Genomic DNA, 227944 nt, shown 5'->3' with positions numbered 1-227944 from the left:
CTTTAAAATGTCTCTTAATATTACTCTTACAGAGAGACTGGTCTTTTCTAAATTCCTCCATCTGTCACATTCTCACCAGCCCTTCCTATGTTTATGAAAGCCATAGCATAACGTTTTTTAAATGCAGATACTGTGCTATTGGCCTTATTTTCCGAATCAAACCTGCCAAAGCTCAGGCATGAAGTGTCCTTCCGCCAGAGCTCCGTGTGCCCAGACTTTCTTGCCCTGGTTTCCTCTCGCCTCTGCACTCTCCAAGTCAGACGGACAAGTGCCGGGCAGGAGCCACTCGGCAAGAGCAGTCCGCAGACCCGATTTGGGGAGCAAAGAGTGAGAAGTAAAGGGGAGGTGTGTATGTGCGAGAGCAGCCCTCCGGCAGGCGAGGAGTGATTAGAAAGCTCCGCCCTACCTTGCCTGGACTGGCCCTCACCCTCTACCAGAAAGGCCATGGGTGCAAGAGCTGCAAGGAACCCTGCAAAAGCACCACTTAAACTCGCTTTCTCAAAGAAAGACATGGGCGAGACTAGAAAAGGTGCTGCTGGTTAACCATTCACCACAGGTGGGCCCTGCGCCTCCCTCCCCGAGACACACCTAGACACGTTCCTGCCCGGCCGCCCCACCTCCACCCGCCGGAAACCGACTGGGGCTCACACCCAGGCTGTCCAAGGAGCACCTGGACTTCATCCTCACAGGAAACCCGACACGACCCACGATAAAGAGAAGCGAGTTAATGTTTCACTGAAGCGAGCTAGACACCCGACGTAGTCAGAGCCCCGACTCATCTGGTTTGCAGGGCGAGTTTGCTTTGCCCCAGTTGCGGGAAGGAGTGGCTGGGTCACTCAAGCAAGTGTGGGCATTCGCACAGAGGAGACATGCAAAGGCGTTTGCCGGGGGTGGAAAGAAACACCCCGGTCTCTCCCACCCTCCGGAGATGGGATGTCCATCTCCCTCCACTGCCCCACCCCACCTGTCCTTTCCACAGTGGCTCAAGGTGGTGGATTGAATCAGTGGTTCCCACGTTAGAAACACAAGAAAAAACGCACAACGTCAGGAACCCATCCCAGACCACTGAATCCGCATCTCTCTGGATGGGGCCCGAGTGTTTATACTTCTTAAAACTCCCTGAGTGATGCCCATGTGTTCTGACAGCTAAGGACCACCAGGCTAAATGCAGCCAGGTGCCCGGAAATGGACATTCGCTTGGCACCCTGGGGCCCACAGAGGGAAGGACGTCAAGGGGTGTGGAGGGAGGGTGGCCCTGGTTGTCCCCTTCCTGTCCTCCTAGCAGAACAGGACTTTGGAACTTGCTGCTCACGGACTGCAATCATTTCCATAAAACCTCACCTTTATATCCTTTTTATATTCTTCCAGGGTGTGGTTAGTTTCCATTTAGGCAGCATATACCATCGCCAGACAGCCTGGTAAACAGACGTGGCCAGGTCACGGCCACAGGTGACTGAGCTGGCCTACGGCGGGAGTCTGTGCTCTCCCTTTCATTTTCCCATGCTTCCTGGTTAGGCTGCAATTGTCCTCAAATGCAGGCCTAGGAGAGTCCCAACCCACGAACGTGAACCTCATCCCTCTGGAGGAATGGAAAATCACTAGGTGCTTCTTGCCCAGAAAGGCCTGGAAACTTCAGGAAATCTTGAGCTGTGTCCAGATTTACCTTGGTTCCGCAGAAGAATGATTTTACAGTGAACCAGAGTCATTCCAAACCCAGGCACCTACCGAACTGATAATTTTCAACCTCAACTGCCGGTTACAGGGGAATGGCATCAATACTATAAGGATGACAATATTCCTCACTGATGGGACACTTTTCCAAACGGTTCAGAGTCTTAGAAATGATGTGATCTACATGCTCACCATGCCCACCACATGGGAAACACCCACAGCAGCAAAGCATTTATTTTGAATGAATGAATGAATGAGTGAATAAATAAATAAATAAATAAATGAGATCACTGCAGGAAGCTGGCAGTGCCAAGGGACAGGAAGACACTAGAGGTGACCTTGGGTCTACCAGGGTCTCACCTGAACTTGTTCTAAAGCAGCATCATTAGAAACTACATTCCTGATTAGGAAAAGAAAATAGTTTTCCACATATTTTTATTATTACATTGAATTCTCATTGGGGACGACTCCTCCCCCAGGAGAAGAAGGACTGGGTGCGTCACACCCAGGAAGCCCGAGGCAAACACACCCAGCAGCAAGACCTCGTTCCTTCCCCCGTTTGCACCCATTTCTTCACAGCCGGAGCAGGGAAGTCCAGCAGGAGAACACGCGGTTCCCAGGCTGAGCACACAGAAATTCTGATTTATGTGCACTGACTTCCAGTTTACCTGGACGATAGGGAAATCCATGACTCCTCCGCCTTTATTTCTCACCCCTCCATTAAGGGCTTTTGATTTTAAGCAAATCAGCTAGAGTTCACGGGTTCATACACTGTTTCAGATGCTGCCATACACCCCCGGTGAACCGTGGGCCGGGGAAAATTCCTCCAGCTTTTGTCCCCACGCTCCCAGACAGACCGGTCCAGAACCACTCTCAGGGACGCCCATGTGCTCCCAGGGCCGTCTGTTGTTCTGCAGCTGAAAAGCTGCTATTAGCACCGTAATTTTTTCAAATGAACATTGAGCTAAATTATCTCAGACGTATAAAGGAACATCTCTCACTGTGTTATGGAAAATTGCCTTCCAAATTACAAGACTATACAAAGCACATATTAATTTGGGGCCCGAGGACATCCAAATTGCCTTCCTCCCATGCTGTATCGTGATGACACCCTCTTAATAATGTCAGGTTGCGAGGACGCCGCAAGGTACACGCCATCGGGAAAACAGACCAGATGCTTTCTCCGTGAGGACCGCCGCTCGCGCGCACAAGCCCAGCAGAGGCATTTTGCTCCGAGATTCAAGCCTTTGGCAGAGGAAATAAATTCCAATTGCACAGGTGGGGAAGTGAATTGGAATTCTAAACTGGGTCAACCTCCCCAAAGGGTTTTCTCGCTGCCACCCAGGAGGGAGGCACCCGAGGAAGCAGCCCCCGCAGCCCGGGCCCAGCGGAGACGCCTGACGCCTGTGTCTGGAAGGAGCACCCACTCCTGCATGTTCAAGGGGAAGGGAGGGCAGGCACCGGCCGGTAGAGCTTGCCAAGTGCCGATGCGTGTAGTGAACACGTGTGGACATGTGGTCCGACATCGGCCCTGCCCAAATCGCCCCAGACCTGCCCCCAGCACCCCAATAGTCAGCTCATACAGCCCACCCGGGGCGTTTGCAATGAGGATGACTAGATTTTGCCTGGTTCGTTTCACCTCCTCTAGTTTTTCAGTTTCTTAGTTTGCAGAAATGTCACAAAGCAAATGCCATTGATGCCCGCGTGCTTCGGTATGCAGCTAAAGAAATGTATATTTTTTGTCCATAGTCACAATGCCATTACACACCTCACAAAAGTTACAGTCGTTCCTTGTTATCATCTGCTGCTCAGTTCCAAATTAAAATGATCTCATTGTCTTAAAAAGATCTTTTTTGTATGTCTGTTCACACAGTAAGACTTTTACAAAATAAATATAAGCATATGTGTGCCACGCCTTGATAAACTGTAAATAAATTGGTGCCTCTCCAGCTCCCCTCCGCCCCCCGTCATTAGTAGACAGGTGTCCACTTTTCCTTCAGAGGACAGTGCCCCCGATTCCAGGGGGACCTGGTGGGCTGTCAATCAAAGTCCCCTTTCTTTTTGGACCCACAGCCGGAGCTGGGCCAGCAAGAATTTTAATCTTGAGGGAAGCACACACATTGATTGCAGCGTCTGAAGAGTTGTCTGTTAGTTCCTGCTCCCTGGAAACTCCCCTGAGCCCTGTTCTTTTATTGCTCAAATGCTATGAAGGAGGCAGCAAATGGCTCCTCTCCAGTAAGAGCTGCTTTCTGACACAATGTCTTTCCCATGCAACGTCTCACTGCAGTTTCTCCGGTCACCCTGCATTTGCAACGTCATCCTGACCTAGGCTCCCAGCAGACAGGCGCGTGAGCATACACGCATGAGCCCTGCCGGGCCCGTTCTGGCCGCTGTATTCAGAAAGCAGTGCCACCGCTGGGAGAGGTACTTCTGCAGGAGCTTGCCACATCCCCACCGCCGCCTAGCAAAGGGTGCTGAATGCCTGACTACTGAGACAACCTGCTCCAGAAACAACTGGTTCCTGCGGATCTGAGTGGAGAGAACCATTTATTTGCAGACACAGCAGTTGCCCCCCAGGGTACTGAGGTCCCATCTGCTTCCTGGGGGTCCAAGTTCCTGAGCCAGCACCCTCATCCTTGCGGGCAGATCCCTCCATTCCTCACCCATCCCCCAAGATGCCCTCCCCAAAGATTTTAGAATTCTTTGTATATAGACATAGATAGATAGATAGATAGATAATTGATTTCAGAAAGGAAGAGAGAGAGAGAGAAACATCAATGATGAGAGAGAATCATTGATTGGCTGCCTCCTGCACACCCCCACTGGGGATGGAGCCTGCAGCCCAGGCATGTGCCCTGACTGGGAATTGAACCGTGGCCTCCTGGTTCATAGGTCGATGCTTAACCACTGAGCCACACCAGTCGGGCAAGACTTTAGAATTCTTGATTCAGTTCTTTTGTGGGAGGACTATTTCACTTTAAAGTCTAAGTTATTCTTTAAATAAAATTTAAAAGCCCAAGATTCTGTGAGATAGAAGGGCTCTCCCTAAGAATCCTCCCATATAAAAGGCTGTTGAGATATTGTCTAGGAAATGCTGTTGAGTGCAGTGTGGTTAGCTGGGCACATTGCTGATCACCCTTTTTTAATCAGATATTAATGACTGTTTGATTAAGATTGTAATTTAATGCAGGCAGGAGCCTAAGATTATCTCTCATTATGGTCAAAACTTTCAACTTTAATTTCTCCTTAATAAAACTTCTGGTCTCTGGCCATGAAGAGACAGAGGATCATGGAAGGAATGGAATTCCCTGCCGCACTGTGAATAGCAGTTCTCAAACTGTGGTCCCGGAGCAGCGGCAGTTGTTGGGAAGGTGTTAGAAGGGCACACTCTCAGGTCCCACCTAGACCCCAGAGGGGCTCAGGGGTCTGTGTTCTAACACCTCCTCCCTCCCCACCCCAGGAACTCAGGGGCAGGCTGACGTCGGGGGGCCTACGGGTCACAGAAGAGGACTGCCTGTAGTTCAGCCCTCCTGCCTCCCCCTTGAGTCAGCAAGCATTTTGGGAAAGAGGCCTCCCGTACACTAAGCACTCCGCTAGGTGCTGGGGTGCAGCGACAGCAAAGACACAGCCCCTACAGAAACACAGAAAGAGAACAGGGAGGGACTACGGCCATACCACCCTGAACGCGCCCGATCTCGTCTGATCTCGGAAGCTAAGCAGGGTCGGGCCTGGTTAGTACTTGGATGGGAGAACAGGGAGGGGAGCCGGGGACAGCACTGCTTCAGCCACCAGGTCTCGCTCCTTTCCTGCTGGGTGACTGTGGGCAGGTTACTTAACCTCTTAGAGACGTGAAGAGGCCTCAGTCTCCCCTTTCTGTCTCTGTGGGGATGATGCTAGTTGTCCGGTCATGGAGCTGCTGGGAGATTTCACTGGAGTATGTGCACAAGACCCCACCCCCGCCCCTGCACCAGCACCAGCCGCCCCCCCCCCCCCCCACCAGGCCTGGTCCCCAGGGAGGAGGGTCAGGTCCTGCTGTTGTAAGGGTGCAGAGGGGAGGACGAAAGAGAGCATGCACTCTCACCTGGCCAGGGAAGGCTTCTGGGAGAGGGCTCATTGGGTTTTTTTGTTGTTTCTTAAGATATATATTTTTTTATTGATTTCAGAGAGGAAGGGGCAGGAGAGAGAGATAGAAAGAAACATCAATGATGAGAACTATTGATCAGCTGCCTCCTGCTGGCCCCACATTGGGGGTCGAGCCCACAACTCAGGCATGTGCCCTTCACCGGGAATCAAACCGTGACCTCCTGGTTCATAGGTCAACACTCAACCACTGGGCCACCTGGCCAGGTGAGAGGGCTCGTTTGGGGCTGGTCTGGGCAGGTGGGTCATTCCATGTAAGGAGAGTTCAGGCTGGACCAGGTGGCTCTGAGCTCCCTGCAGGCCCCAGGTGACATTCCAGGGTTTCTCGGGCATCCTCGTGGCCCCTAGAGCCCCTCCCGCCAGCATTATTTCTCTGCCATGGTGTATGTCCACCGTCCTGCCCACGCCCCCTATAAGGCCGCTGTAAAGGTCAGAATCACCTTCTGCGGCTCCCAGACCGGGAGGTCTACTGCACCCCACACCACAAATGACGAGCCTTCTCCCTCTCTGGGTTCCTCCCCCCTCGTTCGGAAATGTGGTTGAAACGGGGACTCGCGAATCCCAGTGCTGGCCTTCAACCATCCTTTTCCTCAGAGCCTTTTCTCACCAGCCTCTCCCACGTTCCCCGTGGTTTAGAGAACCACGGAATATTGGACATTTCCCTGCCCTCGGAGCCATCCTGGAGGGGGGCTCACCCACCCATCCCACCCGGGACCCTGAGGTTGTCTTGCAGCAAAGTCTCCATATTTTTTGCCACAACAATAACTTTCTCCTTCACTTTTATTATTTGTTTAGAAAGCCCAACGCAAACCCCAGGGCTGCGCCCCTCTCTCCACCAGGAACCTGGGCCTCCGGGCCTCCTCCTCCTCCTCCTCCTCCTCCTCCTCCTCCTCCTCCTCCGCTTTTATTTCAGTGGCCGGCTGATTGGAAAAGAGCGGCCCCCTCCTCCCCCCAACCCCACAATTGTCACCGCCAATTAGTGCATTGTCAGGCCGCACAATGGCGTTACTGTAGCCAGTGGAACGGGGGCCTTTGTGCTTCTCCAGCCGGCCGTGGGGGCAGTCAAGTTTCATTTAGAGACTTAACACACAGCGCCAGGAGGAAAACGCTATCCCTCCGAACAGCAGAAGGAAAGAACAAGAAGAAAAGGAGAAGGTGAAGATGAAGATGAAGGAAAAGAAAGGCCGGCGGCAAATGTTGAAAAGAAGAGAAAAAAACCCTGCTATTCAGGAGTTAGCCCAGCGCATGAAAGGGCCCAAGTGGCCACTGCCCACTGACGTCCCCTCCGAACACAAAAAGGGCCTGGGCTTAACAGCAATTAGTGGCCTGATTGTGCCGGGACACTGTGTGTCTTCAGAGGGTTTTTCTATTCCCCCCCCCTCCTGTCTTCACAAATAAAGGGGGTGGGGGAGGAAGGTTGGGGCTGGGGAGGCAGGGGCCTGCTGACCCCCTCCCCCAGCAGTTGGGAGTGGGGGGCATCCGCCTTTTTATGGACAGGTAGATTGATTGCATTTTATTCTCTAAAGCATGTAACTAATCACAGAGCGTGTTTTTCCGTCAGAACGTGACATATGGGTGCATTTTGGAGTCACTGTTCTATTCGTGTCAAGTACCTTTCGAGCAGCCCTTTTTGCAGCCCGGACGATGCCCCCAGCAGCCAGGCCCTTTCACCGGCTGTGGGTTTTCTCTGTCAGCGAAACGTGTACGTCCAGGAGAGCTTTCTTCTGCATGTGAACGTAATGTTCCCGCTTCGACACACGCAGACCCGCAAAGGCAGCCGTGGCTCCTGAGCTGGTGCGGGGTCGGCGCACCTGCCAGGTAGCTCCTGGGCGGTGTTTCCCTCCCGCCTCCCGCCTCCCTGAAACAGGATGGGATGTGTCCCCTGCTTGCTGGCTCTCTGGGCTCAGAAAGGACTCTGGGCACAGAAGCCGTCCTGAACCCAGGCTGCCTCCCACCTGGCTCCCACCACACCCTCCGAGTTCTAGAAAGTGCAGACTCACCCCGTCAGACGGCCACCGAACAAGGAGGCCTGTGTTTGTTTGACAGTGTGGCCCCACGCAGCCAGTTCATTACCGGTGCCCACTTCACTGCATTCCTGGTATCTTTTATTTCCCTTCAAACACATTAAATGTGCCCCCCCCCCCCCCCCGTCCCCTCTCTCTGGGTCAGACCAGATACTAATTTTGTTTAAACAAATAAATGGAGACATCAGGCCCTGCACGGTTTAAATAAAATCGCCCTCGTTTTGGAAACAGGAGAGTCAGAATTTAGCCAGGACTGTCTCACAGTGAAGTTGAAGCAAAGGAAACTGGGGGCTGTTTCCAGGCCTTTGCTGGAGGGAGGGAGTGGGGGGAGGGGGGACACGCATCCAGGAATGTGAAGACCCGAGTTCTAATCCGAATCCCGCTAGCGCCTGGCAAAGGGGAGTGGGGGGGTCACTGTTTTGCCCTCAGGCATTGTCATGAGGGTCGCAAGAGACGTCCTATGAAAAGGGAGGGCCCTGTCGCACGCACCCAGAGCTGGCACCCAATGCCCACGGCTTCTCTCCCTGCAGGAGGCTGTCAGTTGGGCTCCCGGAGGCGCCCTCCACGGTTGGTTTTCTTTCCCTGCCCGCTGTGCTGTGGGCTGTTCCGAGCTCTCTCGGTAGATGCCTGGTCACACACTGGCTCCCTCCCCACAACACCCCCCCCCCCCCCCCCCCCCCCCCCCCCGCCAAAGAAGGGCAGTCTGGTTCAGGCAGGAAATGAAAAGTGAAACCCTCAGAAGGGCCCGTGGAATGTCACAAATACCCAAGTCAGGAAATGCAAATCGAGGGAGGCATCGAAACAATGAGACCGGCTTCCTCGGGTAGTGTTTCTAGGAGAGGAGAGGGGGGAGTGATTCTGATCCAGATCTCCGTTAGGGAAACATCTGCCCGGGGCAGGTGCAACCTCGGCACCGCCCACGTCCTCCACCCTCAGCCTGTGCTCGGGAGGCTCAGGAGACCCGTCCCAGGGGGGCTGGCAAGTGAGACTTCAAGCCTGAAATAGTGAGCCCCAGAGTTCACCTCCACAAGCCCCACCCCCACCCATTCGCTGTCCAATCAGTGTCCGGTCATCGAGTTCACCGCCTGCCTGTCTTTCAGAGTCCAGTCCTCTCTGTCCCCTGCCACTTCCCCTGCCCTTGTCCTCTCTCCAGGCCGTGCCATCGCTTCTTAACCAGCCTTCCTTCAAGGCCCTTCGGTGCTGGTCTTTGTCAAGTGCAAGCCTGCTCTTGCCTCGGCCTTAGAAATCTCGCCTGCCTCTCTGTCACCTTCAGGACACAGTCCACGCGCAAAGCATGGCTGGAAAGCCCTTGATAACACGGCCCTACCTGGTCTTTCACTCCCTTGCCCGCCACCGGGATGGTCTCGTGGGCATGCGACCCATGCATTCACACTGGCCTCCACCTCGAGGGCATGGGGTCCAGATGTGGCGGCTGGTCCTGCCTCTCTCCCTCCGGCCACTTCACATTCCTCTGACGCCAAACTTCTCCCACTTACCCAGGGTTTTCTGTAGTTCCTTCTCATTTGAACGTTCTCCCCGTCTATCTGCTGAGCTTCTCATCACCCATCAAGACTTTGCTTACAGGTCTCCTTCTCTGAGAATCGTCCCCTATTCCCCTGTCCAATTCAGGGATGGCCTCTTTGCAGATGTCCACTTCTGGCCTCAGCTCACTGTGATGTAATCCTTGCCTAACGTGTAGGCGATGAGCTCCAGCACAGCAGTATTGTGTCTTGCACAGTACCAGGATTTCTTTTTTATATTTACATTAAATTTAAAAAATTGTTTTTCAATTACAGTCTACATTCAATAGTATTTTGAATTACAGTGGGGCCTTGACTTACGAGTGTTCCGACTAACGAGTTTTTTGAGATACCAGCTGTCTCTCGGCAGATTTTTTGCATTGAGTTGATAGAGTAATTTGAGTTAACGAGCTCCTTAATGAGCTCAGTCTCAGAACGAATTAAACTCTTAAGTCAAGGCCCCACTGTAATTTTAGGTGTACAGTAAGGTAGTTAGACAAGTACCAGGATTTCAAATGCTTGTCTGAGTGACATTGAATCAAGTGCTATATTTAAGAAATAAAGGCTGATTGAAATTGTCCTTGAGTTTTCACCCCAACGACCACACCCATGCTGTGTGTGTGGATTTACCGTAACTCTATCATCTTCACGCAAGCCTCACGGGGTCCCTCAGGACCAGGGTGCGGGTACCACTGCGGTCAGGACCAGTGGAGTGGCCTCTGCTGAGTGGTGAGCCTTAGAGCAACGCTGCCCGTTGGGACGGTCGGAGATGGCAGAGGCGGCCGTGTGGCTGCACCGTCCAGTACAGAGGCCACCAGCCACGTGAGCTACTGAGCACTCGAAACGTAGCTCATGCGACCGAGAAACAGAATGTTTCACTGTATTTCATTTTCATTCATTTAAATTTACATCGCTGCATGTGGCCAGAGGCGCCCACAGGACAGCGTGGCCAGCCCATGACATCACTGATCCTCACCCGGGCCAGGGAGCAACTCTGCTCACAAACCTCCTGCTGCAGAAAGACTCCCATGCAAGTCACCTTCAAGCACCTCTGGGGGAGAAAGGGTTTCACCTAAGGAGAAAACGGTCTCTTCTGTCTTCCTTACTGAAGCCAGCAGCCTCTCTCTGCACACACTCTGCTGACAACCACTGTTTGGGGCTCCCTGGTGTAGACACACTTGGTCTTTCTGTGAAACGATGGGGGGGCGGGGGGGGGGGGCCTTCTACACCTGGGAGGGGAATACCTGTTGGAGTCAAGTGTTTCTACAATGGTTACCAAGGGCAACAGGCCAGCCTGCATTCCTTTCCTCCTCTGTGGCCAGGGGTGGGGTTCCTACTAACGGCTCACTTGGCTCCCCTGCCACTGGGCCCGGGGGCCAGGACCTTGTTCTGGGCTGGACACCAGTGGAGAGTCATCTGCCACTGGGCTGTTCAAATCACTGAGAGAGGCTGGCAGGTGGAATCCAATGAAAGGGGAAGGGGAGGGGGAGGGGAGGGTAAGGGGAGAGGGAGGGAAAGCAGGGAGAGAGAGGATTCCATTTTCAAGGTGCACTTTCTTTCAGTGGCGACTTCTGTGACTGATCCAGGTAACAGTAGATCACCTGGGGACAATTTCAAAGATGAGAGCAGCTGGGTGAGCAGAAATCACAACAGATCTAGATGCGGAGAATCGGGACTGGAAGAATGAGCCCCTCGGGCCCTTTGTATTTAAAATGATCCACAAACTTGCAGAAAAGAGAACCCCCCCCCCCCCCAGGACTTGAATTATAATTTCAAATGCTATTTGCAATCATTACCATCAAAAGTAAAATGGGGATCCTTCCTTCCCCTCCCCTTGGCCTCCACCACTCACACCAGCAGGGCCTCCATGTTCCCAGGAGCACCCCCATGTTCTCCCAGGCCCACCGAGCAGGAAATGAGCTCCACCTAAGAACTGGAAAGTTAGGATGAGAACGAGGGAGAGGATCATGGAAACGGTGGGGGGTTTTCCCTTCAAGTCCTGGATGCATTTAAGACAGGTACACGGCACTCCCTCCAGAACCATAACATTCCATCTGCAGGGTCCTTCCCAGGCGGTCTTCTCCCGAGCACAGCTGTTCATACTAACGACCCTCAGCTGGCTCTGTGCACGGAGGCCCTGAAATGGCTGTCCACTAAACATACACTTTATCAGTCAGGACTTGGGTCCAGGGCTGTTTTTCAGAGGAGTTGTGTCCAAAAAAAAAAATGTAACCGGGCCTTTGGCCCCAGAGGCGTCGCTATTTGTCTGGTGTGACAGGAACAAAGTTTAGAGAGCAGTGCAAGAGCTAATCATCCCGTACCCTTTGGGATGGCACAGCGGGACTTGGAGACTATCATGCTCAGTGAAATAAGCCAATCAGAGAAAGACAACTATCACGTGATCTCACTTACTTGGGAAATCCAATGAACAAAATGAACTGACCAACAAAATAAGACCCGAAGCATGGAGGCGAGGAGCAGACTGACATGCCTCGATGTGGGGACGAGGAGACATAAACCAAAGAATATACTTCTATGCATAGCCCACGGACACAGGCCCAGGGTGGTGAAGACCTGAGGGAGGCAGGGGAGACATCTGTAAACAATCAAAAATAAAGAACTAATAGAAGTCTGCTCAGTTGTGAGGTGCCACTCCCTGCACAGGCAGCGTTGGGAAGGCACAGGTCTCCAGGGACGACAGTCAGGAGGCCGTGTCCCTGAGGAGGTGACAGGGCCATTCCCAGGGAGGACAGATTGGAGCCGTTGCCCTGGCCTGAGAAGCCCCTCTGTCCCCGAGGAGGAGGAGGAGGAGGAGGAGGAGGGAGAGGAGGAGGAGGAGGCACTCGGCAGTGGAGCTGTGGACCTCGGAGGATCGAGGACACACAGTGAGTCCAGCCTGGTCCCCACGCCCAGACCAGGGGCACAGCGCAGCACCAGTTTCCCTCCTGCTCCCCTCCCACCACATAGCAGGCTGGGTTCCTGTTGGTAACCCTGATCCAGGGTGGGGTCCATGGACACAGAGCAGGGATCGTCGGGATTTCAGTGACTGCCACCAGAGACAGGGATAAACTCCAGGACTACTGCTCACCCTGAGCTGCGTGGCCTTCAGCAAGTGCCCGAGCCTTCCTGGGCCTCCCCATCTGTCAAATGGGGGCAATGGCCCCCTTGCGGGATGACTATGAAGATTAAGTAACAACGGTACAGCACTCAGCAAATTGCCTGATACATACTAAGCGGATAGTACGTGGTAGCTATTATACGCTATCTTTCTATTGAGAAAAACGGACGGTATCTTTCCTGGAGAAAGGTGGGAAGACAGAGTTAAGAGTCTGTCCCTCTTCCACTCTCCAAATCTGTGAGCTATTTAACCACTGATGTTCTCACTTTGACAAAGTCCGTTGCAGTACGGGTTCACTACAGTGCTTTTCAAATTGCAGAACCTTGATTGTCTACTATTTTCATAGCCATTTGGCTTAATTTTTTTTCTTTACTAGCCTGGTAGAACAGGTTAAACTTGGGGAAAATTTAATTAGTGTCTGGATGTGACCCATCCCAGTAAACCCTAAAAAGGAAAACTAATGAAACATGTGCTGCCCAAAAGTAGCTTCGTCACTCAGTCAACATGTATGAAGCACCTACTATGGGCAGGTCCTGAGCTACATGCAGATGGCTGCCTGTCTGTGCACTCTCTTTTCATAATAAAAATTCTCACCAAGGAATATTCCTTAAATAATCAAAGATATCATGATGAGCACTTGGATCTGGAATGATGTAGAAACTTACTTTTAAATGAGTATAATTTGTCATGCATATAACAGATAAAAGAAAGACTATCCAGAGTATATAAAAATTATCTAAAATCCTATTTAAAATCATCCCCGACAATGGGCAATTCACAGAAAAGAGAACTTAAATTAGCCAACAACACATGCAAGATACAGTGGAATATTATGCAGTGGTTAAAAAGAACGAGTTAACATAGAATTACCGTATGAGCCAGCAATTCCACTCCTGGGTATGTACCCAAAAGAACTGAAAGCAGGACTTGATCACATTTGCACACCCCTGTTCATAGCAGCATTAGTCCCACAATAGCCAGACGATGGAAACAACCCCAGTGCCCATAAACAGATGAATAAACAAAACATGATATATATATTCACCATGAACTATTATGCAACCTTAAAAAGGAAAGAAATTCTACCACATGCTACAACATGGATGAGCCCTGTAGACATGATGCTAAGTGCAATAACCCAGACAGAAGAGGACAAATACTGTGTCATTCCATGGATGTGAGGTAGCTAGAGTAATGAAATTCACAGAGACAGAAAGTAGAACCGGGCTGCCAGAGGCTAGGGGAGGGAGGAATATGGTGCAGAGTTCAGTTGGGGAGAATGGTTTGTAACAATGTTAATGTAGCTAATGTCATTGAACTATATACTTAAAAATGGTTTAAAATGGTCCATTTTATGGTATGCATATTTCACCACAATAAAATAATTTATTTCCAAACTTGGAATAACTATCAAACTATCATTCTTTTTTTTTGCTTTTAATTATGCTTAGGGAATTTTCTTCCTTCCCCTCTTATCACTGAAGTTTTTCAGTAAGCCTTTATTGTTAAAAAAAAAAAAATGCAAGGGTTGCGGGGAGAACAAGGTAGACACAGAAAGAGGTCTAAGAGAAATCATTATGTGAAAAGGCTGATTCATACAGTAGTTTCCCATTTATGTTCAGAAAAAAAACACACGTCGTGTATGTAAAAGCATAGACTGGTCACAAAAGTTGCCTCTGAGAATAAGAATGAGGGGTAAATGGGAACTTCTGATTTATGCGGGGGTGGGGGGGGGCGGGAAGGGAGGCAGTTTCTTGCGGTTTGTGTTTTTTTAGAATGAGAGGAAGGGAGAGGGAGAGGGAGAGGGGAAGGGAGAGGGAGAGGGAGAGAAGAGAGAGAGAGAGAGAGAGAGAGAGAGAGAGAGAGAGAGAGAGACATCGATTGGCTGCCTGTCTTACACGCTCCAACCAAGGACTGAACCCAAAACTTAGGTATGTGCCCTGACTGGGAATCGAACCCAAAACGCTTTGGTTTATGGGACAATGCTCCAACCAACTGAGCCACACTGGCCAGGGCCTGATTTATCTTTATTGTTGAATAATTTAAAAATAGACCCATAAATCCCCAATACCAGGGGAGGAAGCCTGGGGCCTCCAGCCCAGTGGGTTTGGCAAACGAGGCCTAAGACTGCCATATCTGAGTTTCAAAACATCCTAAAAGTGAAAAACAAGCTAATACAGGCCCAGGGTATAAGGGGACCATTCAGAGTGCAAATATTATAAACCACTGTCTGTCAAAATAAAACCATATTGTGAGGTCACGAGTTTCAGTTTTTGGCAGGGAAAATACGGCCAGCACAGTCCTCCTCTGAAAGACTTGAGCCAGAATATACAAGTATAAATACCATGACACCACATTTTATTGGTACGATGTAGACAAACTGTCTAGCCTCTCCAAGCCTCGGTTTCCTCACCTGTAAAATGGGTATAACAAGACTACAACTTTGGGTGGTTGTGGGGAGGTGTGAGGACGCTCAACAAATACCACTAATATAAAGTCTCATTTCCTTACAGGGTACCTGGAGGTTAAACCAAAGCCAAAGCTCTTCCTGCCCTCGCACAGTACCTGGCATTTAGGGGGCACACATTGACCCTGGGCCTCACCCACTGAATCCATGGGCATCCAAACCATCTGAGGAGCTTATTACGAATACAGATTCCCAGAGTCCGTCCCTGGAAACTGTGATTCCGTTGGGTTGGAATGTGGCCCCCAAATCTGCATGTTGCCTCCCGCTCCGTACAGAGTGCAGGTAAGAAACGCTCTTCTAGGAGTCGTGGTTGGAAAAGACGAGGCCGAGTTCAAATGTCCTCCCTCCTCCAAAAAAAATGTTCCTTCTCCTGCTCTGCTTTCCCTTCCTTCTCTACAAGAAAACGACCAACCAATCCTTTCCTTTTCCTTCCTCCAGAGTCTTGGGAAGTAAGTTTCTAGAAAGGGTGCCCTTGCTACTTCTGGACAAAGTCTCAACAGGACAGTTTTGAAGAGAGAAGGGGCGGGGGAGGGGAGAGAAGGAAAAAGGAAAGACGGCTGCTTGGAGAGGGTGGAAGGGTACTAGGGAGACAGAGGACTTCGAAGCGTTTGGCATTTACACCAAAAAGACTGAAATCCCTGAAGAGTCCCACGTGATGGGCAAACAGACCTTTTCCATCCTGTAGGACGAAATCCAAAGAGTTTTCCAGTTGGGAGAAATAGCGGAAATGAGAGAGGAAAAGAAATGGGCTGGAGAAAAGGAGGGTGGGGAACGTAGAGGGAGGCAAATGGACAACCGCGGACCTAAAGACATAACTTGGATGTGAGTCCAGGCCCAGACAAAGGGTCCCTTTTTCAGTACCTTTGACACAAAAAAAATAAATAAATAAAAATACAAACTTACCTAATGCTTTCTTTGGATCCCTGCCTCTCTGCAAACACCAACTAATGACTCCGCCGCCCAGGACAGCCCCTCCTGTGGGAGGTAAACAGCTACGGGCTCTGGGGCCGTATCTGCTCAGTAAACCAGAACCACCATGTGCTAGAAGCTAAGCGGCTTGTGTGGTGAGAGGCTGTGCGCGGTTAATTAATTGCGTCACGTCTGCAGCTGATAAAGCAGGTCTCGTGGGTGGCTGTTTTCAAGTCTCACAGCTTTAGTTGGAAGTTGAAAATTAAAACAGTTGCTTCTCCAAGAGATCTGAGGTTCCAGGATTGAACTTTATTAAAACGAGGGCCTCAAAGGAAGCGGCGAAGTTGATCAGAGAAACTCGAGTTGGAGTTGGCCCGGAGGGGTTCGAGCTGCCTGTTGGAGTCTGCTGCCAATGCAACCATTAGCGTGGACTTTTAATTCAAAAGACATGAGCACCTAGAACTTACATACTTATATGCATAGCCCACGGACACGGGCAATAGGGTAGTGAAGACCTGGGGGGTGGGGGATAGGGGGTGGGAGGAGGGGGGAATGGGGGGAAATGGGAGGTATCTGTAATGCTACCAATAAAATATATATATTTTAAAAAGACACTGGCACCAATAAAGTGCTTGTGAAGGACATTCAAGAGAATCCATTTGTCCACCCCTAGATCCAGGGGCCATCCAGCTGTGACCCCTCCCCCACGCCCCCCTGCCAATGGGCTTAATTATTCTTTTTTTAATATATTTTATTGATTTTTTACAGAGAGGAAGGGAGAGGGATAGAGAGTTAGAAACATCCATGAGAGAGAAACATTGATCAGCTGCCTCCTGCACACCTCCTACTGGGGATGTGCCCACAACCAAGGTACATGCCCTTGACCGGAATCGAACCCGGGACCTTTCAATCCGCAGGCCGACACTCTAGCCACTGAGTCAAACTGGTTAGGGCTATTCTTTTAACTGTTACAGGAAATTTCAAACATACTTACGAACCCCTTCACCCCAAGTACTTATTACTCAGCCTCAACAATCCACTCCTGGTATATCTTGCTTCATCTAAGCCTCGTTCTCAAACTCGAGCGCGCGTCGAATCACCTGTGGGGGAGGAGGAGGGTCACACACAGGTGAGCGGCCTCTCCTCAGCGTTTCTGACCCAGGAGGCCCGAGGGTCACCTGAGCTTTGCTTTTCCGAGTTCCCAGGGGCTGCGGGTGCTGCTGGGCCGGCAACCCCACTCTGAGAACCAGTGGTCTTCACACCCACTGGTGTGCCTTCGGGTGGTATCATCAAATCAGATCTCGGCCTTCATATCATCTGAAATAAAATACCGTTATTACACCTAAAAACTAACAATTCAGTAATATCAAATTATCGAGTAAGTCTCACATTTCCACGTGCCTCATAAAAGTCATCCTTTTTTACAGTTTATTTTCATCAGAATCCAAATAAGTGTACGTATTGTGATCACATAATATCTTTGTCTCTTTTCATCCTGAACCTCCTCCAACACTTCTGTTTCCTTGCCATGAACTCGCTGAAGAGCCTTTAGTATTTTTCAGAGGCAGCCTAGCCTGTGGCAAGCTCTCGGAGTCCGGCTGCCCTGTGACCTTGCTAAGTGAGTTAACCTCTCTCCGCACAGGGGGACTGGTGAATGTTTAACAACCAGTTCTGGGGGGGGGGGGGGGGGGGGGGGACAAGCCCTGGTTTGTCCATTTGTCGATTTCTGTGGCGCAAAAACTCCCACCATGCGGACTGCGAACTGCCACAGCGGAGCGGTGGCCACGAAGACAGGCACGTGGCACAGGCTAACACACGTCCACCAGACAGACAACGGAAGCAGACGCCAGGGACATGCAGCTAAGTCATTAGGAAGTGATGGATTTTGAGTATTTATTTCCTGTTTTTAATATAATTTATTTAGTTATAAGTTTATACCACTTAATTTCTAAGAATGGTCGTGTTTGACCCTAGATTGCCAAATTCCTAGAAGCTGAACACCGCCGTGTCTAAGTCTCGCCTCCCTCACCTGTGACATGGGAGGTATAGTAGCTGTAACTTCGTGGTGAGGATGGAGAAAGGCCGTGTGTAAAGATTCCGTGGCTGCCCTCGGTCCAGTGGACAGCAAATGGAGAGTTACTTGCTCCCCCTGGCTAGGCAGGGAAAGCGATGAGGGAGACTGGGTCAGATCCACATACAGAGGAAGCCGGTTTCAGAATTCCAGGGGCAGAAACAGCCCGAAGGGTGTGGATTCAGCACCCCTCGGCCCAGGAGGTGGGCCTGGCTTGATTGCCACACAGACCCCAGCTTCCCAGAAGAAAGGCCATTTCAGCGAGCTGACTCAGCCCTGCTCCGCCCCTCCACTTTACACAGAGGCCACTTCAACTGTTTGCTAAAATCAAGACCCTTCGTTTGAGGTAGATCAGGTTACTGGGCAAGGTGGTTATTGTTTCTAATGGCCTGCAAACAGGTTCTCAACTGTTCATCCCTCCGGTCTCTGGAGACACGTGGACAAGCGCGACTAGACAGAGGCAAACACAAGCATTGGGAGCTCTGGGGTCTGAGAGATGCTACAAGCATGAGGTGGATTTAGGAGGGTCCTGTGCCACTGAGCAAGCTGGAGTTCAACTCTAGGCTGAGTGCTGAGCACCTACATCAAGCATGTCAAACTCATGGCCCACGGGCCACATGCCTCATTTGTTTGGCCCATGTTAGCCTTTGAGTTTGACATGCTTGACATTATTACCCAAATAGCCAGTGACTCCTTACTGGTGGTCTCCAATTCCTAGGAGGCCCTGAGGTTCAGCCAGGGACTGGAGAATTCGGAGGCATTGTCCACAAAATAAATAAATAAAAGAGGCGGGATCAAGTGGCATTAAATCCTTCATGCCTGTCAGACTGAATTCTCAGGCCACCACTTCCCACCAATGTGAGCTTGGGCAAGTTACTTAATCTCTCTGAGCCTCGGTTTCCTCATCTATACAATAGGGATAATAAAGGTCTCCATCCACACTGTAGGGTGGTGGGTGAATTATGGACAATGCATGTAGAGCACTTAGCAAAATACTTGGCACATAATAAGTACATGATAATAGTAGTTGCCATTAATATTGTCATAATACTTTAAAGCTGTGGATACTATCATAGTTCATAGAATGCCAATCTAGCTGAAGAGATTACATTTCATTAATAGTAGCTTTTCCCTTCCATGTATTTTCTCACCCATAGATATTACAAGTGTCATAGGGAGTGTCTTTGGGGTGTTTGGACCTTAAGAAGCAGTCCTCACTCTTTGTCTTTGGGTAAATCAACCCCTCAGGACCCCAGCTTCCTCATCCGGGAAAGAGGAGCCATACGGGCACACCTTGCTTTATTGTGTTTCACAGATACTGTGTTTTGTACAAGTTGAAGGTTTGTGGCAACCCTGTGTCAAGCAAGTCTATTGATGCCATTTTCCCAACAGGCTCGGCTGATGGTTGGCATGTTTTAGCTAGATCAAGTATTTTTCAATTAAGTATGTCCATTGTTGTTTAGACATGATGCTATTGTACACTTAATAGACCAGTATAGTAGAAACATAACTTTTTTAAGCACTAGGAAACCAAAAAGTTTGTGTGACTCACTCTATTGTGGTCATTGGCTTTCCTGTGGTGGCCCCACACCGAACCCTCACGACCTCCGAGGTATGCCGAGATGACAGACAGGATGTAGGGGCGGATGCTTTCAGGTAGACACACGGAGAACATGGATGGCTCATTGTCAGACCTCTTGCCCTGAAGTTGAGGTGGGAAAGCCTGGCCAGCATCCCCATCCTTGAGCATAGGTAAGGAAAAGGCGATGCTCACCGTGACTTTCTGGATGTGGCTAGGGAAGAATGAGCAAGTGACTGATTGGTCTCTGCACCTATTCTTCATTCCTCAACAATCCGACAGGGCAGAGGATCCAGGCCCAGTTGTCACGTGATGATACTAAGTTCTCCAGTGGCCCCGGGATGTAGAGGACAGCACAGGGATTACAGGCAATAACACTGTCAAGGCGGGGACTTGAAATATCACTCTGTCAAGAACATGATTGTCTAACCACTGTGCTGTACACCAGGACTAATACAAAATAATACTGAATGTGAACTGTAATTGAAAAATAAAATTTAGCCCAGCTGGTGGGGCTCAGCGGTTGAGCATCGACCTACGAACCAGGAGGTCATGGTTCGATTCCCAGTCAGGGCACATGCCTGGGTTTCGGGCTTGATCCCCAGTGTGGGGCATGCAGGAGGCAGCCAATCAATGATTCTCTCTCATCACTGAGAGACTTTCTGGATGTGGCTAGGGAAGAATGAGCAAGTGACTGATTGGTCTCTGCACCTATTCTTCATTCCTCAACAATCCGACAGGGCAGAGGATCCAGGCCCAGTTGTCACGTGATGATACTAAGTTCTCCAGTGGCCCCGGGATGTTTCTAGCTCTCTCTCCCTCTCCCTTCCTCTCTGAAATCAATTTTAAAAAATTATATTATATATGTATATATATGTATATATATATGTATATATATGTATATATATATATACACATTATATAATTTTAAAAAGAAAAAAATTAAACAAAAAACAATTCTCTGGTGGGGTGAGCTAGGGTGCTGGTGGGAATGGAATGAGCCCTGTGAGAGATCATGGGAGGCATAGGAGGCCTTTTAGAGTTTGTAGAGGGGAACTTGGCTATGAGACTTCAGCCTGGACGCTGGGCAGAGAGCAGCCAGGCCGCGGCTATGGGAGGATCCCTGAGAGTCACCGATCACCACCCACGTGGCCCCATAGCTCTCCTGCACAGGGTTCCTCCCGCCGCACTGTAATCTAGAAGAGCCTGTGTTTTCACTTTGGATCTCTTCAAATTCCCTGTAAATAGCAAAGATCATTGAATATTGAATAAATGCATGAACCATCCTTCTTGTGGCTGCGAGCTGGGGAGAAAAGAGGCTGAGGCAACCGTTTTCAGTCTGTGCAGGGTGGCTGCGTTGCCCAAGTGACCTAATGCTGGGTCATTATTTCCAGAGCGTTAGATTTTCCTGCTGCCAATCCCAATAGAAGTCTCCAAACGCCAAGTCCCTTCCATGAAGCTTTTCCTTGTTTATAGGCAGGATATTTTCCCTGTGTGTTCCTGCCTCTGGCAAGATTTTAAACAGCGTCAGGGCAGAAAAGTCCACTGCTCAGAGCGGGGAGGGAAAAAAAAGAGGAGAATGTGAGCATTATTATTTCACAGAATCTCCCCCTCCTGGCCAGGAGAGTGTCTGTGGGTCTGATTACAATCATTTTGCCTGGATCCATTAGTTCTTATTTAATCAAAACGACTTACTCTTGTTTTTCTTTCCTTGCTCCCGAAAGCATGGCCTTGGGAGGGAGACGGTTTGGCAGCTGGGAGAAGCGTGGGAGCAGGAGGAAGTGGAGACTCTGGATCTGAATTTAAGGCAAAGGCCTGAACAGTGACGCCGTCGCCGCTGCTGCGCAAGCCCCTCGGATCCTAGCACCCAAGGAGCAGTAACACCGCCCACTTTTATTTTATTTCAAAATATAAAGAGCCATGTAACCTGGCAAGTAAGCCTGTGCTCTTTAGAGTCTAGTCCTGGCTGACCACGAGCCACAGTAACTTGGACAAGCCACTCTGGCACCGCAGGGAGCTCCCATTCCGAAACATGTAAAGCACTGAGATATTTAGAAGTTACAATGAGAGGTACTGAGGACTGAGGTGTAGGGATATAGAGAAAAGCAATTCAAGGAACCCTCAGCTGGCATCCTGGCCCCACACCCCTGGCATATGTAAATTTGGCGAGTTACTTAATCCCACAGCCCCATGTGTAAAGTGGGGCCAGTATTATCTGCATTGGAGAACTCCTGTGAGGATTAAGAGAGTATATGTCTAGCCCTGGTTGGTCTAACTCAGTGGCTAGAGCATTGGCCCGCGTTCTGAAGGGTCCTGGGTTCAATCCCAGCCAAGGGCACATGCCCAGGTTGCTGGCTTGATCCCCAGTAGGGGGTGTGCAGGAGGCAGCCAATCAATGATTCTCTCTCATCATTGATGTTTCTCTCTCTCTCTCCCCCCACCCCTCCTCCCTTCCTCTCTGGAATCAATAAAAATATATTGGGGGTAGGGAGGGGAGAGAGTATGTGTCTAGCTAATGCTAGCAGATAATAGGTGCCCAAATAAATATTTGAGTGAATAAAGGTACAGAATGATCCATGGGTGTTTGGGGAGCTGTGAAGTGTTCGGTATTGTCAGAAAAGAACCTGAGATCATGACCTTAGGGACCCTGTCTGTCTCATTTACCTGACCCGGTGCCTGGCACATAACTGGCACTCGGTCAATGCTTGTCCGGTGAGTTATTCACATAGAAGTTAGAGGGCAAGCTGAAGTCTGGTGATTATTTTCTCCCATTACTCAGCTAACATCTGTTAAGTGCCAACTATATGCCAACGACGGCAGCTTCTGGGGATGAAGAAGCCAGGCCTTGCCTTCTAGAGGCTACAGAACAGCCGGCTCTCAGGGTTGAGTTGGCAGGAGGGCGGGATGCGCTGGAGAACAATGCGTGAGGGAGGCCAGTGGGCAGGAGGGGCAGGCAAGGCTGTGAGTGTGGCCAGAGCTCCCGGTTCGAGAGACAGGCCAGGGGATTACTCTCAGCAGGAAGGGGGACAGGGAAGATTGCAAGATACATTCAGGCTTTTACAGTCAGATTTCCTGTCTGTGTGCTTGGCCACTGGAGAGTGGAAACTTCTCTGCCACGGTGGTGACAGGTCGGGGGCCTGGGAGGACACGTCCTCTCATTCCAAGAGGGCGGCAGGTTTCGCATCAGAGGCAGACAGGACTCCGGAATCCCCGAGCCTGTCTGATCCCCGAGCGAGGAGCAGGGTTTTCCCCAGGCCCCGGGGAGGCAGGCCTTTCACCACCTCCAACACCTACCCCCAGCCCCCTGTCCTGCACGCCGCCGGGGAGTCTGGGCCTTCAGAGGCAGAGAATATTTCCTAGTGCAACACAACAGGCCACAGCCCGAGAAGCAAGGCCGGAGACCTCCTGAGAGGGGTAGGGCTTGGAACTGGGCTGAGCGCACAGGAGTTTAACTGAATATTAAACAGCTTTCCCTCTACCACCCCAGGGTGTTTCGGTTTGTCTCTCCTCAATATGCAGTTAACTGTCCCCACTTTATTCGGTATTAGTTCTCCCTCCCTCCCTCCCTCTCTCAATGGATAGATTTTTATCTATCCACTCATTTAACAATTATCCACTGAGAGCAAACATGCTAGAGATACAGAGAAAAACAAGATAGAATTCCAGCTCTCCAGCTTGGCCATAGTCATTACAAAGTTCAATGTCAACGCAGCCTTTGACTCAGCAATTCAACTCCCAAGAATTTATTCTAAATATATACTCCCACAGGTGCCAGGACTTCTGCGTAGAAGGACAATCCCTGAACTATTTTAAATAACAATTCAAAATTAGAAACAATACAAATGCCCACCAATAGGAAACTGATCGAATAGATTATGCTACATCTAAACAGTAGGATACTATCACTGTCCAGAAAACGGTTGATCTTTATGGGAAGGTAGGGAAAGATCTCCAAGAAAGATTAGGCAGTGAAAAAAAGCATGCATATTATGTTACTTTTGTTTTTAAGAATGTGTGCAATTATATGCATACAAAGGCTATCAGGCTATCAGATAAGCTGTCTAGGATGGAAGCCGCTAGCCCGGGTGGCGACTGGGCCCTTGAAATGGGGCTAGTCCAACTTGAGATGTAACAGCAAATTTCAAACACTTAATACAAAAACAAGAATGTAAAATGTTTCAATAATTATTTCTTTTGATTACACATTGAAGAAATATTTTGGATACATCGGATTAAATAAAACATGTTATTGAAATTGATTCCACTTTTCAATTTTTATTATTTTTATTTTTATTTTTGAGAGAGAGAGAGAGAGGGAAAGAGAGAGAGAGAGAGAGACCTCATTCCACTTTTTTAAAAAACTTTTTTTCAGTATGGCTACAAGAAAATATAACATTACATATGTGGTTCACATTATATTCCTATTAAACAGCAAGTACTATTCTGGAACAGGAATCAGCCAAAATGGGCTAAAGCCTGCTTTTGGAAATAAAGTGTTATTGGACCACAGCCACACCATTTGTTTAGGTATTGTGTACGGATATAAGGACAAAGTTCAGTAGCTACAGCAGACACCATGTGGCTGCTAAGCCAAAAATATTTACTACCTTGCCCTTTACCAACAAGGGGCCATGGAGTAGCCCCAATTCCTACCCTGTAGAAACCATAACCAACAAAGATTATCTTTAGGGCTTGAGACGAAGGCAGATTTTTTTACTTTCCTTTGGGTGGAATAAGAATGTATTATTTTGCCCTAACCGGTTTGGCTCAGTGGATAGAGCGTCGGCCTGCGGACTGAAGGGTCCCAGGTTCGATTCCCGTCAAGGGCATGTACCTTGGTTGTGGGCACATCCCCAGTAGGGAGTGTGCAGGAGGCAGCTGATCAATGTTTCTCTCTCATCGATGTTTCCAGCTCTCTGTAAAAAATCAATAAAATATATATATTTTTTAAAAAAAGAATGTATTATTTTTGTCAGCAAAGAAGAAAAACAATTAAAAGAACTTACAAACCTGCTTCTAAGGGTTGCACATTCTAGTAGGGGGTCAAGCCAATAAATAATCAAAGGGTCAAGGAAAAGTACAAGGGCAAGGCTAAGTGTTTGGAAATGTCAGGTAGACAATGGTAATAATAGCCAGTTATTACAGAAGGCCTCCGAGGTGGTGGCCACCATCTGCAAAGTGGTGCTTTCTATACCTTAGTTCATTTTACCACAGCTGCCTCATGTTACAGCTGAGGAAACTGAGGCCTAGAGACATAAGAAACTTGCCCAAGGAGACAAATCCAAGCTCTTAACCAGACTAGATTCTTCTGGGGAGTTAAGCCTGGAGAAGCAGTTTGTGGAATCAAGGAAGACTTTTACTATCGCCTCCCTGCCTCTACTTCCCTAACTAGCATTTTCGTCTTATTTTCTTATCATGGGCTTGAGCCTGAGGAAGGCACTGTGGGGCTGTTCCTTTTCTGGAATACACTAAATGCCTTAAGAATTTCTTCTTTATATGCATTAACCTGCTCGTCAAATACCACAACAATTCAAAAGCAAAGAGTGACATTCCCATTCTGCACCCTCCTTCCCACGTGTCCTGTACCCCAGCTGGGGGTGGCCGCCCCGACTCCATGCCTAACCTATATGTGATGCTTCCAGCCGAAGCAGTAATGCTGCTGCCAGGAGACTTGCTCTTACCACTTAGCAATAGAGCATAGACCTCTCCATATGATAGCACCCACAATCTATTTAATACTTTTAAAGACCTGAAAATAGCCACCCTGTTATTATTTTAGCAACCCCCTTTTTAAAATGAAAACATCAACTGAAGTTCTGATCGATGCTAGAAAAATTACTTTTAAGAACCACTTGTACCCTTTAGCATTTGCTTTCAGGAAGAGCACTTCCATTTGTGATTTCTCCGTGGGCACAGAGGCAGGCTGGGTGCAGCTCTGAATGTGTGGGAAGCATGTTTCACACCAGTTTTCAGTCTGGAACCGTCTGCAGACAAACAGCCAGAGACACAACTGGACAAGGTTCTCCGGCCCCCATGTACTTGCACAACAGCAATGTCATACACCTGTAAAACCCAAGATAATAAAACCCAAGATAATTATGACTTGTCCGGAGAATGCACAGTCATGTCCAGGCAGGGTCAGCTGAGAAATAAAGCCTTAGTGTCTCTCTCTCTTTTTCTACTTTCCCAGCCACCAACCTAGCTTGGGCCTCTGCACCTCGTCCCTGGACTGCTGTTGAGGTGTTCAGGCGTCTCCTAACCTCAGACCTCCGCTGCTAACCACTTGGCACAGGGTGGCCAGATTACACTTCCAAATCATTGCTTTGTGCATGTTGCCCCTGGTTCACATGCCTGCACAAAATTCCAGATCTTTATCTTGGTGTCCCAGGTCCTCCTCAGTATTGCTCCAACCTACCATTCTGCTCTTATCGCTGAGTTGCTCTCTAAGCTCGTCTCCCCGTCTCCAGCCAAAGTGGTCCTATTTTCCCCAAACTTCACCTTGCTTGTTCTAAATTCAGTTTCTGCGAAGAGAGGCCCGCCTGGCAGGCCCTGCCTGGCTCCCACAATCCTTCTGTTTAAACCCTTCTCTAACTCAAGTGAAAATCTTCTGAAGGTTCCCGATTCCCTGAAGCTCAAACTTTGTCCCCATCCCAACCTCAAGCTGATTCCACATTCATTCACTGATCATGTGATGGTTTTAATCTTTATATATAAAGAGTATGTACAACCCCAACTAGACTGTAGTAGGTAGAGGGACTTCTCTCATATCATTTTAGACATTCTATAAAACATAGCCGAGCACCTTCCATATAATACATAGTCAATAAGTGTTGGCACAGAGTAAGCAGAAACTTACTGCCTCTCATCCAGTAAGTCATAGTGACCTCCTCCTGGAATCCCAGGGACTCCCTTTCTCCCCTGGGCATTATCCTACCATCTTCATTGAACAGGACACCTTGGAAACGCTCCATGTGAATGCATAAGGAGCCTCTTCCTCTTCTTCTCTTCCTTCTTTCCTTTCTCCTTCATAGTTGCATGCTAATTCATCCTAAGGAGGCACCATAATTTATTTAACTGTTCCCTAGTGATGGTCATTTAGGTTATTTCCAATATCCTGCCAGAAAAAAAAATAATTTTGCTCTGAATAATTTTGTACGTCTGTGAATATTTCTGTAGAATAAGTTCCTCAAGCTAAAATTGTTAGAACAAAGGACCTGTTCATTTGTAGTTCTGAAATATCCAGAGTGTCCCCCCAAAATGTATACACACTTTGAATAATTATAAAGGCAGTGTTTATTAAAATACATTTTATTTTCAAAATGTAATAGAATCAGCTGTTAAAGTGTGTATACATTTTGGGGGATACCCTGGCAAGATAGTGGGGGATCAAGAGCTCTAGACCAGGATAGCATTGGGTCCCCTATATCCCTTCCCATATATCCTTGAGGAGCTATAACAATCTACACTCTCACCTGTAAAGTTTGATAGTCATTATATTTAATGTTGAGCCGAGGAACCATACTTGATTAAAACATTCCCTTATTTTTGTACATTTAAGCTCAGTCCTTATTCAATAGAGAAACCAGCTTCCAAAGCCCTGGAAACTGAGACCTTAATCCTTTGACTGTAAATCACACAGCTTCTCCAGGGAACAAAAGAAACTCAAGCACCTAACTCTACTACTTTATGTACAGGAATGTGCACCAAAAAAAAGTGTGAAAGTCACATTTTTATAAATAAAAACAAACAGCCAACAAAAAGATGCAGCATAGTTCAGTAGAAACAAGACAGATTTCAGGGGCAAAAGGCATAAATTTTCATCTTTCTCTTATAAGCTCTGTGACTTTGGACAAGCCACTTCACCTCCCTGAGCTATAATTGTCCCCTCGGAAAAAGAATCTAGTGGTATATGCTTTGACATGAATGACAATGTATGAAAAATCCATCTACCTGAGTTGGTAGCCAACTCGGGAACCAGGTCTGAAGACAGTTTCATCCCCAGGGTCCAGATAGTTCCTGGAACGTGGCATGTAACCGATACATAATGAATAGATGAACCGTGTTTCATCCACTTATCCACAGGATAGGCGGCTTGTCCAAGGCCAGGTAATACACAATCAAGAAAAATCAAAGGTAGCTCAGGGAGAGCCAGACAGGTGTATGGAACTGCCAGTCTGGACTATTATCTCTCCACCTGACCAAAGACTTCATAATTGCCTCCAGCTTTGCTGTACTCCAAGTGAAGAGATGTCGGGAAGGTGTCTTCTGTAAGCCATTTTAAAGGTTTTCTCCTTCCTATTCATTCATGAATCCCACACTTCCAGGTCTCTGAAGAAATGGGACTTTATATCTGGTCTCCAAGTCTACCTCTCAGCCTTTGATCAAACATATTCTTCAAAATCATCCAATTCCCCACTCCATACATCTGTCCCTTTTTGGGGTATCACATTTCATTTATACCCAAATAAATTATTCTCTGACCTCTCTCCCACCTTCCCTGTCTTTTTCTTAACTCTCTACCAATGAAGGACCATATTAATTTTCTGACATACTCTTGAAGCTCTCATGGCTTTGAGTTTGCATGCCAGCTCTGTAAGTTTATGGTAAGACCCAGAAATTTTAAATTATCTGCCCAAGTGTGTAGAGTAATTGGGGGCATGAGTGGCTTTGAACTCAGGTCTTCAGGTTCCAGGTCCAGAATGTGTTCAACGGTCTATTCCCTCTCCTCACAATTTGACATTTGCAAAGTGCTTTTGTTTCTCGTTGCTCATATTGTCATCATATTAGTCTCAGAGGCCATGACCTCAACGCAATTGCTGGGGAGCAAACCACCTCAAAATTCAGAGGCTTAACACAGTAATCACCTCCTACTCCAGCTCCTGCACCGGCAGTTCAGGTGAAGGTTGGCTAGGCAGACCTGCCGATTGATCGTGGCTGGGTTTGTTCATGCATCTCTGGGTCAGCTGGATGGTTCAGTTGTCAGCTGGGCTGGGCTGGGCTGGGCAGCTTCCTGGGGGCAGCTCTGCCTCACGTATCTCTTATTCCCATCCTAGGGCCCTGGGCCAGCCCAGGCGTGCTCTTCTCATGGAAACAGTAAAGGGCCAGGAGAAGAAGTCCAGTGATGCAAGCACGCTTCCAAGCCCCCGCTGGCATCCCATCTACCAACATCCAGAGCAGATGCCCCAGTCGAATCAATGGATCATCTCTTGATAGAAAGAACTTCGAAGTCCCATGGCAGAGGGTAGTGACGCAGACAGGAATGCAGACCTGGGGCACTTACACAATCTGCCCCGTGTTCAAGTGTCAAGCCATCTTAGGTTAAGCTAATTTTTCTTCTTGCCTCCAAGCACAGGCCAGGGCTCTAAAGCAGAGGTACCCAGAGCACATGGTGAAGTGAGACAGGGCACGAGAGGCCCTCCCTGGCTGGTGACTTCAGCACCAGGCTGCACTTTGGCTGCCGCCGCAGCAGGGTAAACAGAGAACGAGGGTGACAAGCAGGCACTGGCTCAAACCTCCGGGCTCTGTATCCAGCTGCCCCCACCCTAATGGCTTCTTAGCATGTGATTCACTGCTCTAGGGAGAGAAAAGTAATGGAGGGTGTAATTTATATTGGGAAAATTGCTCTGAAAAAAAAAAAATTAGAGAGCAACAGACCCAACACTCTGGCTCAAAGGGAGCTGCATAGCAAAGGACCAGGGAAACTGAACGTAGTGAGTAAAAGGCTGTGGGGGCCTGGAAGAGGAGAGGTGCGGGGGAGACCTAAAAACAGGGGGGACATGAACAACCCCAAGAAACTCTGTTTTCTTAGGGGAGGAAAATGGAAAAGCAATAAGCCTGACATTTTCTGAGTTGTCTTTTGCTCTCTGAAAGTGCTCACGAAGTAAGACTTAGAGTTTTCAATGAAAACTTCTCCAAGAGATTTCCTCACACCCTACCCCTTCCGCTGCCAGAATAAATATGCGAGGAGGCTGATCACATATGACACGGAATCCAAACAACTGAGCAAACTCAGGAAACCGGAGAGGACCCAGTTTCCAACCCAGAAAACTCCGTGACCATCGGCGCTCGATCTGGTTCAGATTAGACGCTCGCTGCACTTGAAGAGACTTTTATAATTACACAAACGACAATACTCACAAGTGAATACGCTATGAAGGTTAACTTAAATAAAAATAGTAACATTGCCCTAACCGGTTTGGCTCAGCGGATAGAGCGTCAGCCTGCGGACTCAAGGGTCCCAGGTTCGATTCTGGTCAAGGGCGTGTACCTTGGTTGCGGGCACATCCCCGGTGGGGAGTGTGCAGGAGGCAGCTGATCGATGTTTCTCTCTCATCGATGTTTCTAACTCTCTATCCCTCTCCCTTCCTTTCTGTAAAAATCAATAAAATATATTTTTAAAAAATTAAAAATAGTAACATCACTGGCCACAGGTTGTATTAACAGAGGCCACAAACTTGTGCCTCTGAGGCTTGGAGGTCATAGGTCAAGTGAAGACCTTCTCTAGCGTTTCTTCCCCGGGGGCTTGGACTTCAATTTCCTTCCTTCGGCTTGTTAAGGCATCCAAAACTTCCTTTCCTGGCTCGTTTCCTTAGCTATGAATGAAAGAAGGAAGTGAAGCTACCTGGTCATGAAGGCCTACTCGAGCGCACACAGGTAACTATACCTTCCCAGCTCCTTCCACTGCGTGAAGGGAATCAGTGTGGCACTCACCTTTGTCCAGGTATTTAGTAGCAGAGGTTGCCGGGCATAGATTTTTGAAATACGAAGCACAATGGAGGTACAGCAAGAAGGATCTCAAACTGTGTGCCCTTGGGCAAGCTGCTTGTCTGTTTATGAAGAGGTTTCCTCATCTGTAAAGTAGGGAAATAAGAGAGCCTGTTATCATCGGGTGTCGTGGGGACTGAATAAGATAACGAGTAAAGCATTCAGGAAGGGACTCGGTACTTAGAAAGCATTCCATACATGGATTTATTATTATCTGCAAATGTGATTTAGGCAATTCTGAAGGTGGCAGGTTTTCTTTCACTAAGAGGTGAGTGCTGGGAAAAGCTGTTTATAAATAAAAGATATTGTTTAAAAAAAAAAACAAAAAACACTTAAAAAAAAAAATCCCTGTTGGCTAGCTAATGTGAAAGTATAGCTTGGAGTTCTTATTTGCTTTCATATTGGTTTACCTGTATCTATGCATTTGATTTAGTTCATCCTACCTTCAACCAGTAAGACAATAGTCAGTGGTAGCTGCCCATTAGAATCATTTGGGGAGCTTTAAAAATCTTAGGCCAGTCCAGCCGGTGTGGCTCAGTGGTTGAGTATCAACCTATGAACCAGGAGGTCACAGTTCAATTCCCAGTCAGGGTTGTGAGCTTGATCCCTGGTGGGGGGCATGTAAGAGGCAGCCGATCAATGATTCCCTCTCATCATTAATATTTCTATCTCTCTCTCCCTCTCCCTTCATCTCTGAAATCAATATAAATATATTTTAGAAGATTCTTCTTTTAAAAAACCTCTAGGCCCAAACTACCTATGCTGTCAGAAGTCTGGATAGTGGTTGGACAGTGGGAGAGGCAGGGAGGAGGAGAGACTAGAAGGGAGCCTGGTGCGTGCTTGTGACATTCTGATTCTTGAGCTGGGTGGTGGTTACACAGGTACCTTCAGTTTGTAAAAATTCATTGCGATGTATACTGACAGCCTGAGCACGTTTCTACATGCATAATGTACTCCAATAAAAAGTTAAACGCAAATGTCTATGCTGACGCTGCACTGAAAATCAATTAAATCAAAATCTTTAGGGGTGGGACCCTGGCATCAACATTTTTGAAAAATTTCCCAGGTGGTTTTAATGTGCAGCCAAGGTTGAGAGCAGCTGCAGAGGTTCTTCTGGCCACAGTGGGCCCAGACCTTGGAACTGGCATTCAAGCCAATCGTAGAAAACCAGGAGCCAGTGGGGTTGACCAAGGACTTGTTTAGGCAGGTCTCCCATCCAAAGGTCATTGGGCAAGATAGTGGGGGTCAAGAGCTCTGGACCGGGATAGAAATCTGGGATCAGTACCTGGGTCTCGCATTCATTGGCTAAGAGACTTGGCTAGCCATGTAGATGACCTCACAGAACTGCTACATCCTCAACTGCTAACTGGTGCTCACACTAGCTCCTCCTTACCTCATTTGGTCCCGTATATCCCTTCCCATATATCAAAGGCTCCATACATGAGCTATTATTATAAGACTAGGGGCCCAGTGCATGAATTTGTGCACCTTGAAAGGAACTGCAGGCCACAAGGCTGTGGTGGGCACAGGGGCAGGTCTCAGCTCATCCTCCATGCCCCCGCCCAGCCCCTCCCTCCACGGCCTCTGGTCCCCTGTCTGCCGGCAGCCCTGCTCCCACACACTGATGGCACCAGCCCCGCTCACACCCGCTGATGGTACAGAGCGACTGGGGCCAGCACCAGCAGCAGGTGTGAGCTGCAGCTGCTGCCCTAATCGCCCCTCAGGAGCAGCAGGAGGTAGAGAAGCCCTGAGGGGCAATCGGGGCCAGCAGTCACTGCTCGCACCCACTGACAGTGCCGAGTGATCAGGGCCAGCACTGGGCACCGGCAGCAGGTGCGAGCACTGGGTGGGACCACAGCGCATGGGAGCAAAGAATTTTCAGTAACCCATTAGAGGCTCATCCCGATGACAGCAACTGTGCCCCCCCTTAGTCTGGCACCCCCGCTCACCTGCTCTGCCATCCCACTGCGGTCAACACCCACCATGTTCTGCGCATGACCCTGGTCTTCAGCGCACGTTATAACGACCGGTTGTTCGGTTGTTCCGCCATTCGGTCCATTTGCATATTAGCCTTTTTTTATATAGGATGTTGCAAATTTTCAAGAGACCCCTTCAAAAGAGTGTTTTGTCCTTGCCTCTGATTTCCAGCAGAGAGGTTAGGCAGTATTTTGACATTAATCACAGCTATTGCTCCTACCACTCACTGTCTTGCACAGAACCCATAAGGAAGGAAGAGGCACTGATTTGAGTTTCTCTTGCAATCAAGGACTTGCTCATTGCACATTAATTTCACCCAAGGGCACATGGATGGAAACCTGGCTACCATGTGGCTGCCCATCTTCAGCATTTGGGTGTTCCCTTTGTTGGGACTTAATTAAGTTAACAAAGCTTTGTGTCCTTTAAGAGAAAACCAGTTTCTTTTTTCCCTGCCTTCTGCTTACCGCCACCAAGATTCCTAAAGTCAAAGATTCTTCCTCCCATGCTTTCTGAATCTTTATTTTACCTACATTTCCTTCTTCCCTTAATCTTTGGGGAAATGAAGAACAATCCTGCTCAACATAATTCTTACATACAGTTGAACATCACCAACATGCTCTTTCTTTTTCCCTCCTTTATCTTATATTTCAGCATTTGGGGAATTTTGAATGGTTTCCCTGAACCTTCATTTCCCTATATTCTTTTCATAAGTGTGGCTCCTCAAAAATGTAATTCTCTTGAGCACTCTGTAAGTATTATTGGATAAAGATTTAACAAATGAACTCAACAGCACTTATTGAGGCTTGCTACATGGAAAATTCTGGGCTGAGTAGTGAAAACCATTGATTCCTGCCTCAAAGGAGCCCACATTTGAGGTAGATTGAAAAATAACATTAGTACAAGATGGGCTGTCAGACGTTCTGTGAAATAGTTACAAACCAGCCAGCCACGGCAGTATGAGGTCAGGAAGGTAAAGTCTGTAAGTGACAATCACCAAAGTTGCTTGTTATAAAAGAACGGGGTCTATGGTTAAACAAGGGTACCTGGGAAATTGCGATCACTACACGTCCACATCAGTTGTAACTTGCTTTTTTAAAATTCTTTCTTACAAATGTCATTGCCAATTTGAGGTTTCTTATGTTAGAGTCAAATAAATTTTTTAAAAATATATTTTATTGATTTTTTTTTTAACAGAAAGGAAGGGAGAGGGATAGAGAGTTAGAAACATCAATGAGAGAGAAACATTGATCAGTTGCCTCTTGCACACTCCCTACTAGGGATGTGCCCGCAACCAAGGTACGTGCCCTTGACCGGAATCGAACCTGGGACCCTTTAGTCCACAGGCTGATGCTCTATCCACTGAGCCAAACCGGTTAGTACACTGGTCGGCAAACTGCAGCTCTCGAGCCACATGCGGCTCTTTGGCCCCTTGAGTATGGCTCTTTGACAAAATACCGACTTCTGCGCATGAGCCACGATGTTTCAATTGCACTGTACATGCGCGCCCGCACGTGGTATTTTGTGGAAGAGCCACACTCAAGGGGCCAAAGAGCCGCATGTGGCTGGCGAGCCGCAGTTTGCTGACGACTGGTAGGGCAAAGAACTTTTCTTAACAATATATAACTTACCATCTTTAAGAAATAAATCAGAGCCCGACCGGTGTGGCTCAGAGGTGGAGCATCATTTTTTAAACATTTTTAAAAAATAAACCAGAGTTGTTTATCTCTATTTCCGTGTTAGGAAGACTGGATTGGCTGAACGATTTTGTTAGAAAGACTTAAATACTTTGTTAGCCTTAGAAAATCATCAAGAATTAAGAAGCAATGATATATCCAAAAACGAAATCTAAATCTTTCCTTCTCACAAAGGTCAAACTGGTGGAGTTCACGCGAGAAGAGGGAAGCGATGACATGGTCGATCCAAGCGCACTGATGGAGAGTCAGGAAGGTCTACAGATATTTGGTGTTTATTGTTCAGGTTGATGCAGAGCCAGCAGCCACCTTCAGATGCTAAAAGTCCCACTCATGACATCTCCCTAGGATTTTCAAGCTTCCTTCTGGAGTCCAGTGATCTCTTAAAGTCTTGCTTCCCAGATATTTAAACACCCTTTTAGCTACAACACCAAAAGCATGATGCATGGACAAAAAAAAATGGTAAGTTGGACTTCATGAAAATAAAATAAAAATGTCTGCTCTGTGAAAGACAATGTTAGAGAATAAGACTTGGAGAAAATATTTGTAACACACATATTTGATAAAAGACATATCCAAATATACAAAGAACTCTTATAACTCAGCAATAAAAAAATCAAACCGCTCAATTAAAAAATGGTCAAAAGATCTAAACAGACTCCTCACCAATAAAGATATACAGGAGGCAAATAGTGTATGAAAAGATGCCATACATCATATGCCGTCAAGGATGCAACAAGTGTGCCATTCTGGAGTGGGTGTTGGTAATAGGGAAAGCTGTGTAAATGGGGAGCATAAGGGAACTCTGTCCTTTCTACTCATTTTTGCTATAAACCTAAAATTGTATAAAAATTATATTAAAAAGAAAGAAAAAAAATGTAGTACCAAGCCACAGAAAGACATGAAGGAACCTTAATTGCATATTGCTAAGTGAAAGAAGCCAATCTGAAAGGCCACATAGTTATATGATTCCAACTTTATAGCATTCTGGAAAAGGCACAGTTTTGGAATAAAAAGATCAGTGATTGCCAGGCCTTGGGGAGGATGGGGTAGGATGATTAAGTGAAGCACAGGAGATTTCTAGGGCAGCGAAGCTATTCTGTATGACATGGTAACAGCAGATACATGACACAATTTGTCAAAACCTATAGAACTGTACAACACCAAGAGTGAATCCTGATGTAAACTATGGACTTTTGTTCAATATAACACATTTATTTCAGTTCATCCATTACAACAAATGTACCACACCAATGTGAAATGTTAATAATAGAAGAAACTATGAGTGGGAGAAAGAAGGGATATGTGGGAACTCTCTGTGCTATCTGCTCAATTTTCTGAAAACCTAAAACTGTTCTAAAAAACAAAGTCTACTAATAAAAATAAAAATAAATGTAACCCATTGCTTGACCAGTTCATGATGCACTTAGTTAGACAGGAAACTACCTTTGCAGAGCGCCTTTGGGCAACAGCAATTAATGCAGTATAGCCAGTACGGGCAGAAGGGGTTGGGAGCCAACAGTCACCCCCAGCCAGAGTGTGAGTACAATGGCAGGAGGGGAACAGACGTGGTGTTTGGTTGCACCGAGTTACCCTTCGTAGCGACTACCAAGGGGTCATTGAGCGCATGAAAGCAGCCTCGTGAGTGCAGCACAGCTCTGAGAAACAAATAGTATTTGTGACTTGCTTTAACCAAATAGCCTAAATAAACAAGTAATAACCAAATAATTTCTCCTACATGAGCTTTGGTTTTCCCATTGGTACAGCTGAGCACATTATTTGTTACAAATGTTGCTGTGATGTTTTCAAGGCTTCCTTGAAAGTCTTAGCAAAGACATCAGAATGTTCTTTTATATTATGACTAGAGGCCTGATGCACAAAATTCATGCAAGGGCCTTGGCCCCGGCTCGTGCCCACTGTGTCTTTATCCGGAAGGAAGGATGTCTGGAAGGACGTCTGGTCTAATTAGCATATTATGCTTTTATTATTATAGATGAGGAAGAAGTAGATGTGGGTGATCATATATGACATGAGATATATTATTAAGGAAGGTGGGAGAGTTGTTCGCTTTAGAATACATATTTTCAAAAGCTCTTCTGGGCAGTAGATATACTATTTTATTAATTTCACTGCTGTTGTTCTACTTGTCTGAAATTTTGCCTAAGATTTTATTTTAATTTTTTTAAATATATTTTTATTGATTTCAGAGAGGAAGAGAGAGGGAGAGAGAGGTAGAAACATCAATGATGAGAATCATTGATCGGCTGCCTCTTGCATGCCCCCGACTGGGGATCAAGCCGGCAACCTGGGCATGTGCCCTGACCAGAATCGAACCGTGACCTCCTGGTTCATAGGTCAATGCTCAACCACTGAGCCACACCAGCCAGGCTCGTCTAAGATTGTATACCCTCTGTGAAATATGTGGACCTTAAAGGTTATTTGTTTTTTGTTTTTGTAACCTTGCAAAAAAGTTCTGTTGAACAGGGCCTTGTCGTGCTACTTGTTGCTATGGATAGAGTTTGTCAACCCACCAGTGAAAAGCAGTCCATCCTCCCAATACATGGTAGCCTTTCAACAGTGGTGCTTCTGCGATGAATTTTAAAATCAGACATGAGAGGCATTTCTCCCACTTGGGATTGAAAAATGAAAATTCAGCAAAACAGGATGCAGAGCTGAAGAAATTAGTTTGAGTCCACCAACTTCTAAGACTGAAGAATCTCAGAGGGAAGGTGGGTGGGTAGGCGGGAAAGAGATTAACCAAAGAACTTAATGCATATATGCATAGCCCATGGACACAGACAATAGTGTGGTGAAAGCCTGAAGGGTAAAGGTGTGGTAGGGGGTTGGGGTCAATGGGGAAAACAGAGGGGGGACATCTGTAATACTTTCAACAATGAAGATAAATCTAAAAAAAGAATCACAACTGCTGGGGAAATATTTAGCAGACTAGAAAAGTGAAATGAGTGCAGGTTGAGTGAGGCCGAATGCTTTCCTAGCCCCAAACAGTGGCTGCTTTTCCCTTCTGCACAGAGCAAAGGGTTGGGAAGGCATTTCCGACGGAGATCCACCTGAATAGTCCCTGCTGCATTCCTCACTGGACGCCATTCTTTTCCTCCCCAAGGTGGCCCTGCAGCAGAAGCTGTCACCCCACCCATTCATTCTCTCTTGGCATGAAACTGTCCCAGCACCAGCATTCAGCAACGCCGCTTTGGGAACTGATAGGAAGCAAGACCGAATGGACCCTCAGGAATGCACTCCCAAACCGAAAGGACTCAGGCTATGAGAACTGTCACTTAACGGTTACAGCAGGAATGTATTTTTGGTAACTAAAGGCTAATGTGGGTTCTGTTTTTGGAAAAAAGATATTTGTTTTCTAAAAACTAGAGGATATTTCTAAGGGGGAGGGTGTTTTCTCCAGGCGCCCTTTAGAGCTACGGGAGCTCTTTACAGTACAAATGATTTCTACCCATGAATTGATGTAGTAGATGTTTCATATTAACTGGCAAATACACACAAGTCATAAAATGTCAAAGGCAAATGGGTACCACAGGGCCCTCTGCTTGAATCTCCTCGTTCTGTAATTGAGGAAAACGAAGTCCTGAGAGGATGTTGTGCCCAAGGGCACACACCTGGCTCACAAGAGGAGACTTGAATCCAGACTGTCCTTGAACTTGCCAGTGTTCCTCCCACTATCTGCGCTCCATTTATCGGCACCACGAGAAGAAACTCATTGCCTCTTGCAGCATTTAGGGACCGTTTTTTACAAGCCTGGAACTAAACTTGTGACTAATTAGCATCGTGGGCCCCATCACCTTTAAGCCACCAGCTGAAATCCACTGCTCTGTGTCCCAGCGCGCCCGAGGCCTTCTGGGCGACCAGCTCAAAGACAGATTATTGCCTCAACTCAGTCCTCTGTGTCTGGGCCCCCACAAAATGGAAATCGTTTTACTTGGGGAAGAACAAGAGGACGAGATGAGATGAAAAGGAGCCATGTTTAAAATGGATAAAAGGAGGCACTTTTTTCCCCACTACACACAACTGACCTGGGAACTCCCGGCAGCAGGGTATTCAGATCAATGGTGAAGATTTGTGTTTTAAAAGATTAGACATTTCCCATGCATATCATCAACAGCGAGACTCAAGAGGATGAAAGTGGGATGGATGAAAGTTCTCAAGCTTCAGTGCATAAGTTGATCACCAACTGGGTCAGGTAAAAAGGAAAAAAAAAAATGTTCTACTCGGTCGTCTAAGATTTCACAGGAAGGCAAATTGGGGGGTATTTCAGTCATCGCTACCGTGGAGCAAACCACTCCAAACTAGTGGCGTAAACCAGGCGTTGCACTGTGCTGGTGGGTGCTGTGGATCAGCGATTTGGAGAGGGCACAGCAGGGATGGCTTGTCTCTGCCTCCTGGTGTCTGGGGCCTCAGCTGGGAGGACTTGAGTATCTGGGGGTGACCGGAGGCCGGGGACTGGAATCATCCGGAAGCTGTTTTACTCATAAGTCAGACACCTGGCCTGCCTGGGGTGACGTGAAGGTTCACGCAGCTGGGACTATCAACCGGAGTCTCTATAAGTAGGTTCCAAGGAGCGTCACAAGGAGGAACAGTTCAAAAAAACACGTGTTGCAAGAGAACCAGATGGGAGCTGCATTGTCTTTTGTGACCTCTCCATGGAAGTCCCATAGCATCACTTCCAACATATTTTATCGGCCAAAACCACCACAAGCTCACTGAGATTCAAGGGGAGGGGCCTTCGGACCTCCTACCTCCTCTCCCCGCTGGGGTATGGCAAGGGTACGGTGCAGAATGCATGACACGTGAGAAGCTTTTGCAACCATCTTCGGAAAATACAATCTCCCAGGGGTGAGGCGGGGGGTGTAAGACTGCATGAACACACGGTATAGTGAGAAAAACTGATACGCAAACAGAAAATCACATACCAACAAAATAAAATTTGAGGTAGTTATTTCCCCCTCTTTTCAATGCTTTCATAAGAATTTTTTCCCTTTAATAAGAGTCGTCACATTTAAATTTTAAGATTTATTTTCTGTCTTCCCACTAGAGTGGAATCTCCATGTATCTAGTTCCCCGTATCTAAAATTTTACCAAGCCCATAGCAGGTACTCAGTAAATATTTGCTGAAAGAGTGGCTGAGTAAAATGCTGTGGTCGAGGAGTGGCAGAGAGGCTGTGGGACCACAGGCAGTAACAAATAGCTCAGCTTGCCCGGCTGGCGTGGCTCAGTGGTTGAGTGTTGACTTATGAACCAGGAGGTCCCAGTTTGATTCCCGGTCAGGGCACATGCCCGGGTTGCTGGCTCGATTCCCAGTGTGGGGCTTGCAGGAGGCAGCCAATCAATGATTCTCTCCCATCATTGATGTTTCTCTCTCTCTCGCCCTTTCCCTTCCTCTCTGAAATCAATAAAAGATATTTTAAAAAACACCGAAAATAAATAAAAATAAAAATAAATTGCTCAGCTTGACAGAAGGGCTATTTAACTGGGTCCTCAATGATTTTGAAGAATGAAAAACAATATTTTGGGTGAAAAGGGGGGAATACATGTTTGTCCTTAAATCTCCTCCAGAGACTTCCATTAGCTAAGTTCAAACATCCTCATCCTAAATACATAGACTGCACGTAGTAGTTATGATGTTTTTGGTTGCAAGTGACAGAAAACACTGACTCCAATTGGCTTAGAAATAAGCAAGGTATCGTGTCACGGAGCAAGAAGTCTGGAGGCGGCCTCAGTGCCATCCTTCCTCAGTGTCAGCTCAGGTCTTTTGTGGTTGCAAGATGTCACGTGGTAGGCACCATGTGCAGACAAAACAACACCCAATAGGGAAGACCCCTGGTTTTCCTTTTGAGTAAAATCTTTCCCATAAGCCCCTGACACACTTACCTCATGGTGGCCCATTCCCTTACTAGCCAGAATTGTGTCCCATGCACACATGAAGCCTAAATACTGTTAAGAAGAGGAGCAACATGATTGGGAAACAATCATGTGTTACTTCTTGGAACTTAGACTGGAGCTCCTGCCTCCTCCTGAAGCACATGGCTGTACAGGAAACAGTAGATTCCCAAACAAATCAAAACAAGACAAAGAACAGGTATTCTGATAGGAAGGAGAATGGGGAGATGACTCGGTGGGTAATCCACAGGATTCATAACATTAAGCTTGGAGAAGGGGAAGGTCCTGTTTTCTTTGTGGATGAATATCACCCAGCATTTTTGTCTGTTCTCTTTTGTGTTTTTTGCTCATTTCCTTTCTCCTTCTGCATTAGATTTACTAGTTGAATAAATCCAGTCCTGTGTCAATGAAAAAGTGTGATGTGTTGAGTGTGTTAGGTCTGCGCCAACAGGAGCCAGGCCAAGAGACGTTGTGAGAGTCTGAGAAATTGTATTACACTCTCTCACAGCGAGCGGAGGCCAGGGTGTCGGTGTCAGCACCGAGGGGTGTTATAGGGTCTGGGTCAGGGCTGCATCGGCCAGCTGGGGGAGCTGCCTGAACCACAGGACACCCTTGGAAGATAGCAGGATGTCTGGTGGGCACACAACTCAGGCAGGCAGAGGGGAGTGCCTGAGTCGGCTGGGGAGTGTATCTTATCTTCTGCAGGTGCAGGCTGTTTGCTTCAAGCTATGAAAAAAAACTTACAGCAATATATTTCAGAAAACATGTCCAAACAAGAGAGGCCAAGGGTAGTGCACCCTAACATTCCTCCCTCTTTTTTTTTTTAATACATTTTTATTATTGATTTTAGAGAGGACAGGAGAGGGAGAGAGAGATAGAAACATCAATGATGAGAGAGAATCATTGATCAGCTGCCTCCTGCACGCCCCCCACTGGGGATCAAGCCCACAACCCAGACATGTGCCCTTGACCAGAATCGAATCTGGGACCCTTCAGTCCGCAGGCCAACGTTCTATCCACTGAGCCAAACCAGCCAGGGCAAGAGAATAGATTCTTATTGGATTTATGCAAACAAACACATTGACATGAGAATAATGATACTCATTCATTGAGAGTTGTTAAATTCTGGAGGGATTAGGTAGGAAGAAAAATATAAATGCTTCCATATTGCTTATGAAGATATAATTTACCAAATCATCCTGGGGAAATAGGAACAAGCTCTCTTATATCTGAAGGAAATGAAAACTTAAAATGACATGCTTATGGACTTGACCATAAAACAATCAACAGCCCTAACTGGTTTGGCTCAGTGGATAGAGCGTCAGCCTGAGGACCGAAAGGTACCAGGTTCGATTCTGGTCAAGGGCATGTACCTTGGTTGTGGGCACATCCCCAGTAGGAGGTGTGCAGGAGGCAGCTGATCGATGTTTCTCTCCCATTGATGTTTCTAACTCTCTATCCCTCTCCCTTCCTCTCTGTAAAAAAATCAATAAAATATATTTTAAAAAAACAATTGACAAAGAACCTTGCTTTTCTGTAAGGTATAATAGTCCAAGGTAACAACTTCTTGGGAAATAATAATTGTTATGAAATGACATGAAGTTTATATTCTTAGGTTCAATGTAGAGTTTTAATATGTAAAGAGCAAGCAATCTGTAAGATTTCAAATGCTGCACATAGCTTATTGGAAGTGCTCATGGAGTACAGTGGGGCCTTCACTTACAAGTGTCCCGACTAACGAGTTTTTCGAGATACGAGCCATCTCTCAGCCGATTTTTTGCTTTGAGTTGCGAGCTAAAATTCGGGTTACGAGCCTGCTTCAGATACCCCACCACTAGTTGGCGCAGCCAACGTCACAGTGAACGCCACAACATCAGCCCAGCATCACGTGTCTCACTCGTTCACTTTTGATTTGACATACGAGTAATTTGAGTTACAAGCTCCGTCACGGAACAAATTAAACTCGTAAGTCAAGGCCCCACTGTACTGGAAACAATTCATAAATGCCCCAATGCATGGATCACAGACACCTGGAGCACTACTGCCAGATGCCCTCCACAGGGAACTATTACTCTAGCTCCTCTGGTGTCATGGAGAGGGTACCTGTTCCTCCTGAGAATCTCCTCTGAACTTGGCTCTGAATTTTTGCAAGTTCCTTCCTAGAGAGACTGAAATTTCCAGAACCTCTATTTTAATAAAAATATATGTATATAATTAAACATAGTTATTATTATTATTAATTTTTATTTGGCAAAGCTTCCCATGTAATTTTTCAAGCACATGAAATAGGCCTAATTAGTTTGAAAACTTAGGAGAGAAAAGAAATCCTTGACGTATTTCAGGGCCCACTGTAATAACTCAAAGTCATTTCTCTGTTAAAAAAGTCTTTTGAAATTTAAACTTTGGGAGGGTTGTCAAATATACTTAACCAAAAGATTATATTATACATCTTTTGTAAATTTAGGTAAAACAAATGTACAGTTTTATGGTAATAACTTTAAAAGATATTAATTAAACTGGCTTTAATATTAAATACATTGTCAAGACCATAGGATCTTATTTAATTCTCTGTAGGCCAACAAGCTATTATACCCTAGTAGTGCCATCCGGAGGTAGAAAATACACCACATATAATATATAGACCAATACATAAAGACTATACACATGATGCAAATTATTAATTTTGTAGAGAGGACATAAGATTTTTCATTTGCTTTTGATGACTTTTAAGAAAAGGCTATAAAAGGGGAGAGAAGTTCCCAAATACCAAGCAGGAAGTCCTGTTGAGACGTTCAATGAAAGTGTTCAGTGTTGGAAACAAAGGAAGTCTAGGCTCCACCCTACCAGTGAACTGAAAGGTCCCAGGTTCGATTCCGGTCAAGGGCATGTACCTTGGTTGTGGGCACATGCCCAGTAGGAGGTGTGCAGGAAGCAGCTGATTGGTGTTTCTAACTCTCTTCCTCTCAGTAAAAAATCAATAAAATATTAAAAAAGAAAGAGAGAAAGGCTAGGCTCCAATCTGAGGACTTAAGCAAGGAGAGCGAGCCGGGGTGGGGCCACTTTGGCTCACTAAAAAGTTAGAAACCCTGGTGACCTCAGATGTGACAGGACATGAGTGGGGTTGTTAGAAATACTAGGAGAGGGGGGTCCCTTCGAAAGTCAGGGTGATCAGGTCCTGGTTCACTGGACCCCATTGCCGGGTGTTGCCCGGGGGCGGTGACGCCAGCGGGTGACTCGTATCCACAGGGCAGGCTTGCCTTTCCTCTTAGTATTGCCGCATTTTGAGAAAGGCCTTACTCCGCAGTGGGACAGGCAGATGTCCCCACACCCACAAAGAGCAAGAGAGAGTGTAACGAAAGCGACTCTGGGTCCACGAGGGAGAAATTAGGTGGAGGAAGGGGACTAGGACCTGACTGGTTTTTCTACAAACTTAACACTTTTCCCAACTTTTGTAACCTTCACAACCTTTTATACACCTTTTTACAGTTTGTATAAATCTTTTTATCTGTTCAGAAATAACTATCATTAGAATGACTCAACTTCAATCCTTGTCCTGTAAAATGTGTCTCATACTTTATGCCTTCTATCATTACAACTATATAATTTTTTCTTAATTTGAACTTTTAATTCTTAGAAACCTTAACTTCCAGTGGTAGCCGAAAGAACACAACCAGTGTTCCTTAGGCTGATGTTTATGAACACACTTTAAACATACTCTTACTTTCAAGAAAACACACCTTCAACAAAGCACAAGACATTACATCAACAGTTCCAAATCCACTTACAGACTGTCTTGCAATAAAAAGCTAAGAGCAGGCAAACTTAAGACTTGTCTAGCAATGGATGTTTTAGAATTTCGTGTTATTCTAAAATATTTAGCTGTTCAATGACTGTTATCATTTAAACCCAGCAATGCTTCAAAGTTTTTAAATTACTAAAGACTTCAGAAAACTATGTATACGCAGATATAATGATTACTGAAAAGCTTTATCAAAACCCTTCATTTCAGTTACATTTATTGTCTTAACAGCTCTATGAGATTTTATTAAAATATTTTTTATTGATTTCAGAGAGGAAGGGAAAGGGAGAGAGAGATAGAAACATCCATGATGAGAGAGAATCATTGATCAGCTGCCTCCTGCATGCCCGCTACTGGAGATTGAGCCCACAACCCGGGCATGTGCCCTGACTGGGAATGAACCGTGACCTTCTGGTTCATAGGTGGACACTCGACCACTGAGCCACGCCAGCAGGCACAACTCTATGAGATTTTAAAGCCAATTATTATCCAAGCTATTTTCTCGATAAATTTTGTAACAGCGGTAACATGACCTTGACAACTTTTTAGGAGGCTGGAGAAAAAGGGGGGGGGGGGGGGGGAGCAGGCCCCAGGCTTGCCAGCCACGTGGATTTAAAAGCGCCACATTCTTTCCTTACAAGGGGAAGGGCTGTATTCCCCCTGGTAGCTTCTGAAGGTATGACTAAAAGTGAGGCTACAGTTGAAGGGGTAGAGGGAAAGGGTAGCATTGAGGATGCCTATAAGAAAGAGGCCTTGCGGAGAGAGTAAGCAGCCCCTGTGTCTAAGGAGAATTTAATTGTCTTACCTGTCATGTCCAGGGTCACCTTGGGCTCCATCCCTTCCACAGTGATGGTCTTAGTGGGGGCCGACTGGCGCGTTGGGCCCTGTCAGTTCGAAGACACATTGTGTGGTTAGGTTCTGGCCCCGGGGACCCTCCAGCCCCCGGGACAGTCCCTCTTCCAGCCACCGAACTTGTGGTAGAGGGAACACGGCCCCTGAGGTGACATATGGCTTAAAAGTGATTTGCCTGTTTCTGTGCGAGGGCTTTCTTGCTTTCTCTGTCCTGTCTCCATTGTTAAAACACTGAAAGGTATTCCTACCAGTTGCTCCGTGGGGGTCTGGGCTCCTAAGGCTGGTTTTTGGTAACTTTTTCCTATTGCCTAAGGCTATCTGTTGGATGAAATGTATCCCCAAAAGTTTTCGGCCTTTAACAGACCTGAACAATTCCTTTAACAGGCGTTCGATTTATTACTTTTCTTAGAGATAACGTGCTAAGGTTTGGGTGATGATGAGCTCTGCTCCTGGTAGTGGCAGGATTGGTGAGTTTTGCAAACAAGTGCCTGCAGTCTTGTTACAAAGAAAGGGTTAAACAGGCAACTGCTCTGTGGAGGGGGCGGGGGGGGGGGCGGGGGGGGGCGGTGTGGATGTCGAGAAAGCAGGCTGCTCTGGCTTTGTGAGCGGCAGGCAGTTTGCTGGGCCTGTGAGGAAAGTTTCCATGAATTCGTTTGTAATTGTGGCAAAACGCACTTATAAGTTTTTTTGAAATCCCTAGCCCGCTAAAGGGCTATAAGCATTAGCAAAACAAACTTCATAGGAGAACAGTGTTACAAGTTAGAGGTCTGTTCACAGGCCAGAATTCCCTGTCCCCGAGCTGGTATTGGGGCTGAATGAGCAGCTGGGTCAGAGAGAAGTGAGGACGCGGAGGAAGGTTCAGAACGAAGAAGAAAGAAGAAGAAAGAAGAAAGGAGGAAGGAGGAAGGAGGAAGGAGGAAGGAGGAAGGAGGAAGGAGGAAGGAGGAGGAGGAGAAGGAGAAGGAGAAGGAGAAGGAGAAGAAGAGGAGGAGGAGGAGTTTGGTAAGCAGTGCAGTCCTGACAGAGGGAAGGGCGACTCTGGAGAAGGAAGAAGGCCTGGACGTAGGGAATTTCTGCTGTGGGGGCGATAGCTGTCTAAGTCAGTGAAGGTGCTGAGGTCGCAAGTGCCATTCCCAGGCCAGATGGACTCGGTATCACTTCGGGGCCAGGCCCTGCTGCAGTAGAAAACGAGCCTGAAGGCTGTGAGGAGGAGGCACCCTGAAGGGGAGGGCTCTGAGGAGTAGGTTGCTGGTTCCCACAATGGCTTGGTGTGGTGGACAGGGGGAGAGGTGAGTAAGAAGTCTATCCCGGAGGTGAGAAGTCCGAAGAGAAGGCGTGCCAACCGTCCGAACGAAGCACCGGAGAGAAGAGGGAGGCTGGCCACTATGTTAGGGGGACCCACTAAAGCAGGGTAGCCAGGGACCTGGCTCCAGAAGAGTGGGCCCTCTGGCCCCCGTGGGCGAGGACTTTGGTGAGGCAAAAGCCAGCAAGTCGGAGGGTCAAGGGAAGTAACTCTTAGTCCCCAGAAATTTGAGTGGCCGATGTGGTCTGGAGAACCCTGCAGCCAGGGGGTGGGGGAGTCCCTTCAGGCCCCTCGGTGAATCCGGGTTTTGGCACCAAAATGTTAGGTCTGCGCCAACGGAAGTCAGGCCAAGAGATGTTGTGAGAATCTGAGAAATTGTATTACATTCTCCCACGGCGGCTGAGGCGAGGGGTGGTTATGTTCTTATATAGGGACTGGGTCATAGGAAGTACAGATAATGGGGCACATGCCCAGGTTGTGGGCTCAATCCCCAGCAGGGGGCGTGCAGGAGGCAGCCAATCAGATTCTCTCTTATCACTGATGTTTCTATCTCTCTCTCTCTCTTCCTCTCTGAAATCAATATAAATAAATAAAGTAAGTAAGTAAATAAAATACATTGATTAGACAGACTGTTCTTTCAGGTAAAAACGTTGATTCAGTGCTTCTGTTACTCCCTGATAGCCTCGTCATGCCCAGCTGTCTGTCACTTTTACTGTTCTTTCCTGGCCTTTCTCTGTGCTGCTTCCTCTGCCTAGGAAGTCCTCCTTTTTCTTCACATGCAGTGGATTCTGAGGGTTGCCTCTCCAGGCCTCAATGCTCTCCTTCTAGTAACCAGTTGGAGAGACTGGAAACCTACATGCCCCAGACTCCCATGCACCTATGGTCCGCATGGGAAATACGTTCAGTCAACCAGGTGCGCTCTTGTAAGATTTGCCAGGAGAAGGCATCATCCTGTCGTTATTGCTGCTGGCAAGCCGGGGTTGAGAAATAACGTGAATAGGCATTTAACGCTGTTGGAGCCACAGTCCTGCCTCAGTGACAGTCGCCAGTTGCAGAGGTGTGAGGAGCGGCTGCAGCAGCAGCACCATCCTGGCTCCTGGAACATAGCCCTGCAGGGGGCCCCTGAACGCCAGAGCCCAGGGGGAGCTCCCGGACTTCTGCACCGCAGGCCACCCCAACAATTTTGCAAGCACCTGCTTAAAATACCTAGAGTGGCTTCTGTTTCCTGCACTAAACCTTCACTGAGAGGTCACCTGCTCAGATTCCGCCTCCCAAGCACAGCCGGGGTCCCCCTGACCCAACAGGCTGGGCTAGGGCCCCCTCTGCACTCCCACCATGCCCTGCTGGTACGCCCGAGCCTCTTCGTGTTTCCACCCCGGCACCAGTGCTTGGCTCACGGCATGTACCGCGTCAGTATTTACTGAACTGAAACCTCCTCTGCCAAGACACCAGGCAGGTTCTGAAATCCGGTGTAAGGAGCGTCCTACCTCACGCCTGATTGGCGAAGCCCAAAGAACAAGCTGGCGCTAGACTTATGCTGGATTCCAGGTGGACCCAGAGCCTGAGGCTGTTCCGCACGTTAGCCCCCTCAAACACTAGAATTGAAGAGTCAACCTGGTCCCCAGGAAGGGAACGCTAACGAACGAGGGACGTTGTTTATCTCAATATTTACTCTCTGGTGGTTCTCAGGACCCTCTACTGCTGGGACTGCAATGAGGCCTGCACCCCATGACAACACAGGTGTCGGCGTTAGGAAACCCAAGTTGGAAGGTGTGTGACCGTGGGTAACAAGTTATTTAACTTGTCTGAACCTCAGTTTCTTCATCTATAAAATGGCGATAATGCCCTCGCTGGTTTGGCTCAGTGGATGGAGTGTCAGCCTGAGGACTGAAGGGTCCCGGGTTCGATTCTGGTCAAGGGTATGTACCTCTGTTGCAGACTGGATTTCTTGTCTAGAGGTGTCTGGTCAGGGCTCGTGTGGGAGGCAACCAATCAATGTGTCTCTCACACATTGATGTTTCTCTCTCTCTGTCTCTCCCTCTCCTTTCTGCTCTCTCTAAAAATCAATGAAAAAATATACTCCAGTGAAGATTAACAAAAAAAAAAAAATAAAAACATAAAATAAAGTGGTGATAATAACACCAACCTTACAGAACTCTCAGAAGTAAGAGATTATATGTCTAACATGCTTAGCACAGTATGTGCACATTGGAAATGCTCCCCCCTCCCCCCCATCAGTTGCTGTTATTATGGTCGTCACTGTTGTTAATGTTACCATCACTGGACCACAATTTTGTTGCTACATAATTTTTTCTACATAAATTTCCAGCCCAGATGCCCATGCAATTAGATCAGAATGCACTTTTCTAATACCTTCTCCTGAGGTATTCCATATTACATGCTGAGGTAATTAACCCCCTTTGCAGAAGGTGCAGCCAGGCCCAAGTGTGGGGCTGTACTAAGGAAAGAAGAAAACCATCTATGTCAGTGGTTCTCTACACTAGCTGACAGTCAGAATCACCTGGGGAGTTAAAGCAAAACCGCACCAAAACAAGCAAACGAACCCAAAAAACAATGTCTGGGGCCCTAAACCACAGATTCTGATTTAATAGGCCCCAAGCACCAGGGTTTCTTAAAGTTCCCAGGGCGACTGTAATGTGAAGCTGAGAGCCACTGCCCAATATGGGAAAGATTAGTTAGTACTTCCATTACGCACCCCTTGGGGGAGGCGGGAGAGAAAAAAGTGTTGACTTTCTACAATAGCCACCACCATGGGGGGGTGGAGGGTGGGGGAGAAGACTAAAGATTATAGTTGAATTATTCCACTTCTAATGTGAACAAGACAATCTCACTATGAACCTGGACAAATGATTCATCATGTTAATCCTCTGGTTAGTGTCTTGGTTTCTTGTCTAGAGGTGTCTGATTTGATGAGGACTCATTAGAAATGCTCCAGGATATGTATGGAGTGAGCCTGAAAATACCTGTGAGGGACTGGTGTTGGCTCACAGGTGCCTGTCCGGTGCCAGGGCTGTGCACACTCTTGGGCTGGCTGCTCATGTCAGGTGCATGCACTTTGATCCAGGGCAAGTGAAATGATCCCTGCTTTGGCATCAAACTTAGCTGGTATCTAAACACTAGTGACAGCCGGGAGTGTGCTCAGACACAAAGTACATCTAAAGAATGTAACTATGTTTTCATTATTAAAATAATATACAAAAGGAAATATACAAGATTGGGAAAACAGAAAGGTAGAATAAACCATAGTAGAAAACAACAGCAACAACAACAATAATAATAACTGAGACCTATATAGACTTTCCAGGTTCTAGACAAGGCTCTAAGCCCTTTATCATATAAATTCATTTACTCCTCAATATGACACTATGAGATAGATAACTACGTGTATTTCCATTTTACAGATGAGGAGAGAAGTCCTGGGGCTGTTAGGTGACTTGCCCAAGGTGGCACAGCTATGAAAGGCAGAGCCAAGGTTTAAACTCATGCTGCAGTGAACAGGGTATGGTCAACCTCAGATACAGCTCTCATAGGTAAGCTGTGTTCAAGGACTCAATGCCAGTTGCTAAAGTTTAAAACGTTAATCTCAGCCCGGCCAGCATGTATCAGTGGTTGAGCATCGACCTATGAAGCAGGAGGTCACGGTTCAATTCCTGGTCAGGGCACATGACTGGGTTGTGGGCTGGATCTCCAGGAGGGGGTGTGCAGGAGGCAGCCTATCAATGATTCTCCCTCATCATTGATGTTTCTCTCTCCCCCTTTCGCTTCCTCTCTGAAATCAATAAAAAATATATATTTTTTTTTAAAGTTAATCTCAGTTGTCATTCATTTATCCATTTGTTTCACAATCTTATTGAAGGCATCTCATCAAGACTGTTCCAGGCTTGATTATTGAGATATTGAAGAGTATACACAGACTACTGCTTATTCATTCCTATAGCATTGAACTCTCAACTGTCTCAACAGAGTAACACATGTATAATCAATACAAGTCTAGTAAGATTAAAAATGCTGTAACTATTTCCTGATGACAGAATCCAAAACCAGCACTTCAAAACTTTTGGAATGTCACACCCTTTGTAGATGGGATGGCTAGTTAGCATCATTGTCTGTATTTTCATCAGTTATTAAACTCACTGTGGACAAGAATTTAAGTTGAATTTCATGAACTAGGCTCTGTAGAAACATGTTTAAGATAGCAGTTGCGTCTTCAACTCAGAAATTGGTGTTTTTTGGATGATGGATGAATGGATGGATAAAAGGCTATCTGAGTAAATTAATGGACTAGAATATTTGGCAACATTCAGGGTGCTTAAAAATGCATCTTAAAAATAATTTAGTGTTGCCCTGCTGGTGTGGCTCAGTGTTTGAGTGTTGACCTATGAACCAGGAGGTCAAGGTTCGATTCCTGATCAGGGTATCCCCAGGAGGCAGCCAATCAATGAATCTCTCTCACATTGCTGTTTCTCTCTCTCTCTCTCTCTCTCTCTCCTTCTCAATAAAATATATTTAATAAAATAATTTAATATATCTCCTTCTCAATAAAAATATATTAAAAATAATTTAGTGTCATCTAGCTTGTTGAATAATAAATTATGACTCAGGAGAAATTTTTTATTTCTATGCTTTCCAATGACTGAATAAGTAACTTCAGGCAAGTCATTATGGGACCAGTTATATCTGATTGTTGTAAGGATTAAATTAGTTAACATAAACGAATTATTTACTACCCTGCCTAATACATGTTAAATAGTCAGCATATTTTAAACTGCCTTTAAATTGAAGCAATATACCAGTATATTTAAAAAAGCAAAAATTCAAATGTACAAAAAGCTATGCAATGCAAAATAAGTCTCTTTTGGCAAAGTTTTCTGCTGTTGTGACTACTCTAATTAGAGACCTCCAAGCAAAAATAACATTTCACTATTATTGATGAAGCAGAGATAGCTTTACAAACCAGTAGATAACACCATTTGAGTCGGAACCATGTGAAATAACACAAGTATTCTGGCTAAATTCCAGTGGGAGTGATTAACATTCTCCAACTTCAAATAATTTTTATTATTAGCCAACACTTGTCCATCCCCAATAAGACACACGTTGCATAAAGGGCACAGAATGAGACAGCCCTCCCCTGGCATGTCCACCGTCTGCACATACTTTCCACTGAGGGGTTCCCTTTATTTTTGACTGCTATTCCATGGCTTTTCAACGCCCACTACTACTTTCAACCCTGGCAAGTTTGTCCACCCAGAGTGCCAAGTATTTCCAAAAAACAGAAGAGATAAGATAGGAACACCTGTAGAAAGATGTAATGTCCACGGAAAACATATTTACTAATGGTTTTGGTGTTTGTAAAGCTATTGATATTTATTCCTTTTAACTCTAAGGCTGGGATGAATACACATATTCCTCATGGTTTCCCACAAAGCCTTGTTGATAAGTGGGAGGGAGAGGGTTATTCTGCCATTTAATCTCTCAATCTGTACAAAATGGAATCCAGGACACAAGAACAATAACCGCGGCCTATCTCACCCCTTCAGTCCAGTCCTGAGTCCTTCAAGTTCCCTGGCCCTCCAGCCTTTTTTCACCACCTTCCCAGAGGAAGAAGTGGGGGAGTGGGAAACAATTCAGGCCCTCTTTGTAAGCGTCTGAATGAATTTCAAGTATGCTAAACACCTCAGTCTTCCACCTAATTAGAACACGTAGAAAAAGAGGCATTTTTTAGGACATTTAAAACTGGCAGCATAAAGACCCATCTGGAGAGCGCCGCTGTGTGTCTCCGCAGTGGGAGCGCGCAGCAGGTCTTCCCTCGGGCGGCGGCTGCCCCGTGCGCCCCCGGCCCTCGGCGGCTGCTGCGGGCAGCTAAGCAGCCTGCAGCCCCCGGGGGGCCAGCGCCCTGCCCATTACAGAGCCCGGAGCCTGCGTTGCTTCTCTCTGCGGGGAACTGCCTGGGATTTTAAACCTCTAATAAAGGATTAACATCTCGCGTCTTGCAAAAACAGGGGGAAAAAAATCACTTCCTTGTCACAACCAGATGATTTTGTTAGGAAATGCCAGTAAAGGTTGAAACCTTGGAGATGCCTATTGTACATAGGGGGAGTGGTTAAAAGTGTGGATGCCGCAGCCCAATAACCTAGGTTCGAATACAGGTTTGCCATTTGAGCGCCTATCACGTGCCAGGCGCTCGGAATAGCTCTGGGAACAAGATAGGGCTGAGGTTTTCTTGGGGAACGAGCATTCGCTCGGATACCTTGATTAAGGTTCCTCACCTGTAAGGAGTACCTGCCTCATAGAATTGTTGCAAGGATCTGAGATCTTGTATTCGGATGGAAACGATTAACGCGCGGTCTGGCACACAGTAGGGGCTCAGCAAGCATTCGCTCTTCTCTGGACCTGAGCTCACCTGCTATGAGGACAGCACGGAGGGGAGACAGGTGCACGGTTAAGAGTGATTCTGTGAGCGGTTCTTTTAAACAAGCGCTGGACTCGGTAGGAATGCTTAGCTGCGGAGAGGAGCACTGGTAGGGGCCCTGGGAGCAAAGGTTCTGCAGCCAGGACGTTGCAGGAAAGGGAGCCCCGCACCGTGGGCGGCTGCAGACAACTCCCTGGAACTTCGAGCTTAGCGTTTCCCGCCCCGCGTCTCAAGAAGGCGTGATTAGCATTCGCTCCGCCCCTGTCGCTTCCCGCGCCGCGATTGGCCCGCGTTGCTCGGCTGCCCGCTCGGGGCGGGGCCGCAGGGCGCCGGAGGAGAGGCCACGCTCGGGGAACAGTGGGCGGGGACGCGCGGAGAGCGTGGCGGGGCAGCCCACCAACCGAGCCCCAGCTCGAGGGGGCGGGGCCGGGGCGGGGCCTCCCGGCGGGCATTAGAAGCAGGTGACCGGGCGGAGTGGGAGAGGCTAAGTCAGCCCGCGGCCGTGACTCCTCCGCCGCAGTCGCCGCCGCCGCCGCCGCCGCCGCCGCGCGCCGTTCCGTGCCGGCCGGAGGTGGGCGAAAGGGTGCGAGTGCGCGGGGGAGGAGCCGAGGCGGGCGCGTCCCAGGAGCGCCGCCGCCGCCCCCAGGAGTCGGCTGGAGCAAGGAGCCCCCTGCAGGGGAGGAGGCGAGCGGCGGGCGGGACGCGGCGGCGGGCGCGCACCATGCAGTCCCGGCGGGGCCAGCGCCGACTGTTCGCGGTGCCGTGAGGCGGCGGGTCCTCCCGGCCGCCGCACCGCCTCCCTCTCGCCTAGGTGCTGCAGGCGCGTTCGCCCTTCGTGCGGCTCCGGGACCCCGGTGGAACGCACGGCCTGCCCCTGCCCTGCCCCGCCCGGATCATGCGGGGGGCCCCGGAGGAGGAGAGGGCGAGTGACGGGCCTGCGGCGATCGCGTTCCGGGGGCGACCCCCTCTTTGAGACGCCCCCACCTGCTGCCATGTGCCGTCGCCTCGTATACCCAGCCTGTCGCCAAACTTTCCAGGTGCCAGCTTGGCTCTGAATCGCGTTTCTGAGCCGAGTGTCCCAGGGACGGAGGACCCAGCCTGGCTGTGGAATATCTGCTTCTTTCCGGATCCGCGGAAAGAAGGTGAGAGCCCGCGCCTGCCCCTTCTCCCCGTTCTCCCCGGCCCTCTGCCCTTTTCTGGAGGGGCTGGTCGCTCTGACCCCGGGGTCCAGCCTGCAGGGCCCCGTGGAAAGGGAGGCGGGGTGGGGCGTCAGCAGTTCGGTCTCAGGAGGTGGAAGGGAGAGTTTAATCTAGAGATTTGGAGACCGCTTGCGGGGACTGAGCCGTTGACTCCCCTCTAACTGGGAGTGGTTGCGATTTTTCTTCTTTTTTCAAGAGTACTTTCCCTGGAATCGGAGCCCCACCGCCCCTCCCAAATCCTATCCGGAGAAGGAGCTAAGCACGGAGGGAGGCAGCGCCTTCCCGAAACAGTTTGTCTTGGGGCGGATTTCTTGAAGAGAGAAAGAGCCAACAGGTTGCCAGCCCCGGCGCCACACACACGTCGGCGGAGAGGGAAGCCCGGTCCCGGCTTCCCCGGCCTGCGTCGGCCCCGCGCGGGCTGAGCGAGGCGAGGGGAGGGAGGGGGCTATGGCTCGGCCTGACCCTTCTGCGCCGCCCTCGCTGCTGCTGCTGCTGCTGGCGCAGCTGGCAGGCCGAGCGGTGGCCGCGTCGAAGGCCCCGGTGTGCCAGAAAATCACGGTGCCCATGTGCCGCGGCATCGGCTACAACCTGACGCACATGCCCAACCAGTTCAACCACGACACCCAGGAGGAGGCGGGCCTGGAGGTGCACCAGTTCTGGCCGCTGGTGGAGATCCACTGCTCTCCGGACCTGCTCTTCTTCCTGTGCTCCATGTACACGCCCATCTGCCTGCCGGACTATCACAAGCCCCTGCCGCCCTGCCGCTCCGTGTGCGAGCGGGCCAAGGCCGGCTGCTCTCCGCTCATGCGCCAGTATGGCTTCGCGTGGCCCGAGCGCATGAGCTGCGACCGCCTCCCCGTGCTGGGGCGCGACGCCGAGGTCCTGTGCATGGATTACAATCGCAGCGAGGCCACCACGGTGCCTCCTAGGCTCTTCCCGGCCAAGCCCACCCTCCCAGGCCCGCCGGGGGCACCCTCCTCCGGAGGTGAGTGCGCCGCCGGGGGCCCGTCGGTGTGCAAGTGCCGGGAACCCTTCGTGCCCATCCTGAAGGAGTCGCACCCGCTGTACAACAAGGTGCGGACGGGCCAGGTACCCAACTGCGCGGTGCCCTGCTACCAGCCCTCCTTCAGCCCCGACGAGCGCACGTTCGCCACCTTCTGGATCGGCCTGTGGTCCGTGCTGTGCTTCATCTCCACCTCCACCACCGTGGCTACCTTCCTGATAGACATGGAACGCTTCCGCTACCCTGAGCGCCCCATCATCTTCCTGTCAGCTTGCTACTTGTGCGTGTCTTTGGGCTTCCTGGTGCGCCTGGTCGTGGGCCATGCCAGCGTCGCCTGCAGCCGTGAGCACAGCCACATTCACTACGAGACGACGGGCCCTGCGCTCTGCACGGTAGTCTTCCTGTTGGTCTACTTCTTCGGCATGGCCAGCTCCATCTGGTGGGTCATCCTGTCGCTCACCTGGTTCTTGGCAGCTGGCATGAAGTGGGGCAACGAGGCCATCGCAGGCTATGCGCAGTACTTCCACCTGGCCGCGTGGCTCATCCCCAGCGTCAAGTCCATCACGGCACTGGCACTGAGCTCCGTGGATGGGGACCCGGTGGCTGGCATCTGCTATGTGGGCAACCAGAACCTGAATTCGCTGCGCGGCTTCGTGCTGGGCCCTCTGGTGCTCTACCTGCTGGTGGGCACGCTCTTCCTCCTGGCAGGCTTCGTGTCGCTCTTCCGCATCCGCAGCGTCATCAAGCAGGGGGGCACGAAGACGGACAAGCTGGAGAAGCTCATGATCCGAATTGGCATCTTCACGCTGCTCTACACCGTGCCCGCCAGCATCGTGGTGGCCTGTTACCTGTACGAGCAGCACTACCGCGAGAGCTGGGAAGCCGCGCTCACCTGCGCCTGCCCGGGCCCCGACACCGGCCAGCCGCGCGCCAAGCCGGAGTACTGGGTGCTCATGCTCAAGTACTTCATGTGCCTCGTGGTGGGCATCACCTCCGGCGTCTGGATTTGGTCCAGCAAGACGGTGGAGTCGTGGCGGCGATTCACCAGCCGCTGCTGCTGCCGCCGGCGACGGGGCCACAAGAGCGGGGGCGCCACAGCCGCCCGGGACTATGCCGAGGCCAGCGCCGCGCTCACGGGCAGGACCGGGCCGCCGGGCCCCGCCGCAGCCGCCTACCACAAGCAGGTGTCCCTGTCGCACGTGTAGGAGGCCGCGGCCCGGAGTGAGGGGGAGGGGTGTTTTGTTTGGAAGCTTTGCCAAGGTCACTTCCGTTTACCTTCCTGGTGCTGACGCCCCCTCCTGGGCCAAGCGGGAGCGAGGGGGAAAGGGCCCTTTCAAGGGAGTAGCTGTCCCAGGACTTCTCAGAGGGGCTCAGCTCACGTGTATTCTGTTTTGCGTTTCTTGCTGCCTTCTTTAAGAGAACTCTGTTTTTAATTTAATATGTATTTTTTCTTAATTTTTAACTTTGTTGCATTTTGGCAACAAAATTTACCTTTGCTTTGGGGGCTTTACAATCCTAACATTGGCATTATCATGAAGTTCCGCTTGATTGAGGTTTCTTTGAACTGTGTGGTCTGAATCGGAAAAATATATTTCCTCTATTTGTGTCTTTTTGACAAATGTGAACAGTGAAAGTGTGGGTTACTATGACTGAGAAATTGATGGGTGTGCTTTTTCAGCTTGTTTCTCCTCCTGCTGCTGCTGGCAGTGTCCAAGGTGTTTTAAGGTGAGCTGCTTGTCCCTGTTTATGAAACTCCAGGTCATGCCAACGAGGGCAGAATGTGGTTAGGGCCTCCCCAAAGTGGCAAGGTTAGGGAGTGTCAGCGACTTTGTTTTCATTCTAGCTTTGTTTAGTGAGCTTCGGGCGTTTTTTCTGTAGTACTTGTAACCATTCTTATTCTTAGCAGCACCAGCTTTTTGAATAAGTTAGAGGTAGCCCTCACAGCGCCCAGCAGAAATATTTGTAGTGAAGACCTACGGGATGGAAATTGGTTGAGCTTGAATTCTAGACTGATAAGATGGCAGCTCTGTGCCAGAGGAGTGGGTGGTTCTTAATAGGCTTCAGTGATCCCATCTTTTTTTTTTTTTTTTTTTTTTTTACAAAACAACTTGTGCTATAATTTGGTAAAAGTAAACTCACTCCTTCTGGAACTACTTAGTGATAGTTGCTAAAGGGGGCTGTTTGTAGGTTTAAGGACTAAAATGGATATACCTCCAGTAATTAAGTAAATTTCCAACATTTACTTGCTCCACCCCCACTCCACCTCCTTTATCATGTTAAACAGTCTTTTTGCTTTTCTTTTGCCTCCTCCAGGAGAGCTGTGATTAGAAACCACACCCACCCTCCAATGAGGTGCTTGAACTGGGGGAGGGAAGCTGGCTACCTGTGAACAAACATTGGCAGCAATGAGAGAAAATAAATGTCCCTGGATTTTGGATTAGTGTACAAAAGCGGCAAGACATTGCTCTCTGAGGTCTCTGAAAACAATTGAGGCCCATAACGCACTTGCATTAGGTGTACCGCTGTGGCAGGAGGAAAGCTGTTTCTCCAGCCCCCGCCCCAAGTACATTTTTCTTTCCCCCTTTTTCTGAGAAAGCCGATGAGTTGAATGCATACACACACTTTGCTGTAAGAGGATTCCGTTTGCTTTCCTAACTTAACCATTCATATATGGAAGCCTATATGATGAGTATACACACAGATTTCTTTACTATTAGAAAATTCTGTTTACTTTCCTAATCTGTTGAACCATTCATTCATGAAGAGTGTGAGGCCGTGACTGGGGAAGAGGGTGATGGTACATTGGCCAGCAAAATACCAATGACCAAGGTTGAGTGGGGACTAAATTTAGGAAGCTAAAATGGCAAAAGCAATTAAAATTTGAGAACGTCTCCCTAGGGAAACACGTCTAGGGAATTTATGCTTCATTTATACCAAAGTTGGAAAAGTAAGATCGAAGCCCAGTTTAGTTTCTACTTCATGGATATTAAGTAAACAAATGAATAGTTCCCATAGTGAATTTAAACACTTTGCTGGGGGTGTGGGGAGCCTGGTATTATGGTTTTAAGGACTCTCAAAAGCTGTTCAGTATAAAAATGCACTGCTCTTACATACTCAAAATTGAATCAGTTCTCAGTGGATTTGACAAAACCTAGTACACACAGCTTAGAGAACTTTTTGCACATCTTATTCCTCTGCTTATTCAGATGTCTCAGAACCTTGAGATAATTCCTAAGAGCCCATTCTTCTCCTGTTTTTCAAATGAGGACCTTTTCTGAGCACCTTGACCTCTTCCCACACTTAGTATATTTTCCCAGAAAGGGCAGATGGTTCTGTTGTCTTCAGTCACTGTGCCTAATTTGGATTGTCCCCCCTGCCCTTTTCTTTGTGGAGGAATCTAGAAATGATGCACAGTGTATCTAAAAGTTGTGGGATGAGTGGATGAAAGTAATTTAATTCTTCATTGAAAAATTTTTTTCATTTTGGCAACATGCCCAACTTAAAAAGAACCACCAATTTACTTTAAAAAATAAGACAGTTAACACAAAGCATACTAGGCCCAGGAAAGGCAATACAGGTAATGCTTTTTGGGGTCTACTTTCAGAGCTGCCTTTTGGTTTTCAGTCTGTTTTCAGCCTCGCTCTCCTCCTTTCCCAGGATAAAGCTCACCTGCTTTCCTGAAATCTCACTAGTATCTACCACCCCAACCCCCCCTACCCAGGGGAGAGCAGCCGAGCTATTTATGGTCATTCCCTATTTCCAACCGGCACATTATCCCCCCCTCCCCATTTGCATTTTTATTATGCAAACAATTCATACTCATGAGAACAGTGATAAAATGAAAGGTCGTGGGGTGGTTTAGCAATTTCTTCCCAGCCAGCTTTGTGAAATTGGAGAGGACTGGGGACTTCTTTTGGCCTCACATGTGCAGCCTTGTGGCTGTTCCTTTAACAGTTCAGTTTTAAGCAATGTCATACTTCTAGGTTAGGGGGGTGAAGATTTAGAAGGTTGTCCAAAGGAACTAATGTGACCTCTCAGTGAATCAGTTGTCATGATCTTAATTTATATTCTTTCCCTCCTCACATTTTGAAGTTGTCTAAATCGACACATAATTTTTCTTGGTGCCTTATTGGTTTATCCTTGCAAACCTTTTGTCATATTTTCACCTGACCACTTCTAATGACGGGCCTGTGCAAGTGTGTTGTGTGTAATTGTGCGCATGTACAAGCTTAAATAATGTGCCGACAGCACTGTTTCCAAACTGGTATTCATTAGGCTGTTTCCTCCTGGGCCAGGGCTGCACTAATCCTGACACCGGCCGCCAGGAGCAAGCCTCATGGATCCCACACCGAACCTTAATAACAGCATCCGTGACCTGCACTGTCAAGAACAGAATGGGACCCCCAGAGCTAGGAAATGTAGTTGTATATTTTAATGAACTGCTACCCCTGCTAAAGAGGCTTCTTTCACTTTTGTGCTCTACAGAAAAACCAAGGGGGGTAGAAGGGACAAAGCTTTGAATAACTGCTTTCTAACACCGAATGTGGCAAACAGGACAGAGCACATCACAAATCCAGGCAGGTGTGAGGTAGTGTAGCTGAGATTTGCCTGCTCCCTCTGCATGTCCTTTCTTGCCTCCAAAGTCTAATCAAGTGATCTTGGGAAAGAAATGCCTGAGTTGGGGAGGGTGGTTCTGAAAGAAAAAGCTACGAAGACATTAAAGCAGGGTGAGGAGTAGGCAAGTCGCTAAGTAACCTGACTCAGAACTCGAAAACCTTCTAGCTGCAGCTTGATGACAATTACAGGATTGATTTCAGCCAGGGTAATGCCTGGGGTACATCATTTTATGACAATATTGCTTCATGTTGTTATAAACTGTATGTATGGTATGTATGTGATATGGGTGTGTATATACATTTTATATATATATATATATATATATATATATATATATATATGAGATTTAGTGACTTTTGATACGGGTTTGGTGCAGGTGAATTTATTACTGAGCCAAATGAGGCACATACCGAGTCAGTAGTTCGAGTCCAGGGCATTTAAAGGGCATTTAATACTTTTTATGATTTCCATATATGTATAGTGCCTATCCCATGCAGTAGCTTCACAAAGACATCTCCAGAACTCATGAATCAGAGCCAGTGATATTTTGTTTGTAGACAATCAACTTGAATCTATAAGTTATTACTGGCAGATGATTATAATTGAAACCCTAGCATTAACAAATGGAAACCCAGAGCATCTTGAGTTCTTCTTTTTGTTTTGTTTTGATCCTGGAAGTCAATAGAACAGCTGTGTATGTGGTTATGTTAGTCTCATGATAATTTGCTGACCTTATTATTTCAGAAAAATTTTGTGTGTATTATATTTGTGGGAAGGTAAAATAATGCTTTGAGATTTTTATCAAATATGGAGAGTAGTTATTTATGAAAAACAAAGAAATGTCTATTTTTGTTTCTTTGTTCCCAACTAATGTAGATAAATTTTAAAGTGCATTAAAGCAATGGTAAAGAAAATGAGATGCTGTACAAGTCTTTTTCTCCTCATGCTTCTATGGAGACACACTGCTTTCTAAGAATATCTGAGGAGATACATGGATTCCAACTTCATAATCAGATTTCTCAGATGTACTTAAAATATAAATGGTAATGTTTTTATTAATAAGAAAATCAAGCAAATTCCAATCACCAGAAACAGAACTAATGGAAACTTGTTTTACTTGAATATACTTCATGGGCTTCTCCTGCTGATCCTGTTATTATTTCATGACTCACTTGAAGAAATGAAGGGAAATACATGGAAGAGCAGACATTGCCTGAGACTGTTCTATCAACCCTCCATCTATACTGTATACAGCGATTTTTTATCTCATGGCACACATAAATTACTCAAATTTTTGGCACACCAAAAATATGTATTTTGCCAATCTGACAAAAAATAGATATAACCTTGATTAATTTACCAAACATAATAATTATCTATCCTTTTTGCTCCAAAGTTGACTTTTAAAAAAATCAGATGCCTATACTTGTATATAAGAATTTCTGGTACCAAGAATTAACCAATCAGATGCAACCTTATTATTCAATTTGACCAATAAGATGCAACTCTATTATATGACCTATATATTTATGGTTCCAGAGAGGGTATTGACACCAGACAGCAATTGAGTTGGCTGTTGTCATTTTTTTATCTGATAGTCTAAGAGAGAAGAGGTCAGTGTCCCTTATTAAATAGTCAGGTATTAAATGCTTTAACAGTTCTTATGGTTCACCAGTTGAAAATTGCTGCTCTATACCAAACCTATAGATGTTTGTGCTGTTTTTCTATGGGTCTGGTTGGGGAGCAGGAACTCCCCAAACTATTCCATCATTCACCAGTTAGAATCACAACTTGATATTAAGCCATAAATACAAGTCAGGAAACCCAGATAAGAGTTGATTTAGAGTTGGCACCTTGCTGATAATCTGGGCAGATGCTTTGTAAACCTGAGATACTGTTGTCAGATTTTCTTACTTGCTATTTTGGCAAGTTACAGATTAGCTACCAATCTACCTCATGTGAATGTCTGCTGTGTCTGTTCCCCAGCAGTGCACTGAGGCATAAGTATGGGAGAAGATAGGTAATTAGGAGCTTATGTTTAGGGGAGATAAGTCCAATATAAGAGTATATATAACTCAATGTCAAAGTGAGTGCTGGGAACATGATCAGATTGGTTCGTAAGTTAGGGCTATTGGGAGAAGAGAGGATACAGTGTTGAGCTGGATCCTAACAGAAGAGCATCTGTACCTGCTTGTACAGGACTCTCCAGTTGGCACCTCTTCCCAATGCTTTCTCATTGCTCATTCCCCTCCTCCTCCGATGGAAAGGGAGGAAAGGGCAAAGTCACAAGCTGGAGCAAAGGGACTGTTGGGACTTAGACGCTGGAGAAATAGGTGGGCCCAGTGCATTACTGGTAATAATGCTTCCTTTAGTGATTTAATTACAGAGCTTTTCTGTTTGTCATGAGTAGAAACATGATTGAGAGGCAGCAGCATGTTTATGTGCATAGACTTGGGAACTAGACTGACTAGGGAATCTAATCCCAGTCCCACCATTTAAGGGCTGTGTGGTCCTGGACATTTTAACCTGTTAGTACTTCAGTTTTCTCATCTGCGGGAGGGTAATAATAATACTCATATCTTGGGATTTAGAGGATCTAAAGGATTAAATCAGGTAAGGCAAGGTCAAGGTAAAGCAAGGTAGAAGACACTGTTCAGGCAAGGAATGGAAAGGCAATTGAAACACTAGATTTCCAAATTTGAGTCTGTGTAAGTCATTTGGGACTACTGAAAATTTAGATTCCTAGGCTTCAGCTTTAGGAATTGAGATTTGGTGGATCTGGGGCCCAAGAAACTGCTGCTTGCTTATCTTTTTTAGGTTTACAAAATAGTTGCAAAGATGATTCAGAGTTCCTATATACCGTTTCCCCCTAATGTTAACATAGTATAGTACATTTGTCTAAACTAACAAGTCAACATTGGTTCATTACTCTCCAGACTTCATTTGGATTTCACCAGAATTTCCACCACTGTTCTTAATCAGATTCAGGATCCAATCCAGGATTCTACATTCCATTTAGAGAAACTTTCACAGGCACTTGCAGTTGATGAGAGGTGGTCTGGGGACATCTTGAGAAATGCTAGATGTAAAGTACTAAGCAAGGTCAAATTGCCCCATCCCAACATTGGGGAGATGAATGCAGTGTTTTTTATTTCAGAGAGGAAGGGAGAGGGAGAGATAGAAACATCAATGATGAGAATCATTTATCGGCTACCTCCTGCACGCCCCCTACTGGGGATCGAGCCTGCAACCCGGGCATGTGCCCTGGTCAGGAATCAAACTGTGACCTCCTGGTTCACAGGTCAATGCTCAACCACTGAACCGCGGCAGCCGGGCTGAATGCAGTTTTGAGGCAGAAGCTAAGTTGGTGCAGGGTGTGGATATAGGTGTTGATTTTAGAATTGGGGTGGAATCCCCTCGGTTAGATGAAGGGGTCACTTTAAGAAGCGAGACTTCTATTCCTAATGCCACAGGAAATGAGTTTTGGAGTTTGGAATGTGGGGATGTTGCCTAGACTGAGGAGATATATCTAGGGTTGTGGGCAGCTCAGGGGAGTCAGCAAGTGCAGTAAATTGGGACCAGCTGCTTTGGGGGACACAGGAAGACTCAAATAGGGGATTAAAGAGGATTACAAGGGGCGAGATAACCTGTGAGCCATATGAAACTTGTATTTGCTGGAACCTGGTGATAAGGCTTTGGAAAAGGGTCACAGTAGTAACCAACATCAAGTGCTGCCCAGTGGACATTAGCAGAAGGTTAGAGAATAAAGGCAGAGAGGATCTGGTTGAGGGTGAGCCCTCACCTGCAGTGGGAGGGGACAGAACATGGAAGCTCTGCCTTTGGGAGAGTCCGTTCCAGTGAGGCGGTAAAGGGGCCACCGTTTGGGCCTAAAAGTAAAGATTAGTAGAAGTGAGAAGAGGAAGATAAAGTAATGTTTCAAGAAAATGCTAGCAGAATCATTTGAGGTCTTGAAATAAAATACTATTGGTAACTTCTGATGCTATCAAAGAATTTCTCTAACCATTCAAATTACTTAGCTCCCTTTACAAGTTACAATAATCACTAAACTTGTTCTTTAAAAATATTAACCTTTTTTTATTTGATTCTGGATTCCTCTTAATTTCTAAACTATTTCACTTTCCTAGTTCTTTCTGCACCCTAGAGATCCTAAACCACAAACTGGTTTTCTTAGAATTTATTTCACATGACATGGCCTCTCCTCTGACAGCCCCATTTAAAATAGCCTCAGAAACCAAGCAGACTGCGCCTCTGCTCTGGGGGGAACAGGCTTTGCTGAAGGGCTCCAACATGCTTTGTGTTGCTTGCTGGCATGGAGTCAGGCTGATCAGGTCGGTGAGTGGGCTAAGTGAAGACTATAGGTAATCTAATCCTTCGCTTGTTGATAGACGCTAGTATAATCTGCAGATTCTGCACTGAAATGAACACTTACCTGGAGATTTCTCTGCCGGCTGTCAAGTGCTTTTCCAAGTAGCTCTGTACTCGAGAATGCAGCTTCTGGGAGAGGGAACAGGCTAGTCATTTTAGATGTGGTCAGGGAGAAGTCTTGGGTGATGAAAGATTTTTGCTAACTTACATGCCATAGCTAAACATTTCCAAAATCACTGCATTACCCGAATACAGTGATTTCTTTTCTGGTAAATACTGGCTTCAGCATTTTTTTTTTTTTTTAAATCAAGGAATAGTGTATTTATAGACATAGGAAAACTCAACCAAGAAATGAACCATGAGCTGTCATAAAACCAGGATTCAGTGCTGCTGGGCTTCAATAATGTCTGGGCATACGGGATATAATAAGAGTAAATAATCTGGAACCTGGTCCAGCATAGAAGAAATTTCTCTTTAAACAGAAACATTGGGCCTTAAGTTGTTTTAGGATGAACCATATGAAATTGCTGATAGGAAACCATCCTGTAATTCCTTTCTCTCTGGGGTGTTTACCTCATTTTACCTTCCAAGTATTAGCACAATAATGAATTATTCACAGATGTCATCTAATGCACCATGACAGTGATTTTAAGTGTAATAAATTATCTTTAGGTTGAAAAGAGCAAAAAACAAATAAATGACTACATCTTAGAGGCAAGGGTCGAACCATCTATGTATATGTCAGTTTAAAAATGCTTTAAGGCCTCACTATCAAAGCTGATGGGAAACATGTAGGTTAGGCAGAGACATAATACTATGTGAACAGGGAGAAGTGTTACAAACATACTAGCCATGTTTTAATTAAAATAGGGTTTATTAGCTTTTCTTTTAATATAAACATGAGAAAAAACCACATAAGTTGTAGCATTATTTTCAAAATAAAAATTGCAATCAATACTTGAATCTCCAAGCTCAGAACTCCATAAACAATGTTTTTTTGAGGTGGTAGATTGTAATATTTTATATACCATTATTTTTTGTTTCTATCCTTTTAAGTGATGGAACCTGCAGCCCTCAATATAATGTGAAGCCTTGCTATACTGAAAGTATTCCTTGGCCTAGAAATGCTTTGTTTATAGGCAAAATTTCTAGGAATACATTTGAGAAGGTAGGAGAAATATTTTAAATAGTTGAGAACATTAATCTTTAAAAGTATTTCAAGTTTAGGCGACATTTTACCAATCTCCTAAAAGATTGATTACTTAACTCCCTGCCCTTTAAAGCCTGAGGTAAGAGTTCCTAATATTTGTATATGCTTCCTCTTAAATAGCAAGACTTACATGGGACACCTACAACCAAGTTAATATGTAGGATAGAAAAGCTGGTTCATTCACCTGTTTTCATAACACTACTATTAGGGCCCAATTCAATTTATTACATCTGAATAACACTGCTCCTCATAATCTTCCTTTACCAGAATTTAGGGAAACAAAACAATTTTGGTGATCAAAGCATGTATATAGCACAGATCTGCAAAGATTTCTTTTAAAGAGGTGGGCATTCCTATGAAGACACAAGTTATCTCCTACAGTGTTAGTGCAGTTTTAAGCGGTGGTACTTGTAGTATAAATGCTACAGCCTTACAACACATTTGAAAGTTTAAATGTCTCTTAAACTTAGTTTTGTGTATTTTAAATATTAAGCTTTTAATTGTTTCAATCCCCTCTTAAAGATGGCAAAGATAGGCTGAACCAAAAAATTAAAATTTAAATAAACTTTTTGGTTTCAGCCAATCTTTTGTCATTTCATAATTCGCTAAACTAAATAAGCAGGATATTGTAGAAATCTTTTTGTCTCTATTTTTTCCCCTCTGTCTACAATGTGGACATTTAATCTGCAGCTCTGGCAGTTTTATGGGAATTTTGAGAATGGGTATTAAGGAGGGTAGAGCAGAAGTACAGAACAAATATACACCTCTGCTGATTTTATGGAATAGCCCTAACAATTCTTGTCTTCCTGCTTCCTATATTTTTTTTATATAAAAATGAAAATAAACTTATTGGTGAAAAAACCCAAAGAACTAAATGAGAAATTTAAACTTTCAAATTAAAGTCTGTAGCACTTATACTTCCGTAGGAGTGCCCTGGAGGGCCCAAGCACACTATTATCTAAGCTTAGAATTGCACTTGGGGAACACCTATTTCATTATCTGCTTATTATCACTGGACCACCATGTTGGTTGGAATTATGAAAATATCTTTTGATACATTTATTTAACAAAGAAAATCATCAGAAAATGAGAAGAATCATTAGAGTTGTTTTAAAATCCCATTATAGTTCTTAAGATATGCAGCATGGACCCAGTCTAAGTAGATAATCAATACTGACACTTTCTCTTATCCCAAACATGCTACTGTGTTAATAAGTACTACTTGCAAAGAATTTGAATGAGAAGTGTTATTCAGCAGCTTTTTGATTTAAACTGTTTGCCAATAATGACTAGCAATTTCCACCATGTAATATGAAGAATCCTTTAATACCTAACAATGCTACAGTCTGTTCCTAAGTGGCTTTGTGAGTTGTTAGGCGTCCCATGTTTTAATGGTAATACTGCATTGATTGTAAAGGAATATGTAGCAATATTGGGAAGGTTTATTCCTTTTTTGGAGGGGACGATTCAGAAAAGTAGGAAAGACATATAAATTATATAGTTAGTGCCTTTCAAGCCTCAAAATTTAAACATGAATTAAAAAAAAAAACTTCACATAGAGTTCACAGCTATCAGCCTACATTGTAAGCAAATATCTGTGTGGGTTGGGAGCTTTAGCTTTTGAGTGTTTTTTGTAACTAAAGGACAGAGTGTGTTGCACTGACAAGGTCCCATTTTTTCTATGAGCATAGTCCTTGCTGCCCACGAGTCTCTTCAACTTGATGTCTGTCTTAGGTGAAAATACTAACTTTGCTGGTTTTTGAGCAGGAGAGGTGCTATTTCTCCAGTCCTTGTAGATGAGGGAGGGGCTCATGATATTACCACCCCTCACTTCTCCCTTAAGAGAGGATGGCTTTAGAGCGCTGAACACCAATAAAATTATCAGCACTAAGAGACCTTCTCAGAGCAGCTCTGCACAGGTCTTTGTCTTCGCACAATCTGGAAATAGCCTAGGAAAGGCAATCAAATAGAACACAGGTACAGTTAAAAAAAACAAACAAAAAACAAGGGTTCCAACCTTCACAAAAAGCATCACTGATAAGTCACACATTCACACTCCTTTCTATAGTTCATAGTTACTGCTGCTTTGGGCAGCTGAGGTCTGCACTGCCAGGTTCTGGGGATGTACTTCCTGCTAATTCACTAAGGTGATAAGTCCTTTAGGGGCTATGATTAGATTGCTAGAGCAAAGGGGAACTTAGAATTATTTAAAAATTGGGTTCTCTGCCAAACCGGTTTGGCTCAGTGGATAGAGCGTCGGCCTGCAGACTGAAAGGTCCCAGGTTCGATTCCGGTCAAGGGCATGTACCTGGGTTGCGGGCACATCCCCAGTGGGAGATGTGCAGGAGGCAGCTGATCGATGTTTCTCTCTCATTGATGTTTCTAACTCTCTATCTCTCTCCCTTCCTCTCTGTAAAAAATCAATAAAATATATTAAAAAAAAAAAAAAAAAATTGGGTTCTCAAAGAAGTCAAGAACGTAATAGGCTCCTAACAGCAATATCATCTATTACCTGTACACTTGTTCCTTAAACATAAAGAGCATACACTTGGGCAAATCGGTACTTACTCAGCTATTCAATTTCTATCCAATCTTTCATTAGTTATAATATACTCTAAGCAAACTTTAATGAGGTAAGTGTGTTCTGTACTTTATGGGAAGGTAGGGAAGGTCTAATGACTGAAGTACCATAAAGAACTATGTCACTTGCACATTAATTATGGTAGAAAAACGTCTTTTTCTAAAGTATCTTCCAGGTACCACAGAAAGTGTCCATTTTAAAAGAGTCCATTTCAGTTGTGAATAATTTTGTTGTATACTCACCAAAAGTCATAAGCCATAAATATTACTTTGCAACCATGTACTTTACCATACCCATTAAAAACCCATTTATTTTCTACACCTAATATTTGAAACACACATTATACATTGTAAGTATATGTCTCCCAGGTTAGCCACTAGTACTAATAAACTCATGGGACTGGACCATGATATATATAGAAAAGACATGAATTTGCAAACTGAATTAAGAGTGGTAAGTAGATTCTGTATGTAGATATGATTAGTGATACAGTTGTAAGAAATTATTCATGTACGGTTATAAAGGAAGGGTAGAGATTCAAATGGAAAACCATTAACAGATTAAATTTGATTTAAAACATTCTGAATTATGGTTGCAGAAGAGATCTTTAATTTTTTTTTTAAATGTGGGATCCTTGTAGAAACCATAAGACACATGATGTGAAAGGGTTATAAGCTCTTCTTCAATTTGTTAATTTAAAAAAGCTTTTCATTTTCCTAATCACTGCTTAATATGATTTATCCACAGATAGCTTTGGCGACTGACAGAAGCCCCATTTAGTGATTCCACAGCCTTACCTCTAGATTCTGGGCTCTTTCTCTGCTAAGAGGAGCAAATACAAAAGGCAGGTCGTTGTCATCAGCTAAGGAGCGAAGGTCAAAGTAGTATTTGGCATAAACACTGGCAGGAACATTAATATTAAACTGAAGTAGCTCTAAAAAATGCCTTTCCATCTCATTCCTGGGGAGGAGGAGGAGACAAAACCAACACAGGACAATTTTAGTCAATTGGACTACTATCTTCAAAAATATCATTATGAGCTACTGGGATGGCTCTAAATTTTGTTTTGAAACAAGTAAAGGCTACCCGGCTGTATGAATACACTAATGTTCAAACATTAGTCCTTCCTGCATCCCAGCATTCTGGGTTCGGGACAAGGGGGAAGAGGTGACGGCCCTCTGTGCACTTGTGCTGCTGACTCGGGGCTCATTCTTCAGAGTTCCATTAGTGCAGCTGTACGCTTCCTGCTCCTCGCTCACTCACCAGGCCCCACTATAGTGCTCAGATGAAAGGAATGATGTATGCTGTTTATTAGCTCTGAAGAACTTGCAGACATTTTCACCAGGCCGATAACAGGAAGAGACTTATTGAAGTAGAGAGGCTCCAACAAAAGGAGTGGGCACATCACCACGGCAACAAATGGATGCATCGAGAGCCACTGCTATTATCCCTGAGGGGGAAAACTCTTGAAGCAGCAAGAATTCATCTCAAATAAATAAATAAATAAGCCACATTCGATAGGAAAGCCTCCCCCTACCCCAGTGCATGGGGCTAATGTCAGAGGGCATAATGCAAGTTTTTGTTCACCTTCATCTTATGGGGTGAGCAACTGTCACTATGACAGGTCAGGATGCACTTTTGAAACTGGATGGCAGAAAGATTACAGACAGATGTCTTGGCTGGACTAAACCCACTCTACGATATGACTTCTGATAGAGCAATCGACTCAAACTCCAACCTGTTTCTCCCATGTTGGGAATGCACAGCATTGACCTGAGGTGCTCAGCATCTACCCCCCTCGCCAGACAGATGGAAACATAGCCACAAGGGGTGAGCTCAATCAAGTGTGGAAGGCAAGTTGGGAGCAGTGCTGTGCTATGTGACCACACTGCCATCACCTGCCAAGTGTTTAAATATAAAATTAGAGTAAATCATACTACTTCTACAGAAATCCCTTGATAGAATTAATTATATAGAAATAATACCTAAACAAACATGAGACACTTAATTTTTTAATATATTCATTTTTTTAAAGCTTTAATAGTTTATCCATTGGACAGGTCAACAAAGGCTTGATGTTCTGCATGGAGAGCAGTCAGAATATGAGCAGAGATGAGGTTTTCTCATTTGGTGAACTTTTAACCTGACTAAACCTAACTCCAAAATTAATTTCCTATTCATATAGCCATAAGCCTATAGAAATGTAAATCAGATAATGTTTTGATAATCAGATAATTGGGACTTAATTTACTACAGGAATAAATGCACTTCAATATCCCTTTTATGTTTTCTCCACTAATACATTTTAATTGTGTAGAAATACAGTACTTCATAGGATTAACATGTCTATTAATAGAGGTTTAATGACAGAAGAAAAGCATTATGCCTACAGAATATGCATATTCTGTTGTTTTTTGTTGTTGTTTTTTCAATGGCTAGATGGTTGAATAGCATACCATTTATAGGCACAGCGTATTTTCTGAATAGCAGCTGCTCAGTTTAACTTATTCTTTTGAAGGGAAATATATTCAAAAAAAGACACATAGATGTTGGAAAGTTTAAGAAAAAGCAGACACAATTTTTCAATTTAGACTCAAAATGAGATCATTACAAATAGTAGTCAACAGCAGGGGGATGAAACCAGTGTATACTAAACACTGTTGTAATGCCTTCCATTTTCAAAGATCATAAACAAAAGCAGCCTATTATAAACATAGCTCCTGGTGTTTCTGTTCATATACAAAAAGCATTTGTTTACTACTAGTCATCGGGTAGCTAGACATTGCCACCATTGCCTCTGGGGCTCACGTCTATGAAAACCCACACATTTCCTTGTGTGTTCTGATGTTATAACTAGAGCCAGAGCCCCAGCCAGTTGAGGTGCAGGTTTTGAGAAAAGTTCAGCTATCATCATGGCAGGGCTAGTGTTAATGATCACAAATTCTCCATCCTTCAGGGGACCAGTTTGAAGACCCATGATGATCAAAGTCACTTTAGCTTCTGCAACTCCTTAAAGTACTTCCATTTGTTTCAAATTCATTATTTGCTGTCACACTGTTTGCTAAGAAGGCTACCAGCAATATCACCAAAACTACTCAGTGTATACTATTTTCAAAGTGAACATTTGTCCCAAAAGCCACTTTGACAGATACTGACAATCGCTGGGGTCCCTTCTCTTGGTCACAAGTATCCCCACTTCAGTTGTAAATACGAATTCTGGTGATTCTGAATGAGTCTTATCTGGAGTAATGAGCAAAAGCAACACAAACAAACTCTTGCCTCTGCCTGCTCTTCTTATGCTGTTCAATTATTATCAAGAGGAATTCTTTCACATTTTCCTAAATGCCACCGACAAAGAAAGACATTTTCACTGTCAGGTGGGCAGTTGGAGAATCTGCTGGAAATACCTTTTGGCTCATGCTGCCCACCAACCTCAGGGCCCTTCAATGTGGCCAGAACAGATGCCCATGTTAAGTTTAGTGTTTCACTCTCATGCTAGCATGCCATCTCTAAGGAGCTAACCCTCATGGTTACCTACAGCCCCCCACAATGCACCGCTGTGGTTGCTGAGTGCCGCAGGAAACTCAAATGGCATGGGCACTAGGTGGTGCCCAGTGATGCTTTGCCAACTGACTGAGAGGTAGGAGTTTCCTAACTCATCAGACCTATTTTTAAATACTTGCAATCCTCTTAAAAGGGCAGGCAAGAGCACAGCGATGAAGCCTTTATATGCAGCTAATTTTCCATCATGGTTTAACAACTAAACTTCAGATAAAAAGGAGGGAAAGACCAGTTAAAGCAAATATACAATGCGTGACTCAGGTTTAAGCTATAACCTCTCAATAGTCTAGTAGCCTTAAGACATTAACAGTGGCCAAGCATTTATTTCAAGGGTCAGATGTATGCCCCTTAAAAATGGACTGGATCTAACAGATGGCTTTAAGTAAGTCACAGAGATATTTACTCTACTGTTGTTCTGGTAGTGAGTGAGCTTGTAAAATGTTTGTCAAAAACCACCAGAGACATAATTATCAAATAGACTAGAGGCCCGGTGAACGAAATTTGTGCACAGGTAGGGTCTCTAGGCCTGGTCCACGATCAGGGCCGGCAGGGGCCTCCCTTCGTTCCATGCCGCCCCCTGGTGGTCAGTGCACGTCATAGTGAGCGATCGAACTCCCAGTCTCCCGGTTGAACTACCAAGGGACACTTTGCATATTAGCCATATATATATATATATTACTAGAGACCTGGTGCATGAAAATTCATGCACTGGAGGGGGGGGGGGGGCGTCCCTCAGCCTGGCCTGCCCCCTCTCACAGTCTGGGAGCCCTCAGGGGCGGGAGGTGACCCGGCGAACAGGGGAAGGCAATGCCCCCATCACACCTCTGCTGCTGCCACTGCCAGCAGCGCAAGCCTCAGCCAGCCCTGGTTACCTGAGCCTCGGGTGGCCCTGGGCAGCTGGGCAGCCGCCATCCAAGGCTTGCCTGCGCCTTGGGCTGGCCCTGGGCGGCTGGGGGCACCTAGGGGACTAGGGGACTCCGGAGGCGGGCGGGCCCGGCCTTGCCATGCACCTGCCAACCTGACGGGACTGAGGGGACTGGGCACCACCATCTTTGAGGGCGTGGCAGTCAATTTGCATATTCCTTCCTTATTGGCTGTGGGCGTCACCATCTTTGAGGGCGTGGCACTCAATTAGCATGTTCCCTCTTTATTAGTTAGGATTACAACAACACATCAAGACCTAATGAATAATGAGGAATATGAATTATTATACCAGATGTATAAACAGAAAGAAGTCTATAATTTTATGCCTCTTTCAGTTCTCTGCACAAAGTAACCTTTACAAATATTTCTTAACATATAAACTTTATGGGAACAAATGAGGTATTGGAAACTGGTTAGAAAATTCACCAAAACCTTACAAACTCACATGTCCTCAACGGTAATGTCCTTGAGGATCTGGCAGTAGTCCACATTCCATACAGCCTGGTCATCCCAAACCTTGGAGGCAAGAAGAACAGCTCCCAAAACAATTCTCTTCCAGTTCGTGGGACAAATGTCGATCTCGGCATAAGTTAAAAGTCTTTCTAAGTAAACCTGCAAAAGTAGAGCACTGTCTTTGATTTCAGATCAGTGTAAGTGCTGTGATAACAACTCTTAGGAATGACAGATTTCATCTATTTTTTAACATGTCTTTTATTCTTAGGTTCTACAGAGGCTGCTTGGCCAGCCAAAGCCAGAAGCCACGTCACAGTTGCAAATCAGATACTTCTATTGCCTACTTCACCCATGTAAATTTCCAGCTCAATTTTTGGTCACAGGAATGAATGTACATCTTAGCAAAGGTCCTCCTGAAGAAATGCATTGTCCTTCTCCACTTGAAAAGGACAGCATATATAGGCCCAGTGTAGATTCAAGTTGCTCAATAAATACTGGAGTGCCTACCACATACATTATTTCATACCTGCTGGTAGTTATATGGTGATTTTCAAAATACTTGAACATGTAAATTCCTAATAATACTGAGCACATTTCGATCTTCTTTTCACAGTAACTAGTCCTTTTGTGATACAGGCTGAAAATAAAAACTGGGTCAATGGAGCCTCCCAGTGGCTGCTGTGTGGTGCAGCAGGACAGGCAGTACAAGCAGGTGTGCTTAAGACTGGACTGTACAACTGTCAAGTCTTCCTGTTTTAGTGCCTTTTATAAGGAACACACACGCATACAAAGGACAGTCCTTCTCATATCCCCCAATGCTCACATCTCCATGATCCTTTTGTGAAATTCATCTCTGTCTTACATAAACTGAAACTTAGTGTCAATTCTGTTGGATTCTAGGTGGTAACAGAGCTGCCAGCCTCTGTATCCCTGGTACTCCTAAACCTGCCAGGTAGCTTGTGAGACTTCTTTTACATGCATTAAATGTCTATTCTACAAAGAACTCAGAGAAGTTAATGGCTGAGTAAAGATTATAGAGGTAAGCTGTGATTTGTTGTTACCTCAAAGGTTGCTTTGCAGAAGAGTATATACTATGCTATTTGACAAAAAGAAAAAAGTCCAATTTTAAAGAGTACGTTTAGCCCTAACTGGTTTGGCTCAGTGGATAGAGCGTTGGCCTGCAGACTGGAAGGTCCCAGGTTCGATTGCGGTCAAGGGCATGTACCTTGGCTGCGGGCACATCCCCAATAGGAGGTGTGCAAGAGGCAGCTGATCAATGTTTCTCTCCCATCGATGTTTCTAACTCTCTATCCCTCTCCCTTCCTCTCTGTAAAAAATCAATAATAAAAAAAGAAGAGTATGTTTACTGTCTGAAAGTTATCAGATTGACAGCTCAGATTTGCCAATGTTCTCCAAACTCAACTGTGTTTTCAAAAACAAATGGTTATTGAATATATGTTCTTAGTGAAATTCTGCACTTATTCCCCAAAACTCAGCACTCTAAGAACGAATCTCCTTGAAAGGTTCAATTCTACTTTATAGAAAGTATCAGAGGCACTTACACAACACTGGCATTCTCTCAACTTCCTGTCATCTTTACTGGCAGACTTGGAAGTGCCATTATTCATTCATTCACACCACTTGCCCTCCTGTGTCAGTGGAAGTGACATTTCCCTTCTCACTGAAGCTAACTCTTCTATCAGTGAAGTCCATCCCATCCCATGTCTGCAGAACACTGTTCCCACATTTACCTTTTTGAAGAATACTCTGTCTGCTAATGCTTTCTCTGCATTTGGACAGTTACTCTCGATTCCCTACCTATAGCTCAGATTCATGCTCTAATTCCATATATTCAAATGATCACCAGACACTGCCACCTGCTGTCTCACAGGTACATCTAGCTTAATGTGTCTAAAAAGAACTCCCCCCACCTCTTCCAGCCCAGATGCTCCCCTTCCTGTATTACCTAGCTCTCTACATGGAAGCACCATTCCTGCCATTCTCCAGCACGTGCTATGCACTCCAATCAGTTGATAGCTCCATGAAGAGGCTTGTGTCTGACCCAGTGCCTCACTAAAATCTTAACAGGGTACTAAAGGAAGAGGCCTTGACCTCAGTATTCTTTCCTTCCAGACCATGATGTTGACTTTTCTCTTTAGGTTTGCTGTAGGAAGGGGTAATATAATTCTAACCACTTCTCAATAGAATAGGACTTATTCCAAATGATAAAATCTTATCATAGGAATTTTGTATGGATGACACTCAGGTCCTCACACAGCTGTAGCTTAGCAGGCAACTAGCAAAGCCTTTTCAGGTACTACTGGCACTATAATCCTGGGCGACTTCAAAGGCAGGCACAAGAGGACTGCAGGGATAGATTAACACCCATCATCCAAGGAACAGAGAATTTAAAGCTATCGTTTTCAAGCAGGACATATTAGAACTGCCTGGGGAATACAACCTGGGACTCAACTTAGACCTACACTGATTCAGTCCCTGCTTGGGGACCAGATGGTTTGTATTGCCCCATTCTACCCCACCAGCACACCTTGTATGTGTGCAAGTGTGTGCACTCCATGTGCATGTGTCTCCTGAGGTGTGGAGAGGAAAAACAAATTTCTCCGGCTGCTTTCAATAGCAATTGTTTGTGATGAGAAAAGCAATAGCAACATTTTAAATCATGATTATTTAGCTTGAATTTGTGTATTTTACTTCCTTTGATAGGTTTCTCTTAATAAAGTCTTGATCATTTCAGGAACCTATTTTTATTTCAAAAACAGAACCATACCCTGTGTACAAGACAGAAAAGATGCTTTCTGAAAGAAAAACTATCTTACCAAAGTCACTATCGCACATTCAGCTGTTAGCTGTGCAGCACTGAAGAGGGTCCGAACAAATCTGTAAATAAATTTGTGTTCAGGATCATGCCTAAAATATTCCTCCGGAACTGTTTCTCGCTGAAAGGAGAAAAAAATGCAATATAAGTATCCAGGGAAGAAAAATACCTAAGTGCTCTTATGATAGCGGTCTTCTATTTGTGCCCACATGTCCCTTAAAATAACATTTTTATTGGGTGACATGTCTTTTTTTAATTTTTTTAAATATATTTTTATTGATTTCAGAGAGGATGGGAGAGGGAGAGAGAGATAGAAACATCAATGATGTGAGAGAATCATTGATCGGTTTGCTTCCTGCATGCCCCCAACTGGGGATCGAGCCTACAACCCGGGCATGTGCCCTTGACCAGACTTGAACCCAGGACCCTTCAGTTCGCAGGCCAACACTCTATTAAACTGAGCCAAACCAGCTAGGGCATGACATATTTTAGTCATTTATATATAAACAATGGGATCTTAAAAAATAATAGTGATTCAATACTCACCACCACCATTCATTAAAGAAAAATATAGGCACAACCTCAGATAATTTATTTGTTTTCCTTCTACCTTTCTGCTAAAGAATTTTATTTAAATGTAAGTTATTTTTAAGCTCAAAAGTCTTGATCATCATGTCATGCTTCTCTGCAATCAACTCTGAAAATAATTTTGTTTCCTGTAACCAGGTCTAAGGTTGTACTGCCTTATACAGTAATCACCAGCCACATACTGCTATAGAGCATCTGAAGTAGTGAATTTGAAAGTATTTGTCTTTTTAATTAACTTAAAATTTAAATAGTTATTTAATTTTCTTCATAGAGATGTTAACATCTCTATTAAGTTTATTTACAAATATTTATATTGTTTGATGCTACTGGAAATTATCTTTTACAAAGATACCCTTTGGGGTTTTTTGGATCCATTTACTTATCTTAGCTCACTAATTATACAAAGCTGCAACTCAGTTCTTACTGACATATCCCTTATAAAACACTTCTTTTGTAAAGTAATTAGATACAACATGGGGTGGGGAAAAGGATTTAAAAGAAGATGACTTTGACTTCAACCTGGGAGTAATTTTCTTTTAGTAATTAATTTCAAAGCAAATCAGCATGAAATAAACACAACTGTATGAGAGAAAAATACAACTTCAATATAAAACTGACTTACTGTGAGTGGATGTGATCTCTCATCGAAAATATCCAAGGATCTATTTGCATCTCTAAAAAATAAGAATATGGTTTTTTTAAATTAATTCAGAAATTGATAATATCTTAGCAACACAACTGCTGGGAGTAGAGACGGGTAGAGGGAGAAGCTTAACCTTCAATAAAGCAGTTTTACAAATTCTTCTCTTGGATTTGGTAAGGGGGTTTTCTGATCTCTTTACTCAGCATATCAAATTCTGTGAAATCATTTCTATGATGGCCAGCTAGAGTTGCCTTAATAAGCACTGACCCTCCCTAACGGCAATGCTAGTGAACCAAACACATTTGACTCCTCTGACCTCACAATGTAACACACACAAACATTTTATAATGCAGTAGTAGTAGACAATGTCGTCCTTAGAATTTTAATTCATGTGAATATGAGTCATGTTTTTCCCTTTCTTTTTCTCTTACTAGTTTCTTATACACAGACACCCTTCCAGCCCCAGCGCCACCCCAGGTGTGGCAGGCCAGGGAGGGACCATGGGAGGTTGGCTCCAGGGCGTGTCTGGCCATCTTGCCAAGTCCCAGTCCCGCCCTGCTGGCCTGCGGGGATCAAAACCGGCTCTCTGACATCCCCCGAGGGGTCGGGGATTGCGAGAGGGTGCAGGCCAGGCCAAGGGACCCTACTGGTGCACGATGGGGGCCAGGGAGGGAACACAGGAAGGCTCCAGGGCGTGTCAGTCCCGTCTCACCCATTCCCAATCGGCTAGACCAGGGGTCCTCAAACTTTTTAAACAGGGGGCCAGTTCACTGTCCCTCAGACCGTTGGAGGGCCGGACTATAGTTTTAAAAAAAACCTATGAACAAATTCCTATGCACACTGCACATATCTTATTTTGAAGTAAAAAAACAAAACGGGAACAAGTACAATATTTGTATTTGCATGTGGCCCGCGGGCTGTAGTTTGAGGACCCCTGGGCTAGACCCCCAGCAGCAAGCTAACCTACCAGTCAGAGCGTCTGCCCCCTGGTGGCCAGTACGCATCATAACGACTGGTTGAACGGTCGAACGAATGGTCGGACACTTCGCATATTAGGCTTTTATTATATAGGATTGTTATTATGTATTTCTTGTCTCTTAAATAGTTTAAGTTAAAAATTTGCCTTTTTATTTTAAAAGTGACTAGTCTTTTGATTTAAATGTTCACCACACTAATACACTCTGCTCATTTAAAGAGTGGTGCTCCAAGTATATTCTGTAGGCCTCTGGGGTTCCCCTAGAACCTTTCCTTCTCAGGAAGCCCATGAGGTCAAAACCGTTTGTTGTTTTTTTAATATATTTTATTGATTTTTTACAGAGAGGAAGGGAGAGGGATAGAGAGTTAGAAACACTGATGAGAGAAACATCGATCAGCTGCCTCCTGCACAGCGCCTACTGGGGATGTGCCGGCAACCAAGGTACAGGCCCTTAACCGGAATCGAACCTAGGACTCTTCAGTCCACAGACCGACGCTCTAGCCACTGAGCCAAACTGGTCAGGGCCAAAACCGTTTTTATAGGAATATTAAGGCAGTGCCTGCCTTTTTTCTGACATTTGCAATCTTCTATCTATATATATAAAAAGCTGAGCGACCAGCCGGTAGCTATGACATGCACTGACCACCAGGGAGCAGACGCTCAATGCAGGAGCTGCCAAGTGACAGCAACTTTGCAGAGTACCCTCTCACACTCCAGGCCCCCTCGGAGGATGTCAGACTGCTGGTTTCGATCCGATCCCCGCAGGCCAGGTTGAGGGACCACACCTGCTGGAGGGACCCTGTTCACTCCGCAGACCGCAGACGCCCTTCGAGCCCGGCGCCACCCCAGGGGCAGCCGGCCAGGGAGGGACCGTGGCAGGTTGGCTCCAGGGCGTGTCCGGCCATCTTGCCCAGTCCCGCCCCATCAGCCACCTTCTGATTAATTTCCTTTCAATGTGCACGAATCCGTGCACCAGGCCTCTAGTGATTGTATAAAAGCAAAAGTGAGTAAAACTGATTTCTGAGCATGAATCAAGGAAGTGGAACCACACTATACTAGTAGTCATTCTATTCTTCACCGCCACTTGCAGTTGAAAAAAAAACTGCTTTGCTTAAGAACATCCTTGATAAAGCAGTAAAAATTTGTAGTGTTATTAAACTTTGATCATTCTCCTTATATTTTGAATAAATGGAAAGTATGCATTAAGCACTTTTGCATTCTAAAATGTGGTTGTGTTAAGGAAAAGCACTTCTGACTTAGTTGTGAGCTGAAGAAGCCTTTTTTTTTCATAGAATAACATCTTTATTTGATAGTACAACTATCATTCTCTCAAAAACAAAAAATGAGCCTGGCACTTCAAGGAAAATAATTTGTATGTTTGTTGCCAATGACACAATTCAAGCTCTCAAGCTAAAAGTCAGCATTTGGGAAAATATGTACCTTCTTTTGTGAGCTTGACAGCTTTTCAATACTTAAGATTGGTGGTGATACTAACAAAAGTGAGCTTTTGCCACTTTATAAAGAAATGTGAACCAATACTTTCCAAATAACCAATACATAATCTACACTAATAAAAGAGAAACATGGTAATTGGCGTACGACCGCTACCCTTCCCATTGGCTAATCAGCATATCCTTATGCAAATTAACTGTCAGCCAAGATGGCGGCCGGCAGCCATGCACTGAAGCGAACAGGGAGGCTTGCTTGCTCCAGTGACTGCAGCCTGCAAGTTCCCCGCCTGACTCACAGGCCTCTGAGCTGGCAGTTTGAAACATTCTAACAAATATAGGCCGGGATCTCAGAGCTGGAGTTATACATTGTTTCGATTATAGAACCGAAACAAACCAGATACCTGCTCTCAGAGCTAGAGCCAGAGCTAAAGCTGGCCCAGAATAAAATAAAAAAAAAGGAGCCATTGGGAGCTTTAATCAACAACCGTCAGCCTGAAAGCAGCCCTCAGCCCCTCACCCAGACTGGCCAGGCACCCCAGTGGGGACCCCCACCCTGAAGGGTGTGTGACCAGCTGCAAACAACCATCATCCATCCCCTCAGCCAGACTGGCCAGGCACCCCAGTGGGGACCCCCACCCTGATCCAGGACACCCTTCAGGGCAAACCAGCTGGCCCCCAGGCCTCTATCCTATATAGTAAAAGGGTAATATGCCTCCCAGCACCGGTATCAGCGGAGCCTCGAGGCCTCCTGGCACCAGATCAGCGTGACAGGGGGCAGCGCCCAAACCCCCTGATCACCCTGCAGTTCTGTGCGTGACGGGGTACAGAGCCCCAACACCCCTGATGGGCCCTGCTCTGTGCGTGACAGGGGCAGCGCCCCAATCCCCTGATTGGCCCTGCTCTGTGCGTGACAGGGGGTGGTGCCGCAACCTCCCCATCAACCCTGCCTTGAGTGTGACAGGGGGCGGTGCCCCAACCCCCCAATCAGCCATACCCTGAGCATGACTGAGGGTGGCATCGCAACCTCCCAATCCGCCCTGCTCTGTGCATGACAGGGGGTGGCGCCCCAACTCCCCAATCAGCCCTGCTCTGAGCTCGACCAGGGGCTGCACCTAGGGATTGGGCCTGCCCTCTGCCACCCGGGAGCAGGCCTAAGCCAGCAGGTCGTTATCTCCTGAGGGGTCCCAGACTGCGAGAGGGCACAGGCCGGGCTGAGGGCCCCCCTTCCCCCCCCCCCCCCGAGTGCACAAATTTTTGTGCACTGGGCCTCTAGTATTATAATAAAATCATGTGCAAATAAAACATTCATTAAACATACAAGATAGCCAGAACCAGTTTGGCTCAGTGGATAGAGCGTCGGCCTGCGGACTCAAGGGTCCCAGGTTCGATTCCAGTTAAGGGCATGTACCTTGGTTGTGGGCACATCCCCAGTGGGGGGCGTGCAGGAGGCAGCTGATCGGTGTTTCTCTCTCATCGATGTTTCTAACTCTCTATCCCTCTCCCATCCTCTCTGTAGAAAATCAATAAAACATATTTTTTAAAAAAAAAAAACAACAAAAAAACCCCACAAAAAAAACATACAAGATAGATCAATGGGTATTAATTTAACAAATTACCTACTATAAGTTAGTGGATATGATTTTAAATTACATTGTAACTAATGGAATTAGTCCAGCACTTATGGACCTTTGGCATGGTATCAAAGAATACCCACAATTATTTGAAGGCTTTAGAAACACACAATTTTGTACCTATACAACTACATGAGACTGGGTCTTCTTCATGTTGGTTTTTCAAAACAAATGATTGAAGTAATTGCAAATGATTGAAGACAGAGCATACATGAAAATCATCTGTCTTATAGTAAGCCAGACATTAAATAGATTTGCAAAAATGTAAATAAATGACACCCTTTCCACTCATTTTTTTGTTGCGAAAAATAATTATGTTAATACTATAGTCCTCAATCAGGGGTGATTTTGTCCCCCAGGGGACATTTGGTCATGGCTGGAGAGATTTTTCTGGTGTCACAATGTGAACTGAGGAGAGGTTGTTATTGGCAACTATAGAGTAGAAGGCATAGAGAGGCCAGGGATGCTGCTAAATATCTTCTAATGCACAAAAATATCCAGTTCAAAATTTCAAGAGTGCTATAAAAATCCTGTTTAAACATACAATGGACTTATTTTTAAATTCTCAATTTTAATTTCTAATACAAACAAATACTCTTTGGGATCCACAATAACTTAAGCGTTAAGAGTCCTAAGACAAAAACAAATGATTCACTTCAATAATGTAATAAAAGCACTCTACAGTTCACTCCAATAATGTCTATAGTTATTTCCTAACACTAAACTTGATAGCTTGTAAATTTACTGCGAGAATAACAAGACAGGTTTTTAAACTCACCTGTTCTTTATGTGGTAATATATTGCTAACGTCACACTGTGGAGGAAAAAAAATTGTAACAATTGTAATTTTAATATGTTAGGTATGAACACATTTTTAAAAAGGGGTTAGAGTAGGGGAAGACCTTCCCAGATGCCCAGTGGCCTTGAAATCCTCATTCAGAACAGTATCCATATGGGTACTTTCCCCCTTATTTTAGTTCTTTGGCTTTTAGCAAAAACAGGAAAACCAAAATTCGAAGTAATATGCTGTTAGAAGACATGTTTGGGTTGATTATTATAATATATAAGTTATTACATATTTCCCATCATTTGCCCTTTCACCCATAGAACCTTTCATTCTGTACAAGTTATATTTGTGCACATGCTTCAATTTAAGCTATACAATAGTTTTTGTGCTTTTTAAAGAAGGTTGTTAGGCTCTGCATTTCAGTTTATTTAGTTCACTATCCCCCTACCACCCATTTCCATCATTTCTGTAAAGGCAAATAAAGTGCTCTATATCAAATAAAATCTTAAGAGCAAATATAAGAACCCACAAAATAAACAGTCTATCCTGAAATAAGCAGTGCTAACAATGCAGCATAATACTACAGTGTAACATTTAATAAGTTACTACCAAGGTAGCCTAAAATGAAATATTAATGAGCAGATGTAAATCCTCAGATACTGTGTAAGTTATTGTATTCCTAACTGAATAACTGTATGCTATTCAAAGATATTGTGTACTACACACCAAAGGGGTTTTCTTGGTTAAGTTATATGCTTTTCCTCTTTGTCCTCAAGTGTCTAAAATGAAGCTCAAAATAATTGAGGGAAGGCAAATCTGAACTTTATAACTAGGTCTATATAATATTAGCACTTGTAAAAAAGGCTCATACTATTGTTAGCATCAAAGATGGATACTTCTATAGTGCTTCAGTTTCATCTTCAAATTGATTTGAAAATCACAGAATTCAAAGCATAAAATTTCAAAGCTGAAAATGACCACTGAACCTTAGATAACATTTAATTCAACAAACCATTTTACAGAAGGGAACCAAGGCTTACAACTGACTTGCTCAAGGTCCCACCAATAACTAGAAGCAGTTCTCTTTCCCCTACAGGCCAACCAGGCAGTGGTTTCCAAGCTTAGCTGTACACTGGGATCATCTGAGGAGCCTTAAAAACTGCCTGTTTCCACCTCTAGATGTTCTGATTTAAACGGCTTGGGATTCTTTTTAAAGCTCCCCGGGTGACTGCAATGTGCAGTAAAGTTTGGGAACACGTGAAATCAGGGTTAAGATCAGAAACACCCTGGATACTTTTGCTCATATAATCATGCCAAATATCCTACTGATTACAGGGGGAAGGGGAATGGGCGGAGGGGGAAGAGGGCCTAGAGGAGATAAACAGTGATGGAAAAAATAAAATAAAATGATCAGAATCACCCTGGATGCTTCTGTTCATATAATCATGCCTCACAGCCTTCCTCAGCTTATCAAAAGGCTAGTGGAGAGTGAGAGTGTGTGTTGAGGGAGTGGGGGGAGATGCATGATTTAGAGACATATTTTGGGAAAAAGTTGCATAAGTGATTCTAATAAGGCTCACCCACCCCATTGAGAACAATGTACTACTATCCCATGATAAACATTTTTCAAAATCATCCCTAAAAGTCAAGTAGCTCTATTAATTTTCTCAACCTTTATTTCACCAATAATGAATGTACTGAATGATCATTTTCAAAACTTAATGAGATCAAATTAAAACTTACTGTACTTTCAAAAATTACACTAATTTGGAGAAATAAGTATGAAACCTACTTGTCTGAGCAAGGTTAATCTTTATATGCTGTAACATCAGAATCTTTTGAATTCAAAAGAATCTACAGAATGCAGCCAACGTCAAGTGGTTTCTTACTCATGATTTAGTGCCTTGGCTGAATAAAAATATTCAGTGATTACTCAATAGGTGCCAAAGCTCAGGACTTTAGAGAGATGAGGCTCCATTTTTGCCAAAACACAATTTGATCTCAACTATTGTTATAAGTAAGAGAAGTTCTATTATTATGATTGTGAAATTGCTATTTTTAATTAAAATAAAAGTACTGATAATTTAATTAGCAAAGAAGCTGGTACATTAGAAGCAAAATTAAATTTATGAGCTAATTACATTTTTAAGACTGAAAAATAAAATTAGGGATGAGGATATCAATATTTTCAGACAGCATGTCCCAAACTGTGTTCTGGAAAATAAACACTCATATTCCAAGGAGACTTTGATTATATTCCTTGGACAGCTCCAGTGGGGAGTCAGGAAGCTCTACATCCTGTTTTGGTTTAGTTCCCTTTTAAATATGCTTGAAAGGTTCATATTAGGGTATTTTTAAAGTGCATCTCCACCAATTGTGGACTATGTGGTGCTCCCAGAAATATATGAATAGTTTTCATCATCATGACACGCTGTTCCATGTTTGCTTAAGTATAAACCTGACAATGGCTATGTTTCCAAAACTTCACCTTTCTCATTTTTTTTCTGTTGTGATTTTTCTTATACATGGATTGATTTAGGGTCTTGGAGATATATACTGATTTCATGCATTTCTCCCTCTTTGGGGGATAGAAAGGAGAAGTGAATTTTTATACAGAAATAGTGCAGAGGGAAAAATGTATAATGGGGAAAATCTGACAAAATCCAACTAAATTTAAATGCACGTACACTCTGGTGCCAGTAGGGGACAAACTGTTCCTCCTTCCAAGAGTAGCTTCCAAAGTAGTACTCATTGTTTTAGGTCTATGTCTCATAAAGAAATACTTTTTTTCCTAGAAACATCCAATAAAAAGCACCTCTCCTTTTCATTATGTTCAACAATGTCTTAACAACAGAAATGTTATCAAGTAAAGATAAGTAATTTTTCTGGGATTTCTTATTTGCTAACTGGCCTTCCTTTCTTCCATCCACTCTAAGGTTAAAATAAAAATTGAAAATTCATATTTAGGTTCTTGAAATCAATATATAGTTGGCATCAGTTGCTTAACCTGGTCACTAAAAAGGACAATCAAATGACTGAAATTATGTGTGGCTAGGATGCTTTTAGCATAACGGGGTCTGTCACTCAGCCCTTGGCAACCTAGTTGTACTCACCATTGTACTGTGGTTCTAAGATTAGGCTGGCTGACTGTGCTGTCATCTAGAAATATAGTTGAGCATGAGCTATATTTTTTAGTAAGGTGCCCTGGAGATACCTGAAGGGGAAGGGAAATAGAAGAAAATGTCACAGTAAGTTAAACCTATAAAAGTGTGTTTTTTCCTTGGTTAAAATGTCAAACAAGCATTAAGATTCTTCTTATATTCCATGAACTGCTTACAGGGAATCCCCCTCATTAAAAAGGAAACTTCTCTAGGGAAGGGAGGACTTGTCTCTTCTCCTACCTCTAGCTGCTGAGCACAGAATCTGAGACAAATTAGAAGTTCAACTAGTGTTTGAAAAATTATTTGAAATTAATTACAACTGGAAGGTAAATCTTAACTACAAATACAAATTAGAATTTATCTGCAGTGGTATTGGAAAGGTGACAATGAACTTTTTTGAGGCCCTCTAGAGAATAAGCTATCTTCAAAACACTTTAGAAGTATCCATTTATTTTAGAATTACCATTGATTTGTAAAAAGCCCAATAATACAGCAATAATCAAATACTGAAATAGCCTAAACTATGTTAGGACAATTCTCTTCCTTAAAGGCCAATAACTAATCCCAATCACTGTAAGTAGCTGAAAGAAAAGTAGCATTCTCTAATATTACAGAATAGCAACAATTTTAATATGCTTGGTTTTATTGTATTTTAAAAAAACTAATTCAGATGAGCCTTCCTTCCTTGTATCAATATAAAATAGTTTTTATCATGCTGCCATACTTTCTCATCAGTATGCCCCACAAATACTCAAAATATGGGGTAGGGACAAAATCTAGTTGATGCCTTTTAAAATACAGAACATTTAAAAATTGCCAATAGCCAATAATCAGAAATATCTATATATTATATAAAACACCATTTCACTTGTTTCAGATGTTTCACTGCAAAGCCACTTATTCCTTATTAACCAAAAGTTCCAGAGAGTGCATTTTTGAAAAGTAATATTTGGAGGGACAAATTCTCCTTGAAACTAGAAATGCTTTAACTATAGCTAAAACTGTTACTTAAGCTATGCAGTTAATGTAATTTACTTTTGGGAACATTCAACACTTGCTCATCACTCCAGGCCTACTCCCAACTATTCAAACTTTCAGGATCAAGTATCTAATATTCACTACAGGGTGGCAGAATTAAGACTCTGAGCAAAGCCTGGATACACTGGCGCCAGCAGGTTCCTTTCCCCTTATGTTGCTTGAAAACTTAAGACAAATGTCCTTTACGGTTAAAGCCTTACTGTTGCTGGCCTACAACCTCAAATACACTACACTGATAAACATAAAAAAAAAAATGCAAATACAAAAAAAAAAAAAGAAAGAAAATTAAACAGCCAAAACACTACTGACAATTTAGTTTTGATAGGTATTATTAAAGTTAGTCACTAGGATAGACAGGGACAAAGAGTCATACTTTACCTTCATTTAACACTAATGACAGAATAGATGGACTTTGACAATCTTTACAAGAAAGTGAAGGGCTTGCTAAGTAGACTACGGTTCAATGGCAAAGACCAGAAAAATAATCATACCTAGAAATCTAATAAGTCACAATCCAAACCCTACTATTAAAGGTCAAGTACCTGTTGAAATTCTGCTTCCACCCATTGTGCTCACTGCCTCATCTTAACCCATTAAAAAATAAAGCCACTTACTTTTTTCTACTTTTTCACAAGTTGTGAATATTAAGAATTAAGGACTTTTAATTAACTTAAAAACTTCTAATACTTTCTGCATTAATGAAAACTGCTCCATCTATGTTGCATATAAATGGGACAATATGGCAGGGTACATGGTTTAAATAGAATTCTTAATTAAGGCTTTAGTAGAAAAGTGTAGTATGCTAATTATAGGTATAGCCAAAAATATTCTCTGAATTAATATCATTATATTGAATTAAAACTTTAAACTTAGAACCTATATTTATTTTTTTTAATGATTTTTTTTTTTTTTTTTTTTTTAGCAAGAAAGGAAGTGAGAGGGTAGAGAGGTAGAAACTTTAATGAGGAATAAACATCAATCGGCTGTCTTCTGCACACCCCTTACTGGGGATCAAACCCACAACCCAGGCATGTGCCCTGGCGGGGAACTAAACTGGTAACCTTCTGGTTCATGGGTTGACACTCAACCACTGACTCACACCGGCCAGGCTACAACTTATATTTAAAGTGCAAATCTAAGTTAAACATGATGGACTGACCACAAATCTATTTCCTCTCCCCTTCCTTTCAGAGATATCTCATTAGAATTAAAGGCATAAAAAAAGGTTATACACAATATAGGAGAAAAAAGCATGTGATTTTTAATGTTTGAAAGCTGAGGACTAGATAAAGGAGTGGTAACTGATATGGCAGAACAGAAGCAGCACAAACTTGGTGCCTATATATAGTGGCTGGGACAAGAATAAGAAAGCCAGTTTATCTGACAGAACCAAAGGCTGGTTCCAAATTCAGAGGCTTGATCCCAAAATCCTGCAATGAGGACTATCAGTTAACAAAAGTCCTGCTCACTCCTGGTGCTTCCAATTACATCTTAACATACAGCCAGGGACCACCACACATCTGAGGAAAGCCAACAAGCAAGAGAGATCGAAACAGGAAGAAGGAAATTAATGGGAGTGACAAAATACAAGAGCAAATGAAAATATTAAAAAAAAAAATTCTTAACCTCAGAAAGACAAAAAATTGCCTTGGTGGAAAAACTAATGCTATAAAAAAAAAAGAGAGTGACAGAATATAAGAGAACTCAATAAATTAAAAAGATAGACAAGCCAAAACCGGTTTGGCTCAGTGGATAGAGCGTCGGCCTGTGGAATGAAGGGTCCCGGGTTCGATTCCAGTCAAGGGCATGTACCTGGGTTTCGGGCACATCCCCAGTAGGAGGTGTGCAGGAGGTAGCTAATCGATGTTTCTCTCTCATCGGTATTTCTAACTCTCTCTCTCTCTCCCTTCCTCTCTGTAAAAAATCAATAAAATATATTTTTAAAAATAAAAATAAAAAGATAGACAAAACAAAGAATTAAATAGAAAGGTTGGAGCATAAAGTCAAACAAATCTCTAGGAAGTAGAACAAGAAGAAATGGAAAATAAGAGGGGGGGAAAAGTTAGAAATTCATGCAGGAATACTGGTCTAAGAGTTCCAACTTCTGAGTAATACAAATACTAGAAAAAATAAATACAGAAAATATATATATTTTTAAATTCACTGTCATAAGTGAAGATCTGCAGGCTTAGCGGCCACACAAAAAAAATGAAAAGGAACAAACTAAACCATACTTATGAAATTTCCAAATTACAGGAACAGAAGGTACTAAAAGCTTCTAAAAGGATGGGGGGAAATGATTAAAACTGTAATATACAATGTATCATATAATGTCAACAGATTTAAGAGCAACTCCGCAAATAAGAAAACAGTAGAAATGGTTTGGAACTGCAAAAATTAGTTGTAACCTACTTCTATACTTCAAATAGGAGGCATTTCAGAAAGGCCAGATCTCTAAAAACTTCTGCCTATGTACTCTTTCCAAGGGAAATGTGCTCTAATGAAACAAGGGAGTATAACAAGACAGAGGGAACATAGAATCGAGGACATAGGGGATCCAACACAAGACAGCAGTAATGTGAGATTTCAGATCACTTCAAGGAGATATGCCAGGAAAACAGGCACAGAGCAGGTCTAGGGAAAACCAGTTTATACTAGAGTGGGATGATGAAAGCTAAGGACTGTTGTTTCCAAAAAATAAAAATAAAACAGATGGAAAATATTTTTGATAGGCAGGTGACAAATGTCACAACATTTGGAGGGAAAATTGTTGTTAGAAAACAGGCAAGAGAATATAGTCAGGAAACTAATTCCACACACAGAGAAATGAGTAAGTATTAAGTTAATGTAGCATAAATGTAGTATTTCTGTCTGATGGTCATCTTTGTCAAATTGCTACAGAAAATGTGTGTGTGGTGGCGGTTGTGTTTTGTTTTGTTTTGTTCTTTCTTTGCAGCAGGGAATCCAGCCTACTTACTGCATTTGGCTATGTAAAATCTTGGCTAGGAAGAGGGGGATTAGATTACCCTGAAAAAGTATAGAAGTGCCTAGATTTCAGTTACACTGGAGAAAAAGAATGAAGGGTATCCAAGGAAGTGGCACAGCCAGAGAACTATAAGGCTCAACAGTAAAAAATATTTGTATAGTCATAATAATGTAAACACTGATTCTTTAATAAAAACCATGTAACATGCTGAGGGAACAGAAGGAGGGAAATAAGATCATGGTAGAGAAAGCTAAGTTTCACCTGCTATGACAGGAAGTCAATAAATAGTGCTAAAAATTAACTTAGCTATTATACTTTTGTTACTTTTTAAAAAAAATAAGATTTAAAAATTAAGGCCAAAAAATTATAAGGTATATCTTTAAACCACAACCATGTTATTGAAACTTAACTTAAATGTCAGAACCCTTTAAAAATGAGCATTACTAACCTGAAGACTTCCTGAATACATATTTGATAATTATGAAAACAAAAGAGATTTATAAAATCTACAAAGAGATGTCCATACTAATGGTACTGGGTCCATTATATTTTCTGGGAATCATCACAATTTTTATTTCAAACTGTTAGTTTCTTACTTAACTTTTCAACTGTTTACTTACATGGTTTACATAGTTGTTCTTCTTCTTTTCTCGCACTAAGAATAAAAAAAAAATTAACTGATCAATTCTGATACAAATGCCATAGAAAAGTAAAAGTTGCTAATTATGTTACGGATTACCAATATACAAAATTCCATTCCATTTTAAAAATAATTTTTAACAAAAATTATAATTTAAATCACCTGGCAAGATGAGCTCCACAAAGTAAATCTAAAAACTTAGTTTTACTTTTTGACCTAACAGATATTCTATAATAGGTACAAATGAAAGACTTTCCATGTACAGAAGAAAAGGCAGAGCAAATCAGGCCAGGTGAGAAACTTCGCTAATAAATGGTACTTGTTACACATCTGAACAACTACCCAGTAGTAGTTCTAATTCTACACTTATTCCCACCTTACTTGAATCACCAGGATCTAACAGTGGCAGCTCTAAGAACCAGTTTCTGGCCAGGCACTAACCCCTATTTGCACCAGCACTCCCAGAAGCATCCTGGACCAGTTATTGGTAATCCACTAAAATACCATACTAAAAAATAAATGTCGTGACTCAAATGGGAAGTAATCTATTTAAATTTAAATTTAAAAATGTGTGCTAACCTAATTGAACATATCTACAACACCCAAAATCGATTTGCTCTAACAAAGGCCAGAAGAACAAGAGCTCCAAAGAGAGTGTTGTTTCCCACACTCCTCATTTATGGTAGAATGGGCATCATAGACACACATTCCTTACGACTGAAGAGAGGGGCATGGGGTAGTTTTTCCCTTTACTATTGCCACTTTCTCTCATGTGAGCCGCCCAAGGCTCTGGAAGAAATTAAGAAATACAGCAATTCTAACCAAAAATGATTGGCTCAAGACAGGCAAAATACACATACACCATGAAAAGGCAGGTTAGAAACCCCCATTTTTTTATTGTGCTACATCACTTCAAACAAAATAAAAACCTCACTTATTGTACTTCTGCTGTGGTAGTCAACTGAAAAACTGGTCATGTGTGGCTTTTTAAGAAAGTAAACTAGATTTAACATAACATAAAGGAGTATAATCAGGCAAGCAGGAGTGTTAAAATCCTACAGTTCTGGTTATCCTAAAACAAGCAGGACATAGGAAATGTACCCTTGCTGATGAGGCTAACCTTCTGGGCAACCCTAGAGGGCTATGTACCTTGGCACAATATTACATTATGATGACAAAGTTTTGAATAGCTTAAAAGTTCTGAGTAGCATGAATCTGGATGTGAGATAGCATCATTTGGTTGAGCACTATATAAAGTGGGGCAAAAATCACAAATTCAATCTTCATATATAAACTTATTTTTTTTTTATTTGTTCAAAATGAAAACCTAACTGGGACTTAAATCCTATCACTCATCTTTAAAACGTATGCTCTTTGGAGCAAGGGGAGAAGGACATAGCTGTTTGGAGGAATAGGCCACATCTAAATCATGTAGCCAATTGACTGTGTTGATAAAGAGGTGGCAAAATGTGTAAACAGATAGCTACCAGTTCTCACTGAATACTTTCTCTAATACGAAAACAAAAAACAGTTTCAAACTTCTCGGAGGAAATAAATATTGTCTTACCATCCGTTTGAGATTTATTCAAGAAAATTGTGCTTGCCCTTGGATGGTCAGAAGGGTTTGATTCCAAAGCTAACTCTGTATAAAAAGAAGAGAAAAAGACATGCTAATTTAGTTGAGTAGAAAAACATATGATTTTAAAAACAGCTACAATATTAATCACTTTTAACAGCGTTAGTAATGATAACAAGCCAATTTTAGTAAAGGCAACAATATGAAAATTCTCCTGGAATATTAATCAATATTAATCACTTTTAACAGTGTTAGTAATGATAACAAGCCAATTTTAGTAAAGGCAACAATATGAAAATTCTCCTGGAAAAATGTAAAACTATAGAATCATTTTATACATTGGAATAAAACCAGGCTGTGTCTTAGACTTTTTAAAAAACTTGCACCTAAATAATTTATCCAACTTTTACACGAATCATATGTGCTTTCCTCCTACTTATCGATTAAAAATACATAGTCCCCTCATTTATGCTGATATCACCAGCACATTCCAGGAACAGTCTCAAAAAGCAAATTATGCTGTGGCCAGTTACTGTCAGATACCAACCAATATATTAAATATGCCAAAACCAAGTGAGTTGTTTTTGGCAAATATTCGTTAGACATTTAAGCTAATTCTAACTCTATTCAACAAATGAACTTATTTAGTTAGCTGTGGTTTATTTGGGGGCTATTCATCATGGCAGATTTAAAAGGAAAGCATAAAAGTTCAATGTTCTAATCAATAGGAACACTTTCATGATAGTGATTTTTAATACTTTCATAAAAGTGATTTTAAATGTTTTGCCCTCAATTTCCAAAGCTAAAAAGTTTTACTTCTTCCTTCTATGCCACATAATTATTGTGGGGCTTCAATAAGAATACTTTCTGGAGCTGGTCATAGGGCTGCTTGTAAAAAAAAAAAAACTGTGCTGTACCTATGTAAGTGTAGGTCTGACTGCAGTCCACCTTGCACCAAGGTGGGATAATCTATTTCAGCCCGAATACAAAAAAGGTACTTACATTTCCATTAAACAAAGTTTGCCACCATACAAAATAATAAAGTTGTCATTAAAACAAACAAAAAATAAATCCCCTATAGTACTCAATAATGTCCAACTCAAACCACTTAACCGATCTTATAAGAAAGTGGACCAACATCCTGATAAGAGGAATGGTTAAGGCAGTATTTCTCTAACCACATAATAACGGTTCTATTTTTTAAAAGGATGTTTGGTGGTCAAATCTAAATACACTATAACACTGTTACTCAGGGAATCAAAATGCACACTGCTATGTTAAAAACTAATCAGTCCAATAATGAATAATGTCTAACAGCATTTCACAAATTTATCTAACTAGAATACCTTTACCCTCCAAGTAATACAGTTATAATCTTGCACAAACATAATTTGGGACTTCCTGGTTTAACAGGAATCTGAACCATTCATTTTATTGGTACTGCCAGCACTGGAAATTTATAGAGCGAAACCAACTGCTTTGTTTTTTAAGGAAATTCCTTCAAGTTTATTAAACTGCTTCTGGAACTTCTATTAAACATTTTTATGTAAAAAGCCCATAAAGTTATTTTAAAGACTTTTTCCCACATATTTAAAAAATGAGACAATGTTAGCTACTTGAAAAATAAATTAATTCAGTTGACAAAGTGACAGGCAGAGACTTCCACAGCTGCCTCTAACCTCAGGCTTCTGAAAGGATTCAGGACTATTTCCTACCAAAAATAAAGCAAATATATTGCATCTGAACCTAAAAAATAAGCAGAAATGTTTGCAGAAGTAGCCACATTATGTATCAGTGCCTATGACATGATAAAGGTTTTTAAATTTAGTGACTGATTGCCTTAACCAGTGTGGCTAGGTGGATAGAGCGTCGGCCCTTAGACTGAAGGGTCCCAGGTTCAATTCCCGGTCAGGGCACATGCCCGGGTTGCAGGCTAGGTCCCTAACGTGGGATGTGCAGGAGGCAGGTGATCCATGATTCTCTCACATCATGGATGTTTCTATCTCTCCCTCTCCCTTCCTCTCTGAAATCAATAAAAATATATTTTAGCCCTAACTGGTTTGGTTCAGTGGATAAGAGCGTCGGCCTGCAGACCAAAAAGTCCCAGGTTCGATTCCGCTCAAGGGCATATACCTGGATTGCAGGCATATCCCCAGTAGGGGGTGTGCAGGAGGCAGATGATTGATGTTTCTCTCTCATCGATGTTTATAACTCTCTATCTCTCTCCCTTCCTCTCTGTAAAAAATCAATAAAATATATTAAAAACATTAAATTTAGAAAAAAAATAGTAATTTAGTGATTGATTTTAGAGCGAGAGAAGGGGGAGAGGGATAGAAAAAGGGGTGAAGGGAAGGAGAGAGAGGAGAAGGGAGGGAGAGAGGGAGAGAGAGGGAGAGAGAGAGAGAGAGAGAGAGAAACCAATGACATCAATTTGTTGTTCCACTTATTTATGCATTCTTTGTTTGATTTTTGTATGTGCCCTGACTGGGGATTGAACACCGGTAACCTTGGCATATCGGGATGACGCTCTAACCAACTGAGCTACCTGGCCAGGACCTAAAATTTTTATTAGGAAGTCCAGGAAAAGTACCGTAATCAAAGAAGGAGGAGGCTTAAACACACACACACACACACACACACACACGCACGCACGCACACACGCACACACACACACACATGCAAAATCATGAAGGCTGGGATAAAAAAAGACAACATGTAGGAAAAAAAGCAAAACTAACCCACGTGACAAGAAAAAATATGGGGCCCTAGCCGGTTTGGCTCGGTGAGCATCAGCCTGCGGACTGAAGGGTCCCAGGTTCGATTCCGGTCAAGGGCATGTACCTTGGTTGCGGGCACATCCCCAGTAGGGAGTGTGCAGGAGGCAGCTGATCGATGTTTCTCTCTCATCGATGTTTCTAACTCTCTCTCTCCCTTCCTCTCTGTAAAAAATCGATAAAATATATTTTTTTAAAAAAAGAAAAAGAAAAAATATGGGAATCCCGCTACCCTACACAAAGAGTTCCAGAGTGGGCTCCTGCCCCAGGGCTGGCCAACCAATCACAGCTGCCCTGGGACCTCCCAAGAACCAAAGGAGAAAGACAGAGCTGTATTCAGGATCCTTAGCTGGACTGGAGTTGTGATGCTCCCTTTTCCATCATGAGGAAGAAGACTTTACAGTAGAGATCAACAGGAGAGCAGAACTGAGACAAGTTCTGAGAAAATAATTTAATTCCTGGATCAAGATTTTTATTCTGTAAATTCTGGTTATATAAGCCAATACTTTTTTAAAAATTTAAGCTATTTTGCAATAGATTTCCTTCAACTCCCAACTAAAAGAGACCTGGTTAATCAGCAGCACGGATGATCACACTGAAGGTGGGAACAGGTAAAAGCCATTTGCTCACTCCTTTAACAGATATCATAAACCAAAATTTGTAAGAGCCAACATAATGCTTTGTTTAAAAATTACCCATATAACCTCATACCTGTCAGCATGGCTGGCTATCATCAATAAATCAGCAAACAAGTATTGGCAAGGATATGGAAAAAAGAGAAACCTCGTGCGTGCACTGTTGGTTAGAACGCAGACTGGTGCAACCACTATAGAAAACAGTGTGGGGGGTTCCTCAAAAAATTAGAAATGGCACTGCTTATGATCCAGTGATTCCACTTCTGGTAATATATCTGAGGAAACCTGAAACACTAATTCAAAAGAATATATGCACCCCTATGTTCATTGCAGCATTACTTAAAACAGCCAACATTTGGAAGCAACCCAAGTGGCCCATCAGTGGATGAGTGAATAAAAAAAGCTGTGGTACATTTACACAATGGAATACTATTTAGCTGCAAAAAGGAAGGAAATATTACCTTTTGAGACAGCATGGATGGAAAGAGGGTATTATGCTAAGTGAAATAAGCCAATCAGAGAAAGACAAATACCATATGATTTCATCTATATGTAGAATCTAATCAACAAAATAAACAAACAAAATAAAAACAGACTCAGATACAGAGAACAGACTGACAGCAGTCAAAAGGAATTGGGGTGGGTTGGTTAAAAAAAGGTGAAGGAATTAAGCAGTACAAATTGGTAGTTGCAAAATAGCCACAGAAATGTAGATTACAGCATTGGGAATATAGTCAATAGCATTGTATGGGGCCAGCTGGGTATTTATGAAGCAGTGGTACTAACCACTTTGCTGTACAACTGAAACTAATACAGAATAATATTTTTTTAAAAAGACGATATCCTTTTCTATAAAAATAACCAAATTGAAAAAAATCAATACATTAATATAAGCATATTGTTTAGGGGGAAATATTCCTAAATATTTTAAATAAATTTAAAAATTGAAACTTAAAAAATATAAAAATTACCCATATACTCACAACCATTACTATTAGTTGATTTCCTTATATGTACTTTGTTTTTAAAGAAAGCTGTAACCGGTATACAATTTATTTCCTATTGTGTTACAAGCGATCTCTACCTCATTGCAGCATATTTACTGTTTAATGTCATAATGGCCCATAACGTGTTATTCCCAGGATTTACTTAGCCAATCTCCTATTGGGGTTTAGGTACTTACAAAGTTCTACTCTTATAACACATATGGTGTTTTTTAAAACAAATTTTTTTAATCTCCGTAGGAAAGGTCTTCAAAATAAGATGACTAGACCAAAAGATTAGATCATTTTCATGGCTCAATATATAATACAAAGTTGCTTTCTAAAAAGGGTGGCAGCATATTAGAGTATAATGCCACCAATCATACTAGTTTTAGCTCCTACTCCAGCATTGGATACGTGAAAAAAGTCCTAGTGATGTGAATGAGGAATCTCATGGTCTCTCTAATCTGCATTTCTTTGATTATAGGTTGGCCACAGTTAACAGTGCTATTTCCACTTTGGTGAGCTGCCTATCATTTATATGTATTGGTACTGTATGTATTGTACCCATTAGAGACCTAATGTTGTCAATTCGCATGAGACTTTTATAAATTATTTTGCTTATAGCCTAAAACCATTTTATATATAACTTGTACTTTTTGCTAATGACAAATACTGCATCGCTATTTGATAGAATGGATATTTAAGCCATTAGACAGAAACTCATACACACACAGTATTTCTGTACTCTCCATTAACTGTTTTCCCTGGAGCCTAAGGAGACTGATAAACGAGACTACACTGTTTTCACTATCACAAAGGTAAGACTGAAAACTATTAAGCAAATCATGACTTAATAGTTTGACTCAAAGCATCATTGCCCCCCTCAACATGCACACACAGGAAATTACTGTGCATCTTACATGTGAATCCTTCCCAAAATTATTTCTTTAGAAAACTCTAAGAATGTTTTATTTTTTTAATATATTTTATTGAGTTTTAACAGAGAGGAAGGGGGAGGGATAGAGAGTTAGAAACATCGATGAGAGAAACATCCATCAGCTGCCTCCTGCACACCCTGTACCAGGGATGTGCCTGCAACTAAGGTACATGCCCTTGACCGGAATGGAACCTGGGACCCTTCAGTCAGCAGGCTGATGCTCTACCCACTGAGCTAAACTGGTTAGAGCTCTAAGAATGTTTTAGAAGAAATATTCTTGACTCATGATTAGGGGTTGTGATTAAAATTGCATTCTAAAGACCTACCACTTTTGTATTATCAATTTAAATCCCAACTTAATTTGACAACATAATAGGTATCAGGGAAAGTATGACTTTAAAACATTAAACTAAGGTCTCAATGTAAATATTTCCAAGAGGAAGAAATATGTAAAACCCCAATGACATTGAATACTGCTTTCCCTTTAACCTAAGATTCTATCAATTCTAAGATCCATTTCAGTTGCATAGATGTTAAAAATATGAAGATATAAGCAACCTTAAAATAAATAAAATGCATTACTAAAGACTAATAGTACTAAAGTTATGCAATTGTTAACTGTCAATAAATTATTTTTCCTTGTCAAAATATGAGGATGGTGACCAAGGAATTATTTGACAGAAGTAGCATATTTCAGAAAGACTGTGATGTCAATATATTCCAATTAAATAGAAATGTCAGCAATTTCTGGACCAACAGCTGACACCTGTTTACTTAAGGCTTCCTGCATTTACTGAAGTGCTCTATCATCCCTATACTACACATTGCATTTACTACACATTATATCAGTTTCCTGGCCCAAACACAAAATTTGGGTTCTAAGAATGATCATACACACTGGTGATTTTATCTGAGTCCACATTTTTCACCTCAGTCAGGTAACTCCTACCCGGTGGCCTTGAACTGGCCTGACTCACAAAAGTGCATATAGTCTACCACTCCTTGAGTCTTGCTTCTGATTTTCTAGCCTCTGGCGACCCTAACTCTGGCTTCTAAACCACTCATTTAGCTGCCTCTACCTTGGTTCTCAGTCTTGCCTTGTTATAATCATCAATCCATGTTTTAGTGACTAAGATGTGACACTTCAAATAGAGAAGTGCACCCTTTTTTTTTTTGTATTTCTAAAAAGCACTTTGCTTAGTGTCTCAGACTTTATTTCTAAGTTGCAATTTACCTCAATTTCATTTCACATTATGCAATGTTACTATTTTAACCGTACAGTTTAATTGCTTTAATAAAATTTAAAATGGGGGTGAGAAAAAAGGTAGTATCCCCAAAGCTGCTCACATGATGTGTCAATATATAAATTCTATTTCTATGTGCCATGAATCTGGAATTAACATTCCTGCTCTAGCAAGCATCATTTTTCAAAACTTGGACAACTCAAATTTATACCACTCAAAGCCTGTCTTCTCAAATGAAAAACAGATATAATTCCTATACTAAAACCATTGTGAGAATCAAATGAAATGTAAGCACAATCTGTATAATCCTATTGTATATAATAAAAGACGAATATGCAAATAGACCGAACAGCAGAACAACCGAACAACTGGTCGCTATGATGTGTGCTGACAACCAGGGGGTGCACATGGAACATGGCAGGCATCCGCAGCAGGTGGCAGAGGGTAGAACATGGTGAGCGCTGGCCATGGCAGGATGGTGGAGCAGGTGAGCGGGGGTGCCAGACCAAGGCAGGGTGCCCGTCGCTGTCATCAAGGTGAGCTTCTGGTGGTTACTGAAAATTCTTTGCTCCCATGCACTGTGGTCCCATTGCCGGCGCCAGAGTCGCCACTCGCACCCGCTGCCAGTGCCCAGCGCCAGCCCCAATTAGCTCGGCGCTATCAGCAGGTGTGAGCGGTGGCTGCTGGCCCCGATCTCCCCTAAGGGCTTCTCCACCTCCTCCTGCTCCTGAGGGGCAATCAGGGCCGGCAGGCACCTCTCGCACCCTCTGCCGGCACCAGAGCCGGCTGCTCTTACCTGCAGCTGGAGCCGGAGCCACTGCTCACACCCGCTGCTGGCGCCTGGTGCCAGTCCCAATCACTCAGCGCCATCAGCGGGTACAAGCAGGGCCCAGTGTGAGTGGGGAGGGCGCCATCAGCACATGGGAGTGGTCATGGTGGGAGTGGGGCTGCTGGCAGACAGGGAACCAAGAGCCGCAGCGGGAGGATGGGCTGAGACCCACCCCTGTGCCCACCGCAGCCTCACGGCCCACAGTTCCTTTCAAGGTGCATGAATTCGTGCACTGGGCCCCTAGTGTGTGTGTGTGTGTGTGTGTGTGTGTATCTATCACAATAAATGACAAAACAAAGCTTTAACAAATTAACTCAAAAGTAAAATGAGAATGTTTGGCATTGCATTGAAAATGTATAAAGTTTCTACTCTAACCATTCCTAAGCATCATCTTAAGTAAATAAGTATGTGCTTTGGCTGCCCACTAAAAAGAAAGGAATAACAGAGTCACACAATTAGCAAGAATTTCTCTGTGGATTTTTTTAAATAAGCAAATAATATTTTCCCTGATTGTCATATAGATTACTTATATCCTCTCCTTCCTTTTTTCCATGTAATGTATCCTAGAGATTACCACTTAGCAGTAAAGAGAGATCTTACTTTTTTTTATATAGCTCCATAGTTCTCTCCTGTGTGGATGTACTAGTTTACCTTTTGGTCATGAGTTATTTCTAATATTTTTCTTTTAAAAATAATGCACCAAAACTTTGTGAAGCCCTAGCTGGTTTGGCTCAGTGAATATAGTGTTGGCTTGTGGTCTAAAGTGTCCTGGGTTCGATTCTGGTCAAGGCACATGCCTGGGTTGTGGGCTTGATTCCCAGTTGGGGGCGTGAAGGAGGCAGCCGATCAATGATTCTCTCTCACCATTGATGTTTCTCTCTCTCTCCCTCTTCCTTCCTCTCTGAAATCAATAAAAATATATTTTTTAAAAAAACACTTTGTGAATATGTGGTTTCATATTTATGGGGTATGTCTTCAGGATAAATTCCTTGAAATAGGATTTCTTAATGAATCCATCTACATTGAGATTATGCCAATGTCCCCTTCATAGAGTCGAACTATTTTGCATTTCCCTGCAATATATGAAGGCAACTGTTTCTTCACAGCCTTACCAAAGAATGCAATGCCAAGTTTATGGGTCTTCTCCCAATAGGAGAGAAACTATAGTATAGTTTTATTTGCATTTCTTTTGTGTGAAGACATTCAAATGTAATCTGCATTTCTTTTTCTGTGACTGGTCCATTCAGACCTTTGATACTACTTTTAGATTCACTTAATTTCTTTAAATAAGCCTTTACTGTTTTTTTGTTCAAACCACTGTTGCCTCTTACCTGGGCTCCCTGCTTCCCCCCTATTCTCAAACAGTAGCTTCTTTCTCACTCTCCTCTCTTTTTCTAGAACATCATTTCCCTGCATATAATCCTCCAATTATTTCCCATTACAACTAGACTAAAAGTCATATTTTTTGTCAAGGTCCACTAGGCATACAAAGTCTTTATCCACTATATTTCTCCTGGCATCCCTTTCTCTCTGCTGCAGCCATCGCCATGTCCTTCTGTCCTTTTGCCTGCACTCGGGCGTATTGCCATCTGAGGAACTCGGCATGGAAGCCTCTCCTCCATCCTCACATGGCTCCCTCGCGATGTCACTTAGGAGAGCAGCTGTCTTTAACCACCCTGACTTTCTTACCCGTTCATGTGTTGTCTGCCCCGAGGCTCCTCTGGAATGTAAGGACCTAAGTTACAGGTAGGGGCTTGTCTTGTATAACACTGTTTGTCCTATATCTGGAATGGTGCCCAATAGACATCTAACCACTTCAGTGCACCTAAAACCAATAAAGTTTCTCCCAATTTTCCTATATCTTTTATGGTTTCATCAAATGCTATCTTTTGGTTTATTATCTAAAATAAACATTACTTTCAGATCTTAGAGTAGTAGTTATTCAGAATTAAAGACATAAGAACCACAAAAACCTAAAAGAGGTTTGATGTCCAGTGACAATCAATGGATACTTTAATTTGGGATAATAATATTTAATGTTAAAATGCCTTAACTACAAAATGACATCCTAATCCTATATAATAAAAGGCTAATACAGTGGGGCCTTGACTTACGAGTTTAATTCGTTCCGTGATGGAGCTCGTAACTCAAATTACTCGTGTAACTCAAATTACTCTTATGTCAAATCAAAAGTGAACGAATGAGACACGTGATGCTGGGCTGATGTTGTGGCGTTCACTGTGACGTTCGCTGTGCCAACTAGCGGTGGGGTATCTGAAGCTGGCTCGTAACCCAAATTTTAGCTCGCAACTCAAAGCAAAAAATCGGCGGAGAGACAGCTTGTATCTCGAAAAACTCGTTAGTCGGGACACTCTTAAGTCAAGGCCCCACTGTATGCAAATTGTTCCCTTGACTGGGAGTTCCACAGGAGTGCCACCAGGGGGCAGGGCCTGCCTGCCAACTGTGCACCCACGCCCCCTCACACCCCACCCCCGCAGGGTGGGCCGGCCTGACCCCACCAGTGCAGGAATTCATGCACTGGGCCTCTAGTTAAGTTATAAGAAAGAATACTAGCTGAATTCTACAGGGAGGTTCAATGCATCCACTTTTAACTGTGTCCCCAGAATAAAGCATTATTATGGGATTGTATATGGTTTCACTTTAAAAGATGGCCAACCATACAGGATGGGTAAATGAATGGTGGTCCAACCATTTGATGGTACACTGAATAGTTATTAGAGGGCATGCAGTTGGATGGAAATGCATCCTGGAGCGCTCTCCAGGTGTCAAACACAATTCCCAGAGCTATAGGTCATTGCTTCTCTTTATAACAAAATGTTACAAAGCAGCGCATAGAGAGTGACCTCCTTTTCATAGAACAAACAAAATGTGTTTATGTGCATACATAAAGTTCAACACCAAAATATTAATATAAGTTCTTGATATTCTGGGTATAAGTGAGTGACTTTTCTGGATTTTCTAAATCTTTTACATCAAATACTTATTAATATTGCCATACAAAAAAAAGCAAAAAAGAGGGTTTAAAATAGCTACTGGAAAGAGGAAAGATCTGTTGCTCAGAGGTTTTTCCACATAATATTGCCAATTCCTTCCCTACTCACTTCTTAGGGGTAGGGGGAGCAAGGGGTCATCTGAGAAAGCACCTTTAGCCAGGAAATGAGCAAAGCTCAGAAGGTCAGAACATAAAAGGCTGTATAAAAGGTGATGAGTAATAAATTGGATAACAGAATCTTAAGTGTTTGTGTGTGTGTGTGTTACTGATACTACCATCAGTTATATTATATATACTAGTACTGTTAGAAAAAGGCAAGGTAGTAGAAAATTATTGTTAAGTCTATCTGAAATCTATACTAGGTTCTTGGAATGTCTCTTTGAAATGACTTGAAGAAATCATGTTCTTGTATTTCAGAGCATCATTCATGTATGATTTTGTATAAGTAACCAAATAATTCTCCTTTGTGGAAAAGCTGAAATAAGTAGGTATTTCTTGGTTTCCAGGGAAATTGATATAAAACTGTCTGAAATAAAGACATCAAAAGAAAACTTTCAATGTGCTTGTCTTTATATTTAGTGTTCTGACTTGTTTCTATGGAAACTTAATAGCAAATGCTGAAATTTGAGGTTCCTTATATCATTTTATTGAATTTCCCCCCAAAAATAAAAACAAATTGAAATGAAATTTTAACTATCATGTTAAACATAAAAAGGTAAATTCTGTACTTATGAACTCTATTTTTTCAACTCTTCTGATTTAACACTCCTGATCATAGTCCTATGCTTAATCCTTGTTACCTTACCTGCTCTCTTACCGGTTTCTCTACAAGTCCCTCTATATGAGGCATTCTTGGCTTCAATTTGAAGTCACCAGAACGAACTCTTTAAAATATATCAACTCGTTTACCTGGTAAATTCATGCTATTTCATGACTTCTACTCTTTTATTCTTATTCATCATAAGGAATTTAGAAATATAGAATGGAGCCCTGGCCGGGTAGCTCAGTTGGTTAGAGCGTCATCCCAATACACCACGGTTCTGGGTTCGATCTCCATCAGGGTACATACAAAAATCAACCAATGAATGCATAAATAAGTGGAACAACAAATCAATATCTTTGTCTCTCTGTCTCTTCCTTTCTCTCTAACATCAATACATTTTTAAAAAGAAATATAGAATGGAAAGGTAAATGTTGCTTCTGAGTTTGTACAATAATGTTGATGGAAGAGGGCATAAATGGTGATGGAAAAAATAAAACAGTAATTTCGATGGAAAAATCAAGACTGGGGTAAGTTAAGATAGCCCCACTCACTCTATGAAGAAATTATTAAATATAAGCTGCATTCTAAAGAGGTTTTTAAGCACAAGAACTGAACTTGGTGTATCTATCACCTCCATGTCAGCTTTTCTGTCCAGTAGCTGTAGTTGTGTTACACAGTCATTTCAGATCTCTTTTTTGAAATATATTTTTTATTTCAGAGAAGGGAGAGGGACAGAGAGCCTCCTGCATCAAGCCCGCAACCTGGGCTTGTGCCCTGACTGGGAATCAAACCGTGACCTCTTGGTTCATAGGCCGATGCTCAACCACTGAGCCATCACGGCCGGGCTCATTTCAGATCTCTTAAGTCTTGCTTTCTTTATTGGTAATATAGGGAGAACATATGCATGGGTCTTATTTGCAGTTAGCAGGGGCAAATGAGATATACATGAAAATGTATTGTAAATCTTAAAAGAATATATAAAGGTCCTATTTTGGTCTCTCACTAACACTACCCATCTACTAACTGGTTCGTAAAATCACTCACAGGCTTACCTTACAGCACCTAAGAGCAAAGTTTTCACAAGAACTTACTTGCTTTGTGTTTAAAGGTACAATTAATTCACATAATTGGTTCCTTTTTTCCCCCACAATATTTGAATATTCTTAAAAGGAAGTACTTCCCAGTTACAAAGCCAAATCCAATGTCCACAGGCTTATTATTCTAACTTTTAAATAAATTGAAAGCTCAACTAAAGTTTGAATAGAGTAAGAACTATAAGACATTTTCTCTATGAAATCAAATAACCTCTGGCATTTACATGAAACAAATGGGCCTTTAACATCTCATAACTCATTGTTTTCTACTTCAAAGAACAGTCTTTATGAGCCATGTTGCTACCCAGAATTATTTTAAAACAGACATTTCCTCTCTCCTCCCTCCGCCCGACCCAGCTGTTAGGTCTTGACAACTTTTACTCAACGTTCTCCAAGGTGAACCGGGTCCTACGGGCAGGAGGGGAGAGGAAGGAGAGCGAGCCATGGAGACAAACATTGCTGTGCAGGACCTGGCATCTTAACTCCCAGACCTTCCTATTACACATTAAAGTCTACATTTATGTTTGTTAGTTTTTTCTCTTTTGAAACGTTGACCCACAGTCTCATGAACCACCCCATCTCTCCCTTAGGGCAGACAACGTGAGAGTGAAGTCTGTTCAGTCAGTGGAGTAAGACAAGGCATATTTGCATCCAAGTGGGAATTTTAAAGTAATCAGACTTTAACATGGGGGGGGGGGGGGGCGCACATTCTCAGTTAACATTCCACATCCTTCAGGTCTTTTAAGTTCCCTCTCCCACATTCTCTTGCCTTCTGTATTCAAACGATAGTTGGAAGAAATAAAGCAACTGAAAACTGCGTGCTTAAAGCACACAGACCCTCCTCTGCCGGTCTCTGTCCTGAACTTGAATAACCCCCCCTAGAATGTCTGCGTCTGACCTGCCCCGGGCATCAACCACCTCCAGGGGTGGGCGGCCAGGCTGCCAGCGGGCCCCGGCCCGGCCCCTTCACCTGGGCACCGTCTGGGCAGGTGAAGACGGGGGAGAACGGATGGATGCTCCGAAGTGGCGGTGGGAGAGCCTATACCCGAAAGTCCCTACAAAGTCCCACCAGACATTCAATAAAGCCATGACCAGGCCGGACGGAGGGCGGAAGGGTCTCGGGCTGGGCGGGCGGAGAAGGGACATGAGGGAAGAACTGGGTGCCGGGGGTGAAGAGGGACACTGGCCCGCAGGACCGGGAAGGGTAAGGGGCGGGGACGCCAGGCGGAGCCAGCCTTCCTCCCGGTGCCAGCCCGGGGAGAGCCGGCTCCGGGCAGGAAGGGGCCCGAGGCGGTGGCTCCTTCCCGGGGGACCCCTGGGCGCAACGGAGGCCAGAGGTACCCCGATAGCCCCCGCCGCCCACCGCCTCCTTACCGTCCGGCATCTCCCGGTCGCTGATGTGCTGCAGATGGTGGCCCTCGCCGGTGCCGAAATCCAACTCTGCGGGCTCCGGGGCAGCCGGCGAAGGCGCGACCGCCACCGCGTCCCCGGCCGCCGCCTCATAGACCTCAGACTGGCCGTCCGGCTCGGCCGGCCCCGAGCGTCGGCCCAGGCTGGGGCTGGCATCCGGCTTCCCGCAACAGGTCAGAGTGTTCCCCATGGGGTGTCCACTCTCCTCGCCGCCGCCGCCGCCGCGCTCCGCCGGCCCCCCTCCCCCAACAATGGCGCGGCCGGCACCGGCAGCCCCGGGCTGCGCCGCGCAGGCAGGCTCGGCCTCTCCCGCTGTCCGCCCGGCCGCCGGGCCGCCGGGCCCCGGGCAGGGCTCCGGGCCCGGCCGCACCCCCCGCCGCCGAGCCGCTACCGCCTCCCCCGCGTTGCCGAGTCTGTGAGGGCTGCGCCCAGCCCGACTTATTTAAAAGGGGTGGGGACCAGACCGGCGTCGAAAACTACAACCACTGCGAGAAGAGAGCGCAGCCCAAGCTCCTCCTCCGCCCGCAACCGCCTCTCAACTGAAAGCCGTTGTCCGAGCGGGCACCAGCCAACCGGAACGCGTTCTGGGATCACGTGGTGACGAGGGGCCAATCGCGCCCAGTGTTCTCTCCACGCGGCCCGCCTCTCAGAGAAGGCGTGGCTCACCAGGCCCGGACCCGCCCCCGTCCCCGCGGACCCGCCCCCAGAGGCCCCGCCCCCAGCCGGCGCGCGGCGGACTCGGCTTTCCATTCACCGCGCGCCGCCCGGAGCTTTCCGGCCCTGCGGGAAGCGAAGCGAAGTCCTCCGTCCCTGGGCTCTACGAAGCCCCCGTTGGTGAAAAGCCAGTCAGCTAGCAAGTCGGATTCACCGGGTCTGACAGCTCATTTATGTATTGCTCAGGAGTGCGCTTAGTTTACCCTCATTTGGTGACCGTGTTTGAATCTAAATGCGCCTCCTCTCTGCCACCCAAAAGTGTTAGTGTTCGCCGGCAGCTCGCCATCACCACCCCCGGGGCCGTGGTCCAGCTCTCAGAGCAGCGATGACTGTGTGTCCTGAATGAGCCTCGAGGACACGTCACCCTGCACTTCCTCATCAGGAAAAGGGGACCCAGCTAGTCCCTCCCAGCTCGGGAACGCGGGGAGTCACCAAGTCGCTTTCCCACGGCAGGAGGCCCCAGATTTTCTCTTTTTTTTGTAATATTTTCAATTTATCTTTTTTCTTTGACAAAATCTGCAAACTTAGAACACCAATCCATCAACCAACTTGTCATTCGGAAAATTCTGAAAGCATCGTTTTCTTTTCTTTCTTTTTTTTAACATTTGTCCATTCTTGCACAGAACAATTTTAAAACAGAAAGGAATGACTATTTTTGAACACATCCTCTGAAAGTGAGTGTAAATGCATGAAGCTGATGTAGTCGTTTCACAAGACTTCAGTTTCAGTTTCTGGAACACTCCTGGGCTCATTGAACTCGGTTTTTGGTATAAAGGCAGTATAATGATGGGCAGGAAGTGGCAACAAGGATGATTAGCCTTTCTCAGTTCTTAAGGCACATGTGCTCCTAACCCTCACAATAATACCAAGTTCTGCTAGTTTTATCCTCAAGTTAATCCGGAACTAACCAGGGCAGCCCAGACTAGATGGTGTCACCCAGGCACAAGCAGCTTCCTCCAGGCACACACTGTCTGTAAGCTTCAAATTGCTTCTTCCATATTGTTTACAAAGCGTAAGATTTCCATAAATTTTCTCCCTTGCTAGAAAACGTTGTCTTCCATCTATTTTTAAAATATTTTATATTGATTTTTCCTGTTAACACCATTACAGGTGCCCTCATTCCCCTCCCCCGCTTGGCCTGCCTCCACCCAGTTCCTGCCCCTCCCCCTCCTTCCCTGCCTTACTGAAATTAGAACCATTTTTCTTGCAATAATTTCATTATTCTCCTGTTTCTTCTAGGAGCCTTTTTGACAGCAGCCTCCTCAGATCAAGCTGATGTTAGAAACGCTGTAGGAGTTTCATTAAACTTGACAGCAGGGAGAAGTTTGAAGAAGTCTTTTTAACCAAGTTTGTCCCCTAGAAACAAAGCTCATTAGGCTTTAGGACAATCTTTTCCTCGTGGTGACCCTATTGCCCTACTGTGCAGACAAATATGTTTTTTTAAAATATTTTTTTAAATTGATTTCAGAGAGGAAGGGGGAGAGAGAGAGACAGAAACATCAATGATGAGAATCATTGCTCTGCTGGCTGCCTCCTGCACACCCCCCACTGGGGATGGAGCCCACAGCCCACACTCTGGATGTGTGCCCTTGACCAGAAATTCAGCGGCGACCTCCTGGGTCATAGGTAGATGCTCAACCACTGAGTCATGCTGGCTGGGCGAGACAAATCTGTTTTTTATCTTCACAGCATAGCATCCATCTTGAAGTACCTCTAGAATTTTTCTATCAGAAGGGATTAGGACAGCAAACTGGATGGATGTAGAGGCCAGGAAATCTATCTTAAGAGCCATATTACATTTGACACCTGAAACTAATACAAAATATTGAGTATAAACTGTAATTGAAAATTTTAAAAAGTCATATTTGACCAGGAAGCAGGCTTTTAAAAACAAACCAAAAACTTTGTTTGCATTGCAGTGGGGGTTGGGGGTGGCAGGGGGTGGGGTGGGGGTGGGGGGGAGTTGGTGGTCTAAGGTCTAAGGCCTTGGCTCCTCTGCTGAGCAGGCCAGGCTTCTGTAGGGTGCTCATTCCATGAGCCTAGGTTGACTAATCCTCCACATCCCATGAGCTGTTCCTTCTCAGTCGTACTTACCACACAGATTGAATACTTCTCTAAAAAAATTAGTTATGCAAGCAGCACTCTGCCCAGGAAAAGCAAAAGAAAACTGAGACCACAGTGTCCAAATCCAAACTGCCCTGTTCTTTGCAGCCATAGCATTAGCGCCACCCCACCGTGGCCAACTAGTAAAACTCTACTTGTTTTTTTTTCTAAAATTTATCTTTATTGCTGAAAATATTACAGATGTCCCCATTGTATTTTCCCCCAATTGATTCCCTCTAACCCACACTGACCCCACCCAGGCCTCCATCCCATTATTGTCTGTGTCTATGGCTTATTCTCTTTTTATATATATATGTTTTTATTGATTTCAGAGAGGAAGGGAGAAGAAAAGAGAGAGAGAAACATCAATGATGAAAGATAATCATTGACTGGCTGCCTTCTGCACAACCCCTACTGGGGATCAAGCCTGCAACCCAGGCATGTGGCCTTGACCAGAATCGAACCCGGGACCCTTCAGTCCCCAGGCCAACGCTCTATCCACTGAGCCAAACTGGCTAGAGCTCTACTTGTTCTTTGAAGCTTATCTCAAGCAGAGCCTTCTCTGCTTCCCTCCAGGCTGGAAGATTCTGCAACTTCAGTGCCATTAGTTCTCTGCAAAGCCTTACAGTAGGGCAGCCCTGAATCATATTGCATGGAAACTGTTTACTTGTTTGACACCCCCATTAAACTAGACACTCCCCAAGAACAGACCTATTTTATTGTTTATTAATCCCCAGCACTAAGTATAATCTCTGCCTTGTAGCTGTCTCGATACACTTTTCTTGAATGAATGAATACATAAAAAGTGGAATTGAGAATACCAACAATCAGAATTGGAGAAGGGTTATAACGATTCCTTACTTTTTAGTGTTCTTTATTCTTGTTTGTGCCTCTGCTTTTGGTGTCGGGGCCTCTATAGCATTTTTTAAAACAACAGCCGTTTTATAATGCTCACAATTTTGTGGATCAGGAAGTCAGGTAGGGCACACTGGGGATGGTTTATCTCTGCTCCAGGATGCCTAGGGCCTCAGCTGGAGTGTAGCAACTGGGCATGGCCCAGATGGCTCACATGGAGCCATACATCTGGAGTGTCAGTTCCGGGTGTCAGTTGGGTTCCTCAATTCTTCTCCAGGTCATGTCTCCTGCGTCCATAACGGCTTCTTCCCTCACATGTCAGGTGCCTGGCCTGCAAAAGCTGGAACATGTGGGACTGGCCGGGCCTCTCTCACAGCCTGGTGGTCTCAGTGTAGTCAGATTGCTTACTGGACACAGACATACAGGGTGTCCCCCAAAAGTGTATACATAAGTTAACAGCTGACAGCTCATTTTGAAAATGAAATGTATTTTAGTAAACACTGCCTTTAAAATTATTCAAAGTGTGTGTATTCATTTTGGGAGGACACCCGATATAATCCGAGTGTTTCACTTTTTTTTTTTTTCATGTAAACACATGAATCTAAAAAGGGGAAAGTGTGGTGAGCAACATTCCATCAATTAAAGAAAAAAACTTTCAAAGCCAGTTTCTTCACTGTTGTGAAGCTCATCCGGAACATCACCTTACAATGGATGATGCTAAACACCCTGTAAGTCCTATGCAATACTTGGCATCCGAGTGATCCCCCTTTCTTTTTGGTCTCTGAGTTTTTAGTAGCTAGAAAGAAACAGATTTCTGCAGGTGCTTTCAGAAACAAATTTGCCATAGGTTAAGTTTATTCCATGATGCCTCAATTTATGTGCTTGAGAACAACATTTATGTACATCAAATTGAGAAAAGAGCAGAAATTTTCTAAAACCTACATGCTAAGAACATTCTATTTTTCTCTAGTGATTACTTTAATAAAGCAACTTAGAATCTATGGTATCGGCGGATGAGTTGTCCTCTGTCCAATAAAACCACTGCATGAAACCACGCTTTAAATATTATCTTTGCTACTTTTAACTTGCAATTTCCATGTGAATGTGCACCGTGAAATGCTTTACATGCATAAACTAATACCCACAAAATCCCACGACACAGTAATATGAAAGCCCCGCAGGGAAGCTCTCCACAGGGAACCCAGCTGACCTCATCACAGAAGGATTTTCCCTTCTCCTGGGAAAAAGATGGAATGAACACACTGTTTGCTGTTGTCTATTTTTGAAGCAAGGTATGCCAATGTCAGTGTGCCCTTCCCCAGAAGTGGAGGAGTCTGTAACATCTGCAAAGTCTGCTTAGTGCTCTTTTGGGTAAAAATCATGCTTTGCTGGCATTTTATGTTTCTATAAAAGAACAGGAAAAACTTGCCCCTCGGAGTCCTCGATGAGGTAAGAAGGCTGTGATTAGGTAGCAACTGTGATTAGGTGTCTGTAGAGGAGAAAGAAATGAACAGGGTTAGAAAAATACACATTCCCTACTGGTACCCTTCCAGGGCCTTGACGGAAGGCCAGTCAGAGAGTGAGCCAAGCCAGTTCTGTGGCTCAGAATAATTGGATAATTGATTGTAATTAAGTAGGAATTAATAATGACTTGAATAATTAAAGGTTTCCTACCTTCAGGCTGTGGTTGGATGGGGTGCTGTGCTGAGCCGTAATGGCACTTGAGGGATAGGAGAAAACAGTAATACTTAGCCTGTCTTTAATAAAATTTTTGATATTTTGCTCATTATAAATTTTAACATGATTTTTTAAAAATAGCCCATTAAAATATTACTGATCTTGATTACTGAGTTTTTTGGTGTCTCCTTAAATTTGGCACCTTTCGCAAGTGCCTTACTCACCTTCCCCCAGTGCAGGTCTTGAGCCCAGAAGCAATGTGATGGGTATTTGGATATTATTACTTGGCCTGCCCTTTAAAAGGAACAAAGGAACAGCCAAATACTTGGGCTGCTCTCTCACTCTTCATGTCCTCAAATTTCCAAATCACTGATATCCAATTACAGTCTGCTCCAGAGTTGAGAGACAGCCCCGTCTTGTGTGTACCATTATCACCCCAATCTATGGATGAGAGACTTAGGTTCAGTATGCATGACACATATGCCTGAGAAAGGGGCAAGTGAGACCTTGAAGGCAGCCTGGCTGGACTCCATAGGTTGTGATCTCAGCCACTGGGCTGTAAGAAATTGCCCACTTGCTGTGTATCCCACCGTTCCGCATTAAAAAAGGCAAACCATGTATTTTCTTCTCACTTATTAGTCAGTTACAAGTTATGACAAAATATCTCCTAATAACTTATAATAAGTTGTATTGTCTTTTTCCTCTTATGGAAGCAACATATAATCACTGATGAAATGAGAAAATACACATCAATGAGAGAAATCAAACTAAATCAAAATCCCACCCCAAGAGCCACCTACTATTAGCATTTTGTTGCATCTTTCTCCAAGCTTTATTTTAATAAAGATAAATTATATGTATATGATTTCAAAATGAAACTATGCTACACATGCATTTTTTAAAACTGTGCTTTACAAAGAAAAACAATACACCTTTAGCATCTTTCTCTGTCATTGCTATTTTGCAGAGTAATTTGTAATGGCTTCATAATATGTATTCATTTGTTCATGTTATCAACTCTCCAGGCGTAGGTAAGCTAGGCACTGGAGATACGTCAGTTAACAAAACAAAGAATTGGGACCCCTAGGGTTGACATTTAAGTAAAGGGGGCCTTCAAAAAAATGAATGAATAAAGATGTGTCCGTCAATAGGAACACTATTTTGCATATATCAGGGAGTCTTCTCTGAGAAGAGGCTGTTATGGGCTGAACTGTGCCTCCTCCCCAACCTTCCAAATTCCTAGGTTGAAGTCCGAACTTCCAGTTCCTCAAAATATGGTAATAAGTTAGAATGCAATAAGTTAGAATAAGGTAATCTATCATGGCTGGTGAGGTTTTAAGAAGAGGACGTGTAGACCCCGGCACATAGAGGGAACATGAGGGAGAGCAGGGCCATCTGTAGGGTGTCCCAAAATTCACGCAAGATTTGAATTTTGCGTGAGCATTAACAACAACAAAAAATAAAAGCCTAATTTTACTTGGTTTATTGAATCAGATTCTAATATCTGTTGCCCTTTGATTTCAATCCCTTCAATTTGATAAGCATTACCAAGTACCAATTATGGCCCAGGAGCAGGGACAATGAAGACCACGGCTTTTCGTATGTGCCAGCAAAGCCATGGAGGCCATTTACCCGATGTGCTATGCCATACATAACCCTATACTGTATACTTTATAAATCAATAAAACATTTACAATTTTTAATTATAAACCTGTGTTTTCTATCAAAATTACTTCTTGCGTGAATTTTGGGACACCCTATATAAGCCGAGGAGAGAGACCTGGAGCAGGGCCTTCCTCGTGGCCCTCAGGAGCAACCAATCCTGCTGGCACCTTGATCTTGGATTTCCAGCCCCAAGAACTGTAAGAAAATTAATGTCTGCTGTGTAAGCCACCTAGCCTGTGGGACTTTGTCGGGCAGCTGTATCTAATACAGGGGCAGAGAAAGAGGTCTGAATGACGTGAGAAGGTGCGCGCCCTGCAGTATCTGAAGAACAGTGATTGCAAAGGCCAGAAAGTGGAGTTTGGTTCTTTGCAATAGAGGAAAGCAAAGAGCCAGATTTCTGGAGGAGTATCCCAGGGGAGAATGGAAGGCGATGAGGTTAGAAGAGGAAGCAGGGTACCACTGGGTCCTTAGAAAGGACTTCAGATTATATTCTGGGGGAAATAGGAAACCACGGGAGAACCATCAAACCTGACACTTTAACAGAGGTCCTTGGCTCCTATGAAGCCCGGACTAGATGTACCAAAATATGTGTAACCCTCTTATTCATCAGCTAAACTATTTAGCAGTGCATCTGAAAAGTCTGCCGTGAGAAGCGGGGGGAGGGGCATCAGGAACATTGGCCCCAAGTCCTAAGCCCTCTTGGTACTCCTGGCATCCCACTGGGCCATCCTGCTGCCCAATCTGATAAGCAGTAATTTAAAATAAGCCCAGACTTTTCAATGAGTCCTTCTCCACAGGATCACTCAGCGGGACCTCTCCTCCCCCATTTTAAGGCCAGCTGGCTCCTCCCCCACCCCTCCCTTATGTCTGTTCCCTCTCTCTGTTTTAGACCCAAGTTCCAATCTTCACCCCAACTCAAGCCTTCCTAATCAATTGTTCCAACTGCCAAGATTCCACCTTCCTCTTCTCTCCTTAACTCTCTCTCTCTCTCATTTCCTCATTCCTGACTTCCTGGGGAATGGAGAAATGAAAGCCTCATCTGATATCTGCAAATAAAAATTCAGGGAAGTGGACAATCTCCATTACTCAAGTATGGGAATGAAGTTAATGGCTACCCCGCCCAATTTGGAAACTCCTGATTTCCTATCAAGTCAGAGGTAATGCTGCATGAGCAATAACAGTGTTGGACTGAACTTTGAACTGCATGCTCCTCTCAGGAGGCTTTTGTTAGTTTCCGACCCCCTCCTATGTTACTGAGGAGTCCTCTCTCATGGAAAGAGCCCCCATCAGTAACTTCCTTTAAGAATGTAAGTAACTGGGTGGGTGGTTGGGGGGAGATTAACCAAAGAACTTGTATGCATATATGCATAACCCACAGACACAGATAATAGTGTGGTGAAGGCCTGGGGTGGGGCTAGAAAGGTTAATAAGGAAAAAAGGGGACATCTGTAATACTTTCAACAATAAACATATTTTAAAAAAGAATGTAAGTAACGTATTTTTGCCTCCTACTTAGTCTTTCCATGTTCTGCACAGCCCCCTACCCAAGACCTACTGATTCTATTAACATTTACTTGTCATTCTTCCATAGGCTGCATTTTGATTATTATTCATTGAAAACAAGAGACCAAACTAATTATCTTTCTCAAAGAGCAACAAACCCATAAAACTGATAACAACAAACAAAAAAAAAAAACAGGGCCCTGGCCAGGGAGCTCAGTTGGTTAGAGCATCCTCCCAATATGCCAAAGTTTCAGGTTCAATCCCAAGTCAGGGCACATACAAGGGTCAGTCAATGAATTCATAAATAAGTGGAAATAACTCTCTCTCTCTCTCTCTCTCTCTATCTTTCTCTCTTTCAAAAAAATCAATACATAAAATATTTTCAGAAACATAAACAAAAATATGGGTGCCATAAGTAAGTGTGCCAGTTCAGCCTAGACTCTTGGGCTGACTCACTCACTCGACCACAGGTGAGAGTGGACATTAAAAAGTCAGTGGTACTTCTATGAGCTGGATACTCATAGGAGGGCCTAAGAAGGGGAGGGCCATTGGCCTGGGTCCTCATTGTCACAAAAAGCCTCAATGCACCAGACTCTACCTATAGTTACAGGAAAGGGTTGGTGGGTTGAAGAAAGACAGTATCACTGTCCAACTTAATTCATGACTTACCATCTCATTACTGGATCACATCTGTCATGAACTATGGGCCAATATTTTTAATAAATCCCCTAATGCCCTAGCCAGTGCTCAGTGGTTAGAGCGTGAGACCTCAGATTGAAGGGTCACAGGTTAAATTCCAGTCAAGGACATGTACCTCAGTTGCAGGCTCAATCCCTATTCCGGGTTTGGGGCGGGTGTGGAAGGCAACCAAATTGATGCGTCTCTCTCACATTGATGTTTCCTTCTCTGTGTCTCTCCCCCTCCCTTCCACTCTCTCTAAAAATCAGTGGAAAAACCATCTTCGGGTGAGGACTAACAAATAATAATAAGTAATAAACCCCTAATCACCTTGGGAATAGTGCAATTATATTAAACTAAATGTGTTTGTGTGGGTTGAATTGTTTACTTACCAGATATTGACATTTAAAATATACCACAGCCCTAACCAGTTTGGCTCAGTGGATAGAGTGTCAGCCTGTGGACTGAAGGGTCCCAGGTTCGATTCCGGTCAAGGGCATGTACCTTGGTTGCGGGCACAACCCCAGTAGGGGGTGTGCAGGAGGCAGCTGATCGATGTTTCTCTCTCGATGTTTCTAATTCTCTATCCCTCTCCCTTCCTCTCTGTAAAAAAAAACAATAAAATACATTTTAAAAAATAAAATAAAATATACCACAGCCCTAGCCAGTTTGGCTCAATGGATAGCACGTCGGCCTGTGGACCAAAGGATCCAGGGGTTCGATTCCGGTCAAGGGCACGTACCTCAGTTGCAGGCTCCTCCCCACTGGGGCCCTGGTCGGGGCCCATGTAGGAGGCAACCAATCAATGTGTTTCTCTCACGTCAATATTTCTCTCTGTCTTTCCCTCTCTCTTCCACTCTCTCTAAAACTATCAATGGAAAAATATCCTTGGGTGAGTTTTTTTAAAAGAATAATAATAAAATAAAATAAAATAAAATATACCACAGAGAAGCATTTGATATCTTGCTTCTGGGCATATATCATCAGTTTGGCTCAAACTCTTATTTTAAAAAAAAAAAAAATACCACAGGTTTAGTAACCCTCTTTTGGAATTTCTTCTTCTCTTCTTTTTCTTTCTGCTTTTGGATTGGTTTGGTTTAGTATGGACGTGGCCTGTCTCCTCTTGACCTCGGAAAGGCCTTCAGAAAACCTGAAACCCAGGCAAGGTGACAAAGTCGGGCTCCTCAGCTCTAAGGGCCTCCTCGTGTGACTTCTTCATTTAGAAAAATACAGGGTTGTTATAGAAGACCCAGAGCCACACGAGTTCTTCCCAGGCTAATCAGTTTCTGAATTCTTAGACTTTTAGTTTAATTTCACCATTAGGAGATTTTCTGCACCAGAAATACCCAGGCAAGACCAAAAGAAAACCTCGTGTGAACCGACCTCTTCCAGGAGGAGTGAATCAGATATGCCTCTGGGATGAGGGAAGGGAGGGAACTGATTCTCACCAATTTGCAAAACTAGAGTTTAATCTTTGTAACTGCTAACTGGACACTAACACGACCCTGTGTTCAGTATAGAAATGATAGCATACAACTGTTTCGCCACATTTGTACTCCATAATCATGCTGTCACCTTGGGCTTGAGGGAGCATGACACTGTTTGAAATTCCCCAGTGATGCCAAATATATTTCTGTCAACAGACACTGTTTCAAAGTGCCAGAGCTCACTTTAGCTGATTACCAGGGCCTGACTCAAATCACTGAAGGAAACAAACATATCTTTCACTCACTCAAACGGTAAAACATTGAAAACTCAGAAAGTCTGTATTAGAGTTGGGAAGCAGTAAAATAAGGCATCTCAAGAGAGGCTAATCAATGTTTTGTTTTCTTTCATTATATTATTGTAATGCTTTTCAGTTCAGGTCTTTTCTCAGACATACATGAAAATACAGTTTATACCAGGGGTGGAGAACCTTTTTTCTGTAAAGGCCATTTGGGTATATATAACATCATTCACTTAATATAATCACTTATTATAAATTCATATTGCTATGAAAAATCTCCTAGATTTATTGAGTTTCAAGTACGGCCTGCAGTTGCCTTGACAGGGTCAGACCAAATGATTTCTCAGGCCTTATACAGCCACGGACCAGACGTTGTCCACCCCTGGTTTATATGAACTCATGATAGCATCTAATTAATTACTAATAACACATCATTGTTGGTAGAAATGTAAAAATCTGTCTTATACAGAACTATGCAATATAGTAAAATACCAATAATCATAGTAAGAATAATCACCAAAGTAATATCTAATTTTGAGTACTTAATATGAACTAGAAGCTGTCTTATGTACTTTTATGGGTTGTTTTATATAAATCTCCCGACAACCTCATGAGATAGGAAAAATAATTTGCTAATTTTTATTCTAGGGAATGGCTAAGATTTATGTTGAAAACTTACTGTGTGCCAGGCGCCATTCTTAGTGCTGTCCACATATTAACTCACTCTTTCTTCACAAAGCAGGTGCTCTCCTTATTCCCATTTTAGAGATGAGGAAACTGAGGTACAGAGTTGAAGTGGCCTGCCCAAGGCCACACGGCTGTTAGTGACAGCCAGCACTCAAATCCTGGCAGTCTGGCTCCAAGCTCAGTCTCTTCCTTACTAAGCAGCTGCTCAATGATTGTGTGCCAAGCACTGTGTCAAGTGACCTTCGTGTGTAATTATCCCTCCTGGAGGAGCTCACTGTTTTCCCATTTTTCAGATGAGGAAAGTGAGGCACAGGCCACTTCTTCAGGGCTTAACACCTGGTCTTGCCTGCCCCCAACTTCATATTCTCTCCATTTTAGTGCACAGGGACAGTGGGTATGGGTTCGAAAGGTGCGTGCTGACTCCAAGGAAAAAGTCAACACATTGTGAGAGTCCAATTAATCGGGTTTTGAAACAGGAGAAACACCCCATAAACACACGAGACAGAGGAGGTAAGAAGGAGACAGCACACGCCCCATTTGTCTCTGCACCTTTCAGGGTTCTGGCCCCGAAACAGAGAGTTGAAGAAGCTGCCATCTTCAGAAATCTGCCGAGAAGGCATCCATCGGTCTCCGGCAAGCCTCACTTTGTGTGGACTTGGCCTGGGCTCGGAGACATGGGGTCAGCATCTACCCTTGTGGCTTCTGATTCCAGCCATTTCTTAGATTTTTGAGTCGTCACAGGCTAGTGGTGGAAACAGAAGAGAAACTATTCCTGCAGAATGAAAACCAGCTTGTCGTTTTCCTGTTATTCATTTTGAGTTTCCTCTTCCTCACCACTGAACATTGTTAAGGAACATTATTGAAGTCCTAAATTGCAGTAATTTCTATTAGCTTTTTTCCTTGTGGGGTATTCTTATTAATTTTCAGTTATAGTTGACTTACAACATTATATTAGCTTCAGGTATACAACATAGTGGTTAGCTATTTACACACCATAGGTTTCTATTGCTTTAAATTACCTTTTGACATACATTCATTGCCTCAGCTTTTGACAGAATCTGGCAATAGAGCCGGCCCTGCCTGGTGCAAAAGACATTTCCCCTGTGAAGAGATGTTTTATTTTCCTGAACTGTGTACACGACTGTCATTTTTCTTTCTTCAGAAATGAGTCCCTTCTTACACAATAAGCTATTGTCCTTTCTCCTTTCTAAAGTCACCTCAGTCTGTTGTATTACATACATATAATCACAAACTGACTTACAGCGCTTGAGTCTTCAACCAGGGCTTGCTATGTCCCCTAGGATTCCCGAGTCACAAATGCGCATCCCCAGGCAGGGCCCTCCCAGTTCGAGCTCTGGGCCAGAGCCAAGTGCTGGAGCTGAGAATTTAATAACAGGAATTTATTATTCTTTGACCCCCCCACCCCATGCCCCAAATTTATCTACAACTTCTCACCTTATTTCCAGATTTTAACATTATGACTTTTAAATTCTTTTCTCCGCTGTTGCGGAACCTGAAAGATAAGCAAAACAGCACTACTACATATGTGTGTAAGACAGAAAATCAGTTGTTGATTTATTTAAAATACATACAGGTTTTAATTTTTAAAAAATGGTTGCTGTGGGGTAAATTGATCACAGGGTTAGTGTTGCTTCTCTCAGTTGAAATATATAAGAGATGGAGTTTGTGGCTCTAATAGGTGGGTTTTGGTTGAGTAGACATTTTGGTAAGCTAACCTAATTGTCAAAATGTAGCTACAAAAGTTGTCATCAAATCCTAGAATTATAGGAGAAGAGAGTCTGGGAAGGATGTAGCCTGATTTGCCTTGCTGGGTCACTGCAAACATATTTTAAAGGTCCAATGAAATAAACCTACACTCGGTCACCTTTGCATCTAACCAGTAAACTTGTTTTGCCAATGTTGTAAGTGCCCAGCAAATGCTCTTCTAATTGTAGTTTTCTATTTGCTGGTTTAGATCCTATAAACTGAACAAGAAGACAGCTGAATTCCCTCATTTCTATGCTTCCTCTTTTACACACACACGCACCAAATGTTCTACAGTGCATGTAATGATTTTAACAATGAGAGGAAAAAACACCATCATAGGTTTATAGGGAAAAGTTGTCTGGCACGTAGTAGATACTCAACAAATTTGGTTGAATTAAAATAAAATACATTTTAAAACATAAATTGTAGAAGATCAAGGCTTGTTCCTTAATTTTAAAAAATCCTAGATAAAAAGACATGTACAAATATTTCTTGCAGAGTTATAGCAATGAAAAATTGAAGCAATTGAAATATGCAATATGAAATACATGGTATATCCATGAGAAAATATTTTGTAACTACTTAAATTTTATTTCTAACAAGTTTTAAGGCTATGGGGAAATGATTATGACATGTTACATTTATAAAATAAAGACTATACTACATGGTATTTCAGTATAAGTTCAGCCCCATAAGGACACATTGCTCAACAAGAACTGAAATGGAATATACTAAAATGTTAATCGCTATTCAGGATAGTGAGACTATTAATTTTTTCCTTCTTTTCCATGTTGCAGAATTTGTCTCAAATAATAAAGATTGTTTTTATAATTAGAAAAAAATTAAAAACTGGAAAAACATTTCTATGAAAATAATTTATTCATATAGCAGCTGAAAAATCAGTGAAATGTTTATGCATTTATGACCTAAACTAAACCCATCAGGTGCTTTTAAATATAATCTTATGAGAACCACATGATGGAGTTTCCATAAACCCTACAGATAATTTATTCCAAAGTATAACAATAAAAAAATGTCAAGTTTACCTTCAATTCTTTGATTTCAATTTGAATCCATTATGAATTAGTGACTTTGGAGGAATATATGTCCATTTATGTCATATTCTAACATCTCTTTCTTTACTAAGCAACCCATTCCTTTCATCTTCTCCTCCTTGTGTTTTCTTATTTTCTTGTCTCTTGGTTGTTTTGTTTACCCTCTATTATCTCAGGTTCTTGGGGTGCTAATTCTCCCATTTATCGTGTCCTGGCCCTCATGGTGTCTTGTTCTCTCATGAAATCTATTTTTAATTGTGAGCACATCTTTAGCAAGGGACCTGGAGTCATGAAGGTGTTGCTGAGAGAGATTCTGTGTTTGTTTCTGTCACAGCTCTCAGGGGTTCCTTCTATCCAAAACCTATTTTTATGTTAATATCTGGGCTCGGTATTCTCATGCCATGTGAACAAGACAAATTCAGACCTTATGCCTTTTTTTTTTTTTTTAACTTTTACAACCTTTTATAAAACTTTTTTATCCATTCAGAAATCACCATTAGAATAATTTAATTTCTTGTCCTGCAAAAATGTATCTCTATACCTTATGCCTTTTATTATTAAATCCATATAATTCTTTCCAACTTAATTTGAAAAATTTTATGGTTCTTTGTTTTTAACTTATCTTTATTGTTGAAAGTATTACAGATGTCCCCTCCCCCCCCAATTGAACCCCCTTCTACCACCCCCTACACACACCTCCCCTGAGACCTTCACCACATTATTGTCGGTGTCCATATATGCATACAAGTTCTTTGCAAGGGGTTTTCATTTCTCAAAGGAAATTACTTCTTATGCACAAAGTGCCCAAGGCACAAACTCCCTGTAGGCCAAGGATGTGGTCTATCTGACGCTCTGGTCACAGAGGGCCAGTATTTCCAGGATTTTGTTCTTAAGCAGAGGTCTTGGTTCCAGCTACTTACCTGGTGTGAGCCCTCTGTCATGGCCTTCACCCTTGTACCATACTAAAATGCCAGCCCACGGTCACTCAGCACTTCTTTGACATCATCTCATACACATATTGCTCTAGTCTTGAGATCCATCTTCTATTTTGGCACCTAGGTAGTATTTCCTGTCGGGGGCTGGAGGAGTTTTCAGGAAATCCTACTGTTTGGAGTGGGAACAGTTCTGCAGAACCCTTGGAACTCTGAGGTGGGAAGAGTGGCCTCAGCTGGACTTTGAATCTTCAAAAGTTTTCTAGAGAGTGCCTCAGACTGTATTATTAGCTCACCTGGTGTGGTGCCATCTCTGTTGAGGAGAGTCACAGAGATTAGTCATTAACAATACTTAGAGCATGAAGGGTTTTCATTTTTTCACCTTTGAAAATAAATCCAAGGCTCTTCCTGTTCGATAACATGATCAAACTCCCTTAAATTCTTTACTGGTAGAACTGCTCTAAGAACAGCATCTTTCATGTGTGCTGAGGTGGGCAAAAGAGCTAGAGAGTTACTCTGGACTGTATTCACCACCCTCCACACCAAACCATCATGTGAGTCTTAAAAAGTAAGCACCACGCTTCATAACGACAAACAGAAAACTAGGTTTACTTTCTGTATCTTTTCCAAGATTTTTCTTCTGATTAATTCTTAAGTGCAGCTTCAGCCCAATAAGACATAATTTGTGAAGGATGTGCTGTGGTTGCCTAGTTACCATAAGAGGGAAATGAATTAAGCTTCTTTCCTCACAAAAAGTCCAGTCCTGAACCTATGCAAAGAGCCCAGGAAAGAAAAATGAAACCTACCTTAATGGGGCACCCTCACCTGAGCCTCTTCTCCATGCCCGTGGCCACTCCTGTGCCCGAGATCTCTGGCATTTGCACCCACATCCTCCCATTGGTGATGGAAACTGAAGGTAGAGAGGGGCTGGGCACGGATAAGCGCAACCCACCGACTGATTGTTAGGTTCTGATTTTTATCTTCATCCCTAAAAGGAGTTTTCCTCAATTATATGACACCTCAACAAGGAGCAATGATAGGAATGATCTTTTTAAACAACACACACACACACACACACACACACACACACACACACACACAATTTGTTTCTTGCTGTGTAGGACATCACCAAGATTTTTGTAAGTTCTTTTTTAAAAATACATTTTTATTGATTTTTTAGAGAGAGAGAAAGGGAGAGGGATGGAGAGATAGAAACATCCACGAGAGAGGAAGTAACTGATTGGCTGCCTCCTGCACGGCCCCCACCTGGGATGGAGCCTGCAACCTAGGCATATGCCCTGACTGGGAATTGAACCGCAGCCTCTTGGTTCCTGGGTCAACCGCTCAACCGCTGAGCCACACCAGCCAGAAAATAAGCTCTTTTTGTCACTTGTCACCTCAGTGCTTTCAGAGGGTCCCCTAAGGAAAGGAGAAGGAGTTATTATTCCTTTCACAACAGAAGCTGCCCAGTGCCAAAGGCCCTCAGGTGTCCATTGGCAAACCTTGGCATCCAGACTAGCAGTGATCTGAAACCTTCAGTGATTCAAGCTCTCCCTTTTCAGCCAGAATCTTGATCCAGTGGTTCTCTTTAAAATTTCCTTCTCTTAGCTCAATAGGTGGGTCTAACCCTGTTATTCCAATTCCTCCCTGTCTCAACTCCACAGCTACTGAAATTCCCACAAGTATCACTGCCTTGTGATCATAAATCTTCCCTGTTATTTCAGAAATGAGTCTACATGTGCTATCACTTACGTTTATGTTGATCATTGGCCAGACTCTTCTAAACTATAACAGATGAACCAGTGTGATTCATGCAGGAATGGTAGGAATGAAGTGGGAAAATATTCTAACATATAACAGGCATCTGAATTTATTAGATTGGTGTAGTTATAATGTAACTACTAATATATGGGGCTTCCCTCACAGACTGATATCAGCTTTATTGCATGTTAGCCCTTGTCATTTATTGCTTCCTATGACTATAAAAACTAAAAAAAAGTGTGTTATGGCTTGACTGGATGACTTGAATTTGTGGCTTATTTGATCAGAAATATGTTCTCTAATGATGGCACTTCAATTTATGGTCATAGTTAGTTTGACAGTAAATTTAAAAAACATAATTAGAGCTCAGCTGGTGTGACTCAGTTGGTTGAGTATTCTCCAGTTCATGCACCAGGAAATCTCCAGTTCGATTCCCGGTCAGGGCACATGCCCAGGCTGTGGGCTTGATCCCCAGAAGGGGGCATGCAGGAGGCAGCCAATAGATGTTTCTCTCTCTCCCTCTCCCTTCCTTTCTCTGAAATCAATAACAAAAAATATATATTAAAAATATATAATTAGACACTGGCACTCTCCCAGAACCAAACTGGAAATACAACTAAAATACAGAAAACCACCCTGAAAAATCAACTGAAGACTAGCTGGAGAGAACCCTGATAATCAAGGATGGAAAATGGAGAACGCATAGAGGCTGTGTATTAAATCCCCAGAACTTATTCACATTATAACAGGAAGTTTATACCCTTTGACCTATATCTCCCCATGTATTCCACCACTCAGACCCTGACCACCATCAATCTGTGTCTTTAAGAGCTGTGTTTTATGACACGTCTAATCCAGTACTATGGAGTAGTTCAGGGGATATATAACAATGATGAAAAGATAAAGAATGTCCAGGAACCCCAGAGAGGAAGAGTTCCAAGAATCCCTTCTGTTTCCTTCGTTTAACAGCGGTTCTCAAACTGTGGGTCGCGACCCCTTTGGCGGTCTAACGACCCTTTCACAGGGGTCGCCTAAGACCATCCTGCATATCAGATATTTACATTACGATTCATAACAGTAGCAACATTAGTTATGAAGTAGCAACGAAAATAATTTTATGGTTGGGTCACAACATGAGGAATTGTATTTAAAGGGCCAGAAGGGTGAGAACCACTGGTTTAGAACAACACCAACTTATCTCCTGCAAAAACATACCTAGGACAAGGGCCTTTCTTCCCTTTAGGCTGGTGTCAATGACAACTTTAATGAATGATACTTCCTGCCCAACTTGTCATGCTCTCTTCTTTAGATTCCCAGGTGTCTGGCCAACAGAAACACCTATAGAAATCCATATAGCACCTCTGAGGAGCACTCTGGTGGCCTGTGGAGGGTGGGGTAGAAAGGAAAAGTGAGAAGACTCCTTAAACCTTCCCACTCAGGATGACATTTTTCAAAATGCATATGTAGCTTTCTTATCCCCACACTCCTGGCAGATTATTTACTGGCCAACTTCTTTTTCTTTTCTTTTCTTTTTTTCTAGGGTTTTGGGGAGTGGACTCAGCGATCCTGCTTGTTATTCAATCTTACCCCCAAAGATAGATATTATTATTTCATGCGTAATTTTGTCTTTTTAGTTAATGATAGCCACTTTCTGTCAGTGAATGTTTTTGCTTTTCTATTACTATTTTGAAAAGATATCTTTACCAGAACTTCTTTCCCCTTCAGCTAATAGCTTTCATTGAGCTCTTCTTCCCAAAGAAAAGGGTTAAGGAAACTTCTGGGTTACTTGTGGCCTTATGATTCTAACCACCAGCCTAAAGTTCACATCCATAGCCACATCACAAAATGCTATTTGTTGGCTTACATTTTTGACAGATAGTGGAAACCTTTTCATATAACTCAGCAAACACTTTATATAGGAACACTTCGCTAGGTCCTTGTGAAATTAGTAGGTGAATAAGAAACAGTCCTGGCTATCCAAGGAAGGTAAGACATGACACAGATAACTACACATGGACAAGTTCAGACATCTCCTCTGACTCACCACTGGCAATGGACCAGGGCTTAGACAAAGAAAAACTAAACCCAAGATTTAAATTTAAAAAGTTCTTTCACCTTCCCGGACAAACAATCAAAACTATGAGCTTCTCAGATTTTAGATAACAATACAAAGCATCTTTATTGATTGTAAATGTGCTCTTCTAGCAACATAATATTTTTTCTGTGTTTGTAATTACAGTGCTGTTTCTGTGACTGCGTTTTATTCTTGGGCACAGATGTGGAATTCTGCTTGTGTTCAATTGTAGAAGATAAGTGTATAACTTTCCCTCTTCCCATTGGGAAAAAAAATCAGGAAGGAACTTAAATACAAGTCTTTCCTCCAATTTTATATTCAAAAATGTCCACAGGAAATGAACAAATAGTGAGTCTCAAATATGACATTGTGCTTCTGTGCGCTGTTCCGGAAGTTGAGATTTTAAGGACAAATGTGAAACTTGGATTTTCACTTCCTGCAGAATATAAATGCCAAATTCTTTAGCTTAACATTCATGACCTCCAAAATCTCATCCCAACTCACTGATGGCCTTATCTGTGTCCATCTTTATTCCACGTACCCAGTAAATAACCTACTTACAAATAACTGGAAAGGAGCAAAGGGAAGGCCAACTATCATAGTCATTTGTGCAGTTTTGCCTGGAGGCTGCAGTGTTAACACTCCCCAGACGGCCACCGATCTATTCCTCCAGGATCTCTTGGAGAAGGGCCTGGATGAGGAATAATAGAAACATCGCCCAGGAAAGTCAAGGTGACATAGGGAAGGTAACTTGTCTGTCAGTCACACCTGGGAACAGTTATGGGCCAGAGTAGGCATGGCTACTGCAAGCTCAGGAAGACCTGAGATATTTAATCTCCTAAACAAAGAAGTTTGCACTCGTGCTTTCAGGACTCTTGGGACTTTTGTTGCAGGGGGCCTGCTCTCTTGCGCCTCTGCATTCGCCCACATAGCTCATGGCCATGTGGACGTCACACAATGGACTGATGGGCTGCGACTAGCCTGATGCTGTACCGATCCGTTTCCAACATGGAACGAAAACTCTGGACACTGGCTTTTCTTTTAGCTCTACTGAATCCCCAGCTGTACATCTTTCAGGACTGGACTAAGGGAAATGGGGCTTTAGAGACACAGGGATATAATTCCACGAAAATAAAGCTTTCTACTATATCTTATCCCCTGGTGGGGGCCTCCGGAAAAGCTTCTTCCAGCGGTACCCCAAGAACCCCACTCCCACCAGCAATGGAGAAAAACCATCCACGCGTTTCTCTGATAACACTGTGAACCATGTTGAATATTTTTATTTCCACCCCACCGCTTCCCACCTTTGGAATGCCCAGCTATCTTCCCTTCGCCCCCAGTTCCACTATCAGAAGTTCTTCAAAGCACTTTTTTTTTAAAGGCATCCATAAAACAGTTGGCTCACCATTCCCCAAATTGGAATTTCCCCTTCTTTCTTGGTTTTTTATAATTTTCTATGACTAAAGGTTACTGCTTATATTTAGAACTAAAAACTAAACATTACTTAATACAATATCAAATAAAACTTGAACCTAGTTTTTTGAAAAAGGCAAGAAATTCCTCATAACCAAAGAAGCACACTCCTACCTTTAAATGCTTTCACTGACAAGAAAAAATAGATATAAATTCCAGCCAACATACAAAATAGTAAGAAGGATTTTTCTATGTATCTCTGCCTTGACATCCTGCTTCTCATTATGCCTATTGTGCCGATTTGGAGGGGTGGGGGCGGGGACTAATCAAAGAGTTTTCTGTAGACAAATGATAAAAGATGTCTCTGGCTACAGATAACTAGATATAATACTATTTTGGATAACTCTAGGACAGCGGTTCTCAACCTGTGGGTCGCGACCCCTTTGGCGGTCGAACGACCCTTTCACAGGGGTCACCTAAGACCATCCTGCATATCAGATATTTACATTACGATTCATAACAGTAGCAACATTACAGTTATGAAGTAGCAACGAAAATAATTTTATGGTTGGGTCACAACATGAGGAACTGTATTTAAAGGGCCAGAAGGTTGATAACCACTGCTCTAGGATCTATAATCTTAACCTCAAGAATAGAAAGTAAAAGGAAAATGTGTGATGAAGGATTGATTATTCATATTTTCTGGGTTTGGGAGGTTTGTTGAAAACCTCAATTCAATTGTTAGTTATGAAACACTCGCGGGGATGTAAAGTATAGCATAGGGAATATAGTCAATAATACTGTAGTAACTATGTATGGTGCCAGGTAGGTACTGAAAATATTGTAAAATATGATTGTCTAACCACTATGCTGATGGTGTAGTCACATGGCTTCTGAGGCAGGGGTCACGTGATGACTTCCTCACTCACAGATTAGACACTTGGACGAGGGTGGCTAGAACAGCTGGGTGCTGGCTGGGCCTGTTTCTCCACAGGACTGCTCCATGGGGCTAGCTTGGTGGCCTCACAGCATGGTGGTGGCTCAGGGCTTCAAGAGTGAACCTTCTAAGAGACAAAAAGTGGAATTGGCCAGCCTATGAAGACCTAGGCACTGAAACTGCTCCTGCCATGTATTCTATTGATCAGGGCAGTCAGGGAACCTGCCCAGGCTGAAGGGAAGGGACACAGATTCCGCCTCTTGAATGACAAAGAATGAGGAGCCATCTTACATCTGCCCAGCTCAGCAGCTCCTCTGAGGCAGAGCTGGAGACCTCCAATAGGCATAGAGCAGGGGCTGATATCTACAGATTTAAGAATAACCACCACTCTAGCAGAAGAGAACATCAATGAAATGTTATCTGAATAAAGTCCATGTAGGCTCATAGATATAGTCCTTTATTAGCTTACTATTTCTTCAGTGCATTAAACAAAGTAAGAAATTAAAAAATTTCTCCACTGCCACTCCGCCCACCCTCCAGCAGGAAATATCTTTCTGTTGACATCTCCTGCTTCCAATTACTGACATCAGAGTTGGGTGTGTCCTTCCACCTTGGCTATGTAGGAATGTCAACTAAAGGTGATTGGCCGAAATAGTAAAACACATCTTGCTGATGGCTCTAAGAAAGAACTTTAACATATCATAATCTCTGATTTCTTCTTGGAAAGTTCTTTTGTATGTGTACTATTGTCCTCTGGTATTACTTCCAAGTCTTTCTGAAAAATTACTAGTTTCCCTTTTTTGTTTATTTTTAAGTGACAGATGGTTAGGAAATATCTTCTTCATTCTTATAATTATTTCCCTAGTTTTTCTCCATTAAAGAACAATTACCCTCATGCAAAATCTTTCTAAGTAGTTATTTTCTAGCTCCTGAAGAGAATAATCACAAGGAAGGCACTCATCTTATATACTTCATGGCTTTTCTTAGCATGAAACTTCTATTGAATATAATTTGTACCGCAGTAACTAACATAGCTACTACGTAAGTGCGTGGTAGTTAATTTTTTTCTTAAGTGGACCAAGTTTTCAGATAAAACATTCATCTGTTTTACAAAGGGTAGTTTTCCTGGATCCTATCCAATCGTACCTTAAAAGTAATTAGTTATGTGACTACTGTGCTTGAAGTATTTTCCAAGGCAAAACATTTTTTCCTCTGGCCTAGCTAGTGTGGCTCAGTGGTTGAGTGTCAACCCATGAACCAGGAGGTCACAGTTCAATTCCCAGTCAGGGTACATACCCAGGGTGAGGGCTCAATCCTTAGTAGAAGGCGTGCAGGAGGCAGCTGATCAATCATTCTCATCATTGATATTTCTATTTCTCCCTCTCCCTTTCTCTCTCTGAAAGCAATGAAAAAATATATATATTAAAAAAATTTTTTCCTTTGGCTTAAATTCCCTCACATTTATATTGTATTTAGTACTTTAAAAAATATGCAAATTATCTACTTTATGGAGAAGTAAAACCCCTTCTGGATTTATTTCTGGTTGCTAGCAATATTGAAAAACAATTTAATTTATACAAAAAAGCTTTAGATAGATATAATAATTAAATATATAAATCAAGTCATAGCAAAGCAGCAGAAAACAGAAACAAGCAGTTATGACATCTTCAGAGGAATTATAATTTATCTAAACTTGGAAGCAGTAAATGAAATAACAAGGGACAAAATCAAGGGATTTGATGGTTTGTAAATTGTAATATGAAAGGTGATTTTAACAAGCAACATTATTACTGAAGGCCATTCATGATTAATTTAGAAGAAATTCTTGGCCTTTGGCATTCAATAATTTCCACATTTCACAAATAATCCCCAAAGCCAATGACATAAAGAACTATGTTACTCTGTTGAGTCAAAATTTGAATTGTGCCAAGAGTGTGGTAGGCCTCACAGTCCCTCCCTGGAAAGTACCCGTTTGACCCCAGCACCTGAATTTCAGGGTAGCCTTGTCCTTTCATCCCTTATGACGCACTCTGCAGAAGTCACATGTCAATGGCATTTATACAAAGCAAGCATTCACTACCACTGTTTTTCTCAACTGTGGAGATGCAAAAAGGTTTCACTCAGGATGCATTTCTGGAGAATGATATCATTGCTGGGAAATTTCATGGAATGGAGATAAAAGAAAGAGAAATAGAAAGTTACTGAATTTCAAGAGATATTCCCTGAATCGGTACTTTCTCTAACTGGCTTTAAGAGAATTGCAACTTTGAATATGAATGATAGTATTCAAGGGAATCAATGCTACTGTTCAAAAAGAAGAAGAAAAGAAAAAGTAAATAAAAGAAAGAGAGGGAGGGGAGGAGGAGGAAGCAGAGAACCCCATCCCAGAGTTTTACAGGGTAACAGTCACAAGCAGTCAGTGTGATTCCTGACAGGGAGTTCTCTTGAATCAAATGATCTCTGTGGGCAATATTAACCACATGCTAAGCTGGAAAAGGCCCAGGATTCCCAGGGAAACAGTGTCCACAGTTATATGCTCAGGAACAAAGAACCACGCCTGAATTCCCAGGCGCCGTCACACCTCCTTCCTGTTTCTTTGAGCTCCTCACACCCTCATCTACCCAGGTCTGGACCATGAAAGGTCCTCCCGAGCTCCAGTCGTTCCACCACCAACCCTCGAAATCCTTTCCCCAGAGGCTGCTGTCTGAAATGCAGGTGTGGCCATGTCCCTCCCAGCTTTAAAATGCCTGCTGCTTTCAACTCTTTTTTAAAAATTGTGGCCAAGTCTGGCCGATGTTGGCTCAGTGGTTGAGCACTGACCTATAACCAGGAGATCATGGTTCGATTCCCGGTCAGGGCACATGCCCGGGTTGCGGGCTCCATCCCCACTATGGGGCATGCAGGAGGCAGCCCATCAATGATTCTCTCTCATCACTGATGTTTCTATCTCTCTCTACCTTCCTCTCTGAAATCAATTTAAAACAATTGTTTTTTTAAAAGATTAGACCCAAGAGCTTATTTAACATTCAAACTCCGATGACAAGCACGCAGACTGTCTGTCACATAATCTGTACTGCTAACTATTTGCTGAAGGGAGGGGAGGAGGAAGAAAGTCTGGTGGGCAGGTGAGCAAGCAGGCACAAAGGAAAAGCATCTGATCAGGTTTCTCCTGTGCCCGGCTTGGCTCCCTGTGCCGCCCGGTTCTCTCAGCATGGTCTAGAGAACCCCGAAGGCCTGGCCACACGTGCTGCTGCACCAAGGTCCCACCTGAACCCCTGTCTCAAGTCTCAAAGCTGAAGTGGCTCAGTCCTCACAAAAGTCACCCTCTACTTCCCGCTGCAGGGTTCAGAATGGGGGTCTAGGCCCAGGGACTGCAAACCGGTGGTCCAGCGCAACCCACCAACATACTGAGAAAACGATCACTTATGAAGCAGGTACTCCATGCCAGCCAACATGGGACGGCCTTCCGATTTGTTAGCACATTTCAACCCCTTTCAAATCCCCACTTTTCAAATGAGGAAAATGAGACCCAGCCAAGATGCTAACCAAGTTTTTGTTGTTGTTGTTGTTCTCACCGAGGATATGTTTAATTTTAGAGAGAGAGCGAGGAAGGGAGGGAGAGAGAGGGAGAGGGAGAGTGAGAGAAACATCAATGTGCAAAAGATCAATCGGTTGCCTCCCCTATGCACTCCAACTGGGGATTGAACCCACAACCCAGGTCTGTGCTTTTCAGAAAGTTTGTTCTTATTTAAATTAACAGCATCAGTAAATGAGAATGTTCATCTCACAATATCCTCACCAACTTTAAATATTATCTCTTAAGATTTTTGTTAATTTTATAGTGGAAAATTGTTTTGAATGTGGATTTATAAAAAATTGATTGTTGTGAAAATTACTGCTTATAATTTTTATTTTATGAAGCCAATAAGATTAAATATATAATATTAAGAGCTCTGCATAACTAAACTCTATATCATGCCTACATAGACTATTTTAAACTGAAGTAACAATGGCTTAAAAACAGTTTTGCAAAACTGCATTACATTAAACGGAATGGAAAGAATAAGAAAGTACCAGGTAAGGTCCAAGCGCCTCAAGTGAGACTTCTGTGGAAGAGATGAAGGCAGCATTTCTCTGAAATCTATTTGTTTCTTTCTTCCCTACCCAGTTCCCAAATGGGAAGACAACATCGATATATCGGCACAATGCAAACGGTCCGACCCCACTCAGAATTTCTTCAGTATTCTACCTGGGTATATTTTAGAGCCACCACTGACTTGGAGAAGTAGACATCAAAGTCACAATTCACACAACACTGGAGTTAGAAACCTACACACCTTCAGAGAAAGTTCACTTTCTAGTCCAGTTCCCTTCCTAAGGCTCCCCATGCTGTTGTATATGCCCTTCCTGTCTCTTTGCACCTGAATATTTCTAAACAGATATTCACGCCTGTTAAATCTCTGGTCTGAATCGCAGGCCTAATATTGTGACCACGTGGTCTGCTGAAGGAGAAGGGGATCACATTGGTGGAATGTGCAGGGTTTGGTGTCGGCATTCAGAGTTCACAGCCCTGGGAGGGTCTTCTGTCCCTCCTGAGAGGAGGCACCACTGGCTGTGGAGTCAGTGTGTAAGGCTACCCCTGGCATCTCTAGATAACCATGTGAGAGAAGCCGGGAGAAGGAGAAAGACTGCAGTGGAAATGTGAAGATTGCATTTCCCAAATATCAAGACACATGGGAACAAAAGCAAAATTTTGGAATTTATTACAGCCTGTAAGTGCAATACGATGAGGTCATTATTGTTGCTATCAGAAAATGAAACCCCTTCCTACTGAATGTCTTGTCTGTTACTTGTCAGGGATTAATGCTGTCATTGTTCGGGGCCCTGTGTTCAGAATGCATGACCATCGTGATAACGGAGGCATGGAGTTCACTTTCTCCTGACAATCAAGGCCTTACACAACGGTGACGTTTCAAGCTTGCTCTCTCCCCGACGCAAAGCTTAGTTCCAGGAAACTGGGTACTCAACATACCCTCCCTACCTCCATGCCTTGTTAGTGCCCTCACGCCAGCTGAATGCCTCTCTTACCAACCTGCCTGTCAATTCTGTCAATCGAGGATCATCTCAAACGCCACCTCTTCCATAATATTTTTCTCCTGTGAACTTTTTTTATCTGCTCTGGCAAAGGTTGTTTGAAGGTAGAAGCTACACATCTTACACAATGTGGACAGAGACCTCAAGCATGTTCCCTCCCTTCCCGAGTGTAAAGTTGTTGCAGGAAAGTATAGCCCCGAAAGGGACTACATTGGCCAACATGTCATACATCCAAGTTACATGTGCCCACATGACTTGTTCTTAGCAGCTGAATGTAAGTGGAAGTGATGGGTGTCACCTCTGGTCTGGGTGTTTAAGAAGCATGCACTGCCTTCTTTACTCTTCCACTTCTTCAGCAGGTTGAGGAAGAAGAATCTGCCCAGCAAAAGAGCATGGCAGGAACTCAAGTTGGAAGGAGCCCGCCCTGCCATGTAGCTCAGAGGCTGAGCTTCAAACTATGAACCAGGAGGTCACAGTTTGATTTTTGGTCAGGGCACATGTCTGGGTTGCCGGCTCAATCCCCAGTGTGGGGCATGCAGGAGGCAGCCGATCAATGGTTCTCTCTCATCACTGATGTTTCTATCTCTCTCTCCCTCTTCCTTCCTTCTAAAATCAATATATATATGGAAGGAGCCCTATTCCTGGATTTCCAGATACAACAATGCTGCCTGTTGACCTAGAACAGCATCATTGAGCTGGTAAGTAGGCGTAAACTTAACTTCCACTGGGTTAAGCCACCGAAATCTAACTCTTCCAGAGTTAGAGCCATTTCCGCTTGGTATCCGTTTAGTGCTTGGCTCATTCCATTTCACGTAGCAGGAGTTCAAAAGGTATTTGTTAAATCACATTGAAAATTCAGGGACAAACACAAAGAAATATAAATTAGGTTATACTTGAGAACATAGTTTGAGATATCTGATGACACCAAAATGCTCTTCCAATCCTATTTTCTTAAAAAAATGCCACCCTCAAGTCATTTGTTTTACTTAAGTACTTACACTTTGAAATCAGTTGTTACTTTGTGTTTGGCAAAGAGAAAATAAGATGTTTTGAGAACTGCTGGCCATTCTGGCTGAATGTGGGTACCAAGTTTTCTTCTGGTAAAATGAGCCAGATGGCAAAACTGTGAAGAAAAAAAAAATGACAAGATGAAAGATATTGATTGTCAGATATTTGGGTCAGATTTTTTTTTTTTAATATTTTAATAATTTTTATTTCTTAAAGTATTACAAAGAGTATTACATATGACTCCTTTTTTCCCTCCCTTGACATTCCCCCGGCCCCTACCCCCCGCCCCCCCCCCGCCCCGTGTCTTGTGTCCATTGGTTAATCTTATATGCATGCATATAAGTCCTTCAGTTGGTCTCTTAATCCCCCCCCAACCCTCCCCAGGCTTCCCACTGTAGTTTAACATTCTGTTCAATGTTGCTCTGCTTCTGTATCTACCCCTGTTCATCAGTCCATACTGGTCCCCTTTATTTGTCCCAACCTCACTGGAGTAATCTCAACCTCACCAGGGCCGTCTGAGCCTCACCAGGGCCGTTTCAACCTCACCGGGGCCGTCCCTACCTCACGGGGGCCGTTTCAACCTCACCGGGGTCGTCCCTACCTCACGGGGGCCGTTTCAACCTCACCGGGGTCGTCCCTACCACACCGGGGCCGTTTCAACCTGACCGGGGTTGTCCCTACCACACCGGGGCCGTTTCGACCTGACCGGGGCCGTCCCTACCTCACGGGGGCCGTTTCAACCTCACCGGGGTCGTCCCTACCACACCGGGGCCGTTTCAACCTGACCGGGGTTGTCCCTACCACACCGGGGCCGTTTCGACCTGACCAGGGTCGTCCCTACCTCACGGGGGCCGTTCAACCTCACCGGGGTTGTCCCACCACACCGGGGCCGTTTCAACCTGACCGGGGTTGTCCCTACCACACCGGGGCCGTTTTGACCTAACCGGGGCCGTCCCTACCTCATGGGGGCCGTTTCAACCTGACCGGGGTTGTCCCTACCACACCGGGGCCGTTTCGACCTGACCAGGGTCGTCCCTACCTCATGGGGGCCGTTTCAACTTCACCGGGGTTGTCCCTACCACACCGGGGCCGTTTCAACCTGACCGGGGTTGTCCCTACCACACCGGGGCCGTTTTGACCTGACCGGGGCCGTCCCTACCTCATGGGGGCCGTTTCAACCTCACCGGGGTCGTCCCTACCACACCGGGGCCGTTTCAACCTGACCAGGGTTGTCCCTACCACACCGGGGCCGTTTCGACCTGACCAGGGTCGTCCCTACCTCACGGGGGCCGTTTCAACCTCACCGGGGTTGTCCCTACCACACCGGGGCTGTTTCAACCTGACTGGGGTTGTCCCTACCACACCGGGGCCGTTTCGACCTGACCAGGGTCGTCCCTACCTCACGGGGGCCGTTTCAACCTCACTGGGGTCGTCCCTACCTCACGGGGGCTGTTTCAACCTCACCGGGGTGGTCCCTACCACACCGGGGCTGTTTCAACCTGACCGGGGTTGTCCCTACCACACCGGGGCCGTTTCAACCTGACCAGGGTTGTCCCTACCACACCGGGGCCGTTTCGACCTGACCAGGGTCGTCCCTACCTCACGGGGGCCGTTTCAACCTCACCGGGGTTGTCCCTACCACACCGGGGCTGTTTCAACCTGACTGGGGTTGTCCCTACCACACCGGGGCCGTTTCGACCTGACCAGGGTCGTCCCTACCTCACGGGGGCCGTTTCAACCTCACCGGGGTCGTCCCTACCTCACGAGGGCCGTTTCAACCTCACCGGGGTTGTCCCTACCACACCGGGGCTGTTTCAACCTGACTGGGGTTGTCCCTACCACACCGGGGCCGTTTCGACCTGACTGGGGTCGTCCCCACCTCATGGGGGCTGTTTCAACCTCACCAGGGCCGTCCCTACCTCACGGGGGCCGTTTCAACCTCACCGGGGTCGTCCCTACCACACCGGGGCCGTTTCGACCTGTCCAGGGTCATCCCTACCTCACGGGGGCCGTTTCAACCTCACCGGGGTTGTCCCTACCACACCGGGGCTGTTTCAACCTGACCGGGGTCGTCCCTACCACACCGGGACCGTTTCAACCTCACCGGGGCCATCCCGACCTCACCGGGGCCATCCCAGCCTTACCGGGGAAACAGGAAGTTTGGCCCTCTGTCCGCTGCCGGCGGCTCCCCACCAGACAAAATCTCCAGGCGTTCCTGGTGGTTGAACATCCAGCACTCCTGCCCTCCACCAAGTGCACAGACTGCCTGTCTGCTGTCCCCCAGCGCCCCACAAGAGACTGGGACCAGTGGGCATGTTTGTGCGCTTGCTGGTACAGCAGTTCCACAGTGCCAGCCGAGTCAGGCCCAGCCCTGGCCGGCCCCGGACCCGACTCTGCCCCCCGATTGCATCCCTCCCAGATGCAAGGAGCTGAAATCTGCAGCCTGCTGGGATGGGCTCTGTACTTGGTGCCTCTGCACATCCTACTCAGTCTCAATGCGCTTCTTTCTATGCGAGGAGTTGAAATCTGCAGTTTGTTGGGTTGGGCTCTGTACTTGGTGTCACATCCTACTCAGTCTCAATGTTCTTTCTCTCCTTCCAGTTGTAGAGCTTCGACTGGGCCAACTTTCCCATGGTTCTGTATGATAGGTGTTTGTCTGATATTTGGTAGTTTCGATGTTGTTGTGTGAGGTAGCACGCACAGGTCTCTTCCTTATGCCGCCATCCTGGTTCTCCTGGGTCTGCTTCTTGAGTGTGTCTCCCATGGCTGCGAGCAGTTGAAGTCTGCAATTTGTTGGGATAGGCTCTGGTTTTGGTGCCTCCGTAGCTCCCACTCAGTCTCACTGCGCTTCTTTCTTTTCCTCCAGTTGTAGATCTCCCACTGGGCCAACTTCCCCATGGTTCTGAGTGGCGGTTGTTTACTTCATAGTTGATAGTTTCAATGATGCTGTGAGAGAGCAGCACACACAGGTCCGCTCCCTACGCCGCCATCTTGGTTCTCCTGGGTCAGATTTTCAAATAAGACATAAGCAGTGGATAGAGGCCCTTAGCCAATAGCACTTTTATTCACATTCCAATTAGACTTTCATTGTAAAATGCTAGTATTATTTCTTAGGTCGAGCTGAGAGATATTTAGCTCCTCCCAAAATGTCATCAAGACAAAATAAGATTGGGTCATCATCCCTCCAAATCAAACGTCAGTCTGATTGGATATTGCATTAGAACACCAGAATGAAGCTTAAGTATAAGAGGAAGGTGATAAGGTTACCAGAAAATTGGCCCACAGCTTTTCTTTTCTTTTCTCTTTTAATATATTTTATTGATTTTTTTTACAGAGAGGAAGGGAGAGAGATAGAGAGTCAGAAACATCGATGAGAGAGAAACATCGATCAGCTGCCTCCTGCACATCTCCTACTGGGGATGTGCCCGCAACCCAGGTACATGCCCTTGATCGGAATCGAACCTGGGACCCTTCAGTCCGCAGGCCGACGCTCTATCCACTGAGCCAAACTGGTTTCAGCAAACACAGCTTTTCTTGAAATTACTGTCTCCGCTCCTCTCGGTGTGCTTCTTTTTCCTCCTCCTTCACCCATTTTATTTCTCCTGCATCTCAATAAGCAAGCATCCTCATGGAGCCCCATTCCTGACTCTGCTCAGAGATATTTTATTATTTATCTTTATGTCTACATTGTTTGACTTACTTGCTTGGCCTACACTGTACCATCCGATTGTTCCCCATAAAAATGCTAATGAACGTATATACATTGTTTTTGATAAATTTTCCAAATATTTTTTGTTTTTTTCCTAAAACAAAAAGTTGAACCCATACTGTCTCATAGCAGAATGGTTTAGACCCACTTTTGGGGGCCCATTAGTGGCACATAAAAATAAGTTTATTGAGTCACAACCAACATTTCCAAAAAGTAAATAGAATAAATAAAGGTATATTAGAGGGCACTGCATTCTGTTTACTGATTAGCAGCTTAAAGTGCCCTCTATGCACCCCATAGAAAGTGCTGGTCTATACGCCAGCTGGTCATGGTGGAGGAAGTCTGCCTCCCTAAAACTGGAAACAACGCACCTCTGCTCAGACAGGAGACAACCCACTGTCCTAGCTCGAAAGTGGGGGAGCCCGGAGGAAAAATCACTGTGCAAGAAGGAACGTTAGAACTGCCAGCTGTGTCTCTCTCTTTAAATCTTACTCTTTAAAATGTCTTAAATTTAAAACTTCTATTGCAGAAAGTCTGTGTTCTATTTGATCATTTCCAAGTCTATAAGGCAACCAAATGGGTTTACCTCTAATGGAAGTGGATACAGCTTCAGGTTCTTCCATAATTCAACTGCATCAGAAGTACCTGTAGCATCATTAGCAGATTTTTAAAAAATTACAGGTCACTCTAGTGTTCCAGAAATTCACATATACAGCAGAACGCACATTCCCGCCTGCTGAAAACAAACAAACAAACAAACCTGTTTTAGGAGAAAGTTTCTCCATTCGGCTCTTTCTATTCAGGTTTTCTTTCTGCTTATTCAGTTCTGTAAATACAGGTTTATATTTAGCCCCTCTGATTCTCCATACGCCCTTCTAAAAACATTTCCTATTAAGGAGCTTTCAATAGTTGATCTCTTGGGCTACGGAGTGATACGACCCTGTGCAGGTGTGGGTTAATTTGCCTGCCAGTGGCATCACCACTAGATCAGGAATCAAGAAGGCCCCTCGGATAAAGTGCAGGCAAACGATGTTTTGCTGTCATTGATTTTCTATCTTCCTCTCCCCTCTTCTCTCAATAAACACATATTAAAAAATAAAAGTGTGGCCTTCCTTGGCCACCTCACTGTCCTCAGGCTGCTCCTGCTCTCAGAGAAGTCTGCACAAAAAAGGAGCCACAACCCTGGCCAGGGTGGCTCAGTTGGTCGGGTGTCATCTAGTGCTCTGGGATGTTGCTGATTCAATTCCTGGTCAAGGTCATATGCCCAGGTTGTTGGCTTGATCCCTGGTGGGGGGCATGCAGGAGGCAGCCGATCAATATTGCTCTCTCACATTGATTCTCTCTCTCTCTCTCTCTCTCTCTCAGTCAATAAACTATTCTTTAAGAAAGGGGGAGGGGTGCACATACTAAACCTGACAAGCTCAGGGGAGGGGAGAATGTAACCATAAAGGATGGTCTGACCATAAAAAGTCCTAACTAAAAGCAATTCATTGCTGGTAGTCACATCCGAGGCCTGTAGCTTCCTAGACAAAGGTCAAATGTTTTTCCCCTACAAAGGTCAATCTTTACCATAAGTGAGCCTGTCTACTGCCTTTTTGCATCTAAGATCTATACCTTTGAAATGTCAGTTTCTCCTTTCCCAGACACTTCCGGGCAGGTGAGCTGTGCCAGAGAACACAGACCCTGCTCATTGCTCTCTTACTTCCTCCATACCATCTCGCTGTGCTATAAATGTCCATTATTAACTATCCCATTCCCACCAATGTAAAAGAAGTGTCTCTCCATTTTACTTTTTTTAAAAATATATTTTATTGATTTTCTACAGAGAGGAAGGGAGAGGGACAGAGAGTTAGAAACATCGATGAGAGAGAAACACCGATCAGCTGCCTCCTGCACACCCCCACTGGGGACGTGCCTGCAACCAAGGTACATGCCCCCGACCGGAATCGAACCAGGAACCCTTTAGTCCACAGGCCGACACTCTATCCACTGAGCCAAACTGGCTAGGGCTCCATTTTACTTTTTAAAAAATATATATGTTTTTATTGATTTCAGAGAGGAAGGGAGAGGGAGAGAGAGAGAGAAATATCAATGATGAGAGAGAATCATTGATTGCCTGCTGCACGCTCCCTCCCGGGGACGGAGCCTGCAACCTGGCATGTGCCCTGCCTGGGAATCGAATCCTGACCTCCTGGTTCATAGGTTGGTGCTCAACCACTGAGCAACACTGGCCGGGCTCTCCATTTTGCTCTTGTTCCAGTCCCAGAGATTCCCTGTTTCACTTTCTTCTGCCTCCATTGTGGGCATTTGGACCCACTCTCCCCAGTTATTTCAAAATTTCAAGGAAAGCCAGATATCTTGATTTTTACCTGACATCTTCTACTCTTTAAAAGTTGACAATAAAACCAACCAAACAAAACACAATTAGGGCCAAGTTGGTGTGGAACAAACAAAATATAACTCTAGGCCAAGGCTGTCCGAAGGCTGTCTGCCTGGCCCCTCGGTGCTGCATCCTCCCTGATATCATCTGCATAGGCATCCACTCCCATCATCTCATCAGGAAAAGCTGGACTCCAAACGCCCTGTGTCATCTGAGGAGGGGCCCTGCTGTACGTACATGAGTTATTTCAGAACTAAAAGCTAGCATTTTTAATTGATAATTTACTGCTCTCTTTTTGATGATACCTTTTGGTCTGACTTAACATGAAACACACTTTTCTAGTTACACACAAATTAACATGCAGAGTATGAAAAGGCAAATGGCTCTGAGACAGTGAAATGCTTGGCCTCTGCATCTTGTTCAAGCCTGCTTTGTTTCCATGGCCTTCAGGCTCACGGCTTCTGCTCAGTCTTGCATATAGACAGGCTAATCATTAGAGGAATTCTGCTTATAGCTCGAGGAGATGAAGGAAGTATGTACTGGTTAGCAAAGATTTACAGGAACTTGTTCTGACTCACATCAATTAGGACAATCTTCCTCAGACCCCAGGGGCACCCAGATGTCTGCTATGGTCAGTCACCTCTTACCACTCCCATTTCTCTTTCCCATGACATAAAAGAAGCCTGAACTCTGTACTTTCTTAAGAGGAATTTGAGGTACCACTAGGGCTCCCATCTTCTTGGTAGGCACCTTGAGAATCAATAACTCTTTCCTTACTCCAAACCTTTGACATTTTGGGTTTTGGCCTTTTGAAGCATCAGGCACATGGACTTTGAACAGGTAACAACTCCATCCCTTTTCTTGGCAGCATCAAAAGATGAACAGTCAATAGCTTCTTGCCCAAATGGATAGCACACTTGTGGATTTTACTGACCCCCCAGCTTAATGAAACATGTACAAAAAATGAAAGTGACCACTAATTCTTCAGCATCGTTGACCCAAAGGCATCTACTATGTGGAATTTGAACTTAAAAATTCTTACAGTGAGGTGGGCAATAATTTGGTGTGATGGTACTGAATCTCAGCATTTGGGGATGAGGAACAAACTTTCCTCTACCCTCAAGGCTCTTCTGGCCGATAATTAAATGAGATGAGACAGATCGGCAAGAGGAAATAACCAAGTTTTAACATACATATGTATGGGAAACCCACACACACGAGAGTCAGAGACCCCACATGCAGAGACAGAAAGGGAACATGGACATATAAGACAACCTGAGCTAGGGATGAAGGGAGGTGCCTTGGGGGTTCCAAAGGGTCATTGTAGGAAGAGCAGAGGCTAAATAAACAGAACTTTGTCTTGCCCTATGGAGAGGTCAAAAGAAGTTATCTCTGCTCATCTCTTATGATGGGCAAGGCACCAAAGTTCTTCTAGGACAGTTAAAGAAAGGGAGGGGCAGAAGTTTATCGAACATTTGAAGCTAAAATTGCCCTTAGCGCAAAGTAATCTGTATACCATTGAGGCCTATCTTGGGGGGACTGGTTCTGAACACCCACACATTCATCAACAAATATTTATTCAGCACTTCTCTGAAGAGCACAGCTGTGACTGCAAACCTCACCCGAACCCAAGCCTGGAAACTTCTGCCCAAGCTGCTGCTTCTGTTGTGCTGGTGAGCGAGAGCATGGGCAGCAGCTGCCACGCAGATGTGAGAGCCTGATGGCACCGGAAAAACAGGAAGTCCAAATGCTGCTGTTATGCCGCACAGTCCCTCCGTGCAGTACTGGGCGGCTCTGTCCTTCCCTCCAGGTAGTGAGGTCTTATGAGAACTTTGACATTGAGAAGCTAGAGGAGAACTTAGAAAAATGGTGAATAGTTATGCCAGGGTGCGATATATAGTTACCCTTCTGTGGCACCCACTGAGCGTTATTCCTTAAGCTTCTTGAATATCCTGAGGACAATAACTCTTTGGCTGCACATTAGTGTCGGCAAGGGCAGTCGGCCTCACCCCTGGGGTTCCCAAGGTTTCCTGGACTCGCACAGAAGACTTGGTAGTGAAGATGGAGACATGGGTACTTAACAGTTCCAGTCCTGGGTTTGATTTCCCCTTGCTCAAGGGTGCTCTCTGGATGGGTTCTCTCTTCTGCCTGCAAGCATTTGCATTTTCTATTCCCTTGTTTGGATGGCCTTCCCCTCTCCGCCCTACTCTAACTCTAACCCTTTAATCTTTTAAATTTCTAATCTTTCCAATGCCTCTCCCTTAGAACCCCCTCCTTCCACTGCACTCAGAGGACCTGCCCTTGCGTGTTAGTGAGGCCAGGCCAGGCTACATACGACAGTGAACAAGCTCCAAATCTCAGTGGCTGACCCCAGTGAAGGGTTATTTCTTGCTCCTGTCACAACCCAGTGACTTGGGACCAGCGCCTCCAGCTTGTGCACCTCTTGGGGAGGGGGGCCTTCAGGCAGGGGCATTATGGCCGCCATCCTCCTGGCCAGAACACAGGCCTGGGGCCTCCCCCAAATCTCCCTTTACAGAGATTGTTTCAACGGCATCTTACAGATGGGACACTGTGGCTGAGTGAGGTTGAGTGACGCCCCACCCCCCCCCCACCCCCCACCCCCGCCAGGGCACCAGCCTCCAAGAGCCCAATCAGAACACAAACTCTGTGTTGCCCACTTGCTCATTTACCACCACCACCTCCCAACTGTCCAATGACATGGGCGTTACTCTTGTTTTTACAAAAGGCAAGAAAGTGATCTTTGCAGGATGTAAACTCATGTGCTATATGATTCAGTGGACCATGCTCCCAACCACTATCCTATACTGGTTTCCACTTTAAAATGGTTAAGAAAATCCATAGTGTTTGTGTGTTTTTTTTAAAAAAAGGTATTTTCATTAAAATGTTGCCCCTCATTTATTTCTCCTGTCTGTTTTGGTTTCTGACTGTTGTGGGCTGAATTACGTCCCCTGACATGGTATGTTGCACCATGAATGCGACCTCACTTGAAAATCGGGTCTTTGCGGATGGAATGAAGTATAGAAGAGATTAGGAGAGACCCTGAATCCACTGACTAGTGTCCTAATAAAGAGCGGGAGGTTGGAGATGCAGATACGCAGGGAGGAGACTGCCAGTGAGGATGGAGGCCGAGCTTGGGTTAAGAGCTTGGCCATAAGCCAAGTCCAAGGACAGCCAGAAGCTGGAAGAGGCGAGGGGGGATTCTTCCCTTGAATCTTTGCAAGCAGGATGGCCCTGCCTATGCCCTGACTTCAGACTCCTGGCTTCCACAACTGTGAGAATAGGTTTGTGTTTTATGGGCCACTCAGTTTGTGGTACTTTGCTATGGCAGCCCCAGGCCACACATGCACTGACCTCATGGGCTGAGCAGTGATCAAGTCCTTCACAGCATCCTCTGACCTGAGGCAGGCCCCAGAGCAAGCAGCCTGGGCTGTGGAGGAGTCAAGGAGAAGGCTGAGTAGAGGGACAATCGGGGCTCTTCCAGGGGGAGGGGGGATGACTACCAAGGCCGGTCCCTTAAAGACACTTTGGTCACCACAGCCACCTGAGCAGTGAGTGAACAGACTGAAAAATATGGGTCCTGAGCCCTGGACGGGTGGCTCCATTTGTGGAGCAGTGTCCCGTGCACAAAAAAAGGTGGCAGGTTCGATTCCCAGTCAGGGCATATACTTAGGCTGAGAGTTTGATTCCCCAGTTGGGGCACGCATGGAAGGCAACTGACCATGTTTTTCTCTTTCTCTTTCTCTCTCTCTTTCTTTCTTTCCTTCCTTCCTTCCTTCCTTCCTTCCTTCCTTCCTTCCTTCCTTCCTTCCTTCCTTCCTCTCTCTCTTTCTCTCTCTCTTTCTCTCTCTCTCCCCCTTCCCCTCTAAAAATCAATAACAACATATCCTCGGGTGAGGATTAAAAGAAATAATTTTTAAAAAGAAAAATATGGGCACTGAAAGGCAGGGAGGTTACAAATCTTGTTGACAAGGAAAAAGCTAGAGCAGCAGACAACAAGGAGGAATTAAGCAGCAGCAAATATTTAGTAAATGCTTCTTGTACGCCCAGCACTGGTCTCAGCACTGACATTGAGCCGGGCAGGGCCATGTGTGGATAAAGACGGGGCCACCTACCAAACCTGACACGCTCAGGGGAGGCCTGCAGGGCAGCCCTACAAACCCAGAGGCCGAAGGTAACCACAAGTGATGATCTGAACATAAAGATTCCCAATAAACACGAGGCATGGCAGGGAGCCACGTCCTAGGCCCAGGGCCTCCTCGACGAAGGTCCATCTTCACCTTCAGTGAGCCCGTCTGTTGCCTTTTTGCATCTAAGATAACATCACCGTTGAAATGTCAGAGGAACCTCCTTTTCCAGGCCCCTCAGAGCACAACTCAGCGAACCAGAGCCTAAGATCACACAGAACCCCTCACTGTTATCTTGTCCCCTGAATACCGCCTGTCTGTGCTGTACATGAACTATCCTGTACCCGTCATTTTACTCTCTACCCAGTCCCAGATTCCCCGTTTTGCGTTCTCCTTCCTCTCTTAATCCACCACCCATGGATTTCATGTGTCCCTTCCCCTTTATTCTAATGTATGAAATAACTGCCATTCGCTGGAGTGTTTTCTCAATCCACTGAGATTTTGCTTCCTGACCATTGTCAGTTTGGCTCAAATAAATTCATAAAAACCCTCTGCAGGTTTGAACACTTCTTACGTTGACAGTGTAAGATCCCTGTTTTGCAGATGACGAAAGCGAGACACAGAATTCACTAGTCGTGGTCATACAGGCAGAAAAGGAGGTAGACGGGGTGGAATCAGTCCTTTGACTCCCATTTACAGATAAGGAAACCGATAAAGTGAAGGAGTTGTAGTGACTTGCCCAGGGTTTCATGATGAGGGACTAGCAGAAGTGGGGCTGGGGTCAGGTTGTGTAATCTCAAAGTCCCCATTCTTTCACTGCACCCTTATGGCTGCTCAGCAGAGCACTGGGCTTGTGTGGAAGTGATAGTTTTTTGTTTCTTTAATCCTCACCAGAGGACATATTAATTGCGTTTAGAGGGGAAGAGAGAGAAAGAGAGAAACATTGATGTGAGAGAAACATTGATCAATTGCCTTCCCATAGGTGCGGGATCAAACCTACAACTTAGGTATGTGGCCTGACTGGGAATCAAACCTACAACCTGTCAGTGTATGGGACGACGCTCCAACCAACTGAGCCACACCAGCCAGAGTGGAGATGGTACTTCGGAACATGCTGAAGCTGAAGTTGCAGGAAAGGGGGTAAGCAGGCAAGAGTGCAGGAAGAATAGGCCAGCTTTCTGAGGAGCTGCAGTAACCAGGGGAGCCGAGAGGCAGAGTGGAGGCGATGGAGAGGGGCGAGACCAGAGGCTGGTGCCCCAACACCCAGCACAAAAGCCCCCTCACTAAAGGGCCTCTTTAAGTCCAATGCCTCCGGGATGCCTGTTATCTGGGACCCAGGCGTTGGCCAGAAGTAGCTGTGAGATATTATCTCAGTAGGGCCAGAGAGCAGCAGGAGTTGACATGAAGACTGTTTTGAGCTAAGGCGCATTAGCCACAGGCTCAAGAAACTTCTCCTCTCTTAAGTACTTAGAACAGTGATGGCGAACCTCTGACACACGTGTCAGAGGTGACACGCGAACTCATTTTTTTGGTTGATTTTTCTTTGTTAAATTGCATTTAAATATATAAAATAAATATCAAAAATATAAGTCTTTGTTTTACTATGGTTGCAAATATCAAAAAACTTCTATATGTGACACGGCACCAGAGTTAAGTTAGGGTTTTTCAAAATGCTGACACGCCGAGCTCAAAAGGTTTGCCATCACTGACTGAGAAGGACTTAAATTAGGAGCCGTGACTAATCTATACGGCACAAAAATGTCTATTTACTAAGCATCTGTTCTTATCATCCTGCAACGATGCTCTGAGGTCCCTAAAGCACCCAACCTCATCCCTAACTTGAGATGTCTTAACACCTCAGTCCCCCTTTCTATCTCTGAACCTCTGGCGCATGTGGGGCCTCTGACTCTCTCGTGTGTGTAAGGTTCCCATACATATGTATGTATTAAACTTGGTTATTTTCTCTTGCTGCTCTGTCTCATGTCTATGTGCTTATTAGACCAGCCAGGAGAACCCTGCGGGTAGAAAGGTTGTTCCTCTCCCACAAACCCAAAGGCAGTAAGCATGCACCACTCTTAAAACCCTGAATTTTGAGGTAACAGGGGACCCTTGGAGTTGTTTGGCAAAAAGAAGTCGTTGAAGGAACAGGTTGGGGACAAGCCTCTTCAGGACTGGGGAGGGGACAGAACTCCCAGGCTGGGTGTGTGGAGGTGCTGGGGGGACGAGCAGGGGCCGGTTCTTCATTCTAGAATGGACAGGAAAGGTGCAGCCAGAGATCACGCTTCCATTTCACCAACTCATCTGCTGTGTTAACTCAGGTTATCTGCTGACAGTGAGTATGAAGAGGAGACATTTGTCTTTCACACACAGGCCCGTCTCTTAGGATCAAAGTTGCTGTTTGGCAAATAGGATAGAAAGTTAGCCATCACCAAATTATATACAAGGACCTAACAGAATGTTTGTATTCGTCTACATTACTTCCTAAAGACAAACAACAGAAAACACACTGGCCGTTAGAATTCACAGGCACTCAAGCCAGCTTAAATGAGAAAGGGAAATGTATGATCAGGTTACACTGGTGTCCCATAGGTCCTGGGAGCCCAGGGACAGCAGAGCCACCTGGAGCCCGGCCCCTCTGCCTCCGGCTGCTCTGTCCCATACTCAGCACACGGAGGGACTCACACACAGTGCGACTTCCCACCCTCTTTGTTCAGGGACCAGTCCAGACGGAAGGAATCAGAATTGTCTTTCTTCTGCAGGGGACAAAAAAAAAAAAAAAAAAAAAGCAGCTCAAGCCGGCTTAAGCTAATTAGGGAATTGAATGGTTCAAATAACTAAAAATTCCCAGCCAGCTGGGTCCAGGTGGTCACAGGGCACGTAGGAGGCCGCTTCCCCCTCCACTCGCACCTGTGCCGGCTCCATTCGCTGCTGGTTCAGCCCTCTTGGGACAAGATGACCTACAGGAACGCTGGCTTCTCTCCTTCCCGGACACTCAGGTTCTCTGAGAGTCCCAGCAAGTCTCAGGCTGGATGGCGGGTAAGCCCAGCCTTGGTCACATTGCCCACTTCTGAGCCACCCAGGGCCAGATACAAGGAAATGCTCATTGGCCAAGCCTGCGACATGTTACCTGGTCCTGGAGACAGGGCTGAGGGCGCCCCACCCAAACACATATGCTGCATGAACTTTACTATTTGCTGGGCACCGTCGTAAGCACTTTAGATAAATTAATTCATTTTAAACCTCAGTTTACTATCTGCTTACTAATTTAGTTAGCACGTTATCCCCTATTTATTTATTTATTTAAATATATTTTTTCTGATTTCAGAGAGGAAGGGAGACGGAGAGAGAGAAACATCAATGATGAGAATCATTGATCGGCTGCCTCCTGCATGCCCCCTACTGGGGATCGAGCCTGCAACCCAAGCAAGGGTCCTTGACAGGAATTGAACCTGGGACCCTTTAGTCCAGTGGTTCTCAACCTTCTGGCCCTTTAAATACAGTTCCTCATGTTGTGACCCAACCATAAAATTATTTTCGTTGCTATTTCATAACTGTAATGTTGCTACGATTTACATTATGAATCGTAATGTAAATATCTGATATGCAGGATGGTCTTAGGCAACCCCTATGAAAGGGTCGTTCGACTGCCAAAGGGGTCGCGACCCACAGGTTGAGAACCACTGCTTTAGTCTGCAAGCTGACACTATCCACTGAGCAAAAACCAGCTTTGGCACATTATCCCCATTTTATAGATGGGGAAATGGAGGCACAGGTGAGTGTGTCTTACCCACAAGGCCTCACAGCTAGTGAGTTGCAGAGCTGGGATGTGACCTAGACTCTTGGGCCCCAGATACTGAGCTTTTGATCGTTAGCCGAATAGAACTGCTACCAACACAATGAAAATCAATGTTGAGCTAATAGAGATCATAACAACAACAGATGTCCAACAGCCACTCTGAATTCTCACTCTGCAGAGAAACTGACTTACCCAGCCTGGGTTAGGTGCCCACCCCTGGCCGAGGGTGGGGTCACCTTGTACCTAGGTGGCTGCTTCCACTGTGACCTAAGACATGGACTGGTTCCAGAAGACAGGAGGGAGAGAATATGTGCCTTCTACCATTTTGCTCTGGTGAGGTGTCATGTGATTGGGGAAAGGCCCGTTTAGTCTGGGGGATAAAAATAGAAAGCTATCCACCAAAGGTTCTGGGTGCACTTTTTATATCCTATCCGCACCCTAAATCCTGCTCCCCATGCAGGGCTGAGGAGGTAGGAAGAGCCAATAGCCCGAGGTGCCCAGGGAAAACACTAGGATGGAGATGCCCACGCCCGTCCCCTTTTCAGTTGTCTGGGTCCAGGCGAGGAGCAGGGAAGAAGCCCCGTGCCCCTGCTAAAGGAAAAAGCACGTAATTTATAGTCTGGTATGTTATGATTAAACTGTACTTGGCAATTACAGATAACACAAAGAGCGAGCCTACCTTTGCTCACATCCAAGCAAGACTGTGAACTGTCTTCCGGCCTTAGAATCACAGTTGGATAAAGGTGGTCAGTAGTCTTGGGCCGATGCTGGCACTGGGGGCCCAGGTGTAGGGCAATCAGGAGTCATGATGAACGAGGCCGAGCTCCAAAAATGAGTCTCCTTCACCGAGAAGCTAAACAAAGCCACCCATCCTGAAAACGTCTACCTGGTTTCTGACATTTCTTTCACATCTGTGTTCTGCCAGCTCCTGCTGAGTCATCCTGTAGTGGTGACTCCCAAACCTCAATGGTTACCTCGACAAAGGTTTACCTGTCTCTCATGGTTCACATATTTCACAGGTCAGCTGCAGCTCTGCAGCTGGGGGACCCAGGGTCAGGGAACACCCCAATCTCGGACATGCAGCTCTCGAGCACAGGGAGAAGGAGCAATGACTCAGCTTTGCTAGACACCTCATGTTCCTGCTCGGAGGTGACAGATGTCATTTCCACCCACATTCCATTGGCCAAAAAAAGTCATATGGCCAAGCCTAACCTCAACAGGATGGGGAGATATCCCTTCCTCAGGAAGGAACACCAAGGCCCATGTAGGAGAAGGTGGACTGGGTGATTCAATAATAAAATCTATCATATACCCAACTTTTTTTGAGGATTAAAATTTCATTTTCAAGTATTCACAGGGAACCACTGGCTATTCTTGGTTTATCTTGATAAAAACAGAGCTCCACTCAATGTCTACACTGCTATACAAGCTGCATATGCTTCTAAACATTCTTTTTGCTGCTTCCGGAGCCAATTGATACAGGCAGTTAGAACATTTGTAGGACTCAGGGCATTCTTGCCTATTATGGTTGAGAAAATGTAAATAACTTTCCAGATAAACTGCAAGTAAATATAATGAGGCAAATGTGCTATGTTTGTAGAATGCTGGAGAGGCTGGGGAGGTTTTGTCTTATAAAGTCCTATGGATGATTTCAGTAGAAGCAATGGAGATGAGGAGAAGGATGGAGGAGGGAGGCCAGAATCCCCGTGCCAGGCTTGGTGGGTGAGGGACCTGGGATCTAGGAAGGTTTAGTAATTACCCAAAGTCATCCCAATTAAAGTGTCAGAGGCAATATTAAAATGTGCAGTTTCTCTGGCTCCAAAGCACATACTTTATTCTTGTGCCCCAGGATGGCTCCCCAAAGGAAACAGACAAAATGAGGGAAAAATACGAAAAAGAGAGGCAAAAAAAAAAGATGAGAGGAATAAGCAGCACAGAGAGGTATAGGAGGTAAGAGAAAGACAATACTAGGAGAGAAAAAGGAAAGAGAAAGATCAACAAAGAAAAAAAATGGTAACATTAAATGAGAAGAATAAAGTTGGAGGACTGCTACTACCTGACCTCAGTCTTCCTATGAAGCTGCAGTAATCAAGGTGGTATTAGTGAGAGAACAGACAAAAGGGAAGCCACACTGGGCGGAACTGGCTGCAAAATACACACCTGATAAAGGACTGTTATCCAATATTTACAAAGAACTCTTACAATTCAGTAATATGAAAACAATCAGATTTTAAAACGGTCCAAACCATTTGGTACGTGAAATGGCGCTTAACAGATACATGAAAAAGGTACCTGAAAAGGTGATCAACATCACTCATCACCAGGGAGATGCAAACCAAAATCACAATGAGCTGTCACCTCATACCTGTTAGAGTGGTTATTATAAAAAAGACAAGTGATCACAGTGTTGGTGACAGAGGGTGTGGAGAAAAGGGAATCTTTGTGCATTATTGGTAGAAATGTAAATTGGTACAACTACTATGGAAACCAGTACGGAGATACCTAAAAAATTAAAAATAAATTGTGCCCCAGCAGGCTCCCAGGTGGCTCCGTTGGTTGGAGCATAATCCTGTACGGCAAAGGTTGCAGGTTTGATTTTGGGTTTGATCCCCAGTCAAGGTAGGTAAGAGAGGCAACTGATCAATGTTTCTCTCTTTCTTCTTCTCTCTCGCCCTTCCTCTCTCTCACTAAAATCAATAAAAACATGTCCTCAGTTGACGATTAAAAAATATTAATAGTAGAATTACCATAAGACCAGCAATCCCACTTCTAGGTATATATCTAAAGGAAATAAAATCACTCTCTCAAAGAGATATCTGCACCCCTATGTTCATTGCAGTATTATTTACAATAGCCAAGATACGGAAACAATCTAAGCTCCATCAACAGATGAATGGATGAAAATGTGGTGTGTGTAAAACACACACACACACACACACACACACACACCACAGACATTCAGCCATAAAAAAGGAGATCCGCCATTTGTGACAACGTGGATGATCTCGAAAGCATTATGTTAAATGAAGTAAGTTAGACAGAGAATGACAAATAGTGTGTGATCTCACAATATGTGGAATCTAAAAAAAACACACCCCCAAACCAAAAGATAAAACAGAAATAGAGAACAGATTAGTGGTTGCCAGAGGTGGAGGTTGGCAAGAATGAGTATAGGTACAAACTTCCAGTTATAAGTTCTGGGGATGTAATGTATAGAATGGTGACTCTAGTTAACAATACTGTATTGAAACTTGCTATGAGTAGATTTTAAAAGTTCTCAGCCCAAGGAAAAAATTGTAACTGTGTGAGTGACGAATGTGAACTAAACTTATTATGGTAATAATTTTGCAACATATGCATACTTCAAATCACTATGTTGTACACCTTAAACTAATACAATGTTAGATGTCAATTACATATCAAATACTGGGGAAAAAATGCTCCATATCATATGTCATTAAGGAATTGCAAAGTAGCCCCAGCCGGTTTGGCTCAGTGGATGGAGCATCGGCCTGTGGACTGAAGGGTCCGGGGTTTGGTTCCGATTAAGGGCACATGCCTGGGTTGCGGGCCGGATCCCCAGTAGGGGGAGTGCAGGAGGCAGCCAATCAATGATGTTTCTATCTCTCTTTCCCTCTCCCTTCCTCTCTGAAATCAATAAAAATATATTAAAAAAAACAAAACAGAAACAGCAATGAAATACCACTACAGGCCTATTAAGATGGCCAAAATCCAAAACTCTTGACACCACCAAATGCTGGTGAGGCTGAGGAGCAGCAGGAACTCTCATTCATTGCTGGTGGGAATGCAAAATGGTATGAGCACTTTGGGAAACAGTTTGGCAATCTCTTAGAAAACCAAAAATACTCTTACTATATGATCCAGCAATCATGTTCCTTGGTAGCTACCCAAAGGAGTAAAAAACTTATGTGCACACAAAAACCTGTGCATGGATATTTATAGCAGCTTTATTCACAATTGCCGAAACTTAGAGGCAACCAATATGCTCTTTATTTGGTAAGTGAATAAACCGTGGTACATCCACACAATGAAATGTTATTCAGCACTAAAAAGAAATGAGCTACTAAACAATGAAAAGACATAGAGGAACCTTAAATGCATACTACTACATTCACGGGGCCAATTGGAAAAGGCTATGTACTATATGATTACAACTATATGACATTCTGGAAAAGGCAAAACTATGGAGAGAGTAAAAAGATCAGTGGTTGCCAGGAGTTATGGAGGAGGGAGAGCTGAACAGGCAGAGCACAGAGGATTTTAGGGCAGTGAAACTACTGCGCATGATAACACAAGGGTGGGTATATGTCATTACACAGTTGTCCAAACTCATAAAATGTACACCACCACGCATGAACCCTAATGCCAACCGGTCTTTGCGTGTTAATGTGTCTGTTGGGTCCACCAACTGCAACAAACATACCTCTCTGGTGGGGATGTTGATCATGGGAGGCTATGCACGTGTGGGGGCAGGGGGTGTATGGGAAATCTCTGCACCGTCTCTCCAGTTTTTCTGTGAACTTAAAGCAGCTCTCAAAAAGACATCCCATAAAATATTAAAAATAAATAAAAATAAACTCAGCAAAGAAAAAAAAATAGGGACCTTCACTAGACACCTTCAAAGTTCACTTCAAGCCACCTTTGCGCCCCCAGGCCCAGCCTCCTGCTGGGCGGTTAAGGAAGCCGGAGAGGCCTGGCGCGCCCCCTGCGGGATGGGAGAGGGGGTGCGTCGGGCCCCGCGGCGGCGCCGGAATCACCCGGAAAGCTCTTCAAAATACCCTTGCGGGGTCCCAGCGCACACCGCACAGGGCACACGGCACACGGCAGGAGACCTTCCCGGAGCCGAGCACCAGGGTGAAAAGCACTCGCGTTCATTCACTAACGTTCAGCGCGAGTGAGACTCCGGGAGAGCGGCGGCGGGTGCAGTGAGGGAACCGGGGGTCAGGGTCAAAGCAGAAAAGGAAAGGTGGAACCGGCTCCCCCCCCCCACCGGTGGTCACGCCCTGGGGTGGTGCTCACTGCAGCCTCGGGTCTGCAGCCTCCGCCCTGTGGCCCGCCCCCCCCCCGCGCCCCCCCGCCAGTTCTACAGCCCAGGCCGGGCGCCCGGGGCCGGCTACGCGCCTGCGCCTTGACCTCACTCGGTGCCGCGTGCACGAGTGGGTGACCACGACCCTTCGGAGCGAACCTTCTCCTACACCTGCCCACGGCCACCTGGACAACTAAGACGAGCCAGCACCCAGATACACAAGAGGACGCGCGCGGAAGCGTGGAGCCAGCACGCGAGCGCAGGCAGGGCCACGCTGGGAGCTTCCTCTCACCGGCCGCCCGAGCGTCCCCAGCCCCGGTGCTCCTCGCGCTCCGCCAGCGCTGCCCTCGGCGGGGGAGGCTGACTTGGTAGCCGAACGCCCTGGGGACCCGCTGGGGTGCGGGCCGACCACCCCGCAGGCAGCGCCCCACGTCCCCTCCCGGTCCGCGCAGCGTGCGCGCCGTCCTCGCGCCCCCACTCCCCCCGCGACCGCTGGGCACCTGCCCTGGCGCCTGGGAAACCGGAAACGCGCGTCGGGCCGGGCCGCCCTCCGCCGCCGCCTGCACCGCCCCCGCCCGGCGTCCCCGCCCTCCGGCCCGCCCGCCCCCCGCGTCCCCGCCCTCCGGCCCGCCCGGCCCCGGCGTCTCCGCCCTCCGGCCCGCCGGCCCCGGCGTCTCCGCAGCCGCTGGGGGCGGGGAGCGCAGCGCGCACCGCGAGGGCCGCTCCGGAGGTGAGTAGCGGCCAGGCCCCGCTCGGGGGCGGCCTGACGCACCTTCCAGGCAGCTCCCGGCACCCGGGGTGGGTGGGCATCCCGCTTGGCCGGGGGTCCCCAAGGGCCCTGTGGACCCCTCCGCCGCCTCCCATCTCCACCCGGATCCCGGGAGCTCCGGGGCCCGCGGGAAGGAAGTGCGCGCCTGTGGGCGCTGTAGAGGGGCGGGCGGCGGCAGGTTTGGGGGACCCCGGGGAGGCCCCCTAGCCGCGGACGCCCGAGTCTGTTCAGGACCTAGGGCCGCGCTCTCCCCGCGAGCGACTGGGAAGCCGCCAGGGTCTCTCTGCCAGTCTCCGGAGGTGGGGGTGCGTGCCCCGTCCACCGTCCACCAAAAAGTAGGACCATGGAGCCGTTCGCGGTCCCAGTGCAGGCGCGGTCCGTGGCCGTCACCGGTGAGCGCACCGCCTGGAGGGGTGGAGGCCAGACCAAAACAAAACGGCAGAAACACCCTGCCCACCTCGGCGGGTGCAGCTGCAGTCCACGCGGGCTGGGGCAGTGTAGAAAGCGCTACCTTCCCCCGGGTCCGATGCCGTCTCGCTCACCCTCAAGCCCCCCTGAGCCCTGACAGCGAAGTGTGCAGGGCATCCTGCAGGAGTTCTGCGGTTCTGGGTGCTTTTGCCCAAAGACATCCTTTGGGATGAATTCAGAGCCACATCTCACGTCCCACGAGACCGGAAGAAGAACCATGTAAAAGGAATTCGACAAAAGCTTTCCACATCTCTGTTTATTCTTTTGAATCCATAAAACGACCTTAAAAAAAGCATTCGGGCCACCTAAGAGAGAATGCACTTCTGGCCAGAGTATGCAGGATTCTTTTGCCCAACAGGTGAAAGGAAGCAGAGCCGGCACAGCGGAAATGGCCCTGGTGCCCTATGAGGAGACCGCGGAAATGGGGTTGCAGAAATTCCACAAGCCTCTCGCCACCTTCTCCTTCGCCAACCACACCATCCAGATCCGCCAGGACTGGAGGCAACTGGGGGTCGCAGCCGTGGTATGGGACGCGGTAGGCAAATCCTGGGGGGGCCTCTGAAAACATCTGCAATTGATTATAAGACTGGTCTTTACTTAAGAAGAAATGAAAGAACAGCTTTGTTGAGATATAACTCATATACTGTACATGTCACCTACAGTGTATAATGAACTGGTTTTTTAAAGTAAATTCAGAGTGGTGCAACCATCACCATGCTCAATTTTTAAATATTTTCATGACCCCATTTGCTCCAAAAATACTTCTACCTACTAGAATCACTTTCCTGATCATCTTCCCCAAAATAGATTGCATTTTAAGGGCGAGTAAAGGAAAGTTAAGTTAAAATACTGCACAAAGGATATTGTAAAATGACAAAGCCCAAAGTGAAGATCATGTGCGTTTTTTTAAAATATTTTTTTTTTATTGATTTCAGAGAGGAAGGGAGAGGGAGAGATAGAAACATCAATAATGAGAATCACTGATCGGCTGCCTCCTGCACGCCCCCTACTGGGGATTGAGCCCGCAACCCAGGCATGTGCCCCTGACCAGAATGGAACCCGGGACCCTTCAGTCCTCAGGCCCATGCTCTCCTCCACTGAGCCAAACTGGCCAGGACCATGTGTTTTCTTTAAGTTCTGGGTGGTTGTAATGGTCCCCAAATTATACTATAACTGCCTTTTTTTTTTTTTTTAAATATATTTTATTGATTTTTCACAGAGAGGAAGGGAGAGAGATAGAGAGAGTTAGAAACATCGATGAGAGAGAAACATCGATCAGCTGCCTCTTGCACATCCCCACAGGGGATGTGCCCGCAACCCAGGTACATGCCCTTGACCGGAATCGAACCCGGGACCTCTTAGTCCACAGGCTGACGCTCTATCCACTGAGCCAAACCGGTTTCGGCTATAACTGCCTTTTTACTTCTTCCTCTCCGAGCACTGTCCTCAGCTGCATGTGACAGCGACTTGCCCCCAGCATCTAGCACCACACCTGGGACTCGGTGGCAGCTCATTTGATGTTGGATAACTGCGTGATGTAGATACAATTTTACAGATTTTGCATTGTATTAAGGAAGTGAGAGGCACATTTAGAAATAAAAATCAATATGTTCTAACCAAGTAATATTCAAGGAACCTAGTCTAAGGTAACTACATGAGAAGTATTCCTAGACCAAGTAGTAAAAATAGACAGTAATGAGGAATGGGTGAGCCTCCTAAGTGCTCACCAAGAAGAGCAAGTGCTCACTAAACCAATAGTAAGTGGCCATGAAAACAAACGATTTAAAAACCATGTTAACAGTGTACAGTGCTTCTGTAGAATTGTATGCAAATGCTAACTCACAGGCCAACTATCCAAAGTGTGGCTAAAACTCACCTTTTGATGCCCAGTAATGCATGGCGAGGGCTCCTGCCGGGTGATGACCAGAGGGAGGCAAGCAGCTCCGGGAGCCTGGGTGCTGCTCCGCTTTTCCTTCTGGGAGACGTTGTGGCCTTGCCGACTTGAGCTTGGTTTAGAAACTGGACATTCCCTTAAGCAGAATCCCAGAGACCGTTCATGCCAGAGAGTCTTGGAAGCCTCGAGTGTAGGCAGTGATGCATAAGAATGAATCTTCCCAGATTCAGCAGGACCCTGCCTCGTGTGCGCAGTGTCGTGGACCGCTGCCGTCCCCTTCAGGGCCTGGGCAGCCGCTCTGCGGGACGCTGTGCTGTGCTTGCTCAAGGGGTCACCTCCCAGCAGCACCTGAGTTTCCCTGTGCGTGATCGCCTGGGAGTTGACCCTTGCCGTGGGCGAGGGGTGCGATGTCTCCTGCCAGCGCAGAGCCTACCTAAAACTCCAGCACTTGTTGACTTCATCATAACCCCCCTGTGTTTTGATGCAGGCCGTCGTCCTCTCCACATACCTGGAGATGGGAGCCGTGGAGCTCAGGGGCCGCTCTGCTGTGGAGCTGGGTGCTGGGACAGGGCTGGTGGGCATCGTGGCTGCCCTGCTGGGTGAGTGTGATGCGTGAGCTTGAGCCCTTGTGAGTGGAGCTCGCTGAGAGATGCGTCTGCTGTTTTATTGATGTAAAACCCACTGTTTGTTTCCCCTGACTGGATTCTTTTTCTCCCCGCTGTATTTCTTTATTAGGAGTTATGGGCTATCTGCTGGTGCTCTTACCTCTAATCCAACAAAGCTAAATTCTCTCTCTCTTTCTCTTAAAATATATTTGTATTGATTTCCGAGAGGAAGGGAGAGAGAAATAGAAATACTAGTGATGAGAGAGAATCATTGATTGGCCACCTCCTGCATGCCCCACACTGGGGATCGAGCCCACAACCGAGGCATGTGCCCTGACCGGAAATTACTGTTGGTATTTGGCTCTGTTGACTAATTAGTTTGCCGACCACTGCCCTAGCTGGTTTGGCTCCGTGGATAGAGCGTCAGCCTGTGGACTGAAGGGTCCCAGGTTCGATTCTGGTCAAGGGCACATGCCCAGGTTGCAGGCTCGATCCCCAGTAGAGGGCCTGCAGGAAGCAGCCAATCAATGATTCATCACTGATGTTTCTATCTCTCTCCCTCTCCCTTCCTGTCTGAAATCAATAAAAAAATATATTCAAACAAACAAAAACTTCACTGGCTGGTATAGTGACACAGGGTGGCAAAGCGCATAGGTTTAGAAGGATACTTGGTTTTGACATGTCTTTTAACTTCCATTAGCTGAGTGACCTTGGACAAGTTGCTTAACTTCTAAACTGCAATTTCCCTATAACACTGGGAAACCATCGCACTCATTGCACACTGATGATCAAATGGGATGTGTGTGGAAATATGTTAGCTCACTGATTGGCACAAAGTAAATGCTTAACAAGTACGATTGGCTCTGAGTATTTTTGTTTCTGGTCTAGAAATCTGCACCGGTGGGGCGGGAACACCAGGATAAGGCTCTTCAAAGACTATCACAGAGCGAGTCGGGGAGTGCTGACTGGTGGGGGCCGTGTCTGAAGGTGGCTTGTGGAGAGTGTCTGGGGTGGTTTCACCCAGGGGCCAGCCACCAGCCTCCACCTGAATATTGTATTGGCCTCCTCACTGTATTGTGATCAATAATATACTCAGATATTATTTCCTATGCCGTTCTTACATCCCTGTGACTATTCTGTAACTACCAATTTGTGCTTAATCCCTCCACCTCTTTCGCCCAAAGCCTTTTCAAAACAGGACCGACGAGGCCCTGTGTGATCTGCCTCCCTTCCTGTTACTTTCGTGACCTCATCTTCTTCTGCTTTGTTCCTCATTCACTCATTCCAGCCGCTCTGGCCTCCTCCTTCCCTTCCCCTCCGGGCTTCTGCCCTTGCTCTGTTGCCTGCCAGGAACATCCTTCCCCTATGTGCCTGTGCCCGTGCCTTCGGCGACTCCTTCCTTCAGGCCTTGCCTCAGTCTTCTCAAGGCCTTCCCCGTCCACCCTGCCTAAAATTTCACGCCCGCCTCCCTTACTGCCTGACATTACATGTCTCTTTCCTGATTTTTTTTTTCCTTGGTGCATATCTCTCACTGACATACTGGATGGATATTCTTTTTTTAAAGCCTGTTATTGTCTGTTTCCTCACTTGAATGCAGACTCTGGGAGGGTGAGGGTTTTTGTCCAGTGGCCACTCGATGTTTGTGGAGTTGATAGATGTTCCAGGGAAATGGTCAGCTGTCATCAGGATCTTATTAAAGACTCCTGGAACACCGCGTAGGTCAGTCAGAAGCAGGCTCAGAAATCCCCGAGACAGGCATTAGAGGAGGTCTCCATCGAAGAACTATTGGAATGAACACTGAGATGATATGCAAATGACTGGATCGCCCCATATTGTGAGCACAGTGCTCTGTGACTGTTAAGAAATCCAGAGCCCTGACCGGTTTGGCTCAGTGGATAGAGTGTCAGCCTGTGGACTGAAAGGTCCCAGGTTCAATTCTGGTCAAGGGCATGTACCTTGGTTGTGGACACATCCCCAGTAGGAGGTGTGCAGGAGGCAGCCGATCAGTGATTTTCTCTCATCATTGATGTTTCTATCTCTCTATCCCTCTATCTTCCTCTTTGAAATCAATCAATCAATCAATATATATATATCTATATATATCCAGAGATAAAGTTCTGAGTCGAACCGGGAAAGGCTGTCTGATTTTCAGGAGAGGTGAAGGATCACTGACTCCCGCTTCCAGGCAGCACGCTGCCTAGCAATGGATAGACAAAGCGGTAGGTCCATGCTTGTAACATCTAACAACTGGAACATTCTCATAGTCTCACACTCAGGATTGTAAATGTCAGAATGAATTACATACTGTCCTAACCTAGTGTTGCAGCTCAAGATAAGAAACCTTAAGTATGGCTGCCTCTGAAATGGTGCTTACCACAGCAGCTCCGGAATCCGGGGGGATTACCCGTGAAGATAATGAACTGAAGAAGGGGGCCAATGGGAACTTTAGGAAAGAATGAAACAGAATTTCAAATTTCAGAATTGATAGGGCCAAAATTAAACAAGATTATACATGCTAGGTTGGTATTACAATGTAGACAAACAGGGTCATTTCAGGGCTGAATTTACGTGGTGCTTCAATTTTAAGGGTTCAGCCTCTCACATATATTGGTTCAAAAAATTGGTGGATCTTTTGTTCACAGTAAAAACCCACAAGAAAGAGATTAGTAAAATATTGCCTCGTTAATTTTATACACCGCATGTGGAAATCTAGCACTTAGAGGACATGCTCCCACATTTTAACCTACAGCACTTTAATACAACCTAGTAATTTCTTTTCAAATTGTAAGAGAATGATTTAGAAAGTTACAGAGGTAGTAGAAGTGAGCCAGCTGGGCTGCGTGGGCTCAGGAAACAAGTTACAGAGGCAGGAGAAGGGCCCTTGGAGCTTAGGAGAGAGAAAGGCAAAAGTAAAAGGCCTGGGGGTGGGGGTGGGGGGCAGGGAGAGGAGGAAGGGGAAGGCAGGGGTGTGCTTCTGAGAGCCAGAGAGTACACCACAATCTAGTAACTTCTAAGTTTACCGTTTTTCAATAATCACGTGTACACACACACATGTACATGTAACATAAATACATATAGGTTGGCTGCTTTGTAACAGCATAAAGAGAAGTAGACTAGGATTTCTTCGTAGCCAATTAATCTCTTCCTTGATTCTCTTTAAAGCTTTAATCCCAGAAAGTAGCCCTTCCCTGTTTCTGGTATCTTGTCTTCGTAATCATCTGCTCCCAGATTTTTCATTGTTGGATTCCGTTTCACCCTGAAGCCTACTGACTCCAAGATTGCGACCCAATGAATGAAACGTAGAGGCAGGCGCCTCTGGAGGGAGGGCCAGCTCTGCCTGCAGAATTGAGAAGCCTCCACTTGTTGTCACTTGGGGCCCTGCGTTTTATAAGGTTCACTTCTACAGTCGGCCGTGCAGAAGGAGCCACCCTGAAGGGCATGGTCTGCACATCAGGTGGAATATCTACAGACACCCACCCTGCCGTTGAACTTGACCCGAGACCTATGAGTTGTACTGACATGTCCGTTACTTTCTCTCTGTCCCACCTTCTAGGTGCTCAGGTGACTATCACGGATCGAAAAGTAGCATTAGAATTTCTTAAATCAAATGTTGAAGCCAACTTACCTCTGCATATTCAACCCAGAGCCGTGGTTAAGGAGCTGACTTGGGGACAGAATTTGGGGAGCTTTTCACCTGGAGAGTTTGACCTGATACTTGGAGCTGATATCATATATTTAGAAGAAACATTCACGGACCTTCTGCAGACTTTGGCGCATCTCTGTGGCAGCCACTCCGTGATTCTTTTAGCTTGCCGAATCCGCTACGAACGGGACAACAACTTCTTAGCCATGCTGGAGAGGCAATTTTCCGTGAGTAAGGTTCACTATGATCCTGAAAAAGATGTACATGTTTACAAAGCCCAGAAGAGAAACCAGAGGGAGGGCTTATAGTTGGCTGTAATTTATAGGAATGTTGTCATTAAATGTGTCAATTAAGGTGTTAGCCGGGGGAATCTAACCATGTTTAATGAAATGGCTTACTGTACAAAAAGTCTAACCAAAGGTTCTCGAGGAACAAACTGCTGTGATTTTATAGCCATATTCCACTCACTCTGAAACTCAGTTAACATTAAGAGGAAGTGTGAGCTTTGGTTCATGTTGTTTCTGTATCCCATATGCTCCCTCCTGATAAGCAGTTTTCACTGATACCATGAAGGGCTGGCGTATTGGCATCTTCAAAGCAGTGAGCTTGTTTTGCTTTAGTGAGAGGCTAAATCATGCAAATAACTTTAAACACATTCTGAAATACATGTTTAGCCCATTTTTTCTAATTTTCTGAATATAAAACAAGGTTTAACATACATTCCCTGAGCTGTTAATGCTTTCAAAACCTTTTGTCTGCCAGTTTCGGTCTTAAATAATTTTGGTGGTTTGAGATTGGGATGCAAGTTTTCTACAGTCTCATAGCATGCTTTTTGGATTAATGTCAGATGTAGGTCTATGAACAAAGGAATCAGTAAAAAATAATGTTTTAGTTACTTTTGAAAGCATGTAAAATCTTGGACCTCCATGTGCTGTGCCTAGGTTATCATCTTCATAAATCAAAAGCCATAGCTTTTCCCTTCACCTTTCCCCTTTCTCAAATGTTTTTGTAGTTCTTTCTTAGGCTTTCCCTGCCTCCTCGTAGTGCATAGGATGACAATGAAAGTTTTAAATCTCACCCCTCCATGAGAGGTTAGTCTCCAAGGACAAGTTCCTTCCGTAGCGTACTTGTCATTGCTTGTTTGGATTCCCCGGAACACTGTACGCTTCCCGAGGGCCAGGAATGCTCTGCCTTTTATTTTGCCTCCCCAGTGTCTAGTAGTAAATTTGTTGAGTGAAAAAGATACATTCCATTTAGACGATATAGATCTTTGGGTTAAATGATTGCAATGTTGTTTCATGATTACCTTTGATAGACTTGATGAATGAAGTCGCACACCCAGTATTGCCCTAGCTGGTTTGGCTCAGTGGATAGAGCGTTGGCCTGCGGGACTGAAGGGTCCCAGGTTTGATTCCTGGTCAGGGCACATGCCCAGATTGTTGGCTCAATACCCAGTCGGAGGCATGCTGGAGGCAGCCGATCAATGATTCTCATATTTGATGTTCCTATCTCTCCCTCCCTTCTTTAAAATCAATAAAAATATTTAAAAATAAAGGTGAATTAAAAGTTCTGAGCATTCTGTGGTGTATCAGTTCAACACAATTCTGATAGATGCCCAAGAAATAGAAATACCCATTATTTACCAAATCCACGAAATGCCAGTATTGTACATGAACCTGGTCTTTGAACCCCTTGAGTGCCGGGGTCCTCCTGTCTTTCGCCAAAAGTGCCGGGAGTGCTATCAAAGCTTCGAAATGGCGTCCAGTTCTAAGTCTGCTTTTATTAGTGATGATGATATTGCTAAATATGTCAATGTAGTAAAGGTTTCCTTAAGTTTTTGAATATATAACTTCATTTACTTGCGATTCATATTTTTTTTCCTAAACTGCTGTAAAATCAGCAAAAATGCCTTGGCAATTTTAGCACAGTTCCTAGGATATTGGCTGGCACTCAAAGGGTTAAAACAAGTAAAATAAGAGCCCTGCAGTATCAGCACTAACGGAAGGCCAATCACATTCAGGCATGCAATTAATGCAAATCATTGTATTAATTGGAATTCAGCTCCTTTGCTTTAAAATTCCTAAACTTTGGCCTGCCCGGCATGGCTTAGTGGTTGAGCATTGACCTATGAACCAGAAGGTGAGGGTTCAATTCCTGGTCGGGGCATATGCCCGGGTTGTGGGCATGATCCCCAATGTGGGCATGTAGGAGGCAGCTGATCAGTGATTCCCATCACTGATGTTTCTCTCTCTCGCTTTCTGAAATCAATAAAATAATATATACACATATGTATCTATATCTATGTAGATATACATACACACACACACACACACACACACACACTTTGAATGATAAATATAAAGTGATTTGGGGTGGAGAGCTTCAAGATGCCTAGATGCTCTGCCAAGAAAGCATTGATTGGGTTGTTTTACATTTTCATAAAGCATTATAAGCCCTGGCCAGGTAGCTCAGTTCATTCATGTCCGTTGTCCCTATTAACATCACCCTTTCACTCTCAAAAATGTCTGACTGTATAATAAATTATGTGGTGGCTACTCTTTGTAGAAGAAAAAAAAAGAAAGTCAGATAATTCCTTTAATACAGTGGCAGGTGTAACAGGCTTCATAAACACATCGTGACAATTTAGAAGTGCTCAGAATAAATGCAACTGCTGTTTTCAGAAACTGAATCAATAAATAGTATGAGTCTTTTATTCATATGCTTTAAGCAAGGAGCAGATTAAACACATTCCCTTTCATATGATCACAGAACTTCAGAATTATAAGGGGACCTGAGAAGTTAGCAATTATTGTTCTTCCAATGCAAACATGCGTTTTATGACATCAGAGATAGTTGGTCACACGTCTCCCATTGGTTGTCTCAATAGAGCAGTAACATCTCCGAATCTTCAAATAGGCACTGTTCAATCTTACTGAACAAAGAAATCTTGTGCTAAAAGTTAGGAAGACAGTAAAATTAACTGAAGATAAGTTCTTGTTGCTTGAATTAGTTTCCTGTTGCTCTGCAACACAAGCTTGCGATATATTCTAACGTAACTTTTGCTCATTTAACAAAAGTAATAAACGTAAGTCCAAGAAAATATGGCTTAACACTACTAGCAAAAAACAAGATAGAGACCCCCCCCATCCCCAAAAAAGAGACTCTGAGTTTTTAAAAGCATGTTTTATGTGACTGCACATAAATGTGTGTAAAAGGGCAATGACAGTTTTTACCACAAAGATTACAGTAAGAAAAAGGACTTTATGACAATATTTCACAAATTCACAAGGATCACTTTAATATACAAAGCAATGCTACCATTCTGAACACAAAGCAGCTATGTACATAGTGTTAATAAAATGCTTTATAATTCAGTACATTTTATTTCTTTACAGATAAAGCACAAAAAGATTTAAGTAAAAAAATTAAAACAGGGATGTTTCTAGAATGTAGGAAATTGTATTAGAAATGTATTTTCCTCATTATAGTTCTTTAGTATTCAACTCCAATAGCAAGATCAGAGTTGAAAATCAATACCCTGTTTTGTGCTGATAATTTTTGGGGGAGGTATTTGTTACCCCAGTCCTCAAAGGAAAACCAAAAAAAAGCAAACACTCTCTAGAAACTTCCCTGATTATTGTTTCTAAAAATTTTCAAGTGATACATCCAGGTTAGGATAATTCCTTTTTTGGGTGGGGATGATAACCAACATGTGGACAAATCAGTTAGGGACAACTTTACATTGGAAAACTGCTAACTAGCACTCTTCTTTGCCACCCCTAATCTATACTCACAGAAAAATGTTGACAAATTATTTCCCACTTTTAATATAAATAATTTTATTACACACACAAATTGGAGTGGCACCTGGATAAAAATACGCCTATAAAGTATTTACCAATTCAATTTTAAAAACGTAAGAAAATAAAACCTCCCAAACACAATGCTAGATCATTTCACTTGGCCAGCTAACGTTAAGATCGTATCTGCAGGGATTTTCTCCCGTCCTTACCAATTTTTCAACTACCTCAGATTTACTTTCACATCTCTGAAATGCTTTTCAGACAGAAGCTTGGAAATGCTATACTTCTGTAGGCAAGCATTAAATAATGCCTGTATAAAGTCGTTAACATTTGAATTTCCTACTGCTTGACCCTTTGCAGACATTTTCTGAAGACTGTTCCTTTTTCTTTTCCTTGCTGGTGAGAATCAAAAATGTATCGTTATACCAAGCTAGGACCTGCACCCACAGTACCAGAATGCAGACAGGTCAATATTTTCTCTGTGCTAAACAACTCTGCCTGTTTTATAATATCAATTTTGCTTCACAGGCTTTGTTCTATCCCCCACCCCCCTTTTATTTTTTTAAAAAATAAATTTCAAGCTAAAACACCTGAAATATAATCCCTCCATTCAAACGTTATCTGGTCCCTCTTGAAGTCTGCCCCTGAGGACACAGACAAAGGCTTAAGCTACATTCACTAATCAGTAAGAACTTACCGTGAGCCTGAGACAGATGGAACTGCAGCACCCTGTTTGATTTATTTTAAATTCTTCCATACTGACTCAGCTTCAGGATATGTTCAACCCCACAGGGATTAGTGCCTCTCTTAGCCAATGATTCTAGAAAGTCAAGGAAACCAGTTCCTAGTACATACAGTGACTGTGCAGTCAACTTAAAAAAGTCAACACATCAACATTAAAAGTATTCAAAATGTATGAAGTCACTTCAAGTAAGCCACTCACAAAATTCTGGTTGTGCTTTATACAACGGAGTGAGCAAATTTTATCCCACAGCTCTTCATCTAAAGCAGTGGTTCTCAACCTTCCTAATGCCTCGACCCTTTAATACAGTTCCTCATGTTGTGGTGACCCCCAATTTCATTGTTACAAATTGAACATAATTAAAGCATAGTGATTAATCACAAAAACAATATGTAATTATATGTGTTTTCCGATGGTCTTAGGCGACCCCTGTGAACGGGTCGTTCGACCCCCAAAGGGGTCTCAACCCACAGGTTGAGAACCGCTGATCTAAAGGCTTACTAAACACACTTCTTTCTCCCTCCTCATCAGAAATCAGTCAAATTTAGGCAGCATCTCTTTGATGTTAACCAGGCCAATTTTAAGAGAAATAAATTTACTCAAATGATTACATGTGGTCTCCACTATGACAATAATTGCCTTGAAAATTCTTTTACCATTCTGGACAAATCCATGGATATCTTGGCATCCTATAAATAGTATTAATGTTGGGGTGAGGATAAGACACTCATTTAAAATTGGAAATATTTATTCACTTGAGTTGCTTTTCTTTCTATCTTTATCCAAGATGAAACCGAATAAGGGGTCAGGCCTCATCTTCTAATTAATGGGGCTAGACAAATCTAATTTACTGGTATTTTTCTTTTACAACTATAAGGCTAGACTGTAGGTGCTACAATATTTTAATCAATGAAAAATTTTCATTTAAAAAAAGTCCCATTATTTGAAGAAAGGAGAAACACATAAAAAGTCAGTTGACAATTAATTGATGAGGGAATTTCTCAAGTTGATAATACCCAAACTGGGTAATTTTTAAAAGTGCAAGTTACACCAAACATTTACAAAGAATATAATGTAAATATAATCCAAACAAATATACAACTTTTGTATTAAGTCAATGGGAAATAATATACCAACAGTCTTCAGGGCTACAAAGGCAATAAAATAAAGCCTCTTAAAAATAACTAAAAATGTATATAGTCACTGTTTCTAAAACACACTTTAATGAAAAAAATCTTTAAGATATAAGCTTTATTTAATCCTGCAAAATGAAGCAGCCTTTTTTATCTTCAAAATAAAGAGACGAATTTATGCTGACTGTAGCTGATCACAGAATTTAAAACATAATAAAAATGAAAAGAAGTCTAGATTGAAGACACTTCAAGTAAGTAAAAGCATCCTGGTTTAAACAAACTTGTTTCTTCCCAAGCCTTTGTATGATTCCACATGTCACCCAAATGGTCAAAATGATACTAGGGATTAGGCCTGAGAGCCAGAGATAAACTTCAGCCAGATGACTTCTGATTGGACAGCCTGCCTGGCTGACATTGTGCTTTCAGATACTAGCACTGCTGCTGACCTTCCATCAAAACACATATCCTGACAAAATCCCTGCTCAAATGAAAAGACCAAAATTCCTCCCCCAGGATGATTTCTGAAATAGGACCGGTACCTTCTAGAAGCTATCTTTAAATGTTCTTACCACTGTTATAGCTGCCAGAGACAAAGATAAAAACCAAATACTCTGGGGTGGAGGGAGTTTTCAAGTGACTAGTAACATGTTTAAAAGTATCAAGCCAAAGAAAACGAACAATAATTAAAAAAAACAACACTTGGAAGAAAATTAGAAGACAAAAATCAATCATGAGTGCTGGAGTAATGCAGTCCAAGAAACTACCAAAAGGTATGCAATAGAACACGCAAAAATGTAAAATTTCATCTAACTTCAATATACTATAATACTCGGCATTCCTGACTTAAGAGCTCTCAGAGCTTCAGATTATATACTGTATGTATATATATATATATATATATGTACACATATATCATACAAATGCCATTCCCCCCCAAGAATATCTAAAGAACACAGCACCCATGACAGTATTATGGTTGCCAATATGGTACTTGAGTTTGAAAAAGAATGAACTTAAAATTACATCTGATATCAATTTTTTAATGTGAACACATTGGATCTAGCCCTTTCTAAACCACTTTTTAGTTAAACACTATCAAAGCTTGAAAACTAATAAGAGTAATATCAAAAATAAACCCATCCACTTCATCTCTATTCATCTGTCCTATAGATAAAAGTGCCACATGGCCCTATGTTTGCAAAGTGATACCAAACTATTTTCTAGGCAAATCAGTAGCATATGTACAAATTCCTATGATAACATTTTCATTCCCTTTTGGCCAATATGAAGAGAAAAAAAAACAATTATTACTGGTAACATGGCCATTTATGTTCTTGGCTACAATATTTTTTTTTCATTATGTCATTTTCTTAATAAAAATTCTCAAAGTTGCATGCATAAAAACTAACCTTTTCCCCAATTCTTGTTTTTTAAAAAAAAAGGTCTGCACAAAAGATGCTTAATTTCTATAAACTGAAATCTTCAAGTCTCTCCAAGGGTCTAAAACAGATTTAGCAACAGAATACATTTGTTATCTCACCATTTAAGTAACTAACTTCAAACCAGTGCAATCATCCTCAAGGTATAAAGGACCCGGTCTTTATAACTTAAAAATCCAACCAGTTAATATGGAAGTGATTGCCTTGATTCATCAGGGACTAAGAGGACCACCAAATTTCTAATTAAATAGAAAGCCCTAACTTTTGAAAAACGTGTAACTTTCCTTTATAACTTGCTAAATACTAGGCAATTTTCATTTATAAAGCTTATGACATTCAAAATGTTCACTTTGACTAATTACAAAAGAATTCTAGTTGGTGAACAAATTTGTGATTTTGCTTGGTTTCTGTTAAACCAGTTTTGAAAAATGACATCTCTATACTGGTATACAAATAATTTTTATACTATAACATTCCCCAATAGCTCAGCAGGATAAACATCAATCTTTACAGTTGTTTGAAAGCCTTGTTGAGCATCTGGTATATTGTCCAAATATACTACATCACTCAATTCTTAGAATGATGCTCCTTCATAAACTCTGTTCATCCTTGAAAAAAGACAGTGGTTTGTTACAAACAGAAATATACCTTTTACAAATATTAATTAAAAGTTTTACTTAAAAAAAAACTGACCCAATAATTAACACCCATCTGCATATTTTAACACATTAACAAAGTAAACTTTAAAAAATAACCCATAACTAAACATAAAATATTAATTTTCTTGACTCTTCTAAAAGAAATAACCTTCTCAAATGAGAAATGATATCTAACATTATGTCAGTCTCCAATTTTTAAAATCCACCTTAGTTTTATTTTTCTTTTATTAGTCTTATTTTTCTATTAAAGAATAATTTTTAGATTTATCAGGCTTAGTGATAAAAAGAATAATTAACAAAAAGTATTGGAAACAATGTATGGTACATATAAGCACAGACTGTTCTAGTCAAGAGTTAAAAAAGGTATCTCCTTTATAGAATGACAAAGGCTATACTAGTATAGCATACTGAAAACTGAAAGCATAATTATCCTTTTTAGAAGAAAACAAATACTTAGCAAGAACGATAATCTAAATGTTGTAGAGTACAGCAGTCATTCAAACATGTCTGAAGAAAATTACCTCCCTTGTCACATCTAATAGTGTACTTTTCAGAGCCATATTCTTACAACTTCATTAAAAAAATTCAGTAGAGATATTCCGTTAAAGTATGTTAATACGGGAAAGATTTAAAATAAGTATTTTCCTACAACACATTTTATAAACAAACATATCACTTTGCTTTACTTAACATTTTGAAGGCTTTCCTATTGGTGGTATAATGTAAGTGCAAATGGGAACAGTTTAATTAGAAATTGTTTTTAAGTAAATGAGTGACAATATAAATATTTTTGAAGGCGATGACAAAAACATTTATTTAAAAACCTTGCTATATAACTCAGAGGGCTGGTTTGAGTAGAGCATCTTTTTACTAAGAATTTAGTACTAACCAAAACAAAATTTGTACTTACATTTATTTAAATTTAATTTAAAATTAAAATACCATGCCTTTTCATTCAGTTGGTTACTTCTTTTAATGTATTCAAAAATGCTGAACACATACAGAACTAAATTAAGAAGCAACAACTGCCCTATGGAAGAGCTGTAGTTAATACAGAATGTTTTTAAGAATCAAGGACGTTTTCAGTATTGAAGAAATTGTACATAGAAAGCACTCCAAATTCATTCTTACTTTCTTCAACACCATTCTTTAGAGGGTATTTCTTTTAATGATTTTACATAATTCACCATGAAAATGTGGAAACGTCAATTTGGCAATCACTTCTTCATTGCACCTTACTTACTTTATGCATGTGGCCCACACATTACTTCAGCTCAAGAGGCTGGGGTAATTCTGTCCCTAAGGCAATCAAGGCGCTCAGCACAAACCTTGAAATCATTAAAAAAATTTTGTTTTCCTCATTTCCCCCATCAATTTACAAGTCAATCAATTATTACTTCTTAAGGAGGATGGGGGATGAACTGCAGAAGTCTCTTCATGATTCCTGGTGCTGAAAACTTCTTGAAGGGAGAAGTGGAGGCAGGAGTTGGAACATTCACAGTTTAATGCAAAAGCACAAATGAATGAAATTCTGTAGTTGCTTTCAGGCAGTTTTGCGCATAGAAAAAAAGAAATGTTTAGAAAATAAAATGTTTATTTTGTCTTTCTGGTTGTGGCCAAGCCAGTTCTTTGTCCAATGTAACAGGTGAGATTTAAATCCCAAATTAATCTGATTTGTGGCAGTAAAGGTCCTTAAGTGCTTTTAGCTCCTCAATCAGTGTCTTGTTTTGGTTTTCAAGCACTGCCACTCTGTTTTCTAAACACTTCACATATTCTTTCTTCTTCCTACGACACTCTCGTGCTGCTTCCCTATAAGCAAAAAAGAAAATATTATGTAACATTTCTATATCACTTACTTTGGGTTGGAATACATTTCTTTTTAGAGAGTTAGCTCACATCATTTTAAATTTAGCATTTGAAAGAAATACAGAATGAATTGGAAATTGCCTTATACAAACATTTAATTTTAATATACCACAGAAGTTTGATTCAAAAAACCCCAAATGTAAAAACTCCACAACCAAAAGGGCTTAACAATCACTTAAAAATTACATTTTTAAAATGTTTATTAAAATGTTCTGCATTATACCTATAAAACTTGAAATTCTATCAATATCAGTAACTAAGAAATGATTAAGGCAAATTTTAGTGTGAAAAATCATCCTTTAAATCAGGGGTGGGGAACCTTTTTCTGGCAAGGGCCATTTAGATATTTATAACATCATTCGCAGGCCATACAGAATTATCAACTTACAAATCAGCCTGCTCTATTTGGTCAAACATTTAATTAACTCACCCCTAATGCCTTGGCAGGGCCAGACCAAATGATTTCATGGGCCTTATATGGCCCGCAGGCTGGATATTCCCCATCCCTGCTTTGAAGAGAAAGATCTCACAAACTCACTATTTCAAGGCATTTTAAAAAATCTAACACAAGTCTCTTCAACAAATGATGTTAAGAAAACACACAAAAGAAGATAGTTGGACCCTTATCTTACACCATATACAAAATTTAAATAAAAATGGATTAAAGAGCTAAACACCAAGACATAAAACTATAAAACTTCTAGAAGAAAACAGTGGAAAAGCTTTAAGTCAACTGGTTTAGGCAGTGATTTCTTGGCTATGTCACCAAAAGCACAGGCAACAAAGTAAAAGTAAATATGAAAGCAAATATGAAAATGTGACTACATCAAACTTAAAAACTTCTGCACAGAACACAATGAACTGAGTAAAAGAGCTACCTATAGAATTAGGGGAATGTTTGCAAGTCATATATTTGATAAGGAGTTAATATTCAGAAAATACAAAGGACACCCACAACTCAACAACAAAATAACCCGATTAAAAAATGGGCAAAGGACTTGAATAAACATTTATCCAAAGATAAACAAATGGCCAGCAAAAGCATATAAAAAATGCTCAATATCAATCTAATCATCAGAGAAATGCAAATCAAAACGACGATGAGGAATACCCTTCACAGCCATTAGGACTACTATAAAAAACAAAAAACCCAAAAGCAAATAACAAGATTTGATGGGGATGTGAAGAAATTTGAAAACTTGTGTACTGTTGGTAAGAAGGTAAAATAATGCAGCCAGTATAGAAAACACTATGGCAAATCCTCAAAAAATTAAAAATAGAATTATCATATGGCTCAGCAATCCCACTTTGGGGAATATGTCCAAAAGAATTTAGAGAATACTGAAGAGATATTTGCACACCCATGTTCCTAACAGCATTATTCACCATAGCCAAGAGATAGAAGGAGCCAAACCGGTTTGGCTCAGTGGATGGAGCATTGGCCTGCGGACTGAAAGGTCCCAGGTTCGATTCCGGTCAAGGGCATGTACCTTGGTTGCGGGCACATCCCTAGTAGGAGGTGTGCAGGAGGCAGCTGGTCGATGTTTCTCTCTCATCGATGTTTCTAACTCTCTATCCCTCTCCCTTCCTCTCTGTGAAAGAATCAATAAAATATATTTAAAAAAAAAAAAAGAGATAGAAGGAAAGCAACCCAAATATCGATTCACAGATGAACACATTTTTAAAATGTGTATATATAAACAACGGAATATTATTCAGCTTTAGAAATGAAGGAAATCCTGTCACACACTACAACATGATGAATCCTGAGGACATTATGCTAAGTAAAATAAGCAGTCACAGACAAATACTTTATGACTGCACTTCTATGAAGTATCTAAAGTAGTCAAACTCATAAAAACAGAAAGGAGAATGGGGACTGCCAAGGACTAGAGAAGGAGGGCGAAATGAGGGAAGTTGTTTATTATGAAGTATAAGTTTTGCAAGATGAAAAAGTTCTGGAAGTCTGTTGCACAATAATGTGCATATACTTAACACTATTGAGCCTGTATACTTAAAAATGGTTAAGATGGCAAATTTTATATTTTCTTACCACAATTAAAAATAAATTTTTTAAAAAATCTAACAGATTAAAAGTAATAAATATTTTTTAGCAAGCTATTAAGTCACTAGCCTGTGAATATGTTATCTGACATGGTAAAGGGGAATTATGGTTGCACAGAATTAAGGTTGTTAATCAGCTGATCTTAAAATAGGAAAATTATCCTGGATTATTATCTGACTGGAGCCAATGTAATCAGAAGAGTCTCTAAAAGTGGGAGAGGCAGAAGATCCTATATAATAACAAGGTAATATGCAAATTGACCACCACTCCAACACACAAGATGGCCACCCCCATGTGGACACAAGATGGCAGCAGGGGAGGGCAGATGGGAGGGACCAGGCCTGCAAGTGGGGGGCAGTTGTGGGCAATCAGGCCAGCAGGGGAGAGGTAGTTGGGGAACCAGGCCTGCAAGGGAGGACAGCTGGGGGGGGACCAGGCCTTCGGGGGAGGGCAATTGGGAGGGACCAGGCCTGCAGGGGAGGACAGCTGGGGGTGACCAGCCTGCAGGGGAGCAGTTAGGAGCAATTGGGCCGGCAGGGGAGCAGTTAGAGGTCGATCAGGCTGGCAGGGGAGTGGTTAGGGGGTGATCAGGCAGGCAGGCAGAAGCGTTTAGGGGCAATCAGTCAGGCAGGCAGGTGAGTGGTTGGGAGCCAGCAGTCCTGGATTGTGAGAGGGATGTCTGACTACCCGTTTAGGCCTGATCCCTCTGGGTTTGGGCCTAAACGGGCAGTCGGACATCCCTCGAGAGGTCCCAGATTGGAGAGGGTGCAGGCTGGGTTGAGGGACAACCTTCCCCCCCACCCCGCCTGCACAAATTTCGTGCACCGGGCCTCTAGTATGACTATAAAAGGAAGACACAGCAAGATGCTACACTGATGACTTTGAAGACAGAGAAGGAGCCATGAGCCAAGGAATGTTAGGTAGCCACTAGAAGCTGGAAGGGCAAGGAGACACTCTCTCCTGGAATCTCCAGAAAGGAACAAAGTCCTGTATGCTGGATAATGGAGTATATATTGTGTTCATAGAATGAAAGAATCATTATTGTTAAGATGCTCCTCAATTTGACCTATACACTCAACATAATCCTAATAAAAATCTCAGCAAACTTTCTCATAGACATCAACAAACTGATTCTAAAATTTATATGAAAATGCAAAGGAACTAGAATGGCTAAAACAATTCTATAAGAAAGGATATATGTACCCCTATGTTCATAACAGCACAATTGACCATAGCTAAGATTTGGAAACAGCCTAAGTGCCCATCAGCAGATGAGTGGATTAAAAAACTATGGTACATCTACACAATGGAATACTATGCTGCGGTAAAAAAGAAGTTCTTACCATTTGCAACAGCATGGATGGAACTGGAGAGCATTATGCTAAGTGAAATAAGCCAGTCAGATAAAGATAAATATCACATGATCTCACTCATTTACAGAATATAATGAACACATAAACTGATGAACAAAAACAGATCCAGAGACAGAGAATCATCAATCAGAATGTCAAACCTCAGAGGGAAGGTAGGGGAGGGTAAGGGTAAGGGGGAGAGATCAACCAAAGGACTTGTATGCATGCATATAGGCCTAACCAATGGACACAGACAACAGGGGGGTGAGGGCATGAGTGGGGGGTGGTAATGGGGGGATAAGGACACATATGTAATACCTTAATCAATAAAGAAATTAAAAGTAAAAAAAAAATTCTATAAAAGAACCAAGTTGGAGGACTCACATTATCAAATTCAAAACTTACTAATAGTAATCCAGACAGCATGATATTAATGAAAGGGGAGACACAAACCAATGAAAAAAGCTAGATAGTCCAGAAATAGACTCACACAAATACAGTCAGTTAATTTTTGGCAAAAGTGCAGTGACAATAGAGAAAGGATAGTCTGTAACAAATGGTGCTGGATAAATGGGTGTCCACATACAGAAAATGAAACTTGATACACCTCACACCTCATACAAAAGTTAACTCAAAAGGGATCATAGGCCTAAATGTAAAACAATTTCACACTTGCCCTGACCAGTTTGGCTCAGTGGATAGAGCATTGGCCTACGGACTGAAAGGTCCCAGGTTCGATTCTAGTCAAGAGCATGTACCTTGGTTGTGGGCACATCCCCAGTGGGAGGTGTGCAGGAGGCAGCTGATCAATGTTTCTCTCTCATTGATGTTTCTAACTCTCTATCCCTTTCCCTTCCTCTCTGTAAAAAAATCAATAAAATATATTTTTTAAAAAAACAAAACAATTTCACACTTGATATAGAGCAATTGGATCTCATACATTGTTGGTGGGAATGCAAAATGGTACAGCTATTCTGGAAAACAGTTCGGCTGTTTTCTTATGAAGTTAAATATATACTTACTATTCCACTCAGCCAGACCACTCCTAGATATGTACTCAAGTGAGTTGAAAGTTCATATAAAACGTGTATGTAAGTATTTATAGTAACTTCATTCATAATCCTCAAAGCTGGAAACAACTAATATGAACTTCAGGGTAAACCACAGTACATACATACAATGAAATATCAGAGAAAAAACCAATTATTGATTCATGCAACACAGTTCATGGATCTTAAATGTATTTTGCTAAGTGAAAAAAGCCAGATCCAAAAGGCTACATACTATGTGATTCCATTTATGTTAGATTCTGGAATATGCAACCCTGGGTGGGCTGTGGGTTCCTGTTTTATAACAGAAAACTGAGGTTTAAAAGGTTAATACATTCTTCCAAAATCACAGTAAAAGGGATAGATACAGGACTTGAATCCAGATCTTTGATGTTCAATCTCTGTGTTTCTTTCAATTTATTCACAGTGTTGATGATTCTTGGGGTGAAGAGCAGAGGCATATTTTCACCAATTTATAACTTCTTATATCCTTATATACCTCATTTTCATTTTATTAATATTAAAGTCCTAAGGTACATATAAGCAAATAAAAGTATTTTGTTTTTTAATGACAAAGTCATTTACAGCTATGAATTTACTTTATGATAGGTAGCATTTTTATTGTTGATGACTAATTCTATTTTAAGATTTTGTCAATTACAAGGTATTCTTAGACAATCTATTCTCAAAGAATATTTCAGTATTAAACTATTACTATTTTGAGTAAAGGTAATAGTCATTAAGACATAGATTAGCCATCATACATTTACTATATTACAAATGAATTTAACATTTAATTTTAATAACATACATGAAACTCTTGATCTTGAAATATACTGCTCATGAAAATAAACAAATTTTTAAAAAAATATATTTTTATTCATTTTAGAGAGGAAGGGAGGGGAAAGGAGAGCTAGAAACATCAATGATGAGAGAGAATCATTGATCAGTTGCCTCCTGCACACCCCCTATTGGGGGTCGAGCCATAACCCAAGCATGTGCCCTTGACCGGAATTGAACCCGGGACGCTTCAGGCAAACCACTGAGGCAAACCAGCTAGGGCAAAAACAAACAATTTTTAAATAAACTAGCCAGTTGGTTAAAGCATAATGAATATATAGCAAATTGTGCACTACACCTTTCATGGGGAAACTGCATGAAAGAAAACTATTTTATGATCAAAGATTAATCCATAATACTGTTAGCCATTTTGTAAGTGCAGTTTATTAAATAAAGAAGTTTTAGCAAGATCCATCAATTCCACCAGAAAAAAATTCAGCACAAATATCCTATTGTCAGCAGATATAAAAGACACACATCTAGAAGAATGTGAAGACATAGCGGACTTACAACAATCTCAGTAAAATACAACATATGTACCTGTTTTTCATTAGACGAACCTCTCTCTTTCGTGCAGCTTCTTCAGCAGGCTGTGTAGGAAGCGCTGGAGAGGATGCCATAACAACTCCAGGGGCGATGGTGCTAGTGGGTGCTGTGCGAATCTGGTATGTTTGTACATCTCCGGAGGCCGCTGGAAAGAAAACCGGTGAATATGATGTAAGACACTGAAGCACTGTGGCCTGGTAAAACTAGGTATGCAATCATCAATCTAAACATACATTTTGGATTAAAAGGGGGGAAAAAAGGAACAGATGATTCTGACTAAAATGGTTAAAGAATCAGCATTACTGAGAATTACTGAGAAATAATTCCCAAATTAATGTATTTATTAGTATAGACCCTGGGGGAAAGAGGTCTTAACCTACGTCTGCTGGGTTTTTAATTTATATTTCATTGGAATGCAGTTCTATTCTGTTGTTAACATGCTTACCAACCTTAAGTCTAAAAGGTAAGCAGGGCACAGCTTGGTTCATCTTCCTAGATAAAGTCCTCAATGTCTTCCTTTGATATTGGTAAATTCATATTAAAAAATTTCAAGTAGACTCTTGCCACGACATAAAAACGACCATGATTTTTCATCAAATAGCAAAATAGAAGAAAAAATAAAGCATTATGGTCAACTATTATAAATTTCTAATTGACACAAAACTAAGTATGAAAAAGTATACCAAATGATGACAATTATATCATCTGTAAACATTGTTTAATGTATTAGTTATTCTTCTAACTAAATGATCTATTACTTGTGAAAAGAAATACAATCACTACTGGTCAAACTGCTTCTAAAAACAGCTTAATAATATGCCCTCCTAAGAATAAGGAACCTAACATTATCTGAGAGAATTTGAAGATCTTTATAAAATTATAAATATTTGTTAATATCAATTAAAATGTGTAGTTTGAGTGGAAAAGATTTATATACTAAACATGTTACCATCTTCAAACTGACGTTCAGAATTCAAATTCACTGACATCCTGCTTTACAATTTTTGAGTACCTGCATGTAAAGTGAAAAGGTGTTTTACTCCCATTAACAAGCAAAGTATTATCTTCTTCAAATATTATTTTTTAGTAACAGAATATATTCTGTAAATACATTAGGGCCCTTTAAGTAAATTATGACTCTCTCTAGTTGATGTTTTAGAATTATTCAAAAATTGTCTTCCATGATGAGGGGATGGGGCACAACTGTCATTACCTAACAGAGGCAAAACATATTATTAATAAAAACATTTTTAGAAACATTTTTTATTTCCTCAATATGCAAATTTCCAATCTGGTATAAACCATATATTAAAATATTCAAATAGTTTAAAAGAAAAATGATCAACTCTTATCCATAAAGATTCCTGAAACAAATTGGAAAAAAACAAAACAAAATTAAATTAAACAGAAAAAAAGCTATTTCTATAATTCATCAAGGATTTAACTACTACTTTTCTACATAGACCAGCGGAGTTACATACTGGTATAAGCTTTTTCAGAATACAGTGCTTTTCATTAGAAATATAAAAAGGATGATCTTAGAAATGAGAATGTAAATTTCTTTTGAATAAAACAGCAGAGAAACAAAAATTTGAATCTCCAGTTTCTTATCAGTACAACTCTCTCATTTGACACATGAAAAAAAGTGAGGCCCAGAGAAGCTGAGTCTTATTCAAGGTCACATAGCAAATCTATGCAGAATCTAAGCTAGAATCTAGCTTTCCTAACTCACAATTTCATTGTCTTTCCATTTAACCTAATACCCCGTTTCTCCTATCCCCAAATTCTAGAGGTGTCAGAAATAGAAGTTGTATTTTTAAAACTGAAAATAGTTGTTTTTATGCCATGACATTGTGGTCTAATTAGAATAATGGAAGAGTTAGTGGAAAATTTATTTATAATGAAGAAAAATTTACATTTCAACAGTATTTTACAGTATCATACTTACTTTTTCTGAGTTTTAAAATTTCAACCTTTCAAAGAATGCACCATACCTGTGAAATCTGAATTCACTTACCTTGAACAACAACTTGGTTGCTGGGCACTAAGATCTGCTGTCCATCAGTGGTCTGTGCATACTGCAGAATAGTAGTACCCGGCTGAGTGGCGGCTGCATTGGTCATGGTTAATGTTTGCAGGCCCTGTACCCCATCGGTACCATTGTTAGCCAGTTGTATTGCTCCTCCCTGGGTAATGGCAACTAAAATCCAATGAATTTTATTGTTACAAGTTTAATTAATACCATATAGGACTTTTACAACACACTAAATTCAAAGTTGAATAACTTGTGAGACATAAACTCGAAAAAATTATAACAGCAAATAACACTGGCAAGAAGGATTTGGTACACTGAAGTACTTTTCTGCTTAGGAAACCAACCATCAATTTCTATAATATAAATGCACTCTCTGAACCACATTATAATTTATAATAACGTTTGTTAATTTTTTAAAAAGTAGTTAAATGAGAAAATATTAAATTCCTTTTGAAGTTACTTGGTTTAGAGGAGGTACCATTTTGTGATCCATACTTCCTTTATTCTAGCACTAACTACCTAATATTCTAACTGTGTAGTATTTACTGTCTCACTAAATTTCTTGAGGGTAGGAAATATGGTTTCTTTTCTACTTTCATATTTTTAGTACAATAATGGGCATGTAATAGGCACCCAGTAAATGGTTGTCTTAATGTGTAATTAATAAAGTAGTTCAGTAGTACATTCTTTTTTCTAACTTGCTAGCAATGCACAACCATAACAAAATTCCACTCAATGAAACAACATAATGTCCCATGGAACTTAATGATCACAGAGTCTCTCATGGATTTTAAAATCAGAGCTTAAGATCATCATCTAGAGAAAAAAAAAACTTGACTGCTATTTCTAAGTTACTTACCCCAACATTCTCATATAGAATTTTTTTTTATTATTTACTAATTAACCACACATCATTCATCTGTTACAAAGTAATCACCTTTGGCTCATGCTACTAGATATTTCACTTTATAAAAAAAAACTTGAGGCCTGATGCACGAAATTCGTGCAAGGGGCTCGACCCCTGCTGCCATGGCCACGGCCATCTCTGCCTCAGCGGCTTCGTCCGGTCTAAGTAGCATATTACACTTTTATTATTATAGATGAATTCACCTTTATAATAGAGTGCACAGATAAAGTTAATAAAAAGAAATAGATCATTATCTTATTTGGAAGAAGCAATCCTTTAGATGCCAGCATTGAGATAGATAGTTGGATCCTTTCCTAGACACTCTCCTTGTTTGAGTTCAAGTTTTCCAAAAAGTGACTAAAAGTTACAATATTACATATAAAATTGCATAACAAATTTTTAACTAAATAAGTCAACATGTCTGACTTAAGCACGTTACTTTTTGTGTGTTAGAAACGAATTAACTTGGGATTAACTGTCAGCTAGCTCTAGTAACTAATATACTGAGTCACCTGAATATGGAAATTGATTATTTACTGTTCAATCAAGAAATAATTATAATTAATGGCTTTCATCTAGTTTACAAATGATACCTGTAGAAATTAAGATACTGGCAAATACAGTCCATTCACTTTAGCTAATCCTATAAGTTTTACTTATTTTTGACAATGATAAAAAAAAGGGATATGTAAGAACTATTCTGAGATTAATACTGTAAGATAACTTGAAAGAATCAGAAGGTTAAGAGAATCAAACCACAATTTTTCATGTAGAGTTAATAAGCAGATTCTATTGTATTTAACACATACAGCTTTCATGGCTACCTACCAATGAACTCAAGGTGGGAGAAAGAAGTAGAAAACTAGACATCAGGAGATCTGGGGTCTAGTCCAACTTCCATCACTAAACTGTTACTTGAATCTGTTATCTCTTCTGTAAAAATAAAAATATCTGGTTCTAGCCACTAAGGTACAATTGTTGTAAAAATCAAATGAGATAATGTATATGAAAGTACTCTGAAAACTGAAGTCTTGATTCTACCAAACATGGTTTTTTTCAATATTTATTATATAATAATTATTTCTTGATTATTCCAAAAGGATTTTAGATAGCTATCAATAAAACTAAGTTCATTAAAACAAGAAGAAAAAGATAGAATTTAAGACTGATGTGTCTCTAGGTGTATGTAATAACCTTAGCAGAAAATCTAGATAGAAAGAATGTAATTAAACATAAACTTAGCTGAGATTCTCAGTAGCCAAAATAAACAGGAAAACATTATGGGTTATAGTTTTGCTCAATGAAACAAAAAATTCAAGTTCAAAATGATAGACACATGTTTTCTAACTAAAAATAGAATCTTTCAAACAAGACTTTATAAACAGAGACAGTGAATCAAGTATGAATAAAATTAGTAACCGTATTAATAAAAACCATAACCAATTTATGGAAGGAACAAAAATTGGTGCAGCCACTGAAAAGGGCAACTGGGAAGGATATGCTTTGATTCAATAAGTCTACTCTTTGGATGCTACTTTACCGAGACATTACTACATATATAAGAATGTTCATGTAGCATTATTCGAAACAATAGAGATGTTCTGTATGTTCATCAGTATGATGTGTGGGAGACTGTTTAACTAAATGTTCTACTTATACAATAAAAAATGATATAGCTGTTAAAGACATAATACACAAACCCTATGTATATATTGTCTATATAAATAATGTAGGTCTCACTTGTATAAAAATACATGATAACATGTGTCTGTATAAATAGAAGGAAAAAGAATGAAAGAATATATACCAAATTCTTACTACTGGGAAGGGATGAAAAAGAATTTTACTTTTTATTAATACTACTAGAGGCCTGGTGCACGAAATTCGTGTGTGTGTGTGTGGGGGGGAGTGTGTGTCCCCTCAGCCCAGCCTGCACCCTCTCCAATCCGGGACCCCTTGGGGTATGTCTGACTGCAGGATCAGGCCTAAACTGGCAGTCGGACATCCCTCTCACAATCCTGGACCGCTGGCTTCTAATCACCTTGCCTGCCTGGTCGCCCCTAACTATCCCCCACTGCCGGCCTGGTCGCTCCTCCCCCCCCCCTCCACCAGCCTGGTCACCCCTAACTGCCCTCCCCCCGCTGGCCTGGTCATCCCCAACTGCCCCCGCTTGCCAACCTGGTTGCCCCACGCAGCCTGCTCCCTGCCGGCCTGGTCATAGGCAGCCATCTTGTGAAGGCGTGAAGGTTAATTTGCATATTATCTCTTTATTATATAGGATGAACCTATACCACTTGAATTTTCACAACCATGAATTTGTTATACAGTGGGGCCTTGACTTACGAGTGTCCCGACTAACGAGTTTTTTGAGATACCAGCTGTCTCTCGGCCGATTTTTTGCATTGAGTTGATAGAGTAATTTGAGTTAACAAGCTCCTTAATGAGCTCCTTAACAAGCTCGGTCTCGGAACGAATTAAACTCGTAAGTCAAGGCCCCACTGTATAAGAAATATATAAATGTTGTGTATGTATAAGGAGGCATTATATTGGTTCTTAATGACAATCAAGAACATAACGTTAAATCAGTTCCATCAAGGCCATGTGTATACACTCAGAATAAGAGAGAAAGATAATGATTAAGATTTAAAAATCTCAAATTATTAACCTTTTAAAACTAGTACTCTCCTCAGTTGCTGGAGGAGAGCAGTTTGCCAAATCAAACACGGACTTTTCTGAACTTTGCTTTCCTATTTGAGATTCTGATCTGCGTCTTTCCTAAAGAGCATGCTTCCTAGTTCAAGTCGGACACTCCACTAGTGCATCACTGTCACTAACAGGAGCATGCTATCTCCCCCAGGCGTGCTCAAGCAGGAGGAAAATAAAGGTCATGTATCTATGTCTTAGAATGCACATCTTCAATAACACAAATTATCTGGTTATAAGGTTAAAAAATACACATGTACATATACTTAGTACCTGTTGATCTCTGCCAACAAAGAACTTAAGGAGGAAAAAGATAACTGAACTCTATTAAATTTACAGAGTGGACAAGAAGCTTAGTAAAAAATGCCTTCCTTCTACTTACTATGAAAAGTTTCAGCTTTGAGAGAGCTAAAAAGTCTGCTACTTGCAAATTTGTTGTTAATCCAGCTGAAATGCAAACCAAGTTTGAGTTATAACTGGAAAACTATTAACTTGGGAGTCAAACTTTTATACATATTCCTGACACAGGCTTCCCCAGGGCATTAGAAAACTAATGAAGGAAAGGAGTTTCAAGGTGTACACTTACTTTATAATTAAGGAAGGGATGGGAGAAAACAATGGGCAGTACTGAAGTTAATGAACAAATCAAAAGGAAACTATCATGAATATGAGGCACTTTGGGAGACAAAAAGGTATTAGGAAAAGAGAACAAAAAGTACCACTCACACAAATGCCTTTGATCAAACAAAAGCAGAACTCAAAAGTACTTTATAACAGATTTAGGTGAAAGATAGGTATTATAACGGAAATGGAAACTTTGAATTTTGCAAAAGACATCTTTGCTTTCTATAAGCCAAAAAGGATGTAATTCAGCAGTCCTAATGCTTTCATTATTATAATTCACAACACTACCTTTCATATTAAAAGGAATAATAGCCCCGCTGCGGTGGCTCAGTGGTTGAGCGCCAACCTATGAACCAGGAGGTCACAGTTTGGTTCGATTCCATTCAGGGAACAAGCCTAGGTTGTGGGCTTGATCCCCTGTAGGGGAAATGCAGGAGGCAGTTGATCAGTGAATCTCTCTCATCATTGATGTTTCTATCTCTCCCTCTTTCTTTCTCTCTGAAATCAATAAAAATATATTTTTTTAAAAAATTAAAAACCTGAAGTAGTGGTTCAAAAAACTTCTAAGACTCTCCATGCATCGGCATAAAACATAGGGCCATCTAAAGGGCTTACATACTTGAGCAATCCAAATTAAAACCCTGAAGAAAAGAAAATACTGCCGTTACAGAACTTTGCATATTGAACAGTGAAGGAAATATAATAATGACAGCAAGACTGAGAAAAGAGTTGGCATTTTTATAATTCCTTAAAGGAGAACGCAGACATTAGTTTTTCGTCTCACTTTCCAAAACAGAAATATCTGTTACTCACTATACTGTCCACTGCTAGTTTGGTAAATCGGCGTTGGCACCGTTACAGTGGTGATGGCGGGTGCTGAAGTCTCCTCTTCAGACTTCTCTTCTTCAATTCTTGGCACTCCTGGTGCATCAGAAGATAAGTCATTCAAAATTTTCCTAGAAAAAGAAGAATTATATTAATTAAAATAAAAGTGACATTTATTAGCTAAAAACAATAATAGGAAAAGATCAGAAAACTGGGAAGAAGCTGCTAGTACATAGGACTAAAGTTTAAAATATAAAAATTTATAAGAATAAACTGAAAAAGGATCAGGGATTTATATGTCAAAATGAAACCATACCAGGACCAGATAAATACAGATGAATTTTTCTTTTATATATATATATATATATATATATATATATATATATATATATATATATATATTTATTTCAGAGAGGAAGGGAGAGATAGAAACATCAATGATGAGAGAGAATCATGATGAGAGAGAATCATGGATCGGCTGCCTCCTGCACGCCCTACACTGGGGATTGAGCCCGCAACCTGGGCATGTGCCCTTAACTGTAATGGACCATTCAGTCTGCAGGCCGACGCTCTATTCACTGAACCAAACCAGCTAGGGCCAGATGAATTTTTCTTAAACCTGAATGTAAACACTGTGATTAAAAAATCCAGTTGCAAGTAAAGAAGAGATTAATAAAAATAATTAATGAAATTAATTAAAAAATCATTTTGTGTGGCAAAGAATATAAAAAATTAAGTCAAGAGATATCATCAATACTAGGAGAAAATGTTTACATATATTACATACAAAAGGGCCAATAGCCCTGATATATAAAGAACTCTTAAACATTGATGGGGGGGAAAAAAGATCAAAGCTGTGAGAAATGCCGAAACCGGTTTGGCTCAGTGGATAGAGCGTCAGCCTGCGGACTGAAAGGTCCCGGGTTCGATTCTGGTCAAGGGCATGTACATTGGTTGCGGGCACATCCCCAGTAGGAGATGTGCAGGAGGCAGCTGGTCAATGTTTCTCTCTCATCGATGTTTCTAACTCTCTATCCCTCTCCCTTCCTCTCTGTAAAAAATCAATAAAAAAAAAAAAAAAAGCTGTGAGAAAACAGACACTCATACACTAATGTTGGGAGTATAAAATCAGAATAACTATTATGGAAGGAATTCGGTAACATCTAACAAAACTATGTTTACATAGCATTCTCCTAGGAATTTACCCTTGAGATATACTTCCAACAGCATGAAAATATTAAGGGTATTCATGGTAGTACTGTTTGTAACAGCATATACTGGAAACAGTCTATATGCCCACACATAGGAGAATGGTTGAATAAACATGGTTCATCCCAATAATGGATACACATGGTACCTTTAGTATATGAAAATAAAATAGGAAAATATACATGTATCTCCTTGTCTGTTCAAGAAAAAAAGAAAAAGAGAGAGAGGGTAAACAGTTTGATGAAATTAGTATCTACTGAAGACGGTTGGGAAAAAAGTAAAAAAGTGTAGAAGAAATGAGTGAGCAGGGACACTTCTGAGTATATGTATATATTTTTGGTACAATTCTAACTTTCAGAATCATGCTAATGTTAATATTCAAAACGAAAGAAAATAATATCAACAAGGATGGGGAAAATTCTAAAAATGGAATATAAACAAAAACATGAATTTTCTCATATTTCAAATTAATAACACAATGACAGAAGAGATGAAAAAACCTTAACCCAAGTAATTTTTGACATCTTAAATTTCCAAGTCTGCATTAGTCAGTTTTAACAGTCTACCCAAACTCTGCCCTTTTATGTTTTTTCTGTCACATCTTCAAAGTATGCTCATTGACAGATTTATAATTATTGTTGTATGTATTTTTGTCTTTCAAATTATATAGGAAAAAAAGAGAAATTACAAGGCAAACCTATAATAATCCTGGCTTTTATATTTATCTGTGTAATTACCTTTACTAGTATTGTATAAAATATTCTATTCTCTTTAAATGATTTCCTTTCTCCAAATTTCCCCTCTGGAAATTCTATAAATGCTGACGCTCTAGCCACTGAAGAGTCAAACCAGTTCAACCAGGGTTGAACTTTATTAAACTCTAAAGTAAGCTTATGAAGATTTGCAGAATTAATTTTCCTGGAGATATTGAATATGAAGCCAATATCTAAATATAAAAAAAATGGTGTGGTTCATCTTTGGAGGCAAAGCATGGACCAGGCATCTTCTCTAGCTGAATATTAAAACTACAATAAGGTGCCCCTAAAATTAGGGGGTATCAGCAAAGCATCACCCTGAAACAACTATTAACAGTTATCTGCCAAGTACCATTGCACAAGAAAATGGTTGGCAAATGTGTTGCTAAGTAGATGAATAGTACAGTGTCAGAACTGGCATGTAACTAGAAAATACTATAACCTTATTAAGTGTATTTCAAACCTTTAAACAGAAAAGCAGTAGCCAGCATAATCTACAAAAACAGAAGCAGCAAAAAAAAATATCAGTGTTTATCCAGCACTGTTCAGAGTAAGAAGTGCTCTCACTCTGCATGATAAGCTTCCAAGTTATTTTACTAAAGATGAAGAAAAGTAAGCTACTGGGTCCTGAGCTGAGCAGCTAATTGTTTTCCCGACATCTCTGATTTTAACTTCTTTTGACTATTAAATGCCATACCTGTAGGAAGGCCTCCTTGAAAGAATCTCTCTTCGTTTTTGGGAATCAGTTACACTATCCACTGACTCCTGTGAATCTTCACTTTCTGCAATAGTTGAAATCTGAAAATAAAGAACTTTATCTTGATAATCAAATTTCATTCCCATAAAATATTTATGAATTTTAAGAAAAAGTCAAATACAAAAGGACATACATAAACCATATACATGCTTCAGTAGATTAACAAAATCCCTTTTTATGAGAGACCTACACGGATCACTTTCCCCTCCCATTTACTTATTCTATAGAAGTCAGAGGACCTAAAAAATTTGTCAAAACCACACTTCTGTGATATCCAAATTCAGCTTAATCTCTTTCAGGACTTCTTGTAATCAATCCTGAATGCATCAATAGTCCCTGTCAGTTGTTTTCTTACAGTTGTTAGAAAAAGTTTACCAAGTAAAATAAAGTGTCTGACATGAAGGTAAGAAAAAAATGACTAAATGTTTGGTCATATAAATCTATACAGTGACTATACAAATAGTTTCCTTAACTACTGTGAAAACACTTATAAATATATTTACAAGGGTACAAATAAGATTGGTGATACCCCAACACATTCCAGATGGTGGTTTCTAGTAAGTTAGGAAAAAGCTCTGTTACATATAGATATGGTTCAAAATTGGTAATCTACAATTTTTATTAAGCGAACTCAAAGACCTGTGCATTTCTGGAAAGTATCCCTGAACTGAAAAGTAATGAAGTTGAATAAAGATTTTACATGAGATAATAATAAAAGGAGCAACTAGTATTTCTTACTATATGCCAAGTGCTCTGCTAAATATATATATTATGTTATTTAATACTCACTATAATAGTAACATTAGGTGCTGGGTAAGTGTGATTATTTTATATATTTTATAGACAGAAAAACTAAGGCACAAAGAAGTTAAGTAACTCACCCGAGCCACAAAGCTAGGAAGTAGTGGAGTCACTGTCAGTACTTGGCATCTTAGTTTTAGACATCCTTACGGGCACCAAAATCCTATTGGTTCCAATCTCAAACCAGTTTTTTCAGAAGCAGCAACCCAGACGTGTTTTTAGACCATTTTCAGACTAGAAGTTCATTCACCTAGGCAAGCTTTCTGTCAGATTTATACTGCCAAGTTTCCCTGGTCTGCTCCAACAGGAGCCTCCTACTCTCTCCTGAACTAGGTGTGCACGATGCTGTCAGAGTGAGATGTAGATTTAAACAGAGCAAAAGGGTCTATGTGGGTTAGCTCCCGGTCAAAATGTATGGCAATAACAATAAGAAAAAACATATTCAGAGGAACCAGAGAAATCCCAAAGGTACTATGTACATCAAGCATGTCAAAGTCAAAGGCTAACACGGGCCAAATAAACAAGGTTTAAGTTTATATGGGCCGCAAAAAAACAAAAGCTTCAATTTTCATAGAAATATAGGTCTATTTCGATAGAGACATGCTGAATACAAAGGGCTGAAATAAATGAGTCATTGTTAACATAAAATAATAGAACATTTTAATAAAAGTTAATATTTTTTCTTGAACATTAATTTACCACTGAATAACTACACAAATTAATAAGCATAATGCAAATAAACCTATTTTTCTTGTTCTCTGGAAGCAAAATATTTCCTGTTGCGCACACCAAGCAAGTCAGTCCAAGACTAATGACGTGGCAATTGGCTGCTAAAATATACGCTGCTAGTATTAGTGGAGAGAAATGATGCACCTGCGCGTAAGGTGTGTAAGGGAAATGAATGCAACACGATTATAGTAATCAGTCATTAGCGAACGTTGTAGTTCATTACTAATAATTATGTATAACAGGATACTGAAAAATTAAGTTATGAAATTTATATTAAAACGTTTTTTAAATACCATTATATTGGCTAGGCTGCAAAAATATTCATTGTGGGCCACAAATTTGACATGCTTGATGTACATGGTCTGAGCCTAAGAGTTAGAGTGCAGACACTCATTTTGACAGGGCTATGTGATATGCACTCACTTTAAAATATAAGAATAGTCTTTAAGACCAAAAATATGACAGGAACATTTAAGGAATCCAGAAATGACAGATAAAAAGATGAGCAAAGCTGAATTTACTCTGTGATTCTCTGCAGAGTAGTAACACTACAGTTACTGCCAAAGGAGCACCTAGAACAATTTCTCACTAATCTGTAGCTGCTGTAACTAGCCACTCAGTGTAGTCTGCACAGACTTTCTCACAGAAGTAGAGCAGATAAGGAGCTGTGAAAAGGCCTTAACAGAAGGTAAGATTTTCAAGGAATAAGAAGACAGAACTCATAGTGGACAGTATTTGTATCAAAAGTGTTTACCTTCATTAAAATTTCTCAGAATCTTAGGTCCTCTATTATTCTTTTTGCCTTGTTTGACTCTCATCCTTACACCCTTCTTTTAAGGATATACAGTGACTTAGGCACACTCTTCCAGGTTGAAAACAACTTCAAAACATGTTACATAAACTACCCATGTGACAGTTTCAAAATGAAATAAATTAATGTTGCTTTTTGTATATAGCCTTTAATTTTTTTAAACTCAGTGGATCTATTGCTCTTAGTAGGAGGAAAAAAACAACTCTTCCTCTGATCTAAAAGATTTTGTCAATTCAAACAAAAGGAATTAACTTACCATATTGTAATTACTTAGAACTATGAGGCCAATTCCTATGGATTATCTACCCAAAATAAAAAAGCAACCCAACAAAAACAAAAACACACAGTGGACCCACATTTCTGAGACTAATAAAAATCATGTCAAAAAGTCCTTTTTATGTGCCCTGGCTGGTGTAGCTCAGTTGTTTGGGCATTGTCCCATGAACCTCAAGGTTCAATTCCCAGTCAGGACACATGCCCAGGTTGTGGGACATGCAGGAAGCAGCCAATTGATGTTCCGCACTCACGTAGATGTTTCTCTCTCTCTCCCTCTCCCTTCCCCTTTCTCTAAAAATAAATAAAAATATTTTTAAAAATCCTTTTTATAAATGAAAATTAGTAATTATAGTTTAATATATTTAATAGTCTATTAAAATAACATAAAAAATTACATCCCAATCTTTTTTTTTTAAATATATTTTATTGATTTTTTACAGAGAGGAAGGGAGAGAGATAGAGAGTTAGAAACATCGATGAGAGAGAAACATTGATCAGCTGCCTCCTGCACATCTCCTACTGGGGATGTGCCCGCAACCCAAGTACATGCCCTTGACCGGAATCGAACCTGGGACCTTTCAGTCCGCAGGCCGACGCTCTATCCACTGAGCCAAACCGGTTTTCGGCTACATCCCAATCTTAAGTATCATAGACTACTTCATTCCAATGATAGACCACTTCCTCTGAGCCTCACCCTCTATCACCTCACTTATAAACCCCTTCTGGAGCTCCTTAAATAAGTCTTTAACCTTTGCTGCTTATAAGTCAATACATTTTCAAAAGCCAAACTATTACTTGTAGATGTAAAGTTTTAGATCTGTATTTCTCAACTCTCTTTACTTTGTTAAAAACCGATACCTCCTATTTATATGGAGGGGAAAACTTCCTATTTTGATGTTTTTTTTGAAATTTCAAAATAAAATATCAGTGAAAATCAAAGCACTGATAATATTAGATGCTTTCTCAAACTATATATAGTCCCCTGGAGACTGAAGTACTTTTCCTGGGATAGTTCACACTCATGGCTTAAGCAGTTTTTTACTCAGTGGATCAAGATGTTTAATAAAAATCTAGAACAATAACTTCCAAGCACTTTTGATCTGCAGATCTCCCTTATAAATAAGAAAAATTTACATAAGCATATAATTTACATAAGCATATATTTCTTATTTGTAAATTATAAGTGTTATTTTACATATAAAACAGTATTTTAAAGAGATAGAGCAAGTATAAATATTAAAATGTATCTGTAAATTTCTTAAATCATTTCATTTTTAATAGTGTATAATTTACTTTAATGTGCTTTGTCAAAAATCATTTAATACTTTATAACAGTGACTCAAAAATATGATTATAAGCTTGGGCTTTTGAAATATGATTTAAAATCTGCTATTGTTGAAAAAAAGAGACCTCTTGAGGTGTAGATATAAATAGGTGAATTTTTGGCTGGGCTTACTTAATAAAACAATCTACCAGTTATACAAACTTTTGATGAGATTTATCTAGTATATTTTCATTTCCCTGGTTCTCAGTTACTATATGCTAATAAAAGGTATTATGGCTTCATATTTTAACCAATAAGTTCAACACCTACTGAAACTCTAGAGGACTTCTAAAAAGTTTGAAAAATTCTATTTCCAGGTTTTAAAAGTATATAGATTTGACTTTTTAGGTGCCAAATTTACAGTTTTTGCAGTATATTTTTATTGTTTGCAGTTTTAAAAAAAGGTATGAAAATATTTCCAAACTTTTATTTTCAAAATGCTCTCACCACAGCACAAGTTTCTTTCAAAAACTAGTTCCTCTCTCATGCATTAATATGTCACTTTCTCCCAGAAAGGATAAAAGAGATTTTCTTTCCAAAAATATATTAGGTAATATGTCCCTTGCACATCCTTGCTTGCCATCATTAAAAATACCAGAATCTTCAGAACACGTATCTTACATAAAAAAACAAACAATTCATCCTTTCATTAGATAACTCTTACACACTTTGCTATATAACCACTAAACCTCTATGTTGCACAAAAGATTTTTATTGTTGCTCCCATGACATTACACAGTATTGTAAAGATTCTATCAAAAATTCCATCTCCAACTACTCTCCCCTTGCTCACTCTATTTGAGTTACATCTTCTCACTATTCCTCGCTATTCCATACTCTCACTTCTCAGCCTCTGGACTTCCTTTTATTATTGTACTAGAGGCCAGGTGCACAAAATTGGTGCATGGGTAGGGTCTGTAGGCCAAGCCAGCAATCAGGGCCAATCGGGGCCTTCCTTCGTTCCTCGCCCCCCGCTCCCCTTGTTGTGGTCAGTGCCCGTCATAGGGAGTGATCGAACTCCCGGTCTCCCAGTCGAATTCCCGAGGGGACACTCTGCATATTAGCCTTTTATATACAGTATATAGATGGGCTAGCCTCCTTTACTGCCTTCTGCTTACCATGTTCCCTGACCACCCGACATAAAACAGAACACCCTTCTCTCCAAACCATTCTCCATCACTTTCACTTGCTTTAATCATCTTCCCAGTACTTATCCTCACCTGACATATTTTATTTTTTCATTGTTTCTCTTCGCTCAAATGTGATCTTCATGAGAATAGGGAAGTATTATTTGTTCACTGCTGTCTTTCAAAGCACCTAGAACAGTGACTGGCACATAACATCTGATCAATAAAAATTTGTTGAAGGAATGAATGTAATTTAAGGTAATCCATAAATCCTCTGACATGTTTAAATTACACTGTATTAAAAATGCATCCAAAACCAACAAATAAAAAGTGAGGACGCCACTGTTAATTTCTATACATTTATGTCACTCACATAATACGTGAGATTTGACTCTTACGTATACATAAGATAGAGTTAGGGTACCAATGTCAAGTAATAAATGGAATATTACTACAGCTTAGTTTCTGATATTCTTAGATTAAAAAATATAAACAGAAGTCCTAATATGTTATTCTCACACCTGAGAAATGTGCCTTGTATATTTTGGAAATGCTGTTCTAAAATAATACTATTCTCCCATCTAGAAGTTTGAGAAACCCCTTCTCTCCTGTTGGAGATCACCTTTTTTGATGTAAACTACTTCCTAGTTATTAATACTAGTCACTGTTAACCAGCTGAAGTGACCATTAAAATGTAATAGATTCTCCATGGTTTAGGCCCTTTTTAAAAAATACTGTTATTTATGTCTCTGTTTATAGAATTCAGGCTTTCAATTATAGGCATAACTCACCTTAATGGAAAAAAATGTGTTCTTGAAAAGATGAACCCATTTCTAGAGTTAATGGCCCTATGAACCCCAGGTCCACATTATTATTATTGTTGTCACAAAGTAAAGATGAAAAATAAGAATAAACAAATATCACATATTATTACCAAAAACTGTAATCTTAACAAATTTTGTGGGTATAATTTTGGTAATTTTTTGGTGTTCTTTATAGGAAGATCTCCTACTATTAAGTGAAATAGAAAAAGTAAAGATTAATGTGAGCTTTAGAATCTTTCCACTATTATCAAGAAGAAGATATGAATAGGGAATTAGTAATGGCATAGGATAGAGAATGTAAGGTAACATTAATGAAATAAAAATGGAGGCAAAGTATAAGAGACTATAACCCATCCACTATGATTCCACAGAAATATCAAATTCTTCCATTTTTAACTGGGCAATACTGACTCCTACTTGGTAAAAAATTCCCTTCCAGGTATCTTTCAGTATGGAAATTCCTACAATTTAATGATTTCACATGAAAACATCCTTTTTTCCCCACTAAGTGTTCAAGCAAGCCAAAAGCACAAGGACATAATGAAGCGGGGAGGTAACAGCAGCTCAATACACAAAAGGATAATATGGCAGACAAGATCTAACTAGTCCCCCTTCAATGTTAACAGAATGCTCCCAGGACAAAGGAGACACTTCTTCCCTCTACAAATACCCATCAGTCTGGCTACCATGCCCAAGGAAAATGCAAGGCTCACCCACAGAAGACAACGAGGATGGTAATGAGGAATCAAAGCTACACCACACAATAAATGACTGAAGAAAAATAGAAAATTGTTTGGTCTGATCTTTTATTTTTTTAATCGGAAGGGGGTGGGAGATGGGAATAGGAAGCAGTCGAACAGAAAGGAGTTAAAACTTGCTTAACTGGGATCACCTGGTGAAAGGTATACCTGGTCTCTGTCTGAAAATCAATGGAAAAAATATCCTCAGTGAGGATTAAAAAAAAGAAAAGGCATACCTGGTTGATCACATGGAACAATATTTTAGCAATTATCCCTAATTAAAAATTATAAATTGGTTACCTCAGGAGATAATATGACCTTCCTTCCTTTGAAAGCAATGCTGGGCTATAATTTAGAGGAAGGAAGAAAAGACAGATAGGGAAATTAAGCCACAGACTAAGAGCTGGATAAGTAACAAGTTTGGCCTAGACTTAGAAGATCTCTAAGATTTTTATTCAAATCTGAATCCCATGTTTACAGAGAAGGACAAAGACATAAAGAAAAATTTCTCACCTTCCTTTCTAAAAATAGTTCTCTCCAAATCTAGGACCTAGGACTCACCTGAGTTCCGGAGAAAAGTCTTTTTAAGTCCTTACAGGAAGACTGTGAAGCAAAAATATGAAATGGGAGGCTGGGGTTATGGCCTACTTGAATGAACGTTCAAGTTTTTTTTTCTTCTTCAATAAGCTGACCGCAAAGATGTATACTGTTCTAGGTTTTCCCTACAATTGAGTAGTCACCTTCAGAGGTCTACATGCCTCTAATTCCTTTGGATCCAACTCAAAGGAACAATCTCTCTAAAGAATGAGATAATGTGTAGTATAATCCCTGACTCTTAAGGTGCCCTTTCTGAAATATCATTATTTCAAAGTTATATTCTGTAACTTAGAACCCTAAACATAGCTGGTATTACAAATGCTTTATGTAATCTCTAAATTCAATAATATCTTAGGTAAGGTTATTAGTTAATTTTTGGCAAGGGTTTATTTTTTTAGTTGCATGTTTAGAAAATAGTTACAAAGATATTAGTTTTATTTCTTAATTTTCCTTAATTGAGGTACATGAGCCTTACAGTCTCTCCCAAACATTTTCATTTTATCCCATGTACTTATTAAAGATTTCCCCCAATCAATTCTCTTTCTTCTATAGCTTAAGAAAATCTTTTTCTTCTATGTCTGTTCTTAGGTATATGCATTCCTATAAAAGTGACTATACAGATGCAGCATATTCATTTATTGTAAAGTAAAATAAACTCTGAACTACATAATGCCCCTATTTTCATAACTAATGAAAGAATAGAGATATAACTATAAACCACAGTTATAAAAATAGATGCAGAACTTTTTATACACATACCTGAACTGTCTGGACTTGTGGAGACTGAATAACTGATGGCTGGGCCGCCTGAATAACTCCATGGACTTGAACTGTCTGCCCATTGGGCAGCTGTACTAATGTTACGGTGGGAGCAGATGATGTTGCATGAGCTGCTGGCATAGATACCTATTGTGTTGAACATGGAAAAAAATTACCATCACAGATACCTTCTTGGGAGTACTTATGTTGAATATAAAGCAAAATTTAGCAGCAAAATGATGACCTTTTTGCTAGGTAAGTATTTCATTGGTGTGAAAGAAACTAATGATTAAATTTAATATTCTTAAAGAATAAAAAGACTTCAAATACCTCCCCGTCCCCATTTTTCAACTCCTTCGAAATGACAAAAATCAAAATACTATTTTAATGTAATAACAAAATATATAATAGACTTCCTTTGAAAACTAAATACTACTTTATTTGTATGGAACTTTACATTTTCCCACCTGCTTTCATACCCAATTTCTCATTTTGCTCTTCAAAAATATCAAGCCTGGGTAATCAGGATTATATCCATTTTAGAAAGAGAAATGCCAATCCCTCAAAGAGATTAAGTAATTTACTGAAAGTCAAGCAATATGTTAGACCTAAACATAAAAGTCTTCTTAGTAACATGTATTAAATAAATCATGTTCTGAAATATAATTGCTCTCAAGCTTGGGCAAAACTTAGCTACTAAGTCTATAACAAATGCACATTTTATAATACACAGCAGTTTTATCTTAAACTAATTACTAGTATGCCTTTCATTAATGAGGAAGTATTAATAGGTATAATAAGGTAAAAATTTCTACCACCCCCCAAATAAATCACTAAACTGGTAATAGTTGATATTTTAAGGATTTATTTTCCTCTTGAAGGAATAAAGGAGCAGAGTTTAGAAAATATAAGAGAAACCATTTTTTCCCTGAGGCACAAAAGAAGGCGCTATTAATGAGTCAATATGTAGGTACAAAGGGCTCTTATGCCATATATCTATCAGATGGTACTTAACTATTCCTATGCTAGCACAAATTTGGGGTAGGAATTTTATTTGCTCATTTGGTGAACAGTTACTGGGGACCTATATGCCAAGAACAATGTTAGACAATTTTATTATATTTTTCTAGTATTAAAGACTGACAATAAGTACTGGCCAGAGTGGCTCAGTTGGTTTGGAGTCGTCCATGCACAGAAAGGTTGCTGGTTCAATTCCTGGTCAGGGCACACACCTAAGTTGTGGCTCAATCTTCGGTAGGGGGTGTGCAGGAGGCAGCCGATCAATGTTTTGCTCTCACATCAATGTTTTTCTCCCTCTCCCTTCCGTTCTCTCTCAAAATCAATTAAAATATACATTTATTAAAAAAAGACTAACAATGGAAACAAAAGCAGATATCGGAATGACAAAAGGAAATTATGTTGACAATGTATGATGTATGTGTTACAGACTTGGATGAGCAAGTGAAAACAACTGTAATTAGGGATAAAAAGAACAAAAAAATATACAAATGGTAATTAGCTTTCCTAAAACTCAAACATCATGCCACCCTGTTTTCAAAAGTTTTAAGTGCTAGAGGACTGCTTAGTAAGAATGACATATTGAACATGTGTATAATAATTTTGCTCCTTCCTGAATCTCCAATAAAATTTCATGAAACTGATTTTGTTTTTATAGGCATAATCATGCAAGCATGAGAATGGAAAAGAATACGAAATTTGGAGGCTGGCCCTAGCTGGTTGGCCTCAGGGGTTGGAGCATCGGGCCTGTGGACTGAAGGGTCACGGGTACATACCTCGTTTTCAGGCTGGATCCCCAGCCCGGTCAGGTGGTGCGGGTTGGGTGGGGTGGGGCAACCAGTCGATGTGTCTCTCTCACATCAATGTTTCTCTCTCTCTGTCTCTCCCCTCCCTTCCACTCTCTCTAAAAATCAATGGGGAAAAAATATCCTCAGGTGAGGATTAAAAAAAGAAGAAATTTGGAGGCTGGAAAGCAGATGGATGAATGGTATTACACTTAGAAGACCTCAGAAAGCCAACTCATAGGGTGGAGGCAGGGAAAGCATGATTTGCACCATAAAATCCTTAAGGGCTTGGAATCTAAGACACCCTGGAAGGTGGAGTAAAAGGATGAGGATAAGGAAGGCTGTTTCAGAAGCAACTGAAACCCCTCCTCACTCCCTGTGGAGAGAACAACTAAGGAATCCCATGCTGCCAGAGAAGTGGAGATTCCCTGGATAGAGAGTGTCTCTAGACTTGACTGCCTAACACAGGGAACTGCTGAAGGTGGAGTACTAAACCTCAGTCTTCTCTGTATTTACCTAGGCCTTTACCATACAAGCAGAGTATTAGTGAAGCTTTCTCTGGGGAACCTGACCAATGCCAAGGGGCAGATAAAAGACCTAAAATATACGGCCAGTCACCCTAAGTGAAGCTCACAACTAATTATAAGCCTCAAACATATCCACAGAGCTTCCAACACAGCTTTTTGGTTCCCTACATTTAAACCTGAACAGATGACTACAAATCACATTCTAATATGAAAGATGAAGAGCAACAAATGGAAGGGGGAAAAAGCTATAAAGGAAAATCTATGTACAGAGATGAAAACTTAAAATAAAACCTAATTAATATTCTGATATAAGAAAAAATATTGCCTTTGTGAAATATAAACAGGATGCTATTAAAACACAAATGGAGCCGAAGCCGGTTTGGCTCAGTGGATAGAGCGTCGGCCTGCGGACTGGAAGGTCCCGGGTTCGATTCCGGTCAAGGGCATGTGCCTGGGTTGCGGGCACATCCCCGGTGGGAGATGTGTAGGAGGCAGCTGATCGATGTTTCTCTGTCATCGATGTTTCTAACTCTCTATCTCTCTCACTTCCTCTCTGTAAAAAATCAATAAAATATATTTTAAAAAAAACAAAAAACAAAAACATAAATGGACTATTCAGAGAACAAAAGAAACTTTTAGAAACATGACAGGAGAAATAAAAAAATTTCAACAGATGGGTAAGAATGTGAATTTGAGGAAATCTCTCAGAAAACAGAACAAAAAGACAAAAGAGATATAAAACAAGAAAGAAGAGATGAGAAAATTAGAGAAACAATTCTATAGGTATAACATCTGTATCACAAGAATCCTAGAGAGAAAAGAGTAAAAACCATCAACCAAATAATTTAAAGAAATTGTGCAGAATTGAAAGCATGAGTTCCCACTACAAAAGGACCCACTGAATACATAGGACAATGGATGAAAAATTGTCCAAATGAAGGTCCTAGTAACCCAATAATGAAATAATGAAGCACTATGAACAGAGAAGAGATTTTTTTAGGATACCAGAGTTACAAAATAAGAGATGCATTTAGTCTCAAACAGCAACACTAGAAGTTACTTGTCTTCAAAATTTGAAAGAAAAATTATTTCTTTACCAAGAATTCTTTACCTAAACTTGCTCAAGAAACCACTGGAAATCATGCTTTCCTATTTTAAGAACACAAACTTCTCAAGAAAGTCAGTAGGGGGAAGGAATTTCCAGAATGATGTACTATAGCAGACTTAGAGGACATCAGGCCAGAAAAAGGTAGTGTGATGTGAGAGAGAGACATGTTGAGTGCTGTCACCATCAAAATCCCCCGTGGCACTGTATCTTCTTACTAGAGGGCCAAATGCTTGGATGAGCCCAGATTCTTATCTGTGCATGTTTTCCAACCATGTACTGATAAAGCAGTGGTTCTACTTCTTTGTTCCTGCACCTGACTCATCTGAATACATTTACTTCATCCTCATGTGTCTTCTATTCCTCAAGACTGGAGGTGGGCCTGAGTGACCTCAGGAGAAAACAGATCAGCCCAATTATATTCCTGGAGGTCCAGTTTTTGGCCCACACTTTAACTCAGTGTGGTAACCATCAATGGCTGGCCCTCTATTTCCTAAGATGCTATTCTTGCTCAGTGACTCCTCTAAGAGAGCTTTAAAACTCTTTGGGAAGCTGAGGTATGATATCCCAGAGCCTCTGCTAGGATTATTTTCTCCTGGGAGACTTCACATGAAACAGGCAATATCATACCCTTACCTAGCATATTTATTTTTGCTATTTGGTGTTTATATTAGCCCTCTTTCTCATATATGTTCAAACAGTTGTTAATAAAATAAACTATTTAAGGAAAAATATCTATTAACAAAAAATAAGGATGAGAGAATATAACCTCAGAGATAGAATGTTTCAAACAAAGACAAAATGAAAGAATCATGAATTATATTTAAAATATACAGGAAACAAAAACTATCATCCTTGAAATTTACTTGTGTGTCAACTTATTTACTTATCCTATATTTTTAGTTTAAGCACATATAAACTTAGCCTTTCAGATTATCTGCATTCCTATGTCCCAAAATAAATTTGCATGATACGAAAAAAAGCACTTATAAGGTTTTCTTCCTTTGTTTAAGAGACAATTAATCTGCCCACTAGTTAAAATGTAATTTTCTGAATCATGCTGCTACACATAGGATATCAGTGTTTAGCAAATCACTTTATTCTGATATGCAACTGAATTAATACTATCATTTCTAAAATTAGTCTAATACTAAAATAGGAATTTTGATAGTCTAAGAATGTCTGTGTTCATTCTATGCATATCTCTGTAATAAAAACATATTCCTCTCGGACGAGAAGCAACTTGGAATCTCTCCATGTATTTAATACCTGGGCTAATGTGGCAATCTGTGGCTGGGCTTGAACGGTCATTTGCTGGTTTTCAGCTTCTGTTACAGCTGCATCTCCACTCTGCTGGTTCTCTGCTCCAGATTCCATGGTCATTTAGCCACCTACAATAATATGGAAGAGTGTTACAAGCACTATAGTGCTTTGTGCTTTTTGTGACTTTAAAGGCAAATTTCAAGTTAATAGGTATTATGTAGTGGTTAGGTTAGCAAATACACTAAAAAAATCTAGTTAAAATATAATGTAGCTTAATTATTATAAAGCTTGTCCAAATTTGCTGAGTTGTAAATGTTTCAGTCCCTTCAAAAAAGAAAAACACTTTCTTTTTCCTTGCCATTTCTTCCCAATGAGAGATTACTCTACCTAGGCTATTTCTCTCTTCCATGAATCTCCCCTACTGACAAGGGGAGGGAGAGAGAGAGAGCAAAGTTATAATTTTTCAAACTATACCAATCAGGAATGAAGAGAGGGTAGAGAGAAGTGAGCTGATGATAAGGTATACTGGCTTCGTGGTACCTCCTATAAGAGTATTCCCTCCTATTATGGGGCGGGGGGGGGGGGGACAGAAAAATTAGAAGCTACTTCCATGTGAAATTACTGGAGGTAGGGCAAAATCAGCCCAAGTTTCAAGAGCCCAAGTTGTGGGGTATCAAGATAGAAAGGTGGGATAATTAGTCACAGAGCCAAATTGGAGGCTCCAAACACATGAAAATGTTAGTGTTCTGATTCCTCTCACTATGTATAGTATGCAACACCACACACACACACACACACACACACACTTTTGAAATTTTAAATTGCAAAATTGTGGATAATTTTAATTAGGCTGATGTTTTTTTACTTTTGAGCCCTGCTATGCTAAGGGCTTAGTATATTTGTTGGGTTATCAGAACTGGATGGCAGCAGCAGCTACCTAGAGATGAGAGAAATTTCTGATAACTGGGGAAGCCATCATGTGTAAAGGATTCACAATGAAAGGGATTACTTCTTATCTTTGGACTACTGTTATCATTCAGTGCCTAGCATATTACTTGTCAAAATGAATTTATTAATAGTAAAAATTACCTACGATTGTATAAATAACATAAAACCCAAAATGCTTTTCCAGACTTCATTACATTTATTTTGTAACTCTGAAATTGACCATCAACATTTCACTGTTCCTTATGTGTTTACTACATGCCATCAGAATGTGTCACATACTAATACATTTTGCCATCATTTACAAGGTTCTATAAAAAAAAGCTTTTTACAAGTGACAGTTAAAAGTTAAAGTGGAAATATCTCTGGAAAGGAATAAAAGTAATTTAGAAATTCAGAATTCATAAAACAGATAAAAAAGAAAAAGGTCAACTGACTAAACTACATAATTACTTAAAACATTTATATGGCAAAAGCCATCAAGACAAGTGCACAGGGAGAAAATATCTGCCACATATAATTAACACAGTAACCTCTAGAATACAGAGAAAGTACTAATCAATAAGAAATTCTTACTGAACTATTATTGACTAGTTCACAAAGATATATGTTCAAGGATATTCACTGTAGAAATTTTTCATAATAGCAAAGAACTGGAAACAAGTATCATTAGGAGGACCTTTAAAGAAATTATAGCAGTAAAGACAAATAAAATCTATAATGACATACTTTAACAGTGGGCCATGAACATATTATAAAATAGACCTCTGATTTATGTTTAAAACAAGAAAAAATATTGTTGTAAAGGTATATGCACGGAAAAAGGTATGGGAAGTTATATAATAAAGAGCTAATATGCTAATTTGACTTAACAGAACAACTGTCAGGAAGACCTTCCGGACGAAGCCAGAGCTGGGGCTGTGAGGGCCGGTGAGGCAGGCAGGGCTGAGAATTTCGTGCATCGGGCCTCTAGTATACTGTAAGTGGTAGCTCTAAATAGAGGAAGATTTAGTAGACATGTATAGGATGCTGACTTTCACCTCTTTTTATATTATTTTTCTCTTCCCATGAGCAAAGATTCAGGAATACTTGTACAATGTAAAAAAAAAATTAATAGCAGAAATCATGGATAACATTTTGAAACTATGAACCTAAAACTGTGCTTCAATAATAATTTTGAGATACCTGTTGAAAAGATTTTTTAAAATCCCAGATACAGTTTACATGAAATTACTATTTTTGTTTAAATTTTGCCCAAACTGTTTACCCTATATTTCCAAAGAGTAAAGTAATTCTTTTTTAAAGTTATCAAATAATTTTGATTATCATTTGTGATAGTTATTGACTTTTATACTTAATGATCTGTGCTCTTTTAAACTAAAGAATTTAAGAAAAACATCAAAAGTAATAGAAAGCAACAGTAACAACAAAACAATTTATGTGCTTTAAATGTTGTGCATACTTTTGGTCTGGGAGAAAATGGAAGTGAAAGTAATAACAATATTACAACGATTCAATAGTAATAGGTAAATGAGTCCATTTGAGATTAATACTAAGTCAAGCCAAATAAAAGCAGAAATCCACAAACTTTTCTCCATCTTCTCCAGTCATTTTAATGAAAATGAAGATAATAAAATTTATCATCACAATACTTCCTTTGTAGGCAGAGTGTAAGCAACCATTTTTATTTATTTTAATAAATATATTTTTATTGATTTCAGAGAGAGGAAGGGAGAGGGAGAGATAGAAACATCAATGATGAGAGAGAATTATTGATCAACTGCCTCCTGCACGCCGACACTAGAGATAGAGCTCACAACCTAAGCATGTGCCTTGACTGGGAATCGAACCGTGACCTCCTGGTTCATAGGTCCATGCTCAAGCACTGAGCAATGCCAGCCTGGCCGCAACCATTTTTAAAAGACTTTATCTCAATTCACCCCTCCTTTTTTTTTTGCCTATACTATCATTCATTACAGTTTCGCTCAACTTAATTTGATTAAAAGTAATCCTATACAATAAAAAGCTAATATGCAAATTGTCCCCTCGAGAGTGTGACTGACCAGAAGTTCGACTGCTCGCTATGACTTGCACTGACCACCAGGGGGCGGCGCAGGAGGGAAGAAAGGCCCCGGGCCGGCAGCTGGGCTTGATCCCCAGTAGGGGGTGTGCAGGAGGCAACAGATCAATGATTCTCTCTCATCACTGATGTTTCTATCCCTCTCTTGCTCTCCCTTTCTTTCTCAGAAATCAATAAAAAATGATACAAGACCAGAATATTATTCAACAAAATTATCTTTTACCTGGAGAGTCTCTATTACTTACTACACAGCTCTCGTTTTAACTGCTGTTATAGTTATTAAATAGTTTAACAGTCCCTTTTCTTAATTTTCAGAGAAGTTTTTCTTTTCTATCTTAGAAGCCTTCAAGAAATTTATGAATAAGGCCGTATCACTTTACACAATAAAGATAGTAGATATCTGAAAGTTTAAAATGTAATTTAGTTAAACATCCCAATAAATGTCAAATGAGCACTGCCATGACATTTAAAATAAGAGAATGTGCTCTGCAATATAGTACTGATTAATGTGGAGGGGAAACGATAACTTTTCTGGTAAGAAAAATGGTAGGAGCAAAGTTTTATTTTATTTTTAAAATGCTTTTTATTGTTGTTTTTTTTAACTTTTTTTAAAATATATTTTATTGATTTTTTACAGAGAGGAAGGGAGAGAGATAGAGAGTCAGAAACATCGATGAGAGAGAAACATCGATGAGAGAGAAACATTGATCAGCTGCCTCCTGCACATCTCCCACTGGGGACGTGCCCGCAACCCAGGTACATGCCCTTGACTGGAATCGAACCTGGGACCCCTCAGTCCGCAGGCCGACGCTCTATTCACTGAGCCAAACCGGTCTCGGCTGCTTTTTATTGTTGATAGTATTACAGATATCTCCCATTTCCCCCCCTTTTACTCTCCTCCTCCCAGCTCCTCCCCACTCTTCCCCCAGGTCTTCACTTCCCTATTGCCCGTGTCCATGGGCTATGCATTATGTTCTTTGGTTATCTCTTCCCGTCCCCCAACACCTCCATGCTTTGGGTCTTATTTTGTTGATTAGATTCCACAAATAAGTGAGGTTATGTGATATTTGTCTTTCTCAGATTGGCTTATTTCACTTGGCATAATACTTTCCAGGTCCATCCATGCTGTCCCAAAGGGTGAGATCCCTTTTTTTTTTACAGCTGCATAATATTCTATAGTGTAAATGTCCCACAGCTTTTTTAACCATTCATCTAACAATGGGCACTTGGGCTATTGCCAAATCTTAGCTATTGTGAATAATGCTACTATGAACATACGGTGCATATATTCTTTCTGATTGGTGTTTTAAGGTTTTTAGGATATATTCCCAGAATTGGGATTGCTGGGTCAAACGGAAGTTCCATTTTTTATTTTTTGAGGAAACTCCATAGTTTTCCACAGTGGCTGCACCAACCTGTATTCTCACCAGCAGTGAACTAGTGTTCCCTTTCTCCACATCCTTGCCAACACTTGTCTGTTGATTTTTGTATGATAGCCACTCTGACAGGTGTGAGGTGATACCTCATAAATCTCACTATGGTTTTGATTTGCATTTCTCTGATGATTAGGGACTTTGAGCATTTTTTTTTTCATATGTCTCTTGGCCATTTGTTTGTTCTCTTTGGAGAAATGTCTATTCAGGTCATCTGCCCATTTTGCAACGGTTTAAATTGCGGTAGACCTTTGAGAAATGACTGTGTCACTGGCTGGTGTCAGATTTTGTATAGAAGCAAAGAGAAAAGAAATCACAATACATAATGGTCAATCCAAAGTAATCAACAATTACTAGGGCAAAATGAGAATATGAGAATGATGTCTCTTAAGGTAAGTACTGGGTTCAGAATTTTTATAGTGCAATAGATTTTACTTCTACTTTATATAGCAATATAACCTGAGGAAATTCACAAGTAAATAATCACTTTTCTAAAACCAACAATATCTTCAACAGTTTACATATATTTGTATTTCAGTATCATAACTGTTCAAGTTACTGAAGATAAAGAAATATACAAAATAAAATTGTAAAACACTTTTCCTTTGTGAACTTATATTCTAGTGTGAGGGAACGGGGAGAGAAAGTAAATCAGATGGTGAGAAATGCTGTGTAAAAAATAAACCTGGAAAAGACGTTTGAGGGATTTTCAATATTATAAAAGCTGAACAGTGAAACTTTCATTGATTTAAAGTAGCATTTCAATTCTATACAGAACTATACAAGTCAGGGACAAATTCCTAGCAGCACTAGTTCCATCTCTATCTGCCTCTACCAAGTTAACTAAATCAATTAAGAAAGCAAGCCTGTTTCATCAGTTTTGTTAATAATCATTGGGCAAAAGGAAAGAATGCTACAGATCACCTCATTCTATTTCCTAAACCATTTTGACCTTTACTAAATGTCCCAGTCCTTACAATCCTAAACATTCTAGTTCAATTTATGAAACGTAGACCCATCTCCCCGACAACCTAGTCTACTTTTTAATCCTTTAAATCTATGACCAAATCAATCTAGTCTAAGGGAGGTAAGTGTTCAAAGAAATGAACTGTTGTGCATTTTTGACTCTGAAGAAATATGCAGCCATAACTAGCAAAACATATAAATGCTGACTTAAAAAATGTAAATAACTTCAATTATATTAAACTGATAAGAACAGATACTACACTTGATCTTAGCCAAAAGGCCGAGAAGCGATAATAACTTCAATTATAAATGAGAAAAAAACCTACCCCTGCACCCTACACCAAATACATTCCTCCTGAACTCTTAACAATCCAAAAGTCCAAGGATTTAAGGAAATCATCTAAGCATTAGTTTAAAATCTCCAGGGTAACCACAGCAAAAGGCACATTTGGGCACATGACTTTAAAACTTAAATAACTATTCTGTCATACTCAAATGCAGTACCAAAAATATTTTGCAGAAGTACCAGGTGTACCGGTTAATAATGTGGATTTTTTTTCAATAGATGGAGTTACACATATGTTGATATATATATGATTTGATATGTATGCTATTTTGTTGTATTGACAGTAAGCTTCAAAACTTCCTATGTCAAATTTTCTGAAGGTGTTAACATCATATACATTTTTATGCTTAAAAATGTTGAATTTTGTGCCAAAAAGAAAGCATTTGCAGGAAGTTTTAATTCATTATTTTATTTTGAAGAAAAGTGCTGCTGAGAGTTATCGTATACTTCGGGAAGCTTATGGTGAACATGCTCCATCTCAAGATACTTGTGAACGCTGGTTTAAACGGTTTAAAGTGATGATTTCAATGTGAAAGACAAAGAATGTCCAGGTCAACCAAAAAAGTTTGAAGACCAACAATGACAAGCATTATTGGATGAAGATGCATGTCAAACTCAAAAACAACTTGCAGAAAGATTAAACATTGCTCAACAAACATTTCTGATCATTTACAAGCAATGGGAAAGATTTTGAAGGAAGAAAAATGGGTGCCACATCAACTGAACGAAAGACAAATGGAAAACCGAAAAGTCATCAGTAAAATGTTGCTTCAATGGCATGAAAGAAAGTCTTTTTTGCATTGAATTGTGACTGTCGATGAAAAGTGGATTTATTTTGAGAATCCCAAATGCACAAAATCATGGGTTGATCCAGGTCAACCATCAACATCGACTGCAAGGCCAAATTGCTTCAGAAAGAAGACAATGCTCTGTGTTTGGTGGGATCAGGAAGGTGTGGTGTATTATGAAACCAGGTGAAACCGTTAATACTGATTGCTACCAACAACAAATAATCAATTTGAACCACGCTTTGATGGTGAAACGAATGTTCCAGAAGACATGGCAAAGTAATTTTGCTTCATGATAACACACCATCACACACTTCAAAACCAGTTAAAGACACGTTACAAGATCTTACCTGTGAAGTATTAACCCACCTGCCGTATTCACCAGACCTTGCTCCTTCAGATTATCACTTGTTCTCATCGACGGCACACACACTTTCTGAGCAGCACTTCAAAACATACGAAGAAGTGAAAAATTGGGTCTCTGAATGGTTTGCCTCAAAACAAGAGAAGTTCTACTGGGACAGTATCCACAAATTACCTGAAAGATGGGGAAAATGTGTAGCTAGCGATGGACATTATTTTGAATAAAGCACTTTTGATGTTTCTCTTGAAATTATCGTGTTTTCTTTGATTACAAAATCAAATTATTAACCGGTACACCTGGTATACCTAGAAACATCTATGAGCAACACGTAATACTCTCTACAATTATTTGGTACTTATTATTTAGTTTTAGGATATCGTAACAGTTTGAAAGCCTTGCTAACACATTCTTAACACCTTCAACATGTCTGTATTAATTTTCTAAAGTGTTAAGATTTACTAAAGAAAGTGGTAAAACTTTGAGGTGCTAAACAACAGACTTCAGCTTTCTAGTAATCAATAACTATGTTGCACTGCCTTTTTCCCTTTATCTTTTTCCTTGTACAATTTTTCTTTTGGCTGTTAACCTTAAATACTTATCATTTATCTTTATCATTAGAGGCCCAGTACATGGATTCATACACTGGGGGGAGGGGAGTTCCCCTCAGACCGGCCTGCGCCCTCTCTCAGTCCAGGACCTCTCAGCAGATGTCCACCTGCCTGCAGCAGAGGTGAGAGAGGCTCCCACCACTGCCGCTGCGCTCACCACCCATGAACCCAGCTTCTGGCTGAGCGGTGCTCCCCCTGTGGGAGCGCACTGACCACCAGGGGGCAGCTCCTGTGCTGCGTATCTGCCCCCTGATGGTCAGTGCCCGTCATAGCGATGAGTTGTTCTGCCATTTGGTAAATTTGCATATTAGGGTTTTATTATATAGGCAGATATGTCCAATCAAGCATAATGAGATTTATGCAATCAATACTGGAAATTTAATAATGCTCCAGGTTTCTGATGCTAATAATAGTCTTCTGGTATTAAATACAAGTTATCTTCACTGAAATCAGGTAGTTATACCGCATATTCAAATGTATGTATATAATGTACACACACACCTCAATACACATATCAACTTCAACTATAAAAATTTTATTAGATTATACTGATCACACCTTAACAAAATGAGGTTATATACGTTTGTAGGAAAACAGTAAAAGAACAGACGATGCAATAAAATAAATTTGGTGTCTATCAAGCTAAGTATTTTGACACAATTTTCTCTGTGCTCTTACCAAGGTCTTTCTCCTTTAATTGAAGAACAAACTCATACCTCAGTCTCTAGATATTAGAGCAAGCATGTCAAACTCAAAGGCTAACATGGGCCAAATAAACAAGGTTTAAGTTTATATGGGCCGCAAAAAAAAACAAAAGGTTTAATGTTCATAGAAACGTAGGTTTATTTTGATAGAGACATGTTGAATACCCAGGGCTGAAATAAATGAGTAATTGTTAACATAAAATAATAGAACATTTTAATAAAAATTAATATTTTTTCTTGAACATTAACTTACCAGACACTGAATAACTGCACAAATTAATAAGCATAACGTAAATAAACCTATTTTTCTTGTTCTCCGGGAGCAAAATATTTTCTGTTGCGCACACCAAGCAAGTCAGTACAAGACTAATGATGTGACAATTGGCTGTTAAAATATTTGCTGCTAGTATTGGTGGAGAGAAATGGTGCGCTGGCGAGTAAGGGAAATGAATTGCAACACGATTATAGTAATCAGTCATTAGCGAACGTTGTAGTTCATTATTAATAATTATGTGTAACAGGATATTGTAAAAATTAAGTTATGAAATTTTTATTAAAATGTTTCTTACATACCATTATATTGGCTGGGCCGCAAAAATATTTGTTGGGGGCTGCGATTTTCACATGTTTGTATCAGAGGAAGGCAAGGAAAGTTATATATGAAATTAATTCTCTATTACTTGAATTGATAAGATTTAATCATTTATAAAGCAAAAATCTGAAAATGTGTTTATGTCTTTTTATAAATTCTTTGTATTAATAGAAAATACCTGTACCAATGCTACCAAAAAAGAAGGCAGCATACAGCAAAGGTGAATCTTTTCAATGTTATTTAATAAAATTAATGACCTATATACATTTACTGAATTGAACTCAGAGAAGCTGCTTTAAGTTCAATGTTTATATTTTCTAATTTATTGCTATATTGTGAATACCAAATTCGAACACTATTTTTAATAAACTAAGTTATTTTAAAATATATAGCATGCACTATAGAAAAGATACCGTCCCCTCAAAGGAAGTACTTAATAGAAGTGAATTAGAAAAATGTTATTTGATTTATAGAAATGTACTGCATGATTTATGATAGCTATCCTAGAATATGTAGCTAATTAATTAATCTATAGAACCTTTCAATAAGAAAACTTTAGTACTTTCTTAAAACAAAGTTGTTATTTTTTAAGTATTGGCAAAATGTATATGCTTTGTTTTCCTGCAGGTAAGACTACTGCAACCATGACTATGCATTATTTTAGATAACCTTTTATCCCATTTCTCCCCATTCTCCTTTCTTTCCAAACAGCCAACTGAAAATATGTTTCCAGATTTTTACACCATAAGCCTTTCAAAGAAGTGATCCTATATAAACTTCCACATATGAAGTTCTACTAAATGGATTTTTGGAGCTGAATTGTTTTCTAAGGAAACATACACCTCCTACATACAGTTACTTTTAGAAAAGCAATTTTTGTGTTGACTAAAGAATGAAACTGTCTTCAACTTTTAAATTCTGCTTCATAAACTACCTTAATGCCGAAACTGTAAAGACCCACAGAAGTGTGACCTATTCCATTTACTCAACAAAACCAGAGGGACTTTGTGAAAATCACGATCAAATGGAAATCAATGTCCAAGTGCTTTTGAACAGTAAGTTTATAAAATCAACAATTTATTATTTTAATAGTTCTGTTTTAAACTAAATTTGAAATGCTATTCTTGGCAAATTATTTACAAATTAGACATGGAAGATTGAAAATTCAGTTTTCCTTAAATAAGTCAGCACATTACAGTAGGATTCGTCAGACAGGAATTTTGGTTTTGGCTCTGACTTGAGATAAAGAACTAGAGATGTTAAGAGATTTGTAAGGAATTTACAATACTGTTCAGGGCTATACCACATAACCTCCAATATTACAAAAAGTTAAGAATTCTTTGCATTTGGCAATGGAACTGCATGGTCTATTAAGCAACATGCTAATCATTTTAACTACGTCTTTCTTACTAGAAAAAGCCCAAGCATTCATGGAACCAAGGATATATTGGGACTATACTTAAAAATTAGCCATGGTTAATATATAAAGACTAGAGGCCCGGTGCACAAAATTCGTGCACTCAGTGGTGGGGAGGGAACACCCTCAGCCCAGGCTGCATCCTATCACAGTTCAGGAGCCCTCAGGGGATGTCTGTCTGATGGCTTAGGCCCGCTCCCCTGTGGAGGTGAAAGAGGCTCCCGCCACAGTTGCTGTGCTCAGTGAGCCTGGCTTCTGGCTGAGCAGCGCTCCCCCTGTGGGAGTGCAATGACCACCAGGGGGCAACTCCTGGGTTGAGTGTCTGCCCCCTGGTGGTCCTGAGCATCATAGTGACCAGTCGTTCCACTGTTGGGCTGAAACTGGCTCTCCAAAATCCCCCAAGGGGTCCCGGATTGCAAGAGGACGCAGGCCAGGTCGAGGGACCCCACCGGTGCACAATTGGGGTTGGGGATGAACTGCAGGACGGCTCCAGGGCATGTCCGGCCAGTCTCGCTCAGTCTCAGTTGTCATCCTGACCCCAGCAGCAAGCTAACCTACCAGTCGGAGTGTCTGCCCCCTGGTGGTCAGTGCACCTCATAGCAAGCAGTTGAGAGGCCTTAGCATATCATTAGCATATTATGCTTTGATTGGTTGAATGGCTGACCAGATGACTGGACACTTAGCATATTAGCCTGGTAGTGACTTCTGGTAAGGTCATTTTGATTAATGCAATCTCATGTTATTTCTCATGTCTCAGAGATGGGACAGGATGAGTCAATAAAAATTCAAAGTATGAAAAATTTTTAAGCAATGGAAAAAACCTAACTTCCTTGGCTTAAAAAAAATAAATCTGTAATTTCAGTACATTTTAATTATATGAAATCTATATTTCCACTTCCTTTAATCTGTGCAACTCTAAAGGGGCACTGTTTTTAATCCATTTAAATTTGTGACCCTGAAAGAGGGAATTGTTCAACAAATACATGTTCTGTGCCTATCACATATGTAAGTGTTCTGCTAAAAACTATGGGAACTAAAAAGAAGCAGACAAGAACCTTTCTCTCACTGGGCTTACAAGCTAACAATGGGTAAAATATAGGGTGGAACAAAAGTAGGTTTACAGTTTGCAGCATGGAAAAACAGTTTATTCTGGTATTATTTTATTTTTATTTTTTTGTTAATGCTCACCCAAAGATATTTTTCCATCAAGCCTGCAACCGAGGTATGTGCCCTTGACCAGAATCGAACCCACAATCCTTCAGTCTGGGGGCCGATGCTCTAACCACTGAGCTAAACAAGCTAGGTCAGCAATAAATTATTAAAATTCTCCAGGGCTCAATTTAACCATATGTAAAAACAAAAGAGTTATGGGTACTACTCTCTTCAGGGTAAAAGTTTGTAAAGTATGAATTCCCCAAATACAGTAGAATTTATGAGTCATACACTACACCCACACAAGTGTCATAATAAATTCTCTCATAACAAATAATTCTCAAAACATAGTACTTAAAATGTTTCACTTAAAGTTGTCATTTCTTGATTTTTGTTTCTGATGAAAAGAAACATCATCAGTTACCCCAACTAAGAGGTCTGGACACAGAATAAATGGAAGTCCAGAGGAGACATGGTATAAGTCAAATATGCATTAGTGGCTTTAGTTATTTTTCATCAAATAATGGTGTCCTGTTTGGGCTTTCAGGGATATTTAGAAAATGTTGTAATTAAATAAGAATTTATGATGTCCAAGACAGGGACACCAAAAGCACAAGCAACAAAAGGAAAAATATATGAACTGGAAATCATCAACATTAAAAACTCTGGTGCCTCAAAGGGCATCATCAAGAAAGTGAAGACCTGACCAGTGTGGCTCACTGGTCAGAGCATTGGCCTGTGCACCGAAGGGTCCTGGTTTCAATTCCTGGTCAAGGGCATGTACCTGGGTTGCAAGGCCTGGTCGGGGCACATGAGGGAAGCAACCAATAGATCTCTCTCTCTCACATTGATGTTCCTCTCTCCCAATCCTCCACTCTCTAAAAATCAATGGAGAACATATCCATTGAGGATTAAGAAACAAACAAAAAATAAATAAAATGAACAGACTGACCAATCAATACAGTGTGACCCTAATCAGGACCTAACTCCTTTAGTCCTCTATATCATCCATCACATGGAAGCCACCAGGAAGCCAGGTGTTTGGGCATGAGCTCACCTGCGACTCTAGGTGTGGCACCATTTCTTTAATTGATAACCTTTACTTCCTTGGCTGGGGAAAAAAAAGCAAGACAATCCACAGAATGAAAGCATATTTTGTAAATCATATATCTTGTTTCTAGAATAGTAAGAACTACAACTCAATAAAAAGACAACGAACTCAATTTAAAAATGGGCAAAGGATCTGAATAGACATTTCTTCAAAGATATATAAATGGCCAATAAGTACATGAAAAGATTCTAGACATCATTAGTGATCAGAGAAATCTAAACTGCAGAGATACCACTTCTTACCCACCAAGATGGCTATAATGAAAAAGAATAACAAGTGTTGGTATGGATGTGACCCTCATAGCCAGTGGGAATGTAAAAAGGTACAGTAGCTTTGGCAAAGTGTGACAGTTCCTCAAATGGTTAAACAGTCACCACATAATTCAACAACAACTCCTAAGTATATATTCAGGAGAAATGAAAACATATGCAATAAATGAATATTCATGGCAGTTTTATTAATAAATAGCCCAAAAGTCCAAATGTCCATGAATTTATTGATAAAATGTGTATCCATAAAATGGAATATTTAGCAATATAAGGAAATGAAGTACTAATACATCCAACTTGGATGAACTTTGAAAGCATTATGCTACGTGAAAAAGGTTATCACAATGAAAAACTTACTGTGTAAGTCCATTTATATGCAATGTCCAGAACAGGTAAATCTATAGACAGAAAATAGACTTAGTGGTTGCCTGGTGCTGGGGGTATGAAGAGATTGAGGGGTGAAGGCTATGAGATGCTAGGTTTCTTTTGAGAGTAATGAAAATATCCTAAAACTGACTGTGGTGGTAGATGCACAACTTTTTGAACATGCTAAAAACCAATATACTGTACATTTGAAATTGGTAGATTGTATGTGAATATTTCAATAAAACTACTAAAAACTATGATGTCCAATGTTTACACTGCAATATAATCTACCATGAAGGAGAGTGAATTAGGAGTCAGGAAATCTATGTTGTAGCCAAATTTATCATGTCATTCCTGTTTATATTGTTCCTCCTCTTATATGAAATTTAAAGCTTCCTGCCTCACACTCAGAGTTCCTCATAATGTGAGATTATAGTTAACGTAATACTTCCTTCAACAACTTGTGAGCACATTAGGTTTATTCTACTTCCATGTCTTCATTTTTGTTGTCCATGCCATAGCTTAGAATACACACCCTTTTATCTCTATTTATCCAAGTTCTTCAGTATTGTTTAAATTTTTTTTAAAAAAAATATATATTATTGATTTTTTTACAGAGAGGAAGGGAGAGGGATAGAGAGTTAGAAACATCGATGAGAGAGAAACATCGACCAGCCGCCTCCTGCACACCTCCCACTGGGGATGTGCCCGCAACCAAGGCACATGCCCCTGACCGGAATCGAACCTGGGACCCTTCAGTCCGCAGGCCGACGCTCTATCCACTGAGCAAACCGGTTTGGCTTTAAATTCTTTCTCACAAAACTTTCCCTCACTAAACTGTTTCTCTTTTAAGCTCCTATAGCCCTTCAACACAATAGTGAAAACTGATATTCTGCCCTGAATAAATCATTTCCACTACACCGTAAGTTCCTTGAAGTTGGGAGCCATATAATCAGGCTTTAGTATTTATAGCAACTAGAGCAGTTCTCAACCTTCTGGCCCTTTAAATACAGTTCCTCATGTTGTGACCCAACCAGAAAATTATTTTCGTTGCTACTTCATAACTGTAATGTTGCTACTGTTATGAATTGTAATGTAAATATCTGATATGCAGGATGGTCTTAGGCGACCCAAGTGAAAGGGTCGTTTGACTGCCAAAGGGGTTGAGAACCGCTGAATCAGAGCAATCCTTCATTTAATATCTATAAAAATACTTAACTGAATCAATTTTCGTGTGATTATTTCACTACAAAAAGTTTTTAAATAAATGTTCATTGAATAAAGGACTAGATTGACAAATGGCAATAAGTAAAACCAACGCACTACTATCACTGGTCAGAGCAAACAATAAAGCTGCTGATATTATATAAAAAGAAATACCCCTTTAAGGATACAAAGTGAGAACAAGCAATAATTTTTGCTTGTGATAAAAAAACACCAAGATACTTCTCAGCCTTCTACTGCCAATCACTTATACAAACAGAGATAACGGCCCTAAAAATAATGTTTATTCAGCTTTGGCTAAACTACAAACATTTTTAGCTATATCTAATATTGTCATATAGTTATAACTGAAAACTCACATGCATATAACTAGCTCATTCGGAATACACTTAAAATTAAAGAAATAAATCTTAGTTTTAGAGAAGATTCATTAATATTTGGGAAAGACATTTTCTATTACTATTGGCATAAGTCAACTTTCAGGCTCACTCTCTACTCCTATCCAGGTCACTACTTAGCTATCTTAACTTCTGCTAAATTCTCTCTTCTCCAATCAATTGTCAGTCTTCACTTCTTTCCTTTTGGGAAAACACACACACACACACACCCTCAACATTAATCTCTTACACTCCAAATCTTTGCCCCTTGTTAGATTCCTCAGAGATCCTAGATAAATTCAGCAGCAGAAAGAAAACTCTTATGTGCTTTTCATCTTGGTTCAGGCAGCTCACCTCATTTATGGTAAACTCCTTTATTACCTTACCTCAACCCTGAGAAAAAGCAACTCAAGCATTTAAGTTTTTCAAGGAGTACTACTGTGGTGTTTTTTTTTTTTCTTTTGAAGTTGAGATTCATGTAACTAGCCTCAAGCATAGATTAAACATATAAAGGTAATTTTTCATCACTGGAGAACTGTCTTCTCCTTCTCTGTTAGGATAAACACCAGAATATGAATGATTAATCTTGTCCCCTCTTCCCTTTGGTAACCTAGTAGACAAGTGAACAAAACTGGGTAAATTATAACAACACATATTTACAGGGCCATGTCTGGCAGATCTCAAAGAATGCAAAACAAAGCAAACAAGACACGAGACATGAGTTATTTGTCCTGTATGTATGTATGTGTGTGTGTGTGTGTGTGTATATATATATATATATATATATATATATATATATATACACACATATATATATATATTTTAAGGGGAGAAAACCATTCTGAATAAGAAAAATAAATGGCTAGTCTTACCTAAGTTTCCAATGTCTCAGAAACCTACATTTATAGATATGATAGTGTAGAGTAAGTTTAAAACCATACTTTCTTCTTAAGACTTCAGAAAGTTGACCAGGGCAACCTCTATATAATGACTGATTTAGCATATACATTAAATGGCAGAGGAAAACAGCCATTTTCTCCTTATCCGTTTGTTACTTTAATTCATTACCTTTACCTCCTCCCCAAAAGGCAATTCAACAACTCCATATGGTGAGAAATTATTTAATTCCCTGGCAGCACACAGATATATATTCCAGAAGAAAAATGTTTTGCCTTTAAAAACTTTAATTATCCCCTCAAATCTTTAAAAGTGCTTTGTAAATGTTTCAGATAAAAACATCACATATTAGCCCTAGGAAGTTTGGCTCAGTGGCTAGAGCTTCCACCTCCCTATCTTTTTGGAAGATAGGGAGCTTACCTATGTCCCTCCTACTAGATTATTAGTTATCTTTCTCTTTCTAACTTTAATCAACTAAAAAAATGTATAGCATATGTATTTTAAAGATAAACAAACAGCATTTAACCAGGTTAAATGCTGCTTAGAAGAGCCAAAAAATATATAAAGAGAGATGCTGAAACTTAATTTTGTGCTCTACTTGAAGTACTACTTGGTCTAATTGGTTGACCAAAGACTTCTGGGGGTGAGGTGGGATCATCTAAGCAGTAAAATCTCAGTATAGAACAGGGGTGGGCAACCCCTGGCACACGTGCCAAACATGGCACGCCAGTAACTTTTGCTGGCACGAGAAACCCTCTCTTATAATCTTCCATTTACAATTTTTTTCTTAATATCGACTTCTTTATTTTTCAGATAAATTCAGTGTAGGTGCATCTTAGATAAATAAATAATTTTACATAACAAGTTATCTTAAAGACCATAGACATGGATTGACAAGAAAGGGGAAGAGCAATTTCTATGCCTCTGCCTTAACTCTCCCTGCCTTCCTAGATCCGACCAGTGTTTTGGTTTCATCCATATACCCTTGTGAATCTTTGTTCTCAGTGATGAATTTTGTTAAGTCTCGTAATAGGAGTAGCCTGACAGATGAAAGTAGTAGCTCGTGCATATCTCTGAAGGTCATGTGCCGGGAGCCAGTCCATCCTTGCTGCAGGGAAGAAACATCTGCACAGCATGTGTTTCAAGGGACCCGACATATATAGCATACTGTTCTTAATGTGTTTGCTCCCCTTAGCACTATGTGTTTTGGCCAAGGTCACCTCTCCGAGAAAGGTTGTTTCCCCAGGTGGGGATTTTCCCCTGAAGTTAGGGAGGGAGAGAAACCCCTTAACTAAGTGCCAGGTGGGTAGTTAATCACTTTAACTACGAACAATCACACTTAAGCTACATAATCTTTACTCCCTGGAATGGAGATAAGAAACGCCCTAACCTTTGGAATAGAAATTGATAGGATTAAAATCAACTGGTATAAATACAGATGTAACAAGACAGCAGAACACAGAACCTAGAGACAGAACCTGCATGGAGATCCTGCACAGAACCTGGCCAAAGATCCTAGACAGAACCTGGCTATGATGATCAACTGAACGCCGCTGCCTCTGTGTCCTTCCTTCTTCACCGACTCCGTCCACACCTTTGGGGACCCCTGGACCTGTTGGGGTTGGACCCCAACAGTCATGAAATATAAACCTGATGTAAAATCTCTGTCATCAGTGATGCAGCAGCAAAAGTGCCACTGATAATATCAAACGTAGTCATAAAGTTTTCTGTCGGACTATCAGTGTACATGTATACATTAAAAAATAAATGTATTGCCCTAACAGGTTTGGCTCAGTGGATAGAGCGTTGGCCTGCAGACTGAAGGGTCCCGGGTTCGATTCTGGTCAAGGGCATGTACCTTGGTTGCGGGCACATCCCCCATAGGGGTGTGCAGGAGGCAGCTGATCGATGTTTCTCACTCCTCGATGTTTCTGACTCTCTATCCCTCTCCCTTCCTCTCTGTAAAAAAATCAATAAAATATATTTTTTTAAAAATGTATTTTTCATCATCATATACTGTTTTTGTTGCTCGAATGAATTTTATTATTTCTTCAAGGTTCTTCACATATGTACACCTTGAGAGATATCAAGTAGGCGTAACATGTTCTCAAAAAATTAGGGTTGGCACACAGAAGAATTTTGAGTCAGAGATTTTGCTGGTTTTGGCACGCACTCACAAAAAGGTTACCCAACCCTGGTTTAGAATCATATAGGTGAAACTATTTACTTAGGCATCTATAACAATAAAAGCATAATATGCTAATTAGACTGGATGTCCTTCCAAACGACCTTCTGGATGAAGGCAGGGCTGTGAGGGAAGCCCAGGTCCTGGGTGCCAGAGGGAAGCCAGTGCTGGCAGCCGGGGGAAGAAAGCCTACCCTAGTCAAATATAAATCTGACAATTACACTAAAAAATTTAGAAAATCATCAAAGAATAAGTTAATGACTATGCAAAAAATAAATACAGGAAGAAAGCTAGTATTCTCATCAGCATTACTGGGTCATAATATCCCATGAAAATAGTCTGCTTAAAGGATTGCCCAGCTGAGCCGACTGGTGTGGCTCAGCAACTGAGCACTGACCCAGGAACCAAGAGGTCACAGGCTCCATTCCCTGTCAGGGCACATGCCTGGATTGCGGCTCCATTCCCAGTAGGGGGTGTGCAAGAGGCAGCCGATCAATGTTTCTCATTGATGTTTCTTTCTATCCATCTCTCCTTTAAAAAAAAAAAAAAAAATCAATAAAAACGTTTTGTGTGTTTTTTTTTTAAAGAACTGAACTACATGAGATGTTCTTTCTCATTTAGAGAGAAAGCTATTGAGAGTATTTTGGCTGAAATAGCAATAGGAGGTAGGATAAAGAGCCTCAACAAGAGTTAAATTCAGACTAAATTCATTTTCATAGTTAACTCTTACACACCTTACTTGCCTTTTCATGCACAAAAAGCTAACAAGGTACTGAGGAAGTTCAAATGACAATTTTCTGTCAGAAACTGTTATTTATCAGTCAAATGAATTCTCTTTCATTTAAAGAAATAAAGGCATAATGATAGATTACTTTAAAGGGTCAGGTAAGATCTAAAAATAAAATCGGCTCACTAACTAGTTAATAAATACGGGTACATTCATATGATGAAATGCCTCATTGTTAAAAAAACAAAAATGAAGCTCTTTTTGCTAAGCAGTATTGAGTGGGTTAAAGCAAGATATATGATGGTGTATATAGTAGACTATCATTTGTATAAAAGGAGGGGAGAGTATATACATATTTGCTTGTGTATGAATATATACCTCTGAATGAATAACTGGCAATACTCGGATGACTTGGTGGGGGCGCCAGACACACACACACACACACACACACACACACACACACAGACTTTTCCTATAAATTTTGTTTTGAATTATGAATTATCTGAATGACATTAAAAAATAAAACTGAAAATATAAAACTGTAGTATTCCTCTTTTCCATTATTTTACCAAGTATGATCTCTCCTTCGATATTCTGCCTTATTAGTCATCGCGTCCTCAAAGTTCCTTTAGAGTAGCGACAAGACAGTGCAATTCATCTTTGGATTTGCTGCAGCTTCTACTCCATAGTAATATTAATAATGAATAATTTAAAAATAAAAAATATTTGTTGGGCACTTGTGTCATTTAATATGTATCAACTTATTTAAACAGTTTACATGTATTAATTTATTTAATTCCCACATTTCTATGAGGTGGATATTGTACCTTTATGACCAAGCAAACTGAGGTATGGAGAAGAAACCTGCTCCATGTCCCACAGCTAGGAAGTTAAAATAAGGCTTAAAAATGAGTATCTATCATTGAGTCCCTAAGGAGGTACTTTATCTCATGACCCTGTTAAAATGGTGGTATTATTCTAATTTAACAAATAAGAAAACTGAGGCTGAGGAAGATTAAAAAATTCCCGGTAAGTCACAAATTTCCTTGAGGGTAGGCACATGACAATAGTGTCAGCAGGGATTCTAACACCTAATGCTCTTCCCACTAACTACATTCTGTCACAGTGAATGCTAACTAAATACCTGAATTACCACAAACTGTTGTCTCAAGTAATACTGCAGTAGAAATGAGTTCACACATAAGAAAAAGAAAATCCTTGCCCTGACTGGTTTGGCTCAGTGGATAGAGCGTCAGCCTGCGGACTGAAGGGTCCCGGGTTCGATTCCAGTCAAGGGCATGTACCTTGGTTGTGGGCACATCCTCAGTAGGGAGTGTGCAGGAGGCAGCTGAATTGATGTTTCTCTCTCATCAATGTTTCTGACTATCCCTCTCCCTTTCTCTGTAAAAAAAAAATCAATTAAATATATTTTTAAAAAAGGAAGAAAAGAAAATCCTTGCCTTTTTTCTATTCCCTGTCTACTATATCCTTACATTCAGATTTGAGCTCTTAACTATTCAATTAAAAAGCCATCACTGTGACACTGTACGTCAAGAAAGATATGCTTATAAGACTGTGTTACAGGCAAACAAGTGCATATATCTGAATCTAGTAAGGTATTTATGGAATAAATGAAATTATAAATTTCAGTGATACATTGTAAGCATTAAGTTGCAAGAACATTTTTTCTACTGTAGAAGAGGAAAAATATTTTTAAATTGACATGAAGTGGGGAATACATACATGTGGGACAAAAGTAGGTTGCTATTCATATGGAAAATATCATTAATAATACAATAATTAATAAATTGTAATACAAGAATAAACTCTTTCTTGTACTAACAACTGTGAACCTGTTTTTGCCCACCATGTACTTGGTTTTACTATAACCTTACAACCGTAAGCCTATTTTTGCCCCACCCTGTACTTGGTTTTTAATATAACCATATTATATCCCAAAACAACAAAACACAATGTCTTAGAATGTGACAAAATAAAGCTACTTCTCTATGAAGAAAAGTTTCTATTTGTCAGATCTAATCAAGAATATAAATTTTAGAAAGCAGAAAAAGGAAGTTGCCGTTTTATAGATCAGGTTTCTAAGTTCCCTTAGGCTCTTACATGAAAAAAAAAGTTATTCAAAAGGGGTACCAGCTTTAAATCCCATAAGTGCCTTTTAACATTTTTCAGTCAATTTGTGTCAAAAATTCATTCATTTTCTGAATACATGGTCCATTAATAAATTAATCACAGATTTAACTGTGATTTTTTTACTGATCCGTGAGAGGGGGTAGAAGTGTAATTTTTAGTACCATGCTCCATGTGAATGTTCACATATTAATGAATATAAAAGTTTGAAAAGTTTCACTTGGAATTGCTAAGAATGAACAGATTATGAATTTATAAATAAAGTTTAAATTTTCATAGAGGACGAGTTGTCCTAATATTCTCTGTAGGAGAAAAACGTTCCTCAACTGATGCTGGGTTTCAGAAAATCTTTCTTAAGGAAAAACAGTCATCTATAACATCATCAATACTACAATTTCCTCAGTGTTTGTCAATAAAATCATCTTCTCAGTCCTTATGGAAAAACTCTTTATTGCATTTTCTTAATTTTTTCAACAATGACAAATTGCTAATGTGTGTTCAAGACTTGTAATACAGCAAAGAAGGTTTTGAAAAAGTGACCTGGCAACAGGAAAATAAGAGGGCTTCTATTACCAATCAGTATTTATTCCTAACAAGAAACCTTGTATATTAACTAGTTCTAGTGAAATGTGGCAGACCAAGTGTTTTTAAAACAAATAATTCGTTCATCTTTTGCAACACCTAAAAATAACCGTTTTGTTGTTGTTTTTTTTTACTTTTAAATCAGGAAATAAGCAGTGAGTGTAAAAGATTTCAATAGCTGGCAACCAAAAGTATCTTTTATACTAAACCTTTAGGAGGTGGAACTGATGTAAGCTAAGGCCGGAATGAAATTCTAACTCCTAAAAGAGGGTACGACACACTTAAATAGGTCATACCGCAGGTCCGCTAAAAATCATCTTTTTAATCTTTAATGTGTCAATGACTTTCCTGCCATGCCTTTTCCTAACAAAGAAAAAATAAGCCTTGTGGCTTAAACCGTCAGCCTCCGGTCGGGGTCACCCACCGCATTCGGGAGACAAATAGTGGATATTTTAAAAATGCCTATTTTTAGAATTAGTATTAATCAATATGTTCACGTTTAGACAGAAATATGTGGGGAAACATGGTGGCGGGAGGCGGGGTGGAGCGATCCAGAGGACCCAAACGCGTTGGCATGGTTGGCAAGAAAAAAACACACACACACACACACATAAAAAGTGATGTAAAGCAAAAGTACATCGACCAAAAACGAAGTGTTTCACAATGATAGATCTCAAGCGATCACCTTATTGAAAGGGTTAAAAGCGAAACTGTTTTCAAACAGCAGCTTCCCTTTTACCCAACTGTTTCAAACTTATTAGAAATATTTTTTTCTTAGCAACCCCTTCCTCCCAAAAAGAATGCATTTCCATGACTACTGTCTTGGGGTGGGGAGAAAAATAAAAATAGAAAGAGGTGAGGGGAAAAGAGTCAAAACTACCTAAAAATGCACAAGCCCTCCTCGCTTCCCGGAGCAGAAAAGCCAGGGTCCCCGCATTGGTGTGGAGCGAGCGGGGGAAAAGGGCACGAACAAAATACAGGACGAGGAGAAGCCGTGGGTTCCGAACTTTATTGCACAAAGAGAGCGGGGAAGAGCGGGGCCGCCGCCGCCGCGCTGCTCCGCACGCCGCGGGCAGGGCAGGCACCGGGGCCCCCGGGAAGGCGGGCACCTTCACCTCCGCTGCCCTCCGCGGCCGCCGGCCTCCGCCGCCACCCCCCGCGGGCGCCCGGCGGCGCAGCCGGGAGGACGGCCGGGCCGGGCCGGGGGCGAGGCGGGCGGCGCGGGGGGCAGCGGCGCCAGCCCAGATCAGGCCGGGCGGGCGGCCTCCCCCGGGGCGGCTCCCGGTTCCCGGCTCCGCGCCCGGCCCGGCCCCTGCCCGGCCCGGTGGTGGTGGCGGCGGCGGCGGCGGGAACGCGGGCGCCAGCTCGCTGCGGCCGGCCGCCCGCACGCCGCCCGGTCCCCGGCTGCCACCCCCGCCCGCAGCCCGCCGCCCCCCGCCATGAGCGCCGCCGCTGGCTGCAGGCAGAGTCGCTGCCGCCCGGCCGCCGCTGGCTCCAGTCCGCCGCCATTATTCTTTGTTCGCTGCGAGCGGCGGCGAGGTTGTGGGGCTCGGGCGGAGGCTCCATCTTTGCCGCGGCCCCTCCTGCGAGGGGAAGGCCCGGAGCGCGGGTGTCCGGCGCCTCCCCGTCCCCCCTCGGTCCCCCCGGCTCTCTCGGGCTCCTGCCTCCTCCTCCTGCTCCTCTTACCGGTGGTACAAGCTCCTCCGTCACTGCTTTCGTTCGCGGCCCGGATCTCGCTGGAGTTTTATTCTCTCCCCCACGTAACACACCGCGTCAAACTACACCTCCGCCGCGTCACTCACCAACACTCCGCTTCTCCCAGCCGCCCGGGCCACAGGCAGCAGCAGCCGCCGCGGACTGAGGAGCCGCAGCCAGGGAGCCAGCCAGCGCCGCCCAGTGCCGAGTGCGCAGCGGCCGCGCACGGAAACAGCCGAGTCCGCCCGGAGGAGCTCGAGCGGCCCCGCCCCCCCGCGCTGGAGGCGGAACTTGCCGAAGCTCTTCGGTTTCCTTCGGGCGAGGCGCAGGGGTTCTCCCGGGAGTGGGAAGGCGAAGGTGGGTTGGGACCCGCGTGGGTGGCGGGGAGGAGTGATCTAAGCCCCATCGTTTTGGCGGCTAAAACCCGGCGGCGGCGGAAACCTGAAGGAGGAAGTGGGGCTTGTATGTGGCCGGCAGGGGAAATCCAGGGGGGTGTGGACGACTGCATGGAAACTCCCGCGCGGGTCGGGCCCGGCGGCGGTAAGCGGCGAGCTCTAGGGCGGCTGCGGGCGGCCTCGGCCCGGGAACTTTCAAACGCTGCGGGGACGCGGGAGACGCGCCGCTGGGTCTGGACCGCAGCCGAGTGCAGGAGGAAGGCAGCTGCAAACGCCCCCAAGGCCCGCGGCAGGGCCGGGCTGGGACGCGGTGCCGCCCCGGCGCGGCTCGGGAGCCCCCGCGGGGAGGGTTTTCCGCCTCCCCCGGCGGGCCGGGCAGCCCGGCTCCGAGAACCAGCTGAGAAAGCGGGTGGCCGCCGGCCGGACTGTTCTGTTTCGGGGCTGGGGCTGGGGCGGCTCTGGGACCTGTGGCACCTCGCGGGGTTCAGCCCGGCTGCGTGCGCAGCCAGGGTCATCCAGGGCCTCTGAGCAATGACCTGCGCTGACCCAGGTTGCTCTTCCACAATTTTTCGAAATGTCTTCTCCATTTCCCTCCCCTACCTGCCCGCCTTTTTTTTTTTTTTCTTTTTCTGGCACCTTCCAGTGTCGCTCTCTTTTCGCAGCCGGTGTTCTACAGCCGTGGTTTGCACCCACTGCACCCTTTCCTTCACCGCCCCTCCCACTCTAAACCCGCCAGCGTGACTTCCGTTGCCTCAAAGCGACTGAAATTGCGCTTTCAGAGGTCACCCACGGCCACGATATTGATTTCTCGTTCTCCTCTGTATTGAACTCTGCAGTCCTCTTTCATAATCGTCTTTCTGCCCTTTGAGAAGCAAACCTGTCTTAGGAAGCAGACCGAGATGGTACAAGTGTGAGCTCCGCCCCTTATTGGCTTCCTGTAAGAAACAGTTGCCCTTCTTGGTTCCCGTGATCGATCGCCTGCTGCCTTCTCAGGGACTTGGGCCAAAGAATAGCCACCTTTCCTTGTTATTCAACCTTTGCTAGTCTACCGGCTTCCCCGCCTAGTATATCAACGTGCCAGCCTGGCTGAGTGGTTGAGCGTGGACCTATGAACCAGGAGGTCATGGGTTCGATTCCTGGTCAGGGCACATGCCCTGGTTGTGGGCTCCATCCCCAGTGGGGGACATGTTGGAGGCAGCCAATGGATGAGTCTCTCTCATCATTGGTGTTTCTGTGTGTGTCTCTCTGTCCCTTTCTGAAATCAGTAAAAATATATTTAAAAAATAAATCAATAAACATGCTTAAGTCTCTCATTTCTTTAAAAAGATATATGCATAACCATGTACACAGACAATGGGGTGGTGAGGGCCTTGGGGGGGCAGGGGCAGGAGGGGGCTGGAATAGATTAATGGGGGGGAAAGGAGGACCTATGTAATAGTTTCAACAATGAAGATTTTTTTTTTAAATAAATAAGATTTCTCTCCTTAAATCCCTCTCCAACGGGTGATTCCAATGGTCTCTTACCCTGTGGACATGCTCTCATGTCCCACTACTCAACCCTTTCCTGTCTAGCTTCTATTCCAATCATTCACCGAAAGCAGCTCTAATCTGTCACAAGGGAGCTTCAGTCATCCTATTACAAGACTTGATTCTAGCGTTTGGCACTACTGCCCACACCTTCAACCAAGTATGCTCTTCCCTCTGCTTCTCCTCCTTTATCCAACTCTCAACTCTGAGTCCTCTTCCTGAGTCCCACCCTATGTACTCTCTCAGGTGACCTCATCCTCTTCCAGGAGCCTCACATACCGTCTGCCAAAGACTGTCCATCCCGTAACACAAATCTAGACCTTGCTCTTGAACTCTAGATTCATAGTTCTAACTGCCATTGCTACAGTTTCATTTGGATGACTGGGGCATGTCAAACTCAACCTATATATTACAGTCCCTCCAAAACCTTCCTCCCTTAGCCCTGGGATCAGAAAAGGGCATCCTGTTCATCTGCTGAGTTCAAGCCAGAAACCTAGCATGTCTCTGACACACATCAGAATCACCTAGACCCCTGTGCCTTAAAAAATGGGATTGTGGCCACTTTTCCACACCCTGCTCCAGCCTAGCCACCTACATCTCTTGCTTGAAGTGCTGCACATAACTACCATCCAGGTCCTACAAAACTGTTCTCTCCAATTCAGTTGCCATACTGCAGGAACAGTCATTTTAAAAATACAAATCTGATCAAGTCACTACCCTGCTTGAATTCCTTCAGTGGCTTCCCTTTGCCTTCTGAACACAGTCTAAGCTCCTTATCATGGAGACCAGGCCCTCCACCATCTGGGCTTGTCATTCTCTCCAGCCGCCCTATCGCTCTACACTCCAGCCATATTAATCTTTTTTCTTTCTTTTTTCTAGGCTCTTCTCTCTCTCTCTCTCTCTCTCTCTCTCTCTCTCTCTCTCTCTCTCTCTCTTTCCCTACTGTAGGCTCTCACCTCAAGTTATTGACACACACCATTCCCCTCCCCTGGAATTCTGTCACCCACTCCTCCTACCTAATTGCAAAAACATTTTCTTTTCTGATATATCATATTGTAATTATTTGTTTAATGCCCATGTAAGGTCTTGTGTAGGTGGGGACCATGTCTGTCTTATTTACCTCCAGCTTTTCCCTTCCTTCCCTAGCACCAGCACAATGTCTAGAATGCAGTGGTACTCATTCAATATTTAATGAAGAAATAATGAATATGTGTGTGGTCCCAGGATTAGTTCCTTAATATTTTTGGAATCAAATCCTGGCTCATCCACTTACTAGCTATGTGAGTTTGGGCAAATGGTTCATTCTTGTGCCTCGATTTTCCCATCTGTAATGTAAAGATGATAATAGCACCTACATCATAGGTGATCATTATTGTGATAATTAAATTCATTCATGGAAAGCATACTTGACACAATGTTTGGCACATACTAAGTGTTAATTGAAATGTTGCCTATTACTAGCTTTGACATGCATATCTCATTCTTGTGTCAAATACATTTCAAGATTGAGTTTATCATTTCCCTGTTCTTATGCTGGCCCTATACATGATACCAAAATCTTGGGATTATTTACTCATAGCCTATATTTATCACCCACCAAATGTAATTTTTTAGTTAAAAATGTCCTCATATCCTTCCTTTCTACTCATACTGACCTTTCTTTAGACCCCATCTCTTCACATCTTAGTTACTTTGCTAACTTCCTGGAGCTTTTTGACTGCAGACCCACTTTCCGCATTCACCTGTGCCCCACCTCTCAGACCAGTGGGCCTCCGTTATTAAATCATATGTTCCCCTTGACTTCTCTCCTGGCCTCAGTTTTCACTTCACTTTGTCCATTCACTCATTCATTTAATCATCCAGGCATTCAAGTACAATTGATCTTATTAAACATTTTGGATATACTTCAGATTTGAAACTAGTCCCCCAATTTCATATATTCTACTCTAGCATCTTGTAAACCATAGAAATGAACTAGAAATGTCAAACTTTTAGCATCTTTTGTCTCTGGGACTTAGAAATTACCTTAGTTTTTGACTCTGTTTTTCAATTGAAAGATATGGTCAATATTGAGGAGATGAAAGTAGAGAAGAGCACGTGGATATAACTTGACATAGTATAAGAGTAAGTGCGGGGAGTGGTCCAGAAAAGGCGGAGGTCTCATGAGATGATTATAAAAGGCTTCAAGGAGAAAGTGATATTTGAGAACTTTCCTCTAACCATGGCTTCCTTTTCCTGTTATTTTTCTCTCTTGCTTCTACTGTTGAACCTAATGTTCACTCTCGCTACAATCTCAAGTTCCACAAACCCTGCTCTGGTGCATCACCTCTCATGACTCAGTTTGCTTTCCTATCTAACCCCAAGCCATGGTGACCTTTCTCTTTAATTCTAAAAATATCTGTTGAGACCTGCTTTGTGCCATGTACTCTCAGAAACTGGGCATCAGTGCTATCAATGTTATCGATGCTCATGAAATAATCTTGTGATTTGAATTGTACTTTCCAAATAGTTTTCCAAAGGAGAAGAGGGGAGCACCGATCTGTTACAACTCTTCCTGATCTGTTTACCAGTGACGATTCCCACATAGGTTAATATATTTGCTTCTTAAAGTTAATCTTAAACAATAAGAACAACAACAAAACCCATTTTTACTTCCACTTCCTCTTCTAGCTACTGTCCCATTAATTTTTGCTCTCTTTGCAGTAAGTATCTTTGAAAGAGTACTCTATTTACTGCCCCAACTCCTTTTCTTTCATGTTCTAACTAGCTCTTGTTCCCAGCATTCCACCAAAACTCTCCATGTTACTTAATCCAATGGCCTGATCTCAGTCTTCATCTCACTTGACCTGTGAGCAGCATTTGACATAGTTGATCACTCCCTCCTCCCTGTAAGACTTCCTTCACTTCTTACATTTGTTTCTTCTGTGTTACAGGACACTTCACTCTCTTGGTCTTTGTCCTACACTCCTGTCACTGTTCTCAATCTCCTTTGCTCACTGACCTCTTAATATTGCATGTCCCCGGATTCCTGGACCTGTTCTGTACTCTCTCCCTTAGTGATCTCATTCAGTCAAGGGCATTCAGTCAAGGGCATTAGATATGATAACTATGCTCACAAGTCTCTAGCCTCAGATCCACACTTGTATATCCAAGTACCTCAGCATCTCTACTTGGATATTGAATAGATCTCTCCATTTTATTATGTCCAAGACTAAACTCCTCCTCCTCAAAAACCTTCTCTACCTACAGTCTTGTCTATCTGTTTATGGCAACTTCATCATTCCCACTGCAGAGGCCAACTCAGCAACTCTTTTACTCCCCACACCCAATCTGTCGTCAAATCCTGTTCTTCCCTTCTCCACTGACACCACCTTGGTTCCAGTCACTGTCGCCTTCGGCTAGGTACAGTGATGGCGAACCTTTTGAGCTCTGTGTGTCAGCATTTTGAAAAACCCTAACTTAACTCTGGTGCCGTGTCACATATAGAAATTTTTTGATATTTGCAACCATAGTAAAACAAAGACTTATATTTTTTATATTTATTTTATATATTTAAATGCCATTTAACAAAGAAAAATCAACCAAAAAAATGAGTTCTCGTGTCACCTCTGACACGCGTGTCATAGGTTCGCCATCACTGGACTAGGATGTTATATCAGCCACCCTTAACCTTCATTCTGTTCTCAGTACAGCAGTTAGCGTGATCCTTTCAACATATAAAGCCAACCACACCCCATGATTCTGTTCAAAACCTCTACTAGCTCCCTATCTCACTTAGAAAAAGCCACAATTCTTACGTTAGGCCCACAAGACCCCATCTCCTCTCTGATCTCCTGTCATTTGGTTAGCTTAAACAGATCTTGCAAGTGTTCAAGTAACCTTTATTTTACTTAATGCCACATTCACATAACTTATATTACAGTGTATGGTTATAATTGTTTCATATTATTATTTGTTGTTGTTAATCTCTTTTCCTGCCTATTTTATAAACTAAACTTTATCATAGGTATTTCTATAGAGGAAAAAAAACAGTACACATGGGGTTTGGTACTCTCTGTGGTTTGAGGCCTCCACTGGGGGTCTTGGCATGCATCCGCTGTGGAGAAGGGGGAGTGGTGTAACCTGAAAGAGATGAGGACCTCCTTGAAGCTTTCAGATCTCCCCACATCCCGGAGAATTGAAGAACTGATCAGCAAGAGTCTGGTTGCTTTTAACTTCTATTTTGATGGTGACCAAATGGTAAACTGCAGTCTCATCTTTCCTGTGATGGAGAGCAATGCCATGTAAACAAAGCCGGCCTCTTCTCCCGCTAGAAATTTCAAAAAGGCCAGTGGTTGGCAGTGAATCCAGTAGCAGGAACCAGTGCAGATTTACTGAGTGCTTGCTTCGTGCCAAGTACTGTCCTAAACGTTTCTGATGTGTTAACGAATTCAAGCCTCATAATAACTCAAGGAGGAAAATAGGACTTTTAGCAGCATTTTATAGGTGAGCAGGCTGAAGCACCGCGGGTGAAGGAATGTGGCAGGCCGTCGGGCCCCAGAGCCTACATTCTTAGCCATGGTGCTCCACTGCCTGGTTGTGGAATATAAAGGGGGGAGGAGGGAGGGCTTTGCATTGAAAAGAAAGCAAAGCAATTATAATTCCATCCACGTAACTCTGCCATGCTGAAAGCGCCATAGTAATCCAAGTACTGTTTCCTGACATCAGCCTTACTACCATTGTCATGCAGGACACAACAATCAGGCTAAGTCGCTTCCAAGATACCTTTCCAATCTCCCCAGGCAAAGGAGCAGGCTCCTTGAAACACTGCCCAAACCACTCCCCTTCATCTTTGCTTCCCTAGCTCCTACTCTTTAGCTGGGCTCTGAAGGGTATGGCATTGCTTCTGAGTGCCTTACCTAAGTCCCTTTCCCCCCTTCCCCCTCCCCAGGTCCCTAACAACACCCTAGTCTGGTTTAGGTGCTTGAACTCATGTTTTTGTTCCATCAAAGTGCCTATCACAACTTACTGCTCTTTGTTCAGTGTCTAGTTCTCCACTAGATTGTAATCTTTACGAGGGCACAGTTCAGTACAGTTGTTTCGAGTGAATAAAAGTTGTATTTCTCTAGGATATCTCCAATTAGCCATGCATTAAGGAGATTTTTCTTGTGTCCAGGCTAGTCCATCTTTCTAGAAATGGAAAAGGTAATTGGCCTTTAATCTGCCTTCCAGTTGTTGGGTTTTCATGTTATCACTGACTACGCCCTGATGCTGGCTTTCGATCAGTGCCTCTCTTGGCTTCAGATTCAGCAACATTCAGTTGCTATGTGATATGTTTCCCTAGGGTCTTTTATCTATATCTGCTCCTTTAAAGTGAGATAACTTCTTGGGGTTCCAGTTTCCTCAGCCATACAATCAAGATGCCGGATTGACTGTGCAAGATCAAGCTATAAGTCTGAGAATTGAGGTTTGAATTTAGAACTTCCGAGTCTAAATTTAGCTTTCTTTATTACATATACATGTACCTTTCTGTTCCCATCTCTGATCTTGTCTACTAGTTCATGGCTATCACACATATTACTGAGTAGTAATCATATTTCATAGATGCATTATATGCACCTCCTTCAAAAAACTTTTTCTCTTGTTCCTTTGTTCTGTTTTTCACTTTTATTCATTTTCTTTCCATTTCTACCTTGCCATTTTTTATCCCAAATAGTGGCACTCAGGGCTTTTGAAAACATTTTTGGGGCCTATCCTAATCCTGTGTATGGATTGAAGGCTTTTGTAACATTTGTTTATTTCTATCATTCCTATCTATTCCGTTATATTTATTTCAGAAATAGATATACAAGTCCCGGGGAGCCCTAGCTGGTTTTGCCCAGTGGTTAGAGCATTGGCCTGCAGACTGAAGAGTCTCAGGTTCAGTTCTGGTCAAGGGCACAAACCTGGGTTTGCAGGCTCATCCCTGACCCCAGTCCCCGGTTGTAGCATGTGCAGGAGGCAACCAATCGATGTATCTCTCTGTCTCTCTTCCTCCCTTCCACTCTCTAAAAATCAATGGGAAAAAATATCCTTGGGTGAGCATTAGCAACAACAACAAAGTCCCAGGGATTGGAACCAGCAACATACTCTTTGGGCTTCTGGTTACGCAAGGTGATTGAACACATGCTTTTTGTTTTGCTCACTCCTGACACCTCACAGTAAAGGAGTAAGACAAGTATAAACCCTTTGGGTAGTTAGAGTGTGGTTCCCCCACAGGTACTCCTGTCCTAATTCCTGGAACCTGCAAATACGTTATTTTACTTGGTAAAAGGGACTTTGCAGATATAATTAAGATAAGGGTTTTGAGATAGTAGATTATCCTGGCTCATTTGGGTGGGCTCAATGTCCTCACAAAGACTCTTGTAAGGGAAAGAGGGAGGCAGGGAAGAGGGAAATTGGAAGATGCTTCACTGTTGGCTTTGAAGACAGAACATGAGGTCATGAGCCAAAGGATGCAGACAGCCTGGAGCTCAAAAAGGCAAAGAAACAGTTTCTCCCCTGGGGTGGCCTCAAGTATTGCAACAGCTTGATTTTAGCCCACTGGATGGATTTTGAACTTCAAACCTCCAAAACTGTAAGATAATATAAATTGGTGTTGTCGTAAGCCATGAAGTTTGTGGTAATTTGTTGCAGTGGCAATAAGATTCTATACAGCCCGTTATAGACCAAAATAGGAAAGGAGATAAAATAGTGGAGAGAATTCAATGCATGTTTAGAAGATAGGATGGGTGGAGGAAAGGCAGCTTGACTTGGCAGGAAGGGGAAGTTG

General features: G+C 42.5%; 4 protein-coding genes, 1 long non-coding RNA gene and 1 pseudogene across 21 annotated transcripts; 2 read left to right on the top strand and 4 right to left on the bottom strand.

The window, feature by feature from the left end:
• The first annotated feature begins 52752 nt into the window (after positions 1-52752).
• On the top strand, positions 52753-69949 carry FZD5 (frizzled class receptor 5). Of its 2 annotated transcripts, XR_011472393.1 has the most exons (3): positions 52753-53367; positions 53621-55687; positions 67969-69949. XR_011472393.1 is itself a non-coding variant. In XM_070421982.1 (2 exons), the coding sequence occupies exon 2, from the start codon at positions 53872-53874 to the stop codon at positions 55630-55632; it is 1761 nt and encodes a 586-aa protein (XP_070278083.1). In that variant the 5' UTR covers positions 52753-53367; positions 53621-53871; the 3' UTR covers positions 55633-56522. The 2 variants fall into 2 exon arrangements, 1 of the variants encoding a protein (XP_070278083.1); XM_070421982.1 differs by lacking the exon at positions 67969-69949 and having other exon boundaries at positions 53621-56522.
• CCNYL1 (cyclin Y like 1) lies at positions 65948-104555 on the bottom strand. Of its 2 annotated transcripts, XM_070421984.1 has the most exons (10): positions 104122-104555; positions 90464-90538; positions 88877-88911; positions 84185-84285; positions 81063-81098; positions 76206-76257; positions 74997-75116; positions 72152-72318; positions 68019-68181; positions 65948-66589 (listed from the first exon to the last, which is right to left on the bottom strand). In XM_070421984.1, the coding sequence occupies exons 1-10, from the start codon at positions 104345-104347 to the stop codon at positions 66479-66481; spliced, it is 1086 nt and encodes a 361-aa protein (XP_070278085.1). In that variant the 5' UTR covers positions 104348-104555; the 3' UTR covers positions 65948-66478. The 2 variants fall into 2 exon arrangements, with proteins under 2 accessions (XP_070278085.1, XP_070278086.1); XM_070421985.1 differs by lacking the exons at positions 76206-76257; positions 84185-84285.
• Positions 104556-108531: 3976 nt separating this feature from the next.
• Positions 108532-149471, bottom strand: LOC139014966 (uncharacterized). 4 transcript variants are annotated; one of them, XR_011472389.1, is made up of 11 exons: positions 146516-149471; positions 136276-136341; positions 136102-136160; positions 131797-131921; positions 122496-122661; positions 120345-120507; positions 119508-119832; positions 117221-117278; positions 117027-117143; positions 115758-116537; positions 108532-109318 (listed from the first exon to the last, which is right to left on the bottom strand). It is a non-coding gene; the product is annotated as an uncharacterized lncRNA (long non-coding RNA). The 4 variants fall into 4 exon arrangements; XR_011472390.1 differs by having other exon boundaries at positions 115758-116507; XR_011472391.1 differs by having other exon boundaries at positions 120345-120429.
• A 2049-nt stretch (positions 149472-151520) lies between these two features.
• Positions 151521-190234, top strand: METTL21A (methyltransferase 21A, HSPA lysine). Of its 7 annotated transcripts, XR_011472387.1 has the most exons (6): positions 152300-152655; positions 154502-154613; positions 158173-158489; positions 170121-170213; positions 173788-173963; positions 190090-190234. XR_011472387.1 is itself a non-coding variant. In XM_070421979.1 (5 exons), exons 1-4 carry the CDS (start codon positions 152455-152457, stop codon positions 170175-170177), a joined length of 687 nt encoding a protein of 228 aa, XP_070278080.1. In that variant the 5' UTR covers positions 152300-152454; the 3' UTR covers positions 170178-170213; positions 173788-178517. The 7 variants fall into 7 exon arrangements, 5 of the variants coding, with proteins under 5 accessions (XP_070278081.1, XP_070278082.1, XP_070278080.1 ...); XM_070421979.1 differs by lacking the exon at positions 190090-190234 and having other exon boundaries at positions 173788-178517; XR_011472388.1 differs by lacking the exon at positions 170121-170213 and having other exon boundaries at positions 152303-152655.
• Positions 160860-219412, bottom strand: CREB1 (cAMP responsive element binding protein 1). Of its 6 annotated transcripts, none has more exons than XR_011472386.1 (10): positions 219224-219412; positions 196263-196384; positions 191560-191706; positions 190765-190806; positions 183512-183612; positions 180839-180981; positions 175774-175956; positions 173751-173901; positions 167282-167847; positions 160860-165987 (listed from the first exon to the last, which is right to left on the bottom strand). XR_011472386.1 is itself a non-coding variant. In XM_070421973.1 (10 exons), exons 3-10 carry the CDS (start codon positions 196374-196376, stop codon positions 167703-167705), a joined length of 1026 nt encoding a protein of 341 aa, XP_070278074.1. In that variant the 5' UTR covers positions 196377-196384; positions 203184-203352; positions 219224-219412; the 3' UTR covers positions 167184-167702. The 6 variants fall into 6 exon arrangements, 5 of the variants coding, with proteins under 5 accessions (XP_070278074.1, XP_070278072.1, XP_070278075.1 ...); XM_070421973.1 differs by lacking the exon at positions 160860-165987 and adding an exon at positions 203184-203352 and having other exon boundaries at positions 167184-167847; XM_070421971.1 differs by lacking the exon at positions 160860-165987 and having other exon boundaries at positions 167184-167847.
• On the bottom strand, positions 201803-201972 carry LOC139015943 (U2 spliceosomal RNA; annotated as a pseudogene).
• Positions 219413-227944: the final 8532 nt, after the last annotated feature.

This window comes from Myotis yumanensis, unplaced genomic scaffold (assembly GCF_028538775.1).
Source record: "Myotis yumanensis isolate MYYU_CA2020_CCGP unplaced genomic scaffold, mMyoYum1.0.hap1 SCAF_8, whole genome shotgun sequence".
NCBI lineage: Eukaryota > Metazoa > Chordata > Mammalia > Chiroptera > Vespertilionidae > Myotis > Myotis yumanensis.
Note: the sequence above shows the minus strand (reverse complement) of the source record. Positions and strands in the feature narration are given on the sequence as shown.

Coding starts and splice junctions, on each gene's coding strand:
- FZD5 (XM_070421982.1), top strand. CDS start 53,872: ATGGCTCGGCCTGACCCTTCTGCGCCGCCCTCGCTGCTGCTGCTGCTG.
- CCNYL1 (XM_070421984.1), bottom strand. CDS start 104,347: ATGGGGAACACTCTGACCTGTTGCGGGAAGCCGGATGCCAGCCCCAGC. Junction 84,286..88,876: donor AGAACAACTATGTAAACCAT/GTAAGTAAACAG, acceptor CTTCCCCTTCAG/GTATCTCCAGGGCACCTTAC. Junction 75,117..76,205: donor AGAGATCACATCCACTCACA/GTAAGTCAGTTT, acceptor TTCTCCTTTCAG/CGAGAAACAGTTCCGGAGGA.
- METTL21A (XM_070421977.1), top strand. CDS start 152,455: ATGCAGGATTCTTTTGCCCAACAGGTGAAAGGAAGCAGAGCCGGCACA. Junction 152,656..154,501: donor CAGCCGTGGTATGGGACGCG/GTAGGCAAATCC, acceptor GTTTTGATGCAG/GCCGTCGTCCTCTCCACATA. Junction 154,614..158,172: donor CATCGTGGCTGCCCTGCTGG/GTGAGTGTGATG, acceptor CCCACCTTCTAG/GTGCTCAGGTGACTATCACG.
- CREB1 (XM_070421973.1), bottom strand. CDS start 196,376: ATGACCATGGAATCTGGAGCAGAGAACCAGCAGAGTGGAGATGCAGCT. Junction 183,613..190,764: donor GACTTTTCTCCGGAACTCAG/GTGAGTCCTAGG, acceptor CTTTATTTTCAG/ATTTCAACTATTGCAGAAAG. Junction 173,902..175,773: donor CAACCAAGTTGTTGTTCAAG/GTAAGTGAATTC, acceptor TTTTCTTTCCAG/CGGCCTCCGGAGATGTACAA.